Raw genomic sequence first — 288,358 nt, forward strand, 5'->3', positions numbered from 1 at the left:
AATGCACAGAGCAGGGGTGGGATCAGGGCCAGATTTAGGTTTGATGAGGCCCTAAGCTACTGAAGCTAATGGGGCCCTTTATATGTCTAGCTGTCCTTCGCCAACAACAAATTGTCACTGTTTTTTGTGTAGAATATTTTAGGAAGCAGGCTAGCAGGCGGGGCCCATTACTTACATCATAGGAGTCTACACAACACAGGTTTTATTTTACATATTTGTTTTTTATCTTATATTTTGGAAATGTACACCCAGTTTTTTCCCTTTAATTTTTTTTTGGGGGGGGCAAGAAAGTTGGGCCCTAAACTATAGCTTGTTTAGCTTATACATAAATCTGGCACTGGATGGGATTAATCAGGGGTGAGATCAATGGGCACAATTCTAATCACATGTGACTTGAACACCTACTTATGGCTTCATATTAGGTATACATTCTTCATTTAACTGCCACTTTAATGAGATTGTTGGACTAGAATCTAGAGCTCCCTCCCTTTAAGAATAATCCTTTACTGGTTCCACTTATCTGGTATTGACAGGGGCTCTACTGAATACTTCTGTGGTATACCCAACTTTCCACACAGCCCACTTGGTGAAATATGAGAGTCATTACAACAGATGCATCAATATCCAAAGCCACAATACTCCAGGATGACAGCAATATTAATTAGCATGAATCCAAATATTCTGGGAGGTGTAATACCTTCTCCCTGCACCACACATTATCGGAATTTGTAGTCCAACGTACTTAAAGGATTTCTCTCTTATGTCCAAGAAAAGTCCAGGGCACTCATCCATTTCAAAACTTCTTCTTCTTCCAAGGACATAAAATATTAGTTACAAACAATGAATATTTAAGTTTAGGGTTTTCATAGCTGATTATCTTCACAACAACCCTATGAGGTAGGATAGGCTGAGAGGAGGTGACTGGCCCAAGGCTGTATCAGAGATTTATGGCCAAGTGGGGTTTTGAGTCCAAGACCACTCTCAGTCCCCTCACAAGGTATGGTGAAAAGCCCACATCCACTAAAATTCTATAAAAAAAAATCCAAAATGTCCTGAGAATGAGGCTGTAAAATGGAAGCCTCTTTCTTAGGGGAAGAAAACATCTGAGAAACAGGAGGGCAGATTTCAACAGAGCACTAATTCTGAAGCACATCAATGGATGAATAGCCTTCTGGTACGCTTGTCTGGTTTGGGATTCGATAAGCAGAATATCCCCACTCCCCTTTGTTCATATTAGCCAGATGTAATGCAAACTCTGAAAATGAAAAACACTCAGATGAAATACACTTAATCAATGTACCACCATCTTCTTGTTTTGCTCTGCAGAAATCCCATTCATGTAGCTTGTCTTCACAAATGTTCAGAATGCAAGAAGCAAAACACATCATACTTTCCACCTAACTTGCCCAGGTTTTCCTTTTTAAGTGTTGATGGCATTCGGGAGTTAATACCACCCTATTTCAGAGTCCAGGGCAGAACTCATAAGAACAGGAGAGCCTAATGGACCAGGCCAAAGACACATCCAGTCCAGCACTTTGTTTCCTCAGTATCAACCATCTTGGGCCTTATAATCAACAGGAGAGGCCCTTTTGATGGTGACACTGCCAGGGGCTACAGTTTGGCAGCGTCCCATGACAGGGCCTTCTTGGTGGCAGCGCCCCATTTATGGAATGCCCTCCCTAGTGAAGTGCATCAGTCTCCTTCACTACTAACTTTTAGGGAAGACATGCTACATTATTTGTTAACCTGCCCCCTGTACAGGGATCCAAGAGACTGATTTCTGAAACCTTTGCTCATACATGGAAACAGGTATACTCTGGCAGAAATGGCTCAGTTTCTCCTGAGTGACACTAATAGCTATATGACATGTAACTAAGTTATGTGGTGCAAATAAGATTAGAGAGATAGATAACATTGCTGCAAATTGTACGGGAGATTTGGAAATTTAATCCGAAGTTGAACTAGGTCTGAGCTAGCTGACAGCAGTGCTTTTTTCAGGGGTTACACAGGGGTACGCATACCCCTAAACATTTTTGAATTGAAGTTTGGCCTCATTGAGGGGCAGTATTTCAATATGATTAGGTAAATGAGAGTACCCCCTAAACGTTTTTTGAAGGGAAAAAAAAGCACTAGCTGATAGTATTACCAATTTCTCTTTCTTTGTATTATTGCTATATGTTTTATATTGTTTGCAGACTGGCAAATTGTAATTCTTAGTTACATAGTAGGAGTTTTAAACAACCTTCTAAAAAACAGTTCCCCACCCCTGCATTGACCCATCTTCCACTGTTCTGGCAGTGAGCTGCACTGAAGACCCCACTGCCCCAGAGCAGGCTGTGACACAGGCCAACAGCAGAAAATCCTTTCAGTGTTTTCCATGAGTGCACCTGAAGAATTGTGGCAGCCTGGTTGATATTCCCCGAGAGCACCACTGCCCTCATTTGTGTAAAAGGGAAGCACTGAGGAAAGAGAGCTCCCTCTTGAATTGCTCTGTCAGCACTATTTCTAAACGGTTTGCAGGATAACGTGCAGGAACAGCAAACCAAAGTCGACACTCGAAGGCCTGGCACCTGGCGCTCGGCCTACTTCTGTCTTCCCTTTGCTCTGCTTTGTCCAAAAGGACTCCAGAAGCTGACAGGGGAGATGGGCTTTCTCCAAGCCTGACAGGTAATTAAATCTTCACTCTTGTGCTTGGTGGAAACAGAGCTAGACATCGGTATCCTTCCCAAAGCATGTGAGAAGTATTTCTTAAGGCTTCTTGGGGACCCTGAATTCAGCTTCCTGCTTTTCACATATATATCATTTTAATTTAGCTTATTATTTCCAGAGTCCAATATCTGAACACCCTTCAGATTCCACTGGAATAGCCCTCATAAGAAATCCTTGCATTAACACCATTAACACACAAAAGGTACAATCCAAGTCCAGTTTTGCTATTGTCACTGTAGAATCATAGGGTTGGAACGGATCTTCAAGGTCACTTAATCCAACTCCCAGCTTACTACAGGACCTTCAGTTTAGGATGCAACTACAGCATCCCTGGCAGGTGGCCGCCCAGCCTCTGCTCAAATACTTCCAGCAAAGGAGGATTCCCCACCCCCACCCCAAAGGAAGTCTGTTCCACTATCTAGCAGCTCTCACCTTTAGTCAGATCCATTGAAATATACTTCCCTGTAGTTCCCAGCCATTGATTCTAGTCTTGCCTACTGCAACAGCAGAAGATAAATCTGCTGAATCGCCCTGCATTACAGCGCGCTAGGTATTTCAAGACCACTACTATGTCTTCCATTGATCTTCACTTTTCCAAGCCAAACATACCCAGCTCCTTGTGGTATTGATTTCCATACAGCAAACCATCCTCGTCATGCTGTTCTGGATGCATTCCAAAAGACGTGGATTTTCAGGCACACTGGATATCAGCTGGAAGACAGCCATGAACAAAGCCGCGGATTCTCCTTCTGCTCCAGAAGTTTCCAGTGCTGAAGAGACAAGCCACTGTTCAGTTTATGCATGCTGAGATCCACCCTGGTCGAATTCTGAAGCACAGTGGCAGTAGGGAAACCAGATTCCAGCAGATCTGGCCCATGGTTCCACCTCCCAATTCTACAGGCTTCATCTTCTCTCTCTGATCTCTCTCCTCCTGGCATGATCTGTCCCCTTCTCTGTTGACTTAATTGTATACTGAAATATATCAGTTAGTGTATGAAATACTAAAATATTATTTGCATGCTATCACTAGAGAGTGCATTTGTGCTCTTTTGCAGCTCCTATATGTTCTCGCTGGGCTTGTTTCCATAGAAGAACTTCCAGTGAATTATGCCATTTGTCTTTGTGTTTGTGTGTGTCTGCAACAGAACAGCTATTCTGCTAGAATGGGTACATTTTTATTATCAAGCTTTTGTCTTCATACTGCATTATTCAGTTGCACCGAAGGCATGACAGTATAGTTAAATGTGTGTTAAAAACAGCAACGGTCTGAAGATCAAGCAAGGTGGAGTTGGGGTTTTGGAAGGAAAGTAGATTGTCGCTTTTCTCTTGCATAGTATGCAGTCCAACCTTGGAACTAACATCTGACAACATAATGCCATAGAATATTTACAGTTGCACCAGAAGTCGCTGGAGGGAGAGGGAAAGTGCTTTAAGACTGACAAGTCAAACACAGCGGCATCTGTTCCATAGTGCTGCACCAGAGAGGAAACGAGCCAAAATCCTGGTGTGGGAATTCCAAAATCTCAAAATACTGAGCACAGCTCATCCACTGTGATTTACTAAAGTGTGAAAGAGTCACAAGGGGGATGTAAATGAAGAGTAACTATGGCATGGAACGGAGGGAAGTAGTGCAAGCACAGAAACAGCCAAAAAGAGATGGATGGAGCTATTCATTCTAATAAATTCCATTCATATGAAAGTGGAGCTTGTGAACCCAAGCGCTCGAGTAACAAAAGCGTCCCGACATTAATCAACCCCCGGTTCTCAGAGTTCCCAGAATGAACAACACAAGCAAAATTTGTCCGTACTGGCATTTATCTGTACTATACTGTACAAAAAGCTATAGTTGTTGTTTAGTCGTGTCCGACTCTTCGTGACCCCATGGACCATAGCACGCCAGGCACTCCTGTCTTGCACTGCTTCCCGCAGTTTGGTCAAACTCATGTTCGTAGCTTTGAGAACACTGTCCAACCATCTCGTCCTCTGTCGTCCCCTTCTCCTAGTGCCCTCAATCTTTAGTAAAAAGTAAAAGTCTACTATAAGTCTACTAAGACTTTTACTATAGTAAAAAGCTATAGTAGAAGATCCATATTTGCAGTCAGAGTTCCAGTATCTGGGACACTGGAAGTAGAAGCAAGAGATGCATTTGTCACATGAGAAATGTTGTGACTCCAGGATGCTCAGAAACTCACACCCTCATAAGTAACATTATGTTCCCTTGGCTGAACCCTAAGGGGAAGAGAATTCTGGGCTTCCCACAAAGCAGCCCACATGCTGCCCGAATCCAAGGAATGCTTTCTTGGAAGGAAGTCCTACTTGAGTTTTAATGAGATTACCTCCTCCATTAAGCAAATTAAGCATTAAATACGATGGGCCTAAGCAGACTTAAATCTGTACTGAATTGAATTTTGGTCTTCAAACATGGAATGTCAAATCTATTATCCTCTAGTTGTCATTCTAGATCAGAACACCACCTTTCTGGTTTTACCTTAAATGCCGGGCAATCAATGCTCTGATTGAATTTTGGATCCTCTCTCATTTTTATTACATTTGTAGAGCAATTATAGAATGACTGATTTGTTTTGTAGATATATTTCCATGTATTCAAATGGTAGGGTGTCATGGCTGGTCTCCTCAATACGTTGTCAGCAAACCACACAGAGAACTGAAGGAAACATTATAACAAGCCTGCCGTACCCCAATTCCAGGAGTGGAAGCGCATCCATGCAGGGTATTGCTTTCCTTTGACATGTTGTTATCATCCATCTGTCTCGGGAGACAATGAAAGAGAGCACTTTGAGGGGGTGAAGTCAAATGTTGGAAGGTTGCAACACCTGCAGTGGCTTTAGAGACCGATATGGGAGAGACATATTTTGTTGCAGCTGGGGCAGATGAAGGTGCCTGGTTTTGCTGCTGCTGATGCACCATGGCGTTTCTTCTCTATGTGCTCCTCTCAGTGCACACTGAGAATCCTGACAAGACAGAAGTACTGTTTGTGGGGGACAGGAGGCGGGCAGGTGTAAGGGACTCCCTGGTCCTGAGTGGGGTAACTGTGCCCCTGAAGGACCAGGTGCGCAGCCTGGGAGTCATTTTGGACTCACAGCTGTCCATGGAGGCGCAGGTTAATTCTGTATCCAGGGCAGCTGTTTATCAGCTCCATCTGGTACGCAGGCTGAGACCCTACCTTCCCGCGGACTGTCTTGCCAGAGTGGTGCATGCTCTAGTTATCTCTCGCTTGGACTACTGCAATGCGCTCTACGTGGGGCTACCTTTGAAGGTGACTCAGAAACTACAATTAATCCAGAATGTGGCAGCTAGACTGGTGACTGGGAGCAGCCGCCAAGACCACATAACACCGGTCTTGAAAGACCTGCACTGGCTCCCAGTATGTTTCCGAGCACAATTCAAAGTGTTGGTGCTGACCTTTAAAGCCCTAAACAGCCTTGGTCCAGTATACCTGAAGGAGCGTCTCCACCTCCATCGCTCTGCCCGGACACTAAGGTCCAGTGCTAAGGGCCTTCTGGCGGTTCCCTCGCTGCGAGAAGCCAAGTTACAGGGAACCAGGCAGAGGGCCTTCTCGGTAGTGGCACCCGCCCTGTGGAACACCCTCCCAGCAGATGTCAAAAAGAAAAATAACTACCAGACTTTTAGAGGACATCTGAAGGCAGCCCTGTTTAGGGAAGCTTTTAATCTTTAAGAAATTAGTGTATTTTAATATTTTTGTTGGAAGCTGCCCAGAGTGACCGGGGAAACCCAGCCAGATGGGCGGGGTATAAATATATTATTATTATTATTATTATTATTATTATTATTATTATTATTATTATTTTATTATTATTATCAGTGGGCATTCCTTCTCTGGTCACTGCTGTGGATGCACACTGGAAACTCAAGGCACTTTATAATGCTTGCATTCATTTAGAATTATGTAAGTTGAGCAGAGGCAGAAAGCATTAACACCCTGACACACATTCTAGGTGGGTGGGCAAGGTATTGTACCCTAAAGATGCTTCCAGAGTGCAACCCATAAACACACTCTCTCACACCTCAGGCCTGCCTGAACTTGTCTCCATGGGACTTAGTGGCAGCCAACCAAGCTGCTTTCTTTGTGCTCTTTCTACAGTATTTCTCAGCTGTTAGAAAGAGCAAGGTTAGCCCCTTCCCAGAAACTTTTTGGCCATTTCCTTAGTCGTGCAAAGGCCGGCTTTTTCAGAACCACCAGTGCATATGTCTGAACAAAAATGAATGTACTAGGCCAGGGGTGGGGAACTATGACCCTTCAGATGTTACTGGACTCCAAGTCCCATCAACCTTTGCCAGCAAGGACAGTTGTTGGGGGTGATGGGAGCTGTAGTCCAGCATCTGCGAGAGCCACAAGTGCTTCATCCTTCTGGTAGGCTAAACTTGCCAAGCCAGGTTTGATCACCTCCTTTTTCATTTTCTTTTTTTCTTTTAAAGACTAACTCATAGGATTTGCGAGTGGGGAAGTCTCTGACTTATCGGCCCAGCTCATTGCATTGCATTTAGAGTGAAACTGCTCCTGTTATCTGTAAATTATGACACAGTGATAATACCTCAGGCCCAATATGCCATCAAGCTCATACAGCAGTCCCGTAAAGTAGCTCATTCATTAACAGGTGTGGTGATACAGAAAGCAGGGCATACATTTTCTTTCCCAAAAAATCCATAGAACCTGAAAAAGGCACAAAAGTGGAGCCTTTTCACTATTCTTCATCCTTCCTTCACTCTCTTTAATGGGTTTTTAAGTCAGTGTGTTTGAACTGCCATACCTAGGAACTTTTCATTGAAAAAGGAGTTTTAAAGTGTTGAGGTGGTAAATTGCTCATAGTGAAATATTTGAACTTTGGAAAGTTCTTTATTACCACCATCCAAGCCTCATTACTTGTTAGTAAAGGTCATATTAGTAAATGAAAGAAAATTCAATGCATACCTCTTTGCGGGGAAAAGCAATTTCCCCCTTTGAAATGCAGTGACCTTTCTTGTTTTCCAATAAATAGGCCCACTTCTATCCCAAAGATACCTGGAAAAATGATTTATTTATATCTTCTCCCTATAAGCACACAGAAAATATGAGTGTTCGCTTCTGGCAGAGTTCTCTGGTACCTTCTTCGTCTTTTTAATAACCAGAGCATAAAAATGATTTACTAACAGTGTTTCCTTACCTAAGCCAGGCTATATAGCCTTTGCGAGCCTCTTGGGCTTGCCAATCAGAAGGACGGCGGTTCGAATCCCTGTGACGGTGAGCTCCCATTGCTCTGTCCCAGCTCCTGCCAACCTACCAATTTGAAAGCACGCCAGTCAAGTAGATAATTAGGTACCGCTGCGGCAGGAAGGTAAATGGCATTTCTGTGCACTTTGGTTTCCATCACAGTCTTCCGTTGCTCCAAAAGCGGTTTAGTCATGTTAGCCACATGACCCGGAAAAGCTTCGATAAACTTCCTCTGCACAGAAGTGGCCTATTTCTTTTGGTGGCAGCAATCTGATTGATTTGTACATTAAGGAGCTCATCTGTACATGTTATATGAAAAATGAACTAAACCAGAATGCAGCAGCTAGATTGGTGACTGGGAGTGGCCGCCGAGCCCGTATAACACCGGTCCTGAAAGACCTGCATTGGCTCCCAGTATGTTTCTGAGCACAATTCAAAGTGTTGGTGCTGACCTTTAAAGCCCTAAATGGCCTCAGCCCAGTATAGCTGAAGGAGCATCTCTACCCCCATCACTGAGGTCCAGCGCTGAGGGCCTCTTGGGGGTTCCCTCTCTGCGAGAAGTGAGGTTACTGGGAACCAGGCAGAGGGCTTTCTCAGTAGTGGCGCCCACCCTGTGGAACACCTTCCCATCAGATGTCAAGGAAATAAACAGCTATCTGACTTTTAGAAGACATCTGAAGGCAGCTGTGCTTAGGGAAGTTTTTGATGTCTGGTGTTTGATCACTTTATTATTATTTATTATTATATTATGCATGCAACAACAGACACACCGTGGGAAGGGCTTTGACTGGCCAGCAAAACCAGATGAGGGAAGCGGATGGGTCTGAAACTCTGGATGACTTAGGGTCTTCCCCTCCATTAGGGAGCTGGGCATGTTTAGCCTGGAGAAGAGAAGGTTAAGGGGTGATATGATAGCCATGTTCAAATATATTAAACGATGCCATATAGAGGAGGGAGAAAGGTTGTTTTCTGCTGCTCCAGAGAAGCGGACACAGAGCAATGGATTCAAACTACAAGAAAGAAGATTCCACCTAAACATTAGGAAGAAGTTCCTGACAGTAAAAGCTATTCGACAGTGGAATTTGCTGCCAAGGAGTGTGGTGGAGTCTCCTTCTTTGGAGGTCTTTAAGCAGAGGCTTGACAGCCATCTGTCAGGAATGCTTTGGTGGTGTTTCCTGCTTGGCAGGGGGTTGGACTGGATGGCTCTTGTGGTCTCTTCCAACTCTATGATTCTATGAAGACAGGCTCTGGCAGATTGAGTGGATGAGGCCAACAGCGGTTCTAACCTCCCAATATCTGAATCACTGCCACTTACTGGGAGGGAGAGGTGGGCATGGTGCAAATCCAGTCCTCCAGCTGGTGCATTTACACCACATCAAATTCTTTACCTCCTTGCTGCTGCTCCTTTCCCTCCCAGTAAACAGTTGCTAGGAGGCCAAGTAAATGCTTCCGCCTTCTATGGCATCCATTACTGCAATTATATAATTGCAGTGCCACCCATCAGGAATTAGTAGCATAAAGAAATTACAAGTTGATCCCCCAACAATTGAGAATCAGTGACCCAACATGATCCAAAATGTCAACATGCAAAATGCAGGGGTGCCTGGTTGGTTGGTTTCTAAGAGGGAAATGTTTCTGTTCCTGGAATCATGTCTAATCAGTTGCAAACAGGACAAATCGTCAGGCACTGCACTGCCCTTTGAAAACAATGTAATTATTAGAGCTGGAAAAAATTAATAAAGTTTTAAACGATGTGTTGCAGTGAAACACCTAACCATATTTAAATAAAGAAAAGTACATGAAACAGATATTGGAGAAAAGATCACGAAAGAGGAAGGAATAATACAGAAAGAACAAAGTTAAGCACAAGGGAGCTCATTAAATCAATGGTCTTAACTGCACATTAGTCTGTGCTGGGTTACGCCAAGCAAAGGGGGAAATGTCCTGGAAAGAGAAAGGATGGCTTAATCAGGAGAGTCTTTATTTATTAATCCCAGTGAGTTATGGAGGAGACGTTGTCAAGAATTTATTGCATTATGAGCAGAGCCAAGCTACCTGCCCTCGAGACAGATGTCTTCTCTCTAAAGACCAGAATAGGTAATGGAAGGGAACACTTCCCCATCCTTTTCCTTGCCCTTTAACTCTGCTTCAGCACTTTTCTAATGTAAATGACAGCTGGGCTGAACAAGGGAGACCGTTTTGACGCAGGCACAGACACTTCTTGCCCCTTGGTCAGCAAGGGTGCCAGGTTGGATCACAAGAGATGGTGGCAGCAGTGGCTGCTCTTACTTGGGGGCCAATTAGAGACTAAGGACAGTTCTAAGACCATAGGCACATGCAATCTCAGGCTATCGAAGAATGCAAACAAATCAATTCAATGTTGTTTTTAAAAGAACCATTGCAACAAGCACTCTTTCTTCTTTTATCTTAATTTGGGTAGCACCACATTAACCCATACCAAGGTCTTCTCATCTTGTATTCCAAGTGCATACGAGATATGCTCTGTTACCTGCTTCAGAACCTGGGATTCCCCTTGAAATTTTCATCTGGCTGCAGCATGGACAGGAAAGGCGTGTTGAGATTGGGTGGGTATTTGGGGGTGGGATTTGACAGTGTAGCAGCAAATCTAGGTTGCACAATTAAAGTCGATTTAGTGGTCTTGCACAACAAACTCAAATCCTTCCCCAAACTTGACGTTTTGCAGTAAGGAAAGTGGTGGGAAAACACACTGGAAAGTGAGGGGTAACAGTTGCCTGAGGCCCCAAATGGTGGAAAATTCTTAGTGCTAAGGGATATCACATAGTCCACGATATGTATAGAGGAGAATCCTTAAAGTCATTGCAGGAAGTAACAGAGAACATAGGTAACCAATACTGGTTAAAAATTAGAGGGTTATATAATAAAATTCTTAAAGCCCAAGAGATAGGGAATATGAGATTAGAAGAGCCAATAGAGGAACTATATAAACAAATGGAAAAAACTAAACAAGGAATGATAGGTAAAATCTATAAGAGGATGATTACAAATAAAGAACTGACAACCCAACTTATTCAAAAGATATGGAGTAAGGAAGAACAAATTAGCGAATCAAAGGTCGAAAAGATAATGAAAGGAATAGATGAGATTAAAGTACTGTAAGCAAATTTAGGGAACTCAAACTAAAATTCTTTCTAAAATGGTATAGAACTCCGGCCCAGCTAGCTAATATGATACCAGGATTGAACCCTAACTGCTGGCACTGTGAACAAGCCAAGGGATGGTTCTCCCATATGTATTGGGAATGCCCAGAGGTAAGGGGATTTTGGAATAAAATCCTTAAGGTTATTAATGAAGTTTTTAAAGTGAAGCTACCTATAGACTTCAATCTTATGACAATGGGTATACTAGGAAACACAGCCATAGAGAAAGGTGACCAGCACACCTTCAAAGCAATGATACTAGCAGGAAAGGCAACAATAGCTTTAGGTTGGAAAGATAGAGAAAAATGGACAGCAGAGGTCTGGACTAATTATTTGTTTGAATTTATTCAGTCAGACATTGTGGCAGTAACGTCACAGGAAATAACATGGAAGGCCAAGTCTACTGTGATAAGGACCAGATGGAATCCCTATCTTCAATGGATAACAACTACTGGACCAGAAGACATTCAGTGGAAATTAAAGACATTGTGCCCGTGGCTGAGGACAACTGTTTGAACCCTTCCAATGGATTGTGGGTGGGGGAGGGGGTGGGAAGGGAAAGGAAAAATGGTGCGGGAAATTAAAAATTGGAAGGAGAGAATATAATGTATGTAAAAATTCTCATACTTCAATAAAAATCTTTTTAAAAAAACAACAACAGTTGCCTGAGGCAATCAATCTAAGCAATCAGGATGAATGCTCCATTTAAAATATCATCTGGAAATGACCAAAATTAAACTTTCTGCCTCTACCAACCCAAGGCTGATCAGGCATCTCTGTGGCTGTTATTTATATAATAAAAACCAGTTTTAATTTGTTTCAGCCTATTCTATTGTGGTTTAAAATTTTGTATGTTTCAAATAATGGCATAAAACAATAAAATTATCACTAAAAGATTTATCTTTTTTGAATTAAAGAAATACAATAATTCATGTTAACATCGTATCTAGTTTGATCCTCACTTGAGCCACTTTGTGCAAAAAACGGAGAGGTTCTTCTCCTGCTTTGGCTTCTTTAAAAGATTGGAATAATTTGCAGGAAGATAACTGACATTCTTCTGCAAAATATGCCTCAGTTGGTGTGGAATACTTATCCTCGTTTAAAGGCATAAGATGCACCCCTATATAGCCAATGCATTCTATTTGGAGCGACATTAGGCAGGATCATTAAGCCATGTCTCTTTATCCTTTACTTAAGAGTGAAAGTGCTGTAGAAAAAGTCTCTGCTGCATTGCTTTTGAAGAATGGGTTCGATTACCTTCTCTTAACAGGTCCTTGACATTTGCAAAAAAACAAAAACAAACCAGCCTACAAAATGCAGAGATGATTACTGAATGTTAATAACCTCTGTAGCCCTTCAATGACCTCAGCTTGGTTCCTTTGCCTTTGCATACTCTTTACTTATTGCCTCTACCTACGGAATTTTATGGGAAACTTAACTTATTTTATATTTCTGGGTATTTAAAATTTAATTGTACTGCAATGTATGCATGCAATTTAAGGCAAATGCAATTTGTATTTCAAAGTGCTTCATTGATTCTCTAAGTTTATACTAAATTACAGGATTTATTTGGGGATGTTTATTATTATTTTAAAAGGTACGGGCAAAACAATGCTATCTTATGGATGGTGTGGGGAAGGGGGAGATACTATGTCAGACTGGCATAGTGTTAGGCTGATTCTATGGGTGTGTAGGGAATCAGCTAGATTGGCAAAGAAAAAGCATTTTATATGCATTGTATATGCGATATAACACAGTGACACTAGATGGCACTGTGGAGTCCTGTCTTTCCCTACCGGATTTCTCTGTACGAGTTTGCAACGCGTTTAACTGAATCACTTCTCCAGTTAAATCTCCAATTGAATCTCCAGTTTCTATCACCTCAGCTGGCAGACCACTGCTAGTGGGACATGTTCTGTCTCCACTGTTTTGGGGAATGTTAAGTGGAAATAGTCCTGCTGTACTCTGGTCTGTGACGTGGGTGGCGCTGCGGGTTAAACCACAGAGCCTAGGACTTGCCGATCAGAAGGCCGGCAGTTCGAATCCCCATGACGGGGTGAGTTCCCGTTGCTCTACCCCAGCTCCTGCCACCCTAGCAGTTCGAAAGCACATCAAAGTGCAAGTAGATGAATAGGAAGGCTACAGCGGGAAGGTAAACAGCGTTTCCGTGTGCTGCTCTGGTTCGCCAGAAGCGGCTTTGTCATGCTGGCCACATGACCTGGAAGCTGTACGCCGGCTCCCTCGGCCAATAACGCGAGATGAGTGCCGCAACCCCAGAGTCGGTCACGACTGGACCTAATGGTCAGGGGTCCCTTTACCTTTACCTGACACCTTGGGGACAAGGGCACAGTGAGCTCTTCAACCTTGCCCTTCCACTGCCTGCTCCTCCTTTCACTCCTTATAGCACCTGCTCAAGCCTCTATCATTTTATCATACTTTTCATCTTCTGTGTACTGAATTAGTGCTGGGAGGAGAAAGCAGTATTTTTTTGCTGCTGCAGCAAAAGTGCTTCTGTCAAAAGAAGCTGTTCTAGGCAGCCACCTGGGGCCCTTCTCAGGACAGGGGTGCTGAATCAAATTTTAAGGTATGAAACACATGTTAAAGGGACAGTGTCTGAAAGATGTCCTGTAAAAACATAGAAAGAAGGAAGGTTACAGTTTGCTCTGTGGAACTCTGATGCTCTGATGTAAGTTACAGTCATCTGAAAGACTAGGTTGTATATTTGACTGAGTTTAGTAGGCCTTACTCCCAAGTAAGAGGGCAAGGGATTTCAATTTTAGGATTATACTGTAAATCTGTCAAGTTTAATGACTTCAGCTGCTTGATGTTTGACATGTTGTTGAAATGCCTTCTTGATTTCAATGACCTTAAGGAGGAGCAAATGTATATTTTACAGATTAAAATCATATATGTTTGTTAATTTGATACTTGGTTATATTTTGAGCACACAATATTGTTTTTAAAACACAGGCTTTCAAAAACCTGAAAGTGAATATTTCTGTTATTTTTAGAACCACACTGAGGATGGGGATTCATTACAACTATACACATTATTCATCGTTCCTTATTGTGTTGTTAATCTCTCAGTTATTAATTTATGATTCCTCTGTCTCTTCCATTGCAAGCAGATGGCAACACCGGAAGCACAGGGGGACATTAAAATGCTATTGTCCTTAGGAATGAACTTCTCTAGCTCCACAGCTTTCAAGTTACCTCCTCATAGATACTTTACGATTTCCACCAAAATAGTACTGTAAATAATGAAGATCGTATCAGAATACAGGGACACTGAAACAAGCACTCACTTTCCTTACAGTAAATTATTTGCAGTAGCTGCGAAAAATTTGACTTCCCGCCAGTGGAAAGGTAGTTTGGTGACAATCCACACAGGATCTTTTCCTCTACTACAGAAGAATGGAAGCCAAACTACAAGAGGGTACACCTAGTGGGCAAGGCAACTCTTTTGCCAGTTCAACTTCCTGCCAGCTCCACTATAGATCATTCTTGGTGGCACGGGAGAAGAGAATAAGTGGGAACGCCAGTTTGGAAGAGATTTTCCTTGTTTGTGTATCATAGGTGCCTAGTACATAAGGTGACTTGTCTGACATTTACATGTTTAATAGTAGGCATCTAGATGGTGTAAAATAATTTTTACCTGAAACAGATTACATACATTACTCAAGATACTAAGATAAGTTGGTGATCATGAGATTGAAAGCAAAAGCAAACTTTTGTTTGGGTATTCAATGCAATTTAAAACGCTCCTATTGAATTGTCAGAATGCATGCACCCATCCACCACACCTTAGGACTTCCCATCTTTTGCACTCAGATCTTACCCTATTCCTTTACACAGAACTATTACAGTGGTACCTCTGGCTGCAAACTTAATTCATTCTTAAGTGAACAAATCAGGTCCAGTATAACCAAATGTCTTTCAAAAGTAATGAGGCATTTCTTTTAAAATGGCATCACTGCAGAGCTGCTTTACATCAGAGGAAAATATCAGCAAACCAACAGCTCCGGCATACAATTATACTTGGTACATTAAACGTTCTAGTACTGTGCAAATGCTTCCCTTGGCTAATGTCTCCAGAGTCCAAACTAAAATAAAAGTGGAAGGAGACAACCCAGAAACTCAGTACAAACATGACAGCAATTTAATGAATCCCAGCTGAGCAAAGATCTGAACGTTTAAAAACCTTTCTTTGAAGGATGCCCAGAATACACCACGATGAGTAAATGGGATTCATTCTACCCTGATTCATAGATCTTTACCAAAAGAGAGATCCCTATGTATTCAGCTGCTGGACTACCTGTTGGTTGGCATTTGGTGGTGGAGGGGCAGCTGTGGACTGTCTGGAAACAAGTCTAAAGGTTGGGAAAACATCACCCTCTCTAGTTCCGAAAGGTAAAGGTAAAGGGACCCCTGACCATTAGGTCCAGTCGTGACCAACTCTGGGGTTGCGGCGCTCATCTCGCTTTATTGGCCAAGGGAGCCGGCGCACAGCTTCCAGGTCATGTGGCCAGCATGACAAAGCCGCTTCTGGCAAACCAGAGCAGCACACGGAAATGCTGTTTACCTTCCCACTGGAGCGGTACCTATTTATCTACTTGCACTTTTGGCGTGCTTTTGAACCATCTGTCAGAGACAGGAGAGTTTCAATGATGAGCCTCAGTGCAGGAATGCCAGCATATCTTGGTGACAACATTCTGCAGCATCTCACAGATCTAAGGCATTGAACTAAAACACCCACAGATGCACTACGATAGCTTTCATTTAGATTTTGCCGAAAGCTCATGTACTATTGCTCCAGAGAGAATTTCTGCTAGACATTATACCGAGAATGAGCAACACTTCTGCTCATTTGGTGTAATCTTGGGGAGGGGGTCAAGGCCCCTCCCCCATCTGCCTTTCCTGCACATCTGAACTGATAGCTTGCAGGGGGCTTTTGAAATTAGGCAGAGGGTAGAACGCAGCCCAGGGCCACAGATTACCCACCCTTTGCTTTATACCTCCACACTCAGAGGCAGCAATGAGTGTGCTCTTGTGAGCTCGTCCTGCTTAGGGGGCTTCCCCACAGACATCTGGTTGGTCGCTGTGAGAACAGGATGATGGATTAGATGGTCCACTGGCTTAGTCCAGCAAGCTCTTCTTGTGTCCTTATGGGAACCGTTTCCTGATTTCATTCATTATAGGGCCATAAATTCTGAAAAATTCAATTGATTTTATGATGCTGGCTAAAAGGCTAAAATTCTAAGCATAGTTATAAATGGTCTTCTGCTTTCATGGTGACATGTATTTTTGCATACACACACAGCTGATAAAATGTCTACTCCAGTTGCTTCCCAGAAACTGTATTGATTTTCTTAGCAATCAGGGGATAAAACAATCCTTAATGACTTTGCTTAAGAACTATTATTCTTAAGTGGACAAAAAAATAACCCTTTCCATCCCTCTTTGTTTGTATATCTAACAGATTGTTAGATATACATTGCTACAACAGAATCAAAAGAAAATGTCTAAATATACTGTACACATTATTCACCTGACTATTGTTCATAACCAAATGCCATTCATGGTTCTTTTTGGAATAACTATTTAAAATATTATTTCTTAATTGTTTCACACTTGGTTGTAACAAAACCTCAAAGGAGTTTACAAAAAAAAAGGAAAGTTAATCATAAGAAAAGGATATGTTGAAGTCCATTCATTCTAACTTGGCAACAAATAAGTGATGTTTGTTTTCTCAATAGCCACATCCTCCTGAGTCTACATAACTCAAATAGACAACAACCACCTTTAACCCAACCATGCTACACACCTCTTCATATACTTAACCATTAGGGAAGAGAACTATCCAAGATCAGCGGTGGGGAATTAGTGGGTCCATAAGATGTGACTGGACTTCAATTCCCATCAGCCCCAGCCAGTATGGCCAATAGTCGGAGAGCGTGGGGGTTGTGGGCCACAGGTTCCCCAGTGCTGATGTAGATGTTTGTGGGGAACTCAGGACTCGAGGCACATGCACATCTATCCTGGAACAACCTCAGATAAATTTGCCATAACTTGCCCTATCACAAGGCATCAAGAAAGTTTACAGCAATTCTTTGTAAGCAAGATGGGGATCCAAAAATACACTTTCAAATTATTTGATCAACAAACGTACGAAGGACTGGATTGCCATTGGCAGCCGGATGTGTTTGGGGAGATAAATATTTCACAATTTTAAGGGAGTGCATTCAGGCATTAGCCTCTGGGAAATCAATCATTATCTATGATTAATGGCTGCCTCGTAGTAAACAGCCCAGAGCAACAGCCAAAGATTAACATGACGTCCAAATGCCTATATTTTAAGTTTGGTTGAGCAGCTGTGTTTGTAAATCAGCTGTCATGTAAAATGCCACCAAATGCAAGTCATATTCTGAGGTTGTGATTTTGTTTAAATGAGGCTCAATAAATAATTGGAGCAGATTGCTTAACTTGCGGGGGCTTCTATGACACCATTTATCTGGCACATGGTGTTGAATAAAATCAGACTGCTAATAGACTATGTTCAGTGAACTGCATTTTTTTCTTGCAAATTCAGTGATTTTAAGAACATTCCGCAGAGACAATAATGAATCAAAATTCAACACTGGAGTTTTAATCCTTCAAGGATGAGAGTTGTACTCATTTCGCCTGACCGCTATTTGCATATTTAAATTAACACTTGATTCTCTTCCCATTGCATTCTACATGTTGAGTTGGTCTTGCAAATGTATCAACAGCAGTCCCAAACATGACCCATAAGAAGAGGGAGAAACCAGCGTAAACTTACAATCAGCATGACTTCCAGACAGAATGAACACCAGAGCCAAACAGTTGCCTCAGAACAGTAAAAGATTCAACCCTTAGTAGCAAAACTATATATGTATAATATTCCATGTCCGATTCAAATGTCCATTGATTTTATTGGATGGGTATAGTCTGAGTATTATTATAGAGAGATAAGCAATGCACATAAAAGCTGTTATCCACATTAACCAAACATCATGAAGAGTATGCACATGTTAGAATGAATCTAGAATCATCTAGACCAACCCCCTGAAATGCAGGAATATGCAACTGTGCCATATGGGGATTGAACCTGCAAACCGAGTATTATCAGCACCACGCTCTAACAAACTGAGCTAACCAGGGTAGCACAAACCATGTAGGATTTGGAACTACTACTCCAATTCAAAAGATTCAACCGCTTTGAGACCTGCCTGTACAGGGTGGTGTACAAATTAAATAAATAATCAGTATCCTCTCTCATTATCATCTATCGCAGGCATGTCCAACAGGTAGATCGTGATCTACTGGTAGATCACTGAATGTCTGTGGTAGATCACTGGTAGATCATTGGCTCCCTCCAAAGAAGCTGAACAACTGTGGCTCCCCTAAAAAAGCTCAAAATTTTACCTCCTCCCTGAAAAAACTCAACAACTTTGACCCGAACCCCCCCCCCCATGGGCCTTCTTCCTAAAAAAACTCAACAACTTTGACCTGCCTGAACCCCAAAAAATGGAGTAGATCACTGCCAGTTTTTAACCCTGTGAGTAGATCACTGCCTCTTGAAAGTGGGCCACCCCTGACTATCACAACCAGTTTAGATCTGTGGATGATCTGCAGTAGATTAGCAAAGGATTCTGGCTCCCTATTGCTTAGTAAGAGGCGCAACAACAAAACATCCCCCCCCATTTAAATTAAGCTGCTGAAATGAAGGAGACTAACCAGGAGTGGAGCTTTGTGCATTCTGTTCTGCTATGGAAAACAAATTCCTAAGTTCGGAATGTTTAATTTTCATTGTGTAACAAGGATGGGAAACCCGTGGCCTCCCAGATGTGGCGGGACCACAACCCCTGATTATGTCCCCTGACCCCTGATTATGCTGGCTGTGGCTTCTGTCTTTTTTAATCCCAACATCTGCAGGGCCACAGGTTTCCCACCCCAATATATGTTTTTTTTTTTTTTACATCTGGCTCTGGTTGGGGTTGTAAGTAGAAAAAACACAGCAGATCTGAGAAGTCTGAAGTCTGCTCAATGCTGGAGTAGGCAATGACGAGTTAAGCAAATAAATCCAGTATAGCACAACTTTCTCACTTTATTCCCACTGGCCTGGGAATAAGCCCATTGAACTCAGTGGGATTTCTAAGCCGACCGGTGTAAGATTACACTGTTATTCCTAACATCTCATACTTATCAAATATTCGCCGTTGTTCTATCTACAGCATAGCAGGAACTGCGTTAGAAAATGACTGTGCACAAATTCATCTCGATTTGGATCATATTTCTGAAAAGGTAGGCCAATGTGCCACCTAGTGTCTGTGAATGTTATCCAACACATTAGAAACAAAGATATCAGGCAATTTCTACTGCAGGTAACAGAAGCCTGAAGCCACCTCACAATTGGTGTGCTGTGATTTTAAAAGGACAAATCCTCACTCCCCCCCCCAACCAAGTGCTTCTGCTTATTTATTTACCACCTCTGGGTTCTTAGAATGGCAAAAAGGAGGTCATCATCCTATTTTATCTTCCTGTAGGTTAATCTCAGACCTGGTGACTGGCTCAAAGCCGGTAAATCGCCTTGTGCATTGGCAAAGTGGAACAGATGCATTAGGGATGCTCCACTGAACAGAGCAGTGTGTGTGTGTGTGTGTGTGTGTGTGTGTGTGTGTGTGTGTGTGTGTGTGGAGTTTGCAGCAGCTTTCATTCCCACGAGTTCATTTGTGTCATAGTTAATCAGACCAGGGGAACCTTTGGCTCTTCAGATGTTGCTGAACTACATCTCCCAGCAGCCCCTGAAAGCATGGCCCAAAGTCAAGGCTGATGGGAGTTGTAGTCCAAGAACACCTGGTAGGCCAATAGTTCCCTACCATAGCTGCCAAGTCTCCCGTTTTTCGCGAGAAACCCCCGGATTTTAATCCGTTTCCCACTGGTCTCCCGAATTGAAAAAAAAAAATCCTGGAAAATCCCCCAGGGAGGGATGCCAGGGAGGCTCCATTTTGGGTGCTGGAGCCGCCCGATTTCCGGTGCCCAGACATGGGTAGCGCGGCACCGGAAGTCACTTCTACGCATGTCCGGAACTTGCGTAGAAGCAAGTTCCGGTGCCGCGCCAACAGTGGGAGACTTGGCAGCTATGTTCCCTACCCCGATTATAAACACATGCACTGACAAAAGCAGCACTAACCCAAAGAAACCTTGATGCGGTCGTACATCAAATTGCATTAAGTTGCTTTAAAGTGGTTGTATGCCCTGTTGTGTGCACTGATAAAACACTGAGGGGCAGGGCAGGAGCAGCTACAATCTGCTAATTTATATTTAGCTTCTCTTGTGGGTAAACAGAAAACTGTCAATATGACTATCTACCTCCTAGCGCATCAGAGGAAGCGGCAGGTCTTTGACTCCAAGAGTTTTTAATAAAATAGCATGCTGCTTCTAAAATGGATAAGGTTCCATACATCTGCGATGCTACACCTTTTATAGTAGAGGTTCCTCATAAATTCATCACCCCATGTTAAATTTAAGTGCCACTAAATCTTATATTCTCCTGCCAACCTAGCAGTTCGAAAGCACATCAAAATGCAAGTAGATAAATAGGAACCACTATAGCGGGAAGGTAAACGGCGTTTCCATGTGCTGCTCTGGTTTGCCAGAAGCGGCTTTGTCATGCTGGCCACATGACCTGGAAGCTATACGCCGGCTCCCTCGGCCAATAATGCGAGATGAGCGCGCAACCCCAGAGTCGGTCACGACTGGACCTAATGGTCAGGGGTCCCTTTACCTTTACCTTTACATCTTATATTATAGAATGCCTCAGCTGAAAATAATGAGACCAGAACAGAGTCCAGCCCTTAGATTTCAGCTTGCTTTCATGACAAGCATTAATTGGTCTGACTCTGACCAAATATTTACATTTCTTAAAGGGAACAAACATATTATGTAAACATGCAATTTCTACTTTTCTCCGATAGTTTCTGTGGCATTCTAGAGCTACTCAGCCTGTGTTTTTAGTTCATGCTTGAATCACCTCCTTTATAACCTAACCATGGCCTGGGCCTAAGCAGTGTGTCCTGAACCCCTGGCCTACCTGGCAGAAAGTCAGTATGCCAAGTCCAAAGGTCAAAGTCCAGTGGTCAATCCACACGAGCAAAGTCCAAAGGTCAGGAAACACAGCCCAGGGTCAATCCAAATAGCCAAGTCTGAAGTCCAGCAGTTAGGTTACAGCTCAGAGTCAAACCCAAAGCACGGTCCCATAGAGGTTCAAGGGCAACCAAGTCAAGATCCACCAACATGGGCAGTTGAGCAGATAACAGCACCTCAGCTCTGCTTCCCTGTACTTGATTGCAGCATCTGGGCTTGATAAGGCAGCTGACCCTCACCTGTCCTAAGCCTAATCCACTTGAGGAATCGCAACCTCCTGCCAGAGCTAGCGAGCCCCACCTGGCCAGCTAGGAAGCTGGGCTGTGGGCCCTTGCCTGCCTCAGCCTCCTGAAGCACCCCTCGCACTGCTTCTACGCCTCAGAGCCTGCTGTGTTTGAGGAGACAGGGCCCCCTCTGGCTTTGGTGATGGGTCCTGTTGCTCTGGCTCCTGTGCATTGATCCCCATCCCCTCACCACTCTGTCAACCTGTGAGTACTTCCTTCTCCATTCCCTGCTTTCCCCAGTGTGTCCTACACCTCTTGGCGGGATCCTCTTCTTCCTCCCACCGTCCTGCCAGTTCATGACACAGTGGTTAGTTTGAAAAGAGGTGATTCAAGCATGTCTAGAAGCAAATTACTCTAATATGCTCCCTGGCACATTGTACAAACTGAGCTATAATTCTTATAACTTGAGACATTCCAGGGCCGAGCTCTGGCACTGAAAACAAATTCCAGAGCCATTTGGTAGGATTTAAGACCTTGAGAAGATAAAGAACAGAGTATGCAGTCCTGGTGTTTCTTTATTTTTCACAACAGGATGGGCTTGTTGAAAATCAGCCAGTCTTGATTCACTTGAGTAAAAGAAGGGCCTTGTGGAGAAAAACTACAGCCACCATTCAGAGAAATGTGCGACTCCATGTGTGTGCTCATTGCGGTTTTTTCTTCCTCTCTCAACAGCATGACCTCATGGCAAGGCAATTGGGCAAAGCACTTTTGTGGTGATAGTGTGCTGATAATTTTGGCAGATGACCCACAAGTCCCTGAAAATCGTTCAAAAACTATAACCAAGGGGACTTTTTGCAGATCGAATGCTTTCCCCTCCTGAAGAGAACACGTTAGAGTAACATTGTGCTTATGCCAGTTCTTTGACAGTGAAGTGATGCAGGCCAAATGAATGAATTACAGAGGCCTCTTATGCAGTATTGACATATCAACAACAGCAGAGCTGCCCCCCCCCATCTAGAACCATAATCTATATTCAAAGCCACTGTTGGGCAGGGACAGAATGATCTCATGACCCATTGACTGGCATTAGCTCTACTCAGTGTGTCCCCCCCCCTAAAAAATGTTTAGGGGTACTCTCATTTTGACTCAAGAAAACCACCATTTTATAGTTCAAATCAGGAAAAATAAGTACAGTCATACCTTGGGTTAAGTATGCTTCAGGTTGAGTACTTTCGGTTTAAGTACTCCGAGGACCCGTCTGGAACGGATTAATCCACTTTCCATTACTTTCAATGGGAAAGTTCGCTTCAGGTTAAGAATGCTTCAAGTTAAGTACGGACTTCCAGAACCAATTAAGTACTTAACCTGAGGTACCACTGTACGGTAAATGGACAAAAGTACCAAGATTCACAAAATGTTTAGGGGTATGCGTCCCCCTGCATCCCCCCAGAAAAAAGCAATGGCTCTACTGAAGGTGACATTTCTTTCAAGGATCTCTCTCTCTCTCTCCCCGTCTCCTCCCTTGCTAGTGCCTGTAATCCTGCCACAACACAGTGGGTTGCACCAACAGAAAACACATCTGATCCACTTCTTTTTTGCTGGCTCCACACGCCATAGCCCATATTGCTATGGTGGGTTCCCCAATCGTCCAGATGTTGGGGGGGGCACATGCAGCAGGAAGTGGGGAGTGGTAAAAATATGGTGTGCCTGCTACTAGCACAAATCCATTAGTTTTTCCAGTAAGCTAGTGAGTGGAAGGGAAGGGAATTCTTATCCAGCTCTTATTTAAAAGTGAATGAGAGAAAAACTCTGGGTTCATAATGCTCATCTTCAGGTTGAAAAGTTGCTAAGATTCAATAGAAACTTTTATGGTATCATTAAATTTGGTGCATACACTTTGAAACTGTGGATGTGAAGTCTGCCTCTTAACAGTATTCAGAAGCTCGGCGCAGGGCCAATTAAGGCACAGTGTGGCCATTGTGCTGAATTTTGAGCCAGAAAGGGATGCCCTTCTGATTAACAAGTATATGAAAATACATAACTGAAATGTGGCACAACACAGAGAAAGTTAACCAATGTAACATGGTCATTTATGGGAGAGGAGATAAGTAAGGTAGTCCAAATACACATAGTGAAACCCAAGCTCCTGGGAAACTCCTTATGGTGGGCTAGTGCATACTTGCCAGGAGTTTTAAGGGCCATTCTCCACCTGCTATAACCTATAGCAGAAATAGGAATGGGTTGTGCAATTTCTGGACATATGCCATAAAGTTAGCCAGTAATACTGTATCCAAAATATCAGAGGATTGGTCAGATAGTGTAAGCACCACCAGGGATAACACTGTCAGTTTGAACCACGTTGGCATGCAGTCTTTTTAATGCCCAAGATAAAGGTTTCAAGGCAAGTAGCCAGGTGCTTACCCTGTCTATAGTGGTGTAAAGGTAAAGGTACCCCTGACCATTAGGTTCAGTCATGACCAACTCTGGGGTTGCGGCGCTCATCTCACGTTATTGGCCGAGGGAGCCGGCGTACAGCTTCCAGGTCATGTGGCCAGCATGACAAAGCCGCTTCTGGCGAACCAGAGCAGCGCACGGAAATGCCGTGTACCTTCCCGCTGTAGCGGTACCTGTTTATCTACTTGCACTTTGATGTGCTTTCGAACTGCTAGGTTGGCAGGAGCAGGGACCAAGCAACAGGAGCTCACCCCGTTGCGGGGATTCGAACCGCCGCTCTTCTGATCGGCAAGCCCTAGGCTCTCTTAATAGATGGTTTACTTCCTCACAAATGGTTACTCTAGGGTACTTCCCCTGCTTGGCTCCATTATGAAAAATGAAGTCAAGAATGAGGCAAAAAATGCCTGGAACCAAGTAAGAGAAGCTATGGTGCTGGTAGATAAAACTGAAGCACCCTCTCCGGTATGCTATATTTACTGTTAGGATATCCGCACCCCTACAAACTGGACAAATGAAAAGAAAGGCATTTGCAGGTAACTAAGATTTCCCCATCATAGGCTGTTTAAATATTTAGGATGGATACATTATCTCAACCATGCCTTTTGCAGTCTGTGTTATGCATATAGAGTCTATATGCATGCTGCACCCTAAAGCCAGTATAGCAGCTTCTAGGATTGAACATAAAAAGTGGTGGTTGTGCCAACATCTCTAATGCAAGTAGGCTCAATTATGGCAAACTCAGGGCTAGCTCAAAATGAGCTTGTCCCTAGTGGCTGGCCATTATTATTGTTGCTGTTATTACTGTTATATTTGTATACCACCCACTACTAAAATCCTCTGGGTGGTTTACAGCATTATTAAAAGTACAAAATAATATAAATAAGAACCAATTCTAAACAATACGAATCAGCACACAAACATGCAAATGTCAGCACAAACACAGCAGCATAAAATCAATCTAGAACAATCATAACATCAGAAAGCAAAAAGACATTGGTGCAAGGAATTAAAACATCAAAATGCCTGTCTGTTGCAAATTTAGAGATCTGGAAGAAGAAAAAGGTTTTCATCTGATGCCTAAAATACCCCTTTTGGGGTTGTAAGCATGAAATCAGGGACTGATTTATTTATTTTTTAGAGATCTCTAAGCTGCTGTGGGAGCCTTTTTTATGGAGCAAGATGCAAATGCTTTAAATAACTAAAAGAAAATAGAAATATGGTGAGCCTTTTGAGGGGTGGGACCTTTCATAAACAGGGTGGCACCAGCAACCATTCTCTTTCCCCACTTACCCTTGTGAAAAGGAGGTTCTAAAAGCAGGGAAGGTGTGTATCAGCAGCCTCATCATTTGAACAGCCTGGATGTTCAAACAGATTGCCCATTATTTCCAAGAAGTCTGGGCAATGACGTTCCCAGTTGCCCCTGGCTCAAAGGAATTAGTTAGGAGTTACTGAGAACTCCATTTCTCAGACTCGCTTCAGAGAATCAATGCCACTTGCAAGTATCCAGAACTTAAAAATGAGGTTGGTGTGTTAATCAGTCTCTAGCAGTCCACTCTGTTAATCCCTCTTGGCAGCACATTCTGGGAGTAGATACAGGGGTTAGCAAACCTTTTCAGCAGGGGGCCGGTGCACTGTCCCTCAGACCTTGTGGGGAGCCGGACTATATTTTGATAAAAAATATATATGAACGAATTCCAATGCCCCACAAATAACCCAGAGATGCCTTTTAAATAAAAGGACACATTCTACTCATGTAAAAACATGCTGATTCCCGGCCGGATTTAGAAGGCGATTGGGCCGCATCCGGCCCCCGGGCCTTAGTTTGGGAACCCTGGAGTAGGACAACCAATGGAGAGTTCCTGTCTCATTATTAAAAACTCCAAATAATCTGGTTTTTTTTTCCTGAGGATGCTCTATTAATTACAAGCTGAGCCAGGAGCCTTTGCCCACCACTAGCATAGAGAACTTAAGATGTTTTCATCTAGATTTATGTAATAATCACAGAGGGATGACCAAGCTTTAATTAGCCATGTTGCCATATTTCACTTGCACCCCCGACTCTACAATGGGTACCCAGGAAACCATGAGCAGAGCTCTGTTCACAGAGAGGGATTTCCCATATTCTTGAATAGTGCAGGATATGCTACAGGGAGCTACAATTGTCAGGTTCTGGGGGTGAACCAGAAGTACCGACACCCCTACTCTGCACTTGTGTAACTACCTTTTGTTTATGTAATGAAATTCTCCCTGCAAAAGGAGTAAGGATTTGTCTACAGGCAAGCTTGTTTTGCTACATGTACATTGTTTTTAACTTCTACAGATCTCTGTATGAACACCTATTGTGGAATTAAAGTGGTTTTATTGTCCTTTGCACAAACATTGTCCAAAATGCAGCAAAATTAATTCTCAGACACAAAAACACACAGTACATTTAGGAAAAATATCCCTTCATAATTATTGAACTTGATTCAAATCACATCATGAACATTTACTGGTTCACACAGTTAATCACACATGTATATCAAGTTATTGTATAAAGTTCCAGAAACACTTTATTTAAAAATGGAGCTGTAAATGCTTGTAACATACATAATAAATGTAACAAAAAATAAATAAGGAGTATGCATTCATACAAAGAACATTGTAAATGCAAACATTTATTACAGAACACAAAAGGTGTAAACGTCTGAAAAAATAAAAACAATTACGTGAAAGGTGTAAATGTTTAATTTTTCCATATCTGTTTCCTATTTTCCCACATATGTGTGTTTGTGGTTCTTCTCCCAAGCACTGAAATGAGAAATGATGATGGCCAAAACCTTGTAACTGCTCTCAATGTATTTTGTTGTACACCAGTTTAAATTTTGACAGCATCTGTAAACAAGTGTTTTCCTGATCTCTGTCAATAGTGAGTGGGATACAGAGTTTGACAAGAGGCAGTTTCCAATTTTAAAGCAAAAGAACAAAACTAAAGCCAATATACACAGGGTTTCGGGGTTTTTATTTTTATATCTCTACAAAAAATGTTTTTGTATATTTAGTTGGTCAAACTTTGCAGTGACTTCCAAAATCCTGTACAGTTTAAAGATGTACAGGAAAAAGTAGTTTTAAACAAGTGACACATAAGATTATTGCTGAAATATTAAATACTATTTCATAAAAGCTTCAAAATTGTATTTTTAACCTTAATATATAGACTGATGCAAAAACAGGAAACTTCCAGTTCTTAGTTGCATTTAACAGAAAATCTTGAAATTACAGTGTTCTGGAAATATAGGGTTATTTACTTTTGTTATTATTTCCAAAAGTTAAGTTACAGGGACAATTTTAAAGATAAATAGGCTTATATGAGATATTTTGTTAGCTTTGCTGTTAAGCAGTATAAGCAAAAGGGCTACATTAGCAGTTTTCTTCCAGAAATTCTTATAACATATAAGACAGACTTACTAGAGAGTCTACAGGGAAAAACATGAACAATTTGTATGTCTGGAGTCAGTCTATTGACCAGATTATCACTATTCTATCTCCAAATCTTCTGAAGAAATTTTTACAACTCATGATCATCTCAAGGAGCACTTATAAATGCATTTTTATTTGACCTTGGTGACACAGCATGAGAAAGCATTTAAAGGGATAGACTTTCAAAGCTATACATTAAACTGGTTTCATAGTTCCAAAATGATGACATTTCATTCTCATCAACATCAAAAAGACCTATTGAACAGGATCAGCAAGGGCCAAATGTAGACTTTTGGGAGGTGGATTTGCCCCATTGTCGTGGTGTCATCTTTTAAAAAAATAAGGACAGTTATGATCACTTTTCTATATACATCCAAGTTATTAGCCCCTATTGATACTGATATGTTCACCTTCAACTCCCACCAAATTCTTAGTGCAAACATAATATTCATGTAAACCTCATGACAATTTACATAGCAATGAAGTTATATAAATCACAATGGTTTGAAATCTTCAGTATGAAACAATGAATGCATTGTCAAGCATTCTCCTTATATTGTAATGTGTCATGGTATTAAGATGCAGGAGATCCTAATTTAGACCCCCTTACTCAGAATCAAGTTTAAATGATCAATAATTTCATACAAATTTGAGTGAAGAGGTTTAATCACAAATCAGCTTGGCACAGGAGACTCAGAAATTTAATAATGCTGGACTTTCATCTGCTTGCATATCATTTTAACAGTCTGCTGAAACAAAGTAAACTATGGAGAAAAGGGTTCAAAATAAGTGCTTGCAAAGCCCATACAATTACCACAAACTGCGTTCTATGTCAATACCAATTTTACCTTAATGAGTCAGGTGTGCGCGACATCCAAAGCATCACAGCTAAGTAGTTGGTATAACAAAGCAATGGCCCTTTTACCAAACTTTGTTACTTTTTGAATGATGATGCTAGGACTCTTTCACTGAATTCTGCACATTCAGTACTAAAGGTTCTGATAACATTTTGTCATTCGCGCAAAGTTGGGTCTTCCTCCTCTCCGTCTGGATTGAACCGATTGAAATGTATGCTGAAATCATGCTCAGATTCAACATTGCCAAGTTCAGTTGAAGCTGGGGCAATGGAGGGTCGAACAGCTCTTGCTTCCGGCTGGCAGTTTGGCTGGATCTGAGGACGGGCACCTTGAGAGACAGAGCTGGACTTCTGCTTAGGCTGAGCTGCTTGGACAGCACTTGCCAACCCCAAATTGCTCATCGCTTCCAATGTCCCATCAGGATCAATCATTGAATTTATCACTGAATAAAGAAAGAGGGGGAGAGGTTGGTGAAAAACCACTACTAGGATTTTTTTCATTCAGGAGCAGCTCATCTCGTGGGATGGAGCCACTACAATAGCCACCCAGGGAACAGTGTTGCTTTCATGGTACCAGGAAGGGAGGGGCAAGGTGACAGGGAGGTTGTGAATGCACTGGCGGATCCAATCAGGTGCTCTTGCCACTGTGTTCTTGCAGCCCCAACCTTGCTCCTCCTGATAAGGGGCATAGATACTGCTGCTGGGAGGCTGTTGCACCGATGAGCAAGCCACTCCTGGTGCCAGAGTTTCTTATGATGGAGGGCAATATTTCAAGTTCTCTTACGGATAAAACCTAATCAGCTTTCTGCAAAGTTCTCTGGGGCCAGAAACATGGGGAATTAGGGGCTTTGGATGGCAGGACAGGACCTGTGTCTGTGGTCATTGAAGAAGCAAGGATGGGTAGTGGTACTCCCTGTAGTCATAGCAACACACTCCTGTCAGTTGCCAAGGGAGGCAGCTGCAAACTGAACAGTCACCTGCAGAGTTGAAAAGACCTTTCCCACCTATGTAACAATCTATTGTGAGATCCACTATTTGCCCAGTAGCACACCAACAGGGATTTCGCTTCTATGTCCATAGCAAAAACTAAGGTCTGGAGAAAAGAAAGTAGTGACTCCGGCAGAGAGCAGTAGGGTCAAGTCACTATTGATTCTCGCCTAGTAACTGAATAGATAACCTTAAAAGTGGGGTTATCATCATTCTTTTCCTTTCCTCATCTCTTTCAATATCCTCTATAACTTCTGTAGGATTGTAACTTTAAAAAAAATCAAATCAAAAGCCTGACAAAATAAAATTATTTGTATTCTGAAAACCCTGATGTTCGCAACATCAGTATATAATATTAAATACCTTGTAGTTGCTTCTCAACTCTCTTCAATTCTTGCAATATTGATGATATTTCCTGCATCAACACATAAAAAGCATTAGGTTTCATTAAGGGAAAATCCACATTTCTTCACAATATGTACATTACATTAATGATTGTATATATGTTAGGGGGAATGTAAGTCGAGTAGTTTATGTGCATAACAATTGGCTATTGTGCACCTTCATCAGACTTCATGGAGAAGATACAAAGCCTGTTACACACCCACATGTGTGGTTTGGCTGTATCTATATATCTGTCTGTATATTGTATTGTTTTGCTGTTTGGCACCCTGGGCTCCTTTGAGAGGAATGGTGCGATATAAATTTAACTTATTAATTAAATAAAGATTTAAAACAAGGTGAAGAACTTTCAAAGTGGCTATATTCTCAGATACATTAGAAGCTGTCTTATAAAGAACTGGTCTATCTCATTCAGGTTTGTCTACACCAGGGGTCAGCAACCTTTTTCAGCAGGGGGGCGGTCCACCGTCCCTCAGACCATGTAGTGGGCTGGACTATTTTTTGGGGGGGGGGAATGAACGAATTCCTATGCCCCACAAATAACCCAGAGATGCATTTTAAATAAAAGCACACATTCTACTCATGTAAAAACACGCTGATTCCCGGACCATCCGTGGGCCGGATTGAGAAGGCGATTGGGCCACATCTGGCTCCCAAGCCTTAGGTTGCCTACCCCTGGTCTACACAAACTGGTATTGGCTTTCCAGGGTTTCAGGCAGGAGTCTTTCCTAGCAATACCTGGAAATGCAGGGGACTGAACCTGGGATCGTCTGCATGCAAGGAAGGTGTTCTGCCACTGAGCTACAGCCACTCTTAGCGAAAAAGCATCCAAAATCGATCGTCTCTAAACCTTCAGCAGCTGAGGAACTGCTTCCCCCTTTCAACATTCTTGTGTGAGAATGACATTTATCATTTCATCATACCATGCTTGATGTTTTCACCATTGGGATTTCACTTTCAGCTCGTAGCTTCTTTTCAATGTCTTCCCAATTTCGGTCTTTGTCTTTAAACAAGACTCTGTAGCCAAAAAGCACAGAAGAGTGATTATAAGCCTTATGCTATAAAGACTTGCATAAACGCAACTCAAAATAAGATGGGCATCTTGTGGCAAGCCTATATTGCTCTTGCTCTTACTAGCAGGGGAGGCAAAATTACAGAACAATAAATTTTACCCAGTTGTCATTTTCTCTTCGGAGTATGCACACAAATATAAACATTCCAAATGTTTTCCAATAAACCTACCATTAAAATTATGGACTGGTCATTTCTTCGTCAGGGGGCAAACAGCCAAATTTAGCAGGGGATCAAATACTTCCTCCCCCCTCACTGTATACCTCGCCCATCTGGCTGGGTTTCCCCAGCCACTCCGAGCGGCTTCCAACAAAATATTAAAATACAATAGTCTATTAATCATGAATGTGTCTAGGCCCCCTTTAAAGCCAGCTTGATGGCTATCAATACATCTCGTAGTAGCAGATGTACGTGATGTGTGAAGTGCTGTGTGAAGAACAACTTCTTGTCTGTTCTGAATCTTCTAACATTAAGTTTCATTGCATGTCCCTGTGCACCAGTATTAAGAGACAGGATCCACTTTCTCCCACAGCATACACAATCTTATATACCTCTGTCAAAAAGTAGTGCAAAATATATTGAGAAACTCACATAACTCCAGGAATAAGTGCTAGATCTGAATTAGGCAGGACTTACTTGATTTAAATTAACTTTTGGCTATTCCGAGCAATCCAGGATAATTGGTTTAAAATGCCATTCACAAGTTTCAATGAACACAGCACATTTCAAACATTTTCATGAGATATAAAAATACTTTTAATAAACGAGTAGGAATTAAGAGTATCAGAATAGTTTTTCAAGTTTCTGGCAAAGAGTTCATAGTTAGAGAATTAAAACTGAAAAGATGAACATTTATTTTAAAACTCATGTGTAGTTAAACATGCTACACAGACAAGTACTACTTTTATTTTCGTAACACTAGTTGTGGATTTGAGCAAAGGTGAAGGATCAACTCCCCTCTGTTCCACATAGAAGCAATTTTCCTCCAATGTTATTTTGACTAAATTTAGTAATGGGAATAAGAAGGCCATATTTTCTTGCTGTATTTTTTTTGAAAGAATATTGTTTTAACACTATATGCCCCCTCCCCCTGTGTAAAGGAGTTCATTGTTAATAGCTCAAATTTTAAAATACTAATACTACTGCTAACAATAATATTTTAAGAAGAAAGGAAGGGCCAATTTCTTCCTATTAAAATAAACCAATGGTTTTATATGGATTTTAATGGAATATGATCTGCAGTCAAAAGGACATAAACATTTTAATAACATTTTTTGGAAGAGAATTTTACTGATGAGGACACAGATTACCTTATTTTACCAGCTGTTTTATCTATAGACTGTCTAATCTTTCGGGAAAACTGGAAGACTGAGGACAACAGCAAGGTATCTCCCATAACCTGAAAGAGTTTCAAAAGACAATTGTTCATTTAAATAGTACAGTTTCTAGATCACCTTCTAAAAATGTAAGTGACAATATCATGGCTTTTTCTTCCTAAACAATTATTCTCATGTTATGTACCAGTTTACATTAGTTGGAGCACAGAACAAGTACTATTCAACTTTTAAAATTTGTGCAACTTGTCAATATATGAAAATTATCTTTAGCCACAAATGTAGCTTTCATTGCAATATAAAAATACAAAACTCAATGGAATGCCTGCTGAATCTGTACCCCACTTACCAGGGGCTCTTCTTTGTGTCCTTCATGTAGAGATGTGGAGGGAGCAAGATAATATTCTGGGCCCACTTCCATAGCCAGTGTACAGTACTGCTAAACCCTCTGTGATTTGTACCTAGGACATCATTAGAAGGCCTGGCAAGGCACTTTGGCATTAGCATCGTGTGATTTGTTGCATCTATCTGTTTGGTGGTGAGCTCAGGTGCCTGGCTCTTGTGGTGTTCCCCACTGTGAGGACCCCTTTAAAGGATCTTGTCAATCGAAAGTCCTAGGCTGCCATAGGGGCTGGCATGCTGTTCACACATCAATGTCACAGAATGGACCACACTATTGGCTCATGTCATTATGTACCTAAGCTGGGTGGTGGTACTGGTTAGCATTATGGCTGTCAGATGACTGGAACTTTGCCCTATGCCTAAGCAAGCATGGTTGGCTATAATCGATCAAAGTTGTGGCCTTTTTTGTTGCTATCCCAAACACATTGACTTGGATTCAGCAGGATCTCAGACTTCGTCAATTTTGACACTGCTGCCACAGCTCCCCATACAACATTCTTCTGACGAGACCCCTAATCCTCAAGTATGGCTTTTTAGGGGCAGAGTGGACAGTGGTGGGAAAGCTCTATTCTGCAAGCAGAATTCCATCTATGAGTCCTAGAAGCCAAGCAATTAGCTTTGTACGCTCATCAATTGTTGCCACTGGTCTCATGATATTATGATTTGATGTTATCACAGTTATTTCTCAGTTCATGGACTCACAGCTGTCCATGGAGGCACAGGTTAATTCTGTGTCCAGGGTAGCTGTCTATCTGCTCCATCTGGTACGCAGGCTGAGACCCTACCTGCCCTGACAAGACAGAAGTACTGTTTGTGGGGGACAGGAGGCAGGCAGGTGTGGGGGACTCCCTGGTCCTGAATGGGGTAACTGTGCCCCTGAAGGACCAGATGCGCAGCCTGGGAGTCATTTTGGACTCACAGCTGTCCATGGAGGCGCAGGTTAATTCTGTATCCAGGGCAGCTGTTTATCAGCTCCATCTGGTACACAGGCTGAGACCCTACCTGCCCGCGGACTGTCTTGCCAGAGTGGTGCATGCTCTAGTTATCTCTCGCTTGGACTACTGCAATGCGCTCTATGTAGGGCTACCTTTGAAGGTGACCCGGAAACTGCAACTAATCCAGAATGCGGCAGCTAGACTGGTGACTGGGAGTGGCCACTGGGAGCACATAACACCCAGAGAGATCTACACCGGCTCCCAGTACGTTTCTGAGCACAATTCAAAGTGTTGGTGTTGACCTTTAAAGCCCTGTATACCTGAAGGAGCGTCTCCACCCCCACCGTTCAGCCTGGACACTGAGATCCAGCGCTGAGGGCCTTCTTGCATTTCCCTTGGTGTGAGAAGTGAGGTTACAGGGAACCAGACAGAGGGCCTTCTCGGTAGCAGCACCCGCCTTGTGGAATGCCCTTCCATCAAATTTCAAGGAAATAAGCAGTTATCCTAATTTTAAAAGACATCTGAAGGCAGCCCTGAAGGCAGGGAAGGTTTTAATATTTAATGCTGTATTGTTTTAATAGTCAATTGGGAGCCGCCCAGAGTGGCTGGGGAGACTCAGCCAGATGGGCGGGGTATAAATAATAAATAATAATAATAATAATAATAATAATAATAATAATAATTATACTTTGTGTGAATAGAGATAATCTTCCCAGTCTGTACTTTCGTAATAAAACACAAACATCAAGGGCAGCAAAAAATAATACGCAAGCCAGTGCTAGGCAGTTCTACACTTGAACCAAAGCAAGATGACAAATAAGAATAGCCAAATTTAGGCTCATGGGGGTTCAAATTCTCACTCTGCTGTGAAGCTCAAAATGTATCTTGGGTCAGTCACTATCTCTTAGCTAACCCCATTCACATAATTGTTCCAGGGATAACATGGAATAATTCCACCTAAACTACTTTGAGCTCCTAGGAAGAACAATGGAATATAAAATCAACAAAGAAAACCCAACATCTCATCCCAAATTTGTCTTCCTCCTCAGCCTTCTGCCTCACTAACTCCAAATCCCTGCCTCTGTTTCACTCGAAACTGCTTAAGGGTGTGGGGATGAGCAATGGCTCTTCCTTATAGAGGTAGTTCATGAGGTAGTTTATCATGTAGTGCTTTGGTACTTAATGTCCAAACAGGAAAGTTATTGGCTCCCTGGGCCTTTCACTCAGCTCTTTATGTAAAGGGATGGACAATACTTACTTCATCCCTACTCCAGGTTCGACGACGTGTAATTGTGGGGGGCTCAGGTAGGTCTGTTGTCTGTGGTTTGGAATCATTAGGTCGAGCGTTGCCATCTGGTGTTTTTGCATTTACCACTGGAGGAATCTTCCTGAAGTTCAGACTTTCGTCAAATACACGGTCTACTAGCTGGAATAAATAAATAAATAAATAAATAAATAAATAAATAATTAGTGAGAAAGCTTCACTTTAAAACCAACCAGAGAGGTGCATTATGAGGCTCGTCAGTTTAGATGGGTTTGCCACTAAAGAACAGAAGAAGTCAAAATAATAACTAGAGTATTCGATTTACTTGTATATTAGAAAACAATAACAAAAAAATTATTTAATTTTGCCAAAACATCAGCAATTATTTTAGTTATGAATGCACAGAAATAGATATTAGGTTACAAATGCAATAGTGGTGTATAACTGCAGAACAAAAGAGAAAGGGGACTCATATTTATTTAGTAAAGATGTAAGTTCATATTACCTAACTCAGAGAAAATGCATATTTACATTAGCAGAAGCTTAGTAGTATGGTTAGGAAACAATAAAAAGAAACCAACATGAACATAATAAAAATTACACCACTTACACACAAAACATATCCTGCTACTCACAAAAATGTACATAGGACATAATGTTGTTAACTAAGACCTATGTACAAGGAGTTGAAATAAATCAAGAGGAACAACACAACAGGTGAACAGAAAACATCCAGGGTTGGCACTGAATTTAGCATGAAAGGGTTGTTTTTTACTAGATTAAATCTTGGGATTTAGTGTTTACCACCACCCATCCACTTCCTGAGAAAAATAAAATAAACTCTACACATAAACCCTAAATGTTGTGTTCTAGAGACATTTTCAAATTCCAGCCAGCTGATTATTCACTTGAATTTGTCAATGCTCAGTAACGGGGGGAAACCTTAATAATAACACAAAACCTTGTTTCTCATATCTCTCTTTTATCCCACATATATGCATCAGACACACATATGGATTCTCTCTTCTTGTCTCTGCAAATACGTTATCTCATAAGAATCTGATCTGACAGCTGGTTCAAATACAGTGGTATCTCTGGTTATGAGCTTAATTCGTTCCGGAGGTCCGTTCTTAACCTGAAACCGTTCTTAACCTGAGGTGCACTTTCGCTAATGGGGCCTCCTACTGACGCCGCACAATTTCTGTTCTCATCCTGAGGTAAAGTTCTTAACCCGATGTACTACTTCCGGGTTAGCGGAGTCTGTAACCCGAAGTGTTTGTAACCCGAGGTGTTTGTAACCCGAGGTACCACTGTAGTCATATCACCAGCACATATGACTGGTCTACTCCTTGGGAACAGTGTTAACACTGGAACAGGCTTTCTCAGCAGCAGCTTCTATGAGTTGAGACTTCTACATTCCCAGCACTTATTGCTGGTGGAAGCTGCCACAGGACTTCCGAGTCTCTTTAGTTAACTTTACATTGTTTACATTAGATCAGCCGTGTGAGTGATTCTGTGACCAAGCTGTAGGAGTGTTTTGTAAATGGTTCAACATGTTTTTGACTACTCTGCAGTTGTACAACTGGTGAAACCAAATGGTAACTCTATTCTGTTTTTCCTTCATTGTTTTACCTATTGAAAAGTGACACGGGTGTGCTAAGGCTAAGCTTGCCAGGTGGAACAATTCCCCTCTCCTTCCCCCTGTGCACTGTTCTGGGGGGTTCTTGCAACACCCCCTCAGGCAATTTCAAGGGGGATAAGGAGGAGAGGGGGCAAACCTCCATTGGGAAAATGGAAGTGCTTGCACAGGACTTCTGCTGACAGGACTAATTAGTTGAATCCTGCCCACATTTTCCATATCTGAGAATTCCAAATTACTGTTGAAACAAACCCTCACACCTAGAAGTTAAATGGAGGCAACTCTAACAAAGAACTTTTATCCAATTGCTAAATGTTTCTCAGTAGCATTTTGTTACTATGGTGGTGTGTTACTGGCTTGCTCCTTAAAATACATCTTCCCAGGAAACTGCCAACCCTGAAATCAAACCAAATAGTTAAAAAAAGACAAACAGTAATATTGTTAAAAAAGAGTTGACTTTATATTTTAAAATACTCTCACTGGTGGTCGCAATATTGACCCGAACATGCAAGTTTTGCATATAGAAACAGCATGTCAGAGAAATGTATGACTTGAACTGCAGCATGAAATCATGCTAATTTAAATGTTTTTGACAATTGTTATAATTAGGAAGGATGGGTTATATATTGAATTAATAATAATAATAATAATAATAATACAATAATATATTAGTGATGGGAACTTCAACTCAGTAAGTAAATCATTTAAAAGATCGGTAACATTCAGGGCCACCTACAACCAATGAAAATGCAAAGTATCTCACCTTACACCTAGTATTTTATAATACCTGTATATAAACAAATCTCTAATGCTTTCTCTTTACTAGGAGCATTGAGATACTACTCACTTGCATCTGAGGCTATGACAAAGAAACAAGCAAAAGGTCTTATGTTCAAAGTAAACAGAAAAGCGGACCTTGTATTCACAATATGACTGTTCTCGCATTGGCCATTTTAACTACTGGGATTAATTTTTTAAGAATTTTTTTTTAATAGGCAACAATCTTAACATTAAAGGAAGAGTATGCTGAGAATATGGAGATTCATGCACACACAGGTGGAAATAATTCAACTTATGTCAGAAGGATAAAGCAAAAGAAAAGAAAGAACCTTATGCATTTCTCCATGAAGATCTCCTACCTCTTCTCTAGTGTCTATGGCAGAGCCAGGGGTGGTGGCAGCAGTGCTTACTGTGGTACTAGGAGCAGTGCCTGATGAAGTCACTGAATCTATCTCTCCTGCTACATCATTGATTTCACGTGCGATGAGAGCCAGGTCCTGACTGATCCTGTTAATAGTTAACACAGCATAATTTATCCCAAATAATAAACCTCAGAGTTCAAAGTTGCTGTTCCTTACAGTGTGAAACATGCTACTGTTTTTAGTATTTTCTTCTAATCATAACTATCATAGGTACGAGTGTTTAAAATAACTTCCAGCTTTGGTTGCTCTGGCAGCTACAAGAGCAGCACTGAAGAAACTTTGCTGCGCAAGGACTCCATCATTCTTCTGCTATAATTGCACAAAATGCATCTCAACATTTTAAATACCTGAAATCCAGGGTTGTACATCTTACCATGCGCAAATGGGTCATTACAGTATATAGTTCCAGGGAGAACTGCAGTGGCTTATAACCTAATAATTAACCCAAACCTAAGGATTCAAGTTACAAGAAAGGAGATTCCAACTAAACATCAGGAAGAACTTTCTGACAATAAGAGCTGTCCAACAATGGAATGGGCTACCTTAGAAAGTGGTGGACTCTCCTCCATAGAGGTTTTTAAGCATTTGTCATGTGTGATTTGGGTGGCATTTGTCATGTATGATTTAGTTGAGATTCCTGCATTGCTGGTGGTTGGACTAGATGACCCTTGGGGTCCCTTTCAGCTATACAGTTCTATGATTCTATCACTTAATTAACATTAATTAACCAAGTCCCAGCATACTGGCACTAAGTAAATGTTAAATAGTAGCTACTTGTACACGTTTGTGAAACCCATTATTACAACTGGGGATTTATGGCTGTGTTTAGGAACACTATGATACAGTAGTATCTTTCACTGACAGTAAAGGAAGCTTATAGTTCTTCTGTGGTAGAAAAAATCAATTTTGTTTGAGTATAAACCCAGTTACAAAACGAAACACATTTCGTAATGGTAATTGATTTAACTGATAAGATGCTGTTTTAAAACCAAGTAACCATCCCTTGAAAGCCAACCTTGCTATTTCTTCTCGATGGGCAGTCCAATCTCGAATGTAGTCTTCCTGTTCCTTTATCCTATGCTTGAAGATATTGCTACTTTGCGTTGGTGTCCCTGTGCTCTGCAATCGAGTAGTTTTCAGGGCTGGAGAAGTACGTAGACGGGCATGTTTAGGAGAGTTACGGTTTGATCCAAATTCATCTTCTGAGGTGGAAGCATAATCAGTAGGAAAGCGCCTCCATCTTGAATTTACTAAATTAGTTTAATTATTAAAAAAAGAATTATTATTGTATCTACTGCAAGGAATAAAATTTTGATTTTAGAAACATCATGACAACACAACAGCTGCTTAATTCCAAACCCAAATACCTTATACAAAAGTGTTTGCTGACTATACATAAAAAGAAAGCTACTAAAATTGTGTTAAATAATAAATGCTAATTTACAAAAATGTGAAAAAGGAAGCTCTTTGTACAATGGTGAGTTAATAAGTTAGGAACACTACTAGTCTTCTATCTAAGAGCTTGATATATATCTGAACAAGGGCCCAATTCATTGTCACTTTTCCAACACAGTGAGTCGTACTTTTTCTGCAAATTTTTCCCATTGTCAAAAAGCCTAACTTTCCATGAGATATTATAGGCATGGAGTATAAATAACTGAAGTAGTGTAGGGGTGGAAATATCTAGTCTATTGAATTTGAAATTCAATTTTGAAACATTAGGTGACATCCACCAAACATTGTAAGAGCATAGCGGACTTGAAATAATAATCTAATGTTACTTTCCTGAGGAAGAGGAGTAACAATAGCAAGCAAAATGCTCATTTTCAGTCAGATGTTGAGGGCTACAGGAAGAAAACACTTTCCTTGTCCAACCCTCTTTCCCCCTGAAAGGGCTGTTCAGACTAATAGAAATACAAGTCCTTGGAAATGTAATAGTACCCAAACAACCTAAGGGAACTGAAGATTCAAAACACTACCTTTTTTTGTTTAAACATGGCTTTGTTATATGGATCAGTCAGACAGCATGAAAGAATGTGGTGTTCAAAAAGCTTGAAGTCATTTTTGCCAAGATTTGTTAAGTGCACAGATGACACTTTTAGACAGTACAAGTATTACTGTTCAGAAATAATTTAAATGAAAATAATTTACAATACAGTGCAATGTGAATTATTTGCATGTGTTGCAATGTAAAAATAATTGCAATATTTTCAGATCAGATTATAATAATAGCTTGTAAAGATACGTTGTGAATTTAGAATATAGCATTATTCCAGTACAATTAATTGAATAATGAAAATATTTCATTGCCAGATAATATGCAGATGCTAATGAATATGTCAAGTTTTACTTATTTTAAATTATCTAAAGTAGCTTTACTCTACCCTGTAGCAGAAAAAGTTTCCTAGTGTGGCTTTCACATATTAATAAGACACACTGGAATATATACACTTTTGCAGTTTCTCATCTTTAGTTTAAAAAGCTTTTTTTTAATAAGCAGAAAAAGCACTTATTTCTAAAAGCATGCAAAACAATCACTGAGGGTCAGAGAGTTGTCATGAGTTGGACCCGATTGTTGTTTTTGTTTTTTTTGTAAAACATTTCAAATTGATTTGAATTTCCCTTTATTTCCGAGTTACTTCAATAGTCAGAATATTTTTTTTAAGTTATAGTTTTATGAATTTGGAGCTACTCCTGCACCCCAGCATTGTACAATATGAGAATTTAAAGTAATTGTTTTCCAAAAAACCAAATATTTAGGAGTGAAATTTTAGAAACAAAATATGATTTCTAGTACTCTACCACTGTAAGTTTCAACAGCAGGATCTGGGTCTGGGAGAAGACGGTATGCCTCTGTGTACAAAATATTTGTTTATCATATTAATGAAGATATACAGATTTAAAGCATTTGCTTGTATTAAGTAATTCCACTATTTTAAAAACACAGACGTGGAAAAAAATTAAACCGATTTTTGAGAATTCTGTTAAATACAAACTTAGACATCCAATTAACAGGCTACAACATAACCAGGAAGAGATACAAAGAGCAGTAACTTTCTTCATGCTCATTTTAGTTCCATCAGTACCAAGAAGGCTAAAAAGCCTGCAAAAGAATTGCTGCTTTGCTTTTTTCTAACAGGAAACATGAGCTTGCTGTTTCGCAGAGATCAATGAAGCAAGCTCCCATTTCTCCTTGGCAGAAATCTTTTTAGGCTGCAGAGAAGTGACTCTTGGGCTTCCTGGAACTTAAGAGATCACTTTTCCACTCTTTCCAAATGTCTCTTAAACAAGGAAGAACATAATAACCCAGAAGGCTGCAATGATATCAGAGGAGCTTCTGGGCATTTGCCTGTTGAACAGCATTTCCCAGTAGAGCAGCAACTCTCTTGTGTCCCAAGAAGCTCTCCGGGCTAACAGACTGGTGCTACAATGTTCCACAGGCTGGGCCCATTCTGCATGTAACGAGCTCATGGAAAGGATGCAGGAGGAATATATTGTCTCTGAATTTAGAGGCAAACTGACCAGATCCACATCTTCAAGTCCAAATCAGAAGAGAATTATTTTGTACCTCAATGAATTTGGAAATGCAATACTCAACTCAAAAAATATACTGAATTACATTAAAATGGGTAATGTAGGTTAAAAAAGATTGAGAAATGCATATACTGAAATAGAATACCTATTTCAAGATATATTTTGTGGCAAGTATGTACAGGTGGCAACCATTTTGAGTGGGGGTTCCATTCCTGGCCCCCTCGTGCATCGGCCAAGTGTGCATAAGCCCGCCCCATTTTTAGGCCACTTCTGGGGTTGGCAGTGACCAGCATGTGCGTGATTGCACATTAATTGGACGCATGTCAAACGGTCACTGCCTGTAATTAAATGGCTTGCGACCCAAAAACCTGAAGGAGCAATTCTTCCCATTCCAGCCTACCCATGCCTTAAGATCTTCTGTTGACACTCTACTCCAAGCCTTGTTTACTGGAAGATATAATTAAAATGGAGAGGGCTTTGTCAGTGGTGGAACCCTAGGTTTGGAATGTACTCCCAAAACAAGAGTACCTGGCATCTACTTTACAATCTTTTTGGCAACAGGTTAAGCCTTCAATTTATTTAAATTTGAATAGCTTAGTTTTCCTTGTCATTTTTATCTGCTGTCTTTTATCAAGATTGTTAATGTCTTATTATTATCATCTTATTGTACTAGGAATTTACTAATTTATTATTTATATCTGCTGTATACTGCTCTGTAATTGAACTTGGTGAAGGGATGATTTAAAAAAAGACAACAACTTCTAACCTGCACTTGATGTGATGCAGAATTAAGGAGATACAGTGGTACGTCGGGTTACAAACACCTCAGGTTACAGACTCCGGTAACCCGGAAGTAGTACCTCGGGTTAAGAACTTTACCTCAGGATGAGAACAGAAATTGTGCGGCGGGGGGCAGCGGGAGGCCCCATTAGCTAAAGTGCTACCTCAGGTTAAGAATGGTTTCAGGTTAAGAACAGACCTCCAGAACGAATTAAGTTCTTAACCAGAGGTGCCACTGCATTCAGTCTCCAACAGAAATTAAATTTCTCTTTGCAGTGGGGAGGGGGAGAGTGAGAATTCAACTCCTTTTTTACTTTCTTCTCAATAAGTAATGTCTGAACAAATGCAGTTACTCATCCTGTATAAGAAGCATTCTATAGCAGAACTGTTTTACAGCATCTAACATTGCGACATTAATTTTATTACTGTTTTTATTACCACATTATTATTATTGCCTATTTCTATATTCCTCTTTTTTTCATTTTGTAACTTGTGCGTACTCTTTGATTCTGAGCCATCACTCTCTGCGTACAGCTTTAAAGTTTTTTTCAATGAGCTTTTTGGAATTGTAAAACTTATTTTATTCCTTTAAAGTATCTCTAATCTAGTCAGGCAGGAGAGAAAAATCTGAGGGGACTGTGCCTGCCTCCCAGAATTCTTTGCTCTCCTGCCTCCGTCACATGAAGAGGGTCATAACCCAACCCATTCATGTCATCAGCAACCGCCTCAAATTATCTCTAGCCTAACCTTTACTGGAAGTGACTCCATGATCAATTATATTATGTTAATTTATCAATTAAGAATGGGATATCAATTGCTGGGATACCATGATGGCAGGAAAAGGATCATGCTTAAAAATGGGTGCCACCCAACATGGTGTTAGCAGACACCTGTGGCTCTTCCTTTCTCTCTCTCTCTCAAAATCTGCACTGGAATGTTGTGGGGGTGGGGGCAGAGGTCCCAAAGTGAACATTTTATGATGCTTGTGCCAAAAGTTTGCTGCAGTCTCAAAAACCCAAACCATGATTTACAAATAGTTTAAAATGACAGTTGCAGCAGTCCTAATGTCTCCAATAGAATGAAATAGTATCTACAAATGCTTTTTACCTAGTTGTGTATCATTCTCAAAAATAGCTAATAGGCCTTCTATCCTGTAACCATGATTCATATAGCCTTGTGTACACACAGTATTTTTTTCTATCTGGCTGGAGCTGCTCATACTATGCCAGATGCTACTCTGGAGGTTTTCCCAATCCCTTGGGCATGGCTTTTAGGTATAGCTGAATGACTACGATGAAAGAAACGCCCTGGGAACTCCTAGTGCGTGCATGGCCATTAAGATCTTGGCCTGAATGTTTCACAAGGTGATGGATATGCAAATAATATAACCCCCAGATAGAGGCAGACAAAAACTAGTTATACATGAAGATAATCCATGCGTAGATTGCTGCATTTCAGTTTTTTCCTCATGCACTATACCAAACTAATGACTAGGTTAACATGCCTTTTCAGGGGCCCATTATGAAATTAGGTAGTAATTCTCAGTCAACTGGAGAACCAAAGCCAAGTGTGAAGCGATAGATAATAAGCACTGGCCTCTCATAATCCAAATCCAAGTTCAAAATGCTACATACTACAAGCACTAGATCTGAAAAATAATTCTGACATCCCAAACATTATTAGTCTTCACATGTTCCAGTTTTATAGCAAAAAAACCCCATTAATTTGGTTAAAAAGCTGAATGACATGAATAAATCAGCCATTTAGCAGTGAAGGAGATTCAGCCAATCCCTTACCATTTTTCATTAGATTCAGCAACTTTAAAGCTACATTTTATTATTAAAAATGCTCCATGTATGTCCCTATCAACTGAAAAGTGAAAGTGCTGACAGGATAAATTATTGAATTAAGGTTGAAAAACTCTCATACCTGCTGGAGAATTATGAGCTGATGACAGAGATTTGGATTTGGAGTCCGAAAGGCGAGAAATGCTGTTCGCTCTCATTCTAGGAGAAAGTTTAGTGCTGTCTGCTGGCGGTGTTATCCTAATGCCACTTCTAATTATGGCTTCTGGAGTACGAGATGATGTCGTGCTTCTAGACATTGTTGCTTCAGAGTCACTACGTGCTGATAAAGAACCAAGTCTAGTTCTCCGTGGCTGAGCAAGCAGGTCAATTCTTGAGACATTTCTCCTTCCTGATGGGGGTTTGGAAGTAGAACTTGTAGTAGACACCTCAGAAGCAACGGATGCTTTATCCGCATCCGCCAGTTCGCTATCTGACACTTCACCAAGTCGCGCTCTACGTAAGAGAGAAGTCCTTGTGGGGCGAGGCCTTGGGAGAGTGATTGATTTACTGGACTGCCCAGCTGATGCTGGAGAGGTCCTCAACTTGGCTGACTTGATACTTTCTGTTTTGGAATGTAAATGTTCGTCTGCTGAGGTAAAAGATGTCCTTCCATGCGATTTGCCAGAACATGTTTCCTGGTCAGAAGATAAGATATCAGAAATGGCAGAATGAGGTACGCTGGAAGTTTGGTCGTCATCTGTTAAATCTACAGAAGGCTGCCTTATTCTTCCACTGCTCTGCACAACCTTGCGTGCATCACCTCTCGAGCCAGCATCTGAAGAGCGGCTTTTTGTTTTCTTCTCAATTTTGTCTCTAGCACTTGTAGAAGATGACTTTAAAGCATCCTTTGAAGGTGAACCAGTGGAACATCTATCTTTGTACAGCGTACTAAAGCTTTTCCGTTTCTGAGATTGTTTTCTTTCACTGTCTCCAGTAACAAGACTAATTGTACTAGCTGTATCCACATCTGATTCAGGCGAAATGGAATTATCTCTATTATAGCTGGGAGTTTCAGGTCCTTCATCGGTTTTGTTCTCTTCACGCAGCTTCGCTTCAAGAAAAGCCATTACAGCTTCAGTGTCCTTTAAGATAAGTGTTGTATCTAGACTAGAATCTGTTTCCACTGAATCACTTTTCTCACTTATTCTACTAGTGGATGTTAAAGAAAATGATGGCGTAGTTCCTGTCTCTTTATTAATGTGTGGGATTAATTCTATAGGTATATTTGTGCTTGGTTTATCTATGGTAAAGCTGCCTTGTCTCACCAATGGCTTTGATGATTCTTTTTTATCCCCACTAAACCCTTTTGGAGTTGGACATCTTGTTGCCTCTTCCGCTTTCCTTCTTTTCCCGTCACTTTGCACCACTTTACTTTCTGCTTTGCCAGAACCACGCCCTGATGCTTTCTCTTTATTGTCTGCTTTATGAGAAGCAGGCGGCTCGTCTCTACTTCTTTCAGCTTGGTTTGGTGTTTTGGAAGAAGATAATTTAGTGGGGGTCCAATGTGTTGCCTCCTTTTGTTCCTGCTGCTTAATTTTAGCCAAAGCTTGTTTTACCACCGATGTTTCTCTGCCATTTTCACTTTTCTCTTTGTCAGAAGAAAAGCAACTGTTGGAGTGAAGAAGCGCCTTGTCTGTTTTAGGAGACAGGCCATTCATTGCCCTGCTTGCTTTAGTCACGCTCCTGTCACTAATTTGCCCTATTTCTTTCTGTGTATGAGTCGGAGTTTCTTTCTCTTGAAGTTCAGTGTCTTGTTTTTCACCTATCTCCGATCGCTGGTGGGTTGTAACCTTTGTTCTTTGTCCTTCTGTGGCATTTTCCTCCTTCGGCAACTGTGGAAGCGTTCGCCTCTTTCTGTCTCCTTGGCTGGTCAAAGAGGTAGCGGAGGCAGCACTTCTAGCTGACAAGCCAGATTCACTGATGTCTGTATCTAAAACCAAGTAAAACGTAGGGAAATGGGGAGAGGGAAAACATGTTAAGTAAAAGCACTTGTGTGGGATTCACCTGACAAGCCATGTCAGCGGAAGCCCTGGGCAAGGACTTCCACTTGTGTAATAAGGCTTACCGCTACAACAGCACACAGGGGGATCGTTCCATCTGGCAAGCTTCAATGCTTGTGCAGATGCAACACTGAATGCCACCCTGAAATTCTACAAATATCACAGATGATTTCAATTAAAATTTAGAGGGAGCCTCATTTACTCTTTTTGTTTTTCTTTCGCATCACAAGGCATCAAAATTCTTACAAAGCACATGCTTTTTTTAAACAAACACTATTGCTTAAGTGGTTATGAGAAGATTAACAACTGAGCACGATAAAATGTGCTGCTAGTAGTTGCTATAAAAGAGAAATCTGTCTAGTACCATTTTCTAGAGGAGGAGCAGGAGCAAATGATTCCATCCGTACTTCACTTTCTTCATGTTTTGTGTGATTAGCAGCCAGACTAGCCCACTGCGACACCCAGCGCTTGCTTCCAGATATGCCAGTGCTTTCCTAATAACAGATTTCAACACAAATCATGCTTACATTGATTTAGTCATTTTAAAGAAAAAAAGAGGAAAAACATTCAGAACATGCACACACTCAGATTCAGTGAAATCATGTTTCAGTCATTACCATACATTGACTGATGCCTTGACTGCAAGACTAATTAGGAAGGAGTGTCATCTAGTAGTGAACTTGTGGTTAGAAATTGGCAGTGGGCAGTCATATCTTGGCTTAACAAACAGACGTATAAATAAGTTTTATACACCTATACATGTAGCTGCTTTGATCCTCCCTACATGAATGGGGAAAACAAATCAGGAAGCTGCAATTTACCATAGCTGTCCATTACAACTGCACTGCAGAACTACAGTCGTACCTCGGGTTACGAACACCTCGGTTTGCGAACAGTTCGGGTTACGAACTGCACACCCCCGGAAGTGTTTTCGCGGCACGCGCACGCGCAAAATGGCACTTCGCGTCGCGTTCGGTTGTTTACGAACTATTCGGGTTACGAACTGCGATCCGGAACGGATCGCGTTCGTAACCCGAGGTATTATTGTATAGCCGACTGCTTCTGAAACAAGCCAATTACCAGAGCTTCATATTCTGGCTTGCTTAGAAGGCATCAACCACATTTTCCTAGTTTGAACTTAATAGTTAATGGCAGCTTTCCGGCTTGTCACCTTGCTTGCATGAAAGAAGTAGCAAACTGGCTGCAGGATGCATATCCACCTCTCAGCTGCGGCCAATTTGATAATCCAAACATAGCCAGTGCACAGGGGCATCTATCTAACAATGCTGGTATATTAGCCCTCTTTTATGCAAGTTTAGCATGTACTTCTGACTTTGCTGTTGATTAAGGCTATATTACACAGACATTAGCTCTGGAACACCATTATTCAGAGGCTACAAGTATAACACGTGGAACATATATAACCACCCAACATAGTACCCTACAGGTTGGGATTTGATAATAGTGGGGTAGGAAAGCATAAAATAATTCCAATGTATTTCACACCTGCCCCCTTTGGTTTCAGATAGTACAGGGGTAGATGAGTATAAAAAGCCCAGGACACAAATTTCCACGGTCCTCTAGTGGCTATGGTGGTTCATTTGCTAGAAATAATGTATTTAGTGCTAACTCTGGAAGTGTATACTCAGTTTTGACCAAACCAAGCCTCCTAGAGCAGTGTTTCCCAACCAGTGTGCCTCCAGATGTTTTGGGACTACAACTCCCATCATTCCTGACCACTGGTCTTGCTAGCTAGGGATGATGGGAGTTGTAGTCCCAAAACATCTGGAGGCACACTGGTTGGGAAACACTGTCCTAGAGCACCACATGGGAAAATCTGGCACAAGGCCAAACTTTGCAGTGTTTGGCCTGCAGTCAAGATCACAGGTCATGTACTGCAAGACTGTATTTAGCATAGCATGGAGAGGGAGATTATTTTTAATTCTTATAATTAAGCTCCATAAGCTCAATATCAGTTGACTCCGTGAAAGATATTTCAAATGGTGAGGAGAGGAGAAGTGGGTCAAATTTAGGCTGGTCTTTGCAGGTACTGGTTTTGTTTTGTTTTTTTGAGGCTTTGAGACTCTGAAGGACTCTGAAGCTGCAGTAAGATCCTTGTCCAGTAGGTGGCTGTCAAAGAGCCTACTTAGGCTCTGCTGTGCCATCAAATTACAGCAGAAGCTGCTTTAGTTCTTTGAAGATTGTAAAACATGTGTACAAAACATTAATTCACATAAAAGGACTTTTGTATTTCCTGCTCTTCCATGTATTACATTTTCTCCCTCAGGAATGCAGAACCCCGTCTCTTCACTGATGCATCTGCACACCACTCACTATAAATCCCTTTAAAACATTATTCACATGTAAGATATGGACTGAAGCAAAATCAGTAATTATAGGAATGGGTTGGCTTCAAAGTGCTGAGCAACTGTGTGGGAAATGATTATGCTACAACCCTCTGTGGTAGGCTGATGTGTGGAGATAAAGGCCCAAACTAAACTTCAGACACAAACAGCAGCTGCTGGTGGGTGGTTGATATTTATCAGGATTGCAGCAGCCAGGGGAAAGAGATTCTTAACCCTTTCCTTCCCTGTAGTCTCAATCTGAATCTGCTCTTTGCACCGGAAGAAAATTACTCCATTATCAACTGCGAGTGCCAAGCTTGGCCTAAGGATGACAAATACTTGGCTTTTATACAACAATATTCATGGTTCAGGGGAAAGAGTTTAAAAGAATTTTCTCAAACTTTATGAATCTGTACTATCCTATGGATTAGTCTGTGGATGGTCTCAAATTCATCTTTGTCACTGCAGGCCCGGGCAGCCTCTTTAGCAGATTAGACCCTGCACGACAGAAAAAGGTTATCCTGCCCCTGGTAATGTCTAGAACTGACTAATGTTTTGTTATGGTCTGCCTTTGAAAACTATTTGGAAAATTTCCCTGGTGCAGAATACAGCTTCTAGGTTACTGACTGTCGCTAGTTATTTTGAACATACCACAACTTCACTGGCTGCCAGTTCACTTCTTATTTTTTAAAAAAATAGTTTGTTTTTTTGTTAAGGTTTCTTTGTGTTTCTGAACCCAATTCAAAGATCTGGCGTTGGCTTTTGAAGTTCTATGTGGCTTGAGATCCAGCTACCTGAACAAACTCTTATTCATCTGTCAACCAATCTGTGAACATGAAAGGCAACTAGAGAGAGAGGTTCTTCAGGATTGTGATACTTGGTTCCTTGGACTCCCTTCTCCAGAGACAAATATTACCATAATTTTGGTGCTAGGCAAATCTGTCAATTATTCAGTCCTTTGCTTACACTGTTGCCTTAATATACTGTTATCTGAACCTTGTATTTTATTCAACTTCAGTAAACCACCCTAGAAATAACACTTAAGGATAGTATACAAATCTTTCACAAGTAAACAAACATAGCAGGTTGATTGTAGGTAACATTCTCAGGGCCAGCTAATAGATACATAATTGTCATAAAATTGACTTGCGTGCATTCATATGGGAAGAAAATATGGATGAATTCAAAGCCCCTGCATTTCTGGTAACTAAAAAAAAGGGTGGTCAAAGCTCAACCGTGACTGTGTTTAACCAGGTAACTACCAATTCACCAGATTAGTTCCTTCATGTGATCATAGCCAGCACAACAATTTGTATTGTTAAATTCTGTGGCACTGCTGTATGTATAAGCAGTCTCCAATATATTAATTTCTAAATAAAACTGCTCCAAATTTCAGTGCACTTATTTCCTATACCGAAGTAACTACATCACCATAAAATGAGTATTGTCACAGACACGGAGATGTGAGATTCTGTAACATCTCCTTATTTTATATTATAGGAATACTTTCCAATATAGTCTCCTTTGGAAAAAAAAAATATTCCCACCAGCCTCAACGGGACTACTCCAAGGTAAGGAGTTTAAGAATGATAAACTAATTGGATTTTGGATTCTATCCTTGTTTGTTCCCATGGCTGCTTATTCCACATTTATATCCCCACCCTTATAAGCCATGTTTTTCATTATACAGTTCTCAAAATAAAAGGGAAATGACAGAAATAAATGATTAAACAATAAGACAGATGTTTTTAAAATATAAAATAATTCATTGAAAGGATAATCCTGCAAAATATTTTTGCACCTTTGAAATATTAAAAGGGGGGGGGGAGAGAAAGAGTAATAGTCTGAGATTTCTCAGTATCTTAATGCAAAGGAAGCTTAATAAAAAACCATCAAGAAAGGATTAACTGTTACAACATACCGTTAGACAATGTCAGCAATAAAATAAAACACTTTAACTTCTCAGTAGTTTAATTCCACACATGATTTCCCTTATTCACCTTCTGAAGTTCTTCCAGGAGCCTCACCTAAAGCTCTCTCAATTGTTGGTAGTATTCAAATTATAGGACATATGGAATATGTAAGCATTGGTTGCTATGGGTATGTTATGGCGTCACTTGCTACAGATTCTACAAGACAGGAACATTCTTTCAAAACCCTACTGAGAAAACCTCAAGACATGTTTTTATTTGGTATTCAAAACAATGGTACTTTTAAGTAATACCTCAAGTGGAATAGCTTGTCTCTGGAGGCAAAATTGAGGAATGGTAAAATATTCAGGTAATTTTATTTGCTAGGGCAAAATGGTGAAAGTTTCAGGGGTGATCAATATATTGCCCATGAGCTGCACATGGGTCTTAAACTACCTTTAGAGCATTCCCAGTAACTCCAGCTTTCATTTCAACACCAAAAGCTTGTAGCTTTTCCTTGTTGCACTGATAAATTCTGGAATGTTGAAAACAGGATGTCCAAATATTAAGGGTTCAGAAACAATGAAACAAGCCCAAATAATTATAGAAAGTCTCTTTCAAGGCTTGACTCAGAGGAAACAGTTCCTGAATAGTAATACTTGTCATGGGCAAATGCATGTGGCATCTGCTATGTTCTAATCTTGACAATGCTGCATAAATTTTACTATTCATAATCAAAATATGAATTTTTCTTAGCCTCCTTTCGTGACATATTTGTGAGAAAGTTGCCTGCCTTAGAGTCAATGTAATATAGATAGTATATCAACTTCTCAGGCCATCACCTCCATCACAGTTCCTTTAGTTTTCTCTAACACCCACATTTCAACTAAAACTCACAGAAAATGGGTTGTTCTGTATAAAATGACCGCTTACTCAGCTCCGGGGTGGGCAGCAGTTGTGGCCCATCATGGCTTCCCCTTTTCCCCCTGGGGAGTGAAAAGCCTCTTAGTACTGGCCAGCCATTGGGTCCTGCCTTGGCAGGACGCTATGAATGTTGGGATAGCCCACCTATGCCAATTTGAACAGCCCAATGAGGGGCAGGCACAGGGGCAGAGCCTGGGTGCAGATTGGAGTGCAGAAATCTTTGGTCCGGTCCACCAGCCGGGAATAAAAGCCTTCTGAGCTGAGTCTTGCAGCTCAGTCAGCCAAAGAGCATAAAATATACTTTTGCTTCAGAATGCAAAGTTGGATGTTTAGAGACTTGCAGTATAACATTTGCTTAGTTTCACTTTTTCCATTTTATAACAATGAGATAACTTTATATAATGGTGTTCACGGTGTTCTTGAAAATAGATTTTAGTAAAACACCATGCGGGTCAAAATGTGATTTGGAAACAGTGGCATGATCAGACTTTTTCTACTAGACATTGAGATTGCCCACTTAACAGTATAGTACAGACTGGAAAGAGAAGTTGCTGAATTGCAACTCATTACCAAGCTTAAAACCATGGAGAGACCTGGTCTGAATAAGGACACTGGATTCTTATCTCATTATACATGATCAAGCTTTCTTTAGCACCTCAGCCCTTGCTTTTTCCTGCAAGACCAATTGCAGTCGTTAACAGTCATCAACAGGTTTACCAATCCTATCAGCCAATCACCCATTCCCACCACCCTTCTGAGTAATACCCCTCCCCACCCTCTGACTATACATAAGGGTCTGGTGACTTCTGTTTCAGTATATCTGAAGAAGGGTGCATGCACAAGAAAGCTCATACCTATGACAAACTTAGTTGGTCTCTAAGGTGCTACTGGAAGGATTTCTTTATTTTGTTTTTATAACTATGTTTTTTTAAAAAGAAAAAACAAAATATTAAGATACTGCTTGGAGTTTTCAATATAAATCTTATACAATATATCATCTTATATAAATCATATAACATTGAATATGGATATTAAGGTTGCATACTCACATTTAAAGCACATCCCCCCTCAAGAATCATTGGATCTGTCGTTTATTTCTCACAGCACTACAGTTCCCAGGATTCTCTTTTTGGGGGAGGTGGAGATGTACTTTAAATGCATAAAGCATAAACAGCCAAAGAAACAGAACAGATGCTGCTTTACAACAGTTCTGGAAAAGAAAGTATTAGAATGAAATTCAGCTCCAGGTGACAAAAAAAAACCTGTATATAAGAAAGGCAAAAATAAGGATTAGTAGAAGAGTAGTGTAATTTCTTCCCATATTTAAGCTTATGGAACGATGTCATTATGCATAGCAAACTCAGGTTAACAGTTACACATTTTATCTTAGATGTTTTTATCACCCTTTCCCCTTCATGTTCAGTTGAAACATACAGATGCTTATTGCATTTGCTGCTCTCTGTAGTTCAATCTATGGTTGCAGGAGTCTTTTTGGTGTAAGAAAGTTTTGGCTTTTTAAAATTCAATACTGTCCTCCTTTGTGAACCTCTAAAATATTACTAGAAACTATCAAAAGTTGACACAGAGGTTTATTATAAACTTAAATACTATGCTGATTCCTGGGCACAATGGCAATGCCTTTGCAAAAGCAGGGATCCATGAACTTTCCATCCGGAAAGATCAACGCCCTTCCATCTGCACTCACAATTTACATGTCCTTTTCCTTGCATAATGGCAAATTTCAGAACTTTTCTTGACCAACACTCATATATACTATAGCTGACAATGCAGCAACTCCTTTATTTATTTTTTCCTTAGTTGCTTGTGCCATATCTGCACAGTGGCATACATAAATGAAATGCAGCACAGAAGAGCATGCTATGTAGTATGCACAAAGGTCGCAAGTGGCCATGGTTTTGCAGAGAAGAGATATAAGCTCTAACAAAGAAATCAGAGATACAATAATTTAAAAATTAGTTCATATTCTCTAAGGAAGCTTTGCTTGCTAGCTACTTAATACTGACTATATTAAGGTCCTCTCCTTTGTTGGTAAAAAAGAAGATGACCCATCAAAAGTTGAATTCTACCTCTGTGTCAAGAAATCCAGTTGTACTCAGTGGTCTTTTTTCTTCCAGCACTACTGTAGCAGAATTAATAGCCCAATCTTTTACTAAATCTTTCTGGCTCTCGTTGATAATAGGCCTATTATAATCCTGGCTGTCATCCACTCCAAAAACCTGAAAATAAAACAAATAATCACACACATTAACTGAAAGCCTTCCCAATTAAATTAAATTTGAATGTATGGGTGGTCCTCTAACAAATCAGTTAGCCAGTTAAAAAAAGAACAGAAACTTGAATAGTTTGTTGTAAAGTGTAAATCTTGCCAACAATTTGCTATTAAAAATCGAGTTTTGCAAGCAGAACTGATATGTTCCAGTTCTAGGGAAGGTTCGAGTAAGTTAACTACTCTTATTTTTCTAATGTTAGACAAATATAAAAAGAAGAGGGATGACCTAACTGTAAAAATAAAATAACTTCAAAATACTCTTTGAGGATTTTTTCCAAGCTTTTAATTTGTATATAAAGCTATGTTTATGCATTATTTGCTAATATCATGTGGATTATAAATATCTCATTGGTTTAAGAAAAATGTAGTCAAGTCTTGAGATATCTCCTCATTGTGCACAGTTACATATCAATTTACTTGTGTTCCCTTAAAACGTGGTTAAGTGTGTGCATGCCTGAATGCAGCAGGCAAAAACAGCCCACAGCAAGGAAGCTACCATCAAGAGAAAACAATTATGCAAAAATCAATGGTAACTGGCAAGAAGGGGACATCAGTCTTACTAGTAAAGCGAGTATGAGGTGATGCTGAAGACAGCTGCAGATTCCTTCTGCACTATGAGGAAAGATGTTAAAATACTTAAGTTCTTTAATTCTATTGCAGAAACCAAAGTGTGCCATCAGCACCCACAGTAGGCAAACATTACTCCTTAACACAGCCTTCAACTAATACCACATATATTATTATATTAACTGTACTTTGTACTTATTAATAAAGTTCCCATCCTCTTCTCTCCTCTTTTCTGCTGACTGATATACAAAGGAGCTTACATCAGCTGAGTATACCATTTACCTATTTCTGTGTTTCTGTCACAGGACCAGCTTCCTTGTACCAACTACCTCTACTCCACTGCATTTGTTTCCAGATTCCACTTACCTTTGAAGCTCTATTCATGTGCTATCCATGCATAGAAGATACACATACATGACAAACTAGGGTCATGCTTCCTGCCCCTGAGGTGTGCAGCTACAGCATGTGATGCTGGAAGGAGCATGCAACATGACCCCCCCCCACCTTGTGTTGAATCCATGTCTGAGTAAGGCTCAATTGTCTCCATTAACTCATTCCTTCTTGTTGATGTTCTTCTTTCACTTAAGCAGACTTCATCTCTCTGCTTATTTACCACCAGATAGGAGAATGCCCCTCCTACATTTTATTTCCCCCTTCAAGGTATTTCCAGAGCCACCAGACAGTTTTTCCAGGTCATGTGGCCAGCATGACCAAACCGCTACTGGCGTATGGAGGACTGCGGTGAGTGCCAGACTGCACGGAAATGCTGTTTACCTTCCAGCCACAGCAGTACCTATTTATCTACTTGCACTGGCATGCTTTCGAATTGCTAGTTGGCAGGAGCTGGGATAGAGCAACGGGAGCTCGCCCCATCACAGCGATTCGAACCGCCAACCTTCCAATCAGCAAGCCCAAGAGGCTAGAGCCACCACCCCAATACTTTCTACAGAATGAAGTACAAGTAACAAAATAACCTTTGTTATAATGGATTCAATGATTTCTTAAATAAGGATTTCAGGCTGTATCCATTGCTGTCCATGCACGAGCGGAAGAAATTTCCACTCATGCAGTGGGACTTCACAGTCGCCTGCCTTTCCCCTTTTACACAATCTCAAAATTTGCTCTGCAGGGCAGAGGGGTTATCCAGAGCAGATTAGGGTAGTGCATGCAGGAAGGAGAGGAAGGTGAACTGAGGAGGCCATATTATGATTCCTAGTACTCCTGGCATTCTCTGTTGATGGCACAACATAAAGGGCCTCCTTGACTGATCTCGAGTCTTCAGCAGAAAAGTAGAGGGAGAAGCGCTCTTTCATGACGATGTTAAAAATTAAAATGCATGGGATATATACTACTCAACCTTTTCACACAAATGTTTGACAAACCTGCAGTAACAATGAAAATGTTATTTTCAATCTGTTTTGCCTCTGAAAAGAAACCAGCACATCAACATGTCTAAATATGATAAGAAGGAAAATTAACACTATGGTGTGGGCTTCCAATTGCTGCTTAAGCCAGTACAAGCAGCTTGGGTATCCCAGTGGATTTTCTTTTGATGGTTGTGTAACAGTGTTTTACTTTCTTGACAGCCAACTCCCTACCCCACCCCCAATATTACAGACTGCTTTTAGATCTTATAGGTTTCAGAAGAAGCTCACCAGATGCTATGAGGCTCTCTGAGAAAAACAAATTTATATCCCTGCCCTTGGATTCATGAAACTTGTTATATTTGGATCCTGGCCACCATTTTAAAGTGATATTTAACATACTGAAATAATTTTTTTGTCAACAGACAAGTGACATTAAACATTTAAGAAACAGCAAAAGGGTACGTGTTATTAAAGACTATTTTGGGGGAAATTCCTGAATATGTTAAAAGTAAACACAAATTATCTACTCTCTGTTTTTATAATTGTATAGTCTATTGTTGTTACTTGCCTTGGGACCGTATGGTGAAGGGCATACATACATACTACAGTGCCCTGAGCAAACAATCTTCTTTTATTCCAGTCAGCTTCACTGAAGATCAATTTGAAAATTCACACATTTAAACATTTGGAAGTTGCATAAATTGTTTTCTCTAATGTATACTTTCTGCATTATAAAGTTATACGTCTGTGGGTATACAGTTGTCAGAAAAGATCCAGGTAAGAACACCTTGCATACTGTGATCTGGTCCCAAGAAACTACACCAAAAGTCAAAAAGCCAAAGGGTGATTTAGACTTCAGTTTCAAAATAGGTTTGCCATGTGACACAGGGGCAGGTATACCGTTCATGCAAAAGTGGCCACTGTCAAAAGCAGTTTGACATGGCATGGGGGATCAGTTATTTAAAACAAAACAAAAAAGTCCAAAATTCCACTTTGTGTAGCCTCTTTGAGCATGCCTAAAGTAGTTCCTTGAATTGCAGATTAAGTTTTCTTTTCATTGTCTGGCAAAAGTAGTGGTAATAAACTAGACTGAAACAAACCAAAACAATCAATTGCTCAGGCCACAACCCTACACACACTTACTTGGAAGTTATATTATTGAAATATAATTCTGATATAAATTTAAGATTGGGGTACCACTAATTCAAGTAGTTTGATATGGACCTGGCAGAAGTCTGTCACCAGCCAGATCAAATTGCCTCAGGACTCTCAATTTAGCAAGCCTTTAGAAAATATGAAACTTCAGCACTCACCTTCAGAATCTCAACCTGCATGAGCCTTAGCATTGTAAAATGCACAACACTGATAATGCCACATTCCTAACACTATTTCAAGAATTCCAACAGGTCTTCTAACCCCAAAACTTATAGATCATTCCACCACCGGTCATTCATCCTCTGTTGCTCATCAATACTATGGTATTTCTTGCCTCCACCTCAGCAATATTATTGCGCTATGCCATTTGAAAGTGTGCCACATAAGTCCTATTGTGAACAGGAGGTAATGGTATCTGTTGTGTGACTCACATGTGTTGCTGCCTTTTAAGCCTTCTGGGGGGAAATTTGCTCCCTTCTGTTTATTTTTGTAGCTCATGCCTCGGTGTTCTCCTGGGCATGCCTGATTATCTGCTTAGAGTGTGGGTGGTCTAGTTTTGGCTCCAACCCAGTTGTTACAACTTAGTATCAGAAGGGGTGATACATAACATCTAGATATTTTTATATTGTTTTAATTCATTTAGTGTTTAATTACCTTTTAATGAATATCCTTTCTATGCTTTAACATTTTCTATTTTATCTGTGTCATTGTATTTTTATCTGTAACTCACCTTGCAAAAAAAGGTGGGGTACAAATAAATACAATAATAAAAATAACAACATATAGAAGCCAGTTTCAGAAGGCAAATAGCTGCACTACTGTAAGACTAGAGAATTTTAAAAGTTTAAAAATGTTGTTTTATTGTGGATTACTTCCTTTCTGTGACCAATGCAAAAATAAACCCATGCCCCTAGGGTTGCCACATGGAAAATGGAGCAAGCTTGTTTTCTCCCACTCTAGAAACTAGAACCAATGGATTCAATTTACAAGAAAGAAGATTCCAATGAAACATAAGGAAGAACTTTCTGACAATAAGCAGCTATCCTATTTTTAAAAGACATCTGAAGGCAGTCCTGTTTAGGGAAGTTTTTAATATTTAATGCTGTTTTGTTTTTAACACAATTGGGAGATGCCCAGAGTCGCTGGGGAAACTCAGCCAGATGGGTGGGGTATAAATAATAATAATAAATAATAATAATAATAATAATAAATTATTATTATTATTATTATTATTATTATTATTATTATTCCACATTGGAAGGGTTCCCTCAGGAGATGGTGGGTTCTTTTTCCTTGGAGGTTTTTAAGCAGAGGTTGGATGGACATCTGTCATGTATGCTTAAGTTGAGGTTCCTGCGTTGAAGGGAGTTGGGCTAGATGACCCCCAGGATCCCTTCCAACTCTACAATTCTATGATTTCATGATCTGGTGGCCTGCCACCACATTGTGCAATCCTCTTCTAGTTTTGTTTGAGAGTGGGTCACACTCCTAAAAACACATCAAACTAATACACTAAGTTATTTGGAGGGACCACAGCATGTACTTATGTTCCGTGAAGCAGGTGATAATGCCAAGGAAAGTGTCCTAGAACTGCAGAAGGAATTTAGGGTGCAAACCAGAAAAGTGCAGCGAGGTCTGTGTTCTTTCAACCAGAAAACTCTCTTTCCAGCCCGCACAGTTTTCTTCACCTGTCATAAGCACAACTAGACAAACCAATAGGAATCTGGTAAGTGAAACTTGTAGGGAGACTGCAAAACACAGCTGAATCTAGGCTTTCAGCTTGCCACTCTCCTACTTGCTTAAGACAGGCAATACCTGCCCCCAGGCAAGCAGCCAAGTGGAAAATTGCACTTGCTTTTCTTTCCATCAGCAGAGCAGTTTTCTGCTGCAAAGGCAAATGCTGCACTCATATCCCTCTAATTCTTCTGCTCTCTGGATGCTGAATAGAGAAAACAAAGGGAGAGCCACAAATACATCCCACAGCATTACACTTAGTTTTCTTATCTGGGGAAATGCAACAACACAGTGCCTGCATCCACCTCCTCACTGTTGGCATTAAAGACAACAGAGACAAAGAGAGTATAATGTTGTGTTGCTGCAGTTGGAGAAAAACATTGACTAAGTACCAACCACCAGTGGGAACTCCCTACTGTATTGTTCAACTCTTCAATTTCTGTCACCCACATGTAAACTGATTGGGTTCAGAATACAGATGGTATCCTCATCATCTTAAAATGTATGTTTTAACTTTAAATATTAATAAAGCAACACTGGTTTTTCCTTAACAAATCTCAATGAGCTCTTAAAACAATCAAGTGTAAACATCTCTACCCCATATTTTGTTTAAAATAATTTCAAAAGTATTTCTGGGATACAATCCAAGGTCTTCACACCAGGGTCAACATTTGAAAATCAGTCACATACTATGTTAAGGGGATGGGTGATCACTTCTGTTTCAGATAGTAAGTTATAATAGTTGCTTGTTACTTTCCCTTTTCACTGAGGACACAAAACAAACACTTTGTATTGACTGAGAACTGCCAAGTACACACTTTCAACATGCCACATTTTGTTATTGTTAAAATACATCTATTATGATGATTTTATGTCAAAGGTGAATTTCCAGTGTATTTCTCCTATGTAATAAACTCCTCAATTGAATGAAAATTATTGGGACTTTAGAAGTATACCTGACCCCACAATCTTGGGGCTGCAACTTGCTTTATGTTTTGTTGTTTGGATCAAATACAATGCACATTTCATTTATATATTGGTACCAGCTGAGCATGGTGCATTCATTATTCACAGTGTTGTGTACTAAATTAACTTGAAAAGAATTGAGCTTCAACTTTATATGAAATTGTATCACAAAAAGCAGAAATTTAAAATGCATATGCATCATTCTCTTGACTTTTAACATGCTATTTGTTCATTATTTCAACTTTTATGCTGCCTTCTCATATAACTATATCAAAAGCAGTGTGCAGTAAAGTAACATGTAATTAAGAATTACTCATCTGATGAGAAATCATTAAAAATCACAAGTTCATACACTTGTACATAAAATAGCCAGAATACACAAATCTTTCAAACCAACATAATCAATTGAACCAATGTTTCACACCAAGTGAAACATTCCTCTTGTATTTCCTGTTATCTGCTGTAGTAAGATTTTATTCAGTTTCTCCAAGAGTGAATAATGGATATTTTTTTTGGCATGATTCATTCCTGAAGCAACTGGTTCAAGTTTTTATCCAAAATAGGATGCTGATGTGTTGAGTAATTTTAAAACAAAACAAAATATCCAGAGATCAAACAAAGTTCTTTTTCTATGAAACCAAAAAAGGAATCCATTTTCCTAGTCCTAAATCTGCTCACTTTGAAAATGAAAGTAACATGGAAGTTGAGTGCAATTTTGAAAATGCAAAATTAAGTAAATTGAACTACTGAATTAAAAAGATACAATTTAAAAAAATAAAAGAAATCGGATGCTTATTTAAAAGATATTTGCCACCTGAAATTTCAGTTAGATTATGCATCTCTTAAATTAAGTAACCTGGTTTAAAAAGAAAATGTGAATCAAATGTCAACATTTTAATAATAACTGTAAGGGGGCACCCACAGGGTCCGTGGAAGGAGGGAGGCAGGAGATCGGGTTACAGGGAGCATCGGGCCTCTTCTCTTGAGCAGCACCTCCTCCAGCTGGGAAAACATCCAAACATCCAGCGGGGAGGAGAGGGAGCTGGCCCTCCAGATGTTTTGGACTACAGTTCCCATCATCCCTGACCACTGGTCCTCTTAGATAGGGATCATGGGAGTTGTAGGCCAAAACATCTGGAGGGCCGCAGTTTGGGGATGCCTGCCTTAGGCTCATGTGCTCTCCTCTCCTCCTACCATGTGGCTGGGAGCAGGAGTTCAGAAGCTTTTGCTTTTAATTAGCCGTCAAACTATTATTAACATCATCTATAATTGGTTTCAAACAACCCAATTTCAAACTGGTTTCTGAAGCTGGCTTGTTTAAACGAATTCTACAATACATAATTGGTGACCAACGTTCTAGATCTGGCTGACACAGGTATCTGAAGAAGTGTGCATGCACATGAAAGCTCATATCAATGACAAACATAATTGGTCTCTAAGGTGCTACTGGAAGAATTTTTTTTAAAAAAAATTTTTGTTTCGACTATGCCAGACCAACACGGCTACCTACCTGTAACTACAGCCAGCTGTGGTTAACCTAAAGTAGTCCTGAAACGTATCTGATTTGAGGTCAGGAATCATACTGGGTGGGGAGGACAGGCATAGGGACCAAATGCTGCCCTCTGGTCCTCTCCATCTGGCCCCTGAGACTCTCCCAGGTCATGCAATGCCTCCTTTGTAGGCCACACAGACCCTCCTTGGGCAACACCCATTGCTGGCCCTGATCGACATCTCCCATGCTGCTGCATGACTGGAATATGTCATTAACCCTGATGATGCCTCTTGCCTGCCTGGATGAAGGCTAAAGAGAGTATATGGAAAGGCGTGTGAAGAAACTTTTGCATGGCTGGGATTTAGTCCACTGTACATGATGCTGGAAAAACAACAACACTGCTATGACTAATAAGTTCCAACCCTGGTTTCCAAACGTTCAAGGCTCTTAGGCTTCAGGTGAATGATCCTGCTTAGTATCCTTACTATGTTCATAGAAAGCTAAACAGAAAACCTTCACCATGTCTCCCCTAAGCAGATATACGGAAAGGACAAGGACAAAAAGGTTTGGTTTATGCTTTGGAGGCTAAGATAAAGTCTACTGAGTTGTAAGCCAACTCAATAAACAAGTCTAGAATGTAAGAATGTAGGAACATAAGAAGCACCTGCTAGATCAGGCCAATGGCCCATCTAGTCTAGCATACTGTGCTTACCATCCAATCAGATGCCCATGGGAGGCATGCAAGCAGGAGCTAAGCTCAATCACTCTCTGCCCACCTTTAATTCTCAGCAACAGGTATTCAGAGGCTTGCTGCCTCTGACAGTGGAGGTGGAACATGCCTACTAAGAATTAAGTCTTATTAGGATTAGAATTGCAGTCTAAATGGTTATAGCAACTATAGCATGCATGTTTAGGAAACTGTAACCAGCTCATTTTCTCACAAAATTATTTTTTATATATTTCTTGGGTTGCATCCAAGTTTGGGAACCATGGGGTTCTGCTTTCGCTAAAGGAAGGGGAATTATTTTTTTTGCCACTTCCTTCTTCTCTTTGCAGCCCCCTGTAAATCTACTGTGGATGGTCAGGGAACCTTGGGAGCAGCACAAGTGGTGGCCCTGCCAGTGAGCTGCAGAGGGTCAATATGGCCAACGCTCACAGCGCTAGTAGTCTCTTGTACCGTTGTTCATTGTGTACCGGTATGTGTATCCATTGCTATCAAAAGGAGAGCTAGTCCAGTAAATTTGCCAGGGAAAGAAAATAACACCAGGAGATAAATTCTGGAGGATGGCAGACTTCCTATCTCTGCTTTAAATGGATATACTTGACCAAATTATTAAGGTTCTTTTTTTTTAAGGGTGAGAGAAGAATCTTGCCAAATATTAGTGCTGAACTTTAATAGTTGCTTAAAAGTTTGTTTTATTACAAACTTGATACAAGACAGGTGGAATATCGGGCAACATAATCCTTGCTTCATTCTTTTCACTGTATAGCAGTCAACATGGTTGGAAAATACAAACATCTGTTTAACACATAGTTCGTATGTACTCAAGAAGTAGGTTCAAAATACTCTATTGCTGCCTAGTACAGAGTTTGCAATGAGGGATAAAATACTAAGAGATCAAAATGTGGCTTTAAAAATAATATATTTTTTAAAACACCCTGATTTATTAGAACAGGCACCCCCAACCTGCAGCCCTCCAGATGTTTTGGCCTACAACTCCCACGATACCTAGCTAAGAGGACCAGTGGTCAGGGATGATAGGAATTGCAGTCCAAAACATCTGGAGGGCCAAAGGTTTGGGATGCCTGTATTAGAATAATTGTAGTTACTAGGAGCCCACCATAAACAGCATGGATTGGGGTTTTAACAATGGCACTCTTATTTAAATTGCTTACCTTGTCAATCATCTTGCGAGCTTCTACTTCCTCAGCATTGGGATTTTCCAGCTCAATAGTGTAAGTACCTTTATCACTTTGGTCATCCTCCTCCTTTTCAACAGCCACCGAAACGACCTGGCTTATCATCTTTTTCTCCATGTCCTCAGTTGTACTTGGTCTATTCCCAAGACTTCCAGAACTTCTCAATAATGCACTTTGTAAGAAAGGTAGTGCAGCAGAAGGTTCTTCTGACTTTTGCTTCAGAAGTTTTGCATGTACTGCTCTTTGTTGGGCGGAGCTATTCTGTGAAGGTGGTAAACTGCCTTTGGAGTCACCTGATGGAGGTCTCACTTTTTCAGTTCTTGTAGGGGGTGCCGGAGAAGATGTTTCAGGGCACAGAACTCCCACGTTTTGAGAAAAAGAATAAGATCTCCTCTTCCGGGAATGGCCTTCATCAAAAAACTCGATCATAAAAGCAGTCTGACTAACAGTTGGCTGGTCTGAATGTTTCTCTGTGTCCTGGGATTTTGTGTGCAATTTCTTCTGCTCAGCATAATGATGCCTTAACTTTTCTTCAAGTGCTGCCCGTCTACTGTAATGCCTGTGTGCTCCGGCATTTTCTGAATCGCTCTGTGTTCCATCATCATGTTTGTTTCCTGCAAAGACAAAACAAAACATAGAAATCTAGCTCTACATGAGCAGCAGTAATGCGGAAAGAACCTCCAAAAGTTAAGTGAATAGAGAGACAATATTTGCTTTTCCGTTAGAAGCTCAACTGTCTGTTAGTAACAAGCTCTGCAAGCTTCCCATAGCAACAACAGACACATTCAGACTTGCCATGCACAATGGAGTCTTTTGCCAGCTAATCAGTGAGGGAGATGCATTTGAATTGTCTTATTCAGAAAACAGTCAGTTCCCAATCATGCTCGATGATGAAATGTGAATGTGCTACAACAGCTATATCAAAATTAGCAGATCAGTATGCCTTCTAAACTGTATTAGTACCTAGCTACAAATAACTCATGAGCCAGAAAACAAACCTTTGCTTCTAAACATATTCCATGAAGGGTAGAAAGTAAAACAGGAGTTAACAACTGTAGAGTTGCCACTATCATTGGAAAGCTTTTGGCAAGAGCTTAGGATTGGAACATTAGAGTTGTTTTCCCAGAATAATTTTCCAGTTAGTTATCAGTGTGGTTTCCGGAATACAATCTTTATTAGCAGCAACAAACAATTACGGTTTCCCCCCATATAACGAACGGAGATGGAGCAAAATAGGGCAGCTTTAGATTTTTAAAAGAACCCTTTTATAACTGCAGCCCTGTACCCACTTATCTGGGAGTAAGTCCCTTTCAACTCAATGGGGCTTAATTCTAAGGAAACATATTTAGGATTGTGAGATGCCTAGAGAAAAAGTTCTAGGTGAACATTGAATATTTGAAAGTAAAGGAAGTTTGAATGTATACAAAATCAAACATTGTAAGAAAATATATATTTAAACAGATTAACAAGGTCTTACTATAGTTATACAAACAACATAATGTCTCAAGGTATGTCCACATAATTTCTGGTCTGTGCAGTCCTGCACCAATTCCTGTCCCTGCTGGGCTACCTCAGCACCTAAGGCATACATGGCATTTGGCTATTGCACAGCCTTCATTCATAACCATTCCTAGCCAGAAAACACAAGCCCTTTGTACCCTACTTTTGACCAAGAACTGTTGTGCCAGTTATTACACAGCCTTTTGTCCATGCAATTAGTTATCTGGAAGCTCATGCTAGAGATGGTCGAAAATGACTGTGGACTGCACTGCTAATCTTCAATACAGTATAGTTAACTGGTGCAATATATTTGTGAGTATAGCAGTTACAAACGGAGAAAATCAAAAAGCCCAGAATTGTAGTTAGATACAAAGATGCTCAATTTACTAAGTATGATAAGAAGGTAGTCCATCTTCGGAACATTGTGATCTTCCTGGGATATGGGCTCTTCAGCCTGCTGTTCTAAATTTATATTTAGTAGTACAATAAATGCTGATTATGGAAACTGCACTAAAATTGGCTTGAGAATTCATTAAATCATGCTAATGATATCTTATGTAAATTTTCCTCCTAAAGAGCAACCTTCTTTTAATGCATAATATGCAGAATTACTTACAGGATACCATTTAAAGTTTTGAGTTAATTAGTTACAGTTTTGGAAGAATTTTCAAAGAAGAGTTCTAACTTATATGAATTAGTTACAGCATTCTATTTTACATTGAGTGTGCCAGAGTAAGTTCCTTAATAGAAGAAATAAAAACACATTTCAGCTGAAATAATTTGAAATATATACTTAATTTTGAGTGAGTATACTAGGTATTACCATTACAGACTAAATATCACTCATAAGATCAGACAAAGCATCCTGAGAGATTTGTATGAAGTATAATAATATAACTGCCAGTCAGTAGGAAGATGTGGGTGAGCAATAAAGTGAAATAATGTTTTAAAAATATGAGTTGTAAAGGACTTTGATTTAGTAAGGGTAATCTGAAAGGCAAACCAAAGGAACGTTTTTCAGTCAAACTTAAATTACTGAGCTGATAAAAAGGAATAAGAAAATTAGAAAACAATTTAAACCTGTTAAAATTAAGTTGAAGTCTATGACCTATATTCACCAGCTTTATAAAGCTTAATGAAATGTTCACCTCCATTTTTCTTATGTCTGCCCAAAACCCATTTTAAGCAGCTTGATTCCCCCCCTTCAACCGTTCAAAACTTATTGAACATTAAACTTTATTGAAAAGTGATGCTTGAACATGGATGCATTTTTAATCTTTTGTGAATACAACATTAGCAAGTTTGCTTTGGTATTTGTGTTTTGTAACTGTACCAGTGCTATAACATCACAAGCTTTGAATAAAAAGGTATTTTTTTGGGGGGGTTAAGGTGTCTTGGCAGAATTGGTTGTCACTTGATGCTTTGTCTAAAACATTCTGGTCTGTAAGAATTCTAACAGAGTGTAGTAAATGTGTACAATTCCAGTTAGCATACTTACTGCTGAATATTCAAGACAAAGGAAAGAAATACAGCTGAAATTATTTGTTTTACCTTTCAGTCTCCTCAAGTAGACTGGAACATCACTCTTAATACTTTTTGAATCTTCCTCTGTTGATTCCCAGATCATTGTTGGGGGATTGTTTTGTGCTAACCAGTTTGCCACTTTGCTCTCCGGTGCCATCATCACAGTTTGAAGCCCAGGAAGATCCTGGGCACCAGAAGGAGAAGGCTTCTTAGATTTGTGGCGCTGATCGGGAGTGAATTTTGTAACATGATCTTTGATGGTTACTTTTCCTGGGGTGCTGTCATCAAATTCAATAGTAAATGAAGCATGCCCTGCCCCTGCTATGTGTGTGTCTTTTGTTGGGATCTCATGAATAGTACCCTCAGGTATTTGGGAATGTTGATGGGATTCCTTTGTAGGGATTTCAAAATAACTTGGCTCCCTACAGAAAGGATAAGTTTCTTCTTCACTTGCAGCTGCAGATTGCTCCTCAGCTTGCTTGCCATCTGTGCTGCATCCTATTAAGAAAAACAAAGAAATTGAAATTCTCCAATATTGCAAAAGCCGAGGCTTCAAGGAATTTCAGAGTTCACATAAAAGCCAGGAGACAATTCTTGGGGAGGACATAAGAAGAGCCCTGCCAGATCTGATCAGAGGTCTATTTAGTCCATCATCCTGTCCCCAAGTTGCCTGTGGGGAGCCCACGAGCAATGCAGAAAGACTGAAAAGTAGAGCTCCAGAATTGCAAGTCTTCTCTGTTGATAGTTCCATATTGAAGACAGGCATGAAAGTACGCACGTCTAATGGAAAGAAAGCTCACTAAGAATGTCAAAGAAACAAGTTCATGGGTATCAAAAGATTACACAATTGAATAGAGCCATGGGGAGGGGTATCTTTGTCTTCTTCATCTGCATGAAGTCCTGAAGAGTAAATATGAACTTGGCTTTAATTCAGATTTTAATATATCCCTGCCAATGGAAGCAAACAAGCTAGATGGCAGTGACTGAAGACACTTCTGAAAATCCAATGCCGAAAGTACAGTGCAGGAAAGGAAGATAAAATTAAAATGGAATGTAACGTCTATAAGCAGTAAGAAACATGCAGAAGTTTGTAAATATCTTGCTTTTTGATGGATAAAGAAGCAGGAGAAGAGAGGAACAGTGTACATTCTGAATAAATGCTAAATCCAAGCTTTTGTGGAGCTGCTAGCAAAACATTATGCATTCAGCACAATAAGCTTGCTTGCCAGGTATTAGAGATTTGAATGCACCACAAGCAACTGCTGCTGAAGTGAACACTGGTAAGTCGATTCCAATGACTGAAAGGGGCAATATCATTTATTTTTCAAGATGCACATAAAGTAACAAAACAGATAACTTCAAAACACTAGCACATTTTAAAGAAATCTATTTACATATTTGCTCTGTGGATGAAAATGGTACAATGTCATGCAAAATTCATTTTAAAATGGGCAGCACAGCAAACAGAATATTCAAATGATTTTCAGGAGTCATGTCATTTAATTTTACTATTGTTTCTCTAAAAAGAAGAAGCTAAAAAGCTGGGGCGCGGGGCTGGCTGTATTTCATGTTAAAGTGTTAATGAATTCCAGCGCAACATACAGCTGATGACACTGGGGAATGAATGTTATTGGAAAGGGATCAGAGAACTGGTACACAGTATCCTGTGATCTTCAGCCTCAGCAGAAAAGCAGCCGATGAGGTTTACTTTGTTTTACCACAGTGTTAAAATATAAAATGCTTGTCCAATTTTTAAAGATTATTCCAATTACGATTTGCAGTTTTATGCAACATCTCCTGCCAAGACTAAAAAAGAACTAGGAAAATTGTTCTGGAATGCACATTTTTGCTCCTCCACTTTCTGTGCGAAAAGATAGGTTTTTAAATTGCTTTTAAACTGTCTGGCTATCTTTTCTTCGGTAATTACCCTGGTAGAAACTGGTAAAGAGATTACCTCCACTTCCCATGCAATTAAGACCTATAATACATCCACTTAATTAAGCAACAAAAATTGCTCACACAAGAACGCATATATTGGCCCAGATCAAAAAGTGCTCATATGCAACTTCTCATGCTTCAAGTTGCGTCCCACTGATTTTTCCCTCCTGCTTCAGCCCACATTTCTGTATCCCATATTATTTTGGAGGATACTATAACCTTCAGGAGCAGCTTTACAGGGGTCTCGGGTGGAGAATGGGGTTGGAATTCCCTGTTAACAAGTGACCTTCTGCTTTTGTTTCTTTGGCTTGAGGCCACTCTATAAAATGACAGAGATTTTTTAGTTATAGCACAAGATACAAAAGCTACCAGTATACTACTTTTGGTGGGTTAAAAAATCAACTTCCTGAATTGATGTTGATGTTGCTTTGGGGAACTGTGCTAAATCACTTTAATAGATTTAATAGATTTTAAATATCCTTACCTTTTCTAGTAAGCACTGTAGCATGCAAAGAGTTAACAGTTCAAAAATGAGTTCTCTGCCAGGATACTGTGTACTATAATAGTGATGGGGAACAAGACAGGCAAGTAGCTTAACTACCATGCAATGCAGAACTGGATATACATGAAATGAATGGTATTTGTACAAGAGTGACAAAATGTGAGCATCTACGGATTCAAAATCAGGAAAGTAGCCGAGGCTTCTGGAGATGAAAATCAGCAAGCTTTTGCTTTCAATGGAAAACGGCACAGTGAAGGAAGCAAGAAATGCTCAGGGCAGATAGCTGGTAGGGAACAGGAGGATAATAAGAGCAGGTGTTAACAGCAAAGCCAGGAGCTAAGAGCAAAGCTGGGTAAAGTAATAAGGGGTAGCCTGCAGGGAAGTCCATGGAAGGAAGAACAAAGACAGAACAAGTCTGTTTTGATATGTGATGCTTTCGGAGAAGCAGTTAGGATGGATTCTGGATTGAAAGAAGTAAAAGTGCTTGTTTATATGAAGGAGACGGATTCTGTAGGAGTGGGAGTTAATAGACCAGAAGTGCAATGATACTTATCATCTCAACTGTTCTGGGAAGAATTCAATAGCTGGAGATTGAAACATTAGTACTGTGCTTTATCAAAAACTCTCTGTTACAATATATTGCTTGGCAGCCAAGTTACTTCCAACTCTGCTATCTTCTTGTAAATTCTTCACTATTAAACAGGCAGCTCAGTGCTCCCAATATTGGGGCATGTTCATAGTTAAAACCTGTTAAAAAATTAAAGAATTACAGTGCTATTTACTGTTTAACATGTACAGTTTCATAGAATCTGACAATCATTAAGAATGCAAGTGCTGTAACAGATGCAAAGAAAGCTGTAGTCAAGAACCAAGAAAATCAAATCAAAGAGATCTAGCTGGAAATAAATTATAAAAAGTTTGCAAGCAGCAAATATTCACTAACAAAGCTAATCTGTAATGTTCTTTGTGGGTGGGGCTGGTTATAAAGGCATTATGACCTTAGCAGTCCAATAATTGTTTCAAGGGTATTTCTTCCCTGTAATATATTTTTAACTAGCTAGAATGTATAAATGGAGGTTTGTTTCAGAGCTCTCTGGATAACCACGAGAAATAAGAAATATATAAATGGCACATACATATAAGCATAATTAATGAAGCATGTTTTGTTCTTGGTTTTTGTTTTGTTAACCACCAGTACTTCTAAGTTCAGAAGTACCCCTAAAGTGTGTTTGCAACTCCCCACACCCAAGTCAGTTAGAAATTGTGTTTTGATAGAAAGTTGATAGCATAAGTGAACCCACAATAAAAAGTTGCTGTGTAGACTGCTCCCATTCAGGATTCCTGCCAACCAGCCATGCTGTCTCCTATGATATTACAAGTTTTCCTCATATCCCCCGATAATCAGCCAGTATTTGATGCCCAATTAGCATATTTAATCCTCACTCCACTGTATGGAATTTTTCTCCAAAAGCAGGGTTGTGGTTTTAGATGAGCATTTTTATACATCTGCAGATCCTTGGATTACAGTACTGAGCTGTATTACCTCTTCCTTGTGTATTGATGGTACCATTTTGTCTACCTAAGGAATGGCACAATTATATATGATGAAATTTTACAAATGTGTGCTGAGCATGCATTGTCACCTCAAACATTTAAAGTGACGATATAAAGCTAGCAAATCTACTCAGTTAAAACATAATTAATCTATAATGTAGTACAATGGTACCTCTGGTTACGAACTTAATTCGTTCTGGAGGTCTGTTCTTAAGCTGAAACCGCTCTTATCCTGAGGCGCGCTTTCGCTAATGGGGCCTCCCTCTGGCATGTGATTTCTGTTTGTATCCTGGGGCAAAGTTTGCAACCAGGAGCAGCTACTTCTGGATTAGCGGAGCTCGTAACCAGAGGTACCACTGTATTTCTTCCATGGAAAAAATAGTAGTTTGATATCCGAGATATTCTTTCATAAAGGACAAAAAGGGATGATGCTATAAAGACAAGATATAAAGGCTGAACATTTTAACAGCTAGTAAAAATGGCTCAAGCGGGCATAGAAGGGCAGACAATCAAATTTCAGATACATATTTAAATCAGGAAATCTTTGTTCACAATCCCTCACTTATGCTTACTGAAGAAGCTTGAGCCTTTCAGAAAAGTCTGATATCTATAAATACAGATTTTAATCTAGCTCCAATTTCAATGCACCAAAGTGAAGAACAGTATATTAGCCTCAAAGGTCACAGACTTTTGTTTGCAACTCTCCAAATAAGGTAGGTACAATTAAAAATGGATTGCTCAGTGGATTGATTTTGTTTCAAAACCAGTCTAGTCAGCCATATTTGGGACTGGAAAAGACTTTTCCTTTAAATTAATACCCTACGTTGCATGTAATGGTCATTTCATGGACAGCAGGGAGGACTGCAGTAGGATCAGCATAAATGGAGTGCCACAGCTTACACCAATGAGAGCACTTTTCATTAAGACAAAGCTACCATTGGATACAACCCACTGAATTTTCTTGTGTTGCTTATCATGCAGTGTCTGTTTGCTCCATGAATGTTTTTTTTTTGAAAATTACATTATTTTTCCCCTGCAAGAAAATCCAGTTACTATTATTCAATATTTATCCCAGTCTGAAACTATTATCAATCTGAAAAATGTGCTGTAGGCTTTGGAAGGAGAATCCGTTCCAAGAAGTGACTAATGCAAAGATAACTTATATACCTCTTTCAAATTCAGGACCATAAATCATACCAATATTCTTTTCTCATAGAAGGGAAGGCTTGAATCAGCACAATCCATTATAAACTTGAGTTTTTGGAATCAACAATAGACTTCAGCACTCTTGGAGATCAGATCAGAGCACACCAGGAATCTTGATGTTTATAGAGTACCATATTTAACTGCCAAAGATAATTGAAAGCTTATAGCCTTGAAATAAAGTATGTTACTAAAAAGCTAGAAACATTCAGCACACTCAGGTAGGCACTTATTTTTGTAAGGATATATTACATTACAGTAAGATATAAAAAGGTCACAAATAAGAGTAATAGGTAGTTTAAAATACAGTAGTACATTGTATGTGTAATGCATGTGTATCTGCACCATCCAAAATCATGTTGTCTTCTGGATCCATAGTAGAGAAAACAAATCAACATTATCAAATATACCAAAAGTAAAGTCTGTAACACCTGATCTGAACCCACTGAGGTTTGCTTGCTGGAACAATTTTCCATTAGAGGTTTCAACAGTAATACCAAAATAATCTTATTAACTTAAGTCTATAAAGGCTAATTGTATCTAGTTGGCTTAGCAGAAACTAATCTCCTATATCAATCTCCTCATTAAACCATGCCCCATCTGCTATATTATATACTTTCTCTTCAAAACAATACCATTTTTCAGAAGTGCAAAGAGGTGAAGCAGAAGAACTGGGTATGCCAGTTCAGGCTTGTTTTAAGTTACTTACAAAAATTATTAACATAAACAACCTAGCCTTTAATTTATGAACTAGCTGCTATGAAGTAGACCAAAATCTCACATTGAATACCATTAAATCTATGCCCGAGAAAATGTTTTTTAAATCATATTTATATAGCAAACTGCATGCAAACTCCAATGTAACATTTATGTTTCATGAAGAAATGAGAATGAAGGACCAATTACATGTGAAAAACATATCAGTGGAATAAAAATTGATGTTGATTCTGCAGATATATTCACATATAGATTCTGGCTCATTCCTACTCATGGAACTTTCATCCAAAATGCAAGATAATTTTTCTTACTTTTTTTTTTTTTACATGGAGGATTGATTGACCGTGGTGATGTGCACAGCCTCAACTGTCAACAAAAGCTAGTGCTCCTGTAGATGTCTTAAGCTTGTTATTGAATGACAAGGAAAGCTACTGATGTGATTGCTCCAGAGTGTCTCTCCAATCTGTAGAAACTTGGTACTCAGATGAGCTCCATCCTATGTAATGGGTTGGACAATGGTTGGAGCACAGGTGGCGCAAGTCCCAGAGTGAATGGAATCAAACACTGATTGGTGATAACTGCACCTACCATGTGGAAGTGGCAGCAGCAAAAAAAGTGCATTTCTCTGCCACCACTGCATTTTTGGTAAATTACCAGGCAAAGCTGTTTCGGTGGATAAATGGTGGTTATTAGGTCCAGCCCAGTAATGAAAACATTGCATGGGGGCTCCAGCATGCAAATGACCTATATTTCTCTATCCACTTTCTCCACATCAGTTGTAATCTTGTAAACTTCTATCATGTTGCCCCTTACTTGCCCTTTTTCTAAACTAAAAAGCTAAGTAGTCTATGTAGGGAAGTTGCTCCAGCCCAGTAATCATTTGTGTGCACTTATTTGTAGCATTTGCAGCTCTACCGTATTTTAGATAGATAGATACACTTTTTAATTGTTTAGATGTGGCAACTAAAACTGCGTACTGTACTCCAAATGTAGCTGCACAGACTTGTATTAAGACAAGGCAATATTTGAGTTTTCATTTTTGATCCTTTGCCTTTTTCACAGCTACTGACTCAGTTGACATTTTTGTTTAATGATCCACAGTGACCCCAAGTTCTCTTTCCTGGTTAGTGTACTTTAATTCAGAACCCATCAATGTACATGTGGTTAGAATAATTTGCCCCACTGAACAACATTTTAGGCTTACATTAAACTTCATTTGACATTTTGTTGGATTTTTCATCTACTTTAGTAATATTTTACTCACTATCCAATTTGATATTCACTATCTTGAATGGCAATAGTTATGGCACAATCTGCACATTGCTTACCCTAACTCCAAAAACAATATTGAATATAAAGGCAATATTGAATATAAAGATTTTCAATATATACATGTCAGGTTTTCCCCCTTGAAACACTGAATATATTATTAAAACATGATTAGACAATGACAGAAGGCTGTAATAACTATGTGGTTCTATCTGACTAAATCATACTTGGAGTAGAACCATTATATTCAATGAACGCTAGTCATCACTAACTTAATTCTATTGATTTCAACAGGTCTAAGAATGACTTAGTTGAACATAACTGACAGGCCAACCTATTTTCAGGTGCAACAACAAGAATGTGGGACACATTAGTGAGTTTAAGTAGGGTTGTTAACTTTTCTTATCACTGAACTAACAAATAGCCCTTACTAAAGCCTAAACTAGACAATAGGGGGAGATGTATAAGCACCACTAATATGCATTTCACAGATAACTTGTAGAAACATAATTATATAAGTATTTCCCCAGCCCACTTGCAAGGCCTAACCAATGAAACCGAGCAGTGGGCAAGGGTATGCTAATACGGTATCATTTTCCAGCTACATGTTAACTGTGGAAACACGCACCCGCATGTATCTCCATAAGCTTGGGCTATGCCAGAGATGGGGAACACTTGACCCTCCAGATGAAACTGGACTCAAATTAACTGCCCCAGCTGATATGGCCAAGAGTCCAGGATGAGCTCTGTAGTCCAATAACACTGAGGGGCGGGGAGTGTGGGTTGTATAGACTCCTACGGTTGAGCTTTGCAGTACAATCCTGAATTTTTATATTCAACAGGACTTACTTCTAGGTAAGTGACCATATGATTACAGCCTCCCTAATTCACCAGAAAAGAACTCTATACCTATATTTTATAGCACAGGTATTTGAAATACTTAACATTATAGGGGGGGGGAATTACAGTAACATGCTATAGAAACTGTAGACAGAAACCACACACAGCCAAAAGCACAAATACTGTAAAACTATTTTCAGAAAAACTGCTTTGTTTTCCCAAATATGTAACAAGAGACATGTCTTTCCAATGCATACATTTTATTCACATACACTTTCCGTTGCATAGATTTAGTAGTCTATATCCATATCCATTTTCATTACTTAAATGTCTACTACCAAGTGGCTAATATTCTGGTTTGTAAAAAACGTTTCGATCACATCAAAAGTATACTAATTGAATTCCATTGAGCACCCTCTCAATCCCTGGATATCTGAAAGGTACAAAAGCCAGTGGCTCGATTCCATCTTTAGCACATTACTGCACAACAATATAATTCCTAGAGGAAACAATTCATATCTTTAAAGTTTTGTACAACACAATAAATACTGAACACTGAATCAGAAAGGTTCTTGGGAATAGACAAAACTTGTTTTCATTGAGAAACTGGCTTTATAGTTCTTAGTCCCCAAGAATACACTTTTAGGTTGCAATCTTATACACATTTTCCTGGGAGTAAGTCACTTTGAACTCAGTGGGACTTACTTCTGAGCTGACATGCATTGTTAATTTCCCTTAGATAAGTGAATGGCTGTCATTAACTCCTATGGAGGGGGAAAACAAAACTATGACACTTGATATGACTGGCACATTGTGAACGAAACCTGCCACCCAGCCATTGCCACTGACTGATCCAACCTCCACTGAAAGATGCCAATATGTACACAGACACAGGGCCCCGCGGTTTAGTGATATTTTCTTCTTCCTCCCACACCAGAATGGCAAGTATTTAGTTTACATGAATTTTATGCTTGAATTTACTGTAGACATTGTTCTTTTACCATTATTTTCTTAGACATGTGGACTGACTTAGAATATATACCAGGCCTACCAGATGTGAAATGGAGGTGGGGAAAAGCTACAAATGGCTCTCTTTATAAATAACCTTACCTAAAACTCCAGTTTCTTGTATTTTCTCTTCAGGTTTACTATCAGGTTTGTAACCATTCTGTTCTTCAGCTTCATCCTCACCCCACCATGATGGTTGCCCATATAATGGTGTGCCCCGAGGAGGCATGGCAGAAAGATCTATATAAACAAACAAAATAGATTATTCATTTGGAGCAGCAAGAGTGACACTATGAAAAAATGGTAAAGAATAGAGATGGATTGTGGCTAATGTTGTGTTTACACTGCTTCCAAAACCAGGATGCAGAGTACATGGGAGTGTGTAAACAGCCTAAGCTATCTACATTCTGGATAAAATGTGCTAACATATTGCTTGCCTAGCTGCTCACACACATTTAACTGAGCTGGGCTCATTTCTTTGAGGGGCAGCTCATCAACCTGGAATCCTTCTAGGAGAAGGAAAATTCTGATCCTAAACCTCCACTTCCTTGTGGGATATTTTGTGGGATTATATTTACTTATCTTAGGAAGTAAAACCTACACAAATCCGGAGTGGAGTCTGGTTGGATTGTGCCTTGTACACCTGTTTCCAACAACTCCTGCAGCCAATTGGTGCCAATCATATTGCTCTGCTTTCCTTTGGGCCACATCAATGAGGCTGACCAGCCCAGGACCTCCATACACACTGCCCAGGCTTGTGACCTAGGGAGGGTACGCTGGTGCTGCTATTGCAGCGGTTTGACTTAACCCTTAGATGCACACTCCATTGTGTCTTCAGACAGATGGATGCTAACAAGGAAGGCCCCTTTGCTTCACAATGAATAATTATTTTCCACTTTCCTCCTTTTAATTTTTTTTAATGTCTCCAAATATGGTAGTTTGACAAAGAAATACTTGTTTTAATAAAAGTAATAAATCATTCACCGGACTTCAAAGCTGCTACAACAAAATTTCATTCCCTTTAAAATGAAAACACATACAATGCAATGTGTCAGATAGCAAAGCCAAGCTGATTTAAGAAATACAAGGGATCTGACAGTTAATTGTAGCTTTTTGTTTCTATTTCTGCCGTAACAGCCAGAAAAGCACACTGCTAGAGGCAAGTGATACAGAATGAGGAGTTCTTTCCTACTAGGCGACTATACAGAATGGAAATTTCTTTGTAGAACTATAACCATTAGGTACTATTACAAAGTAAGAAACAAACCTAGCAATTTTTACAGTGGCATATGAGGCAATTGATGGCCCAACTCCTCTAGACCTTACCTAACTCAAAACATCTTACATCTTACAGTGGCTTGTCAAAAGTTAATATATTTTAATAGCTAGAACTGTACAAATTTATTTCTCTCACCTGCTGCTTTCTCTTCAGATTTCAGTGTGTCTATAACTTTGTGGTGCACTTCAACAATGGTGTCTTGTACCTTTGGCTGTGTAGATTTGGCACTGGTTAGCTTTGATCCTTCTGCCTCCGAGGATTTTTGAGATAGCTGCAGTTGACTTGTAAACTTCTCATGCTGTATATTAGATAATCCCCCATCAAGCAAAGCAACAGAACATTAAGTATTCAACATTAAGTGTTAATAAACTACTATAAAATGAATCACTCAAAGTATTCAATATTAGCCATATTCAAAGCAGACCCGCTCAAATCAACAAACTTAAGTTACCTAAGTCCATTGTTTGTACTGGATCAACTTAAGTTGGGTATCACGCAATATATTGATTCTAAACCAACTGGTTGCATTTGCAGATAACACTGAGACACAGGTTGTGTTTCTTAGCTGACTTATCTGTCTGAATATATGAACCTGGCTCAGGAAATTAACTATTGTTCAATTAAAGAAAAGACACCATGGTTTGCTGTTGATTTATGCACTGCAGCTCACTTTAACTGTGGTTTGTTGTTATGTCAGATTCCAGGATCCTAACGTAATACTTGCTTTTGTTGACACCCCAGCCACTTGCTTGACAAGCAACTAGAAAAGAATGCATGAGGCAAGGGTAGCTAGAAAATGAAATTGTTCCCTGGGCTAAGAAACTGTGATTGGTGCATTTCTATAAGTAGCCTTCCCTCCTTTCCTGCTTGACAACAGACTCCTTTGCCTGCTCACCTTCTTTCTGACAAGCCCTTCTTTTCAAACCAACTTCCCTAGCTTTGCTACTGCTTTACAAAAAAAGAAACACTTAAAGTGGTCTCCAAATTACGAACATCTATCCAGAACTTTATGGTGAAAACACAATTCATCTTAGGAGGTTAACATAGTTGTTACACTTATGCAGGGAAACAGAAATAACTGAAAAGGAAATAAAAGAAAACTGATATTTTCTATTTCACACTTCAGGGTCTCCCCACACATACACACACGTTGTTGGGAATTTTTTTACTTCTAACTGCAATGTAACCCCAAACATTTCCAGCTCTATTTAACACACTAGGCAAAACAGCAGTTATTTTGGGGACTGATTGGGTGAAACGACGACTCATTTTTGCTTGCTAGGAAATGTTCAGGGAACGATTTGGTAAAAAGCCTCCCTGCTATGGTTTGGAGGTGCTGATTGCTAATGTGGAGTAGATGCAGGGAGAATTTCCTTCAGGGTATGCAAAAGCTCCTACAGGGAGGCACTAGTTCATTCAAACTGCAAGCATAGCAGCAGCAATCAAACAGCAGTCACACAATCTCCCCAAATGCTTGCATGGGGGCTGCTGCTTAGTGAGACTCAGGCTTTAGGAGTGCAGCAGTCTAACCTGAGAAACAATAAATGTGGGCTATATATTTTTACCTCAAGCACTTCTTTATTATTATTATTATTTTTAATTACTTTTTCATTGAGAGTTTTCAACATAAGATACAATAAAAACCAAGCTAATTAAAAAAAAGAAAGATAAGAAACAAACCGAAAGAAAAATAAGGAAAGGAAGAAGGAAAACTAAATGAATATGCAATACCAAGCCCTGTCTCACAATTATATATTAATCCTTATTTCACACAGAGAAGAGCTAACCCCTCTTTCCTCAGCCTCACACCGTGAGGGAACTTATCAGGTCTGCCTCTTATGGAGGTCCTTTCCTCTTCTGTCCACCACCTTCCTGTGTGTATCTTCATTTATGCCAACTACAAATCTTCAGAGAACCAAAGACACATATAGACAGAATGAACAGAGAGTTAAAAGTGACAGAAAATGCATACCTTAAGGGCTTCTTCAGGAACTCTCATCTCTCCTCTGACTACAGTAAAAAGATTAGTATGTACAATCCGATAAGGAAATTTAGTGATATTTGTCTAAGTCCATTAGAAACTTCAAATTTTATGATAAGTACAGTATATGGTTTTGGGGAGCAAAATATTGCTTGCAGCCTCCAAGGTTTAGAAGATAAAATGACATTGCTCCTATTTATGAATTAAGGGGACTGCATTGATAAATATTCTATTATGTTGTTCTTCATTAATTTATGCTAGCAAATTTATTTCATGTGGATGTTTAGCATAAGCAAAATAATTCTAGTTACTGTCAACCAATGAATATGTATGCCCATAACAGCAAAATATATGAGCATTTTAAGTATTTCCCTAATTTTGACATCAAACCAAACCTTAATTTGATTTGAAACATAAAACAGGTAAAGTTGAGAGTTGCTTGTTTGCTCCCTGCAATATGAAGCTTCCTAAATTTAGTCCCATCTTTATTGTGCAGCAACTTCAAGGTAGAGGAGAGGGGCAAGTTCTGTTGCATGAGCAGAACCAATAGTGTTGGCTACAACCTCGCGAATCTGTACGACTATATGGAAAGGTCTTCAAGTATATCTGGTTTCTGACAGTAAAGCCTTGACATACTGCTATACTAACAACCATGACAATTCGTTTTTAGTTATCTCAACATTTCAGAGATAAGATTTTTAATCCATTTCTTTCTGCCACTTGGTTTGTGAATTCCGAAATGCACCTCTACTCTCTTATTATTGTTATTCAGTAGTTACATTTACACCCCACTCAAGTACCCAGAACAGCTTACCCAAAAAATTAAATAGAATTGTTAATATGTAAATTCAGGAAGAACTCTTTTTAAAGGCAAACATAGCACTAACTCATTCTCTTAAAAAAAGGATATCATATCCAAATCTCAATTTATCATCAAGTTTTAGAGTGATATATGTCTGTTCTGGAATTCGAACATCATTGACAAATGTCTGGTGGAAAAAGAAGAAACATATTATACCTTCTACCAGTAATGAACTTCTATATGTGAATATAATTCTTCTTGTAAAGTCATGGTACCACATGTCACTATTCAATTACTGAAAATATTATAAAATCAACCTTACTTGCCCAATAAAAAATTCAGAAAGGATATGTGCATATATAGAGATCTGCCTTTATTTAATGCCAACATGCCCTGGGCCTATCATGAATTACTTACAATGAATCTGTTAATGAAATATGCTATAAACTTGCTGTGTTAACACAAGCTGTTCCCACAATAGCAAGATACCTTTCTCAAAAGATACATGGCATTTATGATTTTGTTAGACTGGATCTAGGGCAGAACCCCATGAACTAGATGCTTCTGTGAGTGGAATGTGGGTGGGTTTTTTGTTTTTAGTTTTGCTGATTCCTGCCTCCTTGTAGACTTCAAAGATCTGCTTAAAGTTTAAGCCCCACCTTTCTAAAACTGTGGGGTGCTTCACACACAATTTGTAATATACCATAAGGGTATAGTGTTTAAAGTAATGATTCTTCATTTCTTTCAACTTAAGTAATCAAAAATATTTGTTCAGAGCTCTCTAAATTGTTAAAGCTGAATTACATCCTGAAAACAGAACCATCATGTTTATCTTACCCCATTCAGACTGCCTAAATCCTTTACCAAGTGTTCATCAGTAGAGGCATCATAGTTGACTACAGCATGTTGCTTGTCCACACTACGTGACTGAAATATTTAGAAGATAACATTGTAATTTCTATTAATATAAATATGGATTAAGTAAGGAATTCATAAATCTTAGTTGTTTCAAATGACACCATGAAGCTACTAGGAAAAAGTTATGAGACTAATGTTGTGAAGGACTTTTAAGGTTAGAGAAGGGAAATTTAACCTGATACAGGGACTAAAAATAAAAGCCAATGGAATTGTTCAAAAACAGCTGACAGTGACAATTACTAGAAAAGCTGTTTATTTTAAAGGCTGAGATTTGCATAATCTGCAGAGAGGTAGTGTGACTGTCAGGAAGCTCAGCAAAACAGTGAAAATGATCAGATCTGGAGGGAATATTTCTATAGCTAGCTAGCTGTTCTTTTAAAATAGATAACTCAGTAGAAAATAGGAAATATTTGTTGTTTAATAACCTTGAATAATAATGGAAACAGGTTTGTGGGCAATAAATTATCTAACAGAAAATCAAGAACACTCTCTAAATTGTGTTCTCATCAGTATAGCATGTAGTGAAAAAGGTAATGTGAACTTCCTTCCTCTATTCTCCCAGCTATGCAGATAAACTGAACATACTAAATTTAGTTTTTGTTTTTTTTAAAAAAATAGTAACTAAACCAGAATTTTTACCCTGCTGGTGTTCATATTGGAACAAATTTGGAGACCTTGCCCAACATCCTTAACAGCAGTCTAACCTCCAAATTTTGAAGATTCCCATAACCTGAGATATGAATAAGCCTTTATCACATGTATATAACATAACCCCTTTGCTTCTCTGCTCTTATGAGCCATGATTAACCAGGAAGCATATGATGAATCACAGCTTTTCTCATCAAACTGTAAAACTTTGGTTACCAGCTTCAGACCAAGACAGGATATTAAACACTCCCAGTTTCCCAAATTGGATGAAAATGGAAAGTGAAGACTTCCTTGTTTGTTCATGTTGCAAAGGGGGAAACAAGGTGCGCACGAAAAATGTTTGTTCATATCTTGGCTTATTAAGCTCATCTGATCTGAACCAGTTCTGTGTCAAATTACTTGTATGAAAACATCAGGTAATGCTCCAAAAAGTAAAGGCTAAGAAGCTTGTTCATATTTCAGTGTATTAAACTGATCGTCCCAACCTGGCTGAGATTCCATCACAGCAACTGTTCTGAGAAACAAACTTTGAATCTGCAATACCCTCAACAGAGATCTATATCACTCATGACTAAATTGCTTAACACTAAGTGGCTGACTAGAGTACCATCCCTCTGATCTGGACATAACTGTGTACCTCTATGAAGTGTATATGCAGTTCTATCAGTCATTCAATAATTTAGAGAAACTAGAAAACAGGATTCTTACTTTATAATTCTAAGACTGCAAGTGCCTACCTGAAAAGATGTGTTTAACTGGCAGCAGCACAAATCTGCTTGAGTCAAATCTAGTCAAATCTAGTCACCTATAGATGACACAGATTGATTGCTACACTGCACTGTACTGATGTGCTCACTGAGTGCAGCGCTACTAGACTTCCCAGTAGCCTACACAGCTGCTTAGCCTAATTTTAACATTCCAGCAGAGACTGGTCACGTAAGATTTTAAAGCTATTTATCCATATTAATAATTTATATTATTTGTTGAAGACACTCAAATGTAGGTGAATGCTTGCTATGGAACACTGCTTTTGATGCCTTACTTAGATGGTGATTTATAATTATAAAAGCTACAAAGATGCTTTTAGTACAGAGGTGATTTTAATACATAGTACCTTCTACTTTAACCATTTAAGTGGTAGCCAAATTTACTTCACAAAACATGTGAACTAAGATGTAAAAAGATTCAGTTTTGAAGTCATGGGAAAATCCTATTTTCCTAAGCTTCCCATATAGATATGGGAGTATATGGGGAAACATTTAAATAGTACAGTACTAGGAACATGAAGGGTGGGACTCAGGGTAGTTGCTCCATGAATTGAAGAGTTGCACTTCTGGAACTACCATGAGCCTAAATCTCCTTGCAAAGCTTCCAGATGACAAATTATTCCAATAATCCAATCAAACATTGAAGCAATGTCTTTAGCGCTACTAATTTGTTTTGAAATTTGGAACAAACAGATCTGCAGCAGTGAGTACTGGATATACAGTGGTACCTCAAGTTACAAATGCCTCAGGTTACAAACTCTGCTAACCTGGAAGAGTTACCTCGAGTTGAGAACTTTGCTCCAGGATGAGAACGGAAATTGTATGCTGGCAGCACAGCGGCAGCAAGAGGCCCCATTAGCGAAAGCACGCCTCTAGTTAAGAACAGTTTCAGGTTAAGAACAGACCTCCGGAACGAATTAAGTTCTTAACCCAAGGTACGCACTGTATAACAAAGAGCTTTCCTGCATTTTACAGACAAACAGATGTGTAGCCTACAGTCTCTAGTTCAGGCATAGGGAAACTCGGCCCTCCAGATGTTTTGGGACTACAACTCCCATCATCCCTAGCTAACAGGACCAGTGGTCAGAGATGATGGGAGTTGTAGCCCCAAAACATATGGAGGGCCGAGCTTGCCTTATGCCTGCTCTAGTTCAAAGGCTTTGAAAAGGGTTCTGTTCCACGAATGCTTAAGATACAATATATCTCCTAGTCTCCATACTGCTACAAAATTAATATATGTATGTTCTGGAACTTGCTACTGTGTTAACAAAATTACTTTTTAGAGCAAAGTGTTTCATTATTTTAAAAAGTGTTTTCAGATTTCATTTTTTTCTAGTTCAGGACTTGAGGAAATAAAAAAATGGGGGAAAGGGATTAATCCTGATTTTTTTCTAGACCTTCACATTTCTATGAACTTTAATCAGGAATTAATTCACAACTATAATGTAACTCAAATATTCTCATATTGCTACCCAATTTCCTGCTTGTCTGAAGGCCTACTGTAGACAGAGAGGTTATGTTCTCACTTCATGATCAGAATGGCCCATAGGTCTATATGTTTATTACTCAGCCACATGTTAGACTCATGCCATGTGCACATGTCCACTAACTAAAGCAAACTAATACTATGCAGTCCCTATAATCCTGTTCTACAGTGTGGAAGAAAGATTAATTTATTAGAAGTTAAAGACTGGAGCAGCAAAACACTTAGCATTTCAAAATATAATCCTCAAAAAGAAATATGTATCAAGGGTATAAAATCTCAACTTCCAGCATTCACAGTTGGGAGAACTGACACAATTACCTGCAACATCAGCTCACAGTCATCTCTTCCCACAAAAATCATCTCTCGTGGCAGCCTATGACGGGTGCCTCCACTGCTCACCAAAAACCAAGATGTTAAGCTCATTTTCTGCTTAGCTGATAAATCCTCACAAGGCTACGTCATCCTGCAATAAGAAACAGATAAAGAGAGAAATATTTTATAGTTATTTTTATCTTCAGTTATTGTTCCTAATAGGGTTTGTATATTTTCCAACACAGAGAAGCTGGACAACACAACTAACACACGATTTTCAGCTATAAGGATAGCTTCACAAACTGCCTTTTCATACACAGATGCAAGGAAATAAACATGCACACCATGTGTGAAGGATACCCATCTACTTTTCCACACAACACACATTGGGAGTCTGCTATTATCAATCACAGCTGCCCAATACATGTACATAAATATGGTACATGAAAAATATACACATTTCCCACACACACTAATGCATTGTGAATAGAGATGGGGGAACCCGGGAAAATGGGGGGGGGGGAGACCGGGACCAGGTTTCCCCCCCTGTTTTTCCCCCCAAAGGCTTTGGTAAAAACCCTGAAAGAAATCTGGGTCCCCCCATTTTTCTGTTCCCCCCAGGCCTTCCCATCTCTAATTGTGAACACCGTGGCTTAGAAGAAGAAGAGTTTGTATTTGATATCCTGCTTTATCACTACCCTAAGGAGTCTCAAAGCGACTAACAATCTCGTTTTCCCTTCCTCCTCCACAACAAACACTCTGTGAGGTGAGTGGGGCTGAGAGACTTCAGAGAAGTGTGACTAGCCCAAGGTCACCCAGCAGCTGCATGTGGAGGAGCCGAGATGCAAACCCAGTTCCCCAGATTATGAGTCTACCGCTCTTAACCACTACACCATGCATAAACATGAGCCAGTTTCTCCTCATAGATTTATTCAATTAATAGGGATGAATGCAAGAAGTTCAGTAGCTTTACAAGGCTGTAAAAAAATGATCATCGGTTTTCGGTAAGCAGAGGATGTTTTAACAACATATGGCAAAATTTATTTCAAGTAATGATTTCTGCTTCAAGGCTTCTCATGCTCTTGATGATACAATTAAAATGCTACCACTCACACACGAGAGATGCATCAGTACACTTGGGATAGTCCCAAGGTTTGCCAAAACTCCAAAAATCTTTAGGGGAAAAACCCAAGGAAGGAAACCCCAAAATAGCTCTGTACAAACTCAATGTCATAGAATGCTCACTGACAAGAGAAAATTTTGGAATGCTGCCTTCCTTGAGAAATTGACTAACAATGTTGTGACTACAAAAGGAAAAGCCAAGCCAAGCCAAGCCAGAAAAACATTATGGCACCCCTTTATTTTGTACACTATGAGTTCTGGTAGGGGAAATGGAACAAAGTGGCTAGAGAGGGAGGGAAGACACATATAGATTTCAAGAGTTTAGAACGGCTTTTAAAATTTTCAATAAAGTTTGTTTAAAAAAGAGAGTGTGAATACTGATCTCTCTCATTATCAAGGTATGTCATTTACAGATTGACGTAGAGACAGAAGAGAGTGCTGCCATTAGACATCAATGAGAAAATTCAATATTTTTATATAGGTAGGATTGGGTACATCTACCCCACACTATCCACCAAAATCATATACAAATCATTGAAACAGGCTCATGAGAACTGATCAAGCTCAGTCAGCATGCAATGCTGAGTTTTGGATGGGGTAGGGAGGAAAGTTAGTACAGTAGCGGTGAAATGGAATGAAATGACATTAACCCTAAACAGAAGTGTGCCACATGCTGTGCGGTTGCTACAGGGGCCCATGTGTTTTGCTTACCACCTAGCCTGATTTTGGGACAGCTCAAAATCTTGCTCGCTACTGTATGGCATTTTGGTTGACCTAATAAAGGTATTCTCCTACTGTGGATTTTGAAACAAATATTGTGCTGTGACTTAAAATAGAGCAGAATCTAAAAGATCTGGAAGAACACAAACAAACAAGCAGACTATACTTTTAGCAACTGGCAGGATTACAAATATGCTGATAAAAATACAACTAGCAGTGAAACATATTAAATTTAAAAATGTAAACCCAGATAACATTATATATTGATATTGAACAGGAAGGTTTTTAAAAATAAATAAACAAACAGAAACAACTAGGTCAGGACTGATTAATCAGAGCACTGTAGCAACTGTTGATGAACAGAATAAATTAAAATACCTGAGAAGGGTTTGTATATTTTTTTTATTCCTGGCAGTCATAGTAGCTTTAGGTAGCACTTGCAGAGATAAAAGGCTGATGGCAGCCTCAAACTTTACTGCTACACCTAGCAATAAGCGAACTGGCAGAATAGTGACAGATTTGCAACCCAGATACATATTTTAAACGTCTTCTTAGAACTCTTGTCAACCTACTGTATAAAAGCTGGTTGAAAGAAAAACCAAGAACACAATCCTATGCATATTTACGAATAAGTGGGTCACGGTGGTACTTGTGGTCCAATCCACACCTGTTCAGTAAGACTGAAACCATAGAACTGGTGGGAAATCTCAGGATCTGGGGCTGAACGCAGTTGTCTATGAGGCACTTGAACCCTCCCCAGACCACACCTATGCCCCCCTAGGACACACTCCTCTAAGGTACTATGCCCTGTAGTTATTTTGCCTGGCTGGAATGTGTCCTGAAACTGTGCTCATTTTTCTAGCACATGCTTCTAGCACACATGGACATGTGTGTGTGCAGTGTGTGGCCATAGGTGCAGGAGTGCTGGATTGGCTCCACTACCATACATGTACTGCACAACTTCCCCACTCAGCAGCAATCCCACTGTTGGCAAGCCAGGTATGTTATATATAAAAACCTGTGACTGAAATGTAGCCTACTGTACAAAGGTAGGCGTCATATCCATTGTTCTGTCCACTTTTTTGTCCTTGAGCTGAAAAGGTTTCCCCAGTTCTGCCAAGTAGGTTTTAATGGAAGAGTCGAGTCCATTACCAATTATCAAGTGCAAACATGCATTGCAAGGAAAATACTAGATGGACCACTATTGTCACTCTACTGTACATAAAATTGAAAATTCCTGAAAGAGCTGTATTTGGTTCCCTGACAGAAACAGTAACATAAAAATGCAGGTGACATCACACTGAATTTAAATACCCAACATTAATGCATGCACACTTTTAATGGAATGTACTAACCTAATAAAAAAGCGTTATATTTCGGCATGTATTGCAGTTTTCATTTGAAGGGAGGGGCACTGTTTTTACAGCTTTGGGAATTACATTCTTTAGCTGCTTTGTACATAAATTATTTTGTTCAAAAGTGTGTCAAACAGATGATACAACAGCTGCAAAGCTGCCAATATAATCCACATAATTCAGAACTTTAACTCCATATTCTGTGGGTGTAACCCAGTTTGGAAAGAACAGTTTCTCTGCCTGCCAATATTTGAGCTAAAATATTATCAATGGAATTATTAAAATATGAAAACCACACCACAGAATATGCCCTTGGTTGTGGTTGGGGGTTAGAAACAGCAATTGCCCAACACAAATACACATGATCAAAAGTCCGCAAGCCTTGAAGACAGGTGACTTAGTGTCAAGCAGCTGTTCCTATTACTTTGGAACATTTGGTCCAGCAGCAGCAACATTTTGGTCCCTCACCAAAGATCAAGTTCTGTCTAGCCTTGAAACATGTAAAGTAGGCTAAGCTAAATGTCACCTAATCAACTTTATGGTTATATGGAAATTTGAACCTCAGTCTCCATAATCCTAGTCCAGCACTCTATGCATTACAGACAATGGCCCAAGACACTGATGATTGCTTATGCTCTTGTCTGGAGATACCTACAATTATACTCAGTGGAGTACCTTTGCTCATGACTGCAGCAAAGCTATAACAAGCAAGCTGTCTTCACTCCTGCCCTAGCTGGCAGAAGACAGCTTGTTTCTAGCTCTACAGCAGTCAGGGGCAAACATAAAACCATGATGATATCTAAACAAACATAGATAAACTGTTACCTACAGAGTATTCAAGTTATATTTGACTGCTTCCAAATAATGCCCCATAAACTGACGACCCTTCAGTTTGTCTGGCGTGCAGCCCTTATTGGTAATGACTAGCTTCAACAAAACTTACACAATCATAGCTGCCAAGTTTTCCCTTTTCTCGCGAGGAAGCCTATTCAGCATAAGGGGAAATCCCTTTAAAAAAGGGATAACTTGGCAGCTATGTACACAATTGCAAATCTGTTCCAATTTGAATCACATGCCAGTACAACTATCTAGAAAGGCAGGAGTGAGGGAGAAACATGTTTATTAGTTTTTATTACATTAGGCAATATTTAGCTGATGCAAGTACTGAGTAAGAATGCATATTCCTTTTATGAAATAGTTCAGGAAAAGACTCTTTTCAAGGCAAATTTTAACATTAGCCCATTTCTTGAATTACAACGCACACCGAGAGCATATAAGAACACGCCCGACATCTGTTTTGAAGTATCTGGTTTTTTTCAATTATAGATGACAACTCCTTTTGTTTACTGCTCTCATGACAAAGACTTCATCATTGGCCAATTATTTAAATGTATCTCATTTTTCATCTCTTAAGACCAACTCAAAGCCTATTGCATTCTCAACTCTGCCTAAATTATTCAAGACCCGATTTTTAAAAAGCCTTAATTGGTAGATCTGCAGCTTGAGATAAATGAAAGTGAACATACAAGAGGAACCTAAGACTTAGTACATTATTTGGGATTTAGGGGCCAAGAGGCCAAGTGATTGCAGCTAATTCCACTACCTAACCCAGTCAGCTAGTTGCTAATTCATGCACTGCCTTAATTCAATTCTGTGGTATGTATGTGTGTTACTATTATCAAAACAATATACAGTACATAGAAAAGGGGAGGTAGAAGTGGTAAGGATGCATGATATTGCAAACTCATTGTAACTGCCTAAATTCATCATGCTTCTCTCTCGGAGCTTGGTGTCTATTTCTTTTCTTGAAATAAAGATCATGCTCAATTTGGAAACTAATTTTAGTTCATGGATAATCTTTGATCACTTCTTCAAAGCAGAATTTGGGACTTGCTCAAGCAGATAGGAACCTTAAAATAATACTGTTCATAACTATGTAAATTCTAGTTATGCAACACAGATTTGTTACTTATTACTACCGGTAGCTTGTTTGCCAAATAATTTATAACTATCTAAATAAAAAAAAGTATCAATATTAATCACCAGCAAAATCTCACATACCCAGCTAGTTTGCCATTACGAATATTTTTCACCTTGTAGGTTGATAGGTTGATATGAATCCACAGTGTATCCAAATTCTCCCAATTTACCTTACCTGGAATACATATTTCAATAATACTGAAAACACCTTAGAATGGATATCACTTTCATCAGTAATACATCAGTATTTCCCTGGTCAAGTTGGTAAGGTCAAGATTATGTCTTTAATTCTTTTCATCCACTTATATGCTACTGCGTCTAAAGGTAATCAGATTACTGCATGCACGTTGTGCCATGCAATGGCATAATAAGCTTTCTTCCAATTGCCCAATTTCCACCTGATCTCTCATTGACAGGACTATATTATGTTTGTTCTATAAAATTAAACAAATATACAGGGATTTTCATAACTTTATTTCTTTTGCACCAAATGCATGTTTCCACTAAGATTCCTCACTAATATAGGAACAGTGTTTTGGAATTTATTTTGAGGTTCTTTTCTTTCATTTCCCTTCCAGTTTATGCAATATGCATTGGCCTCAATCCACCTGACACAGATTTATTTGTTGTTGTTGTTGTTTTAATTACCACACCAAGTACCCTGGACAGTGTGGACAAACCATCTACAACTGAGTAACTGAGATTGTGCACCAGCCACCCCATAGCACCTACTTCTACACTGCCTCAGTCTGAGGATGTGGCTCTTACATAACCCTTGAAGTCCTAACAATTTTATTCTCCTGAAGCGTCACCCACTCCTGCTCCACAATAATGCATGAGGGTGTAACTGAAGAATAGACTACAGGCCCTTAAAAAATAGCAAACAGCTCTCACATGGGAGGCAGAACCACGGGGAAGATCAAGCCCTGCCACTGCCAGTCTTATCAAGGCTTCAGATGATTCCAAGCCTTTGTTCAGACATCTTCTCAAAAACAGTTAGCAGGGCCCACGGGGAGCTGCCCAGGGTCCTGATTTACCTTACCTCGCCCCAACTATGATAGGAAGAATCTTTGGTATTCTTTACTAGTTTCTCTGAAGGCCCCAAGACCCAGAAGAACAGGATAATTAGGCGCCAAAACCTTTCTCATGTTGCCAGAAATTTGTAGGTGTAGAACCCCAATGCTTAATTGTACCAGACACATCTGATACCCCATGTCATGTTTACTTGGCTTTGGCTTGTAATGCTTTTGGCTTGTAATGCTCGGAGCTTGTAATGCTTACCTCAAGGAAGTGCTGAGCACTGCAATCCTGCTCCCCAATAAATCTACTGTGGGGTTAACTCCTCCAAAACCAGCAGTTTTCTTTTGCAAACACAGTCTATTTGCCTAAAATCCTTCAAATGGCCAAATATCTGTGAGGCTTGCAAATAATCTGTGACTGTTCAGTGTGTGTGTGTGTGTGTAAGATCAAATTCTCACAGCTCAGAAATCAGCCAAGATATCCCAGTTTTGGAGAATATTACTCAGATTTCAAAGCTGATCTAATCTCAAATTTTGACATCTGGATTAAAAAAATTGTGAGGAAGGTGTTTTACCAAGTGATATATCATTGTATTATAGATGTTGTAGTCCAGGCATCCCCAAACTGCGGCCCTCCAGATGTTTTGGCCTACAACTCCCATGATCCCTAGCTAACAGGACCAGTGGTCAGGGATGATGGGAATTGTAGTCCAAAACATCTGGAGGGCCGAAGTTTGGGGATGCCTGCTGTAGTCTGTTGGATTGAGCAAAAGACAGCCCTTTTTTCTGTGTTCTGGTCATTACTTCACCTACAAAGCATGGAATATGATTAATGAATAGGTTTCCTTAATACCTACCAATAAGCCTTCTAGCTAGTATTCATAATAAATGTAAGCATCAGACCATTAAGCAGAAGCTTAAGCAACTATTTTACAGTCCGATTTGAGCCAGAGACACAAAACTTCTTAATTGTCCCCCATAATAACATGTTTTAGTTCATATAAGACCACCAGAATTAGAAAGGAAGACCAAAGCACAATTACATCAACTCAAAAGCAGAAACTATGTTTAACGGCTGAGCCCCCCCCCCCTACTTTACAAACAAAAGACTGCTTGCCTCTTTGCCAACATCCCAGAACTTTCCCTAAACAGTGGCTGTTTCTGGAACAAGGACCCTAAATTCTGATGTTTATCTGAAAGCATTTCTGACCACACAGGAATGGTGTGTTTCTTAGAGGTCCTCAAATATACTAAAAATGATGTGAAACAAAATTAAAAATCAGTCCTACCAATGATGTGGGACAGAAAATTTCTCAGTCTGTTTTTAATATTAAATGCTGTAACCCACCCTAGGACCTTAGAGTGAAGGGCAGGTAATTAATAAATAAATAAATAAATAAATAAATAAATAAATAAATCACAGTACTCTCTTTTCATATGGAAACTTTTCTATTTCACAAATTCATTAACAGCGAACAGATGCCAACTGCAAATAGGATATTAGATGTCTGACTTTCAAAGTTTTTAGGTTTGTTTACTAAATATAAATAAAATGAAACATGCTAAGTGATGCACATAGAACAGTCTGCTTAAGAAAAAAACCTCTGGTATTTCTGCTGAATTTTAAATAAAGGTAATGTATTTACTTGAATTTAAAATTTGCCTTACAACTACATTAAAGAAAACATTAATGCGACACTAATGAATGAAAGTACAATATGTCCATTTATAAATATATAATTTTAAATTTACTTTTTTCAAAATATCAAAATAATTGCAAACACAGCAGTGACACTCACTTCACAGTTTTGCTTATACCCACTCTTTAAATGGTTAATTTGCAGGATGCCATAACACTATTTTCTAGTATTTAACCAAATGATACCATTCCGGTTGCAAAATAGCCATCAACAATGAAGAATATATTTAACAGAAGGCATTATTTGTGCCTCAAGTTCTCTCTTCAAGCTGTATAATCATTTTTTTGGCTAATACAAAAAAAATTCAGAAATATTTTTACAAATATATTTGTCCAAAGGTAATCATTCTTCCTTGTAGGAGACAGTTCCTACTGAAAGACAGTTCTTGCACTGAATGAAGTTTTTTTAGCAGCTTGACTATAAAGTTAACTCGGACGGTAGCCAGATTCTGCACGCAGATCTGCAGGACCAGTCTTTCCCCCCAGAACAAGACAGCCATTGGAATAGCAAACTCGGTATTGGACTGTGGGAAGTAGTTCCTCCGCTCGGGTACGAAACTGAGAACTTTGAGCAGCACCAGGGGAAAGGCCAGCTGGACCCGCCCTCTGGAAACATAGCCCCTTCAAACTCATAGACTCTTATATCCACCCCGAATGACAACTCCCATAGCCTTGTAAAGCATTTTTATTTTTAATAGCTGGTATATGACCGTAATAAAGCTTGATTGATTGATTGATTGATTACTGTACATCACTTAGAGACATAGGGTGTTGGTATATAAATTGTTGAAATAAAATAAAACAACTCCAAACCATGGAATTAAGAGTGGCTTGTCTGTTCAGCATCCCCATCTCTCGCTACAGTAATCTCAAGAGACAAAGCAATGACCATTACCTTCTGTTTATCACAAATTATGCTTTGCTATAATATCTGGCCAAATAATAATAAAACCCTGGAAACAACTGCCTAGGCAGATGTGTTTCAGCAGGAGAAATTCTTCTTCTGAGGCTGCTTTTGACATGCAGATCTGGACTAATTTTGATTTGACTTCTTCAAGCTCTCTAATTCTGTTGGAGTCTTGAAGTTTTATCAGAGTGCTGGTAACATTTATGAAGAGCTAATATAGCACAGTGATTGCAAGCATGAGCTATGACCTGGGAAGTCCCAGCTCAAATTTCAGCTCAACTATGAATTCACTGGGTAGGGGTGAACTCATAACAGCAAGCCTTCTGGATCAAACCAAAAGACCCATAAACTGCAGTATCTTTTAAATTTTATTGTTTAAAAGCACGATGAATAAAAACACAAATATACATAAGAAGAATACACAAAGTTACAAGTTCAGAAAAAAAGAAAAGAAAAAAAGAGAAAAAAGAAAAAAGCTATGAAGCCTTATCTAAAAAAAACATTCAAACCAAGTCTATCCTCTAGGAAAAAAAGAAAAGATACAGAATATATACACTCATTACCTTTGTACACAGATACTTCCCATCCCTTTTGTTATACATTTTTATCTATCTTGTCTTTCACAGGTTCTTACTAACAGTATCCTTTTTTCCTTTTTCTTATCCATTCCAATCATTTCTAATTTTCTCAAACATCATTCGATATCCATGAGTAGAGAGTTATTTGGATAGTATATTTTAAGATAATTTTTGTACACACTCCACTCTTTTGTAACCTTTTGCACAGGTATGTCTCTTATTGAATCGGTCAGTTTTGCCAATCTTATATAATTTAACATCTGTATTTGCCAATCTGTTGTTGTGGGTAGCATCTCGCTTTTCCAGCTTTTTGCCACCAAGATTCTTGCAGCAGTCACACCATATAGGAATAAAGATCTTATTTCCTTTTTTATTTTGGGTGGTATTATGTTTAAAAGGAACATTTCAGGTGTTTAAAATGTCATTTTAAACATTTTCTTTAACTCCTCATATATTTTGTTCCAATATTCTTTTATATTTTGGCAGGACCACCACATGTGGTAGGTATGTACCTTCCTCTTTTTTGCACCTCCAGCATCTCGGACTTATTCCTCCACATAAACTGCAGTATCATGTTTGCCAAAGAGGCCAAGCAGATGCTCCATGAAATATACAAGCAATGCATGAAACAACAGCCACTCTGCCATTCTTGTTTTTCAGCATCTGGTATTCAGTGGCAAAATACCTTTGAATATGGAAAACTTAAGCATAACCCTCAAAATCAGATTGTATTTTAGAGCTCCATATCTGTACCGTTAAGGTATTCACTTGGTTCTTTACACAACTTGCCAACATGGGGAGCCTGTTTCCATTCCAGGGTTACAATCCAGATAAGACCCCTTAAACTGGAAATCTGTGATTAAAACCTTATACTTAGGGACACAGATACAAAGCAAGTACAGGGTGGTGTACAGTAAGTTTTACTTAGAGTAGACCCATTAAAATTGATGGGAGTCACATAACATGCCTTGCCAGCAGAAGCCTGATGCAAGGACTATCCCCATCTCCTGCCCCTGCACCCACCCCCCAAATTGGTACTGAAACAGCACACATGGGAGGAGAGGGATTGTTCCACAGGCAGAATTTTTGTCATAGGGCAATGTTGACTTCCATCCAATGAACATTAATAAGTTCATTATTTTCAGTGTGTCTACTCTGAATAAAACTTATTTGAATACCATCCATATTGTCTAGTTTGGCCAGTACTCCCCATCCATATAGTTTGTACTATACTAATGTATACCTTACAGGATTGTAGTAAGCAGGGTGGGGGGGTTTGCTTGTTTTAAAAAGGCTTTAATATTTCAATTATTTTCAATGGGTGGGATTCAACTAATGAGTCCCATCAGCGTTTCGAAACCATCCACCCTCCTCGCTCCCTGAAATTGGCTCAAGTGGGGTCTTGAGAACTCATGGAACAGCACTCTGACAAGCCAAAATGCTTATCCTGACAGAATGAGTACCTTAGAACAACAATGAATTTCTCCATATTTTCTTTTTTTAAAAAGCAGTTTAAAAGGGAATTAGTATTTAATACACATATATATCAAACAATAAACATAAAAGTGAATCATGAATCATAGCCATCTATTAAACACCATGTTAACAGTGAGAGAACCATGTGGAGATCTGTCTTCTAAGATTATAAATGACACTATAATTAATTTATTATATTTATAACTGTAGGCTTCTTATAGGACTGAGAGACTAGAAAATCACCAGAGTCCAGGATCCAAGAGACACCATCCTGTATCTTACTAAAAACCACTGTCTGGAGATGATAATGGGCTGGATGAGGACCAATAAAATGAAGCTGGATGCAAATAAGGCAGAGGTTCTGTTGGTGAGGAGCTGACAAGTTCCTCTGATTGGTAGACTGACTGTTCTAGATGAGAATGCACTCCCATTGAAAGATCTGCATAGTCTGGAAGTATTTCTGGATCTATCTTTGTCACTGGGTGCTCAAGGGGCCAGATGGACCTCCAGCAACAATGATTCCTGGACCAGGAAAGTCTTGCCACAGTGATTCATGCCCTAGTAAACTCATGCTTTTTAGTGTCATATTACACCTATAATCTGTGATTTGCATGCCACCTATTCATTTTTGAGTCACATATAAGGTGTTGTGATTTACTTTTAAAACCCTAAATGGCTTGGAGGACAAATACTTGTGAGTAGAGGATTGTCTCTCCTGGCATTTGGCAGTCTTGCTATCTGAGGGTGATCTTAGGTTCTGCCAATGGGTAAAGTCTGAGGGTGGGTGATTTCTCAGCTGTAGCACCCTGCCTGTGGAATTTCCTGCCTTCACAAGGCTCCTTTGCTTTCTATGACCCTCCAAGGTTTGAGCAACTCAGTTACTGACAAGCATACTTTCTAACCACCTCACCCCTCTATGACATTAGGAAAGCTTCAACAGAGGCTTCATCAACACCACTGCAAACAAATCTTTAGGTATAGTTTAAATTACTAGTACACAGTACTAGTACTTGTTCACAGAAAGCCAAATGTAAGATCTGTCACTCAAAGCACATTAATACTCAAGCACTGGGCCTTGATTTGAGCCAATCAGAACCTAATTACAAGTATAAAAATGCTATTTATCACAAATTTATATTAAGAATAGTGATAGTTGTGATAGTCATGACGGTAGAATTTAAAAAGGGGGTAAAGATATCAGCCTTTTTGTGTGGAGCTGTTCTCTACCATTTTCTCTAGAAAAACAATGGGAATATGTAAAGTCACACAGGCATTTAAATAAAAGAAGTACAGCAGAGACAATGAAATATATAATATATAATATATAAAGTGGTAAGGAAAAGGAGGAAAGAAAATGACATGGTTTGTGCAAATTGTAGGAAATTAGGGAGCTCCAGTTCTCAAAACAGAACAAGAGCTTCAAAATCATTTAGCTAAAACAAAGATTTATGCTAATTACACTATCTTTACAGACATTCTCTCCACCCCTCAAAAAACGGGAGACTTTATGAACTATGAGACCTTTTTAAAGTTCCATGAAGATGAAGTATTCTAAAGACTACTAGTAAGAAAGTGAAGCAGCTGCTATTCTACCAGCACTCATGGTACAAATTATTCAACCACTGTTGAATTTTGTTGCTGGACCACATACACCAGTCTGGCCCGAGTGTCCAAAACAACCACCATTTTGTTTCACAGATGTATATAGATAATCTTATGTTAAATATAATTCATTGCCCTAGAATACCCTTTTCAAGTGCAGAGTAGTACCAGTGTGATACACTAGATCAGCACAATCCTAGTCATAGTTTAGGAACTTGAGTGCATTGCTTCAAATAAATATTTTATTAAGAATATCTTTTGCACTTAATGAATGTGAAAACAATTGAATCAAAGGGATTCCATTTTAGATAACAGATTGTCTGGTTACACTGAAGTTCTGCTTTGCTTTGAGCAGCATATTGTATTTGCTTTGGTTATACAGTACACAATATTGTTGGAAGCACTTGCTTAAAATTTGTTTAAAAGCTAACAAGTAGCTCAAATAGCAACTTATTTACAATGCAATGACTGCATGCAAGTATCATATTCTGAATAGTTACAGCCCATTTTTAATGTATTTAACAATTTCCTGATCAGATGCTGAGGCAACAGCATGCCTGATCCTGGAGACTAACTAGATCAAGTGAATCATAAATGCACTGGAACACAATTTTAAGCAGAAACGCTCCTCTTCCCTTCCCCCATTTCTAGCATCAGGCTCCAAGCAATGAGTGGATGAGATCACAAAAGGCTCATCTGTAGAGCTGTCATATGGTTCTCAGTGGAGTCAGCTTCCTCTTTCATAAAATACTGGATATTTGAAAACCAGGCTAAGATTTTTATTGCCTTTGTAACCAATCCATTTCACTTCCAAGAAAGCTGCTATGACTACACATATCTCATTCGTGCACAAAATGAATGACTTGCAATGATGCCTTCCACAAAAGGCCGTTACTTTCCCGGTCTGTGTAGTTTTCGAGAAGCCATATGCATTTTCCTAGGGATCCTTTTCATACACAGAAGACCACAACGGAAACGAATTCACAAAACAATTATCAGAAGGAACATCAGCAGAAGGGAGGGGGGAAATGTGCATGGAAACGTAAATCCATGCCTCGTTTTCGATAAAGGCTGCTTACAGTCAGAGCTGCATGCCAGGCTGAAAAACAGAAGCTTCAAATTACTTAGTATTAGTATTGTTATTATTACACACACACGCCTTTTCTATTTTTCGGCCAGATGGTTTTTGTCGTTGTTGTAGTTTCCTAAACGAGGGCCCGTAAAACGAATCGGAAGCAAATGGACAAATGAGAATCCACAGTGGAAAGGGGGGAGAGAAAGAAGGAAACAGATCCCAGAAAGCAAACGCACAAAGCAAAGAAGCTGCACTCACGCCCCTTCTAGACATGTTTTCCATGCAGAATTGTATGTAACCTGACGAGAGGAGAACGGGCTCGAAGCCTCCACCCCACTGAAAAGAGCGCCCGGGGGGAAGGTTTGTTATCTTGGGGGAGGAAGGGGAGGAAAGAGGAAACAGTGGTTTTAGTAGCTCCATCTGTATCCAATCTGGGCCATTGCAACCCCCTCCCATCGCCTCCATGCAGGAGCCGCCGCCGCCTTCTCTGTGGAGTCCCAGAGGGACAATGCTCGGCGGGCAGGAATAGCAGAAAGCCCCGGACGGGAAACGTAGCATTGGAAGAAGTGCTCGGAAAAGAGCCAGTGTCACTGAGGGGCATGCGAGGAGGAGGGCGAGGGCAGCAAGCAGAGGCGGAGCGGGAGGCATACAATGCGCCGCATTTAGGGCTCCATCCCCGGCCGGGAGAAGGGAAGGCGCCGCGGCGCTCGGGCGGAGGGGTCCCCCCGCCCGCAGCATCACTCACCCCGCTTGGGAAAGGCAAAAGCGCTGGCTCACAGGCCCACCATCTTCTCCACAGAGGAGGACGCGGAGGGAGGAGGAGGGGAAGGGCGCTCGCGGACTCCCCGCCTCTCTGTGCCGCTTTGGCTGTGTAAGCAACCGCTCGAACGTTATTCCCAGCATATAGCGGCTAACGGCGCGGAACAGGGGGAAGCTATTGCGCAGGCGCCGCCTCAGCTCTCCAGCGCGGAGAGAGAGAGGAGGGGGGAGGGGAAATGAAAAGAATGGATTTGCAGCGCCCCAGAACGGAGCCACTGCGCACGCGCACTTCCGAGCAAGCAGGCTCGCACTGCGCAGGCGTCCTGTTCCAGACAATGGGGAGGAGAGGTGGTGGTGGTGGTGGTGGTGATAACAACAACAACAACAACAACAACAACAACAATAAATAACAACAACAACAATAGTCGCCATTGGGAAATAGAAATGTAGAGTTTGGCGGATACGTTAATGAGACGAGAAACATAATTTGCCCCATGTGATCGCTGCACATGCTTTGCTTCTGCGGTGGGTGTGAGCGAAGAGTAAAAAACGCGTCCGAGCGCGCGGTTGGGTTGAAGTGTGTGTGTGTGGGGGGTGTATTGTGCGCACGACCTCAAACGAGGATGAACGCACCTATTGTGGTACCGATGGCAGCCGCAGACGTATTGTTCTACGTTGTTGTGGTACGAAACAACTACAAGTCCCAGAAGCAACTGCGGCGAAGCCTTGTGGGCGTAACGCCATAGTAATGGCGCGTTGCATGCCGGGCACGGGAACCTGGAGCGCTTTCTGCCTCTTTAGCGGCGGGGCTTCCCGTCAGCCTCAGGGGGAGATGTCGTTATCGCCTGCTTCGTGGCAGGCCTGGCTAGCGCCTCCTCGCCCTCCTGCTCTGTCACCAAACGGGTCCTAGATAAAGACCGTTTCTTGGTTGTCTAGCAACGAGCTTCCTCGTGAGAGGCGTCGGAAGCGCGCCGCTCCCCATTCTGGGAGTTGTAGTCCCTCCGCGTTAACCGTTCCCATACTGTTGAGCGTTAGTAGGAGCCAGGCTGGACTACAGAGACCGAGAACCACCGGGGACAGCCTAGAAAAAGGTTTACCTCACACGCCTCCCAATGCAGGGCTGCCCTGAGTCTGCCGGGGCCACAGAAAGAGTGGCGGCGTGTAGCCCGAGACCCGCATGGGGACGCTCGCCGAATTACTCTCCCTCCATGAGGGAGGCCGGAGGGGAGTCGGGCTTGGCGGAGTCTCTGGAGCGGTGTCAGGAACGCCTGCACGGTGAGAGAGCGAGAGGCGGGAGGGCAGGTTTGGCTCGCGGGTCCTCCTTTCAGACCCTCCATCCCCCCCCCAATGAACTCCTGTCGCCCTCCTCAGTCCTGCTCAGCACCCACAGATCCGCCTTGCAGCGCTTCAGGGATGCGTCTCTAGAAATGTGCACCAAGCCAAGCCCGTGGCCCTCTATGGGGCAGATTTCTGCAGGCGTGGTGGGGTGTGCCGCTTTACACTTCACGCAGAACTGTGTGCATCGGGCTGAAAAGAAAAGTAGCGGATTCTCAAAAACTGCAACTGCCAGCTGTTGGATATTTGGTCTGTCTTGGGTTCACTGGTGCATTTTGTTTTTTGTTTAGTTTTTAATCGAGATGACCCCTCTTCCCACTCTGTATACCCCATATCCTGACCCCTCTGTCCTTATGTGGGAAAGCATGTGAGACTCTCCCATGCCCTGAAGGCTCCTTAAAGGCCCTTCAGGGTCTCCCTTCTGATAAATGCCTTCTTATTGAGGAAGATGATTGAGTTGGTGGTTGCTGTGCAAGTTGCACTCACTCTTCAATGAAACTGATTTTCTTAATCCTTTTTTAGTCTGATTTCAGGCCTGGCTTTGACACAGAAAGTTCAGTAGGAGGTGTGTGACCTGCTGATTCTCCTGAACCTCTGTGCTGCTTTTGATACCACTGACAATGGTTGTCAGGCTGACCAGATTGGGAATTGGGAGGCATGAAATGCTAAAGCTAAAAAAAGTACACATATTCTAGACAACATGCGAGTTATCTCATAGCAACTCCCCCCCTTTTTTTAATAAGCAGCACAAGTACCTTTTGCTCCTGCTTGAGTGATTTCAGTAGATGGACTACAAGTGGGAGGCAACTGCTTGACTTCATTATATTAAGGTTGTCCCCGCCTCCCTGGCTCACACACTATTTAACATCTAAATTCAACCACTGAATGAGCTCATCTGTACCATCTGTACAGTATGACATCCTCTCTGTTCTCTTTATCACACCCAAGTGATGCACGGGACGGGAAGTATTGAATGTTTGGAACCAGAGGTCAGCCAGGAAGGTGGTGTTCAAGCTGTTTGGATAGTGTTGCACTTCCTCTAAAAGAGTGGTCCCAAACTGTTTCCCCCACAGACCACTTGAAAAATTGCTGAAGGTCTTTTCCTGCTTGTTATAGCAATTGTGATGTCCTAAGTTAGATACAGGAGGATTTTAAACTGTATTGTTGTATGCTACCCCAATTTATGAGCAGTATGAGATTCCAGGGTTTGTGTCTTTATGATATATGGTTTATTTACACACATACACAACCTGAGCCTATGATGCAGGGGTTCAAAGCACCCTAAAAGGGCTTTGCTTCTGTCATAGCCGTGGCTTTAGATTCAAACAAAAATCAAGAATTGCGTTTGGGAACCCTTGCTGTAAAAGAGCAGGTTTACTACTTAGGGTACCAATAGATCCACTGTTTTAACTGGAGATGCCAATGACATCTGTGGTACCCCAACGTTGCTTGGTGCATCTGTTGTGATACTTTCTGGTAACCACTGAAATATCACAATGCAATTATGCAAGGCTAACTGGAACTGACTTTGAGGAACATACTGTGCTGATGGTTAAATTGCTGTGCTGATGACTGGTCCCATTATTTAAAAGTTCATACTATTACCCATAAAACCTTAAATGGCTTGAGGTCTCACTACTTGAATGGCTGCCTTTTTTGACATGAGCGTGCCTTAATATTTTGTTCATTAGCAAACACTTCCTGCCATCTAAAGTTAGGTGGATGATGACTGGCTGGGAGTATATGTTTTTTGTTGTGGTGACTTCTATTTGCAATGCTCTCCCTAGGGAAGCTCACCTAAATACCATCTTTGATGTCTGTGATGATTTTTTAAAAAAATCTGCCAGGCCTTTTAGTATGTTGTAAAGTAAGTTTCTGTGCTGTCTTTATAGTACTATTGGATTTTATTGCTATTTCTGTACTTTCAATGTTTTTATGTGGAATTTTTGTTGTATTCATTGTTCTTAAATTGAATACCCCAACTGGAGTCTTGCACTGATAGGTAGTTTATAAATTAAGTTTTTAAAATTGTTCAATGTTCACCCGTTGACCACTTTACCAGATCTGCTATGCTTCTGGGGTGACCTTTTTTCAAAAGATTTAGAAATGACAGTTCATTCCTTTTGTTTTTAGGCAAAAGTTTATCTAATTAAGCTACAGGAACATGAGGTTGTAAAAAAGTTATAATGCTAACTTAGAACGAGGTACTTGGCAAGGCCGCCTGCCATGTCCACTGCTGTTTGCACTTTTTCTGGAACCCTTAGCTAATATTTCATGAAATAATAATCACATATCTTAGTACTGTATCAAGTAGGGCAATGAAGAGTTCAAAATTGCACTTTATGCTGATGACATAGCACTGATGAAATTTTCATTCACTGACCTTTGTGAGTGTTTTTAGCACCCTCGGTGAATCCAATTACAGTATAAGTAACCCCAACCCAAAAAAGCACACATTTTCTTATATAAGCAGAAAAGAAAGGCCATGCAGAGTAGACACTCAGAAGTACCTAAGACATACCATCAACAAGAAAATATGTTTATCTTTTTGCAAGTGCACAGCACAACTGTTGGAGGCTGCTCCTCAGGTATGGCACTGCAATTGTTGATTTCCTGTTCCAATTCCCACTTGTTCCTGCAACACTGCTAATGACGTCCACAGTAGAGGAACCACTGGGGCTTGCAGATGAGATGGATACAAGTCAGACAGGTGGGCAGTAGATTGGCTATATTATGCCAGTTTGGTATTGTATAGGCTGGGTAGCTAGCAAGCCAGAATTAGGGGGGCTAGCTAACTGTCGGTTGAACTGTATGATGTTGATGCAGATTTTATGAAGCAGCCAGCCACACCCATATTCCTGAGTCCTTTGGAATATTGAGCTGCTGATTTTAAACTAGAGTGGCTCCCTAAGCATAATTTGGTTATTGTTGCAGAGCCACGTAAGATGCATATATGACACTTCATACACATACCAAAAAAAAGGGGGGGAATACCTTTTAAAAAATAACGAAGATTCATAGTTGCCACTGGTGCAATAGTGAACATCTTTGTGGACACCTACCTGTGCTGTAATCCTGTATCTACTTAGCAGAACTCAGTTGGAATTATTTCTGAGTAGACAGTGCTAAAATTTGCATTGCATAAAATTCTGAAGTACTTTGAATTTTAATCCTCTGCACTAACCGAACTCAGTTGAATTCTGTCTTACTTCAGCATATAGGCACAAAACTAGGTTTTATCTTTAGAATATTTCTTCACAACTCTATAGGGTTGCCATATTTCAAAAACTACAAACCAGGTCACCCCAAAGGTTGTTGACCTTTTTGTAGGAAGACCCCAAAGTTGTGATTTTTCTGTTTGCTTGCCGAAGATCCAGGACATACCATGTTTAGAGTAAGAGAAGGAAGGCAAGTTTATAACTATTTTGTGGGGGAAATGAAGTATATTTATAATATATTGGTGTAATAAAATACAAAAAAAATGTAAACCCACTTATTTTCCTAATCATAAGCTATTTAAGCAATATATATATATCCTGTATAGTTGTATATTACTATTGGAAATATGTTTTTTTATTCTAATATTTTTCTCTTCCTTAGTTATTTGTGTTGGTTTCTTCTATGTTTGTTGTATTTAAGTATTAACTTTGCTAATTTCCATAGGGTTCTGATGGTCAGTCTCATTACCTATGTTAGAACATCAAGGAATGTCTATATAATTATGATTATATTGCTGTTGTTCACAGATCGCGCTACTAAAAGCCACGCTCAATTGAAGTATGCCCTTGGTGAAAAAGATCTGGCAATGGGAGAAGGTGCTCAGTTATTTTCTAATACAGATCCTAATGAGAGTGAGAATAAAGCTTGGCAGGAGCTACAGCACAACCATGCAGGTTTGAAACTTACGTTTTTGGGTTTCGTTTCCATTTACAATGGCACTATTTATAATGTATCTTGCCGATTTCTTACAGTTAATCAACTTAAAGCTTTATTACGACAACAAGAAGAAAAAGAGACTGAAACATCCCCATCGAGGAGGAGGAGAATGTCACCCACAGTAAGCATTATCCTCTTTATTCTTTTTAAGGAAACAAATAATTACATGCCTGATGGCAAAGTATCTATAGAAGCAGCATTTATGCTTTCACACTTGGTGAATCACAGACGTTCAACAAGGCATTAATGGGCTAGTTAAATGTGTTTATTAAAGATGTAAACTTTTATAGTCATTGCTGTCTAGCTTTACTTCAGCCCCATAAATCTGGACAAATGTATGCAACATGCACAGAGCCCAGCAGCAGGAAATATATGGAAATATATGGAAATATATTTACTCTTATTATGTGAATAGAACTCCCACTAAAGTCTGATGACTTCCGGTTTTACCGCCTCTATGACAGACAGGTTTTGCACGAGCTCCGTGGCGAAACGATTGTTGGAGAGGTCTTTTGGGGATAGTGAGGGCAAACAAAACAAAAAGCAAAGAAAGAATGGGACATGTTTAAATAATATTTATTGAAAAATGGAATATCAAAAAGCCTAATAGCAGGCTTAGGCTGAACCTGGTTTATAATATATGAAAGAAGTGTTAAGTGCAATAATTTAAGAATAATATGAATTATTGGAAGAACAGTTTTCTTTTAAAGCTTCTGTGTTATTTTTTGTTTCCTTTTCCTTTTTCCTTTTTTCATTTTTTTCTGTTTTACTTTTTATCTTTTTTCTATATGGGGGGGGGAATTTTGTATATTGTTTGGGTAATTTTTGTATTTTTGAGAAATATGGAAGAATTATGTAGTGTCTATGCTTTTTAAAACAATAAAGATATTTTTCCAGTAAAAATAAAAAATAAAAAAAGAACTCCCACTAAAGTCTGATGGTGTTTTTAGTTGTTCATGACAGAAGAGGTGGAGTTCTGAGCTGCTCGTGAGACCCTTTTCATGCAAGATCTGAGGGCCCATTCTAGTGTGTGTGTGTAATTATATTATATTATATTATATTATATTATATTATATATTATTTGCTCAGGGGGTAGAGGCTGTTTGTAAAATGTCATTTGTAGGCTGTTTAGAAGAATACTTAGACCTATTTTTTACTCCATTGGAGCAATACTCAGCCTATCAACAGCAAGTAGACCATATTTTCCCAAAGCCAGAAGCCTCTCAATAAGGATTGCTTCCATCTTGTCTGGATCCACTTGCAACATAGTAACCTTTATCTATCATCTGAGAGAAGGAAGCCTGCTTGTATAAAAGTATTAATATCTGAGGAACAAAGGCCCAGGTAAAATGAAACTAAAGCCAACAAATGAATGCAATGCTGGCATACTCTCTGTTTTAAGAGCTTATCCTGAGAGTAAAGTATTTATGATCTTCTAAGCACTCTTAATGAGCACAGAGGAAAATCTGGCTTTGATTCAATAATCTTCCTAGATATCATATGCAGATAGCACTTAATGTAAAGTTATTTAATTTTAAAGCATAATTTTAAAGCATAAACATTGGTGGAGAGAGTCTTGCTTATAAATGCTTACTGTGCCTAACTGATTTATTTCCTGCAGAGAACATCTAATGCTACTGATCAAACTTTGCCTGCCCTTTGTGATCTCATTTCTATCATAAATGACCAGTCACAATACATTAACCACTTAGAAGCTGAAGTCAAGTTTTGCAAGGTATTGTACATTGTGCTTAACCTATTTTACTTGTTCTGTCATGTGGATTATTTATAGAATATGATATTTACTTAATGTCTTAAACATTGTGTATATTCAGAATTGAAACAAAACATATATCACCACAAGATAGATTATGCCGTCTATTTCCTGTTGGTTAGAAGCAGACCTCAACCAAAAGATTCAATTTTTCTTCAGTCAAACATATCTTAAATAGGAACTAAACACATAGAAAAAAGGACTGTGAGCATTATGTGACAAGATACTGGTACGTTTCTGTTCTTCAGCCTCTTAGTTGCATCCTTATCATGCTAATTGCATATCCAATTTCACACTTGCCCCACAGCACACATGTACATGCAACCACATATTCCTCAGTTGCACACATGCCTGTCACTATGTTCACATTTAACACTTGCAAATTCACTGGCCTTCTCCAGATGACCCATGAGCATTTATCCTTATTTGCTTGCACAAAGCTTATGTGGAGGTTAGGCTACATCAAGTCTGTTTGTTTGCAGGGCAGTTATACGGCAAGGAGCATTCATCCTGATTTGCTGGTGGGGAAATCATATGTTCATCCCAAACTTTTCAGTGCATTCCCTGTCACTTTCCAAGCCCAAAAAGTCTGTTTCTTTTTTTTTAAAGTGAATCTGTTTTGTTTAGGCAACAGAGTGCTTTAATCCACATTAATTATGCAAGCCTAAATCTCTAGTATGAGGTTGAATCCCTGATGCAAAATACTGAAAGTCTGGAGGTGGCCAGTGATTCACTGAAGTAGACATGTTTTCTTTGCAGTTTGCACTTATTCCTTCTTGACCTTTTGACTAAGATGAAGTTAGTGTGATTTGCGCTTGTGAGTCTTTGCCTCTTATTCTCCACTCAGCCCTAAATAAGACATGCTTCTTCAGGTTATATTCATGACTTCTAAGGGTTTGCTGATTTTGAGCTCTGGATACAGAAGGTTCTGTAAAGCTACTTAAGCACTGCCAGAGTAACTTCAGATAATAGAAATATGCATTTTACAGTTTTAAGGAATGCAAAAAATCTATGCCTGTGCTGTTCTTGTTTTCAACTTATTTATTTTATTGTGCTGCAGTCTGGTAGTTGAGAATAGTCCTTTATATTCCAGGTAATGCTCTTCTGGTGTAAAAACCTTCCATCCATGGCCTCATAAGTGACTGAAGTGTCTGACATTTGATAGACAATGCTCTTCCCAAGCAAAATCGTGTTTTTTCACTATATATTTAATCAGATTTTATGCAAAAGTGGACATTAATCTTTTATGCTACAGTCAAGGGGACCTGAACTGATGTGAGGAGAGCATTTCAATTCATTGCCACATTTAAAACAATCTCATTACCATCCTTTTTACAGTATACATATTTGACTTTATAGGAGGATTTATCTGAACTGAAGTCTCAAATATGTGCAGTTGTGCTTGAAAATGAGAAACTCCATGATAAACTGGAAGTAACAGGAGAGCACACTTTGAGAGAACAAACTCTTCTGGATGCCTCAGTAAGTTTTCTGGAATTTATACATGTCAGCTTATATTGATTCTTTATATACAGCTGTACTTCATTAACAAATCTTGAAAATACAGTATATGGAACTTGAAAATACCAAAAAAGTGTAATATGCATAAGCCACACAGCTTATTTAACTATTTGTATTTGTCATGTTCTGGTATGCACAGTGCTTATATTCTTTTTACATAGAAGTGATATGCACTGAAAATAAAAGTGACTTTTGCTAGCCATAGGTGAGTGCTAAATTAACGCCACCCCCCAATCACCCTTAGTTATTTCTAGCTATACTTTTTCTGACTTAAAAGCAGAAGCACATAATGGCTTCCTTCCGATCATTGCACAAGCTGGACGTAATTTCAGTTGTTTGGCTTTTCTGCCCCGTCTCCCCAATACAGTTCCGAACAATCTCTTCTGGGAAGCATGCAACCTTTAAGAAAAGACATGGGATATGTTGCCAGGGTGGGTTGCAGTAGAAGAGGGCAGCTTGTGGAAGTGTACTACTTGCATAATATTTAGATGCAACACAACACTATTAACAATGCTCTTTGTGTAACCTCATAAGATATCCCATTTTCATATATTGTGTAATGTTTTTGTTTCATGTATGTATGGATGGATGGATATGAAATGGGCACAGACACTGAAAAGCTATTGTTCTTGTTTCAGGGAAATACACAAAATGCCGGCGGTGGTGATGATTCTAATGTTTGTGAAACTGCCAAAACCTCTCATATCAACGAGCAGGCTACAGCAGCTACATTTCTGATGGATAAATGGCAGCTAGAACTGGTCAGTGCCTATTAGAAACCCACTGAACTATTCATCTGGCATGATTTTATTTACTCTTCTGGAACAGGAAATTACTTAATGTCGTCACAGAGAATTATGGATAAAACAAATACTTTTAAAGTGACCAACATAATAGAGTTGGATCCACAGCTTGCAGAAGGGAGCTGGCAGAAGCTGATATTTCTGTCTCTTCCTTCCCCAAGCAGCAACCCAAAGTATGAGGTATGGAGACCCTGCTCACTTGGGTAGACGGTTGCTTGGAGGCTGAGGAGGAAAGTCGGAATGTCGGAATTCCAAAAATCTGTTGAAAGCTTGCAGACAGTACCCAAGAGAAGAGAGGGAGGGAAAGTTAGCTTCTGACAGCCACTTTCTTTGGACCTTTCTCTCAAACTAATCAATAACATGGAATATAACTTTTGAGTTGGAGAGAACTCTTCCTCTGTATACAACTGGAGAGTTTCCTTTCTGGATCTGTTCAATGTCCTTCAAATTCAGCATTCTGGTCTCTGGCAGGGGCTGATCAGATGGCGCCTGGAAACCTCACAAACATCATGCTTGTCCTCCATACCAAGCAATCAAGATACAGGGAGGAATTCAACATTGTGCTCTTCTGATCAGTCTGTTAGTGCAAGCATTTTAAGTTCATTAATTTAATGAAAAGAAACAATTTGCCAACGGTTGCTTGATAGAATGTTTTAGCAAAGCAGACATTAAAGAAAGCATGCATATGATTTATAGTACTTGAGTCAATTTGTATTATAATCTTTGGAAGCTAAAACAAATCTTAATCAAGGAAACACTGGAATGGGAGACCTTCACTACAGAAGCATCAAATGGTGTATATGATGTGCTGTGGAATTTCTTAAACCTCTTGAATTTAGATTTCTATATGAACTTAAATATTTATACCAGGCCTGGTCAATCCAGACATTTAATGTTCCTTGCCAGTTTTACAGTTGCACACTTCTATTCCTTTTTTGTTTTTGAGGAGTTTTTCTTTCCTCATGGAAGGGGTTAGCAATCTCTAAAGAAATATTTAGCTGGAGGTTTGAAACTTGTGCTTTTTATTATATGGATGCATTATATATATTTTGGTTGTGTGGGAGGGGCGAGGGAGAGAAATATTTTTGTATTGTTACTATTTTTATCATATTTTTATTACGCTTGTTTTAAGATCTGTTGTTGGTGTAGCTTCCTCCAGTATTCCTTATTTATTACTATCATGGGTCTCCTTGGTTACTTTGGTTTTAATATGTCTTTTAACAAATGGTTCATTTAGATTCTATTTTTCTTTTTGTGTGGTTGATATGTCAGCTCCCACACATTCCATTATGCCCTTCATGAATATTCATTGCTATACTGCAATTTGCTGCCCACACCCATTGGTGGGGCTGCATAGAATGTATGTGTTCTGTGTTGTTTTCTCCTTCCCCATAGTCATTCCTCCCTACCATCTTTACCTTTACCTTTACCTTTTTCTATTGTGGGCATGCATGCATGCATGCATGCAGGAAATACTTGTGTGTGCAGTGCACTTGACAGGAAGGGATGTCATGCCAGGTAGAATGGACAGATCCATTTCTGTAGTGGCCCCATGGCTGTTACTATGCAAGCTCCTTACTATGATACAATACAACATCCTCCTTGCTAGTTTTGGTAGGTGGGCTCTAAAAATGCTTTCTCTGTAGGGTCTAAGAGGTTGTAGCCTCTGTTTTTAATCCTGTAGTGTTATGACTGCCTTTGATATATTGATTTGAAATGTTTTTACTAATATTCTGTTTTTGCCCTTGTGTTGTTCATATATGTTATATGGTCTTAAATGTTGTAAGTCATGGTAGGAAAATACTATATTTTGAATGGCTGTTATTATATACAAAATACATTATAATTTTATTAAATTTTAAAAAATAAGTCTTGATTATTATGATCGGATTTCTTGACATGTCTCTTACTTGTAGTTAAATAAGCCAGTGTATTGCTTTTGTTTTAAAGGAAAATCTAAAATGTCTCTATCAAGAACAGACAGAAGCACTTGAAGCTCAAGTCCTTTCCCTAAGGTAAAAAAGAAATTTTTCTTTTCGCTTCAGGTTGGTATCTGCCACCTGAATGAATTTTGTTTTGTTTTGCCTCATTATAGCTATCCAAAGTTCAGCATAATAAAGCAAATTATTTTTCCACCTCTGCCGTATTACGCAGTTGGTCCCTTACCTTTCTCGCCCTGATCTTGCCACAGTGATCCATGCGGCGGTCACCTCCAGGCTCAATCGTTGTAATTCACTCTACGCGGGGCTGCCCTTGAAACTGACCCAGAAACTCCAGCGGGTGCAGAATGCCGCGGCGAGGCTCCTTATGGGGCTCTCGCCGCGGGATCATATCTATCCAGTGCTATACCAGCTGCACTGGCTCCTGGTGGAGTACAGGGTCAGGTTTAAGGTGCTGGTTTTAACCTTTAAAGACCTATACAGCCTAGGACCCTCATACCTACGGTACCACCTCTCCTGGTATGCCCCATGGAGGACCTTACAGTCCACAAACAATAACATCTTGGAGGTCCCAGGCCTCAAGGAGGTTAGACTGGCCTCGACTGAAAAGGCCCTGGCCCCGGGCTGGAGGAATGCTTTGTCGCAAGAGACCAGAGCCCTGCAGGATTTGACATATTTCCCCAGTGCCTGCAAGATGGAACTGTTCTGCCAGGCCTTTGGTCGGGGCCCAGTCTGACCCCACCTCTTCTTTTTTTATAAGACCCAGTATGTAAGTGGCTTCCCTAACCATTTGCACCGGCTCATATAAGACCAGCATAAACAGTTGGGCCTGGTGAGCACTCAGTGTTCCCATCAACTATAGTTATAATCCGTGGGTTGTCATCTGATTTTATTCTACTCCAAATTACATTTTAAGTTGTATTTTAATCAATTGTTTGATTTATGTTTTTATAGTATCATACTTCGATCTTAGCCGCCCTGTGCCTGGTCCTGGCCGGGGAGGGCGGGGTATAAATAAAATTTATTATTATTACTGTGTTTCTCTGAAAATAAGACACTGTCTTAAATTTATTTTTCCTCAATTTTTTTTTAAAATGGCTTATTTTCAGGGGATGTCTTATTTTTTTCGTCCTCCTCCTGCCGCGGCCGGTATTGCTGTTGCGCCTATCGCTATGTCTTATTTTTGGGGTATGGCTTATATTCCTTGAATGCTTAATAATCCTGCTACGGCTTATTTTATGGCTATGGCTTATTTTAGGAGATTGCCATATTTTTCCATCTATAAGATGCCCCCAAGAAAATGGGGGAAGATCTATCTGTGTATAAGATACCCCCAAAATTTGGACATTATTTTTAGGGAAAAAACCTAGTCTTGTACACGGAAAAATATGGTGGTATTATTATTATTATTATTATTATTATTATTATTATTATTTTTCCAGAGCTCCTGTAAAACTTGAAATTTGAACTATGTACAGAAATCTTAAAGGCTTGGTGTATGGGGCATTAGCAGAAGGGTAGTACACCTGGTGGGGGACATGTTGTGCTCCATCTGGGTGTGTATCTGAAGAAGTGTGCATGCTCACGAAAGCTCATACCAATGACAAACTTAGTTGGTCTCTAAGGTGCTACTGGAAGGATTTTTTTATTTTGTTTCAACTACGGGAGACCAACACGGCTACTTACCTGTAACTCCATCTGGGGAAGTTTGGCCACCTTTGGTCCCCACTCTGCACTTAGCTCTCTCACTTGTGGCTCGTAGAAGATGTCAGTTGCGACAGCGGCTACACCTGGGAATGGCTTCAACTGGCCGGCTAAACCACTTGAGGGTAGCTGATGGGTCTCAAACCCTCAGTGAGTTAGGGACTTCCCTTGCATGTGAAGACAGGCTCTGGTGAATTGAGCAGACCCAAGACCAAAAGTACATCTAGCAATCAAGAAGGCTGTTGAGGAAAGTGGAGGGGCAGATAGTGCTTGTCAGCCTGGGAAGGTAGCCCATCTAGGAGAAGGAAAACTGATCCTAAACCTCCGCTGCCTTGTGAGATATCTTCGGGAGAAGAACAGGTTAAGGAGTAAACCCTACGCAAATCCAGAATAGAATCTCTAAGATAGTTGGATGACCCCTTGTACGCCTCCATCCACCGTCTCCTGTAGCAAAGCTGGTGGCAAACATAAGCTGGTGCTCTTCTTTCCTTTGGACCACATCAGTGAAGCTGACAGCGGGTCTTGTCATATGGGCAGCCTGGGACCTCCATACACATTGCTCAGCTGTGCACGCCAGGGAGGTCACTTTAGTGCTGCTAATATACATATGTTGGTCAAATCAGGTTTTTGTTTAAAGCAACACCTGAGAGAGGAAAACCTAACAATACAACCAGTACAGCTCTATTACCTATATATATATATATATATATATATATATATATATATATATATCACAGTCTTCTGTTAGTTATAGCTTGTGGTATCACTGGTGATGAGTGATTATCACAGGTATTAACACTGAATGATACCACATACTCCACATTTCTCCTTATGCCTAGAACAATTTTCTCTTCGTATTTGTTTAATGTGGTGAAATGGGTGTGTCTGTCTGTTTGGTACGAGCCAGGTAATGGGCAACCATGGTAAAGGGGCCCCTGACCATCAGGTCCAGTCGTGTCCGACTCTGGGGTTGTGGCGCTCTTCTCGCTCTATAGGCCGAGGGAGCCGGCATTTGTCCGCAGACAGCTTCCGGGTCATGTGGCCAGCATGACAAAGCCGCTTCTGGCAAACCAGAGCAGCACATGGAAACGCCGTTTACCTTCCCGCTGTAGCGGTTCCTATTTATCTACTTGCATTTTGACGTGCTTTCGAACTGCTAGGTTGGCAGGAGCTGGGACCAAGCAACGGGAGCTCACCCCGTCACAGGGATTCGAACCGCCGACCTTCTGATCAGCAAGCCCTAGGCTCTGTGGTTTAACCACAGCGCCACCTGGGTCCCATATATATATATATATATATATATATATATATATATATATATATATATATATATATATGGATGGGTGCAATGTCAGGGCTGCACAGGCCCACTGCTGGGAGTAGTACCAGCAGAGCTGTCCCCTCTCTTCCCAATAAGCAGCAGTAATGCTGTTGCAGCAGCTGCAAGACTTTTGCTGTGGCTCTGCTCCTATCAGATGAGCCACTCCTGCATTTGACTTGTATAGAACTACCAAGAATTAGAAAACAAGAAAGTGGAGTAAACGGGCTTTGCCCTATTGCAGCTACTCTCTCTCCTTTCTACTGTATTGTGTTCATATGTTTTCAAACTACCAATACTAGATCAGTGATGTTAGTCGTGATCTGCTTCTGTCATTCTGCCATATTGATGGGTTTTTTTTATCCAGCCTTGTTTCTTGCTTATAGTGTTGTATGTCGTTACCTTTCTAGAAAAGAGTTATCAGAGTCTCAAAAAAAGTGTGAAGATCTGAGTGGAAGATTAAACCATCAGCATTTGCTCAGTGCAGCAAGTAGTTCCGTCAGAGTTGGTGGCCTTTGCTTACAATGTGCACAGCACGAAGCTGTTCTTTCCCAGACACATTCAAATGTCCACATGCAAACCATTGAAAGGCTAACAAAGTAAGTAGCAGGAGAGTTAAATCCTGAATTAAACAAATTATTGCAAGGTGATTTTTAACAGTGTTTAAGTCATGATTTGGGTGTCATTTGCTGTGAGGTTCTGTACAAACTCTATTAAGTGCAAAATCCATTTTCTCCAAGGTAACCTTCCTTTCACCTCTCTCACAATGGTGTGCTTTAGTTGTTTGCTGAAGTCTCGGAGGAGACTTCATGAAGAGAAGTTTGGATAGAATATCGCCACCATACATTTCATGGGTGTTTCTCTTCCTTCTTAGCACTCTACAAAACCATGTTCCTTGAAGCATAACATAATTGTGCTTTTATTTCTGTGTGGCCAGGTAACTTTTATAGCAAAAGCAGGAGAATTAACTTCAGTACTTTGTTTATGCTGTGTATTGCTTTGCATCTGACTTGAAACCCATTTCCAGGACTTCAAACCCCTGTTGTGCTTATCAGTCATAAAGCTAGTATGAAAAGGATTTTAGAAAGGTTGCTGGTGAGTTACTTCAGATATCTCTGCTCCATTCTGGGAATGCTGAGCCATTCAGGCTGCCAGACTCTCTCCATCATATTTGTGCGTCTAGGTTTTTATGGTCCCTAAGCTTATTTTTCTTACCTATGGTTCTTTTCTCTCCCTTGATGCAACAAGAAGTATTCATACAACATCTCTAGCGGGTAAGAACTTAATTTACATAAAATGACCCAGTGTCCATCTGGACACCTAGCAAGAAGATGGGAGAGGCATCCTAAATGCAAAGAATCCAAATCGTTAACTTTTACTTTGAGAATCACATTAACATAGGATTGCACCTCGAGTCTAATTATCTATGATAACCCAAGAGAAAGTTCCATTGAAATAAGTGTGGTTTTCCTGTAAACTTAGATAAGATCAGTCTGTCAATTACTGACTGAGGGCTTGCATGAATAACCATTCACCATCTCTGACATGCATATCTAATAATCTAGGTCAGATTTGTACATTTGAAAATGTGCATGGTAGTATTGCTTTAATCATTGGCAACAAGCATTTTGCCTGCCTTGCATGTGTGGCTTATTCTTGTTCTTCCCTCCCCATTAACCATATGCTATACATCACAGAGAATAGTTGATTCCCTAGTTTACATTCTGTATGCATCCCTTTTATATTACTCTCCTTTAAAGTCCTAAAACAGAAGCGATGAAGAATCCTAGACTTTTTGGTTCTGTGCTGCAGATTGTACAGCCTAGGAAATCTGTTCTAGAGTTGAAAAGATTTTCAGTGCAGTTGCCCATATTCAATACTGTAGCTTAATGTGGAATCCATTCTTTATCATTGCTATAATCATGATTCTAATTTCTGGATGCATTGAACTTCATGTATTATTTTTTCTTGACTGTGTGTTTTTGCTATATTGTGTTTTGGTGGGATTCTACCCAGTTTGCATAAATTGTGATGTGGTACCTGTTACTACTACTCAGCACATTGTGAGAACTCACATCGTAATATAACTTTCAAAACATTGCTAAAATTAAACACTGATACTCATTTTAAATGGCTTCCACCTTGTTAATTTATATATTCATTTTCTTTTAAAAAACAGTGAAAGAGATGAGCTAATGGCAGCACTTTCTTCAGTCAGAGTAAACCTGAGTGAAATGCAGCAAAGGGAATCTAACGCCTATGAACAAGTGAAGCACGCTGTACACATGACGGAAGAAGCCAATTTGGAAAGAACTAAGGTAAAACAGTACTACTTTAGGCATGCCTAAGGATATACCTCTGATTACCACTTGCTTCGACAAATAATAGAGAGACAGTTACCTTCAAGCCTACTGTGTTTCTCGGAGATGTCTGGCTAGTTGCTTTACAAATCGGAATGCTGGATTAGATGGGTCTTTGGCCTGATGTGATAGGGCTGCTCTTGAGGTTTTGTTGTGGTTGTAAGCCTTGTTAGATACTAAAGCAGTGACTGACTACTCTCCGGATGTTTCATTATCCCTAAATAGTGGCCATGCTGGCTGAGACTGATGGGTATTGGAGCCTAACAACTTCTGGAGGCCCATGAGTTAGCAACCCTTCACACTATAGCAAATATTACTAAGAGAGAGATGCTACTAAATAAAAATTACTGTGCTGCACTGGCATATATCAAGTGATATTTCCTTTCTTGCCCATCCTTCAGTGAAGTGCCTGTGCCCCCCCCATGCTCTCTATTGCATCTCTCACTCCCCCAATGTTGATTACTACGATACCTCCTTTATATTTGTTTCAATTCCTATCCAAATAACATTTTGATATGGAGGGGAAATGGGCATGGTGTATTATAAAAGTTGGCTAATTAAACAACTAAGTTTCTTACATCAATATGTTATCTGTTGGGCTGGTGGCCAACAGAATAGAACCAGTATCAGAAATATATGTCTTGGTTTTCATTCATCTTGAGCATTGTGTGTGTTGAGTTGGTTTTGCCTCCCAGTGCCATATTTCAGACAGTCTCCACTCATATTCCTTACAGGGCAAGTATTACAGTTTTCTTAGAAATGCTACTCGGTTGAGTCCTCTCTGTTCAAATTGGTTTTTATGAATTTTGCTTGCTGTTGGTCAGGTTTCTAAGCTTTCAGAACTCATAGAAGCAGTGAATAATTTTTACCATCTATTTTAGAATGCAGTGTGAATAATATTAAACAGCTTTAAAAACATTTATGGTAGTGAGTTGTCTTGATAATGAGTGCCATCTGCTGTGTAATTAGTGAATTACCTCTAATTGTGAGAGGTTTATAATCAAACATAACTTTCATGAGGGAGCAGATTATATTGCATAAACGGGAAATAATTTTCCCATACTACGATTTCAAATAAATTCTGGAAATAATACAACTGACCTCAGTTTGAAGACTTGTGGTTTGATTGTTTAAAATATTTATAAATCATTCAATGTTTTTAAAATCACTTAAGTGCTGTGCTACATAAAAATAGTAAACAATAGCATTAAAACAAAAATGCAACATTGAATAGTATTATTGTTGGCATCCATCTGTCTCCAGAGACAATGGGGTGAAGTCAAACCACTGGAGAATCGCAGCACCTGCTGTGGCTGCAGAGACCAGTAACCCATAACTGCTGCCTCCCACATTGTTTTTGCTGTGTTAGCAGCACTGAAATGACCTCTCCAGGTCACAAGCCTGGGCAGTGTGTTTGGAGGTTTTGGGCTGCCCAGACAACAAGACCTCTCCCCTCTCAGCCTCACTGATGTGGTCTAAAGGAAAGTAGAGTAATATGCTTGGCACCAGCAGGAGTTGCCAGAAGGATTGGACACTATCCAACTGTCTTAGGGAGTCCACTCTGGATTTCTGTAGGGTTTATTCTTAGTATTTTTGTTCCCCGAAAATGTCCTGCAAGGCAGTTGGTAAAACAGTATGAAAGGATATAAAAACAGGAATTCATGCAAATAAAAACAGGATCTGATCTTATTGGTCAGGGAGAGCCTAGGCAAAAAGTTATCTTTAGAAGACTTTGAAGCAACCAATAGTTCCTGCTTCATATATGGCTGCGGGAAGAGCATTCAGGTCAAAGTACTATGACATTCTGGAACATGCAGTACCATGAGTAGAAGTTCCCCAAGTGATCAAAGTAATCTTACATGTCTATACAGTGGCTGACAGTCTATTAGGTAAGCTCGTCCTTTGCATTATCCTTTAAAAAAAAAAGCAAAAATGGGGATTCCCCAGTGGGCATTAGGAAACCCCCCCCCCTTGTGGGTAATGTGTTATTCTTATTGCCTGAAGCAGGAAAAATGTCACGCCACAGGAAGCTCTGCAAATACCGCTCCCTTGAAGTTTCAATTCATTTCTCTTGCCTTGCTTATATAGCATTTGCCTAGTTCCTGTTCTAGCCTGTTATTTTTCTCTTCTTGATCATTCTTACTGTTTTTCCTCACGGTTTAAAAGAAGCTAAGAAATACCTGCCTTCCCATTTAACAGAATGCGTTCGAAAACCAAGACGCAGGTTCCGATTGGCTGCAGGAACAGCGTCCTGCAGCCAATCGGAAGACTAGGAAGCCGTGCCAGATGTCTGGCTTCTGAAAAATCGTTCAAAAACCGAAACACTCACTTCCGATTTTTGAAGGTTCAGGAACCAAAGGTTCCAAGGTGTCCGGCAGCCTAGGTACGACTGTATTTTAGAAATGGATGTTTTTATGAGAATGCTAGTGTCCCTAAAGAAAATAAGATTTTCTTGTCAAGACTACAGCTTCACTAAACTTGCTCTGAGATTGTAACTAGGCTTATGCTCTTAAGAAAGCATTGGGTAAGAGTACAACAATTACATTTATGCTCAGAAAGTTAAGTTTCTGATGCTGCAATCCTGTAAACATTTACCTAGATGTAAGTCTCATAGAACTCAGTGGAACTTATACCTGAGTAGACATGTGAGTCTAGTTTTCATTGCATGTTTTGAGTGAGATGTACTCTGAAATTCACAGTGAATGTTAGCATACTTGTAGCAAAATCCTGTTAAGCATATAGTTCAGTACTGATCTATTTCTGTTTGGCAGTCACAGTGATCAGTTCTCTCTTATTGTCCAATTTGGAGCAACAAGTTCTTGAGAAAGATTTACAAAAGTTATATCTATTCTTGAAATATACTATGCATCTTTATATAGCCATATATTAACTGTTATTTAATAGAACAATGTTTAATCTAGAATTTTTGCTTGTCACTTCTACGTTTTCAGATTTAAGTCATGTTCTAGTTTTTTAAAAAATGAGTTATTAATTTCAGTCTTTAATATATGACCATTTCCACAGGCTCTAGTCCAATGTGAACAACTTAAAAAGGAAATGGAAAGAAAGAGAGAGCGTATTGAAAGAGAATTAGCAATACAAATAGATAAGAGGGCTGAAGAGCGAGAAGCAGTTCGTGAAGAAATGAAGAAAGAAAAAGAGAACTTGTCATCGTTGGTATTTTAAACATTTTCTGTATAAGTATTTTGGACTGTAAATAGTTATGTATTGTGCTCTGCTGAAAGGCAGCAAAGTTTTGGACCTTTTTTGGCCTTGTTTCATCCCCACCCCACCCCCCACTATTAAAACTTTATAGCTGGTTATCAAAGGGTAGGGAATCAATATTGTGTGATCTCCACAATTGGGATCAGCAGAACATAGCTGACTTTTCGTGACAAGCATAAGGTTGTCCAGTGGAAGTGGGGAAGCAGCGGTCACATCACACTTAATTTTCACACTAGTCCAAAAATATTAGTGACTCCTGACATGGACTATCTCAATATTATCATGATGTACATGTTTCCTTTATATTTCAGCAAATAAAATGTGTGTGAAACATCCCGGAAGTAACATATTTTCTGCATTTGCAAGAGTTTATGTATTGTCATTGTCATTGTAAACTCTAGGTTTTGGACTTCTACTTCCTTTTTAAATAACAGTGCATTGACCTTCAGCAGTCTATGAAAGTATATTTACCATTTGAAACATAACAATTTTTAGCTTTGTACTGTCATTTTACTGGTTAATTAAGGTTTTGCTTTGTTTCAGGTTATGTCTTTATCTCAGAATGTGGCTAGCTTGGAGGGTCAAGTTGACAGGATTACAAGGGAGAAGATCTCTTTAGCCAATCAACTAGAAGAAGCTCAGAAACAAAATGCTTGTCATGATATTGAGATAAATAAGGTAGAAATACATTATGAAAACAAAGTAATCAATTGACATTGATATAAATAGAGAGTGGTTTGATGCCTTGTACATTATGCATGCTAATTGGGCACACTTTTATGATTTAACTGTTGCAGCACTCTTTGGATAGGTTTTTTGTTCACAAAATATGCATATGTATATTGATAAATCCTTTGTAGTACTTTTTATTCTTGTATTAATTAGAAGACAGTCCTGCAGGTTCTGATCTAATTCTAGTGACAGCTTCCCATTTCTACATGTGGGAATGGGGGACCTTAATGTTTTATTCCTTATAAAGAATATGTGTTAGAATCATAGAATTATAGAGTTGGAAGTGACCCCAAGTGTCATCTAGTCCACCCCCCTGCAATGCAGGAATCCATGACAGATGGCCATCTAACCTCTGCTCAAAAACCTCCAAGGAAGGAGAGTCCACAATCTCCCGAGTGAGACCGTGTTGATTGGGAGCATTCAAATATGGTCAATAAATAAACTTTGTGGAGAATAGCTATTTCTTAATAGACTCCCTATTAATTACACAAATTGGTCCATGTACTATATGACAGTGAATCATTGCTGTAAATGCAGAAGGTGGAAATAGTCTTGTTTATAAAGCTAAAATAAAGCTTTACACTTGACCTGTCAAGCAGCAGATCATTCTTACCTGGGGGGAGGGGGAGTATGTGTGCTTATATAATTTTTTTTAACTGGTGTCAGAGATACTGTATTGTGCATGCAGGCATAATTTACACAGACACTTTCCACATGGCAATCATATTAGAAATAATGGGTGGTATCCAGCCAAATCTTATGGGAAGAGACTCATGGAAATCAATAGTATAATTACATTGATTTAAATTGGTCTACTCCGAGTATGATTTAGTTAGATATCACCCAGTGGTACTAGTGCAGGCATAGGCAACCTTGGCTCTCCAGATGTTTTGGAACTACAACTCTCATGATCCCTGACCACTGGCCCTGTTAGCTAGGGATCATGGGAATCGTAGTTCCAAAACATCTGGAGAGCCAAGGTTGCCTATGCCTGTACTAGTGGATGGGGAAATAGTATTATTTCAGGGGAAAAATATGTTGATGTTTGAATGCCTGTACAATGCAGTATTTCCCACAGTTAGGAGCAACTCAAATATAAAGTCTAAATGTAATTTTGAAAAATTAATTGATTATGGCTATACCAACATGGAAGGGGGGGATGTTTGAGTTGCAACACTTGGGAGGTATTTGTGCCCCACGAAAAGTGCCCTGTTTCAATAATTTCAGAGAAGAGACTTCATGGACATGAATATATTGTAGCTTGTATTGAGGTGAGTTGGGAGGAAATGTGTTCATATTGCCAGTTCTGCAGGGACAGCACTTGCTTTCTTGCTGTGCTGCACAGTAATGAAACTACTGCAGGACAGCAATGAAGAGATGTCATTTCTGTTGCCTCAGTAATGGAATGTGTGTCCCTCCCTTTCCCACTGGCACCCACTAAATAGGAGGAAATGCAGAAATATGATTGGCTATGTGATAGTGGCAACATCACATCCAACATGCAATCCCCGATTTGCTGGGATCATCTGGATTGATAAAATGCAGAAAGAAATTGGCCCAAAGCAACAGCAAATAGGGGAAACGGTAGCTGTGAGCAGTTGTGAACAGCCATGAAAAAGCATAGGATTAGGAGGCTTTTAACCAAGTGGGCTGGTGAGTTTGCACCACTTTTACAGTGGTACCTCGACTTGCGAACGACTTGACAACCGAATTTTTTTACTTACGAATGGGGCAAATGGCCACATGCTTACGAATTTCTTGACATCCGAACGGAAACCGCGGTGGTTTTAGATAGAGTTTTTTGACCAATGCATTCCTATGGGAAATTGCGTTTCCAATGGCGCTTTTTGACTTACGAATTTTTTGATCTACAAAGGTGCCTTTGGAACGGATTAAATTCGTAAGTCGAGGCACCACTGTACTTTGAAAATATAAGTCTGACTTAGCCCTAAAATGAACTACTAAACAATAGATATAGAAGATAACCAGCAGAGGGCATCAAAAGCTCTCCTTGTAAATAAATATTGCTCTGTATCCTGAAACTACACACTGTTATCTATTCAATCTAACAGGTGTGTGGAGAAGTACGCTATCAGTTGAATCATGCCAAAATGAAGAAGGATGAGGCAGAAAAGGAACACAGAGAGTATAGAATAAAAACTGTAAGGGAACTTGAAATTAAAAACCAGGTAAGAGACCATGATCAAGTTGTGTTAAAAACTTGAATGTGTTTATTCTTCCAATAGTGATAACTAGTTGTTATAGGTTCTAAATGGCAAGAAACCAGCTATTCCTAATAAAGAAATTGTATTTCCCCCCCCCCCAGAGAGTTTTCATTCTAAAATAGTTGCAGGTATAAATGGGAGTGCAGTACTTAAAATATTCCATCATATGACATGTGTAAACCAACGTGCTCTGTGTATATATTATGTAATATCAATTTACATACATTTGTTTGTGGTCTATCAAAAGTTAAGACACAGTAACCACTGTCTAATGTTAACAGCAGTGTTTTTAAAAACACAAGTTAAAATACATATTCTGTTCTGTTTTGCCTTTCTAAAAACTTATTTTTATTAATTAGAAATTAATAAGAAATCCAAAAATAAGTTATTGCTCATGTAATATTGCCAGTTTGTAGGCTTACTACTTTGTTGTGTCTTTCAGACTTGGGAATTTATCACTGGGTGCCTGTTAGAAGGCATTCCTTATTAGTAAGCATTTAATATTGGGATAAACTGCTACTAAATTGGGAAATTGGACATGTCTATACAGTACTGAATCCTCCAATATGAGCAAGAGCCAATATGAGCACTAGGCCCGGAGGGGGGGGTAGATAACCCACAGCAACGCACTTGGGGGCACGGCAAGGGGTTTTTACTTTACAATTTACCACCAATACCCCCCCCCCAAAAATCCCCCACCAAATAACCACAAGACAAAAATAAATACCATCCTTCAAAACGTCATTAGATACACCAGTCATGGATATGGGGGGGGGGAGACAAACAGAATAGATCATGGATCGGAACACGTGGGGGCAGTCACAGGGATTAGCCACAACAACGAGCCACACCCACAAACCCCGCCTCCGCCACGAGATCCTGTAAAACAGGAGGCCTTGGCTCCATTTTACAGACTAGGCCTCAGCTCTACAGCCCTTTAAATACTATCCTGAATGGAGCCCTGGGTGGGAGGTGGGGGGAGGAGAAGCCCAAATAGGTCATGGGTGGGAGGAGCAACTGTCCAACAGCCACCAAAACAGCCATTCCACCCCATGCCCAAAGCCTCTCCCGGCGGCTGCATTAATAAACGCCTGGCAGCATTAGGCAGTCGTTCATCATTTCTCCTAACACACACTTGGGGGCACAGTGAGGGGTTTTCGCTTTATAATTTAGTGGGCGTTGTGTCACATGCGAGGCTCCGGCGGCCATTTTAAGTAAGGGCAGTCGTGCCCCTTTTAACCTAGGCTTTACCATGTTTCTCCGAAAATAAGACACTGCCTTATATTTATTTTTCCTTTTAAAAAACCCCACATTGGCTTATTTTCAGGGGGTGTCTTATTTTTTATCACGCGTCCAGCCTTGCCTCTTCCTTGGGGCCCTCCAGAACTGCGCCTATCACTATGTCTTATTTTCGCGGTTTGGCTTATATTGCGCAAATGCTTAGAAATCCTGCTATGGCTTATTTTATGGGTATGTCTTATTTTAGGAGAAACAACTGATTGTAAGCCTCTGTGTCTTTTTTTAAAAAAACAACAACAACCATGCACTTTCTCTTTACTTACTTTTTTCATTTTACTAATTGTGAATTTGCAGACCCCTTTAGATTCAGAGGCCCACACTAAGTGGCCCATATGACCCCCCTCCTTCTGTCTGGGCCTGTCTGTTGCTACGGGGCTTCGCTATTTGACACTCCCCCTCGGGATTTTTTAAGTAGTTCTCTGCGTCCCAGGGCACATCATCACCCCCCCATCCTTAATCTAAATATATAGAAATGTTCACGATGCGTGCGCAGGGGCCAATGTATGGAGATACAGGGGGGAGGGGACAACAGAGGGCTCAGACAAAAGTAAATACTGGGAAATGGAACCCAGAAACTGACATTTCCTTCTCCAAGGGTGGGGGCCAATGTAGGAAGATACCGGGGGTAGGGGCCAACACTCCCCAGGGACAACAGAGGGCTCAGACAGAAGTGCATGCTGGGAAATAAAACCCAGAACCTAACAGCTCCTTCTCCAAGGGTGGGGGCCAAGGTATGGAGATACATGGGGGAGGGGCCAACACTCCCCAGGGACAACAGAGGAAAGGGTATCCTACTGAAACAGGGATGAGCCGGGGTGGAGGGAGGAGGGGCAGGATCGGGAAAGGGTGGGTGGGGGGTCACAGGAAAGAACCACAGCAATGCGTGGCCGGGTCAGCTAGTTTTAAATAAAAGGGCACATTTTACTCATGTAAAATCATGCTGATTCCCGGACCGTCCACGGGCCGGATTTAGAAGGTGATTGGGCCGCATCCGGCCCCTGGGCCTTAGTTTGGGGACCCCTGGGCCTTAGTTTGGGGACCCTTGGTTTACACCTCCCTAAAATTGGTCCTTCCTGAAGGCATAGTTACCCATCTTATCTGGTCAGCAGTGGCTTTCACTGCAATTTTTACCAATGTTCCTTTACAGATGGTATGCAGGACAGCAACTGGGACCCACCCAGTCTCTTTCACTAAACACTATAGCATGAATTTACTGTATATGCATCCTTTGGCAGGCACATTCTCCAACAAGTGCTTCAGAGCTATTAGTCACCTATCTTCCATCCAGGAATTAACAAGGTTGGCTTTTGAACATCCCACTTGGTGATGATGGTGAGGTTCTGAAAGGTGTTTCTGAAGGGACACTAGGACACCACCCAAGTCCATCCTATGCATGCTATTATTTCTTTCCCAGTGAGTTGCTATAGATTCAACTGCAGATATCAGGAGTCTGTCATGTCACTATACTGTTTCCTTTCAGTTGGTTGTTTCCTTATCATTTTCCTTATGCTCTCAGAATGTATGGAAGCCCGTATTCCTTTCTGTGCTCCATCAGAAGGCATATTGCCAATAAAAGGGAGGGGGGAATTGGAAATCCTCTTGACATAATGACGGTTTTTTGTAGCCTTCAAGCAATTGGTGGATGACAACCCACTTGGTGGTTTCCCAGTTTTTCCCCCACCATGCCTTCATTCTTTAATTATCTGTTGCCTCCTTCAGTGGGTGGGATGTTTTAGTCCTGGCTTTTTAAAATAAAGATGAATGTGTTTTTAGCTTTTATTCAGTTTTAGTTCTATGTTGGTTTTAACATACATGCTATTTTTTGTAAGTCATTTTGAGTTACTTTTTGTTTAAAAAGCAACAGATAAATTCAGTTAATAATAACAACCTATTACAATACACTTAATTAAATAAATAATAACAACAACCCACTAGACAGGAAGCGTGGTAAGGCAGGTGCAATCGATAAAGCCTACAATTACTCCCTTCCCCACAACCCTCAAACCAATACTGGTACTGCACTTCATATGGATGCAACTGGTATAGATCAATTCCTTTTGCCTTGTCCTCTCAAGTCTTGCTTTTAGAGGTCAACATACCCCTGCCAGTTTGATCCTCACCTGCTGTATTGGTTACCACTGCCTCCACCAAAGGAACAAACCCTTATAAGAATATAAGACAACAGGCTTTGGATGTTGTGTGGCTGTTATTATGTAAAAAGAGGGGGGAAACAATAGAATTTCCCCTGGCAAGATTTAACAAAAATGTATTGTGTGTGTAGAGCTTGTAAGCATGCATAGAATCAGGTTGTTAAACTGAAAATTTCCATTTATTATTTAGATACATAGTGATTGAAAACGTATTTAATTTGAAAGTAGGTACGGTATACACTTTTTATGACATAGAAGGCTTTATATAGCATAATGAATAAATATATAATTTTGTGACGTAAAAATACATCGCTTATTTTACATCTTGAAGCTACGAACATGAGTTTGACCAAACTGCGGGAGGCAGTGCAAGACAGGAGTGCCTGGCGTGCTATGGTCCATGGGGTCACGAAGAGTCGGACACGACTAAACGACTAAACAACAACATTTTACATCTTAATCCTCCGTCTTGTTAAGTTGCATTAGAATTACACTAATGTTTGTAGTGTTATATAAATATATCACAAGAATTGTATTTTTATTAAACAAAGGTTTTAATATATAATTTTTCTGCACTAATCAGATCCTACAAAAATACACAGTAAGCAACAGTTGATAGTAGTTGCTGGGCAAACCAGTGTTCTCAATGAACTGAAGTGTTCATGTTCTTCTATTGATAGGGCCATAAATATTTATAGTTTGAGTGGGGTTAAATGGGCTTAATTCTTTTCTGGGTTATGATCACTGTTAATAACAACCATAACTGATAACCACTTAGTGATGTGGGCTGCAAAAAGGTGGTGAATTGTCTAACATTGCCTCCCTATCCATTCTACTGATAGCAACCTCTGCTTAATCAAAGAATCTTCCAACAGGAGAAGAGCACCACTGGATGTAACTCACTTAATATTTCTACTATAAGACTCCACCAGGCTACAGCAAAGGGGAGAAGGGAGGCAGGGCACTCCATCAACTCTGTTGAGAAATCAGTTTGTGCTTTCCCTCTCCATCAACTATCCTTCAGCACTGGCTACTCTATCAGGCTGCAGTAGAGGAAACTAGCAATTTTTGGCTCCTCCCAAGCTATTTTCATTTAAGTTACTTGAAAGAACTAGGTGGCTAAAAACTGCTGGCTGAGTTTGCTTCCCCACCCCAAACACTCCAGTTTCCTTTGAGTATAAGCCTAAGAGTCTTGTTTGTTATTGATCTTATGTTGTCAGCTCTGGAAACCCTTATGGCCAAATAGCAGGGTGAAAAATGCTTTAAATAAATAAATAAATTTGCCATAGTTATTCATGTATGTGAGTTGAATATAGAAATTATATTTCCATAGTAATCCGGAATCCTTTTTTTAAATATGAAAGTTAGTTTAGGATATGGAAAGAACATTAAGTTAGCATTTTAAGTGTAACACACATTTCTTTGTTGTTTCTGGGTGAAATTCATTTAAAATCATGATCTTGGGATCTTGGGCTCAAACTAAATGAGAAGCTGTTTGCTCTCTGTACACAACCAAGATTAGCAGACCAGTATTGCCTTAAATCCCTATGCTCAAACATCTGGCAGGTAGAGGGAGGCCATTTTCAGCAAAAGTCCTTTTATGTTGGAATATGCTTTTTTGTTGGTCCGACAGAACCTGAGCTGATTTATCTTGAGGGGATGGTATAAAGCCCATCTGTTCGCTTTAAATATTTCCCTTGAGAAAATAATGAGAGTTTATATTTATGCCTATAGTGTAGAATTATGAGGTTGTCTTGGCTTTAGTTGACAGTTGTCAAATTATGTTTGTTTTTTGTTTTAAACAAGTGCCTTTTCAATGTGTGTGTGTGTGTGAGAGAGAGAGAGAGAGAGAGAGAGTATGTGAATGGGTCAGAATGTCAAGGGGGAACTGGGGACGGGGACTTAGAGTGATCAACCTAATTTCTACAGCCATAAACTGTTAAAAAAGAGTCCTTGATATATTTAATAGTTTCTTATTTAATAAGAATACAGTATTACCCTAATAAGAATATGGTAATCATGGTGTTGGAAAGGCTTTTTTCTATGCATGACTGCTGATACTGCTACATTTATCTACCTATTATAGGTAGTTAAATAAGTTTGGGGGAGTTTATCTAAAGCTCGTAGCACTGAATAAAAAACATTCATTCTCATTCTCATTTCATTTTCTGTTGTAGGCAGGATTTTCTTTAAAGTGCCCTTTGATTATTATTTTTGTTATAGAATGTATATATGTACAATGTTTGTGTTTTATGTAACTTCCTTTATTGTTATAATTGAATTTGCTGTGCTCCTCTGTGTGTTTTTAAGGAAATAGAGAAATTGCAAGTGGAGCTCAATGAATATAAATTGCGTTTGGAGCAAGCACTGCAGGATACAGCAAGAGCTAAGGAAGAATGTCTGAAACAAACAGAATTGCTGGGTAAAGCTGAGCACCAACTGCACCTCACCAGGTACCCCTTATCATATTTGGCCTTAGCACCAATTTCATTTTTATGCTGCAAATTTTTGCCAGCAGCTTATCCACAGTTGTTAAGAGATTGATTCAGTGCACAGCTTTTAGGCATATTAGAAGTGAAGATGTACTGAGCAAAACATTCAGACAAGATGAAGCGTGGAAGGGATTTAGTGATAACAAATCTATTCATCCAGAGTATTCTTTCTGTTCATCTAAAGTATTCTTCAAACAATCACAGTGTTAAATGTCATCTTAGAACAATTTGTAGTCAGTAAAAGTTATATGCACCCAATTGTTCTTTCAAGATTCTTTGATGCAGTTGCTTTAAGGAACAATTGAGATTATATAGCACATTGCTCTCCAGTTCCTTATTGATATGTAAAAGCTGAAAATAGCTATCACTTTCCTAGTTACTGATTATAGTTAGATGCATGCATGGTCTTCAGAGAAAATTGATGATCATGCATAAAACAGTCAATTGTATGCCAAAAATGTTTGTGTGGTAGACAAGCAACTAACTACACACACAAAAACTTTCTGAAGTTTCTGCATTTTTCTCTTAACAGTAGCCCATTACTCTTAACACCTGCCTGCTCCCACTGAGCTTGATTAATTTAACACTTTAAACTCATTACTGTTTCGTTTTTTAATCTATAGCATGAACTACTTTCTAGAATGGAAGTCAAGATTTAAAAGTATGCCAGAAAGCATTTAGATTTGTAGTATTAGTTGGGTCGAGTACATGTATGTGCATACAGACTTGCACAATGGATATGAAAATGGGAGATTATAGTATGCTTCTTAAATGATCACACCATCCTCTTTTTTTAAAAAAGAAATGATGTAAATATAGATCATGGGCTAGTAGCAGATGGGGAGAAAAACACCCTTCTTACAGCCTGTATTTAGAGAACAAATATGCTAGAGGTTAATGAACTTGAAAAAAGTTTTGGGTAAGTTGTTAAGACAGCAAAAGTTTTGATTTTGCAGGACTTCTTTTATAATGATTTGTTGTGATAGTTAACCAAATGGTTTACCAATTTCCATCCGAAGGCTAATCATACAAGTTATGAAGCTGTGTGGTGTCTTGGAGAAAATCCAAATTGTAGATAGCTTTTCTGAAAAACTTCCACATTCTTAATAAGGTATACTAAGAGCTTAATTAAGTTAAGCATCCAAATAAGTGATTCACATGAATGATGAGACAATACTATTTCAGGGTTACATAAGCATGTAGTCTGCAGAAAATTCTTTTAGATGATTGCAGAAGATGGATGGGTTTAACAGTGATATTCAGCTTTGCTTTCTTATGGCTTAAGAATTGTTATTGTTGCTATCTTACAGCTTTCCAAAGTATAACTTGTCATGACAACATTTCTCCAAGTGCTATTTTCCTCATATTCCCTTATTGTTCTCATGTTGGTCTAACAACTAGACTTCCTTATTTGTGGTAATGTGAAATGGGTGGGGAACTGCAAAATTCTGGTCTGATGAATCACTCATGACCACCAGTCTTTTGTAATTGTTTGCTTTCCTGCGCTGTGTTTTCTTATCAATTACTTTTGTTATGGTTTAGCATCATATGTCAGTGTTATAGTTTTAAATTGTGGTCTTATCCATCTTAAGTCATAAAACGTAGTATAGATTGCATTTGTCTCCCTTTGTGGAGCATTGCTGTTTTGAAAGAAGTACGTCATTTTTGTGGGAGGCTTTTTGTGTCTGCAGTGTAGATGAGTGGCCTATGTTTGGCCCTTCTAACACAGCTGAAGTTTTATTACAGTTGCACCCATAAAGGAAGTGAGGCTGCTTCTTTCCTCAGGCAGATAATTCATTGGTTAATTTTAAAAACAAAAGGAACTTTAGGAACATCAAAAGCAAACTTATACCAAGTCAAAACACTAATCCGTTTAATTTAAAGGTTCAATTTATTCCCACATAGTATAGTATTTCCGATTGTAAATAACTAAATAATTGCAGTTAAATGTCTTGTTAACATGCAGATATTGAAAAATAAAACAGTGTAAGGGAAAAAAGCACAAGCATGCATGGCATCTGAATTCAGTTATTGTATAGTGACTTGAAAGACTCACACATCCTATCTTTGTGGTCCATCTGTCTCCATTCTCTTAACCTTTTATCCACCAACATAACTAGAAACTTGCTTTAAAAAATAAGTGGATATCTTCGTGTTCAGAAACAGCTCAACTTCACACTAGGAATTGAGATATTGTATGATTATGATATCTAGCCTTTTGTAGATACAAGCATGATATAAATTTTCAACAGAAAGAGGAATGAGTGTTGTAACTAAGTGCAAATATGTATTGTTATTCTTAATTATGACAATTTTTTTAAAAAATTGAAAAATCAGCAACACTAAATTCTGTAATCCCAACCCCCAATATATTGCAGGGGCATCTTCTCCCATATGAAATTCAGGTTTAAAACTTTCACCCATCAACTTTCTATTCTCCAAAAATGACATCTCAAAAATAGTGCTTCCCTCCACCCAAAAAAATAGTTTAGCTACCTGTAAAAAAAAAAAGGTTCGTATTTGGTCTTCGTTCTGCTTTTCCCCACTAAATTTGCAGAATCATGTTTTTTATCTATTTTTATTTCATTTATGTTTGTGCTAGTTTTGATGGCAAAAATTAGGCTCATGTTTCAGAGGCAGTAAATACAGATTATAATTTTGTTCTGTTTTAGAGATGGTTGAGATGGTTACCAAAATAATAAATACTTAAAACTTTCATGCACTTCGTTTTTCCATAGATTTTTAGTTTGCTCCTTTCCAAAAGTAGACTACAGTGTGTGATTCCTATGTTTCAGTCATGGGTCACTCTTATTTCTTCTGTCACATTTGAATGACAGTCACTTGTCTGAAATGATGCAGTAAAAACATATATGGGAGTGTCATCCAGTTACACTGCTTCTAGATGTGTATTTACAATTGCTGTCAGGCATGCAAGTGTCCTTCAAAAGTTACAAAAGTATTAGGCTAATCCATGGTGGAAACATAAATGCCTATAATATGTGTCTTGTCTTGAGCTGACCCAGACTGTGATGAGTCTTCTGTGGGTAGGAGTTCCATATTGTAGTTTCAATGCCTACTAAAGATGTTTTTATTCAGACAGACCTTCCCAGAGGGGTGATTACAGCCATGCTGACTGCAGAATATAATTTTATATTGTTTTTATATGTTCTTAATATTGCCTTTTGTTTTTTATAGAAATCTTGTTGAACATCGCTTTTATTTCCCCCCCAATATGAAGTGATTCATAATTTTATTAAATAAATAAAATAGATCATTTCCGAAACTGGCTTTGTACATGCCCTTGCAGTCTTTGTTAGTTGTGCAGATGGTTAACTTGAAAGTGTGCTCTTGATCAAACCTGAAGGAGGCAGGGAGACATGGAGTGGAGGTGGACAGAGCTTGCTTGACAGAGCACAACATTAAGGGCTGCATAGGTCACTTTACTGCTGCCTTGATTTGGGCTCAGAAGGCATTCTCTAGACCTTTATCTTTAAAAATTCTTGATCATTTGATACATGCTTGCATCTTTTATTCCTCAATCCAGTTAATAATTCTGTTGTGTAAACAGTTCTAAATATAATTGGTTGAGAGAAAGCTATCAATACCATCCAACTGTTCTAATGAACTGGAAAAGTGAGATGGGTGATTGGCTGAACGGATGCCAGTTTGGGGGGGGGGATAGTGTTCGTTGGCTATTTATTTTTTATTAAGAGTAAAATTCACCACTGTTCTACAGATCATTTGGATTATTACTTGCTCTAGATACTCCAGACAGTTCCCCACCCCTTCAACTAACACTGAAGTGTAGGTGCCTAGCTCAATGCTTTGGTCTTGCTTGCAGTCATCCATACTCTGGTTCTTACATAGATTACCATAACACCATCAGTTTGGAGCTGCTCTTGTAAATGGTTTGGAAGTAGTTTATCCCTGTTTTCTCCATGTCCTAGCAGGATAGTTTGCAGGAAGCAGTTAAAAGAATTTTTTTTTAACCGCACTGGGACCGATTCCAAGGTGCTATTATTTACAGAATCATAAATGTCCAAGTCCCTGTCTTTGCTCTCTTACTTTTTGGAAAGTGAAATCCTATAGTATTTGGTTAAGGCTTTCTCAGTTGACGTGCCACAATTAATGGAATGCTTTGACTGGGGAAGCCTGCCTCAAAAGGCAATTAATTTTTAAAAATAACCATGTATATTAATTACGTTTCCAAGCACAATTCAAAGTGTTGGTGCTGACCTTTAAAGCCCTAAACGGCCTTGTTCCTGTATACCTGAAGGAGCATCTCCACCCCCATCGTTTAGCCCGGACACTGAGATCCAGCGCCGAGGGCCTTCTGACGGTTCCCTCACTGCGAGAAGCAAAGCTACAGGGAACCAGACAGAGGGCCTTTCCGGTAGTGGCACCCGCCCTGTGGAACGCCCTTCCATCGGAGGTCAAGGAGATAAACAACTACCTGACATTTAGAAAACACCTAAAGGCAGCCCTGTTTAGGGAAGTTTTTAATCTGTGATATTTTAATGTATTTTGGTATTTGCTGGAAGCCGCCCAGAGTGGTGGGGGAAACCCAGCCAGATGGGCGGGGTATAAATAATAATAATAAATAATAATAATAATAATAATAATAATAATTAATTAGAACAACTTTTTCTTATTTTTCCATGTACACAAGGAACTTCAGAACATGATGTCTAATGTTTCCTGTAGTCAGTTTATGGTCTACTCATATGTCTTCCTAGTTTGTGCCTAGGACAGAGGTTCAAATGCATACTGTTAGTCTTAATGGGCTTGAAAACCTACCTATTGATTTTCAGACCATTTTGCAGCTTTTGACATTTACTGAAATGGTGGGTACAAGGTATTGAGAACTCCTAATGAGAGTTTTACAAGCACATGTTGATGGTTTTATACAACGCAGATTCATTTCTGCAGAGCTTGTGCCTAAGAAGCTCCATGAGGATTGTGGCCAGTTTGAACAGTTGAAGTGTCAAATTATTCCATATAACTTTGCCAGTAATAGTTCATAGGGTTTACATTTCAGCAGAAGAGCTGAACGTTAATCCATGACTGAAAAGCAGAAAAATCATTTGAAAATCACATTTTTCAAGACAGTGGTTTTGAAGGACATACAAAAGCGATTAGCAACACTGCATCCATTTTAGCTTCAAATACCTACTGTTTATCAGTGCTTCAAGTAGCCTCTAGCACACTTTCAATGGCTTCATTGGCATTAATTGAAGTCCCTGTATAATAAATAAGGCACATAAATTTAACCTGTCATTCTGTTTCCCAGGTTCTTGCAACATAACAGTTTCTTAGGTTTTGCTGTTTTGGTTATGATGTTGGCAGCATGCTTTGCTAGAATAATGAATGTATGTGTGTTCCTAATATGTACACACTACTGGTTTTCAAAAGAAATTTCTCTTCACTGCCACTCATAAATATTCTAGGTACTTAATAACTACTGCTGTACTTCTAAATATTGTCTGCTATAGAGAAGCAGAATTTTATGGGGTTCTTAAAAAATATACTGGCATATGAGAGGTTCACTCCTATTTACAGTATATAATTGATGTGAAAAATTGTAGCAGTCTAGATTGCATTACTGACAAAATATCAAATGAATACTCACCGTTAAAACTAGAATCCATAATAGCACATATCAATGGAAAAATATACTTGGCACAAGAATGATTCTTAATTTTTTAAAATATGTAATTTCAAAAAGATTACCTGGAAACTTATAATTGAGAAGAAGTATAAAATCCTGAAATAAGATAACATGCTTAATAAACTCCTTAGTGTCTGTTTTATATGTTTATTTTTCATTAAATTTAGGATTGCTTGTAGTTCAGTCAACATTTATTCCTATCTGTTTTTCATATACAAAGGCATTGGGATGCCAGGAAATAAACTGTTAACGGAGAATTAACTTCTTTGGCATGCTTTCATACTTATCTTCCAAATTAAAGAAAATGAAATGGGCAGAAGCAGAGTGTAGATTACCTCCTTTTTGTCAAAAAATGGTGGGAATTTGAAAATTAATAATAAAAAAGGGAACAGATGCAGTAACATGCCAGAGGGAGATTAATGTGGAGAGTAAAATCTGTGAGCAACAAAACTGAAGCAAACTGAATCAGTGGGAGGTGGTTGTACAATCAAAATCAGGATAAAAGAGAAATTACAAACAACCCTGCACTTGTCAAAGTAGTAGTAATGAAATCCTGACTCTGCCAGCAGTGAGAACCTGTGTTAGCACTTTGGGGTAAGGATGGTAGCCGGGTGCCAGGTAGGAGGGCAGTGTTAGGTTGCTGGGCAGCAGCCATCTTGTGTAGAACAGATGGCACTGAAAGCTGGCAGGGGAGGGGCTCCTTAGCAGAACTAATCAGACAGTAACAGATAGGGCAGCTGGGAAGACTGACCACAGAGAGGGAAACTGCAGGATAGCTGCAGAGTTCCATGATGTTTACAGTGGTGTGCCCATTGGTCTGATAGAAGACCTTGCAATGCCTTTTTCCTGCAGAAGGCACAGAAAAACTTTTGTTAACTGGGCAGTTTATCTGAAAATTTTGCAACATAGGGAATGCATAAAGCCAGTGATGAATTGACATTAGGAATTCATGAAAGTGTTTGCTATATATATATAGCATACTTACATTCCTTTGGAGTTAGAAGCATATTGCAAGGCTTATAACCCATGATCAGTACATTTTGCTCATTTTCCTTTAAAAGTGTGTTTATTTGAAATAAAGTGAAAGCAATTTGTGTTAATTCAGATCACACATTGGTGTCATCGATACATGTGGGACGCGTTAGGATTAGGAGCTATACTGAAATAAATACAGTTTGTAATATTTTTCTCAATGCCCTTTAATAAGGGGGCACCAGATTTTGCCTTCTCTGCATAATAATCACTATTAACTTTTAATCATGACATACATCTTTATGTTGCCCAGCCACCATTCAGTAGTAGTCAGGGTGACTGGTTGACTTGTGGAGAAGAAATGTTGAAATAGTGAGGCCAAAAAAAGTGGGGGGAGAATTGTGTATTAAAATTAATTTAAATGCTACTGAAGAAAGTGAGCCGATACAAAGGATGCTTACCATAACTAAGTGACCCAGGATAAATGATAAAAACACTTTGAACAAAAATCAATAGATGTGCATTATATATCTCTTTGTTGAACAAAGAAAATTGTGGCTCCTACTTCTGTTTTTCAACTTCTGTATTTTTCTCTTTGCAGAAGGTTTATGGCTTGGCTCAATTATTCATTTTGAGAGGGGAGGGGAAGAAACATTACAGGGATTTGAAATAGGTGGTATAACAGAGCCATATGCTATTTGTGCATCAGTTTCTGCAATATATCTAATTTGGGGCTGTCGGGGAAAATTAGACTTATTTGATATAGCAGCCTATTAGTAAATGACTCCGGTAGATTTGAAAGTTGCCATTTGTTCTCTTTAACTGAATCTTGCAAGCATTCTGTTTCCCAGAGCTATTCTGTGAAAATATCTTGGTTCTTTGTCCTGCAGCTGTACAAACCACAAATATTTCCACAACTGAAAAGAAGGTCTTGCTTCAGGTAATTTTATAAAAAGGGGTTGGAACAATTAATAATCCTCTATTGTTTTCAAACTGCGCAAATCTGGTTGGGAAACTTACCCATTCCCTTGACTGCCTAAAATAGTGTAACGTGTTAATTTAGTTATAGAGATGTAAATAAATTAGCTGCTTTGCATTATTATGGAAGGAGATATTTACCTGCCATCATTTAGCCCATACGTTGCTTTATGATGACAGATATCAAATGATTTGGAAAAAATCGGCTCTCTTGTTTTCTGGCAGTGCCTGTAGTAATCATTACTACATTGTACTTTATAAACTGTCAGTTAGCTACTACCTTGTTATCTTCTATTTTATAATTCTTGTTCGTGTAAAAAATATAAAATTTGAAATCAGTGTTTCCAAAGCCATTGTTTAAGTATTAATTGGGAAAGAAATAAGCTTTAAATTCTTACAACTAGCCATATTGTGACTATGTTGCTATATCTTTAGATTGTTTTTTAATACTTGAAGGGGGATAGGAGATTTTATAGCCTGATTCATTTCCCCTCTAAAATGAGAAGGATTTATAAATGCATCTAGAGCAGTTCATTTGCAAAATTTATACTAATACTGGTCTGGTTAGGGAAAACTAATGCACATGCCCATCGGTTGTTGAAAGATGCCTGTTATCTATATTTATTACAGTAAATATTTGTGAGTGACATCCTATTATTATTCCCCCCCCCAATTTGTTCACATGGGAGAAGGTTACTCAACATTTTTTAATTATAAAATGCTTTTAAGAGCATGTCTATTGTATTTCAAAGTTTTGACATTATAAAAATATATTATTTAGTCGTTGGGGCTTCCAGCATGTATTTTATGTGGCAGATACGTTTACCTTTACAAAATATGGTGAAAACGTAAATGCAACCTTGTGGTGCAAATTTAAAATACTATCTATCTATCTATCTATCTATCTATCTATCTATCTATCTATCTATTGTGCTGCATAAGAGCAACTGGTGCCACTATAATTAAAAGACACATTTACATTCTTTCTATGCGAGGGCCATTAATTTCTTTCCTGGGGAACTGTAAACTACTAGACTGAAAGAGATTGATTCTTCAAGACTTTAAATGAATGTTATTTATTTGAAAGCTGGATCACTGACATTGTTATAATCATGTTTTTAAATAAATAAATAAGCCTTTTATAGTCTCCTATATGCTAAAGGAATTTGTAAAAGAAGATGCTTTATTACTTTACCCTGGATCCAGCCCTAACATGGCATAGAAATAAAGATGAGGATCAGAAAAACCTCAAACGAGCAGTTCCTTATATCTTTCCCAACTGCTAACTCTCTTCCGTCCCTGGTCTATTTGATTATGACAGGGAGCAAACTTCTTCCCTGCTCAATAGATGCATTTTATCCATGGCAGCATGATTGCCACATCAACTGTCCCACTACTCTGAGTCCTGCCTGCCTCGTTCCTGCAGTCTGTGAGCATTTTGCAGCAGTGCAGCTGGTATATGGCTTCTTGTCCTGACTATGGCTATTCCATGTTGCCAGCAGAGCGTAACTTGTAAGAAGCTCTAAAAGCAATTAGGTGTGTAGGTAAGAGGATAGGACACTATATAGTAAACCTTTCTGGAAAAGTTTGAACCTTCTTATTCCCTTGGTCTTCTACTAGGGTAATTTAAAACCCAAGGGGCATATTATTGTAAAGACAAGAAGTATGCATGATACATTAAGAATCAGATCCCGAATTGAATGGCTATTTTTCTTTTTATTTGTGTAAATAATGTTTAAAGCTTTTTGAGGATCCATTTATGGCATTTAAAGAGATTATATTATATTGTTGCTGTTCAGGGAAAGGCTGAGACTAGATATTTTGTTTATAGTGTTGGATAGCATTTTTAAAACAACTACAAAGTGGAATGGTGTTTCTGCTAACTTTCTGACACATTTTTCTCCATGGTAAAGAAAGCTACCTTGTAATTTGGATATCGCTCAGAACAACAGTTTGTAAGGTGTTTATTTTTCCAGATAAGTAAAACAGTTTAAGAGGCTGGTTAATAATTCAATGGTATGTGGCTATCGGAACCAATTTATGAAAAGCAGATGCATGCCTGAATAGCTCTGCATAATAGATCTGGGAACAATATGAAATGTCTCAAAGTAGCTGCACGGCTCTTTCTGTTAACTTGCAGAAAGTACTTGAATAGCAATCTGGATACTCACACGGACCAAATGAGTAACATTTTTAAAAGAAAAAATATCACTGCTGTTTTTTTAAACGTGACCAGGTTAGTTACTAACCTAACTATAGCTGTTATTTAGTTCTAATGTAATATTGTAACACAAAATATTACACACTAATAATTTCTGTGTGAATGAGTTCATTCCTCTGTTCTTTTTTATCCTTAATTATGTAATTTTGTTCATAAGTTTCCATCTCATTTTTGCCTTAACTTAAACAAGGTGTATTTTATTTCTGCTTTTCTGTACTCTTTTTGTCATGATTTTCCCTTTTCTCTATTGCATAGTTGCTAAATAGGTAAAGTACACTGTGCAAGGTTTTACAGAAAGGGGGAAATTATTATTATTATTTTGCAGGATTTTTAAATGGCCATTAAGTATCTTCTTATTTTACTTCTCTTTTGTCTTCTCCACACTGAAAAAGGAATTTTCACAAATGGATAACTGTCCAGCTTTGTCTTTTGCTAGGGATTAAATCTATGCCGACAGTTCTTTTGACAATGACCTTGAGGGGCTTTGCATCTTGAAGAAGAAAGCAGAAGCTTGCGGTAAACAAAGTTCACTTCTGACAGATGGATTGAATGACAGAAAGGTTGCGAGTGCCAGAATAGCCCTGGCAGAGGAGGAAATGTTCAGTGGAATCCAACAGGAGAGGAGGTGTGAACAGGTGCAGGGTTGCTGACGGAAGGGGAACCAGATGGAAGGAGCCAGAGCCAGTTTATTTAAAGGAAAAGGCAGAAAACACTGAAAGGCTGCACAATCAGTGGCTAAAAGTGTGCATGGAAGAAGGTAAAAAGCAGACAGCAAAACTGCACAGTGGGATATCAAGCACTTAGCGTAATGACAGTAATTGTGAGTTTAGTTGGAAAGTTGCTATTAAAATCCATTCATCCATTGCTCTCAATAACATAAAGAGTTTAAAACACTTTTTAAATTGACAAGGATATTGCTTTGTCTGTCAATTTTTTGTAATGTTAACACACAAAAGTTATGATTAGGAAAATGTTGTAGTTCAGGCAAGCCAAATCAAGATGATAGCAAGATAAGACTTGAGTATTAACTACAGTGTAATCTCCATATTTTTTTATCCCTTTTGTGAGAAAATACTACATTTTGAGGAAAAAATGAGAAAAAAACCTCCTCAAATATTTTCTTTTGTGAAATATTTGTATATTATTGTGCATTTTTGCATATGTTAATTGTTGCTCAAGCCTTGTAGAAGGGCGTGTTAATGTGTGAGATATGATGGAACCTCTAATTTTCTTATGACATTCGAGGTCAGCTTACACCTTTTTAAATACTCTCCCGTTAGGATGAACATCTGAAGACCTGCTGTTTAACTCTTAAGACAAAGTATAAAACTCCAATATCTGGCTGAGTTGCTCAGTCACTATGTGCTGGATTGTGACCTTCCTCTGTAGCAGAAATAATGCCCACATCTGGTGTTCAGTTGAGCAGGGTTGTGTGTCCACTTCTATTTCAATAACTATTTGTAAAAAGTCATAACTAAGTTATGTGTGTCTTCCTTAGGACTTTTATTGATTTTTCTACATCTGTTCTGCCATAGATTAGTATAAATGCTTAATTTTTAAAATAAAGAATTAAATACTTAGTAACAAAACATTTTCAGTATACATATAATTCCAAGAATAAACGTAATTTTTTCAAAAATTTATAAACAATTATTATTTTAAAAGAATTATCATAGGAACATTAGCTTCTTTAAAAGGTTCATAATATACTACTGTTCTAAACTACCATAATTACATATGTATTCATCTGTACTTTTTATATGGCAATGGGTATTGCTGCCCAATGCATATCTGTTTTCTCCCACAAAATTATATAAATGAATAACATCGCTTTTTAAATTAGTGCTACTCATTGCTCTTCCTTTTGACATTCTTTATGACTAATGATCTTTGACACATTTGTATGTTCCTATAGTACAGATAGCCTCCGTTGTAAGTTTAGCGCAGAATTGCCATCCTTCATTCACTCACTTTTTATAAGACATCCACGTGATCCACATGATGCCATCATCTGTTCATTGCTGTATTTTCCCTGTGATTCTTCCATCTTTTCTCAGACTGTAGAAAGTCCTTTTTTTTCAGAAGAGTAATACAATCCCCACAGGTGACCACTCTTCCACTTTTTTTTAAAATAAAAATAATGCTTTCGTTTCTTGCCCTATCATTGCTCAGTGCACATTCATAGGAAGCTGCCTTACATTAAGTCAGATCATTGGTCCATCTAGCCCAGTACTATTTACACTTACTGTCCACAACTCTCTATGGTTTAGGCAGGGTTCTTTCCCAACTCTACCTGAGGATGCCAGGGATTGAACCTGGAACCATTTGCATTCAAAGCAGATGTGCTGTGGCCCTTCCCTGTTATAACATTTGTGGTGAGTGCTAATTTTATGACCCAATTTTTGTTTTAAAAATCTTTTAATTGTCCCTAAAATGCCTTACTGGTTATAATTTTTTAATGAATTATAGCATCAAAGCACCATAATACCACAGCATTATGGCAGTATAGCGCTATATCCCTGTTCCATAAAGAAGAAGAAAAGGCTGGAAAAGCGATTTTAAAATAGGGTCATAAAATGTCAGTTACAATTTCACTTGTGCTACGAGCTCACCCATCTAGAAGCATCCTTAGTAATGCAGCTATTGAACAGAGTGCTCTAGTTCTGGACCGGACACTGGTTTTACCAGAATGTACCAGTCAGGTTGGGAAAAGCAGAGGTTGATAAGACTCTCCATGGAGTCTTTTTCTCTCCTATGGCCTTCTGCTGGAGGCATGCGTGTGGAAGTGCTTGGATTATTGCCAGAGTGGCTCTGTTCCAGGTGCGACATAATACTCATTCCACATTTGTAAGATATCAATCCTACCGTTTGGAACTCCCTGCCTATTGTCATCATGCAAGCTCATTCACTGTGCCTGCTAAAAACATTTTTGTTTAGCTACCTAGATACCCAGATGCAGCGAATATATACATATGTTTTAATATGTCAGCTTATAACTGATATAAATCTGAGTAGCTGGGAAAACCCTGACAGAAGGACGTGCTATAAATATCATTATCATCATCATCATCATCTTTGGCGATAACTTGTAACTGAGTAAGATTGTCTTCCATAAACACGGTTTTAACAATGAGTCCGTAAGTGACTGTGGAGGCCAGTTCTGGATCCACACGTCCTTCCACAGTGGTGGCATTGGTTTCCAGGCAGGAGTTGATCACGGTGTGGATTTGCCAAGCGTGCCTTCCTCTTAGCACATTTCTCCCTTGTGTCCTGAGTTCAAGTATCTTCAAAGCCCATGACACTTTTGGTAAAGGCTGTTCTCCAACTGGAGCGCGCACAGGCAATTAACAACAACAACAACAACAACAACAACAACAACTATTATTATTATTATTATTATTATTATTATTATTATTATTATTATTATTATTATAGCTGTTTAAAACTTTTTGCCGATAATTTGTTTCACTCTTTTCGTAAACTGCTTTGAGATGGTGATTGTTGTTTTACAATCAAGTGGTATATAAACTTTATGAAATAAAATATGTTGGCCCATCACATATTCCATATGTAGATCTTACCTGTGCCTCTCAAAGGTTATACCCACAGGTTGTCCATCTGTGGTCCGTACCTGTATTGCTGGGAAGGAATGGAGTCACTGGTTGTACTTATGGGACTCCAAGAGCATGATGCAGTGCACATGCACCAGAAAAGGTTTGAAGAATGGGGAGAAACAGAAAATGGCTCAGTGGAGTTCTATAGGAGGGAGGTTGGATTGCGCCGTGTTGGGCCTATGGGCACATTTGCAAACCAGAGGAGCTGTTGTGGACACACTTCAACCAAGCACACACCACAACCTATTATAGTGGTTATAATAGAATGCTTCTGTCAAGTCTAATTTCTGCAGGGAGAGGGAACCATATAGGTGCCTGTAAATGCCTTTGTAGCCACCTATGTGCCCATGTGTGCCACATTGGCAAGCTGTGCCTTAGTATATTATGAAAAATTCTGCAGCATCTTGAAATTTGGTAAAAACACTTCTGCGATGAGCTTTTCTGCTTACTGTTAAAAAAGTCTCGCTGATCCCGAATGCATCAAACTAAAAAGTAACTCCTGTATTACTGCAATTTTTAACAATGCATTTCAGATAAGGAAACCAAGATGAGTCATCTTCAGATTCAACAAAGTGTTTACATAATTATTGAGTTAATAAATAGCCCAGTGTTCTAGACAGAGAGGTGGTTTTTTGTGTGTCTTGCTGGTAGAAATGCAGTTCTAACGTTTGAATCTAGCACACAGAGTAAATCATCAAACATTTTCATATTTCAAAAGGTGGGAGACTACATGATTCCTGGGCATTTTGAGACATTTATGCATGGAAATGCTGGTGGCCTACCACCCGTTTCCAGCTCCTGCCCTAGCTTCCTGTGATAAGAGACTGTGGCTATTAGGGAGTGAAGCCTAATACTGCTACCCTTTGCCTGGGCTCTTCTCCCAGCACCCCACCTGCAAATGCTTTATTGACATACTACAGAGGCTTCTGAGATATCCGCTCATTATTATTATTTTTGTAAACCGCTTATTTACAATGAAGCAGTAAATAGTTTTCATGTGGTAAAACGTGAACTTAGTGAAACATTGAACTCACTTTCAATGCGGTGCCATGTTGAATCTGGGAAAGTATCCTGCTTTCTCATAGTTTGCCTGCTGTATCAAAAGCAGTATCCCATGGGGTGCTTTGCAGCATTCAAGAGACTGCTTTTAATCCAGCAGGTATCTTGAAAAATGAGAGAATGTCCTCTCATTTCATCGTGATATGGGAGGTAAAAGCTGGGATTAAAGCTGCAGAGGCAAGAGGGCACACTCGTAGCAAATCCCAGTATTCATGTTGGTCAGGCAAATAAATTTCCTTTCCAGCTGTCTGAGATTCCTCAGCACTAGACAAGAGAACATCCATAGGCTTCTAAGCATGTTTTCTGTAGGTTCTGGGGTATCTTCTCATGTAGCACTGGGCCAGGAAGTCACCCTGATGTAGATCTTACACAGCATTTTTAACTCTGGAACTGTCTCCCAAGTATTTAGTACATTTGTGTGTTGCATCAAGTAATAAGGATGTATATTTATATAAACTGACACTTCCCCCTAATATACTAGTGTTTGATCCTTTCCTGCTTATCACTAAGATTAACTTAAAGGAGGAAAGCAAATATATATAGGCAGTGTTTTTTCTTTTTCAACACAGTATCTGTGTATTTTTTAAAAAATCTGATATAAAATATACAGAGTGATATCTCACAAAAGAGCTTACAAATCAACCAATAAATTTTAAGCTAGCACTTATCAAGTAAGAATTTGTTGCACAATGTATATACTACATCCCTCTCCAACTGCAATCTTTACTGTCACTCAAGAAATCCTCTCACAGGAAAAACTCGGGCACATTGATGGCCATACTCATACCATTATGCTACAGGCTGTCCTCTCTTTTTATAGATGTTTCCTTCTGTTCTTGCTGCTCTCAACAGGGGTTGCATCCAATGTTTGTCTTACTCAGGGTAGACCCACTGAAATTAATTGGGCAAGGCTAACTTAGGTCTGCTCTTGTAGGATCAGTACTGTACTGGCTCCAACTGCCATGGCAGCTCCATTTTCCCTTTCTCAGTTGCTTCTGTCTCTCAAAAGAAACTGCGCCCACATGTTATGCCTTCCATGTTTATTCAGTGTAGTGCTAAGGTGAATGTTCCATCAGTGCAAAGATTTGTCCATGTGCAATGGAATGTTCTGCCTTTCCCTCCCACTGCACATCCCCTACCTCTGGGAAACTTTTTTTTAAAAAATGAATTTGTATACTACCCTTCATTTGCATATCTCAGGGCAGCTCACAACATAAAAATGCAAGATAAAAACACAAAATACATAAGAAAAACAAGAAACATTCTCCCACGCACACAAACCAATGTGGGATGTAAAACTGCAGTCAAGTCAACATTCCTACAGTGGACATGTTAGGGGGTGTTTTCTACCACTCAGGAGAAGACTTCCTGTTTCATTCTGAGCTGGGACAGACTTCCACTACATGTGACTTGAAGAGTGTTTGTTCTGTTGTTCCAACAACGGAGGAGCACATGTCCTCCATGTTCTGATCAGTGTGTGTTCTCCATTTTTCTGTTCCTGTGTGTTAGGAGAAGTGACTCCTAAGTCGTAGTCACTTGGGACTAATTCCTTTATGGGACAGTTCATGTAGATATATAGTTATGTAACCTAAGCCTACAGAGACGTGGGTGGCGCTGTGGTCTAAACCACAGAGCCTAGGGCTTGCCAATTGGAAGGTCGGCAGTTTGAATCTCCGCAACGGGGTGACCTCCCGTTGTTTGGTCCCAGCTCCTGCCCACATATCAATTCAAAAGCACGCCAAGTGCAAGTAGATAAATAGGTACCCCTCCGACAGAAGGTAAATGTGCGTGTTTCCGTGCGCTGCTCTGGTTTCGCCAGAAGCAGCTTAGTCATGCTGGCAACATGACCCGGAAGCTGTCTGCGGACAAACGCCGGCTCACTCGGCTTATAGAACGAGATGAACGTGCAACTCCAGAGTCGTCTGCGACTGGACCTAATGGTCGGGGTACCTTTACCTTTACCTTTTTAACTTAATCCTGCCTTCAGGGATCTATCTGTGAACCTGAATGAATCTGTGAGTAAACTACTTTTATATTAAGTTTAATTGGATTCTCGTTAAAGGGGATCTTACCAAGAATCTTAAGTAGTGAGGCTCAGATCAACAAGCTGATCACTGTGTAATTTAAAAGGGGGGATGTTTGGAACTCTGCTAGGATATGGAACTTGCTAGCGCAAGTTAGGAAGGATATCATTAAATAATATATCATCTCCAGCCTCCCTAATCATCCCCACAACCAATAACCACCCCACCCCATATGTGGGAATAGAGCTGGGGTAGGAGGGGAAATCCCCTTGTGCTAGCATTAATGTATAGGTTCTCTGGAAATCTTGCCTACCTTTTTTATGTAGTTTTCACTAAGGAAGTTCTGAATAGACCCTGACACATAGTTCAGAACTCACTTGTGTATAGTAATACTGCCTAGACATTTGTTTTAGAAAATAGTTGTGGGAATGGGGTAGATAGATGGGGTCTACGCCGAGGGCAACACTGAAAACACACATGGGCCAATATCATATGCTGGTAGCATATAACTAGCAAATTTTGTGCCATATTGAAGAAACTAAAACATGCTATAGTAGAGGGGGGACATGTTTAATTTTTTTGTTCAGAATTCTGTTCCTGAAGCTAGTATTGCCAAGTTATAAAAACTTAGGATGCGTTTAAAAATCCAGAGTTCACTCCTGTCAGCAGGAACGTTCCCTGCTTAGATTATGCTTAGATTGTGGCCACTTGTGGACTGGCAGCTAGGGGATTTTGCCATTTTCACAGCATTGCACAAATTCTCATGCTTGCCTGTCTCTTTTGGTAATTGTGTTATGGAACATTGTGTGCCCCCTGAATGGAAAGCTTATCAGACGTGTTACAAGTTTAATATGTTTATAGAATCAGGGCTTCTGTGAATCTTTCCTTATTTACACACAGGCATGAATAAACTATGCTTGCAGATCAGGAATGTAACTGATTTTGTAGTTACAAATGCAATATTGATAATTTCCCCCTCCATTAACATTTACTTTGCAGAAATATATTTAAGTTTTCAAAACAGCTTCTGTAACCTTCAAATAGGCAGCCTCCATGAAGATGATCACCTGCATTGGTCATGGGAATTGGGTCAGATCAGGCATAGGCAAATTCCGGCCCTCCAGTTGTTTGGGACTGCAATTCCCATCATCCCTGACCACTGGTCCTGTTAGCTAGGGATGATGGTAATTGTAGTCCCAAACATCTGGAGGGCCGGAGTTTGCCTATGCCTGGGTCAGATAGACACAATACATTCTTAATGAAAGAGCATATACTTGACTACCTTTATAATCTATTTTACCTGTAATGGATACCATCTTTAATAGATAACGTACCTTGATAGATACTACAATCTCAAAGAATGGAGCAGCTTTCCCTATCAGTGGACAAAACAGAGAAAGATTCAAGATTAGAGATGAAGAACTGGCTTATTCTAGCCTGCCCTGTGTTCCCGAAAGAGAGCTGCCCCACACCATCAGCCTTTGGAGCAGCAGCACTGCTGTTTCAAAGAAATAGTACCACTCTTAGCTGTATTTGCCTTATAGTAATGGGGGAGAAATTTTTGCCAGAATCTGTGGAGTGCTGCTCCAGAGTTGATCTGATGCATTGCAACTCCATTTTGCCTATTTATGGGTGTGTGTGCACTCTGCATCTCACCCTTGCAAGAATCAGGTGCTTACACCTGATTAAGTACCAAATGTAATGGTAGCAAATGTAATGGTAGCAACCAACTGCAGTTTATCATGGCGGAATCAACCTCAGCTTTCCCCTGGGCTTGCACCAACCCACCCACCTCTCCTCCTCTTCTGTAGCTGGTTGATGTGTAGCAGCTGCTGCTTTTTAGAAAAAGAAAGGAGTAACCTAATCCTGAATGCCTCACTTTCCCCTCTTTTCTTTGAAATTCCAAATGGGCAGAAGGGAGATGAGAGCCGGGGATCAGATCCAAGCAATTTTGGAGGAAACTGATTTTCCAAATCCATTTCATTTGGTGTTTAGGCAGTTTTAGTTACCCAGTACGATGACCTCTGTTGGTAGGCAAGGAAAATGTGTCCCTATAAATTCTCCTTGACCTCTCAGCAGCTTTCAATACCATCAACATGGTATCCTTCTGGACTAGCTGTCCAAGTTAGGGGTGGGTGGCACCACTTGGTGATGGTTCCGGTCCTAGTTGAATGGTTGTTTCCAGAGGCTGATGCTTGGGGAGTGCTGTTCGGCCCTGTGGAGCCTTCAATGTGGGGTTTCTCAGGGTTCAATTTTATCCTCTATGCTGTTTAACGTAGAGGTCTGGAGGGTCGCAGCATGAGAATGGGCCTTTTTGTGGTGGATCCCTGTTTGTGGAATGCTCTCTGTAGGGAGGCTTGCCTGGCACCTTCATTACGGATCTTTAGGTGCCAGGTGATAATGTTTCTCTTCAGCCACGCCTTTGACTGATTAACATTCTATGTCCTTTTAAATGTGTTTGTGTTTGTGAGAGGGGGTATTGTTTTTTTGTTTTTATTGTGTATTCAGCCGGAATTTGACCATCAATAACAGTGCCTGGGCAACTTTTGAGTCTGGATTTTCACTTTTTGAAATCTGGCAACCCTATCCAGAGCCACCCAGAATATTATCATAAGACTGCTTATGACCTGCTTATGTCCTTGCAGTCTTTGCAAAATCTATTGTTGGCGATTAATTTTTGTTTTTTATTATACCTGTATATGATTACCTTGATACATTTCTGAAAATGTCAAACTGATGAAGAAGGGTGTGTTTCTTACCATAGCTGCTTTTTTGAGGGGGGTGGGCAGATCTCATGAACGAAAAGTTATGTTTGGAAAGTGGAGCTGCTCTAATATGTGACTTTGCCATATGAAACTTGATCAGAACATTCTCAGTAGGAAACTTGGGCTAGCAAATAGCAATCTGCCTCCATATATGTGCATATATAGGGACGCGGGTGGCGCTGTGGTCTAAACCACAGAGCCTAGGGCTTGCCGATTGGAAGGTTGGCGTTTCGAATCCCCGCGATGGGGTGAGCTCCCGTTTCTTGGTCCCAGCTCCTGCCCACCTAGCAGCTCGAAAGCATGTCAAAGTGCAAGTAGGTACCGCTTCGGTGGTAAGGTAAACGGCGTTTCCGTGTGCCGCTTTGCCAGAAGTGGCTTAGTCATGCTGGCCACATGACCCGGAAGCTGTATGCCGGCTCCCTCAGCCTATAGAGCAAGATGAGCGCCGCAACCCCAGAGTCGTCCGCGACTGGACCTAATATTCAGGGGTACCTTTACCTTTTACCAGTATTTTGAACATTTGCTCCTTACCCTCTGAGTTGCCATTGATTTGATCTTTGCATTTGATCCCCTGATTCCTCCCAGTCCACCCCTTTCCTGCCTCTTCATTTCTTTAGGATAATGTCTAAATTGCTGCACATGCAATGGTATGATTGAAATGTAATATACTATTGCCTTTGTTTTGTTTTAAAACGGTTGGCCTTGATGTTTTATTAATTTGTCATTTTATTATTTATTGCTTGGGGTATTAAACAGCACACAACATACAAATGAATGTAAGTAATTCTTTGGCCTATAGACTTATCACTTATTTTTATTTATAAATGCGTTTGACATTTCTGCATGCTTTCTGAGTGCCCTCCACTTCTTCTTCTTCTTTTTTAATAGGTTAGAAAAAGAGAACATTCAGCACAGCTTTAGCAGTGAGGCAAAGACCCGAGCCCTTCAGGCCCAGCAGAGAGAGCAGGAGCTGACACAGAAGATGCAGCAAATGGAGGCCCAGCATGATAAAACTGGTAGGTGGTAGGGAAAGATTAGAGCCTGGGCATTCACTCACAAGCCCGGCCCACGCCTTACTGTGAAATGACATCAGGAACACCTGTAACCTTTGGCTGGCCGAAGGGAGCAGATGCTAACTACACCGGAGATTCCGAATTACATATTAGTTAGCATTTAAAAGAGAAAATGGAAAGTATTGCCCACTGTCTGTTGATTTCAGAGTGCTGCTCTCACATCTGTTGCACCATCTGGATTATGAGTTTATTTACCTGTGTTCAAGAAACGTAAAGCTGAGAGGGACCACAACAAAGTAGAAAAACAAAGGACTTGTTTTTGGCTGGATTTTCAGGCACACATGTTATATAAAGAAAATAGCATCAGAAGCTCTGCAGGAAATGCTCTGAGCTTACAGTTAAAGTCTCTTGAATAGCATTGAACAGTTCCCACAGTACACACATTATAGCTACTCTAAAAGCTTAATGAGTTTGCTTCAGAATCCAAACTGGAGAAAAGCTTTAGCCATTAATCGGTACTTAATTCACTGTCGCAGCTGGATGTAATTCACTGGCTCCAAATTAATATGTTCCTTTATTTAATCTTTGCAGGCTCACACATTTTTAGAATTTGTATTTTCTGTCCTCCTCGAATCTAGATGGATCTTTAATCCTTTGCAGCAGTGAGAGAGAACCTAAAGAATGCAGTTTAAATTGATAAATATAGGACATTGGTAACAGCTGGCAGCATGACTGGAACCTGATGTGCTTCAATATTTTGGCACAGCTGACCTGTAATTCTTTACCTTTTATAGTATGAAAGTAAAACGGATTTACAGAATTGTTGACAGTCAAAATATTATGTGTGGTCCTTTTATATCGGGGGTGGACAAATTGCTTTTCAGGTCCACATCAGAACTATATCATGAGCTGTAGAACGGCAGCAAATTTGCATATTTAAGCTGTAAGTAGCATCGCTCACAGAAAATATGCATAAATTGCATATTTTAAAAACCTGAATTCTGAAACTACAGTTGGTGGATGTGTTGCTGTTGGCAATTCAGTGAGCCCCCAGTAATGCATTTAAATGTGTGTACAGACTATAAATGTTGCTAATCAGTTTAGTAAGACGGGGAATCATATTTGTGTATTTGCCTTTTTAGATCATATCCCAACCCTCTCATAATCTCTGTATCTGGCTTAACCAACTATTTATCACTTATTGAAAGAGAGGAAAAATATCAAATAGCTCCAGTTCCCACTGAAAAGTATATAATTTCCCCCAAAGTAGACAGTGACTTTGGGGGAGTTGCTCATGGCCTGGGTGTATGTTCTGCCTTGATCAGGCCCTCACTTGATCCCTTAGCCAGGGGAGAGAGGGAAGCTAGATCTCTGGTGGGACAGAAGACTGGCCAGACTGGAGGTTGCAGTCAGTTTTCAGGGCATTCCAGAAATTCAAGACTGTTGTCAATCATGGGGATGCTGTCCCAAAGTGGGTGTGGTCCACTAACAGGGTCATAAGGCAAAGCCAAGGTCAAACACAACGGAGTATTTTAAAGCTAGGCAGCATTCCAAGAGCAAGGTATCAGCAGAGTCCAGCAACTCAGGGTTCATTGGCATAGGAAACAGGAGCAAATAGCTGGGCTGCACAAAACTAAGTGCCTGTGTTGTTCCAGCAACAAATAGGCTTCAACTGGGCGCTTATGCAGCCTGGTCACCCAGACCTAGGTGCAGCTGGGAAGCCCAGCCTGCCAAGATTTCCTGTTTCCAGGGGGGATTCCTTATTCCTGAGGAGCCTAGTTCTTCTGGGCTTTCAAATATGCACAATAGACAACTTCCTGTGCCTACATTTTCTGATGTGATGCTCCCTGTGGATTTCTGAGCCCAATTCCAGGTATTAATGTTGCAGTATAAAACTTAAAACAGCTTGAGACCCAAATATCTAAAGGAGCACCTTTGCTTATAGGTGCCTACCTAAATCTGCAGTCCTTCCCATTGTCCCTTTGTCAAGTAAACTGCATAGTGTGATGGCATAGAATGAGGCCTCTGTGGTAGCACTCCATCTCTGAAATGATTTCTCCCTGGAGATGTGCCTGGTCCCAACATTACTTGCTTTTCAGGGCTTTTGGTGATGGTGGAGTGTGTGTGGTTATTTTAGTTTATTTTAGTTTTTTGATGCTGCATTGTGATTAAGTTATCCACCTTTTGAGGGAATGTGCTGCTGGTGGTTTTATGATTTATATGACTATTGCTTATGTTACTGTTTTATGCTGCTGGTTTTGTTTTAATACTATTGATAATTATAATATGGTTTTATCGTTATAAGCTGCTTTGGTTTCTTTGATAGAAAGCAGGGTATTGAAATTTTAGATAAATATTGATTGATTGATTGAATATATTTGTCCTTTCATTGTTCAGAGAAATTTCTTGTCCTGGCAATCACAGTTTCTGCTTAGGTACTCAATGTCTAGCTGCATTCCCCTGGAGCACATGTGTGATCTTGTCTAGCTCCTGGGACGCTTCTCAGAGTATACCATTCTTAGGACAAGATTATCTTGCCTTTCTTAACATCCTTTGCTAGCCTGGATTGCTAGCTCAACACTGAACTGACAGCCATCTCAATTTCAAACTGTGTTCTGTTTGAATTATGCAGCAGTGACACCAATCCTAGCAGGCCAATCTTTGCTAAAAATGAATGCAATTATTTGCTTTATGGCTTCATTCTACACAAGTGTATTAAGGGAAAGGGACTATTTGTGGCATCTCTCCGCATTCTATACAGCACTTCTGTGTATAAGCAGCTGTGACTTGGCATAGATGTTCAGAACAAGTTGTCATTTACTTTTCCCTCCCTTATCTGTAATATCTCACTTAATTTGCTTGCTTTGGAGAATAGTATTTTGTGCCCATTGATATTTCTAATATGAATAACAAGAAAGGAAAAGTTAAGACATATTGAACACAAATACCTCATCTCAAATGCAATTATATTAAATTGCTTCACAGATGAAGGAATTAGAATTTTATCTGCTATTTAATTGAATACTCTGGTTTGTTTTGCTTTTCATATAGAGGTCTGATCATAGTGCTTGCCATATTCCATATTTTCCCTTGACATTTCATTTGATGAATTAGTGAATTAAAATCTTCAATAACTTAAAACTGAAAAATTCAAGATTTTTGCTATGTTGTGAGGTACAAAATTTCAAAGCTCAGTTCTCCCCCCACCCCCAACCTATACCCATGGCCTTTTTCACATATATTGTCTTCATTTCCCAGTGTTTCCCATGTCTTCAGTAAATTGGAGCTGTTGGCTAACAACTGCAAGAGGATGTTCAGTTAATAATTTCAGTTACATTTAAGGAAAATATTATATTTGCACTTTCTGAAGATTGGTCAAGTTATGGTGTCTTCATACAAACTTTCTGAACCTTCAGTTTTCTCTTAAAGACATCTATATTGTGCTGTACAAGTCCTCCTTAACTGATGTTTCAAATATACTTCCACATATTCTGCGATACATCCAGCATACTAACATGACTCAAATGATAGCTTTTGTCTATCTCATGTGGAAGTTAGTTTGATTACATTAGCTGGTAGAACATGAAATATATTTTCTAAGGTCAGGTATTTCACATCTAAACCACTGTAGTTAGGTGCTATGCAGATGCTCTTGGCAAGGGACCATATAAAAGAATTTAGCAATCAAAAGAGGAATGTGTTTTGGTATCACTGGAATAATCTTTGTAGTACTATAGGACAGTATATACCGTAGTGATAGACCATAATATGAACATATTAATGATTATCTGCTGTGAAACTGCTAATTAGATTCATGTGGAACTACAAAACACTTTGTCATTGTAATTTCTCTTAAGAACCATTACATTTAGGACTGCAGGAAAGTGTATGATGTGTGACAATATATATGCATCCTGTTTCATACATAGAAATACTTTCCATGTAGGAATTATATCAGTTTGAACTAGTGCTGATGGTCAATTTCGCCACGTTCACCGACCCTTTCACCAGAGATGAATTAGAGCCAGGAATAAATTTTGGTTATTTTTCTAGACCTCCAAAATGTTGAGTTGTTTTTTTTGGGGGGGGTTGTGGGGGATGATGGTCTTATCATTGCAGGAGCTTGCTCTGTATTTTTCCTTTGTTTAAAACAGTAGAAGCAGATCTCTGGCCACTGTGCTTCCTTCCCAGAGTGCTCTCGAATGACAGTGCTTTGTCCCCACTAAGTCATTCCAGAGGCACTCTGGGAAGGCAGCGTGGTGGCCAGACCACCACTGGAAATTGGAATGGCATTCAACTGTCAGAGCAGACCCACTGCAATTGATTAACATGACTTAATTGTTAATTTTAATAGGTCTACTCTGAGTGCAATTGAATTCCATCCAGCATGACCATAGCTACTGCCACCAAACCCTAAAAAAAAGGAGTGCAAACCATTTCAGCCCTCAAACCTTCCTGCAAAAATCACAGTCCCTAGTCTTAGGATTTCAGGGTGGTTCACTGCAGCTCTAGTTTGAAGCAACCTTAAAATGGGGAGGGGGAGACAAAAAATTGATAGGGGGCTTCTCTCATACAGATTTAGTCATGGGCAAGTAAGATCAAAATGGTAAGGAACAGGCTTGAGCATGTGGTTTTCTTACCACTTTTGAAGGGACTTTCCTATTACGACTCTCCATAGAGATGAGGATGTCGGTTTCTTTAATTGAAAACTAGGTTCCAGCGTTAATATAACACTTTAAAATGTTGCTTCTAAAATGTCCTGTATTACATTTCAAACTTTGTATATGTAGAATATAACATATGCACATTTTTTAATGTATGATTTCTAGTTAATGAACTGGATTCCTTGCTGAGTTCACAGAATGCACTCTTATCAAAATTAAAAGAAGAGTGTTGCACATTGGCAAAGAAGCTTGAAGATATGACAGAAAAAAACAGGTAGGCAATGTTTTTACTCTTTTTACACAGGCTTACTGCTTACGAGTACCTAATAGAAATTTGTGAATTGATAAGCCATTTTTACAGCACTTACATAGTTCAGTTTCGGTATTATGTTTCTAGTCTTCCATATTCCTCAACATATACATTAAATGTGGACAAAATCACATACGCAACCAGGTCTGCCGCACTAGTGAGGTAAGGTGAGCACTGGTGGAGGAAGGGGGATGCGGTGGGTGCGGTTTGCCCCTGGTGTCTTCCCTGAGGGGCTGACATTGCCACCCCGCCCCCTGGGATGCCACTCCTGTGGGCTGCTAGCCCCGCCTCCAGGTGCACAGCATGTGCGCCACTCCGGGTGCCGGAGCAGCTAGCTCCGCCTCTGAAGGTGAGGCAGCTGCCTCGAATGGTGGAAGCCTAAGAGGCAGCACCTGCCTCACCTCCGCCACCAGCAGTACTGGTTTCCAAGGAGATCTTGCCAAAACCTTATAAGATCTCACGGAGTGCACAAAGTCTCGCAAGATTTTGGCAAAATCTGTCTGGAAGCTGGCACTGCTGCCAGTGTTTTGCGGATGCCACTGCACAATACAGATAAGAGAGCCATGGTACCAGCGGTGAGGCAGCAGTGGGGAGGGGAAGGGGGGGAGGGAGGCGGCACGTTCCCATTTCTCCTCAAGCAACACGCTGCTCCTGTACACAACCAATGTGGGCAGACTACTTTCTTTTCCCATTTCCATTTCTGTTCACTTAGGTCTTAGGATAACTTGATTTTTTTTAATGTAGTGTGAGCCACGGGAAAGCCCTCAGACAAATATCACATGCACACACCTATCACATACTACTTGCCAGATGCCCAGCTTATACACAATTAGTGTTAATATACCTGTGGCACTAATGTAGCAACATGTATGTGGACAGGTGCATGTGGTAACTGTATTCAGACATGATAGGGACTACATAGACTGCTGACACATCTTTAAATCAAATCTTATATAGTGGTGCCTTTGAGGTACATATCCCTTTCCACTTTGCCCACTTATTGGTGAACATATAATCCCACCTTGCAAAACGTAGGTGCTTATATCTGATTAAGTGCCAAATGTATTGGCTGCATTGAGGCATCACAATAAATTATGGCCTATCTTGACAAACAGAAGCCTAACCTCCTCCTGGGCTTGTGTTGTTCCACCTCTCCTCTCTGCCTCCAGCATAGCTGGCTTGGGATATGGCAGCTCACCAACACTACTAAGAAGTAAGAAGTAGACACAGCTTTGGGTCTGAAGCCCAGACATTTGTTAATATGCTTCAGAATGTAGCAAAAGATCCCCTTCTCTTCAGATAGTGTGTGTTGAGATCTGTCCCCAAACTCTGATTTGTATGTAAGACTCATGTGGTTCTAATAGTGTGCTATTGTTCAAAGAGCATTTCACTTTCTAATTGAGAGACAATATGGTGAGTTTTATTGCTCCAGTTAAATGATATATATTGAATTGTAATTGTTCACACTTGCTCCTTCACCTTTTCTGATGCTGACTGGGGTTGTACCTATTTTGCTTTGTAGCTGTTGGCATTAGCACAGCACTTTCTTCAAACTATACAGGGCACTCATGGACACCCAGGGCTTGGAGCAGGCCTAAGAGATGCTGCTTAAATGCTTGCTAGGTTTTTTCAGCAATTGCATAGCTTCTGCCAGGAAGTTTCAAAAAGGAATGTCCTTTCCCAATTATTTGTAGTGTGGTACAGATAGATAGGTTTTGTGATTATTATTTTCCCAATCACAGGTCCCACCTTTATTCTGATTGAGCTTCACAAATTAATGTCTCCCCATCCCCACCCCTCCCCATCCCCACCCCTCCCCACCCCTTCTCTACATAAGTGCCTGGAAACTTCCATTTCACTGTATCTGAAGAAGTGTGCATGCACACGAAAGCTCATACCAAAATAAAAACTTAGTTGGTCTTTAAGGTGCTACTGAAGGAATTTTTTTTATTTTACTTCGATCCAGACCAACACGGCTACCTACCTGTAACCAAATTAATGTCTATTAAATACTCACATACTTTGGGTAAGATTGCCTAGGATTGGAATTAAAGATGCATAAAACATTTTGAGGGCTTCTGCTGAATATACTTAGGTTGCCTAAAGATGAATTTACATTATGCAAGTGGGTTGCAAACATGCTTTACTGTGTTCAGATATTACCTTAAGTAATGTATTAATAAAGCTAGCCTTCAGGCGTAATTGGTGTGTAGAATCTATAATAATAAAAATTGTAATGAGCGAAAATTTCCCTACATATATGGGCGGGATCTTGGAAGTGCTCGATTTACTCCCCTCAAGCTGCACAGTTGACACTGTGTACACATGCAAATGTAAAAATACAGTCCTGCAGTGTTCTCTGTATAATTTTGCTTACCCTCTTTTTGGGTTGTCCCAAAGTTTGAGGCTTGTGGATTGATGCTTGACACTGTCCACTGTGTATTTGTGATTTGCGTTTTGTAATTAAGGGCAACAATGGGAGTCCATTGGGTCTCGTTATATATAATGGTTGGTTTAATTTGTTTCACTTCTATCTTGTTAATTGTAAATTGATCATTAAGATTTGAATTCTAATCTGTCACTAGGGTTGAGTGTATTGAAGCTAGAGAAATGATCCTGTTTTTAATCACTGATGATGAGAAACAAATTTTACCATTTCAGTGCATATTGCTGTCCATATATTTTAACACTATATTTTATGGTGTTATAAATATTGTTAAATGACTTTTAGTGTAGTTTTACTGTTTGACTATAATGGATAAATTATATTACCATTTTGGCAACAGTAGGCATCCAACTGTGTGAGTTTAATTGAAGTAAAGAACACGCACCCGGTTGAACTGTTTTTCTGCATGTTTGATTGGTGCTCTATTAGAAGACGGCAGTCATTACACTGAAGCACTGTGAGGAAAACATTTGCCCAAGGTAGAGAATCAGAATGCCAGACATTCTGAAAAAACCTACTACGGCAGTGATACTCAGCCCCTTTTCTGAATTATCGAGTTTTCAATTAAAATCAATAGAACCTACCTCACATTTAATTATAGTACTATGAAATGGTCAGATTCGTGAGAAATGAAAAAACCATTCTAATGGACAAAGCATCTAGGGTGGAATTTCTATGCTGCCTACCAAAGGTGGGAGGAAGAAAACTGGCCATGAGCCACCTTTGTACGTATCCTAAATGTTGAATTGATTTAAAGGAGAGTGCAGCTTTTTGAGAGCATCAGATTTACGGGGGCTTCCTGATGTTTTATTTTGCTACTGCAAGGGACCCAGGTGGCGCTGTGGTTAAACCACTGAGCCTAGGGCTTGCTGATCAGAAGGTCGGCGATTCGAATCCCTGTGACGGGGTGAGCTCCCGTTGCTTGGTCCCAGCTCCTGCCAATGTAGCAGTTCGAAAGCACGTCAAAATGCAAGTAGATAAATAGGAACCGCTACAGCGGGAAGGTAAACGGCGTTTCCATGTGCTGCTCTGGTTTGCCAGAAAGCGGCTTTGTCATGCTGGCCACATGACCTGGAAGCTGTACGCCGGCTCCCTCGGCCAATAATGTGAGATGAGCGCGCAACCCCAGAGTCGGTCACGACTGGACCTAATGGTCAGGGGTCCCTTTACCTTTACCTTACTGCAATCATACTATTTCCATCACTCTGCTTAGAATTCAGACAAACTTGTTGGGCAAGTAGCAAAACCTAGAGTCCTAAGCTAGACTTCACCCAAGGAATCCCTTCTGCAATTAATTGGTTGGACCCAGCTCTGTCCCTGGGGGCCCAAGTAACCTCAGTGGCTAGAAGCCACTTTTACCAGTTCTGCCTGGTATGACAACTAGGACTGTTTCTGAACTGGGAAAACTTGGCCACAGTAGTTCAGGCATTGGTGACTTCAATAGTGCACTCTATGTGGGGTTTCCCTTGTCTTTGACGTGGAAACTGCTGCTAATGCAGATTGTTGCAGCATATAACACCTCTGCTGATTGCCGAGGTGCTGGTTGAACCCAGGCCAAGTTCAAGGTGTTACTGTTGTTATATAAAACTCTTAATGGCTTGGGATCACCTTGCCCAGCATGTGACCACTCAACTTCTTTCATCTGTGGAACCGGTACTATTACAGGTGCCACACAATACTTGTTCTGCCCTTCTATGAAATATTTCTTTTATTGTGGGAGTACCTACACTTTGGAACTCTCTGCCTATGGGCATCAGGTAGACACATTCACTGTGTTCTTTTTGATCCCTGCTTAAAACGTTTTTGTTTAGGCAATTATTTCTAGACATGTAGGTGCTGATGTGTTTTAATCTTTTTTTAGTTTACTGCTTATTTTAACTCTCTTTATGGATAATGTTAATATTTCCTTAGACACTGCTTAGAGGTTTTGTTACTCTCCAGCAGTATATAAATTTTGTTAGGTAAAAAAAGATAATGATAAAAGAAAAGAGATACTTTATGTTGAACAAATCTGTAGAAATCAATTTATCTTCCTGTACTGCTTTATTAACATTTGTATAAAGCCTTTTTGTAGTGTGGAACTTCTTTCAGTGTCCAATCCGTTTCTTGTGCATTTATGGAGGTGTAAGTTCACAGAGTTCAGTGGAAATTATTTCCCATTAAATATTTAGGATTGTAGTTTTGCAAGAACTTTATAATACCCTCTTCTTGCCTGGTGGTTCATATCAAAGAACGTATAGTATTGTATAAGGTGAGTTTCATGCATTACTAATAGCCATCTTTCTTGTAACCCATCTGCCAAAAAAATATTCCATACAATTTTTAAGCCAACTGCTGCAATACTTATTTTAATTTTAAAAGTAAGATGTTTCCCATGCAGATGTGCACTGGACTTTTGTTAAGGTGGTTGCACACTGCAGGATACAATCTGGCAACATCCATCATCAGTGTGCTTAATTCTCCAGGTCTGAAGTCAGCCAGCTTACTCAGGAAAATGAATATGTCCATGACAGACTTCAGAAAATGCTGAAAAGGAATGATGAATTGGAGGAGCAGTGTATCCAACATGGAAGGATGCATGAGAAAATGAAGCAAAGGTAGGAGGATTTAGTAATTTATCCCTGTGTGGATCTACTATAACAAACCTTGTGGTTCCTTTGATGTGCATGTTCTTAAGTTTCAGGAACAAGACCAAACTATTTTAGACTCTGGTTTTATTGTGTAAATATTATGGGTATTGTTTCAATACACATGCACTGTATGTTAAGCACGTACTGTATACATGCACCCTATATTAATCATGCACTTAAAAAAAACCCCAGTTAATTTCACACACAATTTTAGGCTGTTTATATTGTCTGCACTGACACTCATATGAATGGTCTAAATATATGTTATTCAAATATGCTTGTGCCCTATTTAAGCAGCAAGTGTGCTTGTGTCGTAATCCTTCATTAACTGGCATATTTTTCACTGGCTTTTTTTTTTTAAAAAACCCTTTTTTACTTCCTTATCTCATTTAAATATCAGCAGAACAGCAGTTACCTTTTAAATAAAATGCTTGAACACAGAATGTGTTTTCGCTCCCTACCCAGTTGAGGCTAGCATTGACTTTGATTTTAGGTCTAGGCGCCACACTCTCCTTAGCAATAACTGAGTAGGGAGTGGGGTCAAGTCTCCTTCGTTTCCCATGTTCCTCTTGCTGAGAGAGAGAGGTGGTAATTGGTATGGTTACATCTGACCCAATGTAATACTACAGAGCAGTTATTGCTGAAAAGTTGTAGAGCACTTGAAATTTTTCTGATGGGGGTTATTCTCTCCCATCTCACGTGATTCCGCTTTGTATTCAGTTGCAAATCAAAGCTCTTGCTTGTTGCCTCAGAGGCAGCTGACCTTCTCTAACATGCCATCTGCAATCACCCCTACATCTGCTTAAGAAATGCCACTTCTCTGTTTTTTTCCTCTCGCTGAATTTCTAAATGTCTTACTTGCTGTTTATGAATCTTGTCGTTTATAATCCTTTGGCCCAATTTCCAGTCCCCTTGGTAATATTCATATCAGAATCTATTAAGTTGCATTTTAGGAGTCAAATGCTTTATAAATGGCAACATGTTTGCATTTGCTGATTTGGTAATTTTATCTACATTATGGACTGTTTCCTTATACATCCCTTCTCTGCTAAACTACCATTTTATCAAAGGAGGGACTCAACTGGATGCCAGAGGACACTTTCCTGCTTTATTGTTTTCTTCATGTCATGTCCCACAGTTTCAATCTCAAAGGACCCTCAAAGTGGCTTTAATCTCAGTTTCTGCTTGTCTCAGTGAGTTGATGTGGAATCTTGAGTGTCTGTCTTTTCTGTTCACGAAAAGAGAGATTCAGACCGTTCTCTTTCTTCAGGTTTGTTGAGAAGAAGGAGTAGGACTTTCTCCTACCCATTGAATTCCCCACAGATAGCTAGCGGAATAATTCAGAAGGTTATTACCATTTTAGAATGGAGAGAGTTCTGTTGACAGCAATGCAGGGATCTAGTGTTCTGATCGAGGGGAATAATAGTACCGCTCTATTATGCCTTGGTCAGACCACACGCAGAGAACTGTGTCCAGTACTAAGCACCACAATTTAAGAAGGATAGTGACGAGCTGGAAAGTGTGCAGAGTAGGGCAGCTAAGATGATAAAGAGCCTTATGAGCAACAGTTGAGGAAGTTAGGTATGTTTAGCCTGGAAAAGAGGAGACTAAGATGAGACAGCCATATTCAAACATCTAAAGGGCTGTCATATGGAAGATGGAACAAGCTTGTTTTCTCCCACTCTGGAGGCTAGGACCCAAACCAATGGATTCAATTTACAAGAAAGGAGATTCTGACTAAACATCAGCAAGGACTTTCTGACAGCATAAGCTGTTTGACAATGGAACGGTCTCCCCCGGGAAGTGGTGGACTCTCCTTCCTTGGAGGTTTTGAAGCAGAGGTTGGATGGCCATCTGCCATGGGTGCTTTAGTTGAGATTCCTGCATTGCAGGGGGTTGGACTAGATGACCCTTGGGGTCCCTTCCAATTCTATGATTCTATCAATGTCTTTAAGGCCTACCTATTTATTCACATCAGAACCTGCCATGTTTGTGTATGTTGGGAGGCACTTTCAATCCCAAGCAGTATTCCTTTGACGCCCCTGAGTGACAGTTTCTGACAACTTCTTCACATTGTTAACTCCAGCAAATAGAACGCTTTGAAGTGACAACCTACCGGTTAGAGCTTATCTAAATTTACCATGTGAATGAGAATTCCCCAGAGTGCAAGTTCTTCCAAACTGGTGACCTTGTATCTTTTTCTTTTATTTTTAGAGCATAGTAACAACAATCTGCATTTTTCACCACTGTACTAAAATATATACTTGGCCAACGTATGAAACATCATTACCATGGCAGTGCCTTAGGGCAGAGAGAACAGCTCAGAAATATGATAGACAGACAGGATTTTAAAATGCTAAGTCCTCTCTTGTTTCTTATTTCTGAATGAGGCATGCTCATGTATTTATAATTAACACAGAAAAGTTATATAAAACAAAAAGATGTTTTAAAAACCATACCTTTTCATATAGAATAGACACTCTTTGCTCAATTACACTAGCTTGTCATCTTCCTGATATGTGTAACTCCAAAACACAGTTTTAGAGTCTATGTAGCTCCTTTCACTTGCTATATACATCTATGTGCATGATTAATATATTATAAAGGGCTTTTTAACACATACTTGATCTCTTTCAAGTACCACAGTTCAAAGGAAAAGCCTAGAGGATTGGCAGTTTGGGGCAGATGTGTGTCTATTCCTCAGGCATCAGTGGCTGTATGTTAACATTTTTTTTTAAAAAAAATGTTACAGCCATCTGTGTAACAAGACAGCAGAGATCTGCACTTGCTTGCTACTATAAATAAGAAGGAATCTTGTCTGGCTTCAGAGAAGTTGGATTTATAAAGACTTGATGTGTCAAATCCTAATTGTGTACCATGCTGCTGGGATGTGTTGGCAGCCAAGAACCTGAAGTGGTCTTCCCTTCAGACATTTTAGGGAAGCACAGCATTTCTGGAAGCTGTCTCTCTAACGTATGTGTGATTTGAAGGTTGTGTTTTTTTAAACGTGCGCTTCACCCAACGGAATTGCCTGGTTTTCCCATTCCTTCCTTCTCTCTTTCTCTTTCCCCTCTCCTCCCACATAGACAGTATAAATGACTAAACAACACTATTGTGAACTTTAAATCTTCAAGTGACCCATTTAATTCAATTGAGTGAAATCATTGATAAAAGGGTGAATGGTTGCAATTAACTTACTGTTCATTGTAGAAATCTTGCAGTCAGTTCTGTTTAGAAAATGTGCTGTGGATTAACAACCAGTTTGTTTTTACTTTATAATTGGCTTTCATTTTTTTAAAACCCTAGGGTATGATCCAGACCACTATGTGCTCAACTCCCACACTGACGATTCCCAAAGGATCAATGAAATCTGGTTTGCTTCCCATTGTGCCCCTGTGTACACACAAATGGGCATAAAAACAAGCAGCACAATAGGGTACTAGAAGAAATGGGCAATTTGTGTACATCTCCCATATCTTCATTCATCTCTCTTTCCCATCTTGACATAAGTTTCTTGTACTCTGGGACCCATGCCTGGATGTAGACAGGAGGAAAGGGGTGTTGTAAAAGAGTCTTCCTATGAGGGTCTGGCACCTGTGGTGATCTGGATTACTTTGCAAAACAGCTTCAATTATCTGTCATGTGTGGCAGGTTTAGTGTGGTTTCTGCACTCTGATGGATGCTATGTTTGTGTAAAGATTCTGCGCAACACACAAGAGAAGAACACTTATACTTTTTTTCAGTTTTATGGCATTGCATAGATGGATATTGTTTTCCTAAAGCACTAGTTTATACTAGAAATAAATATGGCTACCGTGTTTCCCCTATTTTAATACGTAGTCATAAAGTAAGCCACAGCAGGGTTTTTTTTTACGATTGCGAGAAATAAGACGTACCTGGAAAGTAAGCCATGGTGCCGCCATTGTCCCCGTTGCCAACAAACCAGCGAGAGGCGCGGGGGGAAAAGGCACCTCTTGCTGGAGTTCTGCCCCGCCTGTTCCTGATGCACGGGGAGACCAAAAGGGAGAGGCGCGGATGAAAAAGACGTCTCTTCCTGTTCCTGACGCAGCAAACCAGTGAGAGGGGGGGGGGAGGCGCCTCTTGCCGGAGTTCTGCAGCCTGCTACTGGCGTCCAGGGAGCCATGGAGTGAGAGGTGGAGGGGTGAAAGACTCCTCTCGCCCGAATCCTGCCAGAGCTCATGGGCTTTGCCGCCACCGCGGGCTCGGAGGAGACTTGCCTGACGAAGATGACTGAGGGAGCGAGAAGCACTGTCGCGCGCAAGGAGATAAATACAGGTACGGTAAGAGGGAAGTCCTGTTAGGAACTTGGCACTTTTGAAGCTTCTCTCCTTCCTTCCCTCCTCCCGTTTATTAGCTTTGCCCCAAGGATCGCCTCCCTCCTCCTCCTTGCCCAACCACTGCTGTTTGTTGGCTGGAGGTGGGAGGATTTTTAAAAATCTGCTGAATAAATGTAGATTGCTGTATGTTCCAGAAGAAGACGACTTAATTATAATTGAATAAATGTAGATTGCTGTACCGTACTGACATAATAAAAAAAGACACCCCCCCAAAAATAAGCCACCATGTGTGTTTTTTGAGGAAAAATGTATAAGACAGTGTCTTAAAATAGGGGGAACACGGTATCTACCTATATGAACATTTTGCAGCACATGAATTACTAGACTGAATGGGTACATTTTTGTCCTGAATTTCATCATACAAATTATTTTTTAAAGCTATTTACAACAATCTCTGGTGCAGTATGACCAACTATTTAGCAACTTACGTTCAAAATAAGCAAATAATGTAATGATGTGGAAATACATGGCCTGCAATATTCACATTTCTGAATGTTTAGAACGGGTAGCCAACGTAGTACCCTCTAGATGTTGCTAGACTACAACTCCCATCATACCTGACCATTGACGATGCAACTGGAGCTGATGGAAGTACTCCAACAACATTTAGAGAGTGCCACATGGACTACCTCTAGTTTACTATATAAAGAAAGCAATGGTGCAAATCCATTTATCGGATTGTGTACAATAAGTATATAAGACTATTTAGGTCACGCTTGAAAAAAATTACTTGGCAAACATTCTTGATCAGTTTCGCACCATTGTTTTTCCAGCTGAAGCATGGCTAAGTCATATGATGAGTTTGCTTATGCCCCACAGTGTCACTCTTTGGAGTCAGCCACAGGTAGAAGAACGAAATGTCACAAGTAAATGACATCCTTCATATTCTTAGGTACCTTTCAAACATTGGAGCTGCTAATAAGATGCTTGTGAAAACAGGATATTGTTGTGTTATGAGCACACACTCTCCTATTTTAAATTTTCCTTAAGCCATACATTTTTTCTTTTTAAAGTATTTCTGCCATGGCCGAGATTAGAATTTGGTACCAAAAAATCCCGTTTGCATGGCCCAAACTTTCAGTATGTTTTATCTTAAGGAAAGCTTCAAGCTGCTAATCTAAGATCAAAGGATTGAGTCAATGCAACATAATCCTAGCAGATTTATCGAAGAAAATTGTCTAAGTAATACTAGATAACAAGAACAGCATGATATATCCCATAACAGGCTTCTGTTTCAGAAGCTACTCAGGAAAATACCCATGAAAAGAAGTTACCGTCACAGAAAATACCCTCCTTTTACTTTTAGATCCATATTATGTAATAATTATTAATGGGACTCTGCTGCTTCTAATGTGTGGTTTGCCTTTTAATGGTGTATATTTAAATACCTGTCTAATTACATCTGTCTCACTTTTCTTCATTCCATATTATGGATATTTGGGTTCGCTGCAATATTTCAGAATGCACAGTACAGGGTTTTGCAACTACCAACCAGAGAAAGATCCCCCACAGCAGTTCAGCAGCAAATACCACTTTGGGTATTGAATAATAATTGAGATCTTTGTACCGGCCTTACATGAACTCCAAATAGCAGTAAAATCTAATTACCAGCCCATTTGGCAAAGTACTTTAAGTAGTACCACATTTGATTGAATTGCCATGCTATCTGTGACCTAAGGTATTTGGAATTCTTTTTTTCATGGAGAGAGAACTTAACATAGGTACAGATGAGTATGCCATAAAGCATTGTTAAAGAAGTATTTCCAAAATTACATATTTGCTATTAATAGTTATACTGGGGACTCAAATGGAAGTCATTTTGGGAAGCAACAGAAATTAAATTTACTTCTACTGCATGGGTAGGCAAACTAAGGCCCGGGGGCTGGATATGCCTTCTAATTCCGGCCCGTGGACGGTCCAGGAATCAGCATGTTTTTACATGAGTAGAATGTGTCCTTTTATTTATCATGCATCTCTGGGTTATTTGTGGGGCAAAGGAATCCCCCCCAAAAATATAGTGCAGCCCCCCCACAAGGTCTGAGGGACAGTGGACCAGCCCCCAGCTGAAAAAGTTTGCTGACCCCTGCTCTACCTCATTTAATTCAGACAAAGGTATTTGTGCATTGTGGCTACTTACAGCACTAGGTAGTGAGGAGAACACAGGAGGAAGAAAGTTTTCATTCTAAAACATGCATTTTATCAGGAAGCTTATCTGGAGATACTTTTGGCAACCAACAACATTTGATATCTACAAGAAGCCAGCTTGCTTATAGTTCTAATCTTGTATTCATAGGAGCCATCTCCTAGGGCCCAAGGTCCCTCCCCCCATAAAATGTTTGAGGGAGCCAGGCCAAGTCGATTGGCATTGTCATTCAAATGGTGTGTGTGCACCACATCTTGTGATTGATTATGTGGGGTAGTGCTTACCTGCCCCCCCCCCCATATTTTATTCAAATTGGCACCCCTGCTTGTCTTTACTACCGCAACATGCATTCTCCTTTATTTATTTTTTTGGAATGAAGTAATCTAATTCTCTGCACAATTGTTTGGAGAACATAGTATCAACATAGCTTTAAGTTTACCAAGTCTATAAATCATGATTGTGCACCCATTGGAGGGATATTTCTTTTATGCTGTTGAGGCAATTGCTAAGGAGACATGTAACTTTTCTGTGACCATTCCTATCGCTTAGTTCTTGGGTGTATCTTTATCTGGATAAGGATCTGTCTTGGGTTATGTGACTTAACACTTGCGAAGTTGCTGCTTCTGTCAAAGGCTGCATTATCAACTGGGCTTTTTGATGCTGAGCTTCGTCATTTGCTTTGCTGTGTCCATTTGGTTTTATAATTTCTTACAATAAATTCCCTGAATTCCACCTTTGTGGAACTTAAATAACAGTGCAAGTTCACGTGGTCCTGCTATCTGCTTCTTCCCCCAGAAAAAGAAAAAAGAATGAAATAAGTGAGTTCTATCAGCTAAGCATAATGTGTTATATTATTTCCGTTAACCTTTTTCTTTTCAGAAGGCTTAGGAGAGTTTGACCTGACCAAGCTAAGATAAAGCACATCTGTGTATTGCAAAATTCACAGTTGGACAATACCCTTATTAGAACCAACCAAAATGACACACACACTGTAAAAGCAGATGGTCTTGAGGATAGCTGAACAGCGCTTTTTTTTCCGAAACAGCAAAAATACAAAAAGATTTTGTGGTTGCATCTTTGGGTTCAGCAATTGCAGTGTAGAACAAAACTGAGTGTTAAAATACCTTTGGGATGAAATTAAATGTGGGCCTCCTCAAAGAAGGAATATTGTGTAACCAAGGATTGTAGTATAGCTGGCATTGTGCACATGCTAAAACTTGAGCTTTGCTCAACAGAACAGTGCACACTTGTTTCACAGAGGAAGCAAACCTTGGCATGGACTGGCTGCCCATATTGAAAAGAGATCGCTTGCAGGGCCAGCCCAAGATATTTTGGCACCTGAGGCAAACCACAGGGTTTCCCACCAGGAAAGAAGGGGTGAGTGAAGATCTACATTAGGAACTAGGAGGGAATAAAAATCTACATCAGGATCTGCTACCCCTGTGGATCCTGCTGCCCCTGAGGCAATCACCTCACCTTGCCTCATGGGTGGGCCGGCCCTGATTACTTGTATGCATGAGATTGATAATGGTAAGAATTCCAAATGTATACTAATGCCTATTCATATAACCTATGCTGTTTGCTAACTTCTAGCACACACACAAGCCTCTAGTCTTCTTTAGCCCTGGCAAGAGCAAAAGCCTCCTTCCAAGTCACACTGCTCCCACAGTAACATAATGAATAGCCATGTGGATTTCCTAAGGCCAAGCCCTTTTACCTCCAGTTCTCACATGGAACACCTCAGTCACTCAAGTCCAAATATGGTATGAACTTAAGTCAACTTGATTCTGATTGGCACTTGTCCTGCATCTTTTTCCTAAGGACTACGCAATCACTCTACGATGGAAAACATATATTGATTCATTTGCAGTGACTTAGGAAATTCACCTGTTGGTTTGTCTTTTCTGTCCAGCCTCATCCTCAATCTAATCACCTTTTGTTTCAGGTAGGACCTCCTCTTAGGAAACCACATTTTAACTCTGTGTCACTAAGATACCATTTTGTCCTGATTTGGTGAGTTCTCTCCTCACGCATGGCTGTTTTCAGCTAAATTGTTGAGCTAGCAGAAGTTTGGAGCAAGGATTCCCCAGAGTGCAATAAGAATTACCCTTTCTCCTCCCCATGCGTGTCCTGTGACATCCTCAAATCTGCTCTGGAGTGTTGGGGGGACTTCAGAAAGCAGCAGGAGAGAGGGGAAATTCTGTTGTAGAAGGAAAATCCTTGTGCTGATGGAACCTTAGCTTTAAGCCACAAGTTTGTCATTGCTTTACATCAAATGTGTCTGACCCAATGGTGCCACCAAGGGAGGGAACTTCTCCAATCTCAGCTAGAAGCTAAATCCCTTTCCTTTCCTTCTATTCCTCATTCCGTTGCTTCATTTAAGGTTAGTTGTAAGAAGACTGTAAGAAGACAAAAAAATTTGGAACTGCATTCAGTGAGTTCTAAAAAGCCCAAGTTACTTGCTTAGAAATCGTTTGGTGTGGAGTTCAAGGGCAGCCCACGAAGAGCAGCATCCCTTTGGTCTCACGCCATCATGGCCAGTGTCCTGGGCTATCCATCCTACACTTTTCAATATTTGCAGACTGTGGCATACATTCGCAAGCTTGCTGCCTGGTTGCTCACAGAGCTCCAATATACAGCCACAGCCCTAAACACTTTGGTCACAATGAAATTTAGAAAACCTCCTTTCATTCTCTTCTCATTGGACCAGCTAATTATTAACTTTGCTGTTTTGCATGGTGACTGCCATTTTAATTATGTGAATAAACATTCTTATATTTTCAAACCCTAAATTGGGACTTAGTTGTTTTTGTAAAGGTACAATGTAACATCCCCCATGATGTGCAACAATCTCCAGATTGAAGAACCCAAATATTTTATTGTTTCAGTTATTTAGAAAAGTGTATAAACTGGTTGAAAAGCACTTTAAAATAATATAAGCAATTTTCAATAAAGCAGAGGTAAAACCAGCAAAAGGTCAAAATCAGTATTTATTTCAGGGTTGTTGAAATAACCTTATTAAGCAGGCATCTAAAACCATGTAGTAAGAGTGCCTGCCTACTATTACTGTCCTTCTTTGTTCACCCGTATAACTTACATATTAGAGTAGCATATGATTAGGGACATGTTCAGGCATGATAACAATTGGGAAAGCCATTAAGCTGAGAACACAAAGCTTTCTGACTGTCTTAGATCCTTAACTTGTTTTGTAATCTATAAGTTATTGTAGCCTGTACCATATTTAGTATATACTGTGAAAATCCAGTGCACTGCTTACATTTTCAACGTGCATCTTCGTTGAACATTACAGATAAGCAATTTAAAATGGTGAAATGAGGCATGTGTCAAAGGTCTTTAGAAGACTGGATATGAGCAGAGTTGGCTGTCAAAATGTCAGTCCCATGTCAACAAATCTACAGGATACGAAAGTGCCTAACATCTTGTCCTCTTTGGAGTTCCATTTTTTTAAATAGCAATGAGGCATTCCAGGAAGTGCATTTCTGGGGATTATTGCATTTCTCAGGTGGCTGAAATCACTTGCCCTTCAGCCTTATGCCTTGCAACACCACCCGAGGCAAGCAATAATCCCCAGTAAAGCAGTGCCTGCCTTGTCTTATTGCTTAATTATTATACCTATTTAATGCTACTTAGAACATTGTCAGCTGTTGAGAAAAGGTAATTATCACTAGTCAAATGACACACACTTTTTTGGCTGCCTTACGGATACACATTTTACTGGTACCTTGATACATAATGAAGCCTGATAGCAAAACTTTTGCTTGTCTCTTCTTCAAGCCCCAGCTGTTTCCCTGCTAAATTCATCCCATCTGTCTCCCCTTCCGTAAGGCTGTAGGCAGTATAGCATAAGTACAGAAGCAGTTCAGTGCTATTTTGGATAAACATAGCTGAAATTTGAATCCTTGCCATTTGCAATGCACACATTTTGTTTTACTGCTGTAAAGAGAGCTGTCAAAATAAAAACTACATGGATAATTCACTGAAATGCAGTCAAATGTAAGGAAGATTAAAATGGAATACACACAGAGACACACACTTAGGGTCAATTTTTATATAAGTTGACATGGAATTGATGACCTCTTGACCTGGATTATTATGAACTTGGAGGACGATTTGAACTTTAGAAAAAAGACGGCAGTGGACAGTTGCGAGGAATTCCCAATTTCTTGAAGCATGGGAACCCAAATAAAAAATTCTTTAGATGATTTGGCATAACATTCGGTTTGATTGATATATATATGTGTATAATTTGAAATATTGAATGTGATATAATTGGTTTTAATTGGAAAATTAATAAAAATATTTAAAAAAAATGAATTGATGACCTCTTAACAGCATTGAATCTTAAACACATGCCATTGTATGCAACAAGCACTCCAATCCAGTGACCAGTATAAGAGATGTCTTATCTCCAGAGTCCAATGATTTACAGTGATATATTATACATGGAACAAGTAATTTACAGGGTTTTACTTGGGCTTTCCCTCAATCTATGGTTTGGGGTAATTGTAATCAATCCAAATCAAGAGTAGGATCCATATTTCCATATCTTCATTGTTGTCTTGGGAATTGGAAAGTATTGCAACTACTGTTTATGCAACCACTTTCATTTCATTTCCCCGGCAGCTGTTACATCACATTGTTTTTGTAGAGTTAACTGGATGCCCCTGAAAGAGAATTAGCTTAATGACTGGGTATTATTATTAATACAGTGAGTCATATTCTGTATTTGATTATTTATTTTAGTGAGAAAGAAGGCGACTCCGTAGCCACTGAGATATGGTCTACATTCCTGGAAGCAGAGGTTCAAACCCAAATTTATATTTCTTTCTAGAATATGTAGATTCTTGTCGAATTCTGTGAAACGTAGGAACTCTTAGCAATATGGCTATCAACTCTCCATTTTTCATTTCTTCACATCATTGTCCATGAAGCAACCACACAGTATCTCTGCGTATGCGTATGACTTGTAATCTCATCATTTTTTTCCTACGACCGGTAGGATATCTTGTCAGTATGATGGTAAATTTGTAAGTAATATTTTTGAAGCTCATTGGTAATATTTTTGCTTGAATTGACTCTTATCAGGTACTATAATTTCCATTTATGATCTGACCTTCTCATTCCTTTTCAATATACATTTCTGGGCTTTTGAGGAGGGTCAATGGATCCAGTTTACCCAAGATAATAACTTTTTGCCAAGGGACACTAAGGCTGGGATTCCTGACCTTCCAATGCTAGTTTTACAGTGCGTAACTTGAGCAGGAGTTTCCAGGGGTATTCCTAAGATAATGGGAAAAGGAAGCATTAATATACACAGTGCCCTGACTATGATAGGCAAAAAGTTAAATAATACTGCTTGTACTTTCTCTGGATTCTACATAGCCTTCTTTTCAGATTTTCTCCAGGCAATGATAGAGCCAAAATTAGCCCAGCACATTCATTCTTCTGCCTCAGGTGAGAATCTTCAAAATGTTGCAAATTAAAAGGAAGAAATGTCTCCTGGAAATGCAGATTTCTTTTTCAGCACGGAATTAGGGAATCCTAAGAAGGAAGATGACATTCCTAAGTTTAGACAGCTGAATAATAGGCGATGCAGAAAATTGTCTAGAATTATCACATTGTTTTGAAATGACATTAGACCTAGCATGAGGAACAATGATTTTATGTGAAGAGATTGCTCTTCTAAAACACATATGTGAACTAGAAATTCAGGCTGCTGCTGCATCCAATCACATATTGTAACATCATCATCTAGCCAGAAAACTCCAAATGTTCAGATATTGCTTTCAGATAAGAAATACTTCTCCAGCCACAGTTTGACCAATTAATTGTGACTGTAATTTTTAGAGCACATTTTAAGCTTTATAGTTTAAGAAAAAGCCTACCAGCAATATGCATTTTCTCATGCAGGTATTTTGTAAATATTTAATAATAATAATATCTAAATACAGGGTGGTTTCTAGAGTTGCTTAACATTAATTTTGATATATGGATAAATTTATGCATGAGAAAAATTTGTTGAATGGTATTTTCCACATATAGCTAAAATGGTCTCATGTTTAAACATATATAAAGATGCATTAGCACTAGTGAAGTTATACCTGTAACACTGTTCAACATATTTAAAGGGATGAACAATATAGTAGAATGAGTAAATTCTCCATAATTACTGTACTCATTAGAAAAATAGATTGTTAGTAGTTTAGTGAGGATCGGGGAGTCAAAACTTCAAAATGATACTAGAATATGGGGTCAGGGCAGAATATTTGTAGGATATAAAATCCCCCAGTTGTATTTGGTGTCATACCCACACCCACCCCTTGTTTCTGCTCTATTTATTCTGCTTGTATCTCTCAGGGTGGCTAACAACACACGAGTGAATTTTAGCAATAGCACATATATTCTGACAGTAGTAACTATAAATTTCTGGTAAAGAAATGCTTTCTGGATTAGTAAATTTTCTCATGATCATTAATCTGGTTTAGCAGTTCTGAGCATTGTATGTTTTGGACGTGCTAAGAGGTCTGTGATGGAAGAAATGCTGTGTGTGAAAATAGCAGGAAGCTATAGGACTAGGTGTTCCTCATAAGTGGATTTTTATTTTTATATTATTTTTTGGTTGTCAAATAGCAACTTGTCTGCGATACCCAAAGTAACCACTGATGGCAGCAGCCTGCTGAAATAGTGATTTTAATGTCCTGTTTCCCCATCACCGCCATTAGTGCTTGTAGTGTAACAACTGGAAACCTGTGCTGAATTGTTGTTATTTAGTCGTGTCCGACTCTTTGTAACCCTATGGACCAGAGCACACCAGGCACTCCTGTCTTCCACTGCCTCCCGCAGTTTGACAAACTCATGTTGGTAGCTTCGAGAACACTGTCCAACCATCTCGTCCTCTGTCGTCCCCTTCTCCTTGTGTCCTCCATCTTTCCCAGCATCAGGGTCTTTTCCAGGGAGTCTTCTCTTCTCATGAGGTGGCCAAAGTATTGGAGCCTCAGCTTCAGGATCTGTCCTTCCAGTGAGCACTCAGGGCTGATTTCCTTAAGAATGGATAGATTCTTGCAGTCCATGGGACTCTCAAGAGTCTCCTCCAGCACCATAATTCAAAAGCATCAATTCTTTGGCGATCAGCCTTCTTTATGGTCCAGCTCTCACTTCCATACATCACTACTGGGAAAACCATAGCTTTAACTATACAGACCTTTGTTGGCAAGGTGTTGTCTCTGCTTTTTAAGAAGCTGTCTAGGTTTGTCATTGTTTTTCTCCCAAGAAGCAGGCCTCTTTTAATTTCGAGACTGCTGTCACCATCTGCAGTGATCATGGAATCCAAGAAAGTAAAATCTCTCACTGCCTCCATGTCTTCCCCTTCTATTTGCCAGGAGGTGACGGGACCAGTGGCCATGATCTTGTTTTTTTTGATGTTGAGCTTCAGACCGTATTTTGCGCTCTCCTCTTTCATCCACATTCATGGATGCAAATAATGAGTGCTGAATTAAGGCACTCATTATTTGCATCCATGAATGTGGGAGCCTGCCATCTATGGTGGTCTAACCAAAAATGTCAGCACATAATTTTTAAAAGTCTAAGAAGAAGCTAACAGGCAAAAGTTAGTTCTAAAGCTGATTCAGATGCTACACACTGAAACCTGTCCAGGCTAGGCTGCCTTTGCAGCTGGGGGTCACCTGTATGGACACAAGTGGCAGCATGGTCCTTCCCCAGCTGCAAGTGCAACCCAGCCTTAGAGAATTCCTACACAGGTTGGGAGTCATAGGTGAATGAAACTATTAACAGATGATCAGCCTAGCATGGCACAGAAGATCCCACTGGAACAGGGGTGCAGGGAGGCTCCAAGTACAAGGTAGAAAGCTGTGCTGTTTTTCTAAGCTTCCAGTCCTAAAATTGTGTGCCTCAGTTTGCGGATAGAGTGCAACAAACGTGAGGGCATTGGGAATTATGAATGAAGGTGTTCTTAAGCATACAGCTAGTGAAAATCTGCAAGATGTGAATAAGGAATATAAAGGTACTTGAATTTGTGATGTCAAAGGAGAAGTGGATTTTCACATGTTCCTAAACAGAGCATCTTAGAACTAGAATTATGCTCTAGGCAACTAGGGCTTTGACTCATCTGAAACAAGAAAAGGTTTTGCACAGGAACAGCTAAGCTCCTTGAATTCTTTTTCATCCATAGCATTCTGCTGATTGACTAGCACACACTTACTCAAGCAACAGGACAGTGCCAAATGACCCTGAAGGTAGGGCCCATGGACTGCCACTGCTAGAGTCACCCTGGTGTAGTTTTTTAACAAAGCAGTCTTATACTACAGTATATAGGTTCTTTAAGTAGGTGTAGCAGTACTGTTGTATGTTTATGCTGTGGGTGCATTTTCTGCCACTTGAAGAAAAGTGTGAGGTTTTATATTTGCATCCTGCTACGACCTTACAACACGCTTGTCTGCACAGCAAGGCATCAGGTTGGTTCATTGAGGCTCTTTAGCTAGAAAAACCTAATTAAGGCTGAGCCATGGTTTGCCTCATTTTTGAGTACTCCGTACTTGTTGCTGTATTTTTAGCATGTGAACTTGGGTTTTTTAAAAAGTTTAAATAACAATTTCCCCCTTTACAAAAACAGCTAATGGGATTTTTCTACAACTTGCCAGAAATACTCATTTCCAGGCAGAGAGCAAGCATGGACAATTTCACACTTAACGTTGAACATTTCAGAAAGTTCTGAGTGCTGGAAAAGGAAGTGTTATACTGAAAATTACAGCTGGCACTATTCTCTATCAATCAATATTCATTTGAACAGTTAGCTGTTGATCTAAGGGAGTAAATGCCATCCTGTCAGGGGTGGGGGCTTCCTTCCTGACTTTTGAAAATAGAACGACTTCTTTGTGTGGTGCATGTGTATAATTATTCTGCTTTGTGTTCAAGTGGGCTTTTAGTACAATGGTTCTGTACCTTCACATGGACACAGAAGTCATGCTGAGCATGAAAATTCATTAAACATAATATGCATGACTGCGAGTGTTCAAGGGAGAGAAAGCATACTTTCACTTATGCTTAATGGTGCTCATTGTTGTCTACCACTCTCCCTTCAGATTTACAGTCAACTCTTTTTAAAGGGACACTCTCGTACCCAACTGGTGTGTCTCTGTACGTGCATGCGGCGGACGCATACTCTGGACACAACTGCAAGGTCCTTTAGATTTCCATAGATGTTGCACAAGTACCTTCATATAGTTCTGAGATCCCTCTGTGTGAGCATAAATATCACTGCTGGTGCTAGAAGCTAAAGGAGCATGCCAAAAAGTGAGGGAGCAGAAGGAAGCTGGCTCCCAGCCAGATCTTTTGACCATTTTTCTTGATTGTGTCAGGGTCAAGGGGGGGGGGACCTTTAAGAACAATGGGCTGTAGAAGGACGGAAAGCATAGAATGCTACGTTTGAGCAACCCAAAGGATTAATTTTTAAGTCAGACTCTTGTAACGTTTTGTTGTACTAATGTTTCAACAAAGAGTTGATTCAGTACTGGATATACATTTTGCAGCATTCAAGTGTCTAAGTTGTAAAGAATATACTGTACAAACAGAAGCTTTATTGTTTTATTATAAAATGTGGGTTTTTTTAAAAAAAAATTATATGCTTTTGGCTCTTTAATTTTTAATTTTATTTTACAAATCACTTAGAAAGTCTTTTGTAGCGAGTGACTAAGAAGTCAAATAAATAATGCTAATGCCAATAACATTATGTACCTCATAGGCAGCATTGCTTATTTCTGTCTATGGCATTTGTCGACTTCCTTTTGAATCTAAACATCCTAATTTATGCTTAATGCATGCTGGCATTTATCTCTCAGAGAATTTGTTTCTGTAGCTTACCTTGTCTGTAGCTCCAACTTTACCAGTTTTCTTTTGTGTTGGAAATTAGTTGTGTAAAACTTTACAATAAATTAAAAATTACAAACCACTAGAAAATACTGTGAGTAGAATTTAATTTTTGCAGCCTGTCTTGCTGGCGGCTGGATTCCAAAAAAAGCAGGCTGGATGCATGCATGCCAGTGCAACCAGGATTTTAACAGTGTCAATAATCTTTGCTCATCATACTTCTACACACACACACACACACACACACACACACCCAAAAATCTGTGTCTCTGTGTGTTCATACAGATTTACTCACATACAACCCTTCACTCTGCCTGCTAACAAAGCAATGCTTCATTTATTGTGTCTTTGATTCTTGTTCGGTTTACCCCCGACAAATGAAATCCTGTCCCTCTCTTCAGTGAATTAGCTGCTTGTAAATAAAATTTCTGAGGCTTTGGTGTCTGAAGTGGCAAGGATTAGAATAATGAAAAAGCACGTTCCCTTTGACTGTAGTTTTTCATTCACTGTTGTTGTTTTTTTACTTCTCTGCTTCTAATTGTTGCTTGGAGAATTTAGTTGCTGTAACAATGATTTATTTTTCTACATATATACATATGTAAGATTAAATAATCCCTCTCCGTTAACTGTTTGCAATATTAAAATTACTTGATCCGTTGGTTGGGTTTTTGTTTTTTGTTTTGTTTTTTGAGAAGGGGGAGCCTTGGAGGGAAGAAGTAGCGTACAAGCAGATGTGCTGCTAGATCTACAGGCTTCTGCCAACCATATGGCATCTTAAAGAAAGATGGTTGGAGCGTCTGGATTAGCAAAGAGTTGGGATGGAAAGCCATGTGTCGTGTTGGTACAGGCAGTTGTTTTAGCTCTCTGTAAAAGGCTTCAGGAGATTGTGTAATGGAACAAATGGTACTGCAAGCCTAGTAACAGCCTTACCGCTGCTGGAGAGGCAATTGGCCCCCAGGCGCCTACTGCTTCATCTTTTTTTCTCCTCTCTCTCCCCCCCTTTTCCTTTTCCTTTCTTTCTTTTTTCTTTTCTTTTTTGCAAATGTATTGGAAACTCCATGACTTGATTCTAAACTTTTTGCTTGCTTCTGCACAATACATTGCTGAGGCTTCACCTTAGCTGCCTCTTTCTCTGTTCTTACACCCCCAGAGAGAACCTGCAATCAGGTTTACTTTAAATGAAATACTGTAAATGAAATTGAAAGTATTTGGACACTTTGCTAGAGTTTTTGCAGCGTCTTATGGCAGGCTGTGCTCTGCTGGCATGCCCTTTGTTTAATTGGGGGTGGGGGGGGGGAGGAATAGCATTTTAAGCACACCAGTTTGTCATTGCTGTTTTATTTGCTGCATTTTCTTTTTACTCCAGAGAAGTGCATCATCCCACCTGCGCTAATGAATTCAAGGCAGGTATCAGGATTATATTATCTGGATTTGTATGCCTTACAGGAAACATCTGTGATATACTTCCTTGACCATGGAAATTGCTAGATTTTAGACAATAAATGTTCAGACATTAAAATTCCTATCAGTTTTAACTATGCGTATTTAACAATTCATTGAAGAGTTATTAATAAGCTGTTGGTTTGGAGAGGCACTGGTCTGAAATGGAAAGTAGGTCATAAACTGTTGATAACTCATTTTGAGAAAGTTGAGGGAGTTTGGGCTCAAAGTTTGAATATTTATCAAAAAGGTAACTTGTTTATGAAAATATGCAAATAATCAATAATAAAGATTCACACTGTGACATTCAATTAAAATACTGTATATTCCTGCATATAAGACTACTTTTTAACCCAGGAAAATCTTCTCAAAAGTCGGGGGGTCGTCTTATACACCGGGTCATATTTCTTATACAGCGAGTATATCCCAAACTCTATATTTTAACTGGAAAAGTTGGGGGTCATTTTATACGCTCAGTCGTCTTATACGCCAGAATATATGGTAATAATTTTTTTTTTGCTAAGCTACCATTATTTGTAAGTTGTTAATCAGGCTGAATATATCAATTTGAATTTCAGCTGTAATATTTATAAGATTCTAAAAGGATTTGCATTATTTGTGAAACTTCCTAATAAGGGTTCTCACAGAGTTCCCATCCCTGCAAGCGTAAGTATGCCTGCCATCCCCCCAGGAAACAAGACAAGCACTACAAATCTGGCAGGAGCCAGGACAATCTAGTGAATTGTCTAAAGCAGAGGTTCCTAATTAGGGGTCTGGGAACCCCGGGGGTCTGCAAAACGCACCCTGGGGGTCCGTGGCCCCTTGCCTTGCCTCCTGACCAATGATTTTTTTTGGTCATTTTTGCATGACAATGTCACAATTTTTATGGTTGGTTTTTTATTAGTATACCTAAAATCCTCTGCTTATTAGGGGCTACCCCACATTTTGTTCAAAAACTTGCTTTACAGAGATAACTACCATAGAGTTATCAAAAGTTTCAAAAGTAGGGGGGCTGTGGCTTGACTTTTGAAAAATAGAGGGTCCTCAGTAATTAGCTAATTGGGAGTCTCTGGTCTAAAGCACCATTTTGTAGAAATAATATTGGTTGGGGCCTGATGAGGTGGACAGTGTAAGTGCTGGGAACTGATCAATCACATGTCTGCTTGCCCCTTCTTCACTTATTTCATTTAGCAGAGAGGAAAGGCAATACCTGGCTTGCGTCCAGGGCATCCCATAACACATGCTTCCTTGTGAGAGGAAGTATTTGTGAGGCCACTCCTGGAAAACCATGACCCCAGATCCAGAAGACTGCAGGAAGATCTGCTGGGCAGTTGCAGGCATCCCTTTTTTAGATGAGGTGATTCCTGGGTGACACAGATTAATTTTTTCCTGTTGAACCTGCACTTAGGCCTGGGTTTGGTACCGGACTGCAGAAGAGGTGCTGTAATGGTGCTTGAAAGCAGTAATAAACTTGGATGAGGGTAGTTCAATCCCAACAAGATGGAGCGTGGTTCATCTGTTCAGGGAGTTGGTGTTTGACCAGTTCCTGGAAGGGTCAGGAGGTGCTCATAGATCTATCATTGTCAGGGAAGACTCAAGTGGCCTCTGTGGTGTACAGTGTCAGCTAAAGCTGGCATACCAGCTGCAGCCTCTCCTGGACAAAGATATTTTAGCCTCAGATAGCCTTACTCTGGTAATTTCCAAGTGCTGCAGTACGTTCTGTGATGAGGCTGCCTTTGAAAACTGTCCAGAAGCTACAATCAGTTCAAAGCAGTTCAGCTAGAATGCTAAAAAGGACCAGGAAGTAGCATCCCATCACAGTTCCTCTGAAACAACTTCATTGGCTTCCTGTTTGTTCCTAGGCTCAATTCAAATGTTTAGCTTTTGAAGCCCTACCTAACTTAAGATCCAGGTATTTGGTGGGTTGTCTTTTCCTGTATCCATCTTCCTGTGGAGATCTAGATGTGAAGCTTTTATTCTGGTAGCACAACCATCAGGAGTAAAAGAGAGATCCTTTTCCATGGCGATACCTTGCCTGTGGAATGTTTTACCAGACAAATACCTTTCATTTCCCTATGCTTTTAAACATTGCTGAGTACTATGATTTTGTTTGTAGATGTATTATTTCCCGTTTCTTAGCTGCCTATGGGGTTTTGCAAACTGAAGGATGGAACAGAATGTTCATGTAAATAAAAAAGCAAAAAAAAAGTTGGATTCTATTTGGAATAGCACTATCAATTATATAGAAGACTTCACTTGGTATAGTACATTTGAACATTATGATAAGCATGTGAAAGCCAATACATGTGTGACTTGTTCTTGCACTTCTGGGCGCTACTGAATTTGTTTATCTTACTGTGAGCAAGATTTCCAGTGTGCCTTTTTCACTTGTCCACTAGAAAATCAGTAGATATACAAAATACTATAAAGAGAGACTTCTTATCACCTGAAGCACCTTTAAGAACAGCAACTAATAATGAATTTTTTGCCTTGCATTTTTTCTTTATTCTACATGAATCTTCCTTCCCTGCTCTCCTAAAATCAATTGTTTTAAAAAGTTCAGCTCATTACAATGTGTCTGCATCAGAGGGCAGATTGTGCAGCTCATAAATGAATGGGTTGTTTTTGCCCATCACAGCAGTCCTTTCAGTCTTCATCTAGAATTTGGCATCTTCAGGCTTCAGGACTGGATCCAAAGGAGTGCTGCATTTTTATTTTAAGTGCATACGCACACACATTAAAAATGAAGAGTGACTGACTATTTTTTTAATGGAGACAGTGACCAACAAACGAACAGAGTTAACAGAAGCTGATACATTTATCAACATTGTTTTCTAAATTTCTTGAAATGCCTGATGTCTCTTCAGGCCTCCCATACGCTCTGCACAAGCCATCAAAAACCGAGTAAAGAATTCTCTCTTCGTTCTGCGCAGCATGCTCAAACACCACATGCACTGTCTGCTATGTGTCACTTCTTATGAAGCTCATGCTGGGAGGCTCTTTTTAAAGGCAAAGTGTTTCTGAAGAAAAGAGTTTGGATTGGGCAGCTTGCTGCAGACGATCTTTGTGGCTCCGTACTGAATTAGCATAGTGGTGGTTGTGCTTAGCTTCATGCTAGAAGGCAGCAAAAACTGGCGCTTCAGAGCCGTGGAGGAAAATAAGGGCAATGGAAGTATATGGCAAATGCAGATGAAATTCTTGTTTTCATTTGCTAACTGTAGGTGTTTGGCCTGGAATTCGGACTTCAACCCCAAGGTTTCCGTTAGTAAGCATGAAAAATGCTGCCAGAATGAAGGGGAAATGTCATTCCCACCTGTCAGAGTTGACCATGTGGGGAGTTGGGAAGAAAAGTCTCCCTGCCCCACTCTATGCAGTGGTACCTCGGGTTAAGAACTTAATTCGTTCTGGAGGTCTGTTTTTAACCTGAAACTGTTCTTAACCTGAGGCACCACTTTAGCTAATGGGGCCTTCTGCTGCTGCCGCTGCGCGATTTCTGCTCTCATCCTGAAGCAAAGTTCTTAACCTGAGGTACTATTTCTGGGTTAGCGGAGTCTGTAACCTGAAGCGTCTGTAACCCAAGGTACCACTGTACCCACAGTGTAATAATGGTGACTTTAGCTTCAGTTCTTCGTCTGTAAATAACAACAACAGTAATAATAATAGAGGTTTGCTGGTTTGTGGTTTGTTTATACGAAGGGAGTTGTAAGGATGAAATAAAAAATTGTAAATTCTGCACGAAACTACTGGGGAGGTTATCCAGAGATTAGAGCATGAGGCTCCTCAGGCTGCCAAAATTTCTTCTGGCTTTGGAATTGGACCACCGGTCACAGAATGGTGGTAAGATGGAGGTGGTGTGTAATATACTCAGTTGGCAGTTACTGGCATCATATTGATGTGCAGTCCCTCTTCTCAGAAATTGCAGGTGGCGCTGTGGGTTAAACCACAGAGTCTAGGGCTTGCTGATCAGAAGATCAGCGGTTCGAATCCCTGCAACGGGGTGAGCTTCTGCTGTTCGGTCCCAGCTCCTGCCCACCTAGCAGTTCAAAAGCACATCAAAGTGCAAGTAGATAAATAGGGACCGCTCCGGCGGGAAAGTAAACGGCGTTTCCGTGCGCTGCTCTGGTTCGCCAGAAGCAGCTTTGTCATGCTGGCCACATGACCCGGAAGCTGTCTGCGGACAAACGCCGGCTCCCTCGGCCTATAGAGCGAGATGAGCGCCGCAACCCCAGAGTCGGACACGACTGGACCTGATGGTCAGGGGGCCCTTTACCTTTAAATTCTTTACTACAGCTATTTCCTTTTGGTAGGGAGTTCCACAGTTCAACTTCCCTTGAGTGAAGTGCAGACATTGGCTCTGGAGGCATTATAACTCTGCCTTCTTATTTAAAGGCAGAATTTGCTGATCCAGAGGCTCCAAGTGGAGAAGGCTTTTCAAATTGTATTTTCCTTCTACCCACCCTCATACCTCTCAGTGTTTTTATTCCTCTCCTGACATTTCTTTTCTTGTACTTTCGCACTTAGCTTGTACCCTTTCCCATCACCCCCAAACTGTCAATTTCTTTCATCCCTCCTGCCTGCTTTTACATTTGCTTCTTCTTGCCACAACAGCTTCCCATTTTCATCCCATTCTTCTCTGTTCCTCATTGTTACTACAACTATTAAAATATTCACTTCAGTTCCTTGCAAGGCACTCTCATGACGCATTCCCCTCAAAGCAAGAGGACCCCCGCCCCCAAATGTCTACATCTCCGAGCCATCTTTGTTCATTGCCAACTTCTCTTCCACCCTCTCCCCACATGTGTGTATGTGCACACGGGTTCTCCAGCTCCTAATGCCTAGTTTTTCTTCTGAGGTGGAGGTAGCAGCTGTCACCTTGGCATGAGTCAGGAGACGCTTCCTGGATGACAAGAGAAGACTGGGGTGTGAGTGACTGTGTGTGTTTGTGGAGGGCAATGAGTGCCTTCTACAAAACATATTTTATATGCTGTTTTCTATTACTATTCTATAAATTTTTATACCACCCTACAACCGAGGATCACAGAGCGGTTTACAATATAAAAGCACAAAAATACATAACATACTACAATAGAAAATGCACACACACACACACACACACACAGAGAGAGAGAGAGAGAGAGAGAGAGAGAGAGAGAGAGAGAGAGAGAGAGAGAGAGAGAGAGTTTAATAGGCCGTAGATTGTTTCATTAGCTAAATGCCTGGGAGAAAAGGAATGTTTTTGTCTGGTACCTAAAAATATGTAAAGAAGGTGTCAGGTGAGCCTCCCTGGAGAGAGCATTCTACAAATGGGGAGCCACCACAGAAAAGACTTGTTCTTGTGCTGCCTTGTGGACCTCTCGCAGAGGAGGCACATGAAGAAAGGCCTCAGGTGATGATCCCTCAGAGGGAACGTAACCCCATCAAGAGCAGGCAGCCTCCCACCCATCCAGTCTAGGGAACCACCCACTAAGAGGGCCTCAGTCTAATCTGGATTGAGTTTCAGTTCGTTGGCTCTCATCCAGTCCATTACCGAGGCAAGACATTGGTCCAGGATACCCACTGCCACACATGCAAATGCAAAGGAAAAGTAGAATACATCATTAAGCAGCTCTTTCACCTGCTGCCTATTGTCTCTGAGCTTCTAGGTAGGGCCTGTTGAGGAGTGGAGGGAAGAGAAGAATAAACATAATAATGCCAGTGTAGTGATGGATGGCTTCTTTTTAATATTTCCAGGTTACTATTAATAGTATCCACCTCTTTTCCTTCCCGCAATAGTCACTCCATATTTTTCTCCTCACAAATCTGTCCCGTTCCTTCTCCAAAATTCCTGAGATGGGGATTAAATCAGCCACTATCACTGGCATCCCCTCTGGGGTAAAGGCTGAGTCTTGGCCAGCCTGTTGGGAACTGAGCTAGATCCGGCCTACCTCTACTCAGCCCCAACAATGCGGTTTCATAACCCAGTCATAATTACATATTTTGTGTGTGTGTGAAGAGCTCTTGGAAACTGGTATTTATATCCACAGTGATGATGGATAAATATTAGTTTGTGAGGAAACCACATTGCAGAGAAATAGGTTGCCAGGAGACAGCAACATGACCAACCCTATTTGTGATGATGTTCAGGAAACTCCAATACGATGGGATTTCTTTTTCAGTTTTGAGTTGGGTCTTAACAGTTTTTGTTTTGGCAATATCATCAGATGTTATATGCATTTTTCTAAGTACAAATAAAAGTAAAGATGATGATGGAAAGAACTGTGTTTTGACTAAATACTCCTCTTCATATCTATGACGTGAGGCAGTTAACAGAGAGGCTTACGAAATTAAATGGAGTGGTTAGAATTACTTATTCATGTTTCCTTAAAAGTGAGGCCACTATGTTTTATGGATATTTGTGCTAAGGATGCAGCCTTAGTTCTGTTTCATTTAACAGTATTTAATCATTTTTCATAAATTTAAACATTGCATAGGACTGCTTCACACTGATATACATTGCTTGATGGCCAGCAGCTGCAGTGAACTGATTCAATTGTGTCTCAAATGTATGGGGTGATATTAAAGTTCTGTCTGTGGTTTTTTGACCCGTAATGGCTCATTCATACATAGAAGTCACCACAAGATGCTGCAGTTATCAAATGAAGATAAAGTTGTCTGGTATATCTGAACTGAACTGATTGTCCCTGCGTACACACACACACCTAGCATTTCAGTTAATTGATGTGTTAACTTCACAGATTTCGATTTTCTCACACAGAAACAATATTTTTGTAGTGTACTGTAAAGTCAAGCACAACTGTTTTCCCTACTCAGGTTGGATTGCTTCTGCATGCCTCTGTTGCCCATCCGTGAATTTGCCGTGCCAAAAACATGCTGTGCTTCGCACATTCCAACAAACTCATATTTTTCTACACAAAGAGAACTCCAAGCAGGGGGGGGAAACACAGTAATGTGCGAAGCCCTAAATGGTAACACATCTTGGGTGATTTGGGAACTTCAGGAGTGTTAAAAGAATGAATGGAAAACGCACTGCAAAGCTCTTTGCCTATTAAAGGGACTGAATTATTTAGTGTTTAGCTTGAGTATTCAGAGGTCAAAGAGGGCTGGCGTCTTCCTGGAACTGAAATCAGTCAGCAGAGAGCACTGTCATTTCCCCCACATTATTCCCAACGCAGCCACCACAGTAATAGGGTTTTATGATTTGGAAAGATTTTTGCAGGGAGTGGGCACTGCAGGTTTTCTAAAGGGCTGTCATGAAGATGGAGCAAGCTTGTCTTCTCCTGCTCCGGAGGCTAGGACCCAAACCGATGGCTTCAAGTTCCAAGAAAGGAAATGCCGACTAAACACCAGGAAAAACTTTCTGCCGTTAAGAGCAGCTTGACGGTAGAACGGTCTCCCTCAGGAGGTTGTGGACTCTCCTTCCTTGGAGATTTTGAAGCAGAGGTTGAATGGGCATCTGTCATGGATGCTTTAGCTGAGATTCCTGCATTGCAGGGGATTGAACTAGATGACCCTCAGGGTCCCTTCCAACGCTACAATTCTATTATTCTAGACACTACATAAAAACAGCCTGCTGGGTCAGGTCTATAGCCCATCTAGTCCAGCATCCTGTTCTCACAGTGACCAACAGGATGCCTGTGGGAAACCAGCATGCAGGATCCAAGCACAGAAGCCCTTTCCCCTCCTGCCCTTTCCAGCAACTGGTTTTCAGAAGCATTACTGCCTCCCAACATGGAGGCAGAGCATAGCCATCGTGGCTAGTAGCCATTGATACCTTTATCATCTGTGAATTTTTCTAATCCTCTTTTAAACCCTTCCTAGTTGGTGGCCTTCACTGCCTCCTGTGGCAACGAGTTCAATACTTTTAACTACTCACTGCATGAAGAAAACCCGGGAAGACCAGTTTACCATAGATGAGTATGCAAGGAATTCTCAAAAGATTCATTCTTCCCGCTTTCAAATCCGTTAAACACTCTGGGGTGGAGGGGGAGCTATTTTCTCCAGCGTTTGGCTTCACCTGCAAAGTCACACAGCTGTATTATCCCTCCAAGATCTAATCTTGAAATGTGGGCTCTCTTTTCCTAAGTGTTTTATTGCCTTTTTTTCCAGAATTCCTTTGGCTGCGGACTTTCTTCTGAGTCTTTCTGTTCAGCTCAATTGGTTTCTTTCAGTTACCGTGGTAACCAGCAGATGGGGTTCTTTGACAAGGGTCAGTAGGGAGGCTGCCACCATATACGGGAAGAGTGGCTAAATAACAAAGCTTTCAGTGCTGACAGTTCAGCAATAGCCAGCCAGGAGTAGTTATCAGATTACTTATATAAAAACCTAATTAAGATGTGTGCCAGTAAGTGCAGCGTGGATATTGGATTTGGTGATTTAGCTGCTGCCAGTTGCTGTAATTCAATCTCACTGCTATGGCACCTACAGCTTTGCAGAGTACAGTAGAAATCGGTTGCATGCATAATCCGATGGTACTGCAATGATGCATAATGTAATCGTTTGGTCTCTTCTGGCTTAGCACCTCAATCCTGACCTCATTATATATATTTATAGCAAACTGGAGAGCAAAGGGATCTCGTCACATATTATGAACTCTCCCTGCCAGGTGAGCTTTTGCAACCAATGCTGGGACATGTCATATATTTACCAATTTTACAATATGGCAGTCAGTTATGGAAGATGATTAGTTTTACTTTGGGCTGATGGAATAGGAAGAGAACATTGCAGAAGTAAAAACTGGAAAGCACTTTTTTTGGGGTGGGGGGGAACACATTTAAAAAGCCTTCTGATAACATGCTGCAGAGCGCAATGCATCTGCTTAGGATTCCAAGCACTCTTTCCCCTTCTCCTTGATTTCATTCCTCTATCTCTTTTTTCTTTCCTTGCCCTTCCATTCATCAGTATCTGTTTTGTTGGTGTGTGTGTGTATGTGTGTGTTACACCTGTGTCCAATCCCAGCTACATTAATTTTTTTTATTGTTCTCCATTGATGCTCTTGGGCAGCTGTCCCATCTCTGGGGATGTTTAAAAATAGCTTCTCAGTGTAGACCAGGAAGTGGTCCTTTCAGACAATATGTTCTAGCCACTCTAGTCCATCACTATCTGCCTTCCACCAAGTTGCTACTCTCATGTATTCGACATCCCATGCCATTGAGTTATTGTGGGACTGTTTGAGGGGTAGGGCTTTTTGTTTTTGTTTTTGCCCCCTTAGACTTTTTCCTCGCTAAAGATTTTGGAGCATCTGTAAAGCCTGCCAATGCTTCTCTCTTGTGTGTGATACTATCTACATAGTAGTAGCACGGAAGGACCTAAATCTATTATCATATATACTAGGTTGGATGTGATACAAGTACTTGGATTGGAGAGGAAGGCAAGTTGTTGCATTTGTGACTCAGCAGTTCCTTTCCCGGTTCTGCTGCTATTTGCTCAGGGAAGTGCTGAACCGGAAAGGGGTCAGACTATGTGGCTGCAACTTCCTAGGTCTAAATTTACTTTTTAGTGTGACTGAGAGAGAAGGAGGATAGGTGGATATATGCTGATATGTATGTCTGTAGACATATATTATGACTCTTTATGCTGAGTGTTTAATGTATAACGGAGGTCTGTAAACTTAGGAAATCATGTTTAAACGGGACATGCTTTGCTGACCTTACACATTCTGCGAATTGTGTAATCCGTGGACAGAGTTGGGAATTCCTGTTTGGTGTCAGTTGAATGACAATACCCTGGGCAAGTGATACAACTTTGGGTAGACCTTTGCAATCAGCAGAAGCTTAACTACATAATAGCTATGGTTAGATATTTCAGCGCAAAAGAAGTAATACAGTGGTGAATTACCCTATATGGTCTTTCTTCCCCATCAAACATACCTACAAAACTCTGCTGGCTTTCTTAAGACTATATATCATCCATTTTATAGTGAAAAAGAGCATTCCCCCCCCCTCTCTCTCACACACACAGAGAGAATGTATGTTAATAAGCTGCAGCAGCTAGGAATGGAGCCTGGTAATTCATTGGTGGAACCTATGAAGCTATGAGACATGGTATTAGTAATATTTGAGGTATCTTTCATTTCCCTGAGTAGGACTATGCATACACTTTGTATTATGAGGGGGGTTTCTACCAATGATCAGGGCTGTGTTAACCATTAATCAAAATAAGCACATGCTTAGCGCAGCAAGGGAAAGGGGCACCACAGAAATTTTCCATTGTCGGATTTACCATGGATAATATGGTGCAGCTGAACCAGGTTCCACAAAAAAGGCTCCTACAATAAATGAATTTAGTAATAAATAGTAATAATAGAGATTAATGATATACATGAATTTAGGAAATACAACAGAAATAAAGTCTGATAACTTGAGTCCCCTGAGCTCATGTGATCGTTCTTATCTTGGTCATGTTGGCTCTCCCGTTCAGTCGTCCACTGAGAGTGAGTGCAGTGTTGCCAGATTTGGGGGCGGGGGATGTCTCCAAATGTGGAGGTTTTTAAAGGCCTTGGTGAGAATTTTGGAGGTAATTATTTGGAGGGGGGGTAGGGAGCAAAATATTAACCACATCGATTTTGGAGCATCCAATGTCAACCCATGATGAAATTATACACGCATCACCCTAGAGTTTCATTTTATTTGTGACCGATTCTAAGGCAATATGTAAAAAGTGAGTGACAATTGACAGTCATGTATATAATGGTGTGATTAACAATAGACATTATTTTCCATGTTACTGTAGGTTTTGTTTAATTTCGAAAAAATAAAAGATATTTTGCAGTTTGAATTAGATATATATGGGGACACTGAAATATGCCTCTAAATGGCTTAATATGGCCCTGCCAGTGATACATATTGACAAAGGTAATTTTGTGAATTCTTCCAGATAAGACTTCCAATTTAAAAATATAAATACTTGACAATGTGTCAATGCAAGGGAAGAATGTATACCTAAAGGACAGCTTCTACCATGCGCTTCACTTCCGGAGAAGCCTTGGGTCATTCCCTCCTATAACTGCCCCATCAGAGCAACCTCTTTTTTCTGGTTTTTTCCAGGTTACAGCAGCTTGACAAGCATTGCCAGACTACTGCCCAGCAGCTAGTGGAGTTGCTGAACAAGCAGAATGAGCTATACAAGGAGAGGCAGATGCTTACTGAGGAGGTGGAGTTCCTGAGGATTCAGGTACCACTCAGAACCAGGAAAAAATGAATAAAAGCTGGAGAAAAACGTTTGACCATCAGTGACTAAAACAAAAGAACCGGTCCAATCCAGTTTCAACATCTGAATCCTGTGAATTCAAATTCAAATCCTCACCTTTATACAGTTGTTGATCTGGACACTCTAAGCTTCCCTCTACTTCCCCAGTTTTTGCGCTTTCTCCTTCCCTAGAAGAGGAGCTCATTTGAAGGCTCAGCTGTCATAAAAAAACACAGCCACATCTGGACATTACATTTCCAGTGAGCAGTGGAAAGAATGCTGTAGGTGCCAGTTACAAAAAGGCATTGGGGCATTTAAGAACACAAAATGGCCGCCACTGCGAAAATAGCAGGCACCCCAACTACACCCGCACCCATGGAGAAAAAAGGCATGACATCAGCCACTGTTGCATTTGTTCAGAGAAGTGCACAATTTGCACAGAAGGGAGGGGCAGTGGGTGTCCAGTCCTGGTACCCAGTGAAATTGGGGCATGTTTTAGGAGGCATGCTCAGTGCAGGAGGAACAAACTCTCTCATATGTTGTGGATTTTGGAGGGGATAATTGCTGACTTTTTTTGCAGCTGCCATAAGAAGTACTGGTGGGTCCACTGACACTATAGGTGAACATGATACGATCCAGTTGCAGTGAGTCTTGAGCTTGTTTGAGGAGTTCAGAAGCTGTCACATGTGCTTTGATCATCTGAACCAAGAAACTATGGGTTGTTTAAAATTATTGTGTATGATTAACAAAGTGTGCTTTCCTTACGTGGGGCAGATACCAGAAACCTTGTGCTATGTATTCCAAAGTCTGACTAGATATGGAGTATAAGCAACCTTCTTTTTATAAAAGAGCTGCTTCCTATAAAAATTACTACCCGAGTTGGTAAAACGTAAGGTGCTGGCACACACATGACTTGATAAATGGTAAAATGTCTCTCCCACCCTCCCCTCTTCCAGCAACCCTATCTCCCTTCTCTACTGAATTCGAGATGAGTTTTTAAGTATATACATTATTCATATATTTCAAATAAAAAATATTTAAGGTCCATCTTTTGAAACTGCACACTTATATTAAAATCACTGTTAACAATATGGTCAGTTGTCATGAACAAAGTCAACAGAACTACTGCATGGTGTGTCCTTCTTACTAAACAACAAGGGAGTAGGTGGCGCTTTGGTCTAAACCACAGAGCCTCTTGGACTTTCTGACCAGGTTCCAGTTCTGCCATCATTCACCACCAGAGGTCACTATTAGAGGATCAATTATGACTGCGTTTTTCTCTGTGAGATACAGAAATTCCAAAATAGAACTGGGAAGATGTTACCAGCTTGAGGGTCACATGCCTGGAAAGGTTACCCATGTGAGGAAGTCAGTGGTGGGTCAGCCAAAACCCCATATAAACCCCATATGAACATCATCATCCCCCTCCTTCATGCACAATAAATGACAATGTATGAATGGTAGGGGAATTAGGGATGTGTGTGGATCCCTGTGGATTCCCTTTTTTGTGTGAAAGGGGCCTTTTCTTAGCATAAAGCCAGCTTCCTCTTGATACAGTGGCCCATCCGTTGTAATCTGATAAAATTCACAGTAAACTGTATTTTCGCACAAACCTGTCATCTCTATTTAAGAAAATAAGAGGCAGGGAACCAAATGTGCCTTAAAAGCAAGGGCTCTGTTATTTTCTGCTAAACACGAACCGTGTTTAGAACTCATTAAAACCTTGATTTTCCAGAATGAAGTATTGCCATGGCGTGTTTTTTGCCTCTCAAAGTAAATGGTCAGCTTATGCAAGTTACACGCCTTTGAAACCATGTTTTGTTACAGAACAGTGCAATGTTCTCCACAATTGACAAACCTTTCTTTTGAGACCTTAACCACAGGAAGAAAGCAATATAAATAAACACTTGCTGCTCTTACAAGTGACAGAAGTCAATCTTTGGTTTTTCTCTTTTAGTTACCCAGTGAGCTACAGCTGCGATACTGAGCGGCTGAAGCTAACTTGGAAAACAGCCTTCGTTAGATGAGAATTCTGTATCCAGTTTCAGCTTGTTGACCTGAAGCTCTTAAATAATTAAATCTTTGCAAATTTATCTTCTTGCTCTGGAAATAAGTCGTCCCTGTCTGCAGATTTTGTGAATTGGTTCGGTCTTTTTGAGCATTCAAGGCTGCTTGTTCTTCCTCACCCAAGAAAATACGTCTGGATCTATTTCTGGGAAGTTGCCCATAAATTCCATTGGGCGGGAGGACACCATCACCTTCCCCTGCTTTGGGTGAGAGCTTGGAATCATACAGAGGAGAAGCACAAGTCACTTTCTCTTGCACTTCCTTTGAATGCTTAACTCTACCCTAATTTAAAATAGTTTGCACCCCCACTTATTATTGCCCCCACTCACCTTATGTTATTTTTTTAACTTCCAACATTTATTGCTTGCCCTTTATCAAATTCTAGATAAGGAGCAGGGCTACAATTGCTCCAGGGTTGCAGAACAACTTCCTTAGCAAGGTTAGAAACTGGTCTGGTTTTGCGGCTTTTGAGAGAAGGTGCAAAGCATCCGTCTTTTGAGAAGTGGATGGCAAGGAGGGGAAAGAGCATTGTTGGCTCATTTCTGTAGTATAGATTATTGTTTTTATTGCTACTTCTGGGTTTTTTGCTGGAAGTTGCCTCATGGCTTGGAGAGGTGATATTTAATTGTTTTAAATAGATATGTCATAAAATACATGTCTTTGTTAACCTTTAAGCAAGGCACACAAGTGTATCTTCCACAGATAACATTTTATTTATTTAGAACATGGGTAGGCAAACTAAGGCCTGGGGGCCGGATCCGGCCCAAACGCCTTCTAAATCCAGCATGCGGACAGTCCTTTTATTTAAAATGCATCTCTGGGTTATTTATGGGGCCTGCCTGGTGTTTTTACATGAGTAGAATGTGTGCTTTTATTTAAAATCTCTGGGTTATTTGTGGGGCATAGGAATTTGTTCATTCTCCCCCCCAAAAAAATAGCCCACCCCCCAAGGTCTGAGGGACAGTGGACCGGCCCCCTGCTGAAAAAGCTTGCTGACCCCTGATGAACATAAGATGTTTTTCAAAATCAATTTTATTATGGTTCAGAGACAGGAAACTTTTAAAGGTGTATATATTGATCCCATGACCTCAGCTGCAGGATTTTGCTACAGCAAGACAACAATGTTGCAAAGTTGTTGAGGACTTCAGTAAGCACCCGAGATGGATAGGTATCATTTAAACAATACTACTGGGCAAATGAAATACTGGTAGTGATCTTTCTCATGGATTTATAAATGGTCCCACTGCAGTTAATTTTCCTTTCCCACAAATAACATCAATTATCCTGGACTGAATTATTTTTCCTGCTAAATATTACTTACATGGAAATGTTCTTCACTTTTATACCCCGGGACTCTTTGGTTTAAGACTGTTATCTCCTTAGTGCTGGTTCATAGAGTTTTGGGGCCAAAAAGCACAATGGTCACAATCCTTGTTGCTGCCATGCGCCTCCAAAGCAGGAGAGTAGGGGTTCAATTTAAAGAACAAAAAGGGCATGCAGTGCCAAGGTGTTAAACCTTCACTTCCCGGCCTATGGCTTACCTCTCTGTGCAGTCCAACCAGGGCTGGTTTTGATGCTGAAGCTTCTAAATACCTGTCTCGGAAGGTGAGCTTGCCCCGTTTGTAATTCTCTTGTTGCACCACAAAGACATTCTGTAAAAACTGTTAGTTGTCTGGGAGAGTGTTGCCGAGTAGAAAGCGACTCCCTTTTGCTCTTTAAATTAGATCTCTACCTTTGTACGTGGTCAGTACAGAACCGCATTTAAAGAAATGGGTCTGTTGCAGTGCATCTAAGTTTGGTCCTTAGAAGGGACCTTGGAAACTTCTGTGCCCCTGTGGCATCCATCAACCACAGCAAGCCCATGCTGGTGTCCCTCCATCCACCTCTTCCTTATCTGATGAATTAATAAGAGAGAATTCCTTAAGAAGGAACCACTATTGGCCATGGCTGCTGAATATGGCTGCTGAATATGGCTACGGCCTTGTCTTTTCTTGCCAGATTTGAGCTGCGCTAGGGAGGTAAAGAAGAAGCTGCAAGACTACTTTCATAGTTTCTCTGGTGTTTGCTGTTCTTCTGTTCTTCCCCTTCACAACGTCAGGCAAAAACAGCAGTTCCTCCTGTCTACTGGAAAATCAAAGGTGCTGCAACGGTGATTCTTGGGCAACCTAAGTAGAGCAGGTTTCTCCTTGCAAGAAGCATGACTAGAAGAAGGCTTCTGCCATAGATGCCTGTAGTAGCTGTCTGAGCCATCAGCATGTTTGTGCACCAAAACTTCTTTCTATATACATGGTGTTGCATAAACACTTGGCGCAAACACTTGTCTTGGTTAAGATATTAGAAGAGCTCTTCAAGATCACATACTCCTTTGGCTTCTGGCTTATGTGCTCCTACTTCTCTTCCCTCTGTCCGCACTTGATTAAGTCTGCACTGATTTCATCACTAATCATAGTTAAATCAGAATTTGAAATCAGCTTCCAAACTTAACATCAAAATCTGGTTTAAGGCTAGCAATAAGTTAATTGTTAGCTTAGTGCAGACATGATGCTAAGCAGTCAGCACTGAACAAGGACAGGGGGAGTCAAAGGGAGATGAGGAACAGTATGTGAGCTCATGGAAGAAGGAGAGTAGACAGTCCCAATCTCTTAAATATATTCAATCTGTACCAAACCGAAGAGGCTGACATAGGAACATTTATCCAGTGGCAAAGCAGCAAGTTCTGGGTTGCATGTCATTTTTAATAAGCTAATTTTACCCCTAATAAATATTAAAATGAAAGTTATTAATTTCTCCAAGTAATATTTTTATCTCCGATAACTAATTGTAAGAATCCTGCAAAGAATTTATCAGTAGGTGATATTGATGGACACTAAACCGTGTTCAGAATCAAAGTCTTTGATCCCCTATGTCTTAAAAGATATTTTGGTAACAAACCTAAAGACTTACAACAAGTTTGCTTTGAATATTGATTACCAAGGCAATAATTTCATTTCAACCTTATAAATACATAATAAATATTTATTAAATACATGTTTTGAAATGTTTCTTAATGTTATCCACCCTGAGCTTTCAGCAAGCAACAGGGTGGGTTTAAGAAAAACAAGCCAAATAAATAAAGGTGTACATGCTTGACAGAAGTAAACAGAAGACGTGTAAGCTATGTCATTTTACAAAAATAAAAATGAAAAATGGCTAAAGCAAACAGCTATGCAATTATTAGAATTCTCTCGAGTATTAACTCAAATTCTAGAGCTCAATTTCAATCTACATGTTTAAGAGGACGAGTTCCACACTATTTCTGCCTTCTGTCATCAAAAAGGACTTAATAGAGAACAATATATAGAGAACACATATAACTAAGGCACAATCCAGACAAAGTTTAAGGTGTGTAGTCCCATTGATTTCAATGGAAAGTTCAGCACATGCATAACCACCTGTCTTCTTCCTGTAACACAACTCTTATCACTGTGCTCCTCTCAACAATTTGTCCCATCTCATCTAATTTCGCTATCTGCCCTCTCATCCTTATCCCCCTCTCTTTTAAACTAACTAGCTTTCTAGCTCTTGTCAATCATCTTTCCAATGACTTGACATTTCTTACACATAATGTAGCAGATGTGGAAGTTTCTGCACAAACTCTTTTTCCACTGGTATCAACTAACTTCCTATAAATTCAGTGAACAAGAATGTTGTAGCCTTTGATTACCACCTCTCTCTCTCAGTCTTCTAAAGCATTCTACTGCTAAACTTCCTATTCTTCCATTTTGCCACCCTGCTAGATTTCTGCCTTACATAAACAACTGCATATGCTGCAGTCATTGACTGTTGAACATGCTGTCGAGTGATGCCGTTCACCACCATGACATCACAGATCAACCACCTCACATAGATGCCCACTCAAATACAATGCATATCAATGGAGACAATCCACACATTCAACTTAGAGTAATAACCTGATGAGATCAATTGATGAAGAAGAATGTGTGAGCCAGCCAAAAGGCCTGTTTATGCCTTAGTTACTTCTCACTTTTACTTCTCACTTTGACTATTGTAGACTCTACTTGTCTCTCTCTTCTCCCCCCCCCCATCCTGACTGCTTTCATTCTGACCAAAACTCAGAATTTATCAATGACTAGTTACAGGCAGCCCATCCAACTACATTTCTGGTTCTTTCATTGGCTACCCCTCATCCTTAGTAATGTTTTCTCTTTCTACCCGGTGCTAGATTGTTTACTTCTTCTTCATCATATATACCAGTTTAACAGTTAATTTCAAATGTGGAGCCATCTTGTAAATTGGACATTCCAACATGGAGCGGGTGTGTGTACGCAATGTGTGTGTGTGTGTGTGTGTGGTTGGCGAGTCATTTGTGAACATTAAAATTTTTGTTGGACTATTTTATTATTAGTGTTTTAATATTCTTATTTCCATTGCAGGTGGGCTAGTTGATGTTGTAACTATCTAAAACTGAAAGCAATAATGCCAGAGAGACAAAAATGCCGTAAAATAGTCCATGAATCAATTCAAAGGGTGGGTGGCATAAGCTACGCTACTTTTAAGACTGGTAACTGTGCATCGCAGATCAAGCCTGGAATTTTTAGTTACTGTGTTGGCTATCAGATAGTGATAGCAAGGTAACACAAAATGTAGGTTATGCTACAGATGCACAAATCTCAGACAATTAAAAGAAATATGGATAGTCAACTGTGTGATGGCTAGATTTTGTTAAGATGTTTTACATGTTCTACATTATGAGTGGATGAAGTGCCCGCAACATTCAAAGTGATATTGCTGACTGAAATGTACAGTACTATGCTCAGGTTCCTGTTGATTTTGTCTCTTCATATGTGGGAAGGTTGGTATCGTTTTACGGAATTTTTATATTGTTATTGTTTTGCTGTTTTTTATATCTAATTCTACTGTAAGACGTCTTGATTCTAAAGGAAAAGTGCAAGAGAAATTTAATTAACCAAATTTAACATAGCAAAATTATTTACTACAGTCTCAATATTTTAATAACTTGGAGGTTTATACATTGTATCACTTATCTATTTCACTATGTCTGTGATATAACCTGTTCCATTAAAATAATTATGTAAATATCAGTAAACTTTGAAATGAATTCTAAAGATCACAAATGGTTTCTGGGCCTCACAGACCAAAAACATGATAGATACCATGTGTATTCTCATATGATATGGAAACACAACAAAATGTTTAGTTTTTTCACTTCTGCCTTGTTGGAATCTATGCATTTCTCAAGATGGTTCCACATCTTCAACTAAACTTATAACTGTTTTCTACAATCTTGGAAAAGCAAGCATTGTCTGAATTATCAGTTTTCGTACAATAATTTCATTTGCCACTTATTCTTATTCACTTATTCTTGTTCTGGTCTTTTATGCTCTCCATAACCTTACTTTCTCATTCTTCTTCAAGTTCCCACCCATAGCCTTTGCCTAGAATCTTCCATTTTGCACTTGCTCTATCCTTTTACACCTTGAATGTTTTCCTAAAATAAACTCTAACAAATTCTTTTTGTCCCTTAATAGCCCTTCTACTTGTTATTGTCCTCCTCATTATGTCTATCTACAAACCTTATAATAAACCATGCATCTTTTTGTGTACTCTTCCAATTCTTTATTATTCCCCCCCCCCCATATTACCTGGACTGTGGGTTTTTTGGACAGTGAGTATCTTACGCATCACTAGCACTTGGTGTATGATTTTAGTTATGGAATTTTCAACTGTTTGAAAAGAAAAAACCTCCATAAAGGAAGGCAGCAAGTTATAGTAAATTTCCAATAAACATAAAAAATTGAAATCAGCTAACAATGCACATAGCATTATCTGTCAATTATCACAGATATGATGAGAATGTACAGACATCAGAATAAAATTTTAGAATTGCTTTTAGATGGGCTGCATATTACGATATATACTTTTCTAAAGTATACCACAGCACTCAAGATATCTGCAGTAATTTGCAATTGCAAAGATATTGCTTTTTAAAACCATTTTCATGAAATAAAGTTGCTCTCAAGTCATAGATAAAACTAAAAACTCCTTTGTTGCAACCTTTATACATGTTTGCACCTCAAAAACAAAAGCAACAACAATAAACACATAAGTAGCAGATTGACATAGTGCTTTATTTAAGCTGTCTTTACGAAGGAAAATAATGTGCATCCCTATCATATATGTGTAAAAATACTAAGGATGTACAGTGTACAAAAAACAGCTGTTGTTATTTCACATCCTTGTGGGTCATATGCTTAAGGAAATAAACAGTTTAAGTATGACCAACAGTAATACGGTTTCTTGGATTTTTTAGTGTCTGCTTAATGTCCTTAACCATATGACTAGATCTGTCATGGGTCTAATGAAAGAACTAGCAAGGTCAAGAAATTTCACAAACTCTAAAGCTACAGGGAGGTAATTCAATTACCATTTTAGAGTTTTTATTTAAATAAATACTTTACATTTCATGCTTGCCTGTAATGCACTATACCAGGAGCAAGATAAGGAAATTCTACTGTAGACGGTACAAACAGTAGCAGCAAAGTGTGTACATTGAGGTGTAATATAGAGACCCTGCAGTTAGTAAGGAAAAACCTTACATTTGTACTCTAGGAAAAAGCACATGGCCTGTGCAAGAACTGCCAGCTTCAAGAAGCAAGCAAACAAAAACAATTTGAAAAGTTTTATAAAACAATACTGGAATAGAGGCTCTGCGATTAGCAAAGATGTTTTGGAAGAATTGTTAGTGTGGAAAGCAAAGTTTGTGTGCAAAACTGCCAAAACATAAATAGAAACGACCTATTTCCTCAAAGATGGCTGCAGTACAAGAGGGCACATACAATGTCCTGGAAGCCAGTACAAGCTGGAGTCAACAAGTCTGAAATGTACTATGTTTTTTTTCAAACTCCTGTCATAGTCTAGCCAAACTCAAGAGTAAGCTGTGGGGAAGCAGAAGAGAGGTTTCAAGAGTGTCTTTTAGCTGCAGCTTTGATTGATTTATGTATTCTTATGAGTATGAATTGGAAGTTTTTTCTCAACCTCCAAATCGTCATTCCATGTAGGAACATGAACTCAAATACCATTTTTGCTTTCTTTTCCCTCCCCACATCAAATGTAACTTAAAGGTACAAAATTCTATATGCAAACAATACAGTAAATGCAATATCAAGCCACCTTTAACTGTTCTGCTCAATAGGCCAACAACATGGGTTACAGTGGGCTGTAGCCAACCTTATGCAAGCGGAAGGTAGAGGAAAGCTCAGTTCACAGACTTCGACTTGCACAATGTGGAATACAACAACGACCTGACCTGACAGGTGACCATCTATTGTTAAAATATTTGTGACACTATTTGGAGCCTTCTTGAGCTGACAAAAATAGTCAGAACAAGACATGCCAAAACTTATGCCTTGTACAGTCTAGGAACATATTAAATTCTGTGGGCTAATTTGTAATAAATTAGAGAAATGTGACTTGATAGAAATTTCTATGGTGTTCTCCTCTGTAGTATTGTGAGGAGGAGGTCTCCCTGCACCTTCCTCACCTCTAGATCCTCCTGTCAATTAATGAGACTGCAGGGAAAACTGGGTCAAGTGAGGAATCCAAAGCTGCTGCTTCTTAGTACGTAGTACAAAGGAAGAGTGATGGTGGCAGGGACTATGGAGCAAGCTGCAGAGACCATTATTTCCTAGTCTCCAGTTAGTGGCTAGATTTCAGCTTGGTGTTGATCTCTTTGCAACCTTGGGTAAACCTAAGTTCTCCATACCATGACCTATGCTGAATTGTGATAGAGGCGTGCCCACATGTCAGCCAAAAGGGTAACTCTGCAAATCTTCCATGGTTTTCCTAAGCCTGCACCCCACCAGACAACACGAGGTTTTCAGGACCGCAGTCATAGATATGTGTGGCTGAAGTGTAATCTCCTGACAAATAAGGAATTATTTGCACCTGTCAAAACCTTCCACTGCTAGCTACCCCTGCTCTGAAGATGCCAGGAACAGCTGGACTGCTTTTTTGTGATGCCATAAATCAGGGGTCCCCAAACTACGGCCCCCAGGCCGGATGCGGCCCAATCGGCCTTCCAATCCGGCCCGCGACGACCCCCGCCGCCCGCTGCCGCCGCCCGCTCTCACAGCGCGCGGCGCAGCGGCGATCTGAAAAATCGGCAAAAAATCGCCGAAAATCCTTTGTGCGCATGCGTACGGGCCTCTCCCGACCCGGAAGAGGTCATTTCTGGTGCACTTCCGGGTCGGGGGAGGCCCATACGCATGCGCACAAGCGATTTTCGCCGATTTTTTTTCCGCCCGTGTGCGTGTGCGCATGCGCACGGGCGCGCACTCCCCCGCCCTCCGGCCCGCTGCGCGCGCACTCCCCTGCAGTCCGGCCCACCGCGCGGTCGGCGCGGCGGGCACCGGCCCGCCGCTCGGTAAGTCTGGGGACCCCTGCCATAAATCCACTGGAGGACAGATTATTTGAAGATCAACATTATGATACTTGTCAGACTTCACTGAATGGAGCTTTTATAAACATAAATGGAGAACGACTACCCCCAAAGGATGCATATATACTTGTGAGCAAATGCATGTAAAGGAATGCCTCTGGAATTGTAGAGCACATCTACTTTAGAAGGATGGTCTGATTACATCCATTTATGAAATACCATGGGTGACACCCAACATAGCATGAGCCGACTTCCCTTTCTTCCACCATCCCACCCTCCTGAAATCTGCTGCATATGGCCTCCCAACCTTCTAGAGCAATTTCAGGGGCTGCTGAAGAGGGTTATCTGATACGCCAATGGTATCCATGCTGCTGGCAGATGGCCGCTGTTGGATTGCACCCCATGTATTTCCCAGCCAATCGTACAACTGAGCTGATCAAATAACCAGCTATCCAGCACCTTAGAAATCTACACAAGGCAAGCTATGGGGCATACAACAAAACAAGTGCAATGCATGCAATAATCGGTGGCGTGCGTCTTGGAAGAGGAGTCCTACGTGGCAATGAAAGCAAATATTACTTTGATGAGTAAATACTTTCAGTCTTGTGTCAAAGCTAACTTCAACTGAATTAACCAACATCACTGTTGGTTTACACAAGGAATCCATCTTCGTGTGTGTGTTATCTATTTCATATTCCATCTCCAATTCAAAGACTAAACAGAGCAGCCAGGCCTGCAAATGCAAGCCCTTATTTAAAAGCTACCATTGCCTTTCTACCAGCCCACAGAATAAGAACTTACTTATGTTCCCAGACCATCATGCTACCATTTCTGAAATCAATCAGATATATTGTTAAGGCAGATACACTAATTTTTAAATGGTCATTAGAATAAGAATTTGGACAATTTTGTTGTATTTTTCAAATTGTGGAAGTGGGACTCCATGGAATGACTCCCAGACTGCTTAACTTAACCTATTGCATGGATTTCAATAGCTTCTATAAATAATATTCTAACACTGAGATATAGCAGCTTGATAATTTTATTATATCTAAAAGAATATCTATATGGATTAGGAAATATTTAAGCCATAGAAAGGCATACTTGTTCCTTTCCATCAGGGTGATTCCATGTGCAGATCCCTTGCTTACCTAAGAAAGGGCCCTGCTTAGGGAAGGGATTCCACATCTAACCCCAGAGTTGTGCATGTGGTGTCCCTTACAAGATTAGGCTGGTACAGATCTGACACACAGATAACAAGTGATGTTAATGCTTGATAGGGTTGCTCATTGGATTAGAGGCAAAGGTTAAAGAGCTCTTCTCTCCCCTTTCCTGCACTAAATGGTGAGGAGAACTTCACAACTGACTGCACTGTCCATCTGGCCAGCAGAGAAATTCCTGCATATAAGAAACACAGGATCGGGACCACCATAAATATTATCAAGTGATCACATTTGGTATACACTGGTCATAAAACAAAAGTTCTGTCTAGTCACTGAGTCATTCTGATTGTTCGTTACTACTTCAGTGTCACAACCTTTAACACTAAGTGTAGACATAGTTATATTCTGCACTCCATCCACTCAAGAGGTGTCCATTAATCATGACCTACTGTGGTGCAAAGATACAATAAAATCTACTTTGCTTATGGAAAGTATGTGTTTGTCTTAGCTGCCTTCATAAGATGCCTACGTGCCTCTTGATAGCCCCGGCATGTTCCCACTGCCTGCAGTGGTTTTCATTCCAGGACTTCGAAATTATCAGCATCAAGAGGCTAAGACATCTGCATGTAAATATTATTTTCTTCTCAGAAGTCATGTACACATTCATACACAGCAATCGTAATACTAAGCTAAATCACAGTTTGTTACAGGAGTTGAAAACATAATGAAGCCGAGATACTTTGATGATAATCCCATGGAGTGGCATTTGGTGATGTCATTACCACTGGCATGCAATGTTATTACATTTAGTGGCTCATTTGGAAAATCCCAACTCCCAGCCCCAAAGGCTGTATTAGAGATTGCCTTCCCTCAACATGTTTACATCTTAAAAGAACAAAATAAAGGATTCAAATATCCTAGTCAATAAATACGACGAGAAAGGTAATTCAGTACACTGACAATGTTATGTCCCTTGTGGCCAGAAATCAAACATCACTTTTAAATGGCTGTTCCCATCAATCTAATAGAGTGTTTGAAACATTATAGCACAGGGGTGTTTGTTGCAATCATTGTGGACTTCGTATCACTGAAAAGTTCAAGTGACTTATCAGACTCCTATACCACATGGAGAAGAGGGTGCAGGCCCTGGGATTTTCTCTTGACAATAATGAAATGTTTCCACTACAGAAACCTGATTCAAAGTACAGGGTACACTTTCAGAGTCTTGTTAACATCTTCACATGGGAGAAAAAAGTGCATTATTTTGTTCAGCTTGTACAGTCCTTCCATACTTTACAAAATAAATTTTAAGCCTCTTCTAGGATATAGCAGCATTTGCAAACATGATACATACAATCATCACTAAAAATAAATACTATTGAAGTGTAACAAAAATAATTCCGTTAAAACACCTGAAGAAAAAAGCTAATTCACAAACTCAAAAGTAAAAACATGTAAGGCAAACTCCTGTTTACCTTAGTGTACAAATTTTGGTGAAAAGCGATGTTGTTATGCCTGCCTACATTCTTCAGCCTCCAAAGGTGATGTATATCGACAAAGAAAAAGAAAAGTATGAGAGAGATGCAAATTGTAAGACCTTTAAACAACTTCAGTTGCTGCTTTTATGTCTTAAATTCTTGCATTTTAAAAGTTCAATTCTCCATAATTGCACGTGAATCTGGAAGTCTAAGTGGAGGCTAGGTGATCCCAGCCTTTTGCTTCTTGTGTAGTATCCAACAGTAATTAAAAAATAATATATATATATATTTATATATATATATTTATATATATTAACAATTATAAGTCCTTCTCCGGAATGTTTTCATCCAGATGTTAATGGCAAGTCTGATTCAAGTGATGATATGCCTACCACAAGCTTTGCATATATACACCACCACCTTCTACAATTCCTTGTTCTGTCCAGCTCAAAGAGATGTGAGAAATCATCACAAACCATCGTATTTTTTTCTAGAATCTGATTTGTCTTCTAGAAGTGAGGAATACATCTCAGATCAACGTGTCTTTTAGCCTTTGCTCTGAGAAGACAAGAGAATGATAACCAGCTGTGCACAAAATGCACCATTGAGAATTTGTCATCTAACATCACAACATTTTTGGATTGCTTCTTACTGTTACTTTCATGCTGAGACAGTGGACAGCAGTAACAGCAGGGGACCTCAGACCAATATAAAATGTCATGCAGATAAATCAAAGAGGCCGATTGGTCAGGAAGGGAACTTGTTCAATTTGGAATGATCTCTGAAAGTGCTCTGCTATCCTAAATAATAGCAAGTACTGGTGGTGATGTCAGGAATCATTTTCAGTGATAAATCTAATATGACCGTGAAGCAGCAGAACAAAACAACAAGCTATTCCCGTCCACTTGCAGAATAGGAAAACTGGGGAAAATGTGGTCGTCTTTCGTTGTCCATACAGTCCATACCATCTTCATCATCTGTGGAAAGGAAGTTTAAAGGTAGTCTCAGAAAAATGCTTTTCTCACACATTTCATTTTTTAAAAATAGTGTTTTACTTTGATATATGGTATTTTGCATATATTGAAATATAGCCGTATATTGTAAGGGGAGGAACCCACTGTGTTAATGGAGCTGTGTGTGCTGAAAAGGGTCTTAGTATTGGAACCTACAAGAAGAGTTGTGTCAAATACAAATACAAATACAGAAACAATACAAGGAATCACTTTGCAGATTTCAAGTTTCTTTTTTCAAAGAATTTTTGTACCATTCATTCTAATAGCCGTTTGAGTTTTCCCATACTTATGCTAAAAGCACAACAAACACCCAAGGCACAAAAGAGAGTATACTGATCCGCATACTGATGAACACCCAGCCCAAACCCCCCTGATGATCTCTCCCACCGGCTGCGTGTAGATGTTGAAAAGCATGGGGGAGAGAACAGAACCCTGAGGCACCCCACAAGTGAGAGCCCAGGGGTCTGAACACTCATCCCCACTCCCAGGAGGGAGGAGCGGAGCCACTGTATGACAGTGCCCAGCTCCCAACCCCTCTAGATGGTCCAGAAGGATGTTATAGTTGATGGTGTCAAAAGCCGCTAAAGCATTATGTTGAACATAAAACACAAATGTTGAGAGGTCCTATCAGTATAGTTCTGTAACATGCTAATAAAACAATGCCAAATGAATACCATGTATCAAACAGTTACTCATGTTAAATGCGCTGCAGCACTGCTCATTCCATGGATATTTCTGAGAGTTTCCTCATTCATTTTTATTAGAGTTGGGATAGCAACTCAAGAAAAAAGTTTGAAGAAACAGAAAGTGAACTCAGGCTCTATCATGGAGTGCCAGTGTGTCCTTAATCCTGAAGTGTAAATTCTTCTGTTACAAGAACATCACTTAGGAGAGGCACTGCAACCACACACCTGAAGGATGTGATACTGGCAAAAAATGGGTACGGTATGTAAATTTTGTTTTTCACAAAAAATTCTCTAAATCCACAGAGACCCTGAAAATGCTATAAACATTTCTGAGATACTTACATTTTTCAGGTGGTGTTATTGTAATAGTCTGAGCAGTAAACTCTTCATCAAAATATCTGGTGTCTGTCTCAGACGTCACTTGAGGTTTAAAAGGAGGGACAAGCTGAAATAATAGGGAAGAAAAAATGCATTAAGGAATACGAACACAATAAAGCTAAAAACAGGAGTATATAAAAGAGTACATGAAGCTCTTCTGGCCCAGTAGCTAGAAAAAAGAGCTGGTACCACGATCCTGGATTGAAAGTCTACCTAAAAACCAGTTTGTGGCAAGCCATTAGGCCACAGTGCTTGCTATTCTAGGTCTTGAAACTGCAAAATGAAAAAGCTGCTGGTCTGCTTCATGTTTATTTTCCTTGTGGTTTATTATTTATATTTGATCAGAGCTGCTTCAAAGTTTGAGCAGCCTCTTCCTACTCTGACAATGTCTATAAGCCACTAGTTCAGTTCTCCAACCTGCCCTGGGGTTTCTGACATAGTGTCATTCCAGGACATGCCAGGAAAGTGGCAGCCCACAGACCCAGCTCGCTGGCACTAGGGATAGCACCCATCTCGTGAGAAGACAGCGAGGAGGCCAGGTGAAGGCAACATCAGGACCTGCTCCAATCAAACTGTCTCCTTCCCAGTTCTAAAAAAATAGACACAATCTGCCTTGTAGGAAGGAAGAAGAGCAGGAAGTTCCTCAGTTAATTCTTACAATATAGTGTCAACACACATTCACACAGACATTTCATTTTTTGCCTTCTAGACAACAGGAATGTGTGGCTGCTACGAGTATCTCCCTTCATGGGGGAATAGAACATTGTCTGCAAAATATGGCAGCACTCATGAACACATGTTTAAATGACTAAGTGATTTAATTCTGTTAAAATAACTTTTTAGGACTTGGATTTTGCTAGAATTCAGATGTTGAGTCAAAATAATATATAATATGTTGAAGCATTTTCAAGGGCGGGATTCAACAAATGAGTCATGTCAGTGGAAGCCATATGCAAGGACTTCTGCTTGTGCAATGGGGCTTTCCCCCTTCTTCTCCCCCTGCACGCCCCCTTAATTGCCTCGGGGGAGGGGTATTGGGAGAACATGGGGGGAGGAGAGGGGGATCATTTCATTGGGCAAGCCAAAATGCTCACCCTGATTGAACTCTTGCCTTAGCGCAATGTTGAATTCTTCCCATAGCAATATTGTTCCAATTAGTTGATTTGTAATTTATATCCATGATAAACATGCAACTATAAAGGCCTATACCAGATCCACTTCTGATACCACAAAGAATTTCATTCAATACATAGGGAAAGTAAAATGTTACTCTACATCACCACAACCAGAAGTTTTTGAAACAAAAAACTGAAATATTCAATTGTATGTTAAAGAAAATAAGAATACTATGCATATTTGTACTATAGTCTTATTCTAAATACTAACAGAATTCTATAGTTACACACAATTATTTACTGAAGAAATAACTGAAGAAGTGTGCATGCACACGAAAGCTCATACCAAAATAAAAACTTAGTTGGTCTTTAAGGTGCTACTGAAGGAATTTTTTTATTTTACAATTATTTACATTATTCTTCTAGTGGGTGAAATCTATCAGTGCTGTTCCACGGACACAATGGATTTTGATCCACTAACTTAAAAGAGGAAAGCAAGCCATTCCCCCGCCCCCTGCCACTGCAGCCCCATACCCTCCCTGAAGATTGGTTCCAGGGTGTTTGGGGCCCTTCTGAGCAGTGTGGAAAGTGGCATGGGTAGCTGCAGAGACGGGGGAATCACCTCCAAGCCCTCTTACATTAGCAGAAATTCCTGGAACAATTGAATTTCATACACTGTACCTTGTATGTAGCATCATTCATTACTACTAGTGGCAGCATTTTAAGACATGTTTGAAGTGCCCACCACAAGTTATCTCCCCCCTCCCGTGCTGCTCCTGTTGCATTTTACAAGCAAGAACTTGTCTACCTATGACTCAAACAAACGTGTTTAATCGCATCTTGAATAACAACTCACTGTATTTACAATAAAAAGTTTAATATTATCAGAATATAAAATTCCTAGTTACACCAATGTGCACCACTGTATAACAACAACATTCAATGTGTTTCAATTAACTGGGTAAAATTGTAACATTTTAAACATTTTAGTGGCAAACAAGCTGCTTTTGACTTTCACTGTGTTTTGGTATGAATACAACACTTAGCAGTATCAGCATTTTATTATTTGTACCCCACCCATGTGACTGGGTTGCCCTGGCAACCCTGGGGGGCTTTCAGCATATACAATATAAAAAGAAAGGGTAGGTATATAGGGCAGCATTGGGAAGATCCCATAAAGATACAAAGTGCAGTGGAGGAGCCAGATGCTAATGTAAAAGTAAGTAAAAGCCTGAGAGAAAGCTGTTGGGGGGAAAAAATGAGATATGGAGACATGATCCCTTCAAGCGCTGTTCTGTCCAACCCTTGAGGAAGCATGGAGGCCTTTAACTTCCCATAATCTACCCTCACCATAGCTGCCAAGTTTTCCCTTTTCTCACGAGGAAGCCTATTCAGCATAATGGAAAATCCCTTAAAAAAAGGGATAAGTTGGCAGCTATGACCCTCACTAGGTACACTGCAACATGCTCAGCCATATTATATAATGGAAGGACCACACACATTTAAAATATGAGGATGCAGTGTCTCCACCGCTGACCAATGTCACATAAGTAACATGTGTGCAACACCCTGACTAACAGGAAGGATAGATCATTCTATGAAAAGCTTTCACACGACCTTCCCATTTTACATAAACAGTGGTTAATCTTAATTATGATTTGTTAAAGCAAGCCAGCTTCATAAAGTTGGCTTGCTTTATAACAGACCTCAGAAGCCATTCCAGAGCAGGAAAGGGGGAAGGTGGGACCTTGTGAACCTGGTAGGAGGCTACACTCATTCCTGTTCTAATAAACCATGGTTTACTGTGATGTCCAAGCACAGCCATTATATACATTAAGATTCATTTCTCAACTGTGCATAGCAGCTTATAACTCCATCTGTTTTTATTAATTACATTTTTCTATACTACTCTTCTTCATGGAGCTCAGGGGGGATAGTGAGTGTCACAACTATATGGGGGTTTGAACCTCAGTCTTCAAACAGAGAAAACACAGGAAACTACCTTAGACAACTGGATCATCTAGCTCAGTATTGGCTAGACTAAAATAAGTCAAAGTTACATACTGATGATTAGACTACACATTATATGCAATGGCCCTGCTGCAACTGTGCAAACACACAGCTGATGGGTCTATGCATGTGTAAAGTAAAAAAAAGGTAAAGGCCCCCGACTATGCGGTGTGGCACTCATTTCGCTTCAGGATAAGGGAGCTGGTGTTCATCCACAGACAGCTTTCCGGGGCATGTGACCAGCATGACTAAACGGCTTCTGGTACAATGGAACACTGTGATAGAAACCAGAGTGCACGGAAACACCATTTACCTTCCCGCCACAGTGGTACCTATTTATCTACTTGCACTCGTGTGCTTTCAAAGTGCTAGGTTGGCAGAAGTTGGGAAGAGCAATGGGAGCTCACTCTGTTGTGCAGATTTGAACTGCCGACCTTTCAATCAGCAAGCTCAAAAGCAGGGTCCCCAAACTACGGCCCCCGGGCCGGATGCGGCCCAATTGGCCTCCCAATCCAGCCCGTGACGACCCCCGCCACCCGCTGCCCACTCTTACGGTGCGCAGCGCGGCGGCGGTCTTCAAAATCGGCAAAAAATCGCCGAAAATCCTTTGTGCACATGCGTATGGGCCTCTCCCGACCCAGAAGAGGTCATTTCCGATGCACTTCCGGGTCGGGGGAGGCCCATACGCATGCGCACAAGCGATTTTCGGCAATTTTTTCCGACCGTGTACGTGTGCGCATGCGCATGGGCGCGCACTCCCCTGCCCTCCAGCCCGCCGCGGCACCGGCCCGAAGCCCGGTAAGTCTGGGGACCCCTGCTCAAAAGGCTCAGTGGTTTAGACCACAGCGCCACCCACGTCCCACCTCTATGCACATGTGGTCCTCTTTAAAAAGCAGTTTAGCAGAGGGAAGGTTGACTAAATCTAACCCTTCAGCTGCATCTCTTCCTTCTCATAAAACTGATAGCCACCACCATTACTCTTTTTAAAAAATAGCTCCATGCCCTCAGCCATGGTAGCTGGATCAGGGAGATATAACATGTGCAACAGTTAATTTGAGTATGTGGTTTCTCATCCAACTACACTGGAGCAAATGCAGTTTATATTCTCTAAGTACCAAATAAAAGTTCAGAGCTGATAAGTAAGTCAGTATTACATAACCTCCCCAAATTTCCAGGATTAATTCCCGAAATAAGAAGCAACACCCTGCATTGCTTCAAAGTTTCTGAATACAGTCGTACCTTGGTTGTCGAATGCCCTGGAACTTGGATGTTTTGGCTCCCCAACGATCAAAACCCAGAAGTGACGACTGTTTCGAACGTTCTTTTGGAAGCCAAATGTCCGGCGGGATTTCCTGCAGCCAATCAGAAGCCGCAATTTGGAAGTCGAACACTTAGGAAGTCCAACTTCCTCTTGGGCCACGTCCAGAAAGTGGTGGTGGGGGGTGAGTGTTCAGACTCCTGGGCTCTCACTTGTGGGGTGCCTCAGAGTTCAGTCCTCTCCCCCATGCTTTTCAACATCTACATGGAACTGCTGGGAGAGATCATCAGGGGACAGGAGGCGGGCAGGTGTGGAGGACTCCCTGGTCCTAATGGGGTAACTGTGCCCCTGAAGGACCAGGTGCACAGCCTGGGAGTCATTTTGGACTCGCAGTTGTCCATGGAGGCGCACGTCAATTCTGTGTCCAGGGTAGCTGTTTACCAGCTCCATCTGGTACGCAGCCTTAGTCCCTATCTGCCCGCAGAGTGGTGCATGCTCTGGTTATCTCTCGCTTGGACTACTGCAATGCGCTCTATGTGGGACTACCTTTGAAGGTGACCCAGAAACTACAACTAATCCAGAATGCGGCAGCTAAACTAGTGACTGGGAGTGGCTGCCGAGACCACATAACACTAGTCTTGAAAGACTACATTGGCTCCCAGTACTTTTCCAGGCACACTTCAAAGTGTTGGTGCTGACCTTTAAAGCCCTAAACAGCCTCGGTCCAGTATACCTGAAGGAGCGTCTCCACCCCCATCGTTGTGCCCGACACTGAGGTCCAGTGCTGAGGGTCTTCTGGCGGTTCCCTCACTGTGAGAAGCCAAGTTACAGGGAACCAGGCAGAGGGCCTCTTCGGTAGTGGCACCCGCTCTGTGGAACGCCCTCCCACCAGATGTCAAAGAGAACAACAACTACCAGACTTTTAGAAGACACCTGAAGGCAGCCCTGTTCAGGGAAGCTTTTAATGTTTGACAGACTACTGTATTTTATTTTTTGTTGAAAGCCGCCCAGAGTGGCTGGGGAAACCCAACCAGATGGGTGGGGTATAAATAATAAATTATTATTATTATTATTATTATTATTATTATTATTATTATTATTATTATTATTATCCCATTCGACTTCTGAGGTACGACTGTTGTTCACATTTCCAGGGTACAAAGGCGAAAAATATAATGGAGCAACAGTAGAAGTGTAAGAACATAAACATAGTTAAACAGAACTATTATTGAAAAAGTACTGCATTCTGCATCCAAAACAGCTAAAATGAAAATCAGTTCATAGGCATGAGTGCCACAATATGTCAGGCACACATCCATTGAGTCAAGCAAAATATTTCTATTCCAACACACAATTCCTGCTTTAACTGCTGTCCCACTTTCAGCAGACCTCCTGGTTTGGTAAACCAGATTTCCATGATGTCTATATCATTAAGCAGTCTCTGTAAATTAGGTTTGTAAACCAGGATTCTGTTCTTCAAACTTTGATTTGATCACTTCAACCAGGAAAACCTTGCAAGGGAAAGAGAAGAGGGAGTGCTCAAGCAAGCCCACAATGTACACTGGATCATAAATGTTACAACGGAACTGATCCACTGTGTTGATTGCAAAGGGTACTCAGAACATGAAAAAATTCATCCAATATTTGACAACAAGCCATGGCTTATTAATCTTTGATCCAATCCATAGTCCTACTAAAGATGTTGCTACAATTGTTCACATTTAACTCAAATCTTATTTGATTCAGATGCTCAGACGCTTGCCTAGGAGAGTTGTGCAGATCCACCTGTAGACTTCTAACGTAGCAGGGATAGTGCGGTGCTGATTGCGCCTGCACAAGGGCGCTATACATGGAGCTGCCAACATGCCTGCCACATCAGGACCACCAAGCAAATTCTGGCCACAGTCTCATCGAAGCCACTGTGGTTTGGTCACTTCCTTTCATTTGAACTTGGATTAAGTTCGCTTTCAAGCATACTCGGAGGAAAAGTAGTGCAAAAGCTCCCCCACTCTATTGCTGCAGTTATATGACGGTTCCCTTCTAATTCCTCTTGCATATTATGCACATTGCAATCTAGACCTTTAGTCAAGTTTAAGCCCTACTAGTCAACACAGTTCATTCCTAACATCCCATATGACACTGGAGATGAAAAAATCCACAGATATGGCCATTGTTGCCTTCCCTCCCCTCCCCAGTGAACTGACATGTTTTAGATGAGACTTTACAAACTTCACTGCTTAACAAGTTGCACATTTGTGTGTCATGAAGAAAACAGCACAAAAGGCACAAGCAGGTAACACAGAGCTTGAGTCAGGTCTCAGAGTTCTGTTTTTACTGAGCCCTCCATGCCATACCCCACACTGTTCTAGAAGGTTCCCCCAACCCTCAGAAGCAGTTTGTCAAGGGGCTACGGCAGGTAAGGGAGATCGGTAAAAATGGACAGCCCCACTTACACAAACAGAAGTGTTCTCTACCAGCATAAAGCAACCATCAGACAAAAGTGTAAGCATGTTAACATTATCAGCAATATTCATTATTGAGAAGACTGCCTGTTCTGGACAGAGTTGCATTTCCTCTAAAGGGGAAAGTTTGTAGCTTGGGGCTGCTCTTATAGTCATCATTGCCGCCTTAGGCCAGGCCTCCCCAAACTCAGCCCTCCAGCTGTTTTGGGACTACAATTCCCATCATCCCTGACCGCTGGTCCTGTTAGCTAGGGATGATAGGAGTTGTAGTCCCAAAACAGCTGGAGGGCCAAGTTTGGGGGTGCCTGCCTTAGGCCCAGGCAGCTGGTTTACCAGCTACAACTTCTGCACTGCCAAGATACTACATGCTCTGGAAATCAATGCCCTCTACAGGGAGCTGCCCTTGAAGATTATCTACAAGTTGGAACTACTGCAGAATGTGGCAGCCAAGTTACTGACCAGTTCCATGAAGTGGATTCATGTAACAGCTATAATTAAGGATTGGCACTGGCTGCCTGTTTGCTACAGGGCCAAATTTAAGATGCTGACTGTTTCTCTAAAGCTCTATATGGCCTACGGCACAAGTATCAGAAGGACTGCGTCCCTTCTTACCAGCCATCCCATTACTTAAGATTTGTGAGAGAGGCCCTGGTCACAGTTCCGTGAGCATCCATAACTCGTTACGTACGTGGAACACAACCTTCTCAAACTCTCTCTCAATCAAGATCCATCCCTACACTGTTAAGCATTAGATTAAGATGCATTTATTACCCCAAGTTTATAGATATGGCTGATGTAAAAGATAAATTGCTGTGAGACTGTCTAAATTTTCAATTTCTTGATATGTTGTTTCACTCCGAGACCTATTTTATACTGTAAGTTTCATTGTTCTTGTGTATTTTTAATATATTGTTATGGGGGCCCTTGGGTTGAAAGGCCTCATACAAATTTAATAAATGAAAATGTAATCTCAGTGAAATAATCCTGAGAAAAAAGCAGCAAATACCAAAAAAATTTTTAAAAAAACCTATAGGCTCCTGTCAGATTCAAAACTAAGATATAAAACCATTCATTGCATAAACCTAAATGGTATTTTTGACCCTCAAAATAAGCCATTGTGATTTACTAGCAGAAATTTTTTTTAGAAAACCAACTTAGTTTAATGCTGCTAAATCTATTAAAAGTTATGTGAATGCAAGTCTCGATAAACAAAATGACTTACTTCTGACTACGTATGGGATTGGGCTCTTACATTAAGCACTTTTAAAAGAATGTCTAAAGAGTGACCAAGACTGTATATGTTCGTAGGTCACAAAAGTTTGCTTCCATTTCCACCATTCCAGCTATCACAATGTTTCTCCTTCCTCGCAAACTCCTGGCATACGGTAACTTATTATCCTCTGCCCCCTTCCTGGAGTACCTTGGTTGTCTGTGCTGCTGGTTCCGTCTCTCAGATCTAATGTTATTTTACTTTATTGTTAAAAATAACTGTACACATTACATCCTACAAAATATTCCTTTGGTAACAGAAGTTTATGGAAACTGTCAAAACAAATCACCCAATTTTAGAGGGAAACCCTCTAAAAAACATTACCAGCTTCTGAAGAACTCTTGTCAAGAAATGAGGAACCAGCACATGGAACTTCAACACCACCTCCAGAAGAAAATAAGAGAAATGCAGTAAGAAACCCCTTCCTAACAATATTCCTTCTATAGTGGCATCATGAAAAATATAATAAAAAATATACGTTAAGGAAGTGATGAACATCTAGAGTTATAGTTGGGTAAGGACACAATGCCTGATGTTTAACTTTTTTAAAAAAAACCACGAATAAACAGATGTTCTTCCTTTGTTTCTAGATTTTCGAATGAGAACTGTAACAACTGCACCTTAAAAAACGTTGTTAGAAAATCTAGGAAGTGCTCTAAAACTGTGCAAAAAATAAAATTAGTATATTTGATTGTATACCCACTATAGGTTATGTGTAGAGAACAAATTTACACAAATAGCATTGGAGATGACTTAGTTCCTACAACAATTCACACTTGTCAGTGTCAATTTTTCATGCGGATGATGGAAGAGATCGACTGTAACACTGCGAATCTTTCAGGATTTCAGGACTTTTGGAGTGCCATGTGACAAACATAATCATTGCCATGATCCAGAGAAGAGCAAGCAAAGTTCTGCTTGCACAATGGGACATTATTTCAAGTGCAGTGTGTTGTGCAAAGACCACTCCTAAGGCCAAAGGGACACTTCAAGGTGGTGTGGAATGTGGTATGGGGCTACAGGTAGAGGAGCTGTGAAAACCTACCCTTGATCTAAAGCAACTGCTGTCTGCATCTACTGTGCTATAAGGACACAACACTGTCTTAAATAATGTAGGATAGCCCTTTTCTGGGCTTTATGGATTAAAACCCGAAACAGTAGTGGTCAGTGTGACAGGGCAGTGCTGGCCTTGTGGCAGTAGTGTCACTTACCAAGATGAGGTTGGATGGGACAAGGTGGTAGCAAGATTGGGGTGGCACAAGTGCACAGCAGAGCCAATCTGGTGCTTCCATTGCCCTGGCCTTGCTCCTGCACTAAGACAACAGCAGCGACACCGCTAACAGGAAGCCAGCTCCATGGCACTGCCCTACCAGCTGACCCTGCCCTAAAGTATACTGAATAGGAAGCTATGGTTGGCTCTTCAGCACTCCTGGTGACCCATCTTTTAAGCCATTAAGCTAGCATCTGCAACCAACTTAGCACCGCTTCAAGTTCCAAATTGCCTTCAAGAATAGAGTGTGCTCGAAAAGTATGAACAATGGTTGCCATGTCTAAGTATGGAAATGGTCATTAGCCTACTCACCAAATGTAGTTAAAGGAAAGCATTACTAGCCATGTCACAGCGATGGCCAGAAAATCTATGTGCAGCAACAGATTCAGAAGCATCACAAGACTGCAACCTAAGTGAGCAGAAGAAGCTGAAACACCATTATTACTTGTGTCCTCAAGCCTCCTAGATCAAACAGCTTTCTATCAATAATTATTTGGGTTGGGTTCCCCCCCCCTCCATGGATTCAGCTTCAGCTGATTCATCTGCACCACACCCCAATCACAGACAGACACTATGGAAGCATGGAAGCTTTGTGATAGACACACCATCCTGTCCTCTTTATCTATCAGTAAAGAGAACAAACATAGCTTTCTCTGTATTAACACACTGAGCAGGCGACACCCACTTTCATCCCAGATTCTGGTATAGGAAAAGAAAAGAGCTGAACTACATGGAATCAAAATGAGGGAACAACCAAAAGCAAGGAAAAAACAAAACAAACAAAAAACCCTATCAGTTTAAAATAGTAGTGCCCACAGCACCATTACTGAAACCACAGCAGGGAATGTCCACAATCCAGACTAATAATTTTTCTTAGCTTGAATGTGTTGCATACAGACTGGACTAATAATGCAATTACCACTAAAGCCTTTTGGATATAGTTGGCTGTAACTTAAATCTATATATATATCTTTACTATTTGAATCCATGCTGTATTTAATAATAAATACTAAAAGAATAATTTATATAACTGACCCCAAAATATGATGTGCAGTGGTACCTCGGTTTAAGAACAGTCCAATTTAAGAATGATTCGATTTACAAACTCCACAAAACCAGAAATAGTGTCCCGGTTTGAGAACTTTATCTTGGTCTAAGAATGGTATCCTAATGGTGGAAGGGCACCAGCAGCAGGAGGCCTCATTATGGAAAGCATGCCTCGGTTTAAGAACGGTTTTGGTTTAAGAACGAACTTCCGGAACAGATTAAGATCGTAAACCGAGGTACCACGGTACTTAGATCACAGAAAGGTAGACCATCAAGTTCAGTGTCACGCATACAGGCTGCATTCAACATTCATCCAAGTAGACCTACTGAAATTAAAAGGACATTAGGTCCATTAATTTCAGTAGGTCTAATCTGAGTAGAATTTAGCTGAACGCAACCTTAATAGCTTAAGGAGCTCAGATATCTCATGTGCAAGTACCTAAGATGGAGGAAACACCACTCTCACTTTTTAATTAAATGTGAGCAGCTACAAGTTCTAAAACTGAAATTAGAAACAAGGTTTATGAGCTGAGATGAGGATTATGGAAATTACAGACTGCAATCACCACCAACTTTTGACAATGCCACACCACCACACACATCACTGGCATGTGCCCCCATAAGGCTGTCTCTGAGTGAATGTGACCCTTGGAATGAAAGTTTTCCCACCCTTAAGTTAAATACATTTGCCAGGAAAATACATCCCAGGAAAAGGCTAACATAATTTCAGCAAACAGCATAGCATCTATGATAATAATGTGTGAACCAGAACCAAACAACAAATAAAATGTGAATTTTCAAGAATTCATGATACCAAATCAAACATTTTATTATTTTAATGCAGCTTACTAAGGTTTCTTCACAACCTATGTCAGTCCAGAATCAAAGGTTTGCCATGCTCTGGCCTCATCTGCACAAGCTGCCTCTGCCCAGTTTTAGCCCATCTCCTCTCCCCAAGCAGCACCGCTTGTTCTACCCCACACCATTCTGAAGAGTCCCTCAACCTTCATAAACAACTTTTCGGGGATGCAGGGAGCTGTGGTGCAAAATAAGTGGGGGAGTCCCCTTCCACTCATGGTTCTCAGGATCCAACCCATTGAGGTTTTCTGAATAATTCCTCACCTGCTGGTTCTTGCTACATGTTCCATGAGTGTCTTAGTGCAGAATGAGTTACTCTGCCAGAAACTTACACCAATGCACCGTACTAAGTGGTTACATTCAATCAGTCTTTCCTGGACAGTGGAGGACCAAATCTGACAGAAAGGTGCGGTCAGTGATGCTGAGCTAACCCCAACTGTCGGGGCCTCAAAGAGAGACCTTTTGCAAAGAGCCCAGCAGTGAGGGCTCTTCGTAAAAGGGCTTCCAAACATCCCCACACCTACTTGGCTACGTGTGCCTGTTACTAGCAGAGCAACAGGCAAGTGCAGCCAAATTGTGCTAGAATGAACCCCTCATTCACTAATGGACAAGGAGAAGGTTCAATCCTGCTGGCTGCAAGGGCCTACTTCACCAGGGCATTCCCCATGGAGTTGAACCCACAGGATTGACTCCCCAGCAGGACTGAACCTTCCACTACCTGCTGATGAGCAACGGGTTCAAACTTGCCAGCTGCAGGAGTCTGCTTTGCCAGCACATTCCCAACCGCTAATGCACTGACTCCAGCAGGACTGAACCCTGTCCTCCTAACAACTTGATAGACAGGTGGGCGGGGTTTCAGGGAAATGGCCTTGCAAGCCGACTTGGACCCTTGCTTGCATTAAATGATTTAACAATAAATAAATAAATACATATAAATAAATAAAAGGAATATACTAAATAAAGTACAAATTTGACTGACTTTATTATTCTTTCATTTGGGCCTCAGTCAAAACAGTATTTAGTACAGGTATGTGTTTAATTGCATTTATTTTTATAAACTTTACTACTTTAATTTTTGGGAAAGTTCAGCACTTGTGGATGGGGAAAATGTTACATGAACAAATCAGTCTGATACAAAGATTGACCTAAAACACCATTTTTCACCTTAACAGCGGGGCTGGCTAAGGCAAAATAAGACAGGAAAAATTCCTCAAAGGCTCAAACAGGAACTGAAGGTTCTAGAGAAGGGATGTTTGCCTGAGAGGCTAAAGAATATTTAAAACCCTTTGAGAAATTGGAATCAATTTCATAGAAATACATTTTTGAAATAAAAATAATTTGTCAAATCATGATGAATTACACTAGCATGCCCTCCAAAGGTAATGAGACAAGATGCAGCACAACAGCATAAAAACTGTATTTCTGTAATACAAATAGCCAGATTTCCTTTTTGACTATCACACATATATTTAAAACATACCACAGTTATAATTACCAAAAGAGAAACAAGTAAAAAATTTGTACAAAGAGATTCTGCCTAATAGTTCTCTTGTGATGATTTGAGCAGAAAGCAAGCAAAAAGAATTGTTACGTTCAAAAATATATTTTTATGACAGAACAAAGTTTTTTGGGGATGTGGCAATTTATATTTAGCAAGAATTATCTCAACCTACGGTAATTGGGGTCAGGAGAAAGACACTGACATTTCATAATTAGGAATGGTTTAATATCCATACAATTTATGACTCAGAATACCCAACCCAAATTAATGCAGATGTGTAGCTCCTCTTAAGATATTCCCAATTTGTAGCTTCGTAGAAAAAACTAAATTCACCCCGTTCCCTATCCTGGATGGCTAGTAGTTTGGGCTGTAGACTGGCACACACAGAAGTGAAAGTGACCTGAAAACAGAATTCCACATCCACTTCTAGCTGTCATAGGGTGCTTCTAGGTTTCTGACATTTCCAAGTCATATTAAGTTCAGTAGTAGAGAAATGCACATACTTAAAGATTCCACTGTAACCAAAGAGACTTAAAAGCGCTGAATTTTGGCCTATGGTTTCACTAGTTTATGGAACTATAAAAATTGCTGTTTTCCAAATGTTTACCTTTTTAAAAAATATAACTGAAATCTAGATGTGCAATTTCTTAAGCATTCAGTGCCATCCTATACAAACCTACCTTTTTATCATATACATCTTGCCAGTTCACTCCAGCAAAGAAACTGTGTCGCATAATTTCTTTAGCATCATCTGGTCCTCCACCAAGACTATTTGGGAAAGTATAAATTACATGTCTTATTAGCAAAAAAACAAAGCAAAGCAGGATGCTCTTTTTACCTACAAAGTTTAGTTTCACCAAAAATTAAAACCATTCTATGACAACATTTGACGAATATGTTACTTACCTGTTTCATGTGTATTCATGTTGGAGGTTAATGAATTCATTTTTTCAAAATTAAGAATGCACACATCTAGTATTAATACACTCAAGAGCAAAGCTTGGAGTTCATGTATTCCCACCCACACTAGCTACAACCTGCAATTCAGTTGAGCAGGTTTGGGAATGCAGGGTATGCTCATGTGGAGAGATTTTTAAAAAAATCATTTCTATTGCAGATTTGTATTTCACACAAGACAAGTGATACACAAGATGCATGAAGTACTTGCATTTCCTGTTCTGTTTTGAGTCATCACATCACCTAAGTTGTTTTAAAAAGCAGTTTTGCATATGGGGTGTACTATAAAAAGGCCTCAAGACACTTGAACCTAGTAATCTGAGCACAGATTTTGAAACACAGCAGACAAGGACCTTTCCCATCCCCAACTGTACTTCTACATCTGATATACATTTCTGTTTTATTTTATTTCATTTTATTGCCTGCCATGCCTTGGAATTCATCCCAAATGTTACACTTCCGTGTTGAATTTCAATGCCTGCTTTCACCTCTCAAAATAATTTTGCTTCTACAGTATTACTGTTTAGGTTCTTGTCTCCCTGCTTGCTTCAAAAGATAACGTTGCCATTAATCAATATCTTTTTCACGCTCCTTCCACCTTCTCTCCTTTAGTATAATTAGGCTATCATACATTACCATTGTAAACATTAGGCCATGGGTAGGGGATCATCTTATAAACAAACTAAACAAGTCCACCTTTGGCTTGATTTTGAATTGGTGGTAGAGGGCAACTAGCTTGTTCATCACACCACTTAAGAGCTCCACCTCTTTTAATTCATATATGCAGAGCTGCTGCTTTTAGTTTGCTTCTAAGTAATACTTGTGTTATGGCATTTTTAGTAATTTATTGAAACCACTGGGAAGATGTATTTGAAAGACAGGATGAAAATCTAAATGTGTATTATTAATTCTGACACAGCATGTTCTTTCCAAGCCTCCACCTCTATGGAACATTAATCAGGAATGTGATTTCAGAAGATTATGAGCCCTGAGACGTATTTTAGCCAGCCCTTGAGGTTGCTTCTGCACTACCCACTTAATTCTGAGTTATCATCAGGCTGGTCAGTGGAGAACAGAGCTGACAAGCAAAGGTTAATTCCTCCTGGAGGCAGTGTCAAAAGGTACCTTTCAAAAGGAAACTTCCTGTGGTCCGCTGGAATGGGAGGTAACCTTTCCTCAACTTCAAGTTCATGACAATCCCCAACTGGTGAGTGACCCCTTTGAGGAACCTCTTTGACATTACAAGTGTTTTCTCACACAGCAGTGGTCTACCAGGGGGAAGACACTGCCTAGGGCCACTGCCTATCTCCTGAAGGTGTCTGGAGCCAGGCCTTGGACTTGGTCTGCCTTAAGAAAATCAAGGATGACTCCAGTGCCTGAAGAATGAACAAAATGCACAAAAATCCCTAGAAGGGCCTGCTACTCTAGGGGCAATATTTGAATGGAAAACATTCAATCCTCCCCTCAATCAATCTTTATTGTGGTCAAAGACCAGACAACAACATTCAACCCTTTAACCAACATATAGATAATGCTGTGCAGAAAAGAATTTGCACAAGGATTCTGGCAGACCCCAGAACTAGTCATCTATGTGTGCACACCCTTTATGTATTTTAGGATGAACATGCGTAAGTGGCATTCTTTCAGACTTACCGTTTATTTGGATCTTTTATCAGGAGACCTGAAAGTAGTGATTTTGCATCAGATGACAATGTTCGGGGAAATTTTATATCCTCCATTAGTATTAGTTCAAAAAGTTTTTCATGATCTTGGTTGTAGAATGGCAACCTGCCACACATCATTTCATACATAACAACTCCAAGGCCCCACCAATCCACTGCACGACCATAGTCATTGTCTTCCAAAACCTAAAACAGGAACAGAAAAGTACTGAAATTTACACTAGTCATTAAAGGGTGTGTGTCCATTTTCTAGTGTAGGTAGCCTTACCACTATTAAACTTTTTGTTTTATTTCATGTCATATTTAATGACTCCGTCCTTTTTAAACCGGGTGCAGTACTTGTAAAGTAAGGGAGTCTCCCTTACTTTCATCACCTTCTGCTTCCACTGTGAGAAGACAGGTGTGGCTGCCACCAGGTCAAGGGCATCCTCTTCCAGATGTCTGTCTTTGAACAATGCAAACTAATCATGCTATAGGGCATGAATAATTTGCATCATGCAGAGTTGGAAGGCTGGGTGGGGATGTGGGAAGTACTTAAATACTTCCTTTGTAATAAACATGCACCAGTAAAATAACTTTGGAAGCGAGGAGCACTGGGATTCATCCATATGCAAGTGCTAAAGCTACACTAGATCCAATCAAGCCGCCAAACTGCTAAGTAGATGAGGTAATGTGAAAATTGAGTAGAAGCACATGTGGAGAGCCAGCGCAAGCCTCCTGACACTGGTGTTGCTATAGCTTACCTGGGTAGTGCCAGGAAAGGGCAAAACATAGGTAAGCTCTGTCCCACCCACCAGCTGCTACAATGCAAATATTTTAAGCTTAGCTGTATGTCAAGTATTAAGAAAAATGCTTTATTTAAATTCAAACAAAATATTAGGGCTTTTAACCATAACGAGGTTTTAGTAAGTTGTTGATTCTTCAAGCTAGGTGCCTTTCATTGCAGTGCTGCCTGTGTGGTAAAATATTTCATTTTTCAATATTGTATTAGGAAAATATGATACTTGCTTGTTACTGAAGCATGGAACAAGTTATCTTGACTGTTAAGCACAGTAAAAAAGCAATACAGCTACCCCCCCCCTTTTTTCTGCAACTAAATTTTATTACTCTTATGGTCTCATTCCATAAATGTTTACTCCAGTAAGTTTTACAGTACTGAGTTCAATGAGACTTACTTCCAAGAACATGCACATCATTTTTATTCATTATAAAATATACAAAAACAATCATCATACTAAGACATTTTATCAAGATTATTGTAAAATAATTTTGTCATATACGATCAAGGTTTCATCCCGAGTTCTTGTTTTGTTATCTGTATCTTGGCAATCAAATTAATTTTTATTTTTACACTATTACAGAAGTGCATTTTTCTAGGTTTCCAAAGCCACCTTATTCAACCTTCCCCATCTGTCACCATCTGCTTCTTTTTAGCATGCACTTTTTGTGTGATCACATAAGCATGTGAAAAATAAGTAACATTCAGATGATTATCCGCTAGTACATTTGAGGACTGGGCATAATAAAAGTGAACTGCCAAAAATGTACTTAGCACTTAATTTTGTTGGGTCTTGCATGTGAGCTGCACTGGATTTTTGAAACTGTTTAACAATTGGGGGATTGAACAGGTATTGCTAACTCAACAGAAAAGCTGGAAGCTCAAATAATTAGTTTAGCTTCTGATTGTGTTGCCTTTTACATAATTTTCATAATGTATTTGCAATTTTTTTTAATTTTGTTGGTAATGTCTTAAGATAGATGTAAACTGTTTAAGAGTTTTTTTCTAAAATTAAATAAGTAAATGAACAGAATAATAGTTTCCTATTTTTATCAAAAACATAAGCACTGGAACATCTCTCCAATTAAACAGGAATATTAAAATATATTGTATTCTGAGCCATTCTTTGAAGGATGGGTGTTAAAGAACTGTAAAGAACTGAACAACTTGTACAAGTACAAATCTAAATTGACAGGTTTAATTGGATTCTAATACTGACAACTGTGCAAGAACTCTTGTTTGCTATCCACCTAGTACTTATTCTGTTTTTATGAGGCTTCCCATGGTCTGTCATCTGAGGCACACCTGTTTAGCTTCAGTAACAGTGAAGCATCAGACAATTCAGACAGGGTGCACATCACACCCTGCAGGATGGGCATATAAAGGAAGCACAGTTACAATGCAGAAGTTGTGCAACATTTCTACAAGAGGTTCCTGTTTAGAATTTGTTGAGTTTGCATATTACTGTTACTTGTACAGTAGCTACCAAGAGCACCAACTTTCACACACTTGCAACCTATATTTGCCATAAAGGTGAGACCAGAGCTTTCCAAACTTTGCATGTTGGTGACACACTTTTTAAACCTGCAACATTTCACGACACAGTAATTCAGTTTTACTAGCAAACCGTAGGTTAAACTAACGCCTTTCCAGTGACACACCTACACATCGCAGCTGACACACTAATGTGTCACGACACAGAGTTTGGAAAGCTCTGGATTAGAGCCCAACTAATAGGGATGCTAAGGTTCTGTGTCAGGTACAGACCCTATACAGCATGATACAAGTGAGTAAAGTACATAGATAATGTACAAAATAAACCAGCTGCTTTATCTAAACATAGATCTTAATGCAACCAAATATCAGACCACTTAGGATCTTGATTTCAATCATTATTACAACAAAAGGACCCAGTTAACTACTGCTTCAACTGAAAGAAAGACAGGACTCAAATATCACCTAGTCCTAGAACCTTCCTTACCACACAATAGGACTAGGATGTTTTCTGGCACTTGGCTCAGTTCATTGATATAAATGGAAACAACAATGTGTCCTATTAGTACCACACTAAGGCAAAACAGCTATGCCAGTTGGTATATGATTCTAATGTATCTCCATCACCACAGGAAGCTGTTACAATGGTTGCATCATCCTTTGATAGAGGCAAACTGAGCTGGTCTTTCTCATGCTAAGTCAAACCAGGGTTTAGTGGGAATGTGTGGCTGCTGAAGAGCAGGTTGCAGTTGCTTTGCTCTGCAAAAGTCTCTGAACTCTTAACTGGAAAAGGGGGCATTCTAAACCTTCTTGACCCTGAGAAATAAAACCTACTCTTAAAGTTGGTGAAGATATTAACTTAGAAAAACATTAATGAAAACTTGGCAAAACTTAACTGGAGCTATTCTCAAAGCAAAATATTTTCTAGGAGATTAAATAGCTCAGATTAAGCCAGAGCTGCCTTCAGGTACAGATACTTTAGCAGTGTTCCTTGAACTTCCTCCAGTCATTCCTTAGAACTAAAATTCCCATCCCATTATTTTCAACCATGTAATCTGTGTCTTTCGCTTTTTATGCCCTATATTTAGATAGCTGCATGAAAATACTAAAGAAGCATGCTTCTTATTTTTAAGAAAAAGCTTCACTTACAATTAAATGTACATAGGAGTACATATAAGGAAAAATATTTTAATAGTTCTGCTGTAAAAATTACTAGCTTGAAAATAAATACTTGAGCTAATGTTTAAAAAACATTTAAACATCCTCATGATAAAAGGCTACAAAAAGTATTAGCCCTTGTAACAATATTTTCCAGTTTTCCAATATACCAATTACTATTGACAAGTACGTTGTAATTAAGTGAAATATTACTTATTTAAAATGTACAAAGTAAAATGCTGACATACCTCTGGAGCCAAGTACTCTGGGGTGCCACAGAACGTTTTCATAGTAGCTGCATCTGTAATCCCTTCTTTGCAAAGTCCAAAATCTGTAATTTTTATGTGTCCATCTTTATCCAACATTAGATTTTCTAACTGCATGTTACAAATAACACAAAATTGGTTTTTCAACATTTAAAGGAATATCACTGTTTAACTAAACAAAAAACAAAAAACACCCAGCAACTTTGTAGTCATTATTACAATTTTTACTATTATTAAGAGTCAAACTAGATGAGGCACTGGAAATTGGTGATCAATTCTCCCAACGTTTCGAACTTCTTTTATAAGCATTTGATGGGTCCCCAGTTTGAAACAGAGCCCACAGTGCTGGGTCAATAATGTTTAACCCTTTCCCCCTGTAATGTAACATTTTCTTAATCATATTCCCACACATACACAATACTATTTGCCAAAGAGTCAAATAATAGTTTCCGGTGGCAAATTAGATGCTTCCCACAGCTGCTTTTAAGAGGGGGAAATAAAAACAGCAGGAAATTTGATCACAGATCCTTTGTGTCTTGTCTAGTTTGGTCCCACAGTTTGGTCCTGTAAGTGTCATTTACAGTGTCACAGGATGATCGCCATTCCAACGATAGTATTTTTATAATATAAGAATTTATATTCCTAGTTCAGATAACCGGATCTAAACTCATTTTGCATACTATTTGCAGTTGTAATTAGAGAAACAAATATGAAATGAGCTCTAGAAGTGGGGGGGGGGGGAGAGAGACACTGAAAGTAGTGGCCTATGAACACCAGGACCTTGTGAACCACTTCATTTGCTGCAAGGCAAAAGTGAGACAACACAGTTAAATTTAATGCCAGCTGCTCATTTTGGTGGGCCAAATTATGAGACAATTTCTGCTTGCTTGCCTGCTTGTTATTCCTCAATAGCACTCCACAAGCATTCAGAGACATCAGCGTAAGCCTGGATGGGAGTGTGAATATGTGAAGACCACACGTGATACATATAACTCTTATATGTATCAACTGTTTACTTTGACATGTGCGGGGAATTACTCCTATTTGCTCCTCTATACAACTACATATATGTAGCTCTCATTGAACTCAAAATGACCTACTTCCGAGTAGAAATGCGCTGCATGATGTTTATCAATGCTGATCTGCTGATCTGGCAATCTGATCCAATTTGCCCATTACAGTGATAGAAAATATGGACAAAATATATTGTGTCACTTAGCCAAATAATAGTATTCTGAACTGTGCAGAAATCATATATAATTATGGAAGGATATGTGATCACATCATGCTAGTAGCATAAAACGAAATTTATAAACCTGCTAGATTCTAGAACAGGAATGGGGAACTGGATCTGGTCAGCAGATCAGACTCTTATCTGCCTCACCCCTGGCAGGCCAAGCTTTTCAGGTCATCTACCTGCCGATCCCCCAATGTCACAATGACATCAAGTGATCTCCCAGCACCAAGGACTCTTCAGAAGCCCCCTTTAAAGCACTATGTTGCCCAGGACATTGCCCAGGGATTTGCAGGCACCACCCATGAGCTGTTCCTGCAAACCCCCTTTTGGCTGAGCCAGGTTTTTTGACATCATATATTACATTATTATTAAAACAAAATTATACTATCTCTAGGCAATGTACAGCAGATGTTGGGAAAGTGGGTATAGTTTGGCTACCAGATTCACATTCTTACAAAACAGCCTACAAAACGGGAAGAGGGACGATGGTATATGACATTCTCCAAACACCAATTGTGACGAACCTTTTCCTGGTACACTCAAATCACTCACGGTAAGTACTTGAAAGATGCAGAGTCCTTATAACTAAGATTGTATTATAAATTTAAAGGAAACCATGAAGTCTAATTATATGAAAGATAACTATATTCATTGTGCTGCAAAACTCTTTGCTGTATTATGAACAGTAGGGGAGAAATGAGATCTGCCAATTAACGAGATTACAGATGTCATTGCTCTTGCCAATCTGTGAATAAGGATTCTTGTGATGCTCTGCCAAACAAGATCTACTACACTACAATATTTGGAAATGAATATTAGCATAGAAGGATAGGCAAACTCATAAAAGTATTTCATGGAAGTATCAGCACACCCAAACTAGAGTTCCAGATATTCAGATACTTCCTTCTCTGCGTTCAGAAATCCACCTAATCTTAGCAGTGGCAGACTGTAATGCCAACACAGATCAGTAATATTATTACCCCTTGCCAGAGCTTAAGATTTGGAGCACATATAATATACTTATACGGTAGTTTACCTACTGGAAGCACTTCAGCAAGACCTTATGAAGTCAGTACCCCCCTGGTCTACAGATGCTGGTCACATCCACACCATATATTTAAAGCACATGGCTTCCCCCAAAGAATCCTGGGAACTGTACTTTGTTAAAAGTGCTTGGAATTGTAGCTCTGTGAGGGGTAGAATGCAGTTCGCAGAATCCTTTGGAGAAAGTTAACTGCTTTAAATGTATGATGTGGATGTCACTCTTGTGTTACTCTCCTTTGGCTCAGTGATTCTACTCATCACTACCCCATTGGAGTGAAAGTTGGTTGGAGAAGACCTTTAAAAGAAAAGGTGAAGACAGAACCAGTTTCTGAAACAAAGCTCCAGTTCCTATATGAGGCAACATCTAAGCTTAGCCCTCATGCACTACTCAGCCTAAGTCCTGCATAGAATTGCCCTTATGTTGCTTCTTCTCTGCTGAGGTCAGTGTTTGCATGAAAATACTTCAGTGAGAATCTGATCTATCGAGTCCTTCTCCTCAGTTTCTGCCAACGTACAGGAGAACACTCTCAAAGTGGTGCACCAGTGTAGTTTGGCACACCAGCCGGGATTACACATAACTTGAGTCTAGGATCGAATAGCTGTTGGTGGGACCACTCTAATATGGGCACTTACTGGCATATGTTCAGGGCTGTCATTTCAATTCTGTTTTCTGGGATCAAGGGTTGAGGAACATTATATCAACAACTAGTAAATAGACAATTAAAGACCCAAAGTTACACCCAACTGTTCAATTCTTTAACTATATTCCTCCTACTCACAAGACTACCTATCTTTAACAGAAGGCTGGAGGATGCCTTGAAGAATACACTGGACATGTGGAATAAAAAGACTGTATATTGTTTTCTCGGAGAAGCTAACTCACGAATATAAGGCACCAAGGGTTCTGCTGCACCACAAGATTTTGTGGCTGTAAGGGGGCCTTTTTTACTTATATGAACACTCACATGATGAATCACTTCATTCCAGCCAAGTACACAATTTACATATTCATCTTCATTCATATAACGAGGACCAACCTTCCATATCAATTACTTAAATAAATAACAGAATACAGATATTATGGGTTGAAATTGGGTGTTGGGTATTTTGCTGAACTTCAATCTACAGTGCACTTCTTTTTCCTCGGCTAGTTACTTTTCTCAAAACAGTGTAACTTTATAATTACTTTGTGTCTGTCCCAATAGTCTTTTCAAAAAACAACATTTTGATTACTTCTCTTTTTTTTACCTTGAGATCACGGTACACAATCTTTCCAGAATGCAGATAGTCCAAAGCAGAAACAATTTCTGCGCCATAGAAGCGTGTGCGATCCTCAGAGAACACCCGCTCTCTCGACAAATGGAAAAACAGCTGCAGGGTAAACAGCAGGGACAGGATTGCAATAATTACTGATTTAGTGGGGGAAATTAACAGAAACATAAAACACCTCTCATCACCATATTGTGATGATAGATAGTGTACTCTCAGTGGACACTCAGCACTCTTAGACAGCAGCTGGCTTATCTTTTCCAGGTTTCCAAGGGGAAAAAACGAGCTGTTAAATCAGCATTTTAATCAATATACCAATCTTGTTTAAGGCATTCTGCTTGCTACCCATTTAACCTTCAGTTACCAGAGGAAAAAAGTGCATCATCATCATTCTCTAATTTTTTTCTTCCCCTGCCCCCCCCTCCATTTTTTATTTTTAAGCAATGAAGTCACTGGGACTATTTACTATGCATACACATAACTCCAAGGTACTACAGTACAGAGCTTTCCAAACTGTGTGTTGTGACATGTTACTGTGTCGGCTGCAGTGTGTAGGTGCATCACACAAATACTCCCCGTGCTCCTTCTGGGGCTGGAAAGGGTTAGTTTAACCTCCAGTTTGCTAGTAAAACTGAATTACTGTGTCACAAAATGATGCATGTCCAAAAAGTGTGTCACCAACCTGAAAAGTTTGGAAAGCTTGGTATATTGCAGGTACAGTAAATTAATCCAGTTTATTTCTTAAGTATGGTTATAAAAGTTCCCAGGAACACTCAGAAACTATTTTCATCAGCCTAATCATGTGAAGTTAATATTTTCTTTCAGACAATGCAAATCCGGTATAGCATTGTATCTGCACCAACACTAGCCCTAGTTTACAATACCTAGGGTTAGCAAAACCAACTTCACTATATTCTATTGCAGAGCATTGAAGGGAGTGATGAGTATGGAAGTAAGAGCCAGACACTGAAGACTGAAACTTGCAAGTTTCCTCCAGATGAAATTTCATGTTCTGACAGTTGATTCCTGTCTGCAAGTAGACTATTTCTAGTACAAACAACTAACAATCACTCTCCCTCACACAGAGACAAAATATTTACTTTAAGAGAAGCATCTACGCCTAAAGTGGTGGCAAAACTGTCTGACAAAATTGAGAAAAATCAAAAGTAAAGTATGAAGAGAAGCAAAATGATGTTTTATTATTTCCAAAACCAATCTTCAGTAGCTCAATATTTTTTGAGACTTGGCCACTGAGATGCAAGGAAGAAAAGTTTGTAACGACTTTTTTGTGTGTGCCATGTAGCAATAATTCAAGACACTATTTATTTATGGAAAAACTCCCTCAGAACTAGCAGACTAATGCAATCTGCCTCCTATAAATGCCCACTGGACACTTAATATTGCTGCATGTACAGCTCTTAGGGAAGGCTGTTGATTCGGAGAAGATTCACAAGTAGGAGGGGACTGGCATAAGGAGAAGTGCACTTGGCCAGGGAGGGGCCTGGATCTCCCCTTTAAACTTCTAGCAGGTGATATATAATGAACCAAGAGCACAAGAAGAGCCCTGCTGAATCACACCAAAGGTTCACCTAGCATTCTGTTCTTGTGGTGGTCTATGAGAAAACAATATACAGGACATAGAGCAGAAACATGATCTCCAGCAACTGACATTCAGAGGTATACTGCCTCTGATACTGGATATAAAACAGCCATCATGCCTAGCAGCTAAAACGAATGCTTTCGTGGTTTTAACAAAGGAATACATGAACAAAGGAAAAAATGAAGATCTGTAATTCAAGGGTGTGTGTGAATCATAACTGCACCACAAACCACATTGTCTGACTTACCTCTCCTCCATTGACGTATTCCATCACAAAACACAAACGGTCCTTTGTCTGGAATGAGTATTTCAAAGACTTAAAGAATAAACAAACAAAAAATGCAGTTATGAATAGCTTTCAGAACATTTAGTTGCATCTTTTTATTTAATTCATGTGCAGCACAACTGGATATCTTTCTGATAAGACGTAAGCCACACTGTGATCAAGGACTTATTCCTAGCTAAGATGTTCAATGATGTCAGTGGAATGAACTAACCACAATGGGACTTGCCATTCCTCTCCTCCCCCACCCCAAAGTCGCCCCATGTACTCCAGAGTGTTGGAGGGCTCTCTGAAGCAAATTTTGGTGGGGACTGCGGGGTGGGGGAGGGCATGTCTGCTTATATGGTGGTGGGTATCAACCTCAAAAAGCATAGTATTGTAGAAATAAGGTGCATAAAAGCATAACCTCTTTTGGCAAGAAAGAGTATTCAACTGAAAACCAAGTTCAATCAAAAGAATTTTTTTTTGTAACATGAAAATTTCAAGAACAAAGACAGTATTAATAGTTTTTGCACCATAGACTCCCTTACAGCTTAGGATAAGTTAGATGAATGAGTTGGGGGGAAAGGGAAAAAAGTAACACAATTGTACCCTTTGAAACATTTAAAAGAATGATGGGGGAAATGTAATTTGTACATTCTATATCCTATCTCAAAATGTATAGTTCTTGTGACTAATGCAATATTAATCTATTATAAGATCAAACAGAAGCTACCCAAACATGTATCAGGATGTAAAGGAGGGTCCCATTACTGCTTCTATTTCCTTTTTAAATAAACATGTCACAATTTATGAAGTTGATAAGAGCTGATGTCCTCCATCTGTTTAGTCCAGCACCATCATGTGGACATTAACACCGGTAATTGGCAAATCTTCAAAACATAGCTGGTGATGCAAATACTTCAAGACCAAAAATGTCTTGGGTCCTGGCAATGGATGGGTTTACCAAAGGAACTGACATCAACATGGCAAATCATCAGGCTCCAGAGTACTTTTTGGCTGTACTTATCAGGGTTCTGTATATGTCCTGTTTACATAGATCTTTTAGAATACTGGCTGGCATTAACTGGTGGCTATTATTTGTTACTTAGAGAAAGACTTTCTAGATAGACTAGAGTCACTACCTATACAAGTCTGGAAATTCTTCAGAAACGAAGTAATTTTTAAATGATATGAATATTTAACAGTTTCTATATTTACCAATACCAATACTTGTGAAAAATTAGGTAGTGAAAACACCAGCTAACACTGAAGAGAGGAATTCATCTGACACAAATATGAGAAACATAATTTTTGAAAAAACTCTTCTCTTATACTGTAAGTACAAGAGGCTGACAAACCTGGTGGACAGTAAAACAGAAAAAGGGGTCTGAATATATCACCTCCTTCTACCCCTAAGAATCAAAACAAAAGTCAAATAGGAAGTTGGCAGAGAAGACAAGGTTCTGTTCTACAATATTTACTTGTTCCTCCCAGTGGTATTAAGATTGATTTCAGATCTTACATAAAGATGAACTGCAACACAAATGTTGCTTTCACTGTCTCTGAAACAGCGAGTTTAAGAGATGAACCATGTTCCAATATCTCAGGCAAAAGTCAAACATGACCCCAAAGAAGGGATTGAAACAGTACTATACTGATGACAGGCACCTGTAACTTTTCCCTCTTGTTATATAGCTTTACACTTAAAATCATAATTTATACTCACCGTCAAAAAAGGATGTCTAGTGTTTTTCAGTACTCTGCTTTCTGTAAGTGTGTGAGCCACTTCATCCTAAAGGGTAAAAAAAAATGTAATTGTAGTAATGAATATTTGAAACAAATATATTTGTACAACTACAATACTTAAGTGAACAGTATCTTTGCAAGGTAGGAGGATGAGGGGAAAACCAGAACGGGTGAAGGCTACACAATTTTTTCCCTATTAGAAGACACAACTGTGACAGTAGGAGTGCCTTTAAGTTTAGTTAGGTGCTAAGTATTTGTCCTCAATATCTATGCAAGGGAGGAGGATGGGGAGAAAATCAAAATAACTGGGCCACCTATGCCACCTCTCTAACCCCCTAGGTAGCCCCACCCAGATATGGAGTCCATCAGCCACCATCACTTGCGTGTCGAGACCCCGAGACCACGCCGAAACGATCAGATCTGTCAGGCAGGAGAGAAAAAACTGAGGGGACTGCTCCTGCCTCCCAGAGTTCTTTGCTCTCCTGCCTCCATCACACAAAGAGTGAGGTTACCCAACCCACTTGGGTCATCAGCAACCGTCTCAAATTAAATTATTTTCAGCACACAGGTATATTTACAAGTAATAGTGTATTAAATATAGAAGTGTACCTTTGCAATAATAACTTCTTTTTTCAAAATCTTCATAGCATAGTATTTTCCACTTGCCTTCTCTCGAACCAAAATAACTTTGCCAAACGTGCCCTTGCCAAGTAGTTTTAAGTAATCAAAATCATTCATTGTCTGTATGGAGCACAAGACTAGGAATTAATAGGATTTACACCTTGCAGATGTTGTATTCATTAAAATGCTGCTGTCCTGCCATGAAACACCACAATTACCAAGAAAAAGGCACAAGTTCCAAACAGAAAAAACCCTGTTTTAAGGTCACATTTTGTTTCAAGAACGACCGATATGTATGGACAGTTGTTTGCACCCGGGAGATGTGCCCATGTATGAAATGTCAGTGATCCTATATTCCATAAGTGACTATACATTACACATAAGATTAATTATTAGCTTTGACTGACTGTTGTTGATGCCAGTTTTAAAATGATTATGAACTGCAGAGGAGCCAAGGGACGCAGAAATATGACAGCTCACTAAGCTTTCTTTAACACCATAATGCTGCTGGCTTTGAAGCTCCACATGGGCAGATTTTTTGAATGTACATGGTCTGCTGATCATATACCATGCCAGTCACAGACTGCAGCATAATGGCAACAATCAGCTTGTTTATTTTGAGTACAGAGTTTGCAAATTGTTTGTTTTATCTGTTAAAAGAGAACAAAAATAAAATTTCAGCAATCTAAACAAGGCCTTAGAAAATCAAAACATCAGTACACAAACCTTGTTTGCTATAAGAAGTTTCACAACAGAAAGAGGGATTTTATTATGGAATAATCTCATTGAAGAAAAAGCTTCCAAAAAAAGGAAGGGGGACAGCTTTGGCAACTAAGGATTGATTAAAATATGTTTCCCTGTTGGTGGCTAGGTGGGAAAGAGGACAGCGTTACTGAATCTTTAATATTTGTAAAGAAGAGGGAATTTCAGCAAGTTGTAGCTTGTCATGAGCTCAAATCACCTCTTCTACAAAACAAGTTGTAGGAGCACTGTCCTTTTTCTTGCACCTGACCATCTTGGGTGGAACTTGGGACATTTTAGTTATAGGTTGGGCATAAATGATAGCTTTCCAAATATTTGAAAGTTAACTATTGTTTGGAACCTTAGTAACTGGAATACCAAGTGTAACAAACTCCTTTGAGTGCAACAGTGCCACCTAGAGTGTCAGGAATTTTGCATGCCCACAAAGAACCCTGAACAGACAGCTATACACTATTTTGTTTCCGAATATATATCCTCAAATTTAATCATCTTTTTTTGTTTAAAGAGAAATATCTCACTAAAACACATATTAAGAATGCATAGTAGTTAAAGCTACTCCTTGTATTCTATGGAAGTTTCCTAAGGTTTTGTTAAGTTCTGTTCCTGTGGGCTTTCGGAAAGTAAGTCCAAAGTTCATCTCTTTGTTTATTTTTCCTACAGCAAAAGAGCTCTCATCAGTAGGGCTCAGAAATTTTCCAAGCAGCTGAACAGCCTAGGGCAAGGGAACCCAAGATGGTGCCCTACAGAAGTTGTTGGACTACTTCTATCATCATTACTACCATGTAATTAATTTCTCAATAACAGGCCTAGAGAAGCATGGGTTATATCTCACTAAGCTATACTCAGGGTAGACCCACAGAAATCAATAGTCCTGAGTGCTCACTGGAAGGACAGATCGTGAAGCTGAGGCTCCAATACTTTGGCCACCTCATGAGAAGAGAAGAATCCTTGGAAAAGACCCTGATATTGGGAAAGATTGAGGGCACTAGGAGAAGGGGACGACAGAGGACAAGATGGTTGGACAGTGTTCTCGAAGCTACGAACATGAGTTTGACCAAACTGTGGGAGGCAGTGCAAGACAGGAGTGCCTGGCGTGCTATGGTCCATGGGGTCACGAAGAGTTGGACACGACTAAACGACAAAACAACAACAACAAAGTAATAATGCCCACTGAAACACAGCACCCTGTCTACATGGCTCCATTGTACCAAAATAATAATGCAGATGCAAACAAAATAGAACCAAGAGCTATAGGTGGACTCACACATGGTTCAGGGGTGGCTTGTCTCTTTGCTTCAATGCCACAAGCATGGCGATGGGATAGCAAACAACAGAACCACCTGATCTCCTATGCACTATTTGATGCCACAATAGGCAAAAGAATGGGGGGGGGAGATTCTTGATACTTAAAAACGCATTTGAAAGGAAAAGCTTTGAAGTAAAATCATATTAATGATGATAAATCAATTTTTTATTTAACTTAAATAAATACTTTGTTTCCTGTACAGATTTATTCTTTGGAACAGAGCACTTGTCTTTCTTTGTTTCATAATCTGATTATGTTCTTCACATAAGAGTACCATCTGCTACAAGAATCACTGGTCTTAGACATAGAAATATGTGACAAAGCTAATGTATAACATTAACTATGTACAACAATCAATGATATTAAGATATTAAAATGGATGGGAGAATAGATGTTCAATCATGGTATCCAACAAAATATAGGCATGTTTAAGGGGGTATGCTCAATTTAGAAGAGGCTGAGTCAGAGCAAACAGGAACTAAACAGGAAAAACTAAGAGTCTTGCAGAATTGTGGGTTTTTGAGGGAATTTTTATCAACACCTTTTGCAAGTGTCATAGGAGGCACTGGTGGGCACACCACACTGGAAACCCTTGAATATACTATGATATAATATTAACAACTAAAATCATTTTAGTCAAGTTGTTCAGCGTATCAATTAATAATAATAAAAGTGTTACCAGTAAATGTTTGCTTTCATGTTATCCTGTGAATTACCCTGAGACCTGTGGGCATAGGGCAATATATAAATTTAATAAATAAGAAATAATAATAAAAGAGTTTGGGAGGTTAAAAAGTCAAGGAAAATACAAGCAATATTATTCTTTAATATAATACAGACCTGAATTAACTCTGAATAACTCCTCGCCTTGACAAATACAATCAGCCCCTTCCTTACTATCATTTAGGCAGGCACTAAAATGTTTTTATTCATTACTGGTTTTAGTAAAGGTGCCTAAGAAGGCTCTCTTTTTAGTAGGATAATTGGCTGATGGAAATGAATTAAAAGATTTGAAAGGTTTCACCACTGCTATTATTACTAGCATATACTTTGAGATTTATTAGTGGCTGGGGAAACCCAGCCAGATGGGCGGGGTATAAATAATAAATTGTTGCTGCTGTTGCTGTTGTTTTAAACCGTTTTTACATAGTATAAGCTGAATAAGATGATATTTTGAACGGTGACATAAATTCATATGATTTAAAAAATGTCTTTGTTGTCTACTATTAATACCTGCTGAATATTAAGACAGCCTACATGAAAGGTTTTGTGTTAGGAACACCTGAAACAGTATTTATTGGTCTTAAAAGAAGTATATTTGACACTGATTACATTTTGGCTTCTGAAAATTGTTTTCCATCTGCAGTTTGTATTGTTTGGCAAGTTTTCAGCTAGCTGTCACATTTCAACATCTGTAGCAAAACATTTCATATCAGCTCTAAATATAATATTGCACTTGCGGTATGATACAATTTATGAACACCTTACAGTCAAGACACTACAGGTACCGCGAAGTCCAAAATATGCCAAGTGTAATCTATGGAAATGACCCACAAATGTTACAGTGCTGCATTGATGAGACTGTCCTTAGTACAGGCAGCTGTGCCCCAAAATAGCTCAGGGATGCATAGCCATGTGACCATTGCCAAACAGCTAAGAGGTCTCAACCATGGGCTTGTGGCCTTTTGTGGGGAAACACTGCAACTGATTACAGCAGTCTTGGAGGCTGCTTGGTCACTGGAAGGTAAGGGTCAATCCACTGAAATGGCAATCCTTTTCAGAATCAATACAATATATTTTAATAGTACAGTTCTCTGTTTGAATAAGTAATACTTTACACAAAGAAAGCGTATTTTTAGTTGCCAGGCATACAGATCTTTAAATTTACTGGTATTTTAACAGTTACAATAACAAGAATGACAATATCATGAACAAAGCATCATTTGTCATTGTGTCTGATATGGAATGGCAATTTAGAATGACAATGGCACAATGCAGCCATTTGAGTTTCTGGAATTTGAGCTTTCCAAATTTATCATCATGAAATTCACAAAATTACTGGAGAACTGAGGTCACCACAAATTACAACCTGAAATATGCCAATGCAGTAAGACTGCACTTTTAAAATGTAGGAAGGAATCTCCAATTACCTTCCTTTTATGGTGGGTTGTGGAAGCATCCATCTCCTCCTCTCCTATATTATCAATCTGTGAGGTTGGACTACAGTTCATTCTTTCTTCTTCCTGCCTCTGAAGCCTGTCTGCTACTGCTTGGATGGCTTCTGTCCATTCTTCCCTATCAAAAATAAGTCAGTTTTATTAATAAATACATTTCATAATTATACAACTAAAAGGGGCATGAGGGAATACATACATAAACCGCGTAAAATATGGAAAAAATGGAGGGCAATCAAATCACCTACTGCATTTGCCTTTCCTTTATACATTGCACCCTGTGCTCAGGTATTTCCTTTTGTGCTGACTTTGCATAGTCAGATTTCCCATGATCAGAAAGCTGTGCCCATGAGAGAGCTACATGCTTAACAGCAGATGTAAAGAATCAATTGGACTAAATACCACATATTCAAAGATCTACAGCAAAATACTATTTCATAAGAATTGAATGGTATTACAAATGTCTGTGTATCTGTCCAATCTTTTAAGCTATGTTGGAGCTTTGTGCTCAGGACAAATGATCTACAATATCCTTTAAAGGCATGCTCTTTACCTAAAAGCTTTTCTGAAATTAAAAAAAAACAGACCTGCAATATCCTGATACTATATAGTTTATATAAAAATTATTAGTAGTATTGATTAAATTTCTATACTGCCCCTCATCTGAAGATCACAATGTGGTTTGCAATATAAAATCACAGAAACACATACTATAACAAACAAAAACAATAATACACTCAAAAACATCTTTATTCCCTCCTCCTTAAGATACCCCTGCTCAGTAGCTGGTAGAGAGGGGTGGGATCAATTCTTCCTCCCCACTCTGGGCATAGAGCATTGGATAAGTTGTCATAGGCACACATCAGACCCTTCCACAGCACTCCTGCTGAGGAAATCACTGGCTGGATACTGTAAGGTAGTAGCATACTACAAAAAAACATAGATTTTTCATGCTTTGTCAAGCTAGGTCAGCTATTTCCTAGTGAATACTACTGAAGCGAATCACCCCGTTTCATGCTTGGACAGGCAACTATATTCACTTAACAGAGGAAGTGAAGTAACTAGGAGAATCAGTATTTGCTCTAAGTAGTACAGGGACCTTGGAAAGTGTGTCAATTAATTGATGATACTGGAATTTTTCTTCTGACTAATATATTTAGAATCAAGGTATAAGAACAATTAGAATACATTTAATTTATGAATACACCAATAAAGTTAGGGATAAAGCTAAATGTAGAGAACAAATCAATACACAATTTAGCAACCAGTGGTTACCAGAACTCAATTGACAATGCAAAATACATCAGAACTGAACATTAATAAATTACAATAAATCACAAACTTGCAATCAACATCAACCACTATATCTTCCTGTATGTTGATACTTTATACTTACAGGGTAGAACACACCTTTTTAATTAAATAAACTATGTATTAATAATACACAAGACTGAAATATTATAAAGCCAACTAAAAATGTTTTAAAAACATTAAAGATGCCATCCATGAATTTGAAATATTTTGTCTATACTTATTCACATCTTTTGAGAGAAATGCACACAAAGTCTAAAAGTGTCACACAACACTAGAAGTTGCAGCAAATCATTTCCTTATAGAAGTCTGCCTATATAACAAGAAATCTTTGATAAGAAGAAACACTTTCATTCATTTCTTACCGTTCTTCTGGCGTATCTACGTGAAATGTCCTTTCTATCACAGTGGTCCATTGAAGACATCGGATAATAAATGTGTTTGGTTTTGGTCTCTCTGTTTTCATTAGCTGGCATTCTAGGAGGGGAAAACATTTTTAAGATGCTGCTTTTTATATTATGGGGATATGAACTAGTTTGTTCCAAGTACATATACTTTTTATATCAATCCAACATTTACAGTTATATTACACATTAGTACTTAAGGCTGCATTACTAGAATGAATGATACAAGGAGGGAGCTGCAGCTCATGATAGGAAAAGAGGTAGTAAGGGAACTTTAAATTAATTCAAATCTACAGGGCCTGGTGAGCTGTGGCCAAGGGATGTACTCTCTTACAGATGTAATCTCATAGCCTCTGACTATAAACATATTAGAAAACAGGTGAGGTCCCTGCTAGGTTGGTTGTAGTGAAACAACTCTAATGGTGTGGTGAATTTCAGAGCTCAATTCAAAATGCTACTCTTAACCTTTGAAATTCTACATGGCTTAGGAACCACGTATCTGTTGCACTTTCTTCTTCAATCTGCTAAACCATTTAGATCATCCCAAGTCTTTCTCTGCATGTCCCTACAGCATGGAAGGTAGCAACTGGAGAGTCTTTTCTGTGGTAGCTCCTCACCTTTGGAATGCCCTTTCCAAGGATGCCCACCTAGAGATCTCATTACTGTCATTTATGTACCAGACAAAAACATTTATGTTGTTCCAGGCTTCTAAGCACTGCTATCATAAGCATTATTTAAGTTAGAACAGTTTGAGTTTATCAGCTGTTGCTGTTTTAATTTGCTGTATTAGTTTGATTTTACCAGCTGTTGCTGTTTTAATTTGCTGTATTAGTTTGTATGCATTGTTGTTTTCTTTAATTGTACATTTTGTTTCTCACTACTCTGTTAGCCACCCATGGAGCATAAATCTATGTTGAAGGTGACATGTATCAAATAAATAAATAAATAAATAAATAAACCCACTCAGTTACTTTGTATTGCTCTATGGATAAATAGAATGATCAAATTTTCATATACATGCATGTTAAAACTCACTAAGTTCATCTTCTTAAGCCCTTCTCCTGCTGTCCCCTATCAGAGAGCTTTGGAGAGTGGCAACAAAGGAAAGGGCATTTTTCAATCAGAGCCCTTCATCTATGGCAGTGGTGGCCAACTCCCAAGAGACTGCGATCTACTCACAAAGTTAAAAACTGGCAGTGATCTACCCCCTTTTTTGGTTAAAGTTGTTGAGCTTTTTTAAGGAAGGAAAGCCCTGTTTTGGGGGGTTCCGGATAAAAGTTGTAGAGCTTTTTTTTGGGGGGGGGGACAAAACTTATTGAGCTTCTTTGGGGGAGCCAGCGATCTACCAGTGATCTACCACAGACATCCAGTGATCTACCAGTAGATCACAATCTACCTGTTGGACACGCCTGATCTATGGATGCTCTTCCCAGCAAGAGCTGTCTTGTGCTGACATTAGCATACTTTCACCACCAAGTTAATATGTATCTCTTCTCCCAAGCTTTTGATTATGATAATCATGCTTAATAATGTTTGAACTTGAATTCTTATGCATCCAAAGCATGGGGCTCCATCTTTGAGCTAGATGTCTTCCCCTTAAATAAACAAAGCTATGAAGGACTATTATAATATTCTTTATTAATAAATGAAAACTGTATAGACCTATAGAAAAAGAATCTTGGAAAATAATGAAATGTACAAAATGTATTAATCTGGCGATCGGTACTGGCTCAGAATGTTCAAGCCATTGCTGGGTCACTACCAAGTGAACACTACAATCATCTCCTCTTCAAGTTTTCTGCTATACATAAACAAATATAATTAAAAAGATGAATCTCAATTAAAAAACAGTTGGAACTCTAGAGTATCACTGAAAAAGATGAGCAAGCCAATAAAAACAGGCAGGCCCAGCATGATAGTTATCTACAACCAAGAAATATGGATCATTATTTCACATCTTTCATTCTATGTATTATTCAAGACAATTGCAGTCATAAGAGTTTTAAGAATTTAATAACTGGAGTTATCAAACATTGTCACAATAATAAATAGGAGTGTGATGTTAGCAAAATATTCCAAATCTGAAAAGTTTCCCCTTTTCTTTTCCATGGCCAAGATGGTGAACATTATTTTAAAATTAAAAAATTCCTTCAGTAGCACCTTAAAGACCAACTAAGTTTATATTTTGGTATGAGCTTTCGTGTGCATGCACACTTCTTCAGATACACTAGAAACAGAAGTGTCAGACCCTATATATATACAGAGGGTGGGGGGGTGGGTGGGAATGGGTGGTGGGCTGATGGGAGTGGTAAACCTGTAGATGGCTGTTAATGGCTGCTGATGGCTGCAATTAGTCCTGGGCTGATTGCACCACCCTCTGTATATATATAGGGTCTGACACTTCTGTTTCTAGTGTATCTGAAGAAGTGTGCATGCACACGAAAGCTCATACCAAAATATAAACTTAGTTGGTCTTTAAGGTGCTACTGAAGGAATTTTTTTATTTTGCTTCGACTCAGACCAACACGGCTACCTACCTGTAACTAGAATTATTTTAAAAGTTTTCTGAACCACTGGGATCATTTCTATAACATGAAACAACTGTTTTGTCTTAGATGCAACATTAAACCATAATTTAGCACCAAAAAAATGAGGTTTATGCTTGTGTGCTCCCACCTGCCCATCTTGCTATGGCATATCTCCACCCACACTTTAGAACTAAAAACACAAGTTTAAGCCTGGCCTGGCTAAATTATACTTTAAAATATCCAGAGTTTCCTAAATTTGGACACAAAAAGGGCTCTGGATAGCTTAAAAGTAGAAGCTTCTAATCTATTGTGACCATGCCAAAGGAGGAGAGGCTCACGCATTTAGCACTAAACCATGGTTTAGAATTATGTGTTAAAATGCCCAGTGATTTTCCTTACCACATCCGTAAAACGTCTGGCACACTCAAAAATATTGTAATATTGCAACTATTGGCTCGAAACAAAAACTGCACGTCTCTAAATGACACGGTTATGTTAAACTCTCCTGAACAGCTCTTAACTACAAGCTGTATATCAAAACATTTTGTTTATCTTACACCATTCTGAACCACAGATGACAAAGTTTGCTTGAAGCTGTAATTACTCTGTAAAGCTGGGAAGCCAATTAGACGGCCTAAAACCTGCCAGTTCCAAAAAAAAGCTACCAAAAAAACATATCATCTGTTCAGAAATTATTAAAAGTTTAAAGTTTGAATTGTTAAATGTTTAACTATTTAACCTCCAGCAGTTTTCCCCATTAAGGACACTTAATGTCCTCCATTAAGGACATTTAATAATTTAAAGAGTTTTTTATTAACAGTTCTCCACATGGTTAAGAACAGTCCATTTCAAGAACCAATATATATACAATATGATGCTCTCCTAAGGCCAAAACTACACATTACATTTGTCAGCTGCCAAAAGGCTACCGTAATGGTTAATTACCTTCACTCCCTCTGTAAGATAACTTACCTAGGTCTTGACATCATGGAAATGCTCATTTCCCTGACAGCAGCAGCCAAGAATGTTCAGTGGGATCAAAGAAGCACACATCAAGATGTTATGGAGGGGGAAATTAAACATGGTTGCTGCATTTGGCAGCTACCACACATTTCATGTAATGTGTAGCTCTGGCCTAAGTGAAGCTTACTAAATGCATACGTCCAGTTCAACAATTTTAGGCATTCTATGGGGATGTCAATTCATGGTAAATATTTGAAATTATCCTCATCTTAATGAGCAATTCTACAGCGCAGTTAAGTCCCAAAAGTGATGTCTACAACTGCAAGGGAAGTGTAACTTGTATGCTTGCTCAACCCAAAGAAACTTTGCTTGCACTCATTTTCCAAGGCCCCTCCTACTATGATTCCTTGGGCATTTTTATCAAGTCATTTATACACTGCATTTCTGCTCTCAAAAGGAAACCCAGGGTGTTCACAACAATAAAACACTTAAACAAATACACAAGCAGGTGAGTATTTTTAGAAAATTCTAAATCCTGTCAGCATCCTTCTAAACTCTTTAGGGAGAGAGAGACACAATATATGCACTGGCTTCTAAAGTTTCTACAGATAAAAAAGGGGGCAGGGCAGAATTATACAGTTCAACTGCTTCTGTAGCTGAGGAAGTGTCAGCAAACACAGCTATATTGGTATATGATTTGTTAAAAAGTTTTGAACTACAAAACATACTGCATTAACATGCTAACACATGTTAAATAGAAGCAATAAAAATAAATAATAATAGCAATGAAGTTATGTTTCCTCATGGCTCACTGGAAGTTATTATTTCCATGATTAGGTATCGTTACTGACCTAGTACTTAAATATTGTTTTATTTTGCAATATCGGTTATGCATTATGGTGCGTTTTCAAACTAAGAGCACCACATATAAAATTCTCATTTGCAAAATCTACTAAGTTTCTGAAACATTACTGCATTATTAATGGGGACTGATATGACCATATTCTTGGTTTTGTGTGCAAGGAATATTAAAATTTTTACTGGCGGAATGTTCTGTGTGGATTCTTTCAAGAAAAGTGCATGGGTGTGACATTTTTTGTCTTGTCATTTTGGAGGCTTACTTGACTTGTAATCAAAATAAATAAAATGAGAGGTGAGTGACATTCCCCAAATATCCCATTTGAAGTGGAAATTCAGTAAGAGTATTCCCTACATGATGGCATGTACAACATCATAACATCTTGATCATAAGATAAGATATCTTTATTGTCATTGTCCCCTTGCGGGAACAACGAAATTACTCGGTTGCTACATCCACTCCGATAAAGCATTCCGCATAATCCAAAATTATAAAAACCTAATTAAAAACAGTAAATATAATACAAAATAACAAGTAAAATAAGATGACTTCAAAGTCCAGGCTTTCCATTTAAGGCCAAAATCGCTCTAGAGAAGAAACTGTTCCTGAGACGGCTCGTTCTTGCCTGCATAGTTCTATATCTCCGTCCCGATGGCAGGAGCTGAAAGAAATGGTGACCAGGGTGCGTTGGATCTCTTGATATATCTAGTGCTTTTTTATGGCACCTGGTGGTGTAAATTTGTTCTAAGGTGGTGAGTGAGCAGCCAATAATGCTCTCTGCTGTTTTAATAATTCTACACAGCCCTGCTCTGTCCTGGGAAGTACAGCTTCCGTACCACACACATAAACCGTACGTGAGCACGCTCTGTATGGCACAGTGATAGAAGGCAAGCAGCAGCTTTTGTGGAAGATGGTTTTTCCTTAAAATTCTCAAAAAATACAGTCTCTGCTGCGCCTTCTTCACAAGCCCCCTTGTATTAACACTCCAGGACAGATCCTCCTGTAACTCAATGCCTAGAAATCTAAACGTTGTTACCCTCTCCACACAAATTCCGTCAATCAAAAGTGGCTGGACCTCGTTCTTCTGTCTCCTAAAGTCCACCACCAGCTCCTTTGTTTTCTTTGTGTTTATGAGCAAGTTGTTGACTCTGCACCACTCTGTCAGTCGCTCCACCTCATCTCTATACTCAGTTTCACCCTCCTTATCAGAGATGAGCCCGATCACGGTTGTGTCATCTGCAAATTTGATGACCCTATTTCTATTGTGGGCAGCGACACAATCATACGTATAAAGAGTATAAAGGAGCGGACTAAGCACGCATCCTTGTGGTGTTCCTGTGTTAGTCCTAAGCATATAAGGGCCCAACCAGACCCTCTGGGAGCGATCTGAGAGAAAGTCCAGTATCCACCCACAGAGTGATAGCGGGAGCCCCAGATTTCCCAATTTAGTTATCAGACGTCGCGGTAGAATGGTATTGAATGCCGAGCTGAAATCTACAAAAAGCAGTCTGGCGTAGCTCCCCCGCTGCTCCAAATGTGGCACCATCCGGCACCACAATCTAGCCTACTCAGGATTAAATGCTTATGCATCAAAGGATGTAGCTCTTTAAGTAATGTGTTGTCTAGATCCATATCTACCATATGCTAGACAACTTTGCCAAAAAAAAAAAACTGCACTTTTCGAAAGATGGCAACCCTACCATATACAAACTAGTTACAGGTAGGTAGCCGTGTTGGTCTGCCGTAGTTGAAACAAAATAAAAATAATTCCTTCCAGTAGCACCTTAGAGACCAACTAAGTTTGTCATTGGTATGAGTTTTCGTGTGCATGCACACTTCTTCAGATACCCGAAAGCTCATACCAATGACAAACTTAGTTGGTCTCTAAGGTGCTACTGGAAGGATTTTTTAAATTTTGTTTCTACCATATACAGCCATCTGTAGTTGCAGTGAACAGTGACAAAATAAGGGCAAAGAGTTGCACATGCCTGATGAAGTAGGGACCAACGAGTACAATGAATAGAATGACTATTATCTCTTACTATTCATTCATTCATTCATTCATTCATTCATTCATTCAAAACACTCAATGAAACCACATCCAATCAAGGGCACTGAAGCTGCTGATAAATTGCAGTTGTAAAGCAGCATTTCTGATATAGTAAACTATTAATGTTCTTTTCCCCCAGAAAACTTTTCTGTTATGATCCTTGAAACATATTAAAATAATTTCACTATTAAAATTACTATGAGTAATGACTTAACATCAACATTTTCCTAGGAAACAGAATGAATGGATCCTTATTTTTTGTAAACCAAGAAATATTAATGTGAATTGCAACACTGTGATGCAAACATCACACCATCTTAGCAAAGCAACTTATGTATTTCATCTTTTTTTAGATTTGCTTGGAACATCATATAGCATTTCTATTAAAAACTTATTTTAAAATCTGGAGAAGGCTCCACTTAACTTCCTTATATAGATATGCATGTGAGTTTTGCATACATAGCAATCCTATATAAAATGTACAGGTTTCAGCAGATGTTTCCAGTTACCAGAGTTTGGGGATCTAATAACTATTTTGTGTATGAAACTTCATACAGGAGCTGGACTTGGAAAAAATATATTTCAAATTTCTAACCAAACCAAAAGGATATTTAAAAGCAACACTAAAACCTATGCCTTTACAAAGTTTTCCAGTGTACTGTGAGTTTGGTGATCTGTTAAAATAAAATTTGAGTGGTTACTAAAGATACTCACTTGCTACTGAAAAGTTGTTAAGAGGATATGGTAGATCCACATCTTGTGGCTTTTCCTTATAGCCTATGAAAGAGCCATCTGTCTTCAATAGGAAGTATCTTGGCCTCCAGTTTTTTATATATTCACCTATATAAGAAAACAGGATTAATATGAACGTATATCTTGAAATATTCATTGTAGCGCTGCCAAATGATCAGAAAAAAACTGGATGGGTATTGTTTTCTTAACAATACTTATCGATTTACAGACATCAGTAAGTGAAACCTGTTCAAGAACGTACCTAAACATCCTCTTCTGTGAATCTCTGCAGATCTAACTGTTGTTAAGGGCACAGCAGCATAGGTTGATAAAAAGCTTGCAAACCTAGCTTGTTTACTTCTACTTTTAATTATTTTTTAAAAAAATACTGTTTGGATATTCATTCATTCAAACAAACAGGATTCGCAGAAGACATATTGCCATTTACTTGTAGTTCACTGGATGAGTCACAGTAGATTGACAGCGGTTTTTGACTCCTAATTGCAAAAATAATTCTTTCTCCCTCCTCAAAATTAGCCTGTTAGAAACAGTGATCTTTACTATCTTGTATGCAGAGTCTTCCCAGTACATACAGGTGATGGTGTATAGTAACTGACTTACCCAGTCCTAGAAGAGGAAGGGAAAATTGAAATGGAGTGGTTTCATTTGGGGGGGGGGGGGAGGAAGTGGGATGTTTTTGTTTCAAATTAGGCCAGATTCAATTATGCCCACAAAAAAGAAGCAGGCTGGTGTTAGGTCCACCTGAAAAGAAGTTGGATGGTGTCCCACTGTATGTTGAGCACGAGCTCTACCCATGAACCACTGTTTTGAATCTAACTCCTCTACCACCCTGGCCCCTATTTTGAAAAATTTAGATGTACCTTATAGTTACAGTAAAAAACAAAATAGACATTGAAAGCATGACATTTGTCCCTGCTTGAATTAAAAAATGTTTCTCTGGCAACAGCTTATTTGATTCAACTGTGCTTTTGTGTCGGTTTTTTTTTTTTTTGATAATACAGTATGTTCATGTGTGCATTCCTTTGACTGGACATCTGGACATTCACAAATGTCTAGGAGAGAGAGTTTGCCTTCAGGCAAGGAGAATGCCCAACACCATTTCCCACAAGGGCTCATTGGTGCTGCAGCTTGGAGAAGATTAAAAACAGCTGGAATCTCTCCTGTTTTTTCCAAACCTCGGTACAGTTGAGATAAGATTGCTTCCCTCCCAGAGGGTTTAAAACAGGCAGGGATTTCTCTCAGGGCCAACAATACATAGATAATACATTCAATGCAAGAACATGTTTACACCATCTTCTGTGTGACAGCTGCTAAGATATTTGAAGACTGTTATCATGCTTTCCCTTAATTTTCACCTCTTCAGGATTAACAAACTATCAACTATCTCTTACAAGGATTGGTTTATACATGCTTCACCATCCTGGTCACCCTTGTCTAGACATGCTCTAATTTGTCAATGTCCTTCTTAAAATGTGCTGCCCAGAACAGGACACTGTATTCTGAAGTGGCCGAACCAGTTCAGAATAGAGTGAAGTATTACAACTAGCAATCTTGACTCTGTGCATCAGTTATTAGAGCTTACGATTAGCAGGTGCGTTGCATTGCTGGTTTATATTCATGTTGTCATCAGGTAAGAGTTTTAGATCCTGTCGAACAGATCTCTTTCATCCTGTATGTATCCTTTTGATTTTTTGAACCTAAATATAGGAATTTAATTTGTCTTGTTTTCAGTCAAGTATCCAACCTGTCAAGATAGTTTTCAATCTTGATTTTGTCATCTACTGTATTCAGTTTACTAGTCCTCTGTGTTTTGTGTTATCTGCAGATTTAATAAGCATCCCCTCTATGTCCTCATTGAATCCATTTGTTCAAATAGCTGTGGACCAGTATGGGAGTAGTGTGATTCAGCCCACATTTAGCTACTATTTCATCAGCAAGGATATTTTTTGAGTGTTTGTTGCATTCTGCTGACTTAACAAACTAATAACTCTATCAATTAATAAATGAGATAATTAATAAATGAGAAAAGTCTGAATTTTGCTAAAAGCTCTCTGCAACGATTTTCATTCTTATAATATTAAGATTTACCTTTGGTTTCATATGAAAGACAAAAGGGATAGAAATAACCACATATGGAAGGTGACATTTCCACTTCCTAGTAGTATTAGTAATATGAATATACTGCATAACACGAAAGGCAAGGTTGAATATTCACATTTGAAAAGGTAAATTGAGTGAACCAGTAATCCATAGAGTAAATCAGAGGGAAACACTTTGTGATAATTTAATCAAGTGCAACTCCGGAGTAGTTAAAATAGCAGTAGTTTTGCTTTAGAGTATTATTTTCTATCCAACTTCCTGCTGTGTTAAATGTAAGCTAAATTATTATTTTGCTTACATTTACGCCTTTTAGGTTTCAGAAACATCCTCCTTATAATTAAGGAAGATGTCTCTAATTTTGTACACTGCACTGGAGAAAACTGAGTAATTCACATCATTTATATATCGGTCAAGCTATTTAAAGCTACTACAGAGCATTGCTGAAAATAGGATTAAACTAATTCATGTTGTATCACAGACATTTCAACTTATTCTTCTTAGAAAATAAAACACAGGAAGGTCCAAACAAGGCTGCAGCTCTGGATTCAAGAGAAACTTCAAAATTCATTTGTTTCATTTTTTTCCCAGTGAAAGGGTTAAGTACGTTTAACTGATGCTCTTTCTCTCTTTAATAATGTTAAATTAAATTGGGGGGGGGGGGATAGGTCGTTAAGTTGTTGACTTTTACGTCTGAGTACTTCTGGACAAAGTTATGGATCTTTCAACCCCATTTATTTCAGGGGGCAAGAATTATTTTAAAATGAAAACATAGATTACTATAAAAAGAATGCTGCTGTGCTAAGTGGATAATCTGTTGTTTCTTTTTTGCTCATTTAAGGTGAAATCTAATGAGGCTTCCCTTTCCACCCCTCCCCTCCATGCAACCACAAAATGTACTCCAGAAGATCCTCAGAGATAGATTCTGGGAGCACACAGGGGCTGAAAGGAGGCAAACAGCCAGATGCCTCAGAAGCATGCTATGGTTGATGGTACTGAGTTGCTGAAAGGTCCAACAGAACCAAATAAGATGCATTCTCTTTCCAAGTTCTAGTACAACAATATGACAAAGGCTGTTTCATCCTCGAAACTAGGACCAAGATAAAGGTAAAGGTAAAGGGACCCCTGACCATTAGATCCAGTCGTGACCGACTCTGGGGTTGCGCGCTCATCTCGCATTATTGGCCGAGGGAGCCGGCGTATAGCTTCCAGGTCATGTGGCCAGCATGACAAAGCCGCTTCTGGCAAACCAGAGCAGCACATGGAAACGCCGTTTACCTTCCCGCTGTAGCGGTTCCTATTTATCTACTTGCATTTTGACGTGCTTTCTAACTGCTAGGTTGGCAGGAGCTGGGACCAAGCAACGGGAGCTCACCCCGTCACAGGGATTCGAACCGCCGACCTTCTGATCAGCAAGCCCTAGGCTTAGTGGTTTAACCACAGCGCCACCTGGGTCCCTAGGACCAAGATAGGAAAGTATATAAATCAGGCTGATCCAACACACAGCCCAAGGGCCATATGCAGCCCTCGGTCCCTTTTCAGTGGTCTTCAACAACATTTGATCCCTCCCCTGTAGCCCTCGTGCTGCCCTCCCAAAGTCAGGTAAGCAAGGTGCTGGGCTTTAGGAAGGAAGCATGAGGGCTCAGACATGAGGTAGGGAGCTTTAGGACCCTGCCAGAGCCTCACAACTCCTTCCCAAATCCCAGCCCCTCAATTAGTCGATTTTGGAAATGCAGCACAAGGGATAGGGGAGTCAAATTTCTGCCCCCACCCCATGCCAGAAAACAAGGCATTGTGCAGCCTGCAGGTTTCATGTCAAAGTACTCTTGCAGCCCACTTGGTATGAAATGTTGGGCCGTGCTGATCTAAATAGTGTCAACCAAGAAAGCCTGGAGTTGTCACCACTTGCTCCAACATCTTATTCTAGAGGAGTACCGGTAAGTTACCCTAGCCAAGAATTATCAAGGGTGGTTGGCTTGAAGGAGGCTTTTTTCAATTAAGTTCTCACAACTGATTTTCTTCAATGAAGTTGGAAATAGTGATGTAAAAATTTCAAGAAATATTGAAGCCATGGGGAAAACTGTTTTTCCCTTGAGGGGGTGGTCTTAGAAAAATAAGAAATCTGGGGGAAGGGAATGGGAAAATATATAACCATTTACGGATTGAAAGTCATTGTAGGAACATAAAATGTATCATGGATAACTTGGTTTGCCATAAAAACTATGTTGTATATTTAAAATACAGTTTATTCAGAAAATAAATGCAAAATGAATTTACTTTAAGAAATATTTCACAAATGGAGCTACAAGCTACTGAATTGTAAAGGAACTCTTTGGCCAATTTATGAGGAGCAGGCAAAAAACAATACCGGTAGAAACAGAAGAAACCATCAACATTAGAAACATCAAGAAAATTATTGTATATCCTTTGGTCCTTCACAGTGATATACAGCACTTATTTCCCAAAAAAAGAACTGAGAAAAAAGAACTGGGGGAATCAATGAATATACATGAAAATTAATCGGATTTATTTTCTGAGCTAGTGCTATCAGTTTCAGTTCCCGTTTCTCCTCCTTCCTAGACTGAAACAAGTTTTTCTACCCTTTCAAAAGCAAAGAAAGTGTTGATCCCTTCTTTCTCACGTGATAATGACAGTGCCCCCAAGAGGTAGAAACACATCTTGCTCTTGCATTTGAGAAGTTTTTCAGCTTACAATTCAGGGATTGCTTGTCCTCAGTGTACAGGAATTGTGATTATCTATACAGTGATACCTCGGGTTACAGACACTTCAGGTAGCGTCTTTTCAGGTTGCAACCCACACCGAACCCAGAAGTACCCAAACGGGTTACTTCCGGGTTTCACACTTGCGCATGCACAGAAACACAGAATCGCAACCCGTACGTGCGCAGACACTGTGGGTCGCAAACATGCCTCCCACACGGATCACGTTCGCAACCCGAGCGTCCACTGTACTGTCTTACTTATAAGTCTTCTGTTTCATAGTTTTTAGACATCATACGTCTTTAACATTTTAATCGCCATTCTAAAAGAAAATATTCTGCACTCCTTTTTTCCTTTTTGGGGGGGGGACAGACTTGGGGGGAATATTTATACCTAATCCCTGGGCTTTCACATCTCTAGTTGGAGTACAGCTCTCAACTAGGGATGCCACTGTCCCCTTCTAGGGTTCTTAAACAGACATGATGGATATTGGTCTGGAACATAGTCTTCCAAGTAACTTGTCCATATTCTCAGGCTGAACAAGCGGAAACTTATACAGTATATAAAAATAGGACAAACACACACTGGAGCCACAGTCATAGATGCTGCTCTTATATACAGAGTCTAAGCTAGAATGGATACACATGGTTTTATCATCAAAGTGTTATGACCAGGCATCGGCAATCTCCGGCCCATGGCAATCTCAAGAGACAATAGAGTGCACCTCTGGAGCTGAAGTCAAACCGCTGCAATAGCAGCACTAAAGTTACCTCCTTGGGGCACAAGCCTGGACAGTGTTGTTTAACCTTGAAAATATATGTGCCTGAATATACTAGATTATGCCTTTATAAACCAGGTATAAATACAGAGATGCCCTTTAGAACCAGACATAAAAGAATGCAGCAAAATAGAGGAATATAAAACACTTTTGGTGAGAAGATGTGTTCACATGTTTCAACTAATTTAGGATAGCAAAACTGGAAGGAGAACTTTTACCCATATGGATAACAGTAGAGGAAAAGTCATCCTAACAAAAAAATATACCTAATTCACATGTAGTGTTAATACACTAGAATACAGCAGTAAAGGTAAAGGGGCTCCTGACCATCAGGTCCAGTCGTGTCCGACTCTAGGGTTGCAGCACTCATCTCGCTCTATAGGCCAAGGGAGCCGGCGTTTGTCCGCAGAGAGCTTCCGGGTCATGTGGCCAGCATGACAAAGCTGCTTCTGGCGAACCAGAGCAGCACGCGGAAACGCCGTTTACCTTCCCGCCGGAGCGGTCCCTATTTATCTACTTGCACTTTGACGTGCTTTCGAACTGCTAGGTGGGCAGGAGCTGGGACTGAGCAACGGGAGCTCACCCTGTCGTAGGGATTTGAACTGCCGACCTTCTGATCAGCAAGCCCTAGACTCTGTGGTTTAACCCACAGCGCTACCTGGGTCCCTTAGACTTCCTAAAAGGGAGCAACAGCTGCTGAATAGACAAAAGTGAGATTTCTCCTCCTCCTCCTCCTCCTCCTCCTCCTTCTTCTTCTCTCTCTCTCATCCACACACAATTTCCCCCCAAAATAAAATCTGTTTGAAATGCTTCATCAATTTACTAAGCAGCCCCTGTGTTGGTGAGAAACCAAGTAGACAGGATTGCTTAATTTCAAACTAGATCATGCTTTATAAGCCAGAGATGCCCTTTAGAACCAGACATAAAAGAACACAGCAAAATAGAGGAAATAAAACAAATGAAAACTACATGAAAGATATATAACAAACAGAAGATAAATAAACAAATAAGATTTCAAATAATCAACCTTAAAAGGAGTTCCCAGCCAAAAAATGTTTGTTATAAAACTGAATTTACTTACCTTGGCCCTCTGAGGGCAGTGTTACCTAAGATTAGACATTAGAATATTCTTTTTACCCAGAATGACAACAGTCAGTGCCTCAAAGAAAGATTGTTAGAAAGTTTGGATTCTTGTGCATTGTATTTGTAATATAATTTCAATTTTCAATTTTTAAAACTAAGTAAGCCTTAATTATTTTTAGAATCAAACAGTATTCCAAATAAAGGGGGAAATGTCTGTGATTTGGTTAAACAGGAAATATTCTGCCGTTTGCTTCAAAATATTTTAAATACCGTGTTTCCCCCTTTTTAAGGCGTAGTCATAAAATAAGCCATAGCAGCATTCCTAAGCATTTGAGAAATATAAACCGTACCCCGAAAATAAGCCATAGTGATAGGCGCTGTGCGGAAGAGAGCACTGAGCTCCCCGAGTCAGCAGCAGCAACGCCGGCCGCAGCAGTGTTTGCTGAGTCCTTTCTTGCTTTTGGGACTTGGTTACTGTGCTGGCTTGGGATGGTGTGTGTGCAATTGCTGTTGCTGCTTCGTGTTTTTCAGCTGGATTCTCTGGGTTCTAAGCACTTTCCCCCGTTTGTTTGCGAAGCAGCACTCGGCTGCAGCCCCTGCCTCTCCCGGCGGCTGCAGGAGGCTGCATTTGATCGCTATCTCCTTTTCCATTTCTTTTGTCTTTGAGCACCCGGCCCCGCCCCCTCTCCCCTTCGTGGAATGAAGAACGGAGTTTTAGCAGCATTTCCTCATTATAAGAAAAAGGTCAGGAACTTTTACTTTAACCTCAAAAATGGGATATTTCCTCTCTCTAAAAACAACTCTGACCTGAACACCAATAAAACAGGGATAGATCACCTCCAGTTTATAAATCCGCAAGTAGATCGCAGTCTCCTGGAAGTTGGGCTCTATACTTTGGCTGATTGCAAGCCTTTGCATCTTTAAAAAACAAAAACCATGCGCCTCTCAGTCTTAATTTTCCTTTAATTCATCCCCCTATACCCTCCTCCAACCATTGCCTCCTTCCATTCCTTACCCCCCTCCCTCTCTCCCCACTTCCCTCACTCCTGTGCGATCTCATTTAGTCATATACTTGCTTTTTCTATTGTGTTGTCTATTTTATATTTAATATTATTACCCTTTATGATGTTATTTTTTCCCTTGCGATAATTATTTATTTTTTATCTTTAACTAACTTTCCTTTCCATATTTTTCCATATATAACTCAACACTTTCCCATTCCTTCTTAACTCTTTGGATAGAGTGCCCCCCCATTATTGTTGTTAATTTTACAATTCCTGGATTTTTTATGGAACCGAACAGCTCGGGTGCTTCAGAATGTGCCTTCTGTTGCTACAGGGCTATGGGGCTTCACTATTTGACCCCCCCCCAGGTTGGGATTTTTAAAGTAGTTCTGTGGGTCCCAGGGCGCAGAATCACCCCCAATCCTTTCCTTTGTCTAAACAGACCTCTTCCCCCCTGACTTTGGAAGGCTGTGCTTCAAGGGTGATACCAGGGGTTTTTTAAGACCTGCGCCTCTTAAGGATTGTTACGGTCCATAACTTCCATTGCTTTCTAAAGGGTTGGGGGTTTAAAGCACTGCCACCCCCACCCCACCCTGCAGGCGCTCGGAACTGGCAGCGCCAACAACGCGCCCAGCAGCGCGCAGAAGAGAGCACTGAGCGTCCTGAGCCAGTGGGTCCCAGTTGTACCAGCACTTTTTTTAAAAAAAAAGACACCCCCTGAAAATAAGCCACTGTGTGTTTTTTTGAGGGAAAAAAGTTATAAGACGGTGTCTTAAAAAAGGGGAAACACGGTAACTGCCAATACACTTTAAAATTAAGAGTCCAACAACAGGGGTGTGGGAGGGGTGTGTGTGTGTGTGTGTGAAATCTCACACAAGAACTGCAACTTACATAGTAGTTGTCAAAATTAAATAAATGCAAAAGTAACTAGAGTTGAAGCTCAACTATTGTCCCAGGCTAGCAATTATTAAGAATAAGGGGGGAAATGCTAAAAATAACTATTCAGTTAGACAAAACTAGTGAGTATTACCATTTCCCAATCTTAATGTTGTTATAAGAATTTTAAGGTCTTAGATATATATAATAAATGTTCATTAATGTACAAAGCAAACACGTACATAAATATATAAACCACATGCCTGAAACCCCACAGAAAAAGTCCTCAAACAATTTTATCCCTCCCAAATTGACCTCAAATATTTCTCTGCAAGGTCGAAGGAAAATGGAAAAGCCTCCCCATTGTCTTTTCATTCACAAATCCTGTCTTAAGGGTATGTCTGTGTATGAATTCATCATTACAAAAAGACTGGCCAGGTTCCCCAAGTAATCCAATCAAATGACCATTAACAGGTAACCTGCCAGACAGTAGATAAACAACGCACTCAGATTTCTGTTGTAGACCGCCCCTTCTGTGATGTATGTATGATGTATGGAAGGGTGGTCTTGAGCTCCATGGCAGGGAATTTCAAAATGTCTATATAAGGGCAGGCACACCTTTGTTCTGGGTCCTCCTCCTTTCTCCTGCCTATAAGGGGGAACCCTGTTGCAACAGTTCAATAAAGATCAGGCTTACTAGCTGCTTTGCTTCTCAATATTATCTGGTTTGCCTCTATTATTTTTTCCTACCGATGGAGAACCTACAAAAGACTCTGTAAGGGCTCTTGTGTACCCCATAAGGGAATAAGGGCAGATTTTGTTTACAACAATGTGAAATCGTAACAAACTTTGGGACTTTTGGAAACAAATTTAGGCAAAACACTGGTTTTTAGAAATGCTGGGACACAAAGAAGCCAGTATTTTCCTCTCTTAGCAATACCATTTAAAACTACAGTTATAGGGGGAACGCCCTCTTTTCCCAAAGTACTGTCCATAAAGTCCATTAATGAGGTTTGTGCAGCTGATAAATTAATTAGTTAGTAGTAACACCACACTTCTTAAACTTAAATTGTCACAATCCTTTTTTCAAATAAATTAATTTATAACGTTTAAAAACCACAGGCAAATGAGGTTGTAAACCACCCTGTTTTCTTCAGATGAAAGGTGGTTCAGAATTTTAGGAAATAATAAAATAATGAATAAATTCAGGAATAGCACAATAAAGTCAGATCTTTAGTAAAATTAGTTTTACTTAAATCAAATGGTGATTGCAGAGCTCTCTAAAGTATGCATGATAGAGGGGTGTCAAAATGAGCATGTCTGACTTTCACTTCTCCAGAAAAAGAAGAGGAGCTCCTACTTCACTTCTGTAATTTCAGAATAGAGCTATGTGTGCAACTGGGGTCCATATCAGTCCTTTGTACACATAAAGAGTGATCAAACAGCACCTCTCTGCATTGGGTAAATGTATTAAGGATTGCAGTGCCATCTAGAATTGTGAATCACTGGCTATTAAAGACAACACTTTCCCTTTTAAGTTTGCTGCAGAATTAGGATTTATTGTAACGCATTTATTAGGGAGTAAATACCACCTGGAGGGACCCAGGTGGTGCTGTGGGTTAAACCACAGAGCCTAGGGCTTGCTGATCAGAAGGTTGGTGGTTCAAATCCCTGCAATGGGGTCATAGCTGCCAAGTTCTCCCTTTTTTAAAGGGAAATTCCCTTATGCTGAATAGGCTTCCTCGCGAGAAAAGGGAAAACTTGGCAGCTATGAACGGGGTGAGCTCCCGTTGCTCGGTCCCAGCTCCTGCCCACCTAGCAGTTCGAAAGCACATCAAAGTGCAAGTAGATAAATAGGGACCGCTCCGGCGGGAAGGTAAACGGCGTTTCCGTGCGCTGCTCTGGTTCGCCAGAAGCAGCTTTGTCATGCTGGCCACATGACCCGGAAGCTGTCTGCGGACAAACGCCGGCTCCCTCAGCCTATAGAGCGAGATGAGCGCCGCACCCCAGAGTCGGACACGACTGGACCTGATGGTCAGGGGGCCCTTTACCTTTACCACTGCAGCGATTTAAAATTACTTCTGAGTAAACATGTGTAAGCTCAACATAACTAGAACCATCCTCCTACAGCGAACACAAAAATTATGGTGACTTCTCACAAGTGTTTATTCATTTCTATTTTAAAAAAATAACTTTTACCGAGGAAATCTATATGTATTAGCTTAATGGGTAGATCTTAAAACTTCTCTATTCACAAATATATCAAAGAATTGCATCTCGAGTCACAACAATTCTGCAAATTATCAATTGTTCATTAATTATTTAAATGATCCTTACAAAAAAACTGAAAACGATTATGAAATATACAATGAAAGATGTACATTTCCTTACTGAAATGAAAAATTGGTGTTTAATCCAAGAATTCTGGAAAACTCTTTCCATTTTTAAAAATTAATTTGCTCTGAACTTAATACTTGGGGGGTGATCCACCTTACCACCACGTCCTCCCTACCCGACTGCCATGTACACTGCTCTGCAGTGCCCTATCACAGAGCCCTCTTCCCATGTCACCAGCCCTTTTGATGTATGGAAGGGCTGGATTAAGGCATAGGTGTATAAATGCACTAGTTATTAAATGAAAGTACAAACATGCTTCCAGAATCCTTGACACATACTATCAATGGGTCTGGAAACTGTGCTCTCTCACAACTAATCAAATTAATCAAGAAGAAAATTATGCTAATCCCACATTGTTATTGAATCAACTGTGTAACAAATAACAACACTTGAATTAATAACTCCTGTATGCTTTCCAGAAAACCTGATACCTAAACCAACAGCTAATCAGCATTCTTATTATGATGTGAATTTCAAGGTAAAAGTCCTATGCATGATACAGAATAGTTTATTTCACCAAGACAAGTTTTGTGTAAATGTAATTGTATTAGATAAAAATGGGATTATATTTTCTAATTCTACTGTAATACAATTATGGTAAAATATGTAAGATGTCGTAAATTACATTCTTTCCATCTCTAACAAAAATTCTAGACAAAATACATTTCAAAATGCTAAACTGGTATGTTTTAGATTTGAATGAATTATACCAGGTCGCTAAACATAAAACTATCAGGATTCAGGGTTGTCGTCTATCTATTTCCTCTCTTTTTGGCAGTTAAAAATATTTCAGGACAATCATGTGTTAACAACATGGATTAGAAGAATATGTTCATTGTTTTCACCTCTGACATGGGTACGCCCAATGCATATATGTTCTTGAATTTGCAACCAATTCATATAAATCAGTCCTGAGTACTTATCTAACCATGTGAGTTAGACATATTTCAAAGCTTTGCACATATGGTCGAAGTGATCTACAGCCTTAATATTCATTAATTATTCATTACATCCTTCTACAGTGTTTGACCAGCACTGTTGAGTGGGGGGTGCTTTTCAGTAACTCGAAAAGCAAAAGTTTCAACATGTTTAACTCTAGCAGGTCTGATGGGTTTCTTGGAAGATAACTACATTGTCAAATAACCCCAGAATCAGTCTTGTTCTGACACTTTATTATATCTTATTTTAAACAGCTTAATGTTATAGGAAACATGCATTATCATCCGAGGATGGCTATCAGTGCAAAGATGCATATAATGTCTTGAAATCATTTGGAGTAAAAAAAAACAGATTTCAAAAAACAGACATGTGTTCAGACTTAAATATTAAAGCTGCACAGAGCAAGTAACACACAGTACAATCTTATATATGTCTGCTCAGAACTAGGTTCGATTGAGTTCACCTGAAGCTTACTCCCACACAAGTGGATATAAGACTGCAGCCACAATCTCACTTATTTTGTACTGATTTCAGAATGCAAATTTTTGATTTTGAAACATTTCTTCTCCAGTCTATGTTTGCAAAAGAAACTGTTTCCAAACCTGCATTTTTCTCTGTTATAGTATTTTTATGTACCTGCCAATCTATATAAAAATGTAAAGGGGTCCATGTTTGGAGCTTCCACCTTTTCTCCGAAACCGCTTGACCGATTGCGTTGAAATTTTGACACAATGTTCCATGTGGATGTCAGAGTGTCTGCATATACATAGTTTATACATATGCCATACCTGCCGCAGGTAAAACCAAATTTTTCGGAAAAACCAGACAAAAAACAACAGAAAAGGTTGCAAAACCCTCTAGCGGCGACTACACTGGTACTGCACCTATAGAACCTTCCCTGTCCAAAGCAGCTCAGCTCAGGGACCATGGCAACCAACTGAATATGGGCCTTTTACAGAAAGCACTGCCGGGAGAACCGGCTAGGCCGCAGGGGGTTGCGAGGGGGAGAGATAGAGGGGTTGGAGAAGTAGGTGCCCTCACGTGGAAGGAAGATGACGTCACACAGCATGGGGAACAGAGAGAGGGGTGTCGTGCCATCATGAGACTGGGGTCAGGAACAGCGGCGCTGAGTGGAGGAGGGCCGTGCCTTTGGGGAGGATGAATGTGTGGGGGCCTATAGGGGGATTTCACAGAACACGCGTGGGTGGGGGAGTCAGGGTTGGGACATGGCCGAATTTTACAGAACACGTGTAAAACATTTCTGGAAAATGAAGGGGGACTCTGAAGGTGAGGGGAATCTGAAGGTCCATTTAACAGACTGAGCCACAGCAACACGTGGTCGGGCCAGCTAGTGTGGAATTAAAATGTATGGATTTTATGAAAAGCTGAGTAACCACCATGGGCTGGTGCAAAAGGAGGCATTTCTCACTCCAACTTCTCATTAAACAGCCAACTAGAGGAAACATTTTGTGCAATTCACCTTTTATATCACTTTCACCAGTTGTCCAAAATAGCAATTTCATTCTTCCCTAGAAGAAAAGCACCTAATATTTATCTTGTATAGTACAACAATGTATATACAGTCGTACATTGGTTGACAAATGGAATCCGTTCTGGAAGTCCGTTCAACTTCCGAAAACATTCGAAAACCAAGGCACAGCTTCCAATTGGCTGCAGGAGCTCCCTGCACTCAACTGGAAGCTGCGGAAGCTTCATCGGACATTCAGGTTCCAAAGAATGTTCGTGAACCGGAACAGTCACTTCCGGGTTTGCGGCGTTCTGGAGCCAAAACATTCAAGTCACAAGGCGTTCCACCATCAGCACCGCTGAGAAAGCAGGTTCCTCCTTCTGATCAACCATCATATGGCATCAACCAGTCCATCAGACAGTAACAGAGGGGGAAGAGAAGGGCAGCAGAGCCACTACATGAGTACGAGTCGAGATACAAGCTACAGTGGTACCTCGAGTTACAGACGCTTCAGGTTACAGACGTTTCAGGTTACAGACTCCGCTAACCCAGACACAGTACCTCGGGGTTAAGAAGTTTGCTTCAGGATGAGAACAGAAATCACATGGCGGCGGCCCAGTGGCAGTGGGAGGCACCATTAGCACACCATTAGCACACCTGCAGGTCCCCGAGTTGGGAGTGCTGGCAGGAGCAGTGCCAGCTTCTCTTCATCACCTCCACATGCTGTGGGGTGGGTGCTGCACCCCAGTGCCTTGCGTGGGTGGGAGCTGGTGCTCTAGAAGGTGGCTCCCAGTGGCGATGCAAGCAGCGAGGGATAGTCTTTCATGTGGGCTGGTGGCTGGGGGGGGGGCGCCCCTGGAAGGCCAACAGTGCCCCGGGATTACTTGTTCAGGCGCATGGATCTTGCCTCTCTGAGCAGCCCAGGGCAGGGCACGATCACATGGATGAGTGCCGTGGGGAGTTGCAGCTCAGCTACGTGACTTGGTGCAGCTGCCTTTGAACAAAGGAAGGGCAAATACAGCAAGGTAAGGAGTAGCACAGCCTGCACATGGTTTTGCTGGTCATCTGTGTGGCTGGCTGCAGAGGACTGGTTGGCCGCTGAGGAACCTGCATTGGAGAGGCAGGGACAGGGTTGTGTACTGTGTGTGCACGGTGGGGCTGCCTGGCTACTGCAGGACCAATACTGAAAGACTGGACAATGTATCTTGGCTGCTTCTTCCTCCCCACCTTATTTCCTCCTTACTCCTTACTGTGATATATCTGTATATCACAATGTTTAGCTGCTGGTATATCATGATGTGGAAGACCAGATATCGCTGAGCCCTAACCACTAATGAAGAGTTAGAAGACACTGTTCAGCTTTGACCTGATGGGTCACTCTTGCAAGAAAAAAAAAGAAGTGGATCTGGTATTCAGTCCCCCTCCAACAACAGAACTCAGTGCCATAAAACTGATCACACTGTCCACCTGTTTAGTAGATTCCTGCACATACCTCATGAAGCAATGACAGGTACATGCACAGCCCCAGGGTTTCCATAAAATGTTGTGCACATTTCACCTGACCTAGAAGGTAATCTTTTCATCAGAGGTTCATCAGATTAGGATTGTTCTTCCTAGCACTTCAGGCAGCAGTTAATTATAATATCATTCTACATTAAACAACAGATGAGAGTATTGTCATAAAGTCAAGAGTAGAAGGCAAATCACTTAGTCTTCACCTAAGGCATATCCAAAAACCCAAAGTAGCCAAAGCCAAGTTTACCAAATCTGTCATAACAACTATTTCTTGCTCTAGCCAAAGTGGATGAACTGAGCTATTTCTGTCTCTTTTCTTTCAGAGATCTTTTCAAATATTTGAAGGCAACACTTGACCCCTGCCTGTCTTTTTCTGTGGTAACTATGCTCAGCTGGCTTCATCTGTTTCTAAGATTCTTTTTCTAGACCCTTTGCAACAGTCTTCTGAAGCAGAGGGCCTTCTCAGTAGTGGCGCCCGCCCTGTGGAACGCCCTCCCATCAGATGTCAAAGAGAAAAACAGCTACCAGATTTTTAGAAGACATCTGAAGGCAGCCCTGTTTAGGGAGGCTTTAATGTTTAATAGATCACTGTATTTTATTTTTCTGTTGGTAGCCGCCCAGAGTGGCTGGGGGTATAAATAAATAAATTATTATTATTATTATTATTATTATTATTATTATTATTATTATTATTCCCAGTGTGACAACATCCTTCATGAACTGTGGTGCTCATAACACAGTGGTCCACATGTGATCTATCTCATACTTTGTCTAGAAATACTTATGAATGAAAACAAGAGATGATGTACTTGGTACATCAGCAGTTTCAAAAGAAAAGTTCTTACTAGACACAGTCTAATCTGGTTTACTTTCCAAATGTTTTTCTCAAAGTAAATGTAAGTAAAATGATGCTTAATCTCTGATTCATGGTTCATGGCAGTGGTAATTTCCATGCCATCATTAGCATTCATCACATTATGGGCAGTATCTTTATCTTAAGGAAAACCAAAAACCATTTTCCCCCCTAAAATAAAGGACATGCAAATATAACACATAAATACACCTTTATATCTCTCAAACAAACTCTCATAACAAACTCCAGCAATCTGATTATCAATTCATCTGTCATTTTGATTTCCAAAAATCCATTTGTTTACACCTCAAAACTATTCAAACTTTTATTGTAAGATAACTAAAATCAAGATGACTAAAATGTATGAGCAAGCATTACTTCTGCAACAGTCATTGCTCTTTTTTACATCTGTTCTTAGCATCACACTATTTTGTAATTATCCCTTCTTAGCATCAGTTTTAACCACCTCATGTTATACAGTAGTTTAATATGCAATGTTATCTAATTATCCTTATCTATCTTATACTTCTAGCTACCTTATAAGGACTACTACTACTACTACTACTACTACTATTCTGAAAAGCTCTGCTTTGTAACTTTATTTAAGGGATCCATCACTGAGACACAGAGCAGAGAATACAGTGATTGGATAGTGAATATCAGAGGAGGAAGATATTGTGACGAGTTACTGAATAAGAAAACTGGGTGTCTTCCAAAATGCCCATAACAATCCTTTATAAGTATTTATTTATATAGAAATTTGAAAGGCTGTGTGTGTGAAGCAGCATCACTTCGTGTGGTGAACTCTAGTGCACATTGTAACAGTAAAAATCCCATGCAATTCACAACTACTGTACAAATACTAGAGCAGTGAAGCTATTTAATCATGCAAATACCATTCTAAACTGCAAATATTTTCTACTCATTGATTTGTATCTAAATGCAGAAAGTATTATTAGAAGCCCTAATTCACAAGGAAGAACTATTCAAAGTTACTGCCTGCAAAACTGGAATGGTATACCTATTTGGAGTATAATCAATTATGATTACAGAGAAATAAACCTCCAGTTCCTAAAGTTCCTATGTTACTACAGTCCCACAAGTATATTAGTATTTAATCATCAAATGTAAACATACTTACTGATACAAAACAACATAACTTGGGACAGGGGAGGGGAGGGGGAGTGGAAGAGGCATAGCTGCCAAGTTTTCCCTTTTCTCGCGAGGAAGCCTATTCAGCATAATGGAATATCCCTTAAAAAAAGGGATAACTTGGCAGCTATGGGAAGAGGGGGAGAGAAAGAAAAGTAGGAAAGATGTGACTGCATTGGGTTAATACAGCGAACACAGTTAAGCTGTGTAGAATAACATAGAATAACATGGGAGGAAAGAAATACTATTCTCATAGGTACTGATCCATCCAACCTTTCCAGAATAATTTGAATTAAGAGTAAAGTAAGTGAACATTAGTTTCTGAAGTGAGTTAAGTGATGATCTGCATATAAAAAAAAGTTTTCATGATTAGCATTTTCTGTACAGTATACAAATGCAAAGTGATGACAGGGATGTTTAAGTTTCACTTTTAAGATGCGTATCCAGAATTACTTGAGAGAATATATAAAGCACCTGTTTATACTGTGGCTGCTATCAAGATAATTGCATTAGTCCTTCTCTTTCAAGAAGTCACACATTTATCAAACTTAAAAACTATGAAGCAAAGTTGGTTTAACTATTTGAAAGGTTTCTTTCAGCTATAAATGATGAAGGGCGGGAAAATATTCAACTCCTGAACTAATTATCGGGACGAAAGGAGGTGGGGAGGAACAAGGATAATTAGTGTGCATCCTCCCCCCCAACCAGCCCCCTACATACATTTATTCTGTATATGCACACACAGCAGCAGCATCATAAACCGTCTCAAGTTCTTGCCATTATTCAGTTCGACATCTGCACATGTTTATGCGTCTCTCCAAACAACCTCTTGAACACCCTGCTGGAGCTGTCATTTTTTTTCTTCTCCCTATCTGGCAGATGGCAAGTCAACAATCGGCATCAACAGCAGCCGAATATCTTTCCCCTCCATTCTACCCCCCCCCCAAACAGACACAATAATAACTTCTTTGTGCTTTGCCACAATGCAGCTGCTTAAACCATTTCGCTACAAGGCTGCTTTGCTTTAATAAAAAAAATCCCTTCTGTCAAGTCTAAAAAGCAGCATAATGTTAAGCAAGCTAAAGCCACAGCACAGCTGCAAACGGGCAGACACATTGACAGCTCCTCCCTTAACAAAGCCCTGTGAATTGAAGGGGGTTCATCTGAGGCTCACACAGTAATTAGTATAAAAAGTCCGACAGCCTCTATTATGCTAGGGAAAAAACTGGACAGAACTGGGCTGCTGTTTTGCGTCAAGAGTTCTGCTGCAGAGTAGATAAATCATGTTGGGTTTTTCCCCTCTCGTTTTAAAGACAGTAATAAGGAGGATGAGAGAAGCTAATTTGAAAACTTGGACATAGTAATTGTACCATATGGTGAGCATTTATCCCTTCTGAAATACACGCAAACAGTCACTTACATGCACAGTGCTTTGTTTTACAGTTGTTATTCTCTCTACCACATTCATAAAGATGGATCTGAATATCTGATGCTCCAGGGAAGTTAAGCATAATTAGCAACCAAAATGCCTGGGCATAGTACGTTAGCCTTGTACATAAATCTAACAAATTCTATAACAATCTTAACACCCCTCAAATAATAGTTCATTTTTATTGGGGGGGGGTCATTTCTTAATACAAAATACTAATTATAGTCTTTTCTACAAAGCACATGTGAACAGGTCATTGTGCAAGACACAGAAGTTCATATGAGAAAAGTCACAGCCGCACGACATAAAAATACAAGTCGAAACATCTGTAAACATTTGTCTAGAATTAAATATCAACTATGTTGTGCTGAACAGCTGAAGAATAAGTGGTCAAAAACATGGACACTATAGTTGTGAGTATGTTATAAACTATAAGTTGTTGTTGTTTAGTCGTGTCCGACTCTTCGTGACCCCACTATAAGTTAGCATGAGACTTATCCCTCTGTAAGGGAATAGTGTCTATGTCTCTTATTTAAATTTCTAGTTGACTCCATCACAAACCAACAAGAAAACAAAAAATGAAACTCTAAATAAGATATCCATGAAAATATACTAAATGTCCTGCTCTTTACCTGCTGGCTGAGCTCCAGGCACTGAAATTCAACCAAACTGGAAAAGTTTTTACATACTGCATACCACAAAACCAACCACAAAATCAGAGGCAGCACTACTGACAAGCAAATCAGAGCAAAAAAAAAATGTCCTGGTTTATTTCGAGGTCCATCACCTTTTGTGGGGGATGGGAGATCCTTCTTTTATTTTGTATGAGAATATGATAATGTATTTTATTTTATTTTGTACTCAGTAGCCCATTTCCTTTTTATGTTGTTCATATATTTGTAGTGTCCCCAAGGAATTATCCTTTTTTTAAATGTCCACACTGGGAATAAACCATATTTCTACCACCTGGAGATTTCCTCAATCAATACCTATACCTGTGCATATATAAGGTTGGTAGTACAATAGCTTTTACTGTAAACAAGCACTTTGGTTTCCCTGCAAATGTCCCCGTCCTCAAACACTGTGCACTTCAATCGGAGAAAGCCGCACTCGCAGAGCTCAGGCAATGCTGGATTTCGGCATCAATGTTGGCCCTTGTGGAAAGGTAACTGCCTAGGTAGAAGTGATCAACATTTTCCAACATTACACCACTGAGTTGGATTTGTGGTGCTGCAGGGGGGTTATTTTGTACTTGTTGGTGCAGCACTTTGGTTTTTTTGGATGTTGAGTGATAGGCCAAGTTTTTCGTAAGCTTCTGCAAAGATATTTAGGATGGTTTGTAGGTCATCCTCTGAGCGTGCACACACTACGTTGTCATCAGCATACTGAAGCTCTATGACAGAAGTTACTTTTTGCTCTCAGCCTGCTCAGATTGAAGAGCTTTCCATCTGTCTGATATACGATTTCTACTCCGGTGGGGAGTTTCCCATCGACAAAGTGTAGGATCATGGCAATGAAAATAATGAAGAGTTGGGGCAATAACACAACCCTGTTTAACACCTGATCCCACTGTGAATGGTTCACTTTGAGAGCCATTGTTATCTGCGATTGTTGCTGTCATATTATCATGGATGAGCCAAATGATGTTTACAAATTTACCTGAGCAGCCAATTTTCAGAAGGACCATCCACAGGGCATTACGATTTACAGTGGCAAAAGCCTTAGTCAGGTCAATAAACGCCATATACAGGGGTTGGTTTTGCTCTCTGCATTTTTCTTGAAGCTGTTGAGCAGTGAAAATCATGTCTATTGTCCGCCTAGAAGGCCGAAAACCATTTTGGGATTCAGGAAGGGTCACCTCGGATATTGTTACCAGACGGTTTGCTAAGATCCTTGCAAGAATTTTGCCGGCCACAGCTAATAAGATGCCTCGATAGTTTCCACAATCAGTTCTGTCACCTTTTTTAAAAGAGATTGATAATTTTGGCATCCCTAAAGTCTGCTGGGATTTCTTCTCTTTCCCAGATTTTTTTCGATGAGCTTGTGAAATTGTTGTGTAAGTTCAATTCCACCCACTTTGAAGATTTCAGCAGGTATCCCATCAGGTCCACTGGCTTTGTTGTTTTTCATTTGGTTAATAGCTGTACACAACTCTCCCAAGATTTTGAGATACTGCAAGCTCATCTCTAACTTGTTTTTGCGGAATTTGTGAGAGGACCTCACAGCTACGGGGGAGTTACGGTTAAGGAGATGTTGGTAATGTTCTTTCCAGCGCAGTGCAATAGCTTCTTTATCTTTTAGAAGTGTGTTACTGTTTGCTGAGCGTAGAGGGCTTATGCCATGATTTATTGGCCCATAGATGGTTTTTGTGGCTTTAAAGAAACTCTGTGCATCATGAGTGTCAGGCTAACTGCTGGATCTCTTGAGCTTTTTTTATCCACCAGGTGGTTTTTTTTTAGTTCTCTGGTTCTTCTTTGAACCTCAGCCTTAGCGTTGGCATAGGTTTTTTTCTTAGTGGCACAGTTTCTATCTCTTTGCCAGATCTGAAAGGCCTTCCTTTTCCCGTCAATCATGCGTTCAATCTCACTGTCATTCTCATCAAACCAGTCCTGGTGTTTCTTGGTTTGGTATCCAATAGTTTGTTCACAGGCTGCAGTAATGGATGTTTTTAGCTTGGTCCAGTGTTCCTCGGTGTTATCAGGACATTCTGAAAGCAGATGGTCCTTAAGAGTCATTTGGAAGCAATCCCGCTTAATGGGATCTTGAAGGGCTTGAGTGTTCATTTTGCGCCTTGGTTTCCTTCCTTGACGCCTGTGTTGAGGTATAATCTTGATAGCCATTGTGGAGCGTATTAGTCAGTGATCTGTCCAGCAGAATATGAGCTATGAGCAAAGATGTCCCAGGTATAAATATTACCTTTAAACAAATTGTATCAAATAGTCGTGCAAGCAAAAGGTAGCTTGTGCAATCAATATTTCTCTTCCCCTCCATCTCCCTGTAGCTCCACACCATCCCTCAATCTGCAAAAGCTATCTAGAGCAGGCACCCCCAAACTTCGGCCCTCCAGATGTTTTGGACTACAATTCCCATCCTCCCCGACCACTGGTCCTGTTAACTAGGGATCATGGTAGTTGTAGGCCAAAACATCTGGAGGGCCACAGTTTGGGGATGCCTGATCTAGAGGGTCAAGGGTCCTGGGTAGTGGAAATTGTATGATACAGGTCTGCAGTAGAAGGGTGGAATTGCCCAAAATTGAGTGGAGGGATATTGATGTACGTGTAATTTCTGCACTTTAAATTATCTAGAATATAGGTTGGATTTTCACAAACTGACTATCAGTAATGGTTATTCCCTATGGTCATTTATCTTAACGAGATTCCACAAAAGATTATGTAGTTACTATTTCACATTTCCTTCCTTCCTTCCTTCCTTCCTTCCTATCTATCTATCTATCTATTGCATTTATATCCCACCTTTTCTCCAAGGAGCTCGAGGTGGTGTATATGGTTCTCTCCTTCTTCATCTGATCCCCATGACAACCCTGTGAGATAAGTTAGCCTAAGAGGCAGTGACTGCCCCAAGGTCACCCAATGAGCTTCACAGCTGAGTGGAGATTTGAATCCGGGTCTCCCGGGTACTAGTCTGACACTCTAACCACTACACCATACTTGCTTTCACTTTTTCACTGTCATTTGTCTTTTGATGCAGCAGCAAGTATCAGTTCATGCATAATTGAGAGCAGTCATACTTTAAGGTATGTTGACTGCCAAAAAACTGTACAATACTCGGTGAAAGTGAAATGTCTGTGCCTAGATCAGATCTTCTCAATGAAAGACTCCTTGAGTGCTCCAAGTGATGTACAACATCTGTGCTTAGTAAATTCATCATCTATTATCTTACATGAGAAAGCAAACATTCCTAATTGCCTCCAGCTAACTTACATTCTATTTACTAATCTATGTCATAGACTCAGTACATGCCTTTTAAAGTTGATAACTACTTGCTAAAATATAGTGCACTGGATTCAACACAAACCTAGTACTTCATCCATTTATGTTGAGAAAATTATAATATAATCTCAACATGTCTGGCTATTTTAACTTTTGCCACAAAAGGTCAAACTGCTAGAACTTTAGGAAGCTGTAATCTTCCCAGAAGAGCAGTGTGATGTGTGGCTGAATCTCCTCTACAAGCTTCTCAAAATTAGAAGTATATGAGGAGATTATCGTAACAATCTTTCTACGTTCGCAATGAGCTCTCCCCTCCCCAGACAACTTGGGAACAATCCTTGCTGTAAGACAGGCAAGAGGAAACTGTGATAAAACTAATGAAGCCTCTGCTCTAGGGTTCCAGTCCCCCACAAAAAAGCCACCTTAGTTAGAAACAGGGAAAAGGTGTTTATCATTATCACCATCATCTTGATGCCTCTGCACAGGGCTCCCCCACACACACCAGACAACTTTGGAACAATCCCTGCTTTACTGCATGTAGTAGAAACAACGAAGGGTTGCCATATATTCATACACGCATCATATTCAACTAAAGCCCTCTCAAGCAGCTCAGTAGGAGGATTCATACATGTCTTCCCCCACCACATTTTCAAAATGCTTCTCAAGCAGCTACCTGCCTACTGTTCCACACGGCCAGCAGGCAGCAAAACAAGTGAATTGTGCGCATCTTCCCCTGCTGCAACACATATTTTTAAAGGCCTCTCAAGTACTGCTTGCTGACTGCTCCATGTGGCTGGCTGGCAGGCAGTAAAACCAAACAGCGCGACCAAAGATCCAAGGACTACAAAATCAGACAAAAGGCAAAGGAGGGAAAAAAACAGCAGCTCTTTAGGACCCCAGGGTGTTTATTGTCTGGTGTCCAAACAACTCACTTATCTACCACAGTTCTGACACCACTCATAGGCTAAAAATACTGACAAGGTGTAAACTTCACAGAAATTGCTACATATTTACTTCATGATTTTGTTTAGAAGGGGTGGAGACTTAATTTATTTTTTAATGAAAGTTCAGAGTGTGAGGCCCCTGCCTGAGCATATAAATTACGAAGGAAAAATATCTGGGGAGTTTTTATAAAACGCTCCTCTAAAAAGTACCCCAAAAGTCTGGAGGTAGGAGATGATGAAGTGACAATACATAAAATGCAGGAAGATTGAGCAAATTCTAACCAACATTACAAATAAGGAAAGAGGCTCAGTGATTACAGAGATGATATAATTGAAGAATTAAGTAGGTATTTAAAAACTTTGCATAAATTTCAAATGCCATAAGTAAAAAGATTGTTGTTGGCTGTGCCCACCACTTCCCTACAGGGAATTGGAGCCTAGCCAAAGCAACAACATTTACCCACTGATCATCACAAGGTGAAACCTTGCTCAGATCCCTGAAAAGAGCAGGACTGAAATCTCTTCATCAGCTGATGAGTGGAAACTTCAATCCTGCAGGGAAATCCACCCCTGTGGTTAAGCTTTGACAAGTAGGCGATATGGCCCACCTATCAGTCACCTGCCATCAGGTCAGATGACTAAAAAAATGGGTGGCTCCACCCACCTGTCAAAGTTGCTCAATGAAGATGGGGAGATTTAAAAATCTGGTCTCCTCGACCAAAAGGTTTCCCAACCCCTGAGCTAACAGATTAAACACATTAATTGAATGGTACGCCACAGGAACAGTAAATGGGCAAGATAACTGTAATTCAAGAGGAAAAGATAAAAGATGCAACATCATTCAGATTCCATAACTGCAAAAATTTTAACACTGCTATTTGCTACTAGAATAAATAAAATCATCACCACATACATTAAGATCTTTAACAATAAGTACATGAAGAACATTATATATTATAGGCCACATAAATAAAAGTCAAACTCCAGCTGCATACAGTAGTACCTCAAGTTACAAACGCCTCAGGTTACAAACGCTTCAGGTTACGAACTCCGCTAACCTGAAAGAGTTACTTTGAGTTGATAACTTTGCCCCAGGATAAGAACGGAAATTGTGTGCCAGCGGCACAGCAGCAGCAAGAGGCCCCATTAACGAAAGCACGCCTCTAGTTAAGAACAGTTTCAGGTTAAGAATGGACCTCTGGAACGAATTAAATTCATAACTAGAGGTACCACTGTATTTATTGTTGGGCACTAAAAAGGCTTATGACAGGCTAGAATGGTTGTTGTTAAGGAAATGTATGAAATTTATGTAAGGTTTTGGATTAAGGGAAAACTTTTGCAAATGTATAAACATCATTCATTTAAAAATGTTGGTATGTTAATAATCAATAGTAAGGGGGCCCCTGACCATCAGGTCCAGTCGTGTCCGACTCTGGGGTTGTGGCGCTCATCTCGCTCTATAGGCCGAGGGAGCTGCCGTTTGTCCGCAGACAGCTTCCGGGTCATGTATCCAGCATGACAAAGCTGCTTCTGGCGAACCAGAGCAGCGCACGGAAACACCGTTTACCTTCCCGCTGGAGCGGTCCCTATTTATCTACTTGCACTTTTGATGTGCTTTCGAACTGCTAGGTGGGCAGGAGGTGGGCCCGAGCAACGGGAGCTCACCCCGTTGCAGGGATTCGAACCGCCGACCTTCTGATCAGCAAACCCTAGACTCTGTGGTTTAACCCACAGTGCCACCTGGGTCCAATAATCAATAGTAAGAAACTCTAAAATATCACTTCAACAAGAGAATTTGTTAAGATATTACTTGGGTTATTATTTGCATTATCATGTAAACAACTTGCTGATGTTATAAAAAAATCAGGATAAGATTAAAAACATTAAGGCTGAAGGAAGGGAGCATAAGCTGAGCAGACAACATGGTAGTCATTGTGTCAGGTGTGAACAACTCTGCTGAGGAACTTGTGTTTTACAGGATTATAAAACTGTAGCTGTGTTTAAAATTGATGTATAGAACAGTAGTTCCGAACCTTTATGAATACATGGCCCCCTTTTCAACCTCAAAACATTTCACAGATCTCCCACTTGCTAATTGTGATTTTCTTAAAAATGTACAGACTTGTTCCTAAGACAATTCAAGAGAACTCATTGTTACTGCAAACGATGGATATTTTCACCTTTAAACCACTGTTGGCACACCACTTGTCAATTATACTTATGTCTCTAAATATTTATGGGAATAACTAGTAAATTAAATGCTGTTTAGGAAAAAATATGCCTATTACAAGTAAAAAATTCTACTTGCACCACTACTTCAAAATTTGAGTCAAATTCGAATTTTTCACTCACTGCTTCTTTTACATCACACAAAGTTGAAAACAGAGTAAAAGTCCAAAGCCTGTCTGATAGGAGAGGAGGAACACCACACCCTCTTCATCTCACAAAAGTCAAGATTTGCAGTTTACCCTGAAAAGTGTATATGCAGCTGCCAAGGGGCCAGTTGTATTAAAATGATGAAGAAATAAAAGACAAGTAGACTTAATAGCTCCAGCACACCCATCAAATCCATTCACTAATTACTATGAGGAAGGCAGTTTGTCATGTTTAGCACAATGGGGTTAAGAAATAATAATAATAATAATAATAATAATAATAATAATAATAATAATTTGTATACTATCCTTCATCTGAAGATCACAGAGTGGTTCACAACATAAACATACAAAATCAGAACACAAAATACATAATGAAATAAAAAACAAACCAACCCCCCCTACAAACACATTTAAAAGGATACAGAATGTTAATCAGCAAAAGGCCTGATTAAAGATAAATGTTTTACTATTAGACCTATGAAGGAATTTTCATTAAGCACTTAAATTAAAAAACCTTCCTAAGGCAAAAAAATAAAAAAAAAAATTCCTTCCAGTAGCACCTTAGAGACCAACTAAGTTTGTCATAGGTATGAGCTTTCATGTGCATGCACACTTCTTCAGATACACTGAAACAGAAGTCACCAGACCCTTATGTATAGTCAGAGGGTGGGGAAGGGTATTACTCAGAAGGGTGGTGGGAATGGGTGATTGGCTGATAGGAGTGGTAAACCTGTTGACGACTGTTCCTAAGGCAGTCAGGAAACAGTTCTACAGTAGACAAAGTTATATAATAAATACTTGGTTTACAATACAGTATGGAACAAATGCAGACATATTTTAGCAGTAAAAGCATCGTCTATTAAATCAGTGTTTGAATTACCAAATATTTAACTTAGAGGGTAATCACTTGGACGGGAAAAGGGTTAAAATTATATCAGGGTATGAGGTCATAAAAACTGACAATAGGGTATGAATCCTCATATAATAACTTTTAAAGGTATTTAAAATATGCATTTCATCATGAATGGTTTATGTATATAGCATTGCTGAGAAGAAGCCAGGCTGACTGAGGAAGTGAGTTGAGGGAGAAGTCCGCAGCCAGCAGCAGCTCTATTTAGCTGATTGCAGCATCTGGGATATTTGCGAAGGCATTTTGAGGGGGAGGCCCAGAGTATTGTCTAATGGTGTATGTAGGACCAAGAGACATGGATGGTAAGAGAGCTGCTGCAGTGACCTGCAACACCTGTACCATGTTTGTCTTCCTGTCTGAGAATGTACAAAACTACGTCTGCAGCAAGTGAAACCTGCTTGCTTTGCTGGAAGAGAAGGTACAACAACTTGAGGCCTCCCTATTCAAACTTTGAGCTACTGGTCAAGATGAGGAATTTATCAACAGAGCAGAGTGAACTATCCTGGAACAGCAACGCAGGCAGAGTGCCCCAGGAAGGAAGAGCAACCATTGCAGGAGATGAACCCTTGGAGGAACGTGACACACAGAAGCAGAACTGTCAAGAGCCACACTGTCTCTGCAAAATCAATTCCATGCCCTCACCTCAGACACAAAATATGGGCCAGAGGCACAAGGACAGCAGTTGCAGACGTCAGAACACACCAAGGTAGCTGTGGAAGATATAGTGCACAGAATGATTTCTGCCACTCCCTAGAGGAGAAAGAGACTTCTTGTTGACAGGCATGGAATGTCCAGTGAGGAATTAACTCTTCACTGTCAAAAGTAAACTTGCAAGTTAGGGAAAGGGAGGGAAAGCCATCAGTCCTACGTCTCTCAGCTATTCCTAGGTATGCAAACTCTGAGGCAGCTGCTGCAACAGAGGCCCTGCCCCCAAACTCGGCTTATGTACAGTGGTACCTCTACTTACGAATTTAATGCGTTCCAAACGCACATTCGTAAGTCGAAAAAAATTGTAGGTCGAATCCCATAGGAATGCATTGGGAGAAAAAATTCGTACATCGAAGCAACCCTATCTAAAAATACGTAAGTAGAAAAAATCCTATCTAAACCACATCCAAGATGGCGGACAGAGCTCCGTTCGTAAGTAGAAACATTCGTAAGTAGAGTTATTTGTAAGTAGAGGTACCACTGTATCTCCCCTATCTGAACTGCACACAAGCAGGTGAAGACTCCACCTGCATGTAACCTTTTAGTCCTCCGCTTCAATCCTCTTCTGGTCCTGGGAGACAGTGGAGCAGGAATAGTATGTGTGGAAGCCCTTGATTCTATACCAGCCTGACCTATCTCTCCCTCCTCCTGACCCTGTTCTTCTCTCTCCAATTCTGCAGCTTCTCCTGCCTCTGCCTCTTGTCAGCTGTTACAGGTTCCTGCAATTCACTGATCCTTTCTTCCAAGTGAGTCTCCAACCCCTCCTCTCCCAGTGCCCAGTCATCAGAATCCATCCACCACTCCTCAGTGTTCAGCCAGTCCTTGACACTTGTGGTGGTGGTAGGTGATTCCCTGCTGAGGGGGAGAGAGGAAGCAGTGTCCAGAGGTAACAGGATGCCCCGAGAGGTGTGCTGTCTTCCAAGTGCAAAGATTCATGATGTGACAGAGAAGTTTCCAAATCTTATTAAGTCCAGTAACCACAACCCCTTCCTTCCGATTCATGTGTGTACAAATAATAATGCCAGACACAACCTTTGATGTATAGCAAGGGACTAAGAGAGACTGGGAAGGAAGTTGAAGCGCCTTGGAGCATTGGCTATTTTTTCATCATTTGTTCCTGTTGAAGGTCATGGCCCAGGAAGAAAAGAGAATACTGGAAGTAAAACGCTATCTGCACAGGTGGTGTTCTCAGGAAAAGTTTGTTTTCTTGGACCATGGTTTCTGTGAGCTGCACCTCACAGTGGTTGGCAATAATGTGTTTCCTAAGAGTCTCATGAACTTGATCAGGAAAGCTTTAAACGAAATCCTGAGGCTGAAGGAGACAATACTACACACGTCAGGGGAACACCTGGTACTGGGGATAATAGCTTCATTGATGCACAGGAAACTGAGGTGGTGCTACAGAAACCTGCTAAAGGCCAGGAAACTGCAAGAAGGAAGCAGCTGGAAGGAATGACTCATGGTTACAGTTGCCTCCATACTAATGCACAGAGTATGGAATACAAGCAAGACAAATTGGAGCTCCTAATACAGGGTGGCAAATATGACCTAATAAGCATTACTGAAACCTGGTGGGATGACTCATGATGGGAATGGAGAAATTAAGGGGTATAACCTGTCCAAAAGTAATAGACCAAACAAGAAGGGGGGAGGAGGAGGATTATATGTACACTTGTTAAGAGATCCATTACCTGGTGGAACATGGAAGGCTGATAGAGTATATGGGTAAAAATTGTAGGAGAGGGAAACAACAGTGACCTTACTGTGGGTATCTGCTGTAAACCTTCAAGCCAGACTGAAGATTTGGATGAAGCCTTCCTAGAGCAGATTACCAAATATTCAAAAAGGAGTTATAATAGTCATAGGAGACTTCAACTACCCTAATATTTGTTGGAACTTAAACCCTTCAAAGAATGTAAGGTCCAACAAATTGCTCAATTGCCTCACTCACCATTTCATTTCCCAGAAGGTGGAAGAAGCAACAAGAGAATCATTTATCTTAGACCTGGTCCTCACCAACAGGGAGTGATTGATAAAGTGGAAGTACAAGGAACCTTGGGAAGAAGCTATCATGTCCTCTTGGGTTTCATGACACAGAGGCAAGGGAAAGCTGAGTATAGTTGGACATGCACTCAGGACTTTAAGAAGGCTGATCTCAAGAAGCTTAAGGAACTACTGGGTGAGAGTCCATGTTCAGAAATTTTCATAGAGAGTCCAAGATGGATGGGAGTTTCTTAAAGGTGAAATATTGGAGGCACAAATGCAGACAATTCCAGCAGGAAAGAAGATTGGGCAGCATCCAAAGAAACCAGTGTGGCTGCCTAAGGAGCTTATAGATGAGCTCAGATTTAAGAAGTGCATTTATAAGAAATGGAAGAAAGGGGAATTCATGAAATAGGAATATACACAAGTAGCCAACAGTTGCAAGGATAAGATAAGGTAACTGTTTAACATTTACATGAAACCACTAAGTGGGGTTATTGAGAGGTTTGGAGTAAGTTGTCAGCAATATGCTGATGACACACAGCTCTTCTTCTCCTTTACATCTATAGGTGTGGCAGTGGATGTGCTGGACCATTGGCTTGCCTCAATAATGGATTGGATATGACCCAACAAGCTCAATCCAGATCAGATTGCGGCACTGTTAGTGGGTGGTTCCCTAGACCAGATGGATGAGAGTTCATCATGGTTATACCTGAAGGAGCAGGTACACAGGTTGGGGGTACTTCTGGATCCTTTGCTGTCACTTGAGACTCAGGTGGCCTCAGGCACAGAGTGCCTTCCATCAGCTTTGGCTGGTGGCCCAGCTACCCCCCCCCCGGTAGTCCACTGAGACCCCCAGAAATTTTAGGTTGTATGTGGAGATAGAACTTTCTCACTAATTCAGGTATTCAACACACAAGTAAGTATGATATCAATATGATTTGTGTGATGGGTTCTACCAACATATTAAAGACTGGGGGAGGAATGTGTATTGTTAGCCCCCCCCCCCAAAAAAAATGTTGGGACCTCCCCCCCAATAAATTCAATTTAGGGTCATGGTGGAAGGAGAACCTGGGCCATTTGGCTCAGCTGTGCTACTAACTCAAAGCAAATTATAAGAAACTAGAGCAGTGGCACAGTTATCTCAAAAAACCTACTATGAAGCAAATAGAAAGGTAAAGATACCTTCAAAACAGCCAGCAGGCAACATCTTGCCACAACTATTGTTATCTACTGCTGCCAATCAGCATTGTTCTGGTTATACAAAGACTCCAGTGCACCAGACTGTTGCTAATTATGTATATGCAAGTGATTAGCAAGCACTTGTTGCCTCGTTCACACCACCCTCCAAACAGCAGCCTTTGAGAGGAGAATAGACTGCAAATTTATTGAGAGAACACTGTTAATCCTTTGGGGAGAATGTAAATGTAAACAGGACTACTCTACATCAAGGTGCTTTGACAACAACAATCATCTGCATAAACACATGCTCAACAACAAACAGGTGTTCTATTTCACAACTAGCGCCCATTTGATGCTTTCAAGTAAGCATTATGCACAAACTGTTAGAAGTACTTTGAAACCAGCTGCAATTACTATAATTAGCTGTTTTCCTGCACTTTCCCCCCTCCTACCTGTCCAATGCTGCTAGTTGCAAACCATAAACTAAATAAAAAGATTTTGTTTCTTAAAAAATTACAGTCCGACAAAGGAGATACTTGTTGACAAAGGAGTTTATCTCATTGAAAGAGCAAAGGTCTATCAAGAACCAACATTTTCAGCACAAATCTTGTGGGAGTGAAAGAGGTGAGCAGTGAAGCATATAAACATAAAAAGATCATGTTTGCATTCTGAATTACTGTTGCCTATTTAAGACTGCATTCAAACAGAGTTTCCTCCATAACAGCAGCTCCAAACATGAAGTGGGAGAGAAGGTTTCTCACAAAAGAGGAACCAATCCCCATGTGCTGCTACAACTGCTGTTTTTGTGCTACCATTTGTTGCACCAGTTCCCTATGATCTCGCTAGTTTGTTTGGCCTAACAGAAATTGGTACAAAAATTCACAATGTGTCATTGTAAATTGACTGAAACAACTAGCAGCAAACAGCAATAAAATGGATTACTACCAGTCATTTCATGCTGATCATCTACCAAATTATTGTATAGAAACACTTATATTATCCTTCAAAAAAGTCTCCTTATTGGACTTCTCACTCCTATTCTCAACCTTTAATTCTGTCTACACAATAAAATTCACTAAGCCAAGTGAAAATTCAGCTATCATCAAAGGCCTTTCTGTTTTCGCACTGATTTCACACAAGGGGTGAGGCACACTAATTACAATATGTCAAAAACATTAGTAGACAACCTCTTCCATTATGAGCAGGCTGAATTTTGTCTGCACTTAACTGAATTACCAGTTATTTGCAATTATTTTTCTGAGAAGGGGGAAACTATTGAACAAATTTCTATAACTGGTTTTTGTACAGTAGTTTTTCTTCCTTTTGAAAGGATGATCATCTCCTGATGCATTGCAGTGAAAATTATTTATTTGTTTATTACTATATTTTTAACTGCCCTTCAGCACAACAGTCAAAGGGTGGTATGTAATGAAATGAAATGAAATATAATACATAATAAAATCATAAAAACCAATTTACGTAAAATATCTACATAAGTAATATAGCAACAAATCATACTGAAACCAACATCGCCCGTCTCCACTTCTGAAAGCCCGATGAGAGAGGTGTGCCTTCACCTGTTGTCAAAATGAATAGTTTAGAGGCAAGGCACACCTCAGTGGGGAGATCATTTCACAGCCATGTGACACAGCCATCACCACAGAGGCTCTTCCACAGCCCCCACTACACGTCATTCAGAGCTGGGATCATCACTAAGACAACCTCACCTGCTGAATGTATTGAACAGGCAAGTTGATGCTGGAGAAGGAAACACTCTCTTAGATATTTGGGCGCCAGGTCATTTAGGACTTTAAATGTCAACATAAGAACCTTGAATTGGGCCTGGAAGACAATAGGCAACCAGTATAGCTGTTTAAGAATGGGCGTAATATGTAACATGCCAGCTGCTTCCACCAATTTTTAAAAATACTTTCAAAATCAATTCACAGCATAACTTTATTCCATTAATGCATTCATGTAGAAATTTCAAAAAGTCAGTCAATAGCAGAAAAGTGACAGTTTACACTGGAATTGTTTTTGAGATGCACTATTGGTTTGTCCCATTCATTTGACGAAGACAGAACGGAGTTGTCCTCGATATAGCCTGTTTCGAAAACAAAGACAATGCAGGAAATGGGTTTTAAAGGATGGAATGATTGGTGATGATGTCACCCTAATGGAACATATGAACAAACAGAACCAGCAAACATCAACTAATAACCACAATCTGCAAAGGCAACAACGCTATCACAAAATCAAAAACAAAAAGGATTGCTAGTACATTTATAGAACTATCTGGACTTTTAGAGATTAATAAAAACTTATCAGATCAAACCAAGAGCAAAGATGAGTAAGAGCATTAAATGACTAAAAGCAAATATTATAATTTGAAGTAGTAGTTCTCTTACGGCTGAACTTTGGAGCCCATTTACAGGGTCCCACAGCTGGAGTGGGGTAATGACCACTAGAGGAGGTGTCAGCAGCAGATGCTGGGGAGATGGCACAAAACAAACAGACAGCACCCAGCATATATACACACCATATATACACTGCAGCATGACCAACCACTGGTACTGTTTGTCACAACATCCCCGTTTGTCTCTCTTTTTTATGCTGAGGTCAGGTGGGAGCACTGCACAATAAAGTGCATGCTTCCAAGGTACCAACTGTAGTTTCATTTCCCCAAAGTGTTTCTAAATCCCATTAGGGGAACTGAGGACAGCATGGTGCAGCTGGAGCCTCCACTCCCCAACACTGCCTGGTAAGCTGGGGAAGAAAACAGTATCACCAGGGCAGCACAGAGAGAGAGTGGGTAATGGCACATCCAAGTTGGCTAGACCTAAAGAGGAGAAAGTAGGGCAGCAGTAGCAGAAGTCAGGTGCTGTCCATGGGGGTGAGAACAGTGGCCAAGGTGACAGCAACTCCCAGATGGCACTTGCGTAGGTCCCCAAAACCCCAGCACAGCCAGCCTGCGATTTTATCCTCACACTCCTATTAATAACACAATCATTTATTTTAAAGAATTTTTCACTAGCACAAGAACTATAGATCCAAACAGATAAAACACAGAGATAAAGGTGACTTACTAGTGTGACTGCAAAATTCAACAAAAGAAGGAAATTTGCTCCCCAAGGGGAAATGTTTGTTTTCTTGGAGTAAATACACTTTATACGGTATTTATAAAAGAAAAGCAGCATGTATAGCTGTATCCAGTCTCTCCATTATGTAACAGTTCTTTAAGAAAACACCAGCTACTCTGACAACTAGGTTGCTTTGCCAGAGTTGTTGTTGTTGTTGTTGTTTAGTCGTTTAGTCGTGTCCGACTCTTCGTGACCCCATGGACCATAGCACGCCAGGCACTCCTGTATTGCACTGCTTTGCCAGAGTGGCTCTGTCTAAATCCTAAAGCAATATTTGGCTATGCACTGAGCCTAGTGGCTGCCTGTGATCTGAATGCCAATCAACGGTGATCTCCCTGTTGTCCGTGTCATCTGACAAGCCAGAGACTAAAAGGTCTATTTGAGGTCAAACAACTGTCTGGACTACTTTCATAAGCCTACAAAACTGGAAACAAAGCCAACACTGCTTCCATTTTTCTTGAGAAGATGACAATAAAAACAACAACATTGGCTATACCATTCTTCCTAAATGTTATTTATGCAGGAAACATTACAGTAGGATTCCTCTGCTTCTATTTGTGACTCTTATGGCCTTTCCAAATGATTTTTGGAAGTCCAGATTTTATGCACTTGTGTGATAGCCTTGCTGTAAAGCTTATTTTAAAAATTACTAAAAATTCCTGAAATACTGGAATTTTAAATCTTTTTATATATTTTTTCAGGAAGTGTATGTAACAATGCAGGTTTCTGGCTATTTGGCCACTTTGGTTTATTTGTTTATTAAAAATCCGCATCCCATATATTCATTTTGGGGGGGGGATTTACAGCCACAACAATAAAACAGAAATAGCCACACAATTAGCTTTTATTGTCAGGCCAACCCACATCATCCCCATGACCTTAATCCAGGGTCCCAGATCAGGGTAACCCACCCTGAGGACCACCCACCCCACCTTGGATCCAGTTCTGAATTAAATAGCCAGGAGGGGTAGAGGGGTATTAAGATGTTGCTCTCCTTTCCTCTCCATCCCCTACCAAGAACAGCAGGATTTACTTCTGTGGGTGCTCCCTGCAGATAAGTTTTCTTGAGAGTAAGAGAGTAATAACTTCTATCATTTATTATTTATTGATTTTTTTCCTGTTACTACATTAAATGTCTCAAAGTGGCATACAAAGTCGCATGCTGAATCTTGACACATCAAAAAAGCGTTCCTGGAAAACGTGTTGTAAAATTCATAATGGGAAATCACATTGGCAAAAGGCGGGACTCCACAGCGCCATCTGGTTTCACAGTTTATAACGCATATAAAACACTTTTTCTTTACTAATGGAGGACTTATATCAGGCATCCCCAAACTGCAGCCCTCCAGATGTTTTGGCCTACAACTCCCATGATCCCTAGCTAACAGGATCAGTGGTTGGGGAAGATGGGAATTGTAGTCCAAAACATCTGGAGGGCCGAAGTTTGGGGATGCCTGACTTATATGCATGAGCCTACAAAGAAGGCTGGCTGGGTGCTTATCATTCATATATAAAAATCTTGCTTTATATACTGAGCTGTATAACAGCTTCTGAGGAATATGGTGCTTCATTCTCTGTATGGTCAAGCACATAGGTCGGCAAACTAAGGCTCGTGGGCCAGATCAGGCCCAATTGCCCTCTAGATCCGGTCCATGGACGGTCCGGGAAACGCCATGTGGATCGCCAGCACGCACATTCTTTCCCTCTTTTCTCCTCAGGGGTTTTCTCCTCAGGGGCGGAGCAATCTTGTCCCACGCTGGGTGCCGTCAAGAGTCGGCTCGCCTGCCTGCCCACCTCAGCAGGGTGGAGCTGTGAAGGGGTGTGTGACGCCGGCTGCCAGCTGCTGGTGCGTTTTCCTCCTGCTCCTCCTCCCTCTTCCTCAGTTCACCCTTCCTTCTTTCTCCGCACCCCTTTTCCGCACCACTTCCTCACGCACTTTCTTTGTTGCCGCCTGCCTGCCTGCCTCCTTCATTCCTCCCAAGGCGTTCAGGCGGGTCATTGCAGTGGCCATTGCTTGCAGGTTGGCAGGCAGCTCTGTCTTCTTCTCCGCGGTGCCTCTTGGGAAGCAGCAGCAGCAGCTGGTGGTGGTGGGTAAAAGCTCCGGCGACGCTCTGGTTCCCCTACCTCCATTCGCAGCTCCTCTGCCAGGGCTGCTGCTTCTGTCTTCGCCAGCCAACGCCGCCTCCTACCCTGCCATGACACCTGGCTGGTTGGAGATGCCCAACAGCGGCTATTTGGACGACAACTGGGACAGGTAAAGCAAAGCATCTTCAGGCCTTTTTGCAGGCAGAAGGAAATCGTTCATTTTTTTTCCAAAATATAGTCGTCCCCCCCACAAGGTCTGAGGGACAGTGGACCGGCCCCCTGCTGAAAAAGTTTGCTGACCCTGGTCAAGCATTACAAGCTGGACAAATTCTTTGATAGGAATGTAGAACGGGTAAGGGCAAGCAGGTGACTGGATATATTGAGGCTTAAAGGGAAAGGGAAAGCCTAGAGGCTGTGATCAGTTTGAGGAATAGAGCCACAATAATGAATGGGACAGTGAGGAACAAAAGAGCACAAGATTAGGAAAGTAGTCAATAGGGCTGGGCAATATATCGTCCAAAGCCAGTTTAAAACCCGTATCGTGATATCAGTTTCATAATTTTTGACCTGGCAATATATTGTGGATCATGGTGTGTGTGTGTGTTATGCAAAAATTACAATGGAAGAAAAATCATGAAGCCATCCTTATTTCAGACATTGTGATACTTCAGTGTATCACGATGTTTAGCTGATGATATATCACAATGTTGAAAAACAGATATTGCCAAACCCTACTACTCAAAATCCTCTACGCCTTGCTCTACCACATCCAGCAAACTTCAGGCCCTTAGCTAGTAGTAGTAATAGTAATAATAATAGTACTTTTAGACTGCCCTTCATTTCACAGAATCTCAGGGTAGTATACAAAATATAAACAATCTAACAGAACTAAAACAGTATATATTAAAATCACAAAAAGAACCATTAAAATATTCTTCAGTGGTTATAAAATACAAGTAACGGAACTTTAAATTCTGTCCCCCCAAAAGCCTGAGTAAAGATATTTATCCTCAACTGACAGCAGAAAGTCAGGAAAGAGGGAAATAGCCATACTGCCAATGGGAGGGAGTTCCACAAACAAAGTTCCCACGCAGAGAACACCCTATCCTATGTTACCACACAACAGGCTTCAATCAATCCTTGGCCAATTCACGAGAAAGGCCTCCCTTGAAGAATTCAGTGCCCAAGTCAGCAGATACAGGGAGAGTATAAGGTAAATGGACCAGGTTTTTCAGGCCTTTTGAGAGGAAGTCTTCTCTTTGAAATCTCTATGTAAAAACCAAACGACTTATCTAAGTTCAGCACTGAGCATTATATAGATAGTTGACAGACCACAAGAAGTAGTGCAGTCCAAGTATGATTTCATAATTCCACTACAAATAGCAAGTACAGTAGTAAAGTTAACTTACAATGAAACTAAACCTAGTTAAATACAATACTGTATACCAAAGACCTTTTATAAGTCATACTGAAAAAATGAAAATTCTATTTTTAATTTGCTGCTCAGGCATTAGAAAGGTGCCTCATAACAACCATATGCTACTCAAATATGTTATCACACCTACTATTTCATCATATGTCTCCCAAGAAATTAATTAGCTATAACTTCTTCAACTTTGACAAAAATGTCTTCAGTAAGTGATATTACTAGCTGCTGTAAATACTTCAAAATTCAAAGCTTTTCTAGTTTTTGTTTAACCTTTTAAGTATTATCATTTAGCAGCAATTAAAAAGCAGATGTTCTCTTGCTTATCAATTTCTTAAACATTATATTTACACTTCCTCAAAATAAAGAAACACAACATTTTGGTTACACATTTTAAAAATATTTCATTTTTGTTTGTAACAGCATATATCTTACCAGGAACTCTTAACTGCACAAATGTAAATAATGTAGAAGAAGAATGCTATCTCAAAAGGTGCACATCAAAACAACCCTTTTTGCTAATGCATGTTTTTTATGTGAATTATTTTGCATGGAGAAAACTTCAATCAGGTGGTTTCCCACCTGCAACTCTTAAGTTGCAATGTGGAAACAGGTTTAGTGCCTCAGCACTCTTTGAAAGAACTGTGCAGTCTTTCTCTACACATGCCAACAGGTGTATACCCTCATCTTGTTGAGCAATTTTAGAGGCAGCATGTCTTTGAATATAAGTTGTGGAGCAACAAAGGCAAGAGCAGGATTCTGCAGTCATGCTCTGTTTGACTTCACAAATACAGCAGGGCTCTTTTTACGTTCTTACCCCATTTTTCTGTTTTGCTACCTACAGAACTCTCTGCGGGTGCACTTCTTCCATCATTTTCTCCATGTATCCTACCTCATTCTATGAATGTACCTTGGGCCATTCAGCTCTCCTTAAAACAGGCATAGGCAAACTCAGCCCTCCAGATGTTTTGGGGCTACAACTCCCATCATCCCTGACCACTGGTTCTGTTAGCTAGGGATGATGGGAGTTGTAGTCCCAAAACATCTGGAGGGCTGGGTTTGCCTATGCCTGTCTTAAAACATAAGCTGGGGGCTACAGATAAATGAGAGGTGAAATGGAGCTTACTGGCAGTCAAGAGTCCAAAAGTCTGTAGACCAGTGACAAGAGGTAATCCACAAATATAGGCCTTACACCAAATGATGCCACGTTGATTGATATCAGAAAGTTCCAGGTTGCTGAATGCTGAACATGTGGTCACTGAGGTAAATGAATAGATAAGATCTAGAATTATCTTACGAGGTTGAAAATCCCAAAATGTTCTCCATTTGCCTGGTAACTCCTGAGATTCTCACCCTCTGCTACTAATTCAGAGGAGACTGTTACATGTTATACAAACTGACTAATGACAAGGCCAAACTCAATATGATATAGATTACATTGCTTTATTTTTAAAAAAATCATTCTAAATCCTGAAAATTTGTGACATCATAGAAGACATTCAAAGCAAATTAATCTTATATATTTCATAATTTAATATAGTTAGAAAAAATAACAAGCAATACTCATTTTTTTAAAAAAATTGCTTTTAATATATGGATATACTGTATTTTATTTTATGTGAAGACTTTTGAGTAATTGCAAATCAGAGAGAGGAGATTGGGTCAACATATCCCTATAGCTTTTTACTGATTGGTAAAAAATAGTCTTTATTTATTTGATTTGATTTGATTGTTTGCCCACCATGAGACCCAATGGTAGGTTACAACAATTTTAAAACACAGTATTAAAATCAGTTAAAGCAAATGAGTCAGTGTGGTGTAGTGATGGAAATTCTTTGAATGCAAACTGTTTCCCTGGAAAGAAAAAGTATTCATTTTAAAAACAGTTTTCAAAAAATTATTTCCAGGGCAGTACCGTAGTTAGTATTTAAATCCCTCTTCCAGTGCTTTGAATACAAACTGCTTTGCCTGCAAAGACTAAAATGCTCCCGTTTAAGTAGCATTTCCCCCTCTGCATATGCTTCAAAGAGGCTTCCTCTAACACAGCCTTTCTCAACCTTGGGCTCCTAGATGTTGCTGGACTACAACTCTCATCATTCCTAGCCAGTATGACCAGTGATCAAGGATGATGGGAGTTGTAGTTCAAGAACATATGGGGACCCAAGGTTGAAAACTGTTGCTCTAATGATGATCAGCTGATTGTCCATTAAAAGAAGTCTCTCTGAAGGCAAACTCTCACATCTCTGCCTCCCAAAGGCTTGCACAGCTGTTTGATGCAACAACAACAACAATTACTAGGAAGTCCCAAATAACATAGGAACATATATACACACTGCAGGAAGGAAGATTAAGGCTTCTTTCTGAAATGCTATATTTTGTATACAACGCATGTGTTATTGTTTCCTTTAATTTCCTGTAAGAATCCCAATTTACCAATCAGGAAGTAGTACCTTTCACCTCCTGATGGGGGTGGGGGCAGAAATCTCTAAAAACCTGCACAGCAAAATGTAGCACTAAAATAGCCCAGGTTTCGCCACAATTGCAACCCGCCTCCCAAAACCAATTTGTTTTCAGCATTATCCTATGCATCAAGTTCAGTGGGGCTTACTTTACTCCCAGGTAAGCAGATATCATGAATGAGCAAGTTCCACAGAAGGGGCCCAAAATAGCAAAAACCAACTTTTCCTGATCATGATATAACTGGATCCCTTCCCACCCAAAAAGAGAGCAGTGCCTAACTACAAAGCCAGTCTAGAGCTTCTGTTGTTTAGAACTTTTACTAAGAAAAAGAATGTATTTGCATGTCTACATGAAAGTGCATGCCTGTGCCTTACCATGTAATTAAGCCTTTGTCTGTGTACACACATGAAAGTGAGTACATACATGCTTTCCAAAATGTGGATCACTGTCCAGTTTGAAGTTGTAATGCTATCCTACCCTCAAACAAGTTTTTAAAGTGGTGGCAAGCATCAGATAAAACAGAAAACAAAGAAAGGATGTTAAAACAAAATGCACAGAACTCACCATTTTAAATGTATGAATATGCATATGATGCCTTCCTATGTAGTGTTTTTATTAAACTGGGCAATATCCAATTGTTGCATCCTGCTTGTGCAATGAACTTCTGCTTGTGGAAACAGGTTTTCTTTCTTCTACTTCTCTCCCTCTGCAGCCCCACATTCCAAATTTGCTCCAGAATGTTGGGAGACACTCCAGAACCAATGGCCCAAGGGGTGGGCAGCACAGCAAGGGGAAGTCACATTGCAGCTGCTGGTATGATACTGGATCTTACCCATAAATTGTTCAACTTCTAGATTTAATATAATGGATTTTGACTTTTTCAACACTTACTAAAAACAATTTAAACTCACTGAGCTACTTAAACCATTTTACCGTTAGAACATTGGTCTGAGCACAATGTTCTTTGATAGTATTTGGATAAGAGTTACGGAACACTATGTTGCTAAAGCAATGTCACACAGTGATCCAAAACAGTTTCTTAAGATTCATATATATTTAGAAATGAGAAAGATAAGGGCTGCAATCAATGAACTCTTAGTTTGCAGTAAGTACCTCTGAACTCAGTGAGACTTCTTAGTAATTCATGTGTGTGTGATCAAAGCAATGTGTTAAAACTGCCAGATTAAAGTGCTGCTACCTGTGATGGGCCTGTCTCAACCACCTGGGCCTCGTGCTGTTTTAGGAAGAGAGATCTGGACACAACAGAATGTATCCCTCTGCTTGCACCCACCCTTCCACTGTTTGTGATACTTGCTGCCACTAGGTAAGAGATTCTGGACTCAGCTACATTCGTAAAGATAAAGCACTTTATATGCATTATAACACTGACACCAGATGGCACTGTGGAGTCTCATCTTTTGCCAACAGGATTTCCCTGTAAGAAGTTTACAACACACTTAACTGAATCGCTTCTTTGATGTGTCTAGATCCAGCCTACATCTTTGTTAGGCTGCCCTTTTCAAACTGCCCCCAAAGGTTTTCCAGGGTCTCTCTTTAGCTTCCCTGAGTAGCACAAGTTATTGTGATGTCATTTGGCGCATCTGCGCATGTGCGAATCGCCAAACCCGGAAGTAACCCATACCGGCACTTCCAGGTTCGGCATGTTCATAACCCATGATGTATGCAACCCGCAGCGAACGTAACTAGAGGTATGACTGTATACAAAAGCATATCACCAGGAAAAATATGCACTCGCATATAAGATACAGGCAGTTCAGGGCAGTAAAACCCATTCCTTCACATTACCCATTAACACCAGTTATTAAAAGCATAAATATACTACTGTGAATTGGTTGGGTGGGAGAGCTTTTCAGAACAGCTATTATCCATCAATCCCCTTAGTATATAATTTACAGAGATCAGGTAGTCCCAGGAAACACTGTTCTAGATCATCTGGGCTGCTGTTGCAGTTACATGTTTATTTTGCTGGGCTAAGGGAGCAGGGCATTTACATTCATAAACTGCCCATGTGTACTGGACAGCTCCCAGTCCACATGGATGATTATGAGGAACTGCCCTCTCCTTACTCACTCAGAGCAGTTGATCTACTGCATTTACCAAGGGAGAAGTTAAACCACTAGTGCAGCCATGCTGGTTTCCAAACCAGCTCCTTGCGAGCCAGCTGATGGAGGCTGGGCCTCACCTTCGATTCCCAATTCTCTTGCAATCCCCTAGCAGCTGCAACACAGATCACTGCCTCCCCACACCACAGGCCAACAACTACTAAATGAAGGGGAGGAAATACAGCCACTATCCATGAAAAATTCTTGCAGGATAGTATATTATTTAATTCAACACTTACCCCTTTTCTGAACCCAACCTTCTTTCACAATTGTAACATCGCTCATGATAGCTCCACAATGAGCCTTCAATTCAGAGAAATATTGTTTTGCAGTATCGCTTTGAGTTTCAAGTCTCTTCTGACTTTTCCGTATCTTAAATCAATCTGTAAGTATAAAGGAAAAAAATTAACTTGATGTGTACTGTTACTTGACACCCAATCCGCTCGAACAGCTATTTTTCAAATGGTTACTATTTAGGAACTTTACAGGCCACCTTCCCCCTAAAACTGACTTACAAAAATTCAGATCAATAACATAAATATCATCTAAAACAGGCATAGGCAACCTTGGCTCTCCAGATGTTTTGGAACTACAACTCCCATGATCCCTGACCACTGCCCCTGTTAGCTAGGGATCATGGGAGTTGTAGTTCCAAAATATCTGGAGAGCCAAGGTTGCCTATGCCTGATCTAAAAACAGCATCCGGGGGGGGGGGGGGAATCACAGTGTTAAAAGCATAGGTGAACAGAATAGCCTTTACCTGGCACCTAGAGGATAGCAATGATACTAACAGGCAAATACTCCTGGGAAAACAAAAACAGTGCTTTAGCTATGTCGCTGGTTTCAAGAACAAGCTCACTGCTAAACATACTTGTCAATATAAAAAAAAATGTTTTGCTAGATGTTGATCCCTGCTGACTCAGAAAAGCCAATCATTTAGATCAATCTGTTAAACCCCTTTTGACTGATTCAAAATAGCCTTCTCCAACCTGCTGCCCTCCAGAATTTGTTGGATTACAAGTCCCAGCATCCTTTACAATTGGCCATGCTGGCTGGGACTAATAAAGTTCAAGTTAAACAATGTCTAAACAGCAGCACCATGTTGGAGAAAGCTGACTGAATAGATGTCCCTAATTAATCAAGTAACAAACTTTTTTTAGGGAATTCTTTTAAATACAAACATTTACAAGACTGTGGAGGGTGAAATGCCATTTTGGAAGAGCCATTACCCCTTCTTTCCCACAGCAAAGGGAAAGCCCCTTCTAAGAAAGGTCATGCTCTGATACCTAAGGACATCATTTAAAAACAAAAGCAATTGCTCAATCTTATAAAAATATATCAGTGTTCATAATTAGCCCAGCACCAGGCACATTTTGCACCTGACAATTGACCACTTGCAACCAAGTGAAGGTGCCTGGGCGCCAGAATGGTGACTGACATCTCCACCATCTGGGGAGCATTGGATCTGGACACTAATGCGACATGCTGTAGAATTCTATCAGTTAGATTTTATCTGCACAATCAGAATGAATTTCAGGAACCAAAATGCTTTTTCTGTGCATCCTAAGCAGGAGCAGTGAAAAACATTATAGTTAATTGTTGTCGCTTGTCTTCACTTACCCCACCCCACCCCACTGCCCTGCTCAAAGTTGTGAAGAATATCCCTACGTTATGAATGGTCTGTGTCACCATTAAGAAAAAGAGGTAGGATTGTCCCTGTAAAAAGTGACTTTAGAGCCGTCTTGCCCAAAAATGGAAACTAGACATTCTGTTTTGGCGACTGTAACCTTGGTTTAAGGAGCCATTTAATGCCTAGTTTCTAACACTGAAATATATACAGATCACAAATCTGCTTCATCATGTTTACTTATTTATAAGAGTTCTTGCCTGCCCTTTGCCATAAAGTCCCAGGGCAGGTTATAAGAATAAAATATACAATGAAAAAACCAGAAAAACTGCTACTACCGTGTTTCCCCGAAAATAAGACTGTCTTATATTTATTGCTCCTCAAGAAGAAACACTATGGCTTATTTTCAGGGGATGTCTTATTTTTAATTGTGTGTCCAGCCTCGCCTCTTCCTTGGCGCTCTCCAGAACTGCGCCTATCACTATGTCTTATTTTCGGGGTATGGCTAATATTGCGCAAATGCTTAGAAATCCTGCTACGGCTTATTTTATGGGTATGTCTTATTTTCGGGAAAACAGAGTATTATAAAAAAAAGTAAAACTATTCCAAATACTGTACAACAAAACAACTTCAAAAAGAGAGGTGGATACAGTACCATAAAACAGTGACAAAGTTATCTCTGTCCAAGAGACACCATAGCCAGCAAACTATCCAGAGCTGGAAATAGACACTCCTAGCCACCGAGGCTACCTGATTACTGGATCCAGGAGAATCACCCAGGCTACAGACCTGCTCCTTCCAGGTGACTGCAACCCCGTCCAGAATGGGCCATCTTCCCACCTCCCAAACTTGAGCACTTGGAACACAGAACACCTGCATTTTCAGGATTCAGCTTCAATTTATTGTCCCAAAGGCTGACCTTCACCACCTTTAAGCAATACGTACGCCTAGTAATTCAACCTCCTCCAATAGAGCTGGGTGCCATCAACATATTGGCAACACCTCATTACAAAACTCCAGATGACAGCTCTCAGCAATTTCAGGCAGGTGCTAAAACTACCTGGATAACAATACAGTTCGCATGCCACTAAACAATGGTCATGAATAAGTACATTCTGGAAATAGCTATTAAAGGTAGGATCAGAACCACTGAAGTATAGTGCCCCCCAGCCTAGGGATGGAGGAAAAATGCAATTAAGTATGTGAATCATTTGTTCACATACTGAACAAATGAACATTGAAACACAGCCATTCTATGAAATTCACACATCTGAATTTTGTAATGCAGTTATCCAGCAATGTGTACAAACATACATACATCCTGGTAAAGTGTGCAAAAATATCCATATATTAGTGAAAATAACATATGCAGCTGCAATGTATTATAAAAAACTGCTTCGGGGGATGAATTACACCTAGCTGGGATAATGCAAGTTTGGTATTCCTCCATACACAACTGACATCTGCAACATTAGAAAAATGAATCCAGGTATCCCCTTTCTCTCTCATCTCTCTTCAGTAGAAGAATATTAAATGAACTGTGCAAGACAATATTTGGAACAGGGATATGAATGTCTGTAGTGCTGCCACCCCTTATATCACAGTGGACAACTGCAGCAATGGATGCTTTGGCGAAAATGCATAGAAATCCCTCATTTCAGTTGCTCACAGAATTCCTATAAAATGATAGCACTACAGTTAGCAATTCTAAACCTTTTCAGAAGGTATTCCTTGTTCATCGAAATGATATGTTACCGTGCAGTACTTTTAAGAACATATACTCTGAAAATTCTGATACCATGAGCTCCTAATGCAGAAGTGGGGGAGCTGTGGCCCTCAAGATGTTGCTGGACAAAAACTCTCATAATCCCTGACCTTTGGCCAGGATAACTGGGAATGATGGGATTTGGAGTCTTGGTGTCTTAACATCCGGAGGTCTTCATGTTCCCCACTCCACCCTAATAAAGCACTAAGAATCACATATTTTAGTATCCAGAAGCAGAAATTGGCCAGTAATTCCCAGTTCCATATTCACCTGAAAGTTTGAAAACCAGATCAATTACTAAACTTAAGAGGGAACTAAAGTTTATATGGTCCTGCACTCCAAAATATGACTTGGCAAAATCCACACCATATAGCTCCATGTTGGATCATGTCAGTGGTGCATTTAGTCCAGCATCCTGTTCTCACAATTCCTATCAGAGGTGTTAGAAACTCAGCTACCGTATATAAGCTAGGCACCAAGTGGCTCCTTAAACCAGGGTTACAGTTGCCAAAATGGAACTCCTAGTTGCCATCTTTGAGCCAGACAGCTTGGAAGTTGTATTTTTCAATACAACTTTTTGGTTCCTGAAATTCATTCTGATTGTACAGATAAAATATAACTGATAGAATTCTACACGATGTCGCATTAGTGTGTGAAAACAGTCAAGAACCAATGATCCCCAGGCATGCACTTTCTGATGATAGAGACGTCAGGTGCCATCCTGGCACCAAGGCATCTCACTTGGTCGCAAGTGGCTGATATCCAGGTGCAAAATGCACCAGGCGCCTGGCTAATTTCAAACACTGCCTATAGGAAGCCTACAAGCAGGATCTGCCCAACTGTGATTCCCAGCAACTGGGAATCTCTGACAGTGGAGGTGGAAGATGGCCATAGTGGCTATGAGTCTTTGATAGACTTATCCCCCATAAATTGGTCTAATCATTTTAAAGCCATTCAAGTTGGTAGCCACCACTGCCTCCTGTGGGAGCAAGTTCCATAGTTTAACTATACACTGTGTAAAGAAGTACTTTCTTGTATCTGTCCTGAATCTTCCAACATTCAGCTTCATTGGAAGCTAATGAGTGAGGAAAACTTTCCTCTATCCACTTTCTCCATGTCATGCAGAATTCTGTATACTTCTATCACGTCACCTCTTACTTTTTCTCTAAACTAAAAATTCTCAAAGGCTGCAACCATTCCTCATAGGGGAGCCCTTTGATAATTTTGGTTGCTCTTTTCCACCTCTATACTATCCTTTTTGAGCTGTATACAATATTTCAAATATGATCACACCATAGATTTGTATGATATTGGAAGTTTTATTTCAATTCCTTTCCTAATGATCCCTAGCATAGTATTTGCCTTTTTCACAGCTGCCACACACTGGATTAACAACTTCACTGAGCTATCCACTACAACCCCAAGGTCTTGTTCCAGGTCAGTCACCACCAATTTAGACCCCCATGAACATAAGTGAAATTAAGATGTTTTTGCCCTGACATACGTCACTTTACCCTTGTTGACACTGAGTGGCATATGCCATTTTACAGCCCAGTCACTCAGATTAGATAGGTCCTTTTGGAGCTCTTCACAATTTACTTATTATTTATTATTTATTATTTATACCCCGCCCATCTGGCTGCGCTTCCCCCATCACTCTGGGCGGCTTCCAACAAATACCAAAATACATTAAAATATCACAGATTAAAAACTTCCCTAAACAGGGCTGCCTTTAGGTGTTTTCTAAATTCAGGTAGTTGTTTATCTCCTTGACCTCTGATGGGAGGGCGTTCCACAGGGCGGGCGCCACTACCGAAAAGGCCCTCTTGCCTGGTTCCCTTCAGGTATACAGGACCGAGGCCGTTTAGGGCTTTAAAGGTCAGCACCAACACTTGGAATTGTGCTCGGAAACATACTGGGAGCCAATGTAGGTCTCTTAGAACCGGTGTTATGTGGTCTCGGCGGCCACTCCCAGTCACCAGTCTAGCTGCCGCATTCTGGATTAATTGCAGTTTCCGGGTCACCTTCAAAGGTAGCCCCACGTAGAGCGCATTGCAGTAGTCCAAGCGGGAGATAACTAAAGCATGTACCACTCTGGTGAGACAGTCTGCGGGCAGGTAGGGTCTCAGTCTGCGTACCAGATGGAGCTGATAGACAGCAGCCCTGGACACAAAATTAACCTGTGGCTCCATGGACAGCTGTGAGTCAAAATGACTCCCAGGCTGCGCACCTGGTCCTTCAGGGGCACAGTGACCCCATTCAGGACCAGGGAGTCCCCCACACCCACCCGTCCCCTGTTCCCCAAAAACAGTACTTGTCTTGTCAGGATTCAACCTCAATCTGTTATAATTTCTGTTTTAACCACCTATAGTTCCCCAAATCTGCCTAAATCTGACAAAGTATTGACAGTCTGGCCAAAATATAAAGCAATTTAGTCTCAAAATGTTAGAGAGATCAAGAAAAGAACACTATGAAATCCACAAGAACCTTTGAGTTCAATAAGTACTGTACCTCAGAGACATCTCAGAGAATTACATATAAGACAAACTGCTGCTTCTGGCATAAAATAGTCTTACTTAAGCTGTACCGGTAGATAGGAAGTTACCAGTTTGGAACCTAACTTGCTTTTTGTGAATGAAAAAGTATTCCATCAATGGATACAGGTGGATACAGTTATGTACCACCATCTTTCTATATATTTCAATGTTTAAATGTTTATATTTAAATAGTATAGTCATGTCCAAGATTGCAAACATGAGCTCCTCTATTACATGAGAGATAAATATGCTTTCTTTCTCTTGTGCTAACTCAACTTTTGAGAAAATAATTATTATGAGAATTCAGTTTTCTCTCAAAATGTGGATAATACAGGATTTATTTCATGGCTGTTAACTTTAAGATAACTTTTTTGTATTTATTCACTGAAGGCCTGAAACAGTATCTAGTCAAGTCAGTGGAAAGAATAAAACACATATATTATTAATGTCAGCCAAGGTAGATCTTTTCCTAAAGCA

The 288,358-nt window shown here is 39.9% G+C and overlaps 3 protein-coding genes across 17 annotated transcripts in view; 1 reads left to right on the forward strand and 2 right to left on the reverse strand.

Annotated features, from left to right (window-relative positions):
* Positions 1-26,302: 26,302 nt before the first annotated feature.
* CEP170 (centrosomal protein 170) lies at positions 26,303-96,999 on the reverse strand. 10 transcript variants are annotated; one of them, XM_088666479.1, is made up of 20 exons: positions 96,872-96,999; positions 82,600-82,744; positions 79,300-79,389; positions 78,568-78,649; positions 77,652-77,707; positions 75,815-75,977; positions 74,503-74,640; positions 65,397-65,867; positions 62,322-62,959; positions 52,942-53,091; positions 46,040-46,169; positions 43,758-45,605; positions 40,317-40,367; positions 38,530-38,656; positions 37,422-37,599; positions 34,668-34,835; positions 32,049-32,137; positions 30,591-30,684; positions 29,629-29,680; positions 26,303-28,721 (listed from the first exon to the last, which is right to left on the reverse strand). In XM_088666479.1, the coding sequence occupies exons 2-20, from the start codon at positions 82,702-82,704 to the stop codon at positions 28,435-28,437; spliced, it is 4,917 nt and encodes a 1,638-aa protein (XP_088522605.1). In that variant the 5' UTR covers positions 82,705-82,744; positions 96,872-96,999; the 3' UTR covers positions 26,303-28,434. The 10 variants fall into 10 exon arrangements, with proteins under 10 accessions (XP_088522605.1, XP_088522607.1, XP_088522606.1 ...); XM_088666482.1 differs by having other exon boundaries at positions 26,490-28,721; positions 38,530-38,764; XM_088666481.1 differs by lacking the exon at positions 40,317-40,367.
* Positions 97,000-97,627: 628 nt separating this feature from the next.
* Positions 97,628-187,013, forward strand: SDCCAG8 (SHH signaling and ciliogenesis regulator SDCCAG8). 4 transcript variants are annotated; one of them, XM_088666483.1, is made up of 17 exons: positions 97,628-98,160; positions 101,967-102,113; positions 102,192-102,277; positions 103,778-103,891; positions 105,290-105,412; positions 106,090-106,212; positions 108,205-108,269; positions 111,627-111,815; positions 113,396-113,534; positions 116,601-116,753; positions 117,345-117,479; positions 119,606-119,722; positions 125,518-125,660; positions 145,889-146,016; positions 150,843-150,951; positions 155,899-156,030; positions 181,726-181,953. In XM_088666483.1, the coding sequence occupies exons 1-17, from the start codon at positions 97,998-98,000 to the stop codon at positions 181,871-181,873; spliced, it is 2,214 nt and encodes a 737-aa protein (XP_088522609.1). In that variant the 5' UTR covers positions 97,628-97,997; the 3' UTR covers positions 181,874-181,953. The 4 variants fall into 4 exon arrangements, with proteins under 4 accessions (XP_088522609.1, XP_034964244.2, XP_088522610.1 ...); XM_035108353.3 differs by lacking the exon at positions 181,726-181,953 and adding an exon at positions 184,950-187,013 and having other exon boundaries at positions 98,013-98,160; XM_088666484.1 differs by lacking the exon at positions 181,726-181,953 and adding an exon at positions 159,370-160,632 and having other exon boundaries at positions 98,013-98,160.
* An 11,988-nt stretch (positions 187,014-199,001) lies between these two features.
* Positions 199,002-288,358, reverse strand: part of AKT3 (AKT serine/threonine kinase 3) — a 94,346-nt gene continuing 4,989 nt past the window's right edge. The window contains exons 1-15 of one of the 3 annotated variants that reach the window (XM_035108350.3): positions 282,192-282,326; positions 241,935-242,049; positions 240,314-240,439; positions 233,161-233,272; positions 231,461-231,605; positions 227,231-227,362; positions 226,602-226,667; positions 224,858-224,926; positions 222,990-223,112; positions 219,443-219,571; positions 215,736-215,950; positions 213,806-213,893; positions 208,774-208,833; positions 200,299-200,401; positions 199,002-199,234 (exon numbers count right to left, since the gene is read on the reverse strand). In XM_035108350.3, coding sequence (XP_034964241.1) covers positions 199,149-199,234; positions 200,299-200,401; positions 208,774-208,833; positions 213,806-213,893; positions 215,736-215,950; positions 219,443-219,571; positions 222,990-223,112; positions 224,858-224,926; positions 226,602-226,667; positions 227,231-227,362; positions 231,461-231,605; positions 233,161-233,272; positions 240,314-240,439; positions 241,935-241,971 — 1,491 coding nt within the window. In that variant the 5' untranslated portion in view covers positions 241,972-242,049; positions 282,192-282,326 and the 3' untranslated portion in view covers positions 199,002-199,148. Of the gene's footprint in view, positions 199,235-200,298; positions 200,402-208,773; positions 208,834-213,805; positions 213,894-215,735; positions 215,951-219,442; positions 219,572-222,989; positions 223,113-224,857; positions 224,927-226,601; positions 226,668-227,230; positions 227,363-231,460; positions 231,606-233,160; positions 233,273-240,313; positions 240,440-241,934; positions 242,050-282,191; positions 282,336-288,358 lie in introns of those variants that run through there. The other 2 variants (XM_035108349.3, XM_035108351.3) reach the window with 2 other exon arrangements.

The sequence above is a fragment of the Zootoca vivipara genome, chromosome 3 (genome assembly GCF_965207765.1).
Source record: "Zootoca vivipara chromosome 3, rZooViv2.hap1.1, whole genome shotgun sequence".
NCBI classification, from domain to species: domain Eukaryota; kingdom Metazoa; phylum Chordata; class Lepidosauria; order Squamata; family Lacertidae; genus Zootoca; species Zootoca vivipara.

What these genes read in the sequence shown, in the direction of transcription:
- CEP170 (XM_088666482.1), bottom strand. Translation starts at nt 82,704, where the DNA reads ATGAGCTTAACATCTTGGTTTTTGGTGAGCAGTGGAGGCACCCGTCAT. An exon ending in ATCTGAAGAGAAAGCAGCAG is followed by an intron (nt 74,641 to 75,814) that starts GTGAGAGAAATA and finishes TTGTTTATATAG; the next exon opens with ATCTTTCTGCCATGCCTCCT. An exon ending in ACAAGAAACTGGAGTTTTAG is followed by an intron (nt 65,868 to 74,502) that starts GTAAGGTTATTT and finishes TTTTCTTAATAG; the next exon opens with GATGCAGCACAGATGGCAAG.
- SDCCAG8 (XM_088666483.1), top strand. Translation starts at nt 97,998, where the DNA reads ATGCAGGGCTGCCCTGAGTCTGCCGGGGCCACAGAAAGAGTGGCGGCG. An exon ending in GGAGGAGAATGTCACCCACA is followed by an intron (nt 102,278 to 103,777) that starts GTAAGCATTATC and finishes TATTTCCTGCAG; the next exon opens with AGAACATCTAATGCTACTGA. An exon ending in GGCCCAGCATGATAAAACTG is followed by an intron (nt 146,017 to 150,842) that starts GTAGGTGGTAGG and finishes TATGATTTCTAG; the next exon opens with TTAATGAACTGGATTCCTTG.